At 33.3% G+C, this 270,956-nt stretch overlaps 5 protein-coding genes across 7 annotated transcripts; 2 read left to right on the forward strand and 3 right to left on the reverse strand.

The window, feature by feature from the left end:
- Window positions 1-3,219: 3,219 nt before the first annotated feature.
- LOC140440765 (uncharacterized) lies at window positions 3,220-7,224 on the reverse strand. Its single transcript, XM_072531137.1, has 3 exons — window positions 7,066-7,224; window positions 6,321-6,480; window positions 3,220-6,262 (listed from the first exon to the last, which is right to left on the reverse strand). Exons 2-3 carry the CDS (start codon window positions 6,478-6,480, stop codon window positions 3,711-3,713), a joined length of 2,712 nt encoding a protein of 903 aa, XP_072387238.1. The 5' UTR covers window positions 7,066-7,224; the 3' UTR covers window positions 3,220-3,710.
- A 2,091-nt stretch (window positions 7,225-9,315) lies between these two features.
- On the reverse strand, window positions 9,316-11,537 carry Coa8 (Cytochrome c oxidase assembly factor 8). The gene is made up of 3 exons (XM_072520197.1): window positions 11,353-11,537; window positions 11,026-11,283; window positions 9,316-10,890 (listed from the first exon to the last, which is right to left on the reverse strand). Exons 1-3 carry the CDS (start codon window positions 11,425-11,427, stop codon window positions 10,666-10,668), a joined length of 558 nt encoding a protein of 185 aa, XP_072376298.1. The 5' UTR covers window positions 11,428-11,537; the 3' UTR covers window positions 9,316-10,665.
- Window positions 11,538-11,741: 204 nt separating this feature from the next.
- Window positions 11,742-55,770, forward strand: LOC140432354 (uncharacterized). 2 transcript variants are annotated; one of them, XM_072520195.1, is made up of 10 exons: window positions 11,742-11,901; window positions 11,959-12,516; window positions 12,781-13,056; window positions 15,377-15,626; window positions 30,957-31,172; window positions 41,185-41,490; window positions 46,829-47,166; window positions 49,025-49,175; window positions 49,235-49,542; window positions 54,196-55,770. In XM_072520195.1, the coding sequence occupies exons 2-10, from the start codon at window positions 11,959-11,961 to the stop codon at window positions 54,328-54,330; spliced, it is 2,538 nt and encodes an 845-aa protein (XP_072376296.1). In that variant the 5' UTR covers window positions 11,742-11,901; the 3' UTR covers window positions 54,331-55,770. The 2 variants fall into 2 exon arrangements, with proteins under 2 accessions (XP_072376296.1, XP_072376297.1); XM_072520196.1 differs by having other exon boundaries at window positions 46,832-47,166.
- Window positions 55,771-60,273: 4,503 nt separating this feature from the next.
- On the reverse strand, window positions 60,274-225,536 carry dtn (transmembrane protein 132C dtn). 2 transcript variants are annotated; one of them, XM_072520199.1, is made up of 18 exons: window positions 225,001-225,536; window positions 175,283-175,555; window positions 168,029-168,288; window positions 110,299-110,645; window positions 96,516-96,674; window positions 96,175-96,379; window positions 95,914-96,057; window positions 93,703-93,905; window positions 92,857-93,169; window positions 89,072-89,263; window positions 88,825-89,013; window positions 88,468-88,672; window positions 84,896-85,053; window positions 82,766-83,199; window positions 79,759-79,962; window positions 77,672-77,832; window positions 74,188-74,357; window positions 60,274-67,040 (listed from the first exon to the last, which is right to left on the reverse strand). In XM_072520199.1, the coding sequence occupies exons 1-18, from the start codon at window positions 225,047-225,049 to the stop codon at window positions 67,032-67,034; spliced, it is 3,675 nt and encodes a 1,224-aa protein (XP_072376300.1). In that variant the 5' UTR covers window positions 225,050-225,536; the 3' UTR covers window positions 60,274-67,031. The 2 variants fall into 2 exon arrangements, with proteins under 2 accessions (XP_072376300.1, XP_072376299.1); XM_072520198.1 differs by having other exon boundaries at window positions 60,274-69,790.
- A 19,124-nt stretch (window positions 225,537-244,660) lies between these two features.
- LOC140440773 (retinol dehydrogenase 12-like) lies at window positions 244,661-267,537 on the forward strand. The gene is made up of 4 exons (XM_072531143.1): window positions 244,661-244,936; window positions 247,877-248,200; window positions 255,090-255,418; window positions 267,131-267,537. Exons 1-4 carry the CDS (start codon window positions 244,777-244,779, stop codon window positions 267,335-267,337), a joined length of 1,020 nt encoding a protein of 339 aa, XP_072387244.1. The 5' UTR covers window positions 244,661-244,776; the 3' UTR covers window positions 267,338-267,537.
- The last annotated feature ends 3,419 nt before the right edge of the window (window positions 267,538-270,956 follow it).

Consider the following 270,956-nt stretch of genomic DNA (forward strand, 5'->3'; position numbering starts at 1 on the left):
TTATAAGCTATACGGGAAACAATATATCGTATGTATTCAGTGAATAACTTACCAACTTTAAATAAACTTTTGAGTGAATTAAGAAACAAAGAAATAATCCCAGAGTGTCATAAAACTACTTTTTGGAGGTTTTTAAAATCTAATGGTTTTATGTTTAAAACAGTGAATAAACGGCAGGCAATTATGGAATCCAGCCGTCTAATAAAGTGGAGGTCGATTATTTGGAGAATCTAAGGTCTTTTAGAAGTGAAGGGAAGAACTTGTATTATTTGGATGAAACTTGGTTCGACACCCACGATATAGTTAAAAAACGTTGGACCGATGGTAGTAAAAATTGTGTCACCAATGTTCCTCCCTCTAGAGGGAGAGAATTTGAATTTCTCATTGTGGGGTAGAATCAGGATGGGTAGAAGATGCTTTATTACTCTCTGCTAAGAGTGTAAGTGATTGTCGCTTAGATTATCATCAAGATATGGACAATATTTTGTTTGAAAAGTGGTTTGAGCAGCAATTACTACCTAAATTAAAAAGAATTAGCGTTATTACTTTGGATAATGCTCCGTATCATTGTAGACTAAAGAGTAAAATTCCAAACACTAATTCAAACAAAGCTGAAATTCAAGACTTGTTATCAAAATATGAAATATATTTTATGGATTCTTACACAAAAAACAACTTGTAGAACTATTAAAATTAGTTAAATGTGAAAAAGTATGTTATCAACAGACTAGCTGGGAATTATGGCCATAAAGTATTAAGATTACCTCCTTACTGTTGTGTACTGAATCCAATAGAATTTTTGTGGTCTCAATAAAGAAGTTATGTGAGGAAAAATAATAATTCTCCTAAATAATTTTCGGCTGTTGTAGATTTAATTAAGACCGAATGTATTAATATTACAGCAGATAATTGGAAAAAATGTATAGAGCGTGTCAAAAAACTGGAAGAAAAATACTTACAGTTCCAAAACATTATAAATATAGTAGTTATAGATTATAACGATAGCGATGATAGTGATACCGATTTAAATGTAGACGATAGATAAGTTTAAAATTATTTTTCTTTTGTATTTTTTCACTATGTTAAATATATATTTTAATATAAAAGTATTAGATGTATTTTTCTTTTACTTTGTGGGATTGCCGTAATTTTGATAAAATGTATCAGTATAAAAGTCCGACCCTGTATACAACTATACTATAGACAAAGAATAAGCGTCTATATTCTTTGCTATAGATATACATCTCTCGCAAAAGGGAAGAGACTGTTGGAGAGTTCAGTGATATTTTCTACTTGTCGAACTTAACGTTGGTATAATTGATCAGAGAACAACCGAACACAGGTTGTTCGGTTATTCTATGAATTGATGGTATTAATATGTTAACTTTTTTAATTGGACGACTGTTTCAAATGTAGTTCCGATACAATGTATTAAATGTGTATGCTCCGTTTTATTTTCGCTTAATCTGTACCTGTACGACTGTTTTTATACGAAAACAGTCGCGTATTCATGGAATATACTTTATACTCGTATATTAAAAAGCATTGATGACATATTACAATCTTGTTTTAGTCCTTGGTATGTTTTTATTGGTTTTATTTTATTTGGGTGTATTTATTCATATTTTTATTTGTGTACGTACTTTTGGTTGGTCCAATTTGTAATAGGTATTCTACTTTTTCTATAAAATCCCTTGATTTTTTTATTTGTTTTATAATGAAATCATTGTCAATAATAGACCTACCATTTGGATAACTGTTTTGTTCTCCTATAATGGTTTCAATTGAGTGAAACATCATCATCATACTGCCTTTACAACCCTTTGTGGATCCTAGCCTCCTCAAGAATTTCTTTCTCTCCAGTCGTCCATATCCATCGCCTTCCCTCGCAAGTATATATTCCTATATTTCCTAGGTCTTCATCTTTGGTTTCTGGTATATTCTATAAAGTTTGAAATTGTATCGTCTTCTTCACACTTCATTGTCATTTACCGCTCCATAGATTCACCTTAGCACTTTTCTTTTGAAACATTGTAACATGTTTTCAACACTTTTTGTTATAGTTCAGGTCTCTGAATCATATGTTAGGGTTGGGCGTATTATTGTTTTCTAGAGTTTGTGGTATTTTAAATTTTTCTGCTACTGGCCTGTATTTTCAATACTATGTCTAGATAGATTATTAATTTTTATCGCTTCGAATACGTATGAGTGTTTAAAAGACTCTGCAACTTAAAAGACCCTTTTACTAATAAATTATGTGTGGAGTTTTAATATAAGTTTTCTTTTAAACCCCTTTATTCAAGTATTAAATATACCTACATAATCCCTCTTAAAACTTTATTGGTTTTTAGTTAAAAGCGTCTAAAGTGTATAGTTCACTTTTTGTTATAGTTCAGGTCTCTGAATCATATGTTAGGGCTGGGCGTATTATTGTTTTCTAGAGTTTGTGGTATTTTAAATTTTTCTGCTACTGGCCTGTATTTTCAATACTATGTCTAGATAGATTATTAATTTTTATCGCTTCGAATACGTATGAGTGTTTAAAAGACTCTGCAACTTAAAAGACCCTTTTACTAATAAATTATGTGTGGAGTTTTAATATAAGTTTTCTTTTAAACCACTTTATTCAAGTATTAAATATACCTACATAATCTCTCTTAAAACTTTATTGGTTTTTAGTTAAAAGCGTCTAAAGTGTATTATTTTCTCATGGGAACAAATATTTCCAACCAATCCCCTTACACGTCCCCTTCCCAAAAATGAATTATCTTAGGCCTAATTTATAAAAAGCCAAAGTCTGATTTTTGTTTTCAGTTGCCAGTTATTTGTATCAATATGCATGCATACGTATATATTTGTTGTTCAGTTACTATCTAGCGAAACTTACTATTTTGTGATAAGTCTTTTACTGTTCGTTATTAAGTAATTGCGATAGTAAGATATCCTTTTTTTGTCTATTTTATAGAGTTCGACTGGCAATTCATTTGATGCCGCTTATATATTCACAGACAACCTTCTTTTGTTATGTCGCGGCTAACCACCCTTAGTAATATTTTTGCCGAACAGGTAAAGATTATCGTATTTCTACATTTAGAGGCCCAACTGTTTTTCTTCAGGCCTATGGTCCTATTTTCAAAGGTCAAGAAACTACTTATTGTGTCTTATATAGGGTGACCGAACCGGTTTTCGGACATCTAACCGTTTTTCTATATTGAACACTTAATATAATAATTATTTTATGCCATGAAACCAATTCTATAGGCCTAACTTCATTTTTAGAAATGTGAAGAATGGATCGAGGTAAAAAAAAAACATTACAGGCTAATTATATTTTAATTATGATTTTTAAATGTCAGAAAGTCAATTTTACCAGTTTTCAGACACCATTGACACATTTTCAGACACGGGTGTACCATTTTTCAGACAGCTGGTCGAAAAGCGGTACTTTTCGGTACTTAGCAATCATAAACAAAAACTTGACGGAGATATAGGTAGGTATGGGCCAAACATCAGGTCACCAACAGGTAAAAAAAAACACAGCATTGTTAAAGAAAGTATTTTATAATTATACACAAATTCTGCCTGTACAATTTGGTAAACAACGTAAAGAAACAAATAAAAAAACAAATATTACATTTGTATAAAAAGGCATCTAAATAGTTAAAGTTAAATGAAATAATAATAAGTAAGAAAACAAAACCTAGTTATTTTTATCGGCACATGTCACATATGTAATCTTTTTGAGCTGCATCATTGTACGATAAGTCTGACATATCAGTACATTTAAGGTGATACCACCGGGGGCATTCATCACAGCCTATGTTTTTGTTTCCATCATCTTCGACATCACTAATAAGCTCTTCTTCACATAGAGTGCATAAAACTTTATCTTTGCTTGTTGAGCTCTGTACCTTTGTTTTATCATTCATACTCGTTTCCACTTTCTTTTTTGACTTGGTGTATGGTTTTGTTTGATTTTGCCCCTTTTTTGCTTCCCGGATTTTTCTTCTCAGATTAGCCTTTTCAAGTTTTTCTTTCTTCTCATCATCTTTGCGACTGTAATAAGCTCTCCATGCTGCTGACGAGATTGCATTAGGTAACTTTTCTTTTACGCAACTACCTTCTTTTTTTTTTAAAGATACTTCTGGGAATGTCAGATGTTTTTGAAAAGGATCAGGAGTGAGAGCCTCATCTTTGTCATTGGACTCAGTTACTTCTTTAGTCTTACCCATTAAATCTTTGTTTGTTTCTTTATTTTGAGCATTTTCATCCCTACTGTCAAGATTTGTAATATCATGTAACTTACCATGTAATATCACAGCTTTGTTCATGTCAGTCTGCTTGACCAGACCTAGAATTTCTTCCTTATTTTTTGTGTATCTTTTTTCTCCAGTTCCAGTCCAACTTTCTTTGGTACTTTCTTGTTGGTTTACTTTCTTATGCCCGTTGTCATTTTCTTTGTTTCCTCCTTCATTTTCTTTGTATCTGTCTATTTCCGTTGTAGTTTGCCCTTCGTTTTCTTTTGCATCACCTGCATCATTTTCATCAGATTTTTCTTTCTCATTGTAAAATATCTTAATTTCTCCCGAGTTTTCGCTTTCATTTCGATTTTCTTTTTCATTTTCGAAAAAAGTTACAATTTCATTTTCACAAAAGTCGTCTGCTTCGATTGATCTAATGTAATCTTGTTTTTCTGATGCAATTTTACGCTTTTTATTTAGTACGGTTACTTTTTCATTCTCGATGTCAATGTCATTTTCTTTGCGTAAGTTTCCCTGTTCAGTAAATAGTTCTGATTCTGAGTTTTCATTACTTATCCACGAATTGTTTTCAAAGTTCAAAAGCCCACCTTCCTCAAATTCCATTATATCAACAGGTAGCAAAGTTACATGGTCCATAGGAACAATACTTCCCACAGCAATATTCACAGCCTGATCTGCTGAAGTGGTTGGTGCAGTGGACGGTTGAATTATTGTATTGGAATCTTTTTCCAATAGTGATTTTTGGAACTTAATTTCGGTGATTACAACGTCTACATTGACACCATATTTAATCAAATCATTCGAAATTGACTCAATTACTCTCCTGGCAGCTTCGAAATCATTTACCGTTAATGTCTTTTCGGAGACACCTGCAGAAACAGTTTGTTGACATTCTTTTTCTAGAATTTTTTTTACACATTTTGTGTAGTCCACATTGTCAGGGTTAAACGGATATAATCCGCATTTACGGAATCCTTTTACAATATGACTTTGCATTTGTGTGTTTTGCAGTGTCTCTTCAAATACTTGGCAGAAATTAATCTTTGTGATTATTTGATTAGAATTTTCAGGGCGTTTCTGCCAATTTTTTACTGTATTTTTCCATTCTTGCTTCATTGGTTTGAACACGCTCACGTCAGCCGGCTGTAAAATATGGGTCGTGTTAGGAGGTAAAGCGTACAGAATAATTTTATTTTCATCACAAAACTGACTTAATGGCAGAGTCATATGTGACTTATGTCCATCTATTAATAACAAAACCGGTCGATTTATTTGGTTTGTTGTGAGCCATGAGTTAAAATCGTTTGAGATATACTCAAAGAAAACTTCCCCAGTCATCCAACCCGAGTCAGATTTTCCGATAACCCAATTTTTGGGGACATTCTGTACAAGGGATTTTGGTGGTCTAACGTATGGAAAAATGACCAGAGGAGGACATACTGCTCCTGATGCATTAAACGTTATCAGTACAGTGGTATTTTCCTTTTCCTTGCCGGACTTAATAACATATAAATTTTTCCAGCCTTTCGGTCCCAGGACTTTCCCAGTCTTAGGGCACAAGGAAAATCCTGATTCGTCCCCATTAAATATTCTACTCGAGTCTTCTAATATGTCTTGAAAACCATTGTCTTCAAGATATTTTTGTAACGTGGTAAACCACGATCGAATCGACTCTTCTGTCACTGAAGCCCTCGCTCTGTTGATTCCCTCTGCCTCTCTTTGGGAAATTTCGGGGTGTCTTTTCAAAAATCCCTTATACCATCTAACTCCAGGTTTACCGTTCGGAAAGGAGTTTAACCTGACGGTATCAGTTGCAATTTTTGCTACAGCTTCCATTAGATCAGTTTTTGATATTGGGAAGCCACGTTTGGCACTATTTATCACCCAGTCTGCAATTTTTTTCTCACCTATCACAGTCAGCAATGGCGGCGGTCCGGTCTTTTTTTTCTCAGCTGGAGATTTTCCGGTAAATTTGTCGTGAACGGTAGCTCTGGGGATACCTATTAACAAATAAAATTTGTATTAAGATGGGTCGCACATAATAATTTTTTTACCTACCATAACGCCTGCTCGCTTCCCTCACACTTATTCCAGTTTCCCGAATAGCCTGCAAGGCTGCTTGAAGTGAAGCATTGGAATAGGTACAAAATTTACGGCTTTTTGGCTTAAGAAGGGTTTTGGACTCGGTTTTTTTAGATGTCGCTTTTGGTTTCGTCATCTGAAAATTCATTTTTGTTAGATAGGTTAGTATATGAATACCTATTATGATGGATTCGCGACGGTAAATTTGTTCAATTTTGAATAAACATATAATCAGAAGAAAACGGTCTGAAAAATATATTGAAAAATATTTTTCAGACACCTATACCCGCAATATAAATCACGTATAGCTACTTTAAATAACTTTAATGCGTCTGAAAGCTACCGTTTTTCGGACGCGTACGCGTACTCGTAGAAAACGAGTGCTATATCTATTTAACAAGCAAGGAAAAAGGTGTCCGAAAACTGGTTACCATATTCTTTATATATAATTCAATATTGGAATTAAGGTATACAGATATAGAACAATTGCAAGTGTTAGACAGAGATAGATAAAAATTTTACGCTAGATACCGGTTGTCAGACACCGTGTCCGAAAACGGGTCTTTCTTAACTTTCTTGAACCAGTTTCCCGGACGCTCAATTTTAGAGGTTAAGACTTAAATAAAGTACGATTTTTATGCAGAAAATTGACTTTAATAATAAGATAATCATGCGAAATTGATATGGCAGTAATAAATTAGTTTTCACAATATTTACTTACAATTTCACGAAGCACCTACCACTACACTTTTTGTTGAAAATTTTGTAAACGGATGCACCCACTAAACATCAACCATCTTTGATTTATTTTCTTTCTTTGTCTGTTGTCAAAAGATGCACAAGCTATGAATTTAGAGAGGGATAACATATGCAACCCATAGTAAGTTAAATAAAGTTAAGTATATTAAAGGTTTTGCTATTTTATTCCAAGTTTGTGTAAAGTGTCCGACAACTGGTGTTGTCTGGCAAACCGGTTCAATCACCCTATGTGAAACTACTTATATTATGAGTATGAATAAACAATGTTTATTGTTTAATTTTTTCAATTCATGTTTGTTTGAAAGTTTAATAAACTTTTTTTTGTGACGTATTACTTTACTTATTTTTGAGTAGAGACGATACAAATTATTTGAATTTTGTTGTAGAAGATAATATAATAATTCTTTTAAAGTATTTTATTGAATATATGACCTTTTCTTACAGCTTATGGCTAGATCTGTCAATTTTTATAGTTTTTGTCGATAAATTGCTGATATGTTTTCTGACGTGTGTTTTTAGTGTTTTTCTGATGCTTTTGAGAAACATTTTTGTTTAGTTTATTTATTTTTGAGTTCCTTCATAAGTTTCAGGATAAAACTTATTGGCTGTACTCAGTGTTTCTTGTTTTTATTTGGCAAACTGATTCTTTGTTATCTATTTATTATCTTTCGTTTATCTATCTATTTTACAATAAACAAGTTTTAACTTTGTATATCTCGATATAATTGAGCCAAAATAGCACCTGTTGGCCATGCAAATACTGCGGTTTATCTCTGCTGTAGTGTTATTTTCTGTGTTAGCACTCCCAAGTATGTTATAGTTATGGTAGATCAGGACAGGGCTCATTTGTGAGCCCTTCAGACACGGACCCTCTAAGGTAGATCCATTGTATCAACCCTATCATATAAACTAGGCCCATAGGACCTAGTCTTCGGCGTTTCTGGGGCCCAGACTGCTCCAGGTTATCTGCTATAATCAGCAGAAGCTCCAAATCTGAGCTCCTCCTACCGTTCCGAATGTCTAATCCTTTAAAAACCTTGTGGACTCATAGAAAGCCACAAGTCTTTAAGGGTAACTCCCTCATTTGGCTCGGTTGCATAAAGACCGCACCCGAGATCGGGCGCCTCTGTTAGGCCAGTGCCGGGCACTCCCAGAGGGCATGTGAAGAGGTTTCTTCCTCCTCATTAAACAGACGGCATCGTGAGCCATCCGCCAATCCAAGCAGATGAAGCAGTAGCCGGTAAGCGTACTGACCACCAGATAGCATCTTCTACAGTCTAGAAGGAGAAATGGAGCCTAGCCTGTCTCATATCTCCACAACTGCCACAGGAGTCCTGAAACCACCGCAGAAGTAGCTCTTTGAGACTACCCCGACCAGTATTGAAAAGCAATTTAATCACAGGTTCGGATTCCACAGGCAAAGTAGGTGAGCCGTATATTGCCTGGGCGTCAACCCGTTCGTCTCCTTCTATGCCTGTATGTCGTGGTATCCATACTAAGTTAACCCTATTGATCAGAGCAATATCAGCAAGTATTCTCTGGCACTCAAGAAGCAGCTTATACTTTGGGCACTTCCAAAGCTCTTAGCGCTGCTTGACTGTGAGAGCAGATGGAGATATGCCTGCCTAAGCAAGCCCTATCTATTATTTCCTGAGCACATACCAGGATCGCAAGGATACATGGGAGCCAAGAGCCTGGCCAAATTTAAATTCGTTGCATATACTCCAACATCTGCCCGCTTGTCCATTCTGGACCCATCCGTGAACCCCCTTCGATGGATGAATGCAGGTTCTCATTCAATCCACCCATCCCGGTTAGGAAATTGAACTCCCAGGTATACACATTCGTTTTCGTTTTCCATTCCCCAACAACATTGATATCATCAGCATAGGCAAGAATTTACTGATTTGTTGTATATTGAACAAGTGGTTGTGATTTGTTACATACATATTACTTTTTTAGTGCCAGATTGAACACTATACAGTAGAGAGTGTGTCTCGTGTCTCTGGTGCAGCCTGTTATTTGTTTTAAAAGGTTGAGACATTTCTCCTCTGGATTTGTACTTTACATTCAACGTTTTCAAGAGTTAGTTTTGTTAAATTTACCCACTGATTTGGAACTCCTAGCTCATTCATTGCTCTAAACATTTCTCTTCAATTGAGTGAAGACTTTAGTTATTATAACAAGGCAAATGAGTATAAAAAAACACATCTTATACAAACATAAATTAACTTTATTCATAAAGTTATTATAAATACAATTATGTATAATATTTACAATTTACAAGTTCACTCAATCCAAATTATATACAAATTTTTGGAGAAAATATAATGCTATTGATCATCTTTAACTTTATAAGATTGTTTGTAAGAAAAAGTTGGAATATAGAAGAAATAATAGGTTGTTGTTCTAGGCCATACAAGGTAATGCTACAAATGAACCTCTGTTTTGTTATTTTTGAGATACTAGTTGGAAATATGAATTTAACCAAAAAATTTTATATATAACTTGTTAAAAATTGATAGTGTATGTTTTTCACAAAATGAATAAACTTGAAAAGAACATAAAGACTATTCCACAAGCTAAACATGTTATGGCTAATATTTTTGGACTAACAAAGGGATTTTTTAAATTGACCATTTGCCAAAGGGTTAAGCAATTATTGGGGAATAGTACACAAATATTTTTGACCAACTACATAGAGAAATAAAAATACATAAATAAATAAAGATGGGATAAAAATGTTTGTAGGCAAAAGAACCAGGAAAATGTACCAACAATTGGTTTAGGCAATTAAAAGATTGGGTGATTGTACGTTTGACTGTTTGAATATTTTCACAATTCTGCAAATTTGGAACCATCTAACACTAATCTATTTCCCTGGTCTAAAGAAATTTGTAGCTGGGATATGTTGTTGGGTCAAATGATGAGAGCAGAAATTGACAGTTTAAATTATACTTACATTGAAAATTATAATTCAGTGACAGAATCTGCTGATTTGGGAAGCAATAGACAAAGTGACCTGAACTAAAGGGAGATTATCTTAAAATGTATCCATTTTTGGCCTAAAAACTTATTTTTCTGAATTCATTGAATATGAATATCATCTGAATATGCAATTGATCAAAAATAACCAATTAAAAATAATTAAGGCAAATAATGGAAGAGATAATTCAAATAGTTTCTGCACAAATATAACAAACCTAATAAGAAGATTGCAAAAAACTGAGGAAAGTAAGCAAAGAAGAACTAAATGAAGATAGGAAGTAAGCCTCAATGGAAAGGAAGAAAAAATAAAATTAGAGTTAAGAAAATAAAAAAAACAAGAGGAAAGCAATATAGGAAAAAAATCAAATATGTATACTTTTACAAAACAATATCACATAAATAAAAATAATTAACCAGTTTCCAAAATGGTATATTACCCTAGTAAAAGTGTAGCCTCTACGTAGACATTTAGATGCACAATTTAAAATGTATCAAACTCTTCTTAGTCTTTTGCATTATATTTATATACTATTTATCTGAATAGTATATTTTTATATATGTACTATATTTACGTTTAGTGTGCAAACTTCTTTTGTAAACTTCCTACATGTTTCTCTATATGGGTGCCTATTGAATACCACAATATATTTAAGTTTCTGATATACCACTCCTTGTTGTATATCACATGCGTTTTCCAATTTTCATCTAAAAATCTTTTATAGAACTCACTCATTTCATCTGGTGTGATTTGTTTATCTTTGTCTTGTCTTAGAAGCATATTGATAAAATCTTGTTTTTCCTAGAAACAACAACAAATAGCAGTAATAAAATATATGTTTGTTTTATACATGTTTGATTTACACTTTGTCAATTGCATTTTATTATTTATTTTACTTCCAAACCTAGTACTTTAAATCTTTAGATAAATATTTACCTTCATAAACTTCTTATTGTGATTAGCCCAAAAGTTCTGATTCCACTCCTCTGTGTCATTTTGCATTTCCCTTAGTTTCGTTTGTAGAGCAGTTTCATTGGGTAGCATGTTTCTCATGATAGGTCTGAGATTTGAAACTGGATCAGGGGGGCCTATTACTTCAACTTGATCTTGTTCTCGCATTACTATTATCGGTGTTTCTAGTTGTTTTTCCACCGGTACGCCGCTAGTTTTTGAAGATTTATATCTCTTTAATACCTAAAAACACATTTGCCTATTATATTTGAATATCAGTAATATTTTTATTCTTTTATTTTATTATCTAACCTTAATTGACTTTGATACATTTTGGTACCTGTTTCCGTAAAACACACACTTGATAATATTTTCACCTAAAGCCATATTAAACCCTAAGTTCTAAATTTTTTAATTTATATCATTTAATCACACATAACTATTTATTTATAAATGAGCAGAGCAAATAGCAAATGTTTAAAGTGACAAGTGAGAGAATGAGTGAGAGATATTGGCTGATGATTAAAGTAGCAAAAGTCATTATTTACATTGAACAAGTTAATTAAACTCTTTGGTACTTTTTTAGCTTTAAAAATGTAAGTTTAGATAGATTAATCTTTCGCAATGCTTACATATAGATGAATGTTTTTATCATTATAATATAAGACCAGAGTTTTACAAAAACTGGAAATTTTCTACAGACCTAATAGATACGAGGCACATCAGATCAATGAATCATGTGATTTAAAGTTCCAAATGACAGTGACAAATAATTTTTTGTAATGAAATTTATCCGGTTATAATTATATTATAAACAATTAATAGTAAAATGTAGCTTACTAAAACCCGTCGTAAATAAAGGTAGCTTGCTGTAAATATAAAAATATGTTCAATTTAATTCATAAGATTGTATTTTAGATGATTGCTGTGGAAGAATACCCAACTTTAACATTCCAAAATTCTAACTTTCCAAATGTTATATTCCAAAAATTGTTTGAGCAAAAGAAAGCTAGTAAGTTCTGTGATATAACCATTTTCGTAAACAATAAAATAATCAAAGCACATAGGAATGTTCTTGCTTGCAGTTCTCCATACTTTGATTCTATCTTAAAAACCCATAAAGTCCAACAAGAAAAGCTTTCTGTATCCTGCACAGATAGCACAATTTTTAACAATGTGCTTAATTTTATGTATACAGGAGAGATATCCATCAATCATGGCATAATAGAAGAACTGTTAAAATTAGCTGATCATTTTATATTAACTACAATTTTAGAATATTGTATAGACTTTTTAGGATCTAAACTGAATGTAAATAATTGCCTTTTTACATATTTCCTTGCAAAACAGTATAAATTGAAGCACTTGAGTGATAATATAGAAAATTGGATAGGTAAGCACATAGATGACATTTGTAAAGGAGAAGAAATACTTGGATTGGAAAGAAAGCAGCTGCAAGAATTCTTTACAAATAAGGTTGGTACTTGCTTTAAGTTTTCTGTTTATATTTAATAAACAGTTGCATAGTGATTTACATAATATTTTTAAAAATTGGTTATGTATCAAAGGCATGAATTGTTTACTACTATTGCTCTATTGTGGAACTTAAAACTTTTGGGACAACTGAATCATAATATTTTTAGTAACATTGTGAACTTCAAATATCTAAACTAAACTATTGTTTAGTTTAAACTTTCGTATATTAATTATTAAGTATAATATTAGTGATATATTTTTTAGAACTTCATTTTAACCACTAGCAATGCCCTTAACCTATTATCTCAGTGGATACAAAAAGATTTGGAGAAAAGGGAAAAGGAATTTGATAGTATCATTAAATGCTTTCCGACCAATGATTTAGAGCCTATAGAAGTATTCAAACATTTAGAAACCAATCAACTGTACAGTAAAAGCGAACTATGCTTTTATAGAATCTTAGATTATCTGATTATGAATAATTGGATGTTGTCCAATTTCAAGACTAGATATGATGTTTTACATGTCAAATATGGACAGGTAAGAGGAGAAACTAATATGTTTTTTGTTTTCCCAGTTAGTATGATTGATATTTTTTTTCTATATTCAGTTAATATAAGTTTTCCTTTAATAAGATAGTTTAATATTTTAGTATTATTATGTTGAATCTGATTACAATTATCTGTTTTAAACTAAAATTATACAGAGTATTATCATACAATCGATCGGATAGCCAAGCGGGCTGGGCGGCTGGCTTCTCCTTCGCTTCAATGCGAGAGATGTCAGTTCAAATCCCCGGCTCGGTGAACAGAAAACAAAAAGGCTAACGCAGTAGTTTAAAATTCTAAAATGAATCTGCGGCTTAGTCTAGAATATGCTGGTATCTGATCGGCCTATGGTGGAGCAGTACGGCAAGAGATAAGGGCTTGCGGCTAGGTGATACTCCTCCATAGATCCCTACCGGAAGGGCGTGGAACGCCTAAATACCGGGTATATATATATATATATATATATATATATATATATATATATATTATCATACATTGTTTTAATAATCTAAATTAATGCTATTAAAATCTTCAGAATACATTAAGATATCACAATTACAAATAATGATCTGCTGATGTACCATCAGAGAGATATTGTTGTGACAATTATTGTAAATACTACTACTGTAAATTTTCTACACTAATATTGGGTCTCTAATTTAAACCAAATACTTTACTTATATCTTAACACATTATTTAACTTATATCTTAACACTTTACTTATATCATATTCCAATTTTTGAAGGTAGAGTTGAAAAATGATTTTTTATGAATTCCTTATTATTTTCCTTAAATTTAAACAACTTTAAATGTAATTCTTCTCAGCCAAAAATTATTTTTTTTTAGTTTCGTGTATGCCTTCCTATTGTTTTTGAAGTTTAAAGGAAAGGCCTCTACATTGTTGTGGATTATAGAGCTAGACAAGATCATATTCACCTCAAAGCTTCCATTGGTGGATTGAGAATCATATGGATCCTTTATCATATCACTGACTATCTGTATATATTGGAAGGCAAGATTGTGGATGTTGTTCATCCTTAACTTCTTGTGGTCAAGGAACTCTTCACCTGCAATGTTTTCCTCAAAAGGTTTGCCACTAAACTCTAAATCACACAGCAGATGAACTTCACTGCCAAGTATTAAACAAATTTGGGTCTTCTAGTAGTTTCCTTAGCAGCCAGTGATGGGTTGTTTACAATTGATCTATATCTTTACACTGACCTGGATCTTTTAAGATCAAACATGATCAGAAGAGTGTGTCTCTCAAAAATAAAAATCTAGGGGAGTTAAGTTTGGTGGCAGACGGGGCCAGTTTATTATATCTTGTGTACTAATCACATCTTCAGGAAAAATTAAATCTATGACAGCCTGTGCATTATGTGAATGAAAGCACAACAAATTAAATTTGTTAAAACCAAAAATTTTATTTAAGTTGATTTAAAGATGTTGAAGTGCAGGCATAGTTTGATTTCATAGTAATTCAAGATATTTTACTGTATTTAGATTTCCTCCGATGGAAAAGTACCAATAATATATAATCTTCCAGAATTCCAATCCAAACATTTAACTTTTGTGTATACTGGGTATGCACAGACATACTCAAAGGTTTATTTCCCTAAGATCAATAACATACAACGGATGGATTATATTTTCTGTAAATTGTGAAGGAGCACTAATCTAAACAAATTATTCATCAAAAAATTATTATTTCCATTGGATTTCTCTGAATGCAAATATTTCTTGAGTGGTCTGCACTTTATAACAATGGTAGTTGTTTCTTTTCAAAATATTCCTCAAGGTTTTTTTATTCAAGACAACTTTATTGGTAATTTGTCTACTTGAGCACAGCATCACTTAGCCAATGCACAGACCTGCATTTTTCTAATTTCTCGTTCTTGACTAATTTTCTTTTCACGAGGTTGATCTGATGGGCAGCAGTTTTGACATCTGCTGTTGGGAGATGTTATTTTAAACAGTATTAAATTCGATCAGAAAAATCAGGTTATCGCTCGGTGTAATGCTTTTATTGTGTGTGTTGATGAAGAATGATGTGGGGACGCTAGGAGGAATTATGATTTTGATCTCTGTCTATTAAGTGGAAAGATAATTTTAGTATCTCACGCTAATTTTGGAATACTAACCACAAATTGTTTTGTATTTTCTTAGTGTAGCTATATTTCCTTGTGAATCTATTATGTTGTATTATCTATTTCTGTATCTAACCTTTTTAATACTAGATTGAAATATTGGAATGATGTGTATGTATTCATGTATATGTCAAAACAATATCAGTAACCATTTGCATATTTTAGGTGTCACAAGAAAAACTAATGGACTCTGATATAAAACAAAAGAAGATTACAGTGACCGAAAAACTAGATGAGTCACACCATGTTAAACATTCTGTACTAGTAAAAGCGAAGTTGAAAAATCGAAAACAGAATATCTTAAAGAAACTGATGTTGTTTGGATTGCAACCTAGTGTGAGAATGGCTGCTCTGAAGATGTTAATATGTAAGAAAACGTCGCTGTTAGATATCGAAGAAAAGGAAGAAACTGAAGGTATGAATAGACTATTTAAAATTTAATTCGTCTTTAATATAATTTAATAGTTATGACAAGAATACTGTTGGAAAACCAACTAATTTTTCACTACTCAAATTTAACCTAACGCTGCCTCTGTAGTGTGAATATCAACTATCTATTAGTAAAAAAGACCAGACGATAGTCAGCATATTTGACACCTCTTCTGCCCGCACACTTCTCGTCCCTTTGCCCTCTCTAGTAATATAAAGTCAGTCTTATTAAGTATTTCAATCATACAAGTCGCTAAAGAACCGTCTCTCTCTCTCTCTCTCTCTCTCTCTCTCTCTCTCTCTCTCTCTCTCTCTCTCTCTCTCTCTACCCGTGACACACAACAAGAGCACATAAGTTAGTTTAGTAGTTTAGTGTTGTACAATAAGTGTTTAAGTTGTAAAGCGTTACCGTAAAAGATTGTGCAAGCAAATAAACCGCTAATTAAAAGTGTTGTATATAATTTTCACCCCCACAAGAGGCAAAAAACGAATCAGCTTATAATTGGTGCGCTACGGGCACGGTGGGGACTCCGTCACTGGTACACGAACGAGAAAGACGTGGTTAAAACGGCTCCGATATTTAATTCGAAAATTCGGGTAATATCGAGTTTATTTATCCACAAAGTGTTTTTCCTGCGAAAAAGTGTCTGTGTGAATCGAGTGTCGTTTGAAAATTGTGAACTAAATCGAGTTTTTTAAAAAATCATAACGAATAAACTAAATAAACAATCAGTGCTACAAGCTCCGATCGGTTGAAGAGGCGAGTAGCGCGGTGCGGGGAACCTTCACGATAAGGACAATAATTAGTGATTATTTACAAAACAATACATTGGCGTGTAAGTGAGAATTATAACGTCAAAACACTGTTCGGAATAAGGTAAGAGATTTATAATATTTTTAACAATATGGCCGCCAGAAGAGGATTAAATCAATGGGATAGTGAAGAATCTGACGATGGTAAGAGAAAGAGGGAGAAAAAAAAAGAAGACGACCAAGATGAAAACCCTTTCATGAAAAGCAGAAAGTTAACTAGGTCTCCACCTAAGAAAGATTGTGATAACACCGAATTGAAAGAAATGATGATCGCTCTTATGAACGAAGTTAAAGGAGTACGAAAAGACCAGCAGATCTTTCAAGAAGAAATTTGCAATTTAAAAAAAGAAAATCGTGAGTTGAAGGGAAAGGTAAATTTCCTGGAAAGCAGGATCGAAAAGATGGATAAACAAATTCGGAAACAAAACATTGTGATCAAAGGACACGATTTCAAAGAAAATGAGGAACTGGAAGATGCCACCAACTTTATAGCAAATCAATTGAATTTGAATGTGAAAATAAAAGATGTGCAGAAAATAAGAACCTCTCAAGGGAAACCACCAGTGGCGATAGTAAAAGTAGATACAATGAAGGATAAAGAACTTATTATGAAGAATAAGAGTAAATTAAGAGGAACGCGGTATTTCATTGAAAACGATCTAACCCAAGCCGAAGCCAAACTACAGAAACAGCTAAGAGATATGGCGAAAGAAGAAAAAGGAAAAGGTAATGAAACAAAAGTCGGCTATCAGAAAATATGTATAAACGATGAATGGTGGAAATGGAACCATAGTACCGAAAAACTAGAGAAAATGAAAAAAAACTGAGTCTACACAGGCACAGTGGTCAGGAAAATATGGAAACGAATAAAGCGCGGAATATGATGATGATAGGACAATGGAATGTTAGAGGGACTTTTGAAGTAGGAGCACTAAAGAACTTATCAGATACGTTAGAGAAATATGAGATAGATATTGCAGCTATACAAGAAACTAAACAGAAAGGAAATTTTACCATGGATGTGGGAAACTACGTGTTTTTCAACAGTGGAGACAATGAACGTGTATTTGGGGTGGGATTTTTTATAAAGAAAACATTTGCCAATCTGGTAATAGATTTTGAGGCAGTCACAAGCAGATTATGTAAAATAAGAATAAGAGGAAAATATAGAAAAGTAACCCTTATAAATGTGCATGCACCAACAGAAAATACAGATGAAGACGTTAAAGATAGCCTTTATGAACAATTAGAACATATGTTTTACAAAATACCATCATATGACATAAAAATAATTGTAGGAGATTTGAATGCCAAGATTGGCAGAGAGGATATATACAAACAAATAACAGGGGGAAAAAGTAATCATAGAGACAGTAATCTGAATGGAAAAAGAGTAATAGAATTTGCTTTCGAACATAATATGCGAATTATGAGCACTTATTTTGATCACAAAGAAATTCATAAAGGTACCTGGGTATCACCAGATGGACAAACAGTAAACCAAATAGATCATTTACTAATAGAAGCCAAACATATGAGAGCCATAAAAGATAGCCGAAGTTACAGAGGTGCTGATGCAAATTCGGACCACTTTTTGGTCAAAGTTAAAATGGAGCAAATAATACCCACAATTAATAACACTAGCTGTAAAAAAATAAAAAGATATAACGGTGCACTACTTCAGGAGGGAGAAGTTAAGAAAAAATTCAGGCAGCAAATTGAAGAGAAACTGAAAAGCCAGACAACAGTAAATGATATAGAAAGCAGATGGGTACAACTAGAAGAAAAAATTCAAGAAGCAGCCGACTCAGTATTAACAGGAAACAGACAATGTAAACAAACGGATTGGTATGATGAGGACTGTAAGAAAGCCATTAATGACCGAAATAAAGCTAGAATAAATAGTATAATAAGAAATAATGAAGAGAGTAAAAAAGCTTATGCCGCAAAAAGACGGGAAGCAAAGAAGATTTGTAGAAGGAAGAAGCGGTCAAGTTTAGAGCAGAAACTAGTTCGTATTGAAGAAGATTTTTTACATAAACAAGTCAGGAATTTCTACCAAGAAATAAAACGAGACCGAACCCAATACAAAACCACATCAAGATATTATAAAGATGAAGAGGGGAATCTGTTAGGTGGAACAGATGAAAAATTAAGAAGGTGGGCCAATTATTTCGAGAACATATTATGTACGGACGACCAAGATGAAAGAGAACAAACGCAACTACAACATGAAGAAGTAAGGGACCCAGATGTAAATGAAGAAGTACCTACCAAGGAAGAAATTATAGAGATCATAAAAAACTTAAAAAACAACAAAGCACCTGGTGAAAATGGTATCATTGCTGAGTTTCTAAAAGAAGGTGGCGAAATGGTGCAAAAAGAAATCGCTGAGTTAATACGCGAAGTGTGGATCAGAGAAAAAATACCCAATCAGTGGAAAGAAGCAATCTTATGTCCAGTGCATAAAAAAGGAGACGTTACAGAATGTAAAAATTACAGGGGAATAGCTCTACAAGATACAGTGTATAAGATTCTGGCCATATCAATTAGAAATAAAATTAAAACAAAAGTTGAAAATTGTCTAGGTGAATATCAAGCAGGTTTCAGAGCAAACAGATCGGTAATAGACCAAATTTTTACAATGAAACAAATTTTAGCTAGCTCATATGAATTCAACCTAACATTACACATGCTGTTTATTGATTTTAGACAGGCATATGATACTATAAAAAGAAATAGAGTATTCGAAGCACTGGAATATTTTAAATTTCCACCAAAAATAGTAAGACTGACTAAATGCATACTCAATGATACTAAAAGTAAAGTCATGTTAGAAGGACGGGTTTCGGATAGCTTTATCACTAATAGAGGTCTGCGACAAGGTGACCCGTTATCAACAGATTTTTTCAATTTGATCTTAGAGAAGATTTTACGAGAGTGTAACATCTACACTAGAGGCACAATATATCATCACAGGCATCAATGCGTAGCATATGCAGATGATGTTACCTTAATAACAAGGAGACCTGCAGAATTAAGAGAAATCTTTACTAGAATAGAGAGAATGGCCAGAGAATATGGTTTAGAAATAAACGAAGAAAAAACAAAATATATGGTGATGAGGGGAAACGAAAATCATCAAGGACAGTTCTTTAAGATACAAAGCCCAAGTAAAGAATATAACTTTGAAGTTGTTAGCCAATTCGATTACTTGGGAGTGACACTAACAAATAGGAACGAAGAGAACCAAGAAATCATAAAAAGAATGGCCAAAGGTAGTAAGAGTACTGGGAGCCTGACTAAGATACTGAGGTCGAATATAATATCCAGAACAGCAAAAAAACGAATATATACAACAGTTATCCGACCTACAGTACTCTATGCTAGCGAGACCTGGACACTAAATAAAGATATGGAAGTAAAATTAGATAGATGGGAACGAAAAATTCTTAGAAGGATATACGGAGGTGTAAAAGAGGGGAACATCTGGCGAAGAAGAACGAATGAAGAAATAATGCAAATATATGGGCAACCAAAAATAACAAGACTTGCTAAAATTCAAAGATTAAGATGGCTCGGACATATAGCAAGAATGAAGGAAGGAAGAGTTCCCAATGAATTAATAAACACGGAGGCTGGTACAAAAAGAAAAAGAGGCCGCCCCCGAAGAAAATGGCTGGAGTCGGCAAAAGAAGATCTGAAGTCGCTGCGGGTACAAGATTGGAAAAACTTAGCACAAGATAGAAAGAAATGGAAGAAAACCGTTGAAGCCTTGGGCCTTTGAGGCCTGTTGAGCTGAACTATATATATATACGGGCACGGTGGAAATAAACACATCTTTTCCCTTTAAATACTGTAGGGGAAAGAATGAGGTAGCTGGTTTGATTATTTAAAAGTAAATATTAAAAACTATATTCTCTCCTTCCTACATTTGGTAGATAAAAAATAAATATAAATCTCGAAGAAACAGCGAACCATAGGTCGCACAAATTGCGGATTATTAATATAGTAATTAAAACGCCGCGAAACAAGCAGCTAAATTAAAATGGAAATGGGCTGGACACAACGAACGTCTCGAAGATGGTAGATGGAACAAAGAAGTCGGAAACTGGCGACCGTACGATGCGAAGAGACCAAGAGGAAGACCTAAGACCTCAAATGCGCTGGAGCGACGATATCAAAAGAGTCGCAGGACCAATGTGGAAACGCCTACCTAGCACACAACTGGGATGAATGGCGAGAAATGGGAGAGGCCTTTATTCGACAATTCGGATAGAAAAAGGGCTAAAAAAAAGGAGAAATTAGTAAAGTTGAAAATATAATAATTAAAATAAGATTTTTATATTATATTATTTACATAAATAAATAGTAGTATCGGAATTGCCAACAAATCACCCTTTTGAAAGATAATAAAAAACATAAATGTTCTTAAAACACACAACTGTTTATATTAATTGTTCTTAAAATTAAACAAAAATGCGATTTATAGAACAAGAAAGTTTAGTTGTATATTCGGCAACACTGTAATTTTTCGGACCGGCACTTATGAAATATTGCCACAAAAAGTGTCGATTTTCTTATGTATGAAAGAATAATTTCAGGTACTTACATATTAGATGCACTAACACTGAATTTAATGTAGTTAACTATTTAATAAAATTAACTTGATATCTGCTTCTATTTGAGAAACGCGAGATGAACTATTTAAAAAAACATACAGAAGTTAAAACACTTCACGATTGTATTTAGGTATATAAAAACATATAGTTAAAACTTTTACAATTGTCGTCAAAATTTATACAGTAACATAACGTTTTCGATCTAATCAGATCATCCTCAGTGCCTTATGTAGTTGAAGCTAACAATGAATTTGTGGCTATGACATCCATATATGGGTTTGCATCTTTCCAAAATTAAATTATATGGTGACTCTAGGTCGATGACATTGGATAAAATTTAATACTTGAGGAGCTACATGTCTCCCTGCTCGGTTTTTAACACGTGGTTCTTGTCAGTTTCTCGACATCCTAGTCGTTATGCTACTGTATAAATTTTGACGACACTTGTAAAAGTTTAACTATATGTTTTTATATACCTAAATACAATCGTGAAGTGTTTTAACTTCTGTATGTTTTTTTTAAACGATGCTATACAGCCAACTACTAGGATTTTCCCATTAATTTTTATGAACTATTTACTTGTTTCTATTTGAGAAGACAAAGACGAAGTGCTTTAAGGGTAGTTGGGTTTGAATAGTTTAAATCTGAAAAACTGACAGGCGCAGAAGATACAATACAGCAGAAAGAAGGCATGTCATGCTGATCGTATGTCTTTAAATTAGTGAGAATAATTTAATTATTATCGTTTATTTATTAAACAAACTTTTGTAGAAAATAAACGCCAAAATATGGTGAAAAGACTTTTTAACAAAAATATACCTTTTAAGGCAAGACCCATCTGTCCGCGCTAAGTAGAGAATAAACACCGTATAAGTTACGGAGATATTCTAACACGAAATGTGCTACCGTTCTAGGAAGGAAATAAATCACGGAATTATTTCTTTCTTCAAACTTACGGTTGAATCTGTTTGTCACGTGTTTTTTGGCGGCCTACGGCGACATGCTGTAACTAGTGGTGATGAAAATACAATTCAGTTGCTGTTGACATCTACTGTACTGTAAGTCTCGTTCTTGTTTTGTTTGTTGATATTTTTAACAAAAAAATGTCTAGTACTAGTGATAGTAATAGCAGTGAGGACAGTAACATAAATATTTTATGCGGTTTGGCGACGTTTCGGAAGAGAAAACTGGGTGTACGAATTGAACATTTATATAAACACGAGGTACAAAAATTACATCGTTTACACGGTGAAACCTATACTAGTTCAACTACAGGGCGTATTGTACCGACAAAATCAAATACTGTTAGTGAGTGCACATGTAAAAACGGTGCACACGGAAGTTTAGTTTGGAAGAAAAGCAAACGATTCTACAAAGTGTGTAGAGTGGACGTCCAAACAATGAACAGGATACTTTTTTTTATGAGCCCCATAAACTGCTCGAAAACTGCTTAAGTATTCGAAGACGATCCAAAAATGAAAATCCCAAAAGGCGTGACAATACTTTTCGTTATTTTATTCAAATAAATTCTGAAGAGTTGAGGTATGTAGGCAAGCTTTTTCAATCTTATATGCTATAAAAAATAAAGCAATTTTTCGACTGACATCTTTTATTGCCGAAGAAAAATTACCGATGGATCACCGTGGTATTCATTTACATCGTTGCAACAATTTAGATAACAATGTAGTTCTTGCGATCGGTCATCACATTCGATCATTCCGTTAAAAGAATCACATTACAGCACCAGATTAATTCAATATTTGGATGCTAACCTCAATGTGAAGAAAATGCATGAACTCTTTTGCAAAAAGTATCCCGAACATACCAACATCGTTAAATTCGATTTTTTTAGAAAATACTATAATGATAACCATGGCTACAGATTTGGAAGACCACAGGTTGACGTTAGTTCAACTTGTGAAGAACTTGAGGCTAAAATAACAAGTCAAACGCTGAATGAAAACGCCAAGCGTATAGCAGTTCCAGAAAAAATGGTACATCTGAGACGAGCTAAAAAGTTTTACCTGAAGCAGCAAGAAGTGTTGAGATTATGACAAGAAAAGGAAAATGTCGGAACTATTGTTTTCGACTACATGCAAAACCTTCCGCTTCCTTTTAGTTTTGAGTTTTGGCAACAAATGTGAGGCATTTGAAATATGCTTAAAAAACGCTGGATTTAAACTTTCACACAACAAACGATCTAAAACATTTAAAACTTTGATTTTCAATTATACTAGTACGTTTTTCAAAATAACAAAACTTCTGCAACTCAAATGCATTTCCCGGGACGTGTGATCGTTTGTAATGTAAAACACTAAATTCTGCGTTTTTTATTCATATATCAAATGCCTCATATTTGTAACCATAACTCAAAATTAAAATTTTATATCACTGGTTTTAAAGGTTGATCTCTAAAAATGGAAATTTTACTACAACTGGTCAATGAAAGTGATCAATTTTATTGATCTCACGAGAATCGTAAAAAATTGCAACAATCGCGCAACGTTAATTTATTTAACACCTTTATAAAAACTGAGTTTATTCTCGTCAAAATACAAAAACTGCATACGAAAGCTGCACTCTTTGCCTTTAAAACGCATCTTGATTCTTGTCGATAGGACATTTGAATCAAAAGATATCGAATTTTTACTGTCGAGCTGACACAAATTTTACTGAACACTGATTTTGAGCGCGTAACTGACATGCAAAATCGACGGTCACTTCAAACGTTGTTTCTAAGAGAACGGTTAATTCTACACAAAAATGCTTATAAACATTTTTGTTTAAAATTATCTCAGCTATATTTTTTATATCAAACATTTTTTTCTACGGTGTACAGATTCTTGGTAAGGGGGGGCCTCGTAGGGGGGTTTTAGGGGGAAGCCCGAGGGTAAAAGTGGTAAACTTTTTTGCATCTTTTTTGGGGTCCCAAAATTAATATTCTCTGCAAAATTCAGCTTGTTCGTATGCTTTTTAGGGGTCAACTCTCTGACGACTGGACTACTAGTTGATTATTATTGAAGATAATATCTCCAAAAAAATTGAGTTTTTCCATGGTTCTCCAAGTATTTCCAAAGTGCTTGGTGAGAAGTTTATCAACGTCTTTAAGCTTAAGTTAAATTAATTTTTTGCAGACCACTTTCTATAATAATGGGGTCAATCATGTAGATCGTACAACCTTTCTTTAAAACACTTTTAAATGTTTGCAAATAATTTCTGTAATTAATTTTTCATCTAGTAATATTTTCAGTTTTGAATTTTCTTAGGAAAAAGAGCTTTGTATTTTTAAAGGAAAAAGGCCATGTACCAGTGGGTCTAAAAAGACTTAAGATTATTTCTTTCCAATTAAACACTTTGCAATTTTGCCCTAAGTGAGTAACTGTAGCTATTTTTTTGGGTGCTATATAACTTCCAGTTTTTTAATATCTTTTTCAATATTACCAAAGACCCTATCAGTCAAGGAAGAATGGCCTACCACCGAAAAAATTACCTCGATATTTTGTGCATATATTGGTGCTCTTGATGAAAGCCTTTTGCAACACATTCCAATTAGCGTAGTATTCATATTTTGGCCACTGCAGTCATCTGCCATGGTGGTCACTTCAGAGTGAAAATCAATTTTGTTAAGCCTGTCAAAAACTGCGGAATAAATTTCGCCGGAACCTTTTCCAAATTCGTCCTCTGTCCAATAATACGAAAATACATTTTTTTTTGAGTAAGCTTTGATTGAGAGGTTTCCTGGACTATGGTAAAATTATAGAAATACAGTTGCCTGGAGTAGTAGGGACTTTGGCCGGGGACCTTAGGAATTACAAGGTTTTTTTGACAATCGAAATATAGTGTTATCAAATCATCTCGTGATTCTTTAAGCAACTCAAATTAGCCCTTAGCTTATGAATTTTTCTTTTAACAATCAATTCTGTTTTCTCTTCCTCATCTATATGTATATATATATATATATATATATATATATATATATATATATATATATATATATATATATATATACAAGGATTTCCACAGTTTTCACTGTATTCCTTCACTCAACCGTTTTCTCCAATTTTTCCTGTTTAGCCAGTCCCCTTCCTGTAGGTTTCTTCTACTCATTGCTTCATCCACCTCATCTCTGAAAGATCTTCGGGGTCTGCCTCTCTTTCTTTTTCCTATCGGGCTCCACTCTGTTATTCTATTTATCCACCGATTTTGGTCTGCTCTTCTGACATGTCCGTACCATGTTAATCTCTTCTGTTCGATGTAGTCTATTATGTCGGAGTTCATTCCCATTCTCCTCTTAATCTCCATGTTATTTATTCTGTCTCTTCTTGTTACTCTGCAGCTTCTCCTTAGGAATTCCATCTCTGTTGCTCTTATTTTGTTTTTGGTTTTCTTATTTATTGTCCAATTTTCACACCCATAAGTGAGGATACTTCTTGTCATGGTATTATATATTTTTTTCTTTGTTTTCATGCTGATGTTCTTATCCCATAGTACCGGGTTCAATTTTCGTATGCAGTCTTTTGTTTGTCCTAGTCTATTTTTTATCTCTTCCTCCGTTGTTCCTTTGTTTGATATTATGAAACCTAAATACTTATACTTGTCTGTTCCTTTGATTTGTTTACCTTCGTCTATTTCCAGCTGTTTTATTTCTGTATTCTCCGTTGTTAGGTATTCAGTTTTCTTTAGGTTTATTTCCATCCCATTCTTTGTATATTCCTGCTCCAGTTTTCTCATCATAAAACTGAGGTCATCCTCGTCTTGTGCGATCACTATTTGGTCGTCGGCAAAACTTAGCGTATATAGATATTCGTTCCTTACTGGTATACCCATTCCTTCGCACTTTCTTTTCCATGGTTTCAGGGTTTTTTCCAGGAATATTTTGAACAGGGTGGGGGATGTGGAGCAACCCTGTAGTAGTCCCTTTGTCGTCTTAAATGGCCTGCATATTCTATTGCCCGTTTTGATAGCTACTTCGTTATTCTTGTAGAGTGCTTTTACCGCGTTTATTAATCTTCGTGGAACTTCGATGTCTTCCATTGCTTCCCATAGCTTGGTTCTAGGTATTGAGTCATATGCCTTCTTAAGATCAACAAAAGCCAGATGGACGGATCTATTTTTGGCCATTCTTTTTTCTATTAGTTGTTCGACCGTGTAAATGTGATCTAAGCATGCTTTCCCCGCTGTGAAACCTGCCTGGTCTTCTCCGATTTTATCTTGTATATATATTTCTAATTTTTCCTTTATGGTCTTTCCATACAGTCTGCCTATAGACGATATAATGCTGATTCCTCGATAGTTTTCGCAGTTTTTTCTATTTCCTTTCTTGTATATTGATGTCATATATGCTTGGGTCCATTTTGCCGGTAAGTCTTCTCCATTCAGTGCTCTCTCAAACATTTTATGTATCATACGGAATAACTTTTCCGATCCGTTTTTTATCAATTCATTTGGTATTCCGCCGGGACCTTCTGCTTTTTTGTTCTTTAAAGTTTTGATCGTTCTTTGTACCTCAGCTAGGCTTAATTCGATTTCGTCATGTGTGTAGATTTCTATTCCGTCTATTTCTGATTGTTTGAATTCGGGGCGGTCTTCGGTTAGCAATTTTTTATAGTATTCTTGCCATTCGTTTTCTTTGATTTGACCGATCTTGATTTTCTCTGTCTTATTTCTTTGGAGCGACTTTAAGATGCGCCATGACTCTGAATTTCTCGTTCCTCCTATGTGCTGTTCTATCTCTGTGCATGTTTTTTCCCATCTTTCATTTTTTTCATTTGCTACTTTTCTTTTCACTTCTTTATTTTTTTTCTGTATAGTTCCAAGTCCTCATAGTTTTTTGTGTTCAGGTATTTTATATGAAGTTCTTTTTTCTCTTTTATGCATGTTAGTGTGTCTTCGGTTAATTTCTTAGTTTGTTGGGTGTATTTTTGGTCCACTTCTCCAAGAGCTTCTAGGGCTGCTGTCTTCATGCAGGTTTTTATGTGTTCGTATGTTTGTTCTAATGATTCATACCGAAACTCTTCTAGCTTTTGGTCAAATCTTCGCTTATATAGGTCTTTTATTGAGTCTTCTTCTAATAAATTGATTTTGAATTTCTTTTCTTGTGTTGAGCACGTATTGACAGGTGTAGCCGGAGCCGTAACTTGGTCAGACTCTCCCTGGGTCGGTTTCTGTTGGATCCATATGAAGGGGAATTCCATCCAAGCGATTACTAGTTTGTGATCTGTGCCGCATTCTGCGCCTCGCTTTACTCTTACGTCTTTTATTTTTATCGAGCTTTCGTGGTTTACTATAACATAATCAATAATAGACCTCAATTTTCTTGTTTCTTGTGTCCAAGTGTATTTGTGTATGTCTTTATGTTTGTAGAAGTCGTTTGTGATCTTTAAGTTGTTTATTTCGCATAGCTCAATCAATCTCTCCCCGTTATCGTTCATTATATCTTCTCCAAATCTACCAACTGTTCTGTCGTTTTCTTTTCTTCCTGTTCTTCCATTTAGGTCACCGGCGATAATTATTTCTTGGTTCTTCTTTCTCTTTTCGATTTCTTCTTGCAGTTGTTCTATGAATTGTTCTTTTTCTGCAATTGAGCTGTCTTCTGTTGGACCGTATACTGCTAGTAAGATAATTTGTCTTCCGTATACTTTTAAGTTAAGCTTGGCAATTCTTTCGTTTATTGGTTCCCAGTTTTCGATTGCGTGTTCCCATTTCTTTTTCAGTATAATTGCAATTCCTGCTTTTGCCCTTTCTTTCTTATCTATTCCGCTCCAGCAGTGAATGACTTCTCCCATTTTTTCGGTACCGTTTCCTTTCTTTTTCGTCTCAGTCATTATCATTATATCTAGTTTCATTCTTTCGAATTCCGCTATTACCTCTTTGTCTTTTGTTCGCCATCCTTGTACGTTCCATGTGCCGAGTGCGAGTTTTCTCTGGCTTTTCTTTCTTTTTGTTGTTGTTGTTTGGTTGAGTTTTGAAGCTGGGCTTCTTTCACTTAAAGCAAAACTGCCCCCCTCCCGTATCCGATGGGGCTCCCTCCTTCAGAGGTGTGGGTTACCACCCGGGGATTAATCTTTGTTTTTTTCATTTTGCCCTTTGTTTTTCAGCCCTTGAGGTTTTTTCTATGTGCCAGGTTGCTAACGCCTGACGCCAAAACCCCCTTTTGGAGGACCTAGTATTCATCCGGAACAAAACAAAAATAAAGGACGCCGCGAAACAAGCAGCTAAATTAAAATGGAAATGGGCTGGACACAACGAACGTCTCGAAGATGGTAGATGGAACAAAGAAGTCGGAAACTGGCGACCGTACGATGCGAAGAGACCAAGAGGAAGACCTCAAATGCGCTGGAGCGACGATATCAAAAGAGTCGCAGGACCAATGTGGAAACGCCTAGCACACAACAGGGATGAATGGCGAGAAATGGGAGAGGCCTTTATTCGACAATTCGGATAGAAAAAGGGCTAAAAAAAAAAAAAAAGTATTCAGCCGCCCACTCTGGGTCAGACGCTGTTCGTAGCCGTCCACTCTGGATCAACCGCTACTATTGATTTTATACAATCCCTAAAATCCAGGGATGCCACTTCCGCCATCCACGCCGTACCGAATATCTTCTTCTCCGCCGTGCCTACCGTTGTGGTCTTCACCTGTATGCCTAGGCAGGGGTCCGTGTTATACCCCCACAGAACTGGGTCCCAACCTGAACTTAGTCATCTATTCACTCCGGCCTACTAAAGTGATAGATGTCCACCCCCGCAGCTTGGACGCGCCAGGTTGGAGTTACCCACGTGAGCGACAGAGAAGGTGACTCTGTGCTCCGTGAGCTGAGTTAATGGGCATGTATGATTCCATACCCAAAAGCTCTTCCTCATCTATACATCTTTTAATTTTTTCTGCAAACTCAATGCATAGGGAACACACATCCGTACGGGGAGTAATAAAGCTGAGGTTATACTTAGTATTAAAAATCATTCGAAAGTATGATGGATTTACTCTCTCCTCTGGAAAACATTGATTAATCTACATTTGAAACATCTTTTATATTGACATTGTACGTGTTGAAGAGCTACAGTAATGCGATTCAATACTTTCAAAAGTATAAATAAATTTTTGAACCAATTCTTGTTTTCCTTTAAAATTTGCAGTTTTTCTGTCACCCCCTCATTTTTTCCGTAGGTTCTTCTTCTGTTTTTACAAATGATTTCATGTATGTGAAGCGTGGTTTCGTAATATTTAGTATGTTTAAAAATACTTTTTGGCAAACTGGAATATTTTGCTTCATTATACTATTCCTTACAAAGCATTTCACAGTTTTTGCTTCATGTCTAGAGTTTTTTGGACGGCGATGTTTAGGTAGTTCAACTGTACAAAATTTTAGAATAAAGGAATCTTGTCTAACCTTGTCATTAGCTGCATAAAACGCATCATGAAAACACTTGATATCTCTCATTGTTAGAGAAGAACATTGATAGGCCTTCGTTTTGTGACTGCAAGTAGGGAATTGTGGTAACTGTGATAAAGAGTACCTGAAAAGATAACATTTTTCAAAAAATATTTGTAATACCGAACTTAAAAAATTAACAGTAGCTTGAACAACTCATTAGTTTTTCATAACCTGTAAAATAGTTTTAATAATAAAATAAATCAAAAAAATTAGGATGAATAAAATCTGAAGCCAGATCTGCTCTTAAACCTAATCTTACGAGTAAAAACTACAACTAAAATTTAAAGAACGTATCTCATTTTTTTCCGCACATTTTGCCGTCAAGTGGAAGACGTACTGCGAATTCGTTTGGGAGCTTTGTTGTTTTAAACAGGAGTTGTAATAGTTTCCATTTACCATTTTAAAATACTACTGTTAATGTCGATGGCCGACTTCGTTACTAGGACCCTCAAATATTAGTCATGCAGTGGAAAGACAAACGGGAAGTATGAATACTGACTGTTTTACTCGAAGCTAATAGGTAATATGGATATCACAAAAAAAGCATAAATACTGGACAATCAGACATCCAAAAATAAAATCGTCATTATGCTACTGAGTTGAATTGAAAGTTTGCGGAAACGAAAAATTGGTATAAAAAGTTGTTTTGGAGAAGTACAAAAGAAGTTTGGTGTTAGTGGCTGTTCTGTACCTGGCAGTGTTGTGGAAAATCTATTATGACTTAATTGTTTAAATTACCATAGTTTTTCGTTTATTCTAGGTATAGCGAAAGAAATTGTGTGATGTGTACTAAAAAAATAAAAAAATCGAAAAGCAAACCATACATAGTTGTGATAAAAGCGACTTTCGCTTTGTGTTGTAACTTGTTTTGAAGACAAATTGTTAGTAAACAAATTCACAGCATATGTAGCTACCAAATATAATAACCGAATAATTGGGCACCAAAACGCACTAGTGGGATAGCTACATAATAATGGATCCTTCATTGCAAGACTAAACCGATTTCGGCTAGAAGACCTTTATAGCATTAAAATAAATTTTTCTATAAGGAGAAGTATTTATGAAATTACCACTTGCAAGTATTCAACTTTTAATAAATTTATATAAAACTCTTTGAGTGTAGTTGATACTACACTTTGTAGTTGTAGAGTTGTAAACAGTTTTTTTTGCCAATAAAATATTTCGAAAACAGTAAGTAATTGCTTGACTTTGAGAACGTAATAACAAACTGCGTCTTAAGGGTAGAAATTTCATAGCCATTGAACTTTAAACAGTTAGTATTCAGTACGTATGATATACAAGTATAGGAATTATAAATATTTAGAATGGAATTAAATAAACCAATATTCTGAATCCATTTCACCAATTATAACTCATTATTTAACAAACAGCTACAGCTTTATCCTGTGTGTTAATAGTTTAGTTATAAATAATATTTTTTTGTTATAGTGATGGTTGATACCGATGAAAAAGTGGGTATAAAGTGCCCGATCTGTTTCACAACAATCAATGACAGTTTGTTATTGGAACAACACTTAGCACTAAGTCATGCTAAGAATGTCACCTATAAATGTGGTCTCTGTTCGTTTGTTTGCCAGTATCATGGGGATTACTTAAATCATATGAAAACACATTTTAGTGGACCACCCTTCAAGTGTGACTTTTGTAAGTTTTTTAACTTAGTTTAATTTTTTTACACGGTTTATGTTTCAATATATAACTAGTAAAACGAAATTTTTATTTACTTGTCCAATTAGGTACTTCTTAAAATTATTTTACAGATTAACTCTATAAAATAAAATCCAGTTTATATAATCATTCAAAAATGTTCGAGAGAATTCTAGCAAAGATTCGACGTTTCACCGGTATTCGATACCTGCCTGGTCGGTGATGAATCACGTAGAAGATTCGGGACATCTCTGGCCTTCTGCTACGATCGGTGCGGGTATGCCTCTTTTAACTGGTTTTCGTAAATATATCTATCCTAGACTGCCATTAGTTTCGCCGATGATAATAATATCTATGGTTACAATGGTAATCAACAATACAGAAAGTGGAATAACCGTGCTAATAAAAAATGAAGTATCTTCACAGTCACAAAAGAATTACGAATAAGGGAAAACCGTTGGTCTCTTTAATATTCAATATGATTCTTTTTTCATTTAGTTGGGTTAAAGTGTAGACGTGGCCGATGCAAGTATGGTGGTAGTATTAAGGCCATGATCGACAGGCGAGTAAAACTGCGGTTTTGTGGCTCGTCGGTAAAGCTCGTCAGTGTATCATTGCAATACCGCGGTTTTATATACCGACGAGCCTGGCTCGCGGCTCGTCAGTTTGTTTTATTTTTTACTTGGCTCATCATTTAAAACCGCGCGTGTATCACTACTGGCGAGCAAAACCGGCAGTTTTCAGCGACCGTTGAAGTGAAAAGATCAGTTTTTAATCATGGATATGCGAACTCTCAGCTACGACTTTTTATTAGAATTTATATATTGTTTACGAGACTGTGTTTGTTTATGGAAATGTACATCTACAGAATACAAAAACAAAACAACTCGACTTAACGCATATGTTAAACTTTTAAATACCCAACGTCTAGGACATTTCCGCTTTTTTTTTGTAATTTCGTAGTATGCTATAGCGTAGTGTTGCCCAAAATCGGTCTTGGTCTTGCAGTCTTGGTCTTGTTCTTGCGTTTTTGCAAGACCAAGACCAAGACTGCCTAATTTTAGCAAGACCAAGACCAATACTGACCGTGCAAGATTTAAGCAAGAACAAGACTAAGCCTGCGAGACTCTTGCGTCTTGCAGTTAGGACTGAATGTGGTTTTAGCAAGTATAGTAGTTCGGGTATAGGCTTAAAGACTTAATGAGACGCAAAAAAAATGTAATAAAAATTTGAAAAACTGAACTAATGCGCATTACAAACAATACCATAAACATACATACCGAATCAAAATATTCATTAAAAAAATACATTTGACACGTGCTCAGAGGTCGAGATTACAAAATAAAATATTTTGTACATTCTTTTCCAGTACACGACTTCTTGGCTCTGAAATTAATTGTCCATATTTTAAGAATAGCCGCCTTCTAATCATAAAAATAATCTTTTTGCATTGCGACGCCGACAGTAATATCGTATCGATATTTTTTAAAATATGTCACCCTAGCTAATAAAAAATATAATTGTTACGGACACCCACTTAATAATTCAATTTTTTTCCCATTATAGTTTAGTCAGGAGGAATCTAAATAAACAAATCTTATCGGCCTAAGACTATAAATTGTTTCTGCTGAGTGTGCGATGAGATCATTCGGTTAAACAAAATTTGCTGAAAGAGCTCGAAAGTAACGAGACAAAATTAATAACAGATAATGTCGCCTACCATAACAAAATACCGAAGTATTTAGAATAACGAAGTAACGATATATAATTCTCGGTTTGTTATTAGATACTTAAGGTATTGGATAGTAACGAACATAAAGTAATAGTAGTATCGTAGTTACTTTTTCGACATTACTTAACTTCATTTCCAATTGAGCTTTACTTTGAGTTTAATATAATAATTGTTGAAAAATTTACAATTTGACATGAGGGACAAAGATTCAAATAATTCCCGTCGGAGTAGTGAGCGTTGGAGTTATAGATCTAAAAGACCTAAAAGCAAATTTGATGAGTTTTTCGAAATAATTCATGCATCCCTAATTGGTTTGTGTAAATTGTGCCTACATAGAAAGGTTGAAATGAAAATGAACAACAGAAACACGTCAGGTTTAAGGAAGCATCTAATATCTTTTCACAAAAAGGAATTACAAATATTTCTTCCTGAAAAAACAAAATTCGGTGGAGATATCACAAGCTTTTTAATAACCGCTGGTAAAAGTGGACATATAAAAAAATATACTTATTTCCTTATTACCAATTACATATATCATATACCTACTAAATTTTGGTAAATTAATGTATTTATTAAGTAGGTATCTCCTTAATTTAAAATAACTTCTTTTGATTGTCATTGCTTTTTTACCTATTCTTTATTTTTTCAAGTTAGTTTTTTTATATAAAAGTAGAGATAAGATTTCTAAAAACATTTATTTTGCTTTAATAAGTGGATTATAATTTGTTATCTTCTAAAATCTGTTATCACCTAAAAAATCTGTGCCCTTGATACATGTATGTGGATTTTTTGCTCATCATGTCCATCAATCTCTTTCTAGGCAGATAATGTTCTTTAAAATACAGGCATGCTTATTTCATTAATTTGTTTTTTTTTGTGTTTTAACCATGTTTTAGCACATGTAAGCTTAGTAAATGCAAACGTTTATTTATTAAGCAACGGATTGACTTCTGTGGGGCATGGTAGATAGCTGAGTTAGTTAGAGCATAGGCACGGTACGCTTAGATCGTGGCTTCAAACCCCACCCGATGTCAGTTGTTTAGACATTTATTAATTAGGTTGGTCTTTATTATGGCTGTGTTAATTCAAGCTTAAAATGTACTGACTCCGTTACGTTGTTCTAAGATCTAAAGTAACGTTTAATAAATAGCAATAGGCTAATGGGTAACTGCAAGACTTGCAAGACTCTTGCTGCAAGACCAAGACCAAGACCAGGAGTGCAATACCAAGACCAAGACCAGGTGTATTGGCGCAAGACCAAGACCAAGACTGTCTAAGTCTCGTCTTGTTCTTGCATTTGGGCAACACTACTATAGCGAGGTAACATAAAGCTTCACTTTCAGTTGAACACGACGTGTTAGCTGTGGACGGTTGACAATGACTGTTTTGCTCGCTAGTCGATCAGCACTAACGAGCCGCGAGTAAAACCGTCGTTCTTAAAACCGCGGTATTATGGCTCGCTCGTCGATCACCCACTTTAGAGCATCGGGCACTCAAACCAGACGGACACTTCGCATGCGTCGACATAGACCCAGAAATAGCGCCAATGTCGGTAAGCATTGGATCTGTATTACCGGCCCATGCGTAACTTAGTATGTTTCAGAACCTTTAGTCATGACCGAAACCATATACGATAACGTTTTTGATATTTTGTAAATTAAAGAAAACAGTCTTCCAGAGTTTTTACATCTGTAGTCTGAGTAGTTTTGGGCAGATGGCCATTTTCCTGAACTCCAAACAGCAACACAGATAAAAATTGTTATCTATTAACTGTATTATTTCACCTGGTAATGAATCAATGTCTGGGGATTTATTTCTCTTTGGCGATTTAATTGCATCTTTGACTTCAGCGAGTAAGATAGTAGGTTCTCTAGGGTAGTCAGAGGGCCATTGATTTTCTGCTGGTACCTCGTTATTTTTATATAGCTCACCACAGTAGTTTCGCCATGTTTCCAATATTTCGTCAGTATCGGTCTTTAGATTACCTTCCTTATCTATTACAGATCATGTTTGAGATTTAAATTTTTTAGTAAGGAGTTTGATCTTCTGAAATAAATCCCTCGGTTCAGCCATGTTCCTCTATCTCTCTGCATATTTGAGAGATGTAATCAGCTTTGTCTTTGCGGCACTGCTTTCTGATTTCTTTCGATAAAGCTCTGTATTCATCGTCTGTTCCGTACCTAGTTTTATGTTATTTTCTGAAATTAATCACAGTCCACGTATTATCGGATATCCACGGCTTACGGCCAGTGGAAACCGCTGCCTCACAGTCTTTTGCAGACTCGATTACCTTATCTTTGAGATAGATCCAAGTGCTCTCAGGGTCACTATCTACTTGGTCTAAAGAAAGAGCTTCTTCTAGGTTTTGTTGGAAGACATTGATTTTTGATGGATTTAGAGATATGTCTTTTCTTAGGGGTCTTCTTTAAAACGAAGTCGAACGTTCAATACCAGGAGTTGATGATCGCTTCCACAGTCTGCGCCAGAATATGTTACAGTTGATGGCCGACGACTTCCATCTTGATCTTATTAGGATGTATGTAGTCTATTTGATTTTTTGTTCGTCCATCTGAGCTGCGCCATGTGTATAATCTCTGTGGATGATGTTGATAGAACGTTTTTGTAATTGTAAGATATTGTTCTTCACAGAACTACACTAGACGGTGTCGCCATTCTCATTTCTCTGTCCCAGTCCATCTTTGCCCAGCACTCCTTTAATATTTTCATTAGATGACCCTATTTTGGCGTTAAAGTCTCCTAAAATTATGATTAGTTCACTAACAGTTTCTTCCAGATGACCATAGTACCTGTTGATGTCTTCTTCTTGTGCAGCTGTTGTAGGAGCGTACATCTAGACAAGATGTAGGGTATTGGTGGATATTCTCATTTTAATTGATATTATCCTGTCATCAACCGTATTATATCCAATTATGCAATCGTTCAGTTTAGAGGGTACAATTATAGCGACTCCATTTGTACTTGTGTTATCTGGGCCTGAAAAATAGACGACGTTACCAGTAGTTGTTTTAAAATGCCCTTTACCTCTCCAGTGAGTTTCTGAGAGTACCAGTACCGAAAGATTGTGGTCTGCCATTTCTTTTGTATAACTTTCCAGTGTTTTGGATCAGGCCCTGAACGTTCCATGTACCAATTTTCTTAAATTGAGTGAAAATTTGGATTTAATCACACAATTTCTGCCAGTTGCCTGGTCCCTCATACCTTGGCAGCGGGTAGCGTATTTCACACCATTCGACTCGGAACCGAGGTGGCGCTGAGCGTGAGTCGGATCGCTGTACATCTCATCTTCACTTACTGAAATTGTCATCGTTATGGGAAGAAATTCTCTTGGGAAAATAGTGCAGTGGTTTCCCATTGTCTTCTGCACCGCTGTGTATGTGCCGTTTCTGTGGCTATCATTCTCGCCGCATGACCAGTTTTGGAACAACCAGCTGCCACTGTCCAACCTATCGCCATGTCTGGCTACCCTGACTTTTTTTGAAGAAGGGTATGTGGTAGAAAGAAATATAGTGACCCGTCTGTAATCGGAAACCTAATAGCCATTCGGGGTCGGTAGAAACAAGAGTTAGCCAAGAGACGCTTATAAAAAAGATTAAAGACATTTCATTCAAGACTAGTTGAAAAAGAGTAAAATGTAAAGCCCTTATGATGCACCAGGTGCGTTTCATAAGCGTATGAGTATCTACACTTTGTATTCTTGCTCATACTTCGGGGTGTTGATTACATACTGTATGGCTCGTCCAGCATGCTATAGCATGGAGGATAGAATGCACGCCATTTTACAATGTAGACATCCCAACTCCATGACCTCACAGACATGCACAATTAAGGTCTAGTCTAGTCTGTTCTGATATAGTTTTCGTATGCTGTTATTGTAAAGGCCTTTTATATTAAACTTTGTGTCCCTCTTAGTTATTTCCTAGTTTTCGGTTGATATTTGATTGTTTGTATACAGGAAATTTTAGCTCGAGATTTAAGTAAGTAACGATCTGATCCACATTCTATACTCCTCTATACTACGGTGTCTTGTATTTTTACTTATGTAAAATGATCGCAACTCCATGTTAATGATTTGGATCGTCAATAGCTGCGTAGTGTACCAGATGATCTTCCACTGTACAGTGCTCCGTTCCACACCAGAGCATTTTGCTAATTCCAAATATGTCGATGTGTAGGTGTTCCATTTCCTGAATGGCATTATGATTTTTTTTTATTATTAACATACTTTGTACATTCCGGGTTGAAATTCTAAGGTTGTATTTTTCATGATAATTTCGCTTTCTGACGACCCGGGAGGTCCCATATTTACTTGTAATATACCTCCCTTGTCGGATCTTGATCTCCAATTCCCAGGATCATTAAATTTAGTGACCTTACATTATTTGTCATGATGGGTAACTAGAGATATCCATATGGATTTTTAATATAGTGGTGTCCTCTGCCCCTCCTCTTTTTTTCGGGCTTGGAACCGGCTGCATCGGGTGTAGTTTCAGTTTACCCTACAACTGATACAGGCAAAGTTCAGTAAGTTATGGTCGTTACTAAAATTTTTATTTTTTTCTGATTTTTCCTGATGGTATTGAAAACTATTGATAACTCTCTGCTTGTATGTGTACACAAAAACCTCACAAAAGGGAGATTTAAAGAGAGGGTTATGACCTCATACCTTGGTCGACAATTAATAATTAAAATTAGTTATTCAAATATTATTTAGAAAAAATGACAGGTATTTATTATTAGATGATATATAAAATTTAAATTAAAGAAAAGAAAGCAAAAGTTAAACCTTAAAGAGGATGCTAATACAACTGAGACTTGAACAGAAAGTGTTCCACACACTAATTGAGTAGGAAGATCTTCCTATCGGTTTCCGTAGGTTGTCCTTGGGGATGGTCCGGTGGAGAACTTGACCTCACGTGGAAAAAAATGTAAAACCCAATCCTGGATATCATGTAGAAAAACCAAAATTATTGACGAAACTTAACAAGATATCTTCCACCTTTTTCAACAAACAAAAAATCCCAACTTAAAATGAATTCTTCCTATAATAAACTAAAGGTATATATATATATATATATATATATATATATATATATATATATATATATATATATATATATATATATATATATATAAGAATAAGAAAAAAGAAGTACTTGTGACTCGTTTGGAACAAATATATAACTGTTTTGGATGGGTTGGAGTCAATAATAGGGCTATTGGTTAACTATTTTTTTATTCTCGAGCTTTCAATTGTGTTTACAATTATTATCAAGAGCTAAAAAAGACAAAATACTTACAAGGTTAAACTAAAAAGAAAAAACAATTTTTGTTAACTTACCAAATAAAAATTAGTTTGGTAAGTAAAAATCACTGCTTACATGTTCAAAATATTTAATACAAAAATGTTTTTATCTAATAAATGTTTCTCTGAAAATTTTTTATAATTTTGAAAACATTTTTTTTTAATATAAGAATAATTGAATTTATAAGTAAGTTCAAATAGCAACCAATTACAAATAGCCTCAATGTCATAAATGCCAACATAAAATTTTTATTTTTGACAATTATATTGCCAAAAGTAAAACTTCGTTTAAAACATTCTTTTTTGTTTAGTAACAAAAAGAAGAAGATTTATTCACCCTTGACAGATGTCTGAAAGAATGTGACAGATATATGGAGAATTAAATATGACATTTTACAAGTTTTATATATAAATCATAAAGAAAGAATATAATTATAAATTTTGCTTAAATTTTGAATTTCAGATCTTTTGTTTAAACTCTTATCATTTTTGCTAATACAAACCATTTCCAAAAAAGTCCTTTTAAATTTATTACTTTCACTACATAAAATTTTAATGTTATCAAAATCCATAATATGGTCTTGAGAAATAATGCGATTTGAAAGATTTCTTCCGGTCTCACCAACATATTCAGCCTCACACTGAGTACAACTAATGCTGTATACTAAATTCGTTTTTTCAAATTTGTCTATAGGATATTTAGTTTTAGAATATAAAGATGAAATAGTTTTGATGTTCTTTGTTGCTATTTTTATATTGTCAATAACCTTTAGTGTTTGTATTATTATTATTATATCAATAATAATAATATATATAATCAAAATCCATAATATTAGACCATATTATGGATTTTGATAACATTAAAATTTTATGTAGTGAAAGTAATAAATTTAAAAGGACTTTTTTGGAAATGGTTTGTATTAGCAAAAATGATAAGAGTTTAAACAAAAGATCTGAAATTCAAAATTTAAGCAAAATTTATAATTATATTCTTTCTTTATGATTTATATATAAAACTTGTAAAATGTCATATTTAATTCTCCATATATCTGTCACATTCTTTCAGACATCTGTCAAGGGTGAATAAATCTTCTTCTTTTTGTTACTAAACAAAAAAGAATGTTTTAAACGAAGTTTTACTTTTGGCAATATAATTGTCAAAAATAAAAATTTTATGTTGGCATTTATGACATTGAGGCTATTTGTAATTGGTTGCTATTTGAACTTACTTATAAATTCAATTATTCTTATATTAAAAAAAAATGTTTTCAAAATTATAAAAAATTTTCAGAGAAACATTTATTAGATAAAAACATTTTTGTATTAAATATTTTGAACATGTAAGCAGTGATTTTTACTTACCAAACTAATTTTTATTTGGTAAGTTAACAAAAATTGTTTTTTCTTTTTAGTTTAACCTTGTAAGTATTTTGTCTTTTTTAGCTCTTGATAATAATTGTAAACACAATTGAAAGCTCGAGAATAAAAAAATAGTTAACCAATAGCCCTATTATTGACTCCAACCCATCCAAAACAGTTATATATTTATATATATATATATATATATATATATATATATATATATATATATATATATATATATATATATATATATATATATATATATATATATATATATATATATATAACGAGTTTATTACAGCTGTCGCCGTTTCTCGCAACCTAGCTTCCAACGCTTGCGATCGTTCCAGTCATCTACTTGTAGACCCCTATCTTCCATTGCACCTTTTACTTCTTGTCTCCACGATCTTCTTGGTCTTCCCTTTTTCCTGCGGTTGGTGGGGATCCACTGTAACATTCTCTTTGGCCATCGTTGATCATTCATCCTTTCTACATGGCCATACCATTTCAGCCTTTTGCATTCTATAGTTTCCAGGACGTCAATGTCTATGCCCATACGCTCTCTGATTTCAGTATTCCTTACTCTATCTCTTCTAGTAAGTTGGCAACATCTTCTCCAATAATTAATTTCCATTGCTTTTATTTTGGATGCGTCATTTTTATTTATTACCCAAAGCTCTGAACCATATGTAGCAATGCTTTCTATGATACTTTTGTATATCCTAATTTTTGTGTTTCCGGTGATGTGGTTATTCCAAAGTATACTATTCAGTTGACGTATTGCTGAATTTCCTTGACCAATTCTAGTAGCTATTTCTTTTGTATTCCGACCATTGTTTGTAATGGTTACACCGAGATATTTATAGCTATCAGTATTTTGAATTTGTTTGCTTCCTAGTTCTAAGTGCTTTCCTTCACCTCCCACTACTACGTACTCTGTTTTTGATGGATTAATTGATAAGCCCCACTTAGTATATTCTTCATCTATTTTTCGTAACATGTAGTGGATATCATCTTGATCTTCTGCAAGTATTACTTGGTCATCAGCAAAATGCAAGCTGTACAGTGTATGGTCACCAATTTTAACACCCATAGGTTCACATTTTCTTTTCCAAATATCCAAAACCCCCTCCAAATAAATCTTAAAGACTGTAGGTGCAATGCAGCAGCCTTGGCGAAGTCCTTTGGTCACTTTAAACTAAAGGTACACACACGAAAAACAAACCAAAACAACTTAAGGGACTCCTCCTAATTAAATAATTTCCTTCAAAATAAAATTAAACTTAAATATTATTGAAAACTGGACACCAGCACACCTGACCGCCTTACCTCAATCGGCCTCTTTCTGTCGCTATCAATCAACAAGTGAGAAAATTTGGAGATGCGTGGATATAATTTTCAAAATCTTACCACTTGGTGTCGCTGGTGACGGACTCGTTACAGACTCTAATAATTGATTATCAACTATACTTTGACAAAGACTTTCTGTAAGACTAATTAATAATAATAAAATTAATGTTTCCACCATTTTTATTTATCAAAAATCGTAAAACTCCACACTTCCATGATCTTAAATAAATTTTATTTTTAAGGTAACTTTAGCGTGGAACAAATATCTAAACTAATCAGTCATCGTGCACATCATCTCGACGAATCCATCTACCAATGCACATTTTGTACGTTCAAATGCCGTTTGAAACAGAACTACATTTCTCATATGAAAATGCACACACCAGAAACCTTCAAATGTGAACATTGTTCAAAATCATTCAAATTCGGCCAAAATCTGGAAGCCCATCTCCTGAACCATTCAACAGAGAAGAATTTGTCTTGCGATTTGTGTGGATTTCATACCAAGTTTATTAGCCATATGATTGCACACAAAAGGATTCATGCAGGTAAATGCGGACGTTACAGCTTAAGTTTTGAGGCGGGCAATTAAAAATAAATATATTTTTTTACAAAATACTTTTCATGAAGATTAATACACTTTGAACACATTTTAGTTAATTTTTAATGCTTCTATTCTACTTCAAATGAGTTCAATCGTACATTTGAAAGACATTAAGTGTATCTGCAGGCGTTGACGAATATTTACTTGTTACTTGGGATAAAATCACTTCATGCTAAATCAGGGATGTAAGGCGGACTACCAATTATTTTGATGTTTTTAATGTAACAAAATGTTTTGGTTCAGCCTTTTTGAAAGAATGCAATCTCCTGGAGGAGAATGTCGGAATTTAAAAATATATCTCAGAAGAATTACAGACAAAACAACAAAACATAAGCGTAAAACATAGTATTGTCTGTGGCTTTGAATTAATTTGCTGAAATAATGAAACAACTTGAATAAAATTAACTATTAAGAGAGTATTGTATTAGATTGCAGATTACTAGGTAAAGTAATAGAAACAAGTGAAGAATTTGGTCTAAATCTGAATTATTAAATACAAAGAAAACCAAATTTATGATAATTGCAAAGAAACATTAACAATATTAATTCATGTAAACATTAAACAAATAGAATAGGTCTTCTTCTTAGGGTGCCTGTCCTTTCCGAACGTTGGCGATCATTCTGTTGAGGTCTTTCTATACCATGCTCTCTAACAAGCCATGATATTCTTCGTCTTGGGGCCATTTTTCCGTCAATTTTACCTTGTAAAATGCATTGGAGTAGCTCATATCTGCCTTGATTTCTCATTATATGTCCCAAGTACTGCAGCTTACGGCCCTTCACGATGTTGACCAAATCCACGGTTGTGTTCATCCTCCGTAGTACTTCTTCATTGGTGACTTTGTCTGTCGACGGTGTCTTCAGGATCCTTCTGTATAACCATAGTTCAAAATCCTGAAGTTTTGATAAAGTTTCCGCCTTCAATGTCCACGTTTCTACTCCGTACAGAAGCACTGAGTACACGTAACATTTAAGAAGCCTTATTTTTGTTTCTAGGGTGAGGTCATGGCTCTTGAACACAGAGCTCATAGTCAAGAATGCACCTTTTGCCTTTCCAATGCGACATTTAATCTCTTGGTATTGTCCCACGACTCATTGATTATAGTTCCCAAGTAGTTGTACTGTGAGACACGTTCAATTCTCATTTGGTTCACATACAGATTTGCTCCAGTTATGTTTTCCTTGCTGATGATCATTAACTTGGTTTTGCTGGTGTTTATATCCAGTCCATATTTTCTATTTGTTTTCGTTATTTTGTTCATAGGAACAAAATATTAAGGAACAAAAGTGGAACAAAAATATTAACGAATCAAATTAATTATTTTTAGCTCAACAAACCTTCTTGGTCTTTGAGTCTTGGATATGATTTTCTGCCATTCTGATCAGTTCCTTGCTTGGTTTTTCTAGTTGGTAATCTTAAAAGTATTCAGATCTTCTATTACTTAATACCTAGACTTGTCCGTAAAAAGAACATTTTCCGAGTCCTAGATGTTCCAGTTCACATGTTCTCTAGCGAATTGTAGTCTATTTCTGCGATGGTCTACATTCAACGCAGGTCCTCGAGCTGGGACTCTGATATGAGGATTCCCTTCCGAAAGACGTCTTCTGACAGTATCAAGGCTAGGCTGGACATGATGAACTGCTGCGAGCTGCATTAAAATACTCCTAGATGTGGTGAATCGTTCCTTCAAAGCACGGAGTCTAATGTATCGATCTTGAATAGCTGTAGTCACTCGAGGTCTACCTTGCCGTGTTCGTATGGAATAATTATTAGTTTCCCTGAAGTATCTGACAATATAAGAAATGGTTGTATGCGCAAATCCCATTCTCAAACCAATGACACGATAGCTTAATCCCTCATTATGTTATGTTACCGCTTGAACACATTCGTCGCGAGGCATTTTCTAGCCCGTTCCATATTCTAAATAAACAACAATAAAAAGTTATACAAAGGCAATTCTCAAATGATCGAACTTTCACAAAACTGACATGATTGTCAAGCAGTGTAGCTCTCGTTTAGAGATTAGGGATGGGAATTTCGAGTCATCTTTGAGATTCGGGTCAATATTAGCGGTATAATTATCAGTAAGTTTACAATTCACATTCACCTCAAAAGAACAAGACCAAAAAATGTCTGAATAACTTGAGATTCGATTGTCACCTAGCTTTAGCTTAGTAACTACGACGTCGTTTCGTTGTTGCTGACCAGTGGCCCGTTAAATTTAATTTTGAGATGCGGATGAGTTGGATATTTCTGAAGATTCTTTGACACGGGTCTTTTCTGATTTGCCCTTCTCTACTATAGTTTGCTTTTCATTGGAAATAGGCATTTCATTATGCACTATGAGGAACAAGTTGAAGAATAAAACCGTCTATTTTCATTTGTTTTCAAAGATATCAGGGAAATTAAAAAAAAAACTAATGATTCATAAAACATGAGAATACAACCTGATTTCAATGTATATCCGCCCTTTACCTGGTCCTCCCTACAGAGTGTCTCAAATTTAACATAACAAAAACATTTCCTTTCTTCCATCCTGCATAAGCCCAAAAGATAAGTTTGGGTAAACCTTTGCCCAACAGTGTTGGGCTAGATCTTTATGAACTGCTAGAATGGCATTATCATCCGCAAAGGCTCTCATAATGGTTTGAGCAGTAGGATTATCCACTTTGTGGAACTCCCGGCTTGTTTGAAAATTTTAATCTAGACTCATCATTTACTTTTTGTCGAGCATTTTGAACTCATTGTCGAGCAGATTTAATGTGCACCAGTACATTATGCCAAACAAGGCCGTAATACCATCCAAGAATACCGACGGACAGTACTTCTTTTGTTCTATTGTTCTGTTATTAAATTCGTTATTGCCTGAATTTGGTGAAACGTTGAGTGACCTTATCTAAAATCGAGTTGGCGTGAAGGAATCCATTAATCTTGGGATATATCTATATGTATTCGAATATATATATATATATATATATATATATATATATATATATATATATATATATATATATATTTTTAAGGTATATGACCGTTTAATTTAATATAAAAAAATAGCGATACATCTAATATGAAAAAACAATTAAGTAAATGATCTTACCTTTAAAAGATCTGTAGCATTACAATGTTGTTATTGGAAAGAAACATCAAAAAATTAATATAATAAATATAACAGCAAAAAATATAGAAACACAGAACGCTGGAAGATTCCCAATTTAACTAATTTGTTTTAAATTTCACTTTTGAAAACATTGATTGATTAAATCTATCAATGTTTTTATCAAAAAATATCTATATTTTTTGATAGATTTAATTAATCAATGTTTTCAAAACAATTTTATATTACTGATGACACTCATATAGTAGTCTGATGTACTCAACTGGTTTGAAATATTTTGACCTTTATTTTGATGTTTATTCAGCGTTTAGTGTCATTCGTACATTTTATTATAAAAAACCTTCTTTACGTAAAGGAAAAATCATACTAATTTGGTTATTTTTAGTTTAATTTACAAGTATGCCACCAATTCGATACAGCGATAAAGCCAAAGTATCACAGATGGTAATTTTGTACAAGGAAGTATATGCACAAAAAGATATCGCACGACGTCTCAGGAGAAGTCAATCTAGTTTCGAATACTTTAAAAAGGTACCGCGAATCAGTAAATTTCGTACGAAGGCCTGCTCAAGTACGCCCGAGGTGCACAGCCACACTTGGTGACCGTTTTTTGGTTCTTATGTCTACACTAAATCGTTCATTGGCATCGATGCACCTCATAAATGAGCTATTAAATGTTAGACAAGTTAATGTAAGTTCAGAAACAGTTAGACGAAAATTAAAAGAAGCAAACTTAAAGCCCAGACGCCCCGCCAAAATTCCACGTCTTCTCCAAAATCATAAAGCTCGTCGTTTAGAATTTGCAAAAACACATATTCAGTTTAATATCGACAACTGGAAAAATGTTCTTTTCACTGATGAGACCAGAATCCTATTATGGCAGCTAGATGGTCAAAACCACGTCTACCATAAGTTTGAGAACGATTAGCCAGCTGCAATCTCGCCCAGACCGTTAGTTTTGGAGGTCGGGGCATATTTCTTTGGAAAGGTATTAGTTGGGAGGTACGCACCACACTGTGGAAGTTATTGGATGGATGACTGGTGACTCTTACGTTTAAAACATCCTGCAAGACCATGTTTTGCCATATGTTGGTAACATTGGATATGAAAGATTCATGTTAATGTACGATAATGCTCGACCACATGCCGCTGCCATAGTGAGTAATTATCTTGATGAGGTTCAACTTCAAAGATTGGATCGTCCACCATTTAGACCGGATTTAAATCCAATAGAGCACATGTGGGATCACCTAAAACGCCGCATACGATAAAAGAAATCCCATTTCAAATACGATAGAGCAGCTTCGGCTTGCTGTACAGGATAAATGGAATGCAATTTCCTAAGGATATGTCCAAAATTTACTTGCAAGCACACCGAGAAGGATGCAAGCAGTAATAAGAGCTAGAGGGGAGAGTACTCGTTACTGATCAAGCACTTCTTTTAGTTAAAAAGACTTGTTTAAGCAATTTAAATTAGCATTTAAGTTTAAAGTAAAATAACTTTATTTTTTTCACAATTTTCTCCGCATAAAAACTTAAAATTGTCCATTAAACATTGTTAAAATAAACTTTATTTTACAATAAACGACTTGATTGACCAGAATTTATTTTGAAAAAATAAAAATTAGAAAATTCCAAAATATTCGATATTTTTGTCCATGAGTGTAAAGAAGTAACCTGAAGTGAATTGTCATGAATTGTGATAAAAGAATTAGAGATGAACTCAGAGTTTCTTTTTTATAGCTATATTTTGTACAACATATTTGTAATAAAAGTATGTAATCTAGCTGGTCAGGTATTTAATGATGTACGGGTGAATATCCACGATTCCTACTGTATAGTATGTCTTATGTAATTTATTACATACTACAGCTACTACTATATTTTTGTAAAAAAATTCAGCTCTCTATTAAAATGCCAATCTTCACGTGACTGATGTCAGATTTCGCTTGGTGTTTATTTTGCCATATTCCATATATGGCAAATTCAAATGAATACTTCCTGATAATCGGAAGTTTTTTTATGCACAAAACGAAAATCATTTTGTCGGACAATTAAAGGGGGTATTTTTATGCGTCCGACACCCCAAACACGTCAAAATTATGGAATCATAAAATTTATACACTCACACTTCGTTCCTCTTAAAATAAAACTATTTTGTAGCAGACATATACCGTTGTTCATATCCTCATTGTAAGTACACCACGTCCAAAAAAACCCAACTAGCGAGCCATGCTAAGAGCCATAATGGTGTCAGACCTCACGTTTGTGGAGTATGCGGGCGAAGTTTTATGGAGAAATCTCATCTAGTACGACACGAACGAATCCATCTTGAGGAAAAGCCGTTTAAGTGTTCCCATTGTGATTACGCCAGTTCGAGAAGGGATAAATTGAAAGAGCATTATACTAGACATCATGGAGAGAACGCATCTGCGAAGGTGCCGTATAAAGCACGGCCGTTAAGGAATAATAATGGTACTACCAGCAAGACGAAAGCACAGGTAAGTTTGATTGTACAAATTTTTAGCCAAATGAATTTGCTAAAATAAAGTAGAACAAAAATTTCCCTTTATCACGAAGGATTTCACAAAAGTTCTTCTTTAAGTACCATATCCGTTAATGAGGGTTGGCAATCATCTTAGCCCTTCTAACTTTCGAATCAACTGTTCTAAAGAGTTGTTTTCAGTTGTAACCATAACAGTCTCTCCACACACTATATGTAACATTTAGTCAATCTTACTTTTAGGGCTAATGTCAAATCTCTGCTACAAAGAGCCCTTTTCATTTTAATCAAGTTAGCGCCTTATTTTTCAACTAATAACTTCTTTTCAGCTGTATAGTATATGTATAGTTCTTTTTGATTATTATTTAGTTTTTTATATGCTAGCCTTTTACCAGTGTGGTTTCATTAAGTGGTTGTTGTTTTTACTAGTTTTCATGAATGTGGTTTTTTAATTTTGACGTAGAGTTCATGTTCGTCACTGCACTTTAATATTGTATTTTTTATTCTTTCTAGATTGTTTAAATTATTAGCTATTAGTACAGTATCATCAGGTTAATTAAAAACCCATTTACTTTTATCTCTACTGTTTCTGATTCAATAGCTTTCCGTACAATTTCTTCACAATACTTGTTAAACTAGAGAGGTGACAATATACATCCTTATCTGACTCCATCCATAATTTCGGATATTTCTCGACCACTTTTTACTGCTGGTCGCTGATTGTAGTAGAAGTTTAATAATGGTGATTAATTTTATATCTCCTTCATCCAAGTTTTTGTTTCTGAGAATTTACATGAGTTTATCATGTTTAACCCCTTCGAAGGCTTTGTTGTAGTCTATGAAACCGACGTATAAATATTGATTAATGTCTAAGAATCTTTGAATAAGAACATGAAAAACAAATAATGCTTGTCTTGTGTCTCCACCGTTACGGAAGTTCAATTGTGTGCCTGTACAAGGAGATTCATTAGTTCTCATCGATCTTCTGCTTTAGTAATCTCGGGTCCTACGTCTCCGTTTAGACTATTAATGTAGGGATTTCCTTGTCTCTGGTCGTGGAATAAATCCTGTATATACTCCTTCTATATGCGTAATGTTAGTTCTGATCCCATAATGATCTTTCCTCCTCTATCTAGCTGTATATTTGAGTTATTTTGTTTTCTTACGCCAGCACTCGAAGTTGTCATATTTTCAAGTCTTCTATTTTTCTGAATAGTTTGCTTCTTTTGTCTCTTATTTTTTTATAACACTTTGTAACTGGTGGTATCTTGTTGTTCTTAAAGGAGGTAATGAAAAAATTAACGTAAGGGGAAGTTTGGAATTTAAGTTAGATGAAGAATTCCAGGTTTACCGACGTTCACTATGCGATGGCTCAGGTCTTTTGAAGGACACAACGGCGATCTTTGGGAAGTGGGTCTACATAAATGTAAATGGGAATCTTCTCTCTATTTTTTCTCGCGACGGAGAAACACCTCACATTTCAGAGGCCTTTTCCAAACAAACACTTATGATTCGGCCAGCGGCATTTTCCAATGTAAATAAATAATTGGATTTTGTTTATACTTCTCGCAGAGACGCTAAAATATTTTGAGACGCAATTTAAACGTGCTTCTCTTTTGAATATTATGTTTTATGTATTCTTGTTTGGAAGTAGCTAACCTTCTCAAATTATGTTTTTCGATGGCTTGATATAAGTTGGGACGTTCTTGGTTTATGCGCCTTTCGTTTTGAGTTCTCTACTAATTCTAATTGATACAAAATAAAAACGCATATATTTTTTTACTTCAAATGAAATCTTTTTATTCAGTCTGCTGTAACTTTATTACATTTAGTAAATGTAATTTAAATGGTTTTAGACTTCCCAAGATTTGCCAACAACTACTACAAACACAAATAATGTCAATTTTACTCAGACCAACAGCACAACAGTGGCACCATCTACGCAAAATTTAGGATCAGAAATACAAGAATTAATAATGCACCATCAAAACCATTCAACTCCAACAGGTTTGTTTATGGTATATAGTATTTTGCCAGTAGTTCCATTTTATTTTATTTTGTTTTAGCTACAAATTTGACTGTACTAAACTCTACCTATCATCATTTCACTTCTGGCGAATCTGCAGATTTTCATCACTCTCATGCTGTTCACACCCATAACATTCACAATCAAATACTCGGAGCGACAACATCGGCAGGTCACAATCAGCGTTCTACAGCAAATAATCCACAACATACGAATAATAATATTGTCAACCATCATATGTTAACGGCAGCTGCTGCAGCAAGATCTAATCCGTCGACCGCGACTTCAACTGCGGCTGCTGTAGCTGCGGCTATGATGTTGGATCCAAGATTTCATCATAACTCTGCGGTAAGTAAATGCTGTTCCAAATTTAGACCAAGTTTAAGTTTAGCTTCATTTGTATGTTATCAAGCAAAAGTGGCATAAAAAAGAACAAAAAATGTTCAATATTTTCGCCACAATCACAGGACTTTTTGTGCCGTTTCGCATTGAAACCAAAGAACAGTCCAAAAAATAGACACAGGAAGGAAAAATGGTTATATCAAGTGTGCTTTAGGATTTCAATGGAATAATATTGGTCGAATCCTATATAAAAAAAAGAAAACAGTAAATTGAGGGTATTATGCCAGTTTGTTGCAAAAACTAAGCGATAAAATATATTAGAAGCGTCGTCATTTAAGAAAATAAGAGCTTTTTCATCAGGATTACGTATCTGCTCACAAGTCTGCGACAACCTTAGCAAAAAGAGAGTCCAGATTATTCTCAAAGCGATTATTATCTGCTTCCAAATCTGAAAATACGGCAAGGTCATTTGGAGTATTGTTGGAATCAGCATGTTGATCGAGTATTAGCTTACAGACGGTCCAATTTGACTGTAGCTGTACTATGCGTAAATCAAAAAGAGAGAGCATGGCAAGAGAGACAGAAAATATTGTTTCGCTGTTAAGAAAAAAGAGCATATCCTTTCTTCTTCCTTATGTACCATGTCCTTTCAGAACGTTGCGTACCATCATAGTTCTTAATTTTATTCACTGCCACCCTAAATAGCATACTTGTATCAATGGCATACCAATCTCGCAAGTTCTTTAACCATGAAATCTTTTTTCGTCCTGGACTGCGTTTGCCATCTATTTTTCCTTGCATAATATTTTGTAGCAACCTATATTTGGGACCTCTCATTACATGTCCGAAGTACTCTACCTTTCTCTTCTTGATGCTTTTTATAATCTCAGTAGTCTTGCTGAGGCGTTATAGTATTTTGCAGATTCGAATCTTCTCCATCCAAGGGTCTTTTAAAATTCTTCTATAGCACCACATTTCGAAACCTTCAAGGCGATTTAGACCACTTTTATTCACAGTCCAAGACTCGACACCATAAAGTAAGATCGATAACACGTAGCAGCGAAGTAGGCGGATCCTCAATGCCAATTTTAAGTCTCTGTTACATAATAATTTGGACATCGTTCTAAAAGCGGCTTTGGCCTGCTCAATTCTTGATCTAATTTCACCGTGACTCTGCGTTACAATTTATTTGATATCCAAAGTAAACAATTTGATCAACTTGCTCATGTTTGGTACTATTTACATATATACACGGTTTTATATTCTGTTGTTTACCTATTACGCTATTTATTGACACTGTTTGGCTAGATGTTGACTCTTTGCTTCTCGTATTTTACGTCGATTTTCTTTTTGTATACCTTTATAAAGTTTTTCGTTGATTTTTGCTAGTCGCCGTTGCTCCATCAAATCCAATGTTTTCTGTCATCCAAGTCTTCTTTTTTTATCTTTGGGCTACCTTTTAAATTCCTGTCACACATTTTCTTGTTATTATAATTTTATTCAAGCCCTCATCGATATTCTCACCGATATTTTCCCAAACTAAATTTTCGTTCAGTTGTCTTTGAACCTTCTCCTAGTTGGGTTATGTCAATATTTTTGCGAGACTTCCTTTTGAAGAAGTTAAAGGCCCTTTGTAGGGGAAAGGATGAGGTAGCTGGTTCGATGATTTAAAATCAAAATTTTGGAAAACTATATTCTCACCTTCCTACTTTTGGTAGATAAAAATAGATACAACTCTCGAAGGACCAGCGACCAATATGTCACAAAATTGCGAATTATTGATAGTGCAGTAAATAGTAAAATTAACAATAGAATAATTAAAATAAGATTTCCAGTAGAAATATTTTTATTTTATTATGTACATAAATAAATAGCTGTATCGGAATTGCCAACAAATCACCCTTTTGAATGATAATAAAAAACATAAATAAAATGTTCTTAAAATACACTGCTGTTTATATTAATTGTTCTTAAAACTAACTAAATGCGATTTATAGAGCAAACAAGTTTAGTTGTATATCCGGCAACCCTATAATTTGTCGTAGCAGCATTTACGAAATATTGGCACATAAACTGTCGATTTTCTTCTGTGTTAAAGAATAATTTCAGGTACTTATATATTAGATGCACTAACACTGAATTTAATTAAGTTAACTTTTTAATAAAATAAAATTAACTCCATCTGCTTCCATTTGAGAAGCGTCATATAAACTATTTACTTGCTTCTATTTGAGAAGCTAAAAAGGGAGTTTGACTAGCGTGCTTCTATTTGAGAAGATAAAGACGAAGTGAATAGTTGAATGTAATGTAAAAAAAACTGACAGGCGCAGGAGATACGAAACAGCATGAAGAAGGCATGTCGTGCTGATCGTAGGTCTTTAATTTAGTGACATGGGAAACTGAAATAATTTAAAAAGGTAAAAGAAATAATAAATTAGACTTACTCACAATCAATTTAATTTAACTATCCAGACGACCGGTTTCGCTTTCTACAATATGCAAAGCATCTTCAGGTCTCGATACAAAGTTAAATAAATGCTGAAATAATAAACCCATATTAGGGTGTTGTCTAATAAAGATAAACAAAGATAGATGATATAAATTACAGTAATTATGCCAATATTACATGTCTGTGGTTTTTCTTTCTTTCTTTCTTTCTCCCCTTCCTTTTACCCTAATAGGGTGTCGGATTTGGGCTAGCTATTTTAATTTCCATTTACCCACCTCTTCCATTCTTTTCTGTTTCCTGCCATTATTTTCAGTTCCTCGAGTGATTTTTGTTTAAGTTTTCCCGCCTCTACTACTTGCTGTATCCATTTTTTTCTTGGTCAGCCTCTTTTTCTTTTTCCGATGTTTTTTGCTTCATAAATTTTTCTTGTTATTCTATTGGATTGCATCCTCATCATATGCCCATACCAGTTCATTTGTCTCTTTGCTATTTTGTTCATTATCGGTTCCTGGTTTGCCATTCTCCTAATAGTCTCGTTGCTTAATCTGTCCCATTTTGTCTTTCCAACTATCCTTCTTAGATGTCTCATCTCCATTGCGTTTATCCTGCTCTTATGTTTTTCCAGAATTGTCCAGTTTTCACTTGCATAGAGCACAGTCGGTATCACTATTGTGTTATATATTTTTATTCTTGTTTCTCGTGCAAGTTCTCTTTTTCCCATTATTGGGGCTAACGCATAATATAACTTGTTTGATTTCTTTGCTCTATTTGTTATTTCCCAGTCTATTTTTCCATCATTAGTTATTATACTTCCCAGGTAAGTTCCATTCGTAAGTTGTTACTATTTCCAATTCTGAGTTTTTACATTTTATCTTTATTTGATTATCTTCCTTATCTCCTTTGCCGCTGATTATCATTATCTTACTTTTTTCCTCGTTTATCTCCATTTTAAGTTCTTCTATTTGTTCTACCCATATATCCATTAGTTTCTGCATTTTATTCTCGGAATCTGCTATTAGTACTATGTCGTAGGTAAATTTGACAAAAAAAATATCTCTAAAATCTAATAGATAACATAAAAACTCATTGTCTCCAAGTAAGAGATTTAGTGCATTCAAGTCCTCCCCCCTTTTAAATTTAATGTCTGTTTCGTCCCCCTTTTAAGTGTTCTCTGTGTGTTTTCTGTGTGTCTTAAATTGTCCTTAATTTTTAATTTTTTAACTTTAAATACTTGACTTTATAATCATTTGCCATATATTAAGAATAAATATAAATAACTTTTAAATAACTCAATTCTATAGAACATTACTTTCATGAAACAAACAATCACATTACACCTATCTCTACTTCATTGGATAAAATCTGTCTCCTCAAGAACTTCCCCGTTTACTGTCAAACAATTACAATAGCAGACTTAAGTTCTCCAATCAACAATATAGGATAGTTTGAACCATGTTCTTTCAACCATCAATTAATAGAGTACCGGCATGTAAGTAATGTTTTATTTATTTGTTCATTTATTAATTTATTACAGTTTAATAGACTATTTTACCAATTTGTGGTTCTTACCTTGTCTGCTTAAACATTTTATTCATTTTGAAAAACCACAGACATGTAATATTGGCATAATTACTGTACTTTATATCATCTATCTTTGTTTATCTTTGTTAGACAACACCCTAATATGGGTTTATTATTTCAGCATTTATTTAACTTTGTATCGAGACCTGAAGATGCTTTGCATATTGTAGAAAGCGAAACCGGTCGTCTGGATAGTTAAATTAAATTGATTGTGAGTAAGTCTAATTTATTATTTCTTTTACCTTTTGAAATGGACTCACACAAGCAACACATTCATGATTTGAAATAATTTAATTATTTATTTATTAAACAAACTATTGTAGAAAAGACAATTAATTTTCTACACCCTTCAAAAACACCACTGCGCATTTCAAGGTCAAAGACAAAGTGGATTTGGGCAGGTATTGAAAATAAAATGTTTTGTCGAGAAACTTTATTTGTTAGATCGCATTGTTATCAAACAGTATTTGTGTTTACTACTTTCGCGTTTTAAAATCTTTATTAAACAATATGATTAATGTTATTTTTTATGACCTTTTGCAGGAACATGTATAATTTAGGCATGTATCATAAAAGCAGTATCATAACATTTATTTCAGTAAACATACATAATGTATGTTTTGTTTAAGGTTCCCTATCATCCAACATCTACTCCAGTTTCCATGGCGATGGCAGCTGTTCAGTCCGCACAACCAACGCAGTCCGCAAACCAACAAGCATCTGAGTATCCTCCAACATTGCAAAATTGTATGCCTTTGTTTTAGAATACTCTTCTCTGGATTTAGGAACGAACCAATGGTAAAATCAGTATCTGCTGTTAATTTTTTATTGCGTAAAATGATTATATTATAAATGTTCAGATAAATGGGTAGTGCGGTAATTATCATAGTTTACAACACTTAATGGTAGATTACTATTATAATTTGGATAAACTTGAAGTCCTACAAAGACAAAAATAGTCCAAACTTGAATCTATTTGCTGTTTATTACCGTCACAAAAACCTATTACGGTGTTCCATTGTTGCATCTTTTGTAGGCATAAGCAAACTATAAACTAGGGAACAGAAAAGTAACAACAAACTGATAAAAATAAAATTCGAAACCAACTGAAAACAAAAATTACAATAATGGGCTACAAGCGGGATATTGCCTCTCATGATACTATTCAAGAGGTTTGCCTCATTTCATTTGTATATTGTCAAACCATCTTGACTTTGCTCATCCCACGTTACGTGGGATGAGCAAAATGATTTGCTTTTACTGCGAGTAAGTGATAAAAGCAACGCTTCCATCTACTTACTTATCCTGATACAGTCCATGGAGAACATTGGCCTCATAGGGCATAGCCTTATAGGGCATAAGGAATACGAGAAGAGAAAAATCATCATATTCCTTGTTTTTCGTAGTTTATTTGAAGTCCAAGCTGACTAGTTTAGTCTTCTGGTATTATTAGAGTTTTTTTTAAAAGTTCCTGGCTTGTGGAAATGAAATCAACGTTATCAGCAACTACTACTGCTAAACTATATTTATGATCTAAATCCTGTTAAAAAAATTTTCTCCTGTCTCGTTGAGTTTTAAGATTTCTAACTAGAGACAAGGATTTAACACAAACGTACAGTGAGTGTCGTTATCTTAAATCTATATCAAAGAGAGCTCTTGAGCTCCCGTATATTAATGTTTTCTTTGTCCATATGCTACAGTGTCAGTTTTTCTCCCTTAATGCGATCTGAAGAAGCGCGTTAATCAAGAAAAAGTGGTGTATATTGATATTAAAGAATAACTGCTTAATCATCAGCCCCAAACCCAGATAAAGGAGGAACGGTGGAAGCCAGACTTTGCAATCAGAAGCAGCTTCTTCACAAGAGAAATTATTTAAAAACAGTTCCGATCTTAAGAATTCTAAAAACTATTTAAACTAATAGAGAAATAGAGCATAAACATTAGCTTAATTTATAAATAATGAAACAAGGAATATGGTTTATGTCCTTCGTTAGATTCATTTTATACAATCTAGACATGAGAATCTAAGGATTATCAACTTATGTATTGCTATAGATCATTTTCTAGTCACAAATTGTAACCTAGTGTAAATTATTCTAGTCAGTCTTTGTTCTAGATACATGTTATTTTCGTTTTGTTGGTATTTATAAAAATATATAATTGTTTTGTTTTTTAAACGTTTATTTGTACTATTTATTAAATAACTTAGCCACATGTAGTTTTATTTTACTTAGAATTGATCTTATTTAAATACAGCGGCTTTTTCGCACTCACTTTAATATTGGTAGACGTGGAGCGGATTCATCTCGCAACACAATCTTAAGATGGATAAAGAATTTTAGAACAGGCAGTGTCATGAAAAAAAAGCAACAAGATCCGAATAGAACAGTAAGAACTCCTGTAAACATACAGCGAGTGAGAGATGCCATCGTCAGAAGCCCTACATGGTCCGCCCGAAAATATACAATTGATCTAAACATTAATCGGGAATCGTTTAGAAAAATGTTGCATAAAGACCTAAAATTTTAACCCTACAAATTGCAGATTGTCCAGAAATTAATGGAAAGAGATGTTGAACAACTTGAGAATTTTGCTACGAGAATGCAAGTTCTTTTGGAGGATAACTTAGATCAGCATCATCTTCTTCTTATAGTGCCGTGCACCTATAGTGCGTTGGCGAATTATCTTAAGGCCAGACGTCTGTCTTTTGCGGCATGCAAAAGATCGCCAGTGTTATTTATGCCTGTCTAGTTCTTATGTTCCGTAGCCACGACATTTGTTTGCGACCTACTCGTCTCTTGCCTTGAATCTTTCCCTGGATGATTAGTTGAGGGATTGCCTATTTTTTTTTCCTCTCAGAATATGAGAGAAAACATAATTACAGATACTGAGCTCTTGAAAACCCACGAAATCTCCATGAGCGTCCTTTACATTCTCAAAAAGTCACAGTGTGGTCTGCCCATTGGTTCGGTTGGCATTATTGGGCCATATTTTTTCGAATAGGCTGGTCATACCGTCGCCGTTAATTCTAATCGCTACCTTGACATGATCCAAAATTTTTTCGTTCCAGAACTACGCAGAAAAGGGATAAACCCAAGGAATGTGTGGTTTCAACAGGATGGTGCCTTGGCACATACTGCTTATGCTTCAATGAATATTCCCCGCAACCTGTTCCCAGGACAACTCATTTCACGTTTCGGATATTTCCGTGGCCTCCAAGGTCTCCAGACTTGTCAATTTGTGATTTTTTCTATGGTAGTATTTAGAGAGTATGGTAGTATCTAGGTAGTATATGCTAACAAGCCTCGTAATTTGATAAAGTTGAAGAACGCAATTTGCCAGGAAATCCTGACTATTGATCGAGCGATATTAGAGCATGTTATGGAGGATTTCATAAAGAGGATCGAAAACTGCACCCAACGTGATGGTCACAAAAACGGACTTGAAATTATAACAAGAAGCGCCGAATGTTATTACAGAAAAACCCATCCATAAAAAGGAACTGTTGTGTAAATATTGGAAAACAAATTATAGCCCAAAAAGAAGACGACTAAGAAAGATATTGTAAAAGAAAAGACAGTCTCACGATTAATTTAATTCAAGGGTAACAACATTAACATTCTCATATTATGGATGTCATTAAGCTGTATAAGATAGTATATTCACAAACGTGCCATGGCACCCTAGACACATTATTCCTAAATATAAACTGCTGCGTTTTGCTAATTGTTGTAAGTAAGTAGGTTGAATACTGCATAAATCATTCGCAGATCCTTAAGGTCACATAATAAAATTTAATGCAAAACACATTTAATATTACTGAATTAAACAAATAATTTTAATATATAAATGTTAATAAATCTAATTTAAGCAACACTGACTAGATGTCTCCACTAACGCTAATGTACTACTGATTGCATAACTGCTAGGCATTTATATGCATGTAGAATGTTAATGTCTAATGTTAGAACATTCTCAGTGTAAAAAGATTTAAAAAATATTTATAAACAAATAGTATTGTATATTATTCTGGTGTATTTTAAGATATTTATTTTACAGAATATTTACGTCAATAATTTAAAAAAGTTTAGTTGTGACATCTATACATCCATGACTTAACTAACACAGATCTAAATTACTTCAAAGAACTCAAATATATATACCACTCTCGGAGATTTCGGAGCCAGAATGTTTTTCTTCGGCCTGGGTTCCTTTTTCCGACAATCTTGCCCTGTATTTGATGTGTAGAAGGTTATACCTGTCTGGATGTCTCATTACATGGCCAAAATATTGTAACTTTCGAATTTTTATTGTTTTTGTTATTTATGTGCTCTTTTTCATTCGGTGTAAAACTATTTCATTTGTTATTCGATAAACCCAACTTATCCGCAATATTCGTCGGCAAATCCACATCTCAAAGGCCTCAAGTTTTTTCATTAGTGTTGCTGTGAGAGCCCAGCTCTCCATGCCAAACAGCAATGTGAAGAATATGTAGCAGCGTATTAATCTGATTTTAAGGTTTAACGTAATATCTCTTTTAATCAGAATTTTGTTTGGTTTATAGATGGCAGCTCTGGCTTTTTCAATGCGAATTCTTATTTTTTTGGTTATATCCCAGTTATCGTTAAAATTGGCCCCCACATAGGTGATATGGTGGATTCTTTCTAACTCTATTCCCTACGCTCTGACGTTCATTGGTTGTAACTCTGTTTTACTGACAACCATAAGTTTTGTCTTAGAAGTGTTAAGCTTTAGCCCATATTCAACACATGTTTCGGTCACCCTGTTTATAGATAGTTGCAACTCTTTTTCATTGGATGCAATCAGTACCGTGTCGTCTGGGTATATGAGATTGTTGACATTAATCCCGTTGATTTTAATACCTGCATTTTAATCTAAGGCTCCTTCGAAAATAAATTCGGAGTAGATATTAAAAAGTAGGGGCGATAAAATACACCCCTGTCTCACTCCACGTCGTATTCTGACCAGTTCGTATGTTTGCACATTGATGCCAATAGAAATTTTTGATAATACGATGGTTTTGTCATCAATTCCCACCTGTTTCAAGACACCTATCAGTTTGTCGTGGGTGAGCCGGTCAAAAGCCTTTTTGATGTCCATAAAACACATATACTATACCATATACTAGTAGTTCTATGTCCCTACATCTTTAAACCAGGACCTGCAAATTGAATAATGCTTCTCTTGTTCCAAGGTTGTTTCTGAAACCAAACTGTGTTTCGTTTAGTTGTACTTCTATTTATTTTGTTGTAAATTTTCGACTGCAGCATTCTCAAGAAAATTTTTAGTACATGGCTCATTAGACTGATAGTGCGATGATCGCTACATTCTTTAGCGTTTATTTTTTTCGGTATCATTACAAAAATGTTGACAGTTTATTGTCTCTTGGTATATGCTCTGTTTAGTATATTTTATTGAATAGGTTACTTTTTTATTTAAAAAATCGGAATATTTTTGGAACGCAGCCAATTCTGACTATTGCTTTTTTTTTAGGTGCACTTGTTGGTATTTTTTCTATTTCATGAGAATATTACGGTACGTTGTCAAGAACGATGATAGATTTGTCTTTTAATATTGTTAAGACATCGGAAATTTTCACCAATTTTCAAAAGATTAACCTGTCTCTAGATATGGATCTAACCATCTCTTCATGGTAATAACAAGACTTATTTGACTCAAACGCCCAGAGGGCATTTGGAACAAACCTATTCTTGGCACTAATATGACAAATAATTTCTTTTGCCTTTTCCTAAAAATTTAAAGTATTTGTAAGATTTGAAATATGTAGAATGTAACAAATTACTTGAAGGATTTTTGAATCCCGTTGTTAATCCAGCCAAAAAAGCTTGTTTAGATGATTTGACTGCACTGTCTACCCATATTTTAGGTTTTGTATGTCCACCGTTCAACCATGTCTCATCCAGATAATAAATTTTACGCCTCTCGTGTCGTTAAGTCCTTATCTGTGGAAGATATTTTCGTCGCCACACCACTATGTCATCTCTGTCTAATAAAAGGGCGTTTCTTCCCCTGCGTTGATATTGAAAATTAGGTTTTTTAATATTCTACAAAATGTGGTTTTCGTAAAATTTTGCAAATCAGGGTCATCATTCATCTCCTTTAAAACCATATCCACGGTGGGTATTTCGTTTCTCATAAAAAAATTATGAACCTCTCTTCTAATTCCATTTTTGTCAAAGTCATCTATTTTATCAAACTTTTTTTCCGGGACAGACATACTTTTGGTCCAGCGAACTGATGATTAGTTTTATATTCCTTAATCACCGTAAATACACTTCGTTCACAAAGTCCAACTTTATTCGCCACTTTTTCTATAATATCTTCACCGACTCACCTGAGATTTTCTATTGAATCATATTTAAATACTATTGTTCTGAAGCTATTTTCTTGCGGCATCTTAAAGCAATTACTATTTTAATTAGGAATAAGCCACAATTTAAGGTTAAAGTAAGTTTATTGACGTTTTACATTCCACTACTGATCCACTCCAATCGTTCTCAAAATACAAAACATTACTAAATTAAACAAATTTTGGTTTTAGTTACTTGGTGAAAAAAATTCTTCTAATAATTTAATTTTATCTGACTCATTCATATTCACAATTCAGACATATATTATACATTTTAAACGACATTTATAACAAGGGTTTAAATAAAACAAAGTCATCTACTTAGGCGAATTTATATACAAAGAAATGTACATAAACACTATATAATAATACAACATTATTTAAAACACAAATCTTAAATACAACTTAATTTTCTTCAGTCGGGGGAATACACAGAATCTAGTCATTATTTACACCATAATATGATACAAAAATTTACAAATAAAACTAGATATTACGCAAACACACTTATTTTCTTATTCTTACATCTTCTAAAGTACACATTGAATGTTAACGCCGGTTATAACAAAGTTATTTAATACAACATTTACTATTCCTATTTTTTTGTGTGAGTTCTTTTAAATTGTCATGTTTAAAAAGTTATGATTAAGTTAATTGAATGATTCATTGTTCTTCACTAAAACGTTCTCCCAAAAGTGATAACTCGAATAAACGGTGGTGAATATACAATAATAATATTGACACATGTTCTTTACTACATCTTCCTCCCAAAAGTTATAACTAGAACAAACGGTTGTGAATATACAATAATAATATTGATCTTACCTAAGCACGTGCAATATAACAAGAAATAGAAATTTGGATTGAGAAATATTTTATTACGGATGCCGCCACTCATGCATCTGTACACCTGTTAATCTAGATGTTTCTTATTCCGTAGGTTCCATCGTTGTCTAATTTCACATGAAAGCTTTGTAAGTTCAATTGTGATAATAAACGCATAAAATTATAAAAATCCAGATTAGAATCTCAATCTTATTTACCCGACATGGCAACATGTGATTTTTATTTGTTTCGTTTAATCTGCGCTAAAGGAAACTCTGCAGATGCAGTGAGCAGAGCGGTAAACTGCTGAGCTTTAACTCAGCGAGTCGCGGTTTCGAAACCGCTTGATGGATGCGAGGTAGATCCTCTAAATCTTTAGCCAGCCATTCGTCTTCTTTTTATGACTCATTCGTCTTCTTTGATCTTGGCTAACTTGATCTTTGATCTTGGCTTTCTTTATTAGTATTAACCTCTAGGTTGACCAACTTCGTTGATTAATCGTTTTAAAACTTAGTGTCCACAAAAATGACAGTTTTATAGGTATTTTCGCAATTATTTAAATGTTAGATGTTTAATTAAATTTCCGCATCCAAAAATTTTAGAAAAATTGCTTCCGAGTACAGATTAAAGATACGGGTAGATGTGACAATACATTTCCCCGTAGAACTTCTCGAAGCATTTTCACTTCCTCTCTTTTCTTATGATTGTCTTTAACCTTTAGATTTTTGATCATAGTCAAGTTTTTACTGTAAATTCTACTATCTAAGACTTCAGTTATTGTGCTGAACTTTATATTCTTTATGGTTAGATTCTGTTCCTCATAGACCCTTCGTAAAATAAAATTGTATTATTTATACATTTATTGTACATATCCCATGATTGGTAGTATCTATTTATATTTCTCGATATAGAGAGGCCTTTCCTTTTTTCTCGTCTTTCAACTATCAGGTAAAGTATAACGAACATGATATAAACACAGAAACTGGAAGCAAAAGAAATATTGGATGATAAACCATATCATATATGTTGATACGATATGATCGGAAGAACCCTAAAGACATAAAAAGGGACAATGAACAAAATTGTAGATAGCTACAAGAAGAACATTAGTATATCGTATATTATTTTTTTAGCAATTTCCAGAATAAAATCACTTCTTGTTTCACATCACAAACCGTTTAAGTTCATTGACAGTCCAAAAACCTTTGACATAATGGTCTTTGTTTTAAACTCCTTTCTACCATGTAAAATAAGGAAAGAAAATACGCTTGCTTCACACAATATTTTCCGCTAATCATAATTTCTACAAACATTTTATTATAACATTAAAATAACCAGCGTAAACATTCGTCTGACGTATATATAAGCATTAAAATATTTTCTTATATAACATTTTTTAAATTCCACATCGAAAATAATATCTTAAAGCATTTTTTGCAATTAGCAGATAGCACATACGTTTATTTTGTTTATAGAGGTATAAATTCTTGAGGAAAATAGTATATTTTCTTTTTCCGCAGATCATCAGATTAATTTTCAATATTAAAAGAAATATTTGTAGATGTTATTTTTTATTTGGCAAATGTTTAATGAAAAAAAGTAGTTCAAACTAGTATTTTTAGTCGCATCCAATATTGGCGATTTAAGCTTCCTCAATATCTTACAATTTAATGCATTTAAAGATGAAGTTTGCGTTTGATACACGATCTTTCTAGATTCTGTATCTCCATTATGTCTTATTTTTCATCTATCTTACAATTTCGCTAAGAACCCTGTCCAGTTTTAACTGCCAACCTAGAATGACATTTTGAACTTCTGAATCCTCGCCTAATTTATGTGTTTGTTATTTCTACTTTGATTTAGTAGAGATTTACACTGAGTATTGCACTTTCTATGTCTAAAATATGGCACGAAGTCTATATTTCTTGGCCAAAATGTGCCAAAATATTTTCTTCGATCTTCAATTTCTCCTCTCCAGTTAATAACATCGGCTTTTCACCGTTTCTAATTATCTGGTACTACGTCTTCCCCTAATTATTTAAATTTCTTCGTGTGTAAAACCTAAATTATTAGCTTTCCTATCATTCGTTAAATCTGCCCTAGACAATTCATTTCTAAGGTATTAATGAAAATGATTATTTTTGTTTCTTTTTAGTGATAGTAGGCTTTGTGGTTTGTTTTTCTTCTCCATATTTTATTTTTCTCAAACCATTCTTCCCTTCGGGATTATTTAGCATCCACATTTTGCATGCATAGGGTTGGTCAGCAGATTCTTAGTTTTGATAACTGAATAGAAACTTAAATTTCAAAAGTTTCCTTACGACTTCGATACTTCTTTTGTTAGCCATTTGTGTTTAATAATTATTTTTTCCTTGTATACCGCTTGCAGGAGGTAAATTCACAAATTGACCTTCTCTTCTTTTTATATTCAGATTTCCTCCCGGTTTTTGTTGAATCCACCCGATAGTCATCTATTTTGAATTTTTAATATTTATTTCAACCACGTATTTCTTTACTTCACTTTCTAGTTTCTAAAAATCCCCTTTAATTGGGAAGTATTAGTGTTTCTTGTTGAAAATTATGTATTTCCATTCTACCAAATTGTTTATTATATTTCCTAAACCTAAATCTGTGGATTTTCAAAAATAACTCTGTGGATAACTGATATTACTACTTTAGTCGCTTCCTGACTAAAAAAAAACTAGAATCTAAGCTCTACTTTTTTAATTCTATTAGTGTAACAACATATTTCGTTCTTGGAGATGTAAACTACCAGAGAATTTAGTCTTGTTAAAAAGATATTTTTTATGAATAAACTAACTAACCGTTTATGACTGCGGAAAAATATAATATAATTTATATAAGGAATGCATACAGAGTGTCTCAAATCAAATGTTTTTGTTTTTATCCAACTCACCAGTAAAATACAGCAAACGATATATTAAGAGGCTAAACATGGTAGACATAGTAAACCAGCTTTTGGTATTAATGAAAAGTATACCTACATGTTTAAAATTGAATTAAGCGATATAAAAAAAGAATTTACTATGTATAAAGCAATAATTTTATTAGAACAGCCTTTAACTAAATGTAGGTTATATATATGTAAGACACAAAGAAGACGATAGACATTGGATGTCTAATATTTGAGGTTTTAAATGAAGCCAAATATCTATTATTAATATAAGTGACCAGAGCTTCATTATTGGTGCATAACAAAAATGGTTAAGCCACTTGCCAAGAATTCCTAAACGGATTTATTATTGAAATCTACCAAGAATTAAGGAAAATATTCCCAGTAAACAATGAAATATTTCAGGTATACTCAAGAATAAAAAGAGCCTCAGAAACATTTTAGGCTGCTCTACAGTTATCTTGAGGTCCGTGAAACATATAACACTGGTTTGTAGCCTTTAAGAGACTAAATATTCCAGAACAAACATGAAAGAACTCCTGGCTGTACTAAAGTCATCTAAACTCACCTGATATATTTCAATCTATCCTGAAATCTTCCAGAGGTCGCTAAACCATTTTAAGACAGTCCTTAAACATTTTAATCTACACTAAGTATAAAAAGAAGACTACTTACAAATTCCACATCATTTACGGCTAGAAATGAATTATTTCAGGTAACCGTGTACCTATCTATAGGTATTCAGTCTGCCTTTAAGTCATTTATGAGGCCGCTAAAACATTACAGGTCAGTCACGAAGTATTTAAATTTGCACCAAGGATAAAGTGACGACTAGAAATTCTACAGCAATGTTCCCGGTCAACAATAAAGTATTTCAGGCTGCCCTCAAATCCATAAGAGGCTTCAGAAACATTTCAGGCTACTTTATAGTCATCTTGAGCTGCGTGAAACTCACCACACTGCTCTTGTAACCTTTAAGAGTTCCAGCAATATTCCAGTAGTTCCTTTGGCAGTCTTAAATTATCTTGAGTTTCCTGAAATATTTCATTCTCTATCAAATATGAAGACAATCTAGAATTCTACAACATTCCCGAACAGACTGAGGTATTTCATACTGGCATTAAGTCTTTCGACTTGTTCTTCAAACATTGCAGGCTGCATTCAATTATCTAGAGGTCCATGCAACATACCTTGCTGCCATTATAGCCTTTTAGAACCGTGACACACTTTCCAGAATATATATCAAACTTTACGGGCTTCCCAAAAGCTATCTAGAGTTTTCTGGCATATTTTAATCTGCACTGAGTATAAAGAGAAGACGGCCTAAAAATTTTACATAATCCCCGGTTAGAATTAGTATTTCGGGCTGCTGCTCTGAAGTTTTAAGGGGATTCGGAAATATTTTAGGTTGCCTATAGTTACCTAGTAGTCCGAGAAGTATACAGAGTCCTCCTTTAACCCCCCAACGACAGAGTTAACAAGTGTTCCAGGATAGAAATGAAAAGTTGACTACTCCGAGGATATCTAGATTCTCCTGTTATATTTCAGTCTACCTTGAAGTCCCAGAGGCGCTAAAAGATTTCATCTTGCACTTACGATTTTAGGATTCCTGTAATTCTTAAGAAACCCTGGAAAATTTCAGGTCGCCTACTGATATCTAGAGGTCTGTGAAACATATCACGCTACTCTAAAGCGTTTCACAGATTCCAAAAATATTTTGTATAGACATGAAACGCTTTTGACTCAAACCTACTAAATTGAAGGATGTGACCTTATGCTGTCTTGCATTCATCAATAAATATAATTATATCAGAAAAGTATCACATGATGTGGGTATGTGTGTGAGTGTGTATGTGTACGTGAATACTTTTTCTTACAAAAACATTGATTTGTGAGTCAAACACTCGATAATAGTTAATATAAGTGTGTTTATAAGCTAGTAGGAACAAATTTTTTAATAAATAGAATACTTAGAGTAGTTTTCTTTTGATGGACTTATTACCTGAGTCATTTTGGAACGTATTTTATTTGGTTTGAATCCAGCATAACTTTAAACTATTAATCTTGTCTGTTTCTTCAGAAATTTACAACTATGTGATATGTGCTGTCTAAACTATTCATTTATTGTTTATTTATTTCAAGAATAGTCTCAATTCCGTCATCGAGTGAGAAAATCTATACAAATTCCATACTGATACACACTGAAGCCGTAATTAAACTATTTTTTACGTCTTTAGCAACATATTCTCATACAATTCTTCAAAAATATAATTGTTAACGTTTTTGTAATAATTATTAAAATAATTTTAAGATTTAACACGTTCACTGCCAGTAAATATTCAAGATTTACCATAAATGCACATTAGAAGAATGAAAAAAAGAACGGTTGCTATTCATCCCTAGTGGTATCACTGGCTCAAGTTATACAAAGTATTGATTATTATAAGAATAAATCCAATAATAATCAATTTACTGCGATTTTCTAGAAAACACTCTTATTATTAAAACTCTATTTAAACCCTACTTCAATTTTTAATTTCTTTATTATTGCATTCACCAGTCTCAAAGTACATCTGAAGAAATAGACAGGAATCTTACGCTGAACTTTAGATCTACATATAATCCCCCAAAAGACAAACTACGTTAGTACCAGCTCTGCTTAATATACAACTGATCCATTTCTACTAGTTTATCGAAGATTTAACAATATTATACTTGTAGAAAAGTATTCCGGAAGCTGTAAAGCGTTTTAAGGTTTTTCATAACTATTTGTGCAATAATATACTAGTGAAAACTCAGTACAAAACATGAGTACATCATTTCAAATAAAGCTTTCTTTATTTTGACTAGAAAACATTAATAGCTACGTTTTTTGTTTTGTTTTGATCACTGCAAAAATCCTTTCTTTTCTCCGACTTGATATTTTTTCGCCCTGGTTAAGTTTATTCGTTCGCAAGTTATACAATTTTTACAAGTAACGCTGTACTAGTTTAGTACAAAGTTAGGAAACGTTTCCAGTATAAGAAAATGTTTATTTTTTTCATTAAAACACTTCGTTTTTACTCTCACTTCCAGTTTATATTCTTATGTTGATTTCTCTAAATATTCACTGATAACATTCAGATAGTTATCAGTACTGGGAACATTTTTCAAACTTTGTACAAAAAATATACACTTAGGTAATTACATTACTTTAAAAACTAAGTCGATAACACTTAAAAACTAAGTTACTTACATTTTTAGCGCTATAGCAGCATTCGTCAATGTAAAATGAGATGATGTTAACATTTTGTTATCGAAAGAGAACTAAAGTTCTACAACTGGAATTCAGGACTTCAAGACAACTGGAATTCAATTAAATTATATGTAGAACATATAAACCACCTTTATAACTTTTTTAAATATTTAGTACATTCAAAAATGAAAAATGTTCTCTCGAAAAAACATCATAATGTAAATATTAGGTATTTATTTGTTAAAGAAGTGTATGCAAATAATAATTATTATCTAAGATTTCTATTATTTGTTGATAGCCAAAGAAGCGCATATAAACAATTGAATTTGAATAGACCCAGATCCTTGCCTACAGAGGTAAGCTACGGAGCCTCCTAGTCTCCCCACCGCCATTCGGTGATGTGCGTTTGCACTATTTCTTGGCTGTGAATGCATTATAGTTGGTTTCTTTACGTGATCAAATAGAAATAATCATGTGAAAAATAGAAATAATCCAAATATAGCACAGAAGTCCAGTTGTAGTTGTAGAATAAATATTCTATAATTGATTTTAAAAAAGCTGAGGAGTCTCTTCAAAACCTTTAAGTCAATACCCACAAATATTTTACCCTGAGGGAATATTTCAATATAATATGTGAATAAAAATAAGCGTATTCATCTTCAGTACATATATTTAGATGTGTTTACTAAATAGGATATTTGTAAATAGTAAAAAATGGACATTTTTCTTATTGAAATGCGTATATAACACTGAAAATATTTCCACGATTCTTGCTCTACCAACATCCACTACAAGCATAGCCAACAAATTGTCTAGTTATCTATTTTATTCTATACTATACTATAAGGCTTTGTAGAATCATATGCACAATTTTTATAGTAAATTACTGTGAAAACGTATCATTTTCACACATAAGTTTTTCTAAGCTCTTAACATTCATATACATCGACCATTACTAAGATTTTTCTATCCATTTTAGAGAATAAAACTTTTCCCTATTACAATTACATAAATCTGTAAGCTTTTATTTAATATAAAATATGTGATTGTTAAGATTAAAATATTCCCTTTGTAGATATGCATCTTTTATTATCCGATCTCAGTGAGAGAGTGTATTTACCAAGAGCTTGGATGTATAATACCCACTGTATAATAACAGTCATTACTACACTACATTTCCAGCAAAAGATACAGGAGATATAAACTTAATTAAACGAAGCGATAATATTAACTTTTCCAGAAGTTTATGTAATTTTCTTTTTTAATTTTAAATTTCGATCTAATTTATAGCTTTAGTGGTGATGTTTAGATTAATTTTAATAGTTCCGTAATACCAACTATATTTCATGATAAAATCTCTTTTTTTATTTTTCCTTACAACTCAATTATTATTCAAATGATGAATCAGTCGCATACGTGAGTCAATTTCAACAAGGTTAGAGAAATAAATGTTAAACTTACTCATAATCTATTAATTGAACCTTGGACGAGCGGTTTCGAACACTGAACTTTGCTGTTCATTGTCAGGTCTCCGGAAAGGTTATTTAAAATGCTAAAAATTACAAAAAGTAACTATTATAGTTGTATCAGGTATGTTACAAATAGTGCCAATATTACGTATGCGTGGTTTGAAAGAGTTATATAAACAATACTTACATGCCGGTTCAAGAAATGTAGCTACATAGGTGCATAATGAACGCTTATTTAAGCTATGTTGTTTTCTGAGGGTCATCAGCTTCATTACACAATGAAAATTGTGGAATATTTCTTGGGGAGGCAGTTAGGAAATAAACTATTGTTGTTTAAGATATAGGATATAAATATGGAACTATTGACGTGATGGTTTGTCCAACGATAAGTGATGTTATATTTATAAAAGTTATTTTTATTTACTATAGAGGTATATGTACAAAATATGTGTTATTTTTTTATTTATTGGAGATTTTATTAAATGAAAGTGATGTAATATGGCTTACTGAATAGAACTGCTTGGAATATGTATATTATCCAAGGTGGTTTTATATGAAAATATTATTGAGTTAAGCCACCTATTTTAGTATATGGTGGTTAATAACTAGAATTGTGAGGGTCATAGGATAAAATAGAAACAGACACAAACGAACAAGAACATAGAAACAGGTCACACACATCAAGGCACTACACAAATTAAAATAGTTTAGATAGAAAATTGTACTACATTGGGAAACATTTGTGTAATCGAGAGAAGACATATTTAAAACTGCTTTTTGCGTTACTAAACAAATTAAAATAGTTTTGAAAATTGTACTACATTGGGAAACTTTTGTGTAATTCGGAGAAGAGATATTTGAAACTGCTTTTTGTGTTACTTGTTTAAGAGGCAAAATTGACTGTGTCAATGGGAAATAAGATTAAAAAATTTCTCTAACCTTGTCAATTATTATTATTACAACTCAAATTTGCCAGGAATATTATTATCTTTTATGAGTATTTTCTTAAGCATAAAGTGGTCGCACTAATCAAAGCAAATATTATTTTAGATAGTTACGAAAGTAACGACTGTTATATAAAACTGAAAATTTCAACTGTATAGTTCAATATCTTTGTACAGGAATAAAATAAATGTCGGGCATTGACCTACTTTACTTCGAGAATAAAATAAACCTTGATTTAAGTCAGTCTTGTGCATTAAGGTACACAAATGGCGATTTAAGCGTACGATTCGCTGACGTAATCGAAGAAATAGTCAAAGCTACATGTCGGATTCGAGGCGGAAATGTATGGGTGTTCGCTGAGAGCTGCGACTTTATATTGCTCGCTAAATGACAGCAAAATGCCATGGATCTTTGCAATGATCTCTTCTACTCAGGCATTCGATTCCTACAAAATTTTAAGTGCAAGATTAGTACGTTAATCTAATGTCCATTGAGATTATGAAGTAGAAGGCTTTAAATTTTTTTTGAAGCATAGCTTTCTTATCGTGGGCTACGGAGGGAGCGATGGATCCCACAGAGGTATGAAAAAATACAAACGACTAAAATGGTAAATGTAACGATAAAATGTAACGACAGATCGCCCGACCACAAACTACGTGAAGTAGTAAACATAGTCCTGCGTGTGTTTCTTAATAAAACAAAAGAAAACAAAAATAAAATAAAATAAACAAAATTAAATTAAAATAAAATGAAATAAATTAAATAAAATGAATTGAAATGAAATAAAATAAATTAAATTAAAAACCATGTCTCCGTGCTTAGACGATACAAAAGCTATGCTTCCCCTCCACGGTCACTTCCGTAGTGCCACATCCTGTTTTTTTTTATATGGCTTTTTTATGTATGGTTTATGTACAGCTTATTTGGCTAGTCGAAATCATGTGTAACATTTATGGAGTCTAATATCCATAAAAAGTAAAATAGATTAAAAATAATTTTTTTAATCATTACAATCAGCCAACATAAATACCACGCAGACCTGTTGGGATCTGTAAAAATAGCAGAGAGTTTTGGACATTTTTAGATAACAGATCCGATTTTTGCTAGATAGTATTCAGAATGACCCCATACTAGCGAGCTCATGACTAATTGTAAACAGGGCCGCCCAGAGCCAGGCCGGGCCCCGGGGATGAGACCGGCCGCCCCCCCCAAACATCCAGTTGAACGAAAATTCCCAAAAATCTGATAACTCATAAACTGGGATATGTAATAGTGAACACTCATGCTATTGACACAGGAAGGAAGAAAATTAAAACTGTTTTAACAATTAAACTTTGTTTTTAATTATTTACAATAGAACTGTTAGTTACAACATAACTTTTCTTGCTTTCATATCCGCAAAGTTTTGGATCACGTGGTCGAAATCAAGAGCTTTTGCAAGTTTCGACTCTATGCTTAACAGTCCCAAATCAGATAATCGTTGTTGACCCATAGTAGATCTTAAACAATTCTTAATTCAATATAAGGTTGAATGCTCGAATAAATGAACTTTGATCAAATAAAAGGCATATATCGAGCACAGTTTAATTTAATCTTGCCCAAGTACTTTCGATCCCTAGATCATCTTTAGGGGCATTTCGTCAATTGCGGCCTATCCGACAAGAACAAAATGTCATAAACATATAATTGTACATCACACTACACTACAAAAGGACAAACAAACACTTTAAAATTATTGAAGGAAAGCTACATTGCGTGCAGAAGCCGGAGACAGAATGTATGTTTCTGTCTCCGGCTTCTGCACGCAATGTAGCTTTCCTTCAATAATTTTAAAGTGTTTGTTTGTCCTTTTGTAGTGTAGTGTGATGTACAATTATATGTTTATGACATTTTGTTCTTGTCGGATAGGCCGCAATTGACGAAATGCCCCTGAAGATGATCTAGGGATCGAAAGTACTTGGGCAAGATTAAATTAAACTGTGCTCGATATATGCCTTTTATTTGATCAAAGTTAATTCTTAATTCGGCTCAAAACACTAAATGATCTCTCGGCCTGAGCAACGGATACTGGTAGGCAACAGAATATGCGAAGAGCAATGCACACATTGGGGAAAAGATTTGTCACACGAGCTTGTTCAAAAGTTTTGCTGGTTTCAGCGACGTATCTGAGATGTTTGATTTACTAACAGTTTTCAAGTAAATCATTTCATCAACTAGATCCCTGCTTACATCTGAATTGTACTCTTCGGCGAATCTTACACAACTTTCTGAGATCGTATTCTCGTCCATTTCGTTATACTTCCATAAAAATGAAAATTTCATTTCGATTTCTCTCAGTGCTGTGAACCTCTTTTTCAGGTTGGCCACCAAAACATCAATTATTGTGTAGAAAACTTCTGTTTTAAAGCGTTCTTCCGGGGATAAATTTAACATTACATCTTCTGTAGCTGTTTCATCGTGAAAAGTCTTCCTCTTTCTCGCACGGGAAGTGGAGAGTTCCGGTCGATACCATAAGCATTTGCAACATGTTTGCATTCAGACAATATCTTGTCCCAGTTATTTCTTAAGGCACTTAAATCATCAATTAGGCTCTCTATATTACTACTCTCAACATCCAAAGTAGCGTCCATAGTTTGAAGTAGTTGACTTCTGTAGTTGATGGGTACCAACACTTTCACCCAAATTGACGCCATGAGGATGCACTTGAAGGTGTTAAGATATTCTAAAACCCCATTGATTGTGGCTCTCGTTTCAACAGTTACGTTAAGATTCAACAATGATGAAACTGCCTCAATGATTTTGCCTATGTGTGCCGCTATTGGTTTCACACATTCTACTCTAGCACTCCACCTCGTATCAGACAATGAGTGCAGTGAAGATCCTACTATCTCTTTCAGAAGAGAGATATTTACAATTTGTAAATAAATACACGAGAAACCACAGTGTAAAATCACGGTAAAAACAGCATTTTTGTATTTTTTTCATTTATAAATTAAAATCTATGGATTTAATTAATTGATTTGAATTTATACTCAAATAGCACAAAGATCATCATCAGACATAGGCAAGCAATTAGAATAGCATGGTGCTAATTTAAGAACTTATTTTTTAAAGCAGTCACTAATATGACATAGCATCACTTCGATTGAAATATCAAGAAATGCGTAGATATCTATCCAATGAATGGAGAAACCTCTGCGTGAGCGACATTCCAATGAAATCATCTAGGACCACGTCGACAATGCAGCATCGAACCATTGATTGACATAAATAGACGGTTTCTGAAACATATCATTAAAACTCCTTTAAGGTGCAAAACAACAATACAACAACTGTCCCAAACAACAAGAAAAGGTTAATACGTATAAGCGGATACACAGACGCACTGTACGTTAAATCAAATCTTAACTGTCTTTTCCGTTTATTCCGATATACTCTGTACGAGTAGTAGAAACCAAATTCGCTAAGGATTTTTGCTTAGTTGAGGAAACATGTCGTGGAATTCAATTTTTAGATTGTCCCATGTCTCTATTAACATCTTTATCAACGTCTGTTTTGCCTTGCAATTCTTAGAAGGCACAGATTAAAGCAAAAATCTGAATTTGGTTTCGAAAATTAGTTTACAGATTTTAATATCAGATGTCGCTATTTGCGTCTATACGAAGCCATGTTAGAGTTGCTTCCTAAGACAGAAAATATTTATTTTCACTTTCAGAGCGACCGTGAATATCCGTCTCTGAAGATCCCTATTAGGGTGAAATACGTATAAGCGGATATACAGACGCACTGTATGTGAAATCAAATCTTAACTGTCTTTTCCTCCTATTAACTTAACCTTTCTTGTTTGAAAGGTTCTAAACGTTTGACATTCTTTTCCTCAAGATTTTCATTAGCTTCCTCCGTGGGTGTGTTAGTTGTTGCTGTGAAAACCTCAGAGTTTTCTAACATTATTGCCACTAATTGGTCGCAAAGTATATAAAATGCTGTAAATGAACAGGACTCACGGTGTGTTAAATATAACAAAAGAAGTATAGCTCTTGAGACTTGAGATAGTAAAGAACGGAAAGTACCCAGACGATATTTATGATCCCATCTAGTGCTAGTATCATTCTGAACCTAAAACAGTTAGGTACTAGTGAACATCTCTATAAGGCCATGAAAAAAGCAGAACGGTTTTTTCGGAAGAACAAAAAAGTAGAAGGTCCAGAGGCGCACTGAACAAATTTTTGGGAGATAATCCAGCCTCCCAGGTCATCTAGGGCTCGATAACACAAAATGTGTCTCCAGAACTAAATTCTTTTGATACCATATGTGTCTGCGATGAGTGCATTTCACAATTAGAGGGAGTGAGAGTCATATGGCTTAAACCTGAAGTAGAGCCCTCAAGTTTTCAAATCTCGGTGGAGATCAGTGTTTTGTTTACTTTTGATCTTAAAAACAAATTGAAATTTAGGTACATATAGTTACCTATACAAAGGACGAAGGCTATAGAGGTTTGTCTTTTTGTGCAATACTTACAAAAATAATACATTTTATAGGTTACGTTTTACGCGAGGAGCTTTAAATTGAACTATCATATTTTGCAACACTTTAGCAACATCCTTACTGTTAGAATTAGGTTCAATGTTAATGTAAAACATTGAGAAGTGCATATTTTTCGGAATAAAAACACATAAAGTTAGATTCTTTTGTTGTAACCTCAAAACTCAAAACATTTTCATGAAATATGTCTCGATATTATTGTTCTATCAAGTCAAGTCCAGTGAGCTGTATGCAAAATCTTTATACACAAATTCTAAATAATATAATGTAGCATATATATTTCCACAAAGAGAAACTTACCTTCAGATTCTCAAAATATTGCATAATCTGATCGTAATCCATATCAAGCTGTAAATCATCTAAGCCTGGAAGCTCCATGGATTTACTGGTTTCATTGTCATTTTTATCTGCATTAAACATTGGATTACCAACTATAGTGGCTGTTTTTACCTCAGCACTGTTCCTATTACCTAAAAACAATCTTGTAAGGTAAGTAACTGTCGAAAAAAGAACATAGTTTGAGAATTTTTTCGTTTAAGTAATCTTGAATTAGACATCGAAAATTTTTAATCGAGAAATTAAACTTTACTCTAAAGTAAACTGGAAAATATATTTAATCATTTTGCAATCATTGTCACAATTTAGATGGTTTATAAATACGTGGTAAATATTACAGACCAAAAAAACATGTGCTTAGTTATTCAAACTTCGGGCTACCAATTTCCGTTTTTAGCTAGCAGTCGATCGCATTAGATAATTCATTCATTTTTTTCGACTGGTATGGATAACATTTATATATTTCTTTTTAGCCAGTTAAGACCACATCTATGGTAACATCAGATTTTGTTTCCAGTTAAGCCAAATTCCACGACCACATTGCGAGAATTGATGCCCTTGTACGTAAATACAAAAAGATCATGGGTAACAGTAGTCCAATGCAATAGAAGTGATCCACCAAGATATTATGAATTCAAACACTAACCTATTTTTTTCTAGGAAACCGAAAACAAAAACACCAAAAACAAGTGTAGAATGGGCAGTAACATACGTTACCCATAAGTCCCCTGGATTTGAATTACCACGGAGAATATGACCCACCCTAAATAGGATCCGAACTTGTCATTATACATGTGCATACTCCTTGCATAAAATGGGGTAAGCAACCATCCCCCGAAGAGAACCTGACTATTGACCGAATTGTTGAAAAGTGTCCCAGAAGATTCTATAATTGTAAGCCGGACGACTTTCTGTTGTAACGATATGCATCGCCTTGGTCCCGTCAGCGCTCCATACACACGCACTCCCACCACAAGTTCCTCTTCCATCGATGTGCGCTAGAGGAGATGGAAGGCCTAGAACCGCATAAAAGAGCAGCTGCAGCAAGGCATTTTTTTCAAAATTTCAAAAAATTTTTACTCTAACCAAATTTTTTTAAAAATAAGCACTTTGACGGTTTAAACTTTCAGATCATATAAACAATACATAAATAAAGTCAATTATAAAGCATTAATGATTAGTTTTCTTTGTGCTGCTAATTAGGGGGTGATTTTCACGATGTTTTTACCAAAAGCAATGAAAGAATTTAATATACCAACACAACTAATAGAACTGATAAAAGAATCTCTAAAAGTAGAAAGTAGAATCCGGATACAAAATGAATTAACGGAAACAATAGATGCGAAAAAGGGACTACGCCAGGGAGACGCTCTATTATGCATCTTGTTCAACATCGTACTCGAGAAAATACTGAGGGACACAACAGTCAATACACGAGGAACAATCATTAATAAAAGCGTGCAAATACTAGCATTTGCAGATGATGTTGACATAATCGCAAGATCAAGAAGAGAAATGATAGAGACATACAACCAAATAGAACGAGCTGCACAAAATAGTGGTCTTAAAATCAATCAGACCAAAACAAAATATATGCAGGTAAGTAAAAACGCAGAAATAAGGCAGCCACAAAATATAACAATAGGAGAATACAACATAGAGGGGGTAAAAAACTTTATATACTTGGGATCCCTAGTCACGTCTGATAATAACGTTACGGAGGAAGTGAAGAGGCGAATATTTATTGCAAATAGATGTTACCATGGCTTTTAATTAGTCAACTAAGATCAGATAACGTCGCAAGAAAAACAAAATGCCAAATATATAAAACCCTAATAAGACCGGTACTCACATATGGCTCAGAAACCTGGACACTCACTAAAAGAGAGGAAACGTTGTTAGCCACCTTCGAAAGAAAAATCTTGCTACACATATATAAGGGCACAAAAGAAAACGGAATATGGCGAAGAAGATACAACTCTGAACTATACAAAATATACCAGGATCCGGATATTATAACATTCATTAAAATAGGACGGCTGCGTTGGATAGGACATGTAGAAAGAATTGAAGAAGGCGAAATACCAAACAAAATATTCAAACAGATGCCAGTAGGAAAAAGAACAAGAGGAAGACCGAAACTGAGATACTTAGAACAAATAGAAAATGATATAACAATCTTAAAAATAAAAAACTGGAGAAAAAAAGCACGAAACAGATCAGAATGGAGAGGAATCCTGGAACAGGCCAAGACCCAAAAAAAGTTGTCGAGCCAATGATGATGATGATTTTACCAAAAACAAAGGGAGCAACTTTATTTTAAGCCTAACTCGCTTAGTTTTGATGCTATAAACTTAAAAAAAAAAAACAAAGATAAAGCTTCTTTCATAATATCATGATCTGATAACACTTTCAAAAAGTTTTGATAAGTTTTTCCCAAAAAGTGCTAAGAAACTACTTTTCATGAGCTAGAACTCTGCTTCTACTGGGTCTGCAGAGTTTATAGTACACTATTTTTTGTTTTGTTTTTTTATAATCTACATTTTTGCTAAAAATATTTTTTGCATTTGCAAAAAGTACATACTTACTTTTTGAGTTATTTGTGAAGAACCGTGTAAAGACGTTGTTTTTATTTTGAAAAATGAACATTTTCACTCGCAATTAACTCAAAAAGTATTGACTTACTTAATTAACTCTGTAGAACAAAGGTTGCTTAGAATAAGTCAATTTATTCATTTCCGGACTTATTTTGAACGTATGTTTTTTCACCACCGAGAAGGGGTGGTTTTCACCGTCCAAGTAAAAGCAACTCTCAGCTCAAGTCCAAAACTGGGTAAGAGGAACCTAAATCCAAACTTTCAACCAAATCCGTCGTGACGAGGAAAATTACACTCCACAACGGTCATTTACTGGAGTATTAAATTTTTGAATATTTAGTTATTAATGAATATTAATGTTCACGGAATGGAATGTTGGGATGCCGTTGGAATTCGTAGAAGAATACGGGAAATATCATGTGTTTTGGCGAATATCGCACACTCATTACAACACTATACAATTGAAGCTTGGCTTGTGAATGCTAGTATTAACAGAAAGAGGCACGTCACAAATAACGTGTGTCAATTGCCTTTTGATGCATGAAAATAGGCAATATCTAAACATGCTATACTTCAACAGATAAGATTTTCACACAACAGTTGAAATATTATTGAATGTATGTGCGTCCAAAATATTTACTGAACATCACGATCAGCAGGTTTTCTCAGAGCTACGACGAAAAAGGTGTGGTAGCTTCTCCTATTATGGATATAATTAAATTTCATTATTTTTAAATAATACGACAAAAGTGTTTTTTTTTTCAATTTTCCAACTTGGGTTTTTCTCAAATACAAAAAAAAATATTTCAATCAAAAAATTTATGTACACAAATACATTTAACGTTACTTACTTGGACTATTTGAATACTGTACAAATTCCACATTATCATCCTTTCTAGCTTGTGCTTTAGGTTCGTCATCAAATTCGAACATATCTTTCTCTGTACAATTTTCGACTTTCTTCTTTGGAACCGCAGCCTGAGATTTTAAAGGAATAAGCTCGTTCGATAGCCTAAAATATTCAAATTTAATAAAGCACTGTTTACATACCACTGGTTATTTTTTACTACGAATAAAAAAGAAGCAAGGAAAGTCGTTCCTTTCTCAACGGACTTTTTTAGTCTGATATTGGAATAAATAACCAGCAAGAGCGATTTGAACAGAAAATGTGCGTTAATAAATATACATCAGATACTATTACATGCAAATGATAATGTAATATTCAATAGAGCAAAAATTTGACCAAAGAAGAAACTTCAGAGACCGGTGGAGTCTACAGAAAAAATTTAACTCGAGAATAGACAGCAAACATCCCATTAATATGAGGTAAATTTCAAGATAAACTTGAAATAATCGCAGAATGGAATAAACAAGTTGAAAAAAGTAGATACAATACTGCCGACCTCGGAAAAGTGGCCACTGATAACGGAAAGTTGAAACAAGAAAACAGTCATGGAACAAAAAAGATTAAATAGAAGGATTGAAATACTAGACAAAACATCAGGAAGAAAAACCTAATAACGCACATAATAGGAAGACCAAGGAGATGATGAATGAAAACTTCAATCCAATCAAATCAAAATCCAAATAATATTGCAAAACTTAAGAATTTAAATAAACAAGGGGAAAATAATATAAAATAGAAAAATGAGAAAAAAATGAAAACAGATATACATATATTGATGAACATATATTGAAAAGAGATGCACGAAAACGTGCTGAAAGGATTTACACATCTTAAAAGAACCAAAATATACATAAGTGAGGACGTCCCAAAGCAAGTAATCTTTGAAAGAAAACAACTCGTCGAAAATATGAAAATAGCAAGAAAAAGAAGGATACTGGTATACACTGTGGATAGATGGAGAAAGGTAATGTATCGAGCAATTTTAAAACAATGGTATAAAAGAACTCACGGAAGAAAGCGCAAAATAAAAAAATGAACTGGACAACACAGCAAATCACAGAAAAACAAAGATAGAGCTAAATTATTCAGTGAGAGATATTCCATACAAAGCCCAAGTATATAAGGGAAACTAACGAAAATAATAAGGACAACCAATACTTGGGTTACAAATTACAAGACGCAAAGGCTGGAAAACAGGATGGATGGTATCTATTTTAAAAAAGGCTACTCAATAAAAGGCAACAACTACATGGGAATAAGATTGTTAAACAGCTGTTAGAAAAATATGTACTTCACTAACCAAACAACGAATCGCAAAAAAAACGTTGATACTAAAATAGCAGGGATTTAGAGCGGGAAAGTCAACAATAAACGCTGTACACATAATCACATAGTCAATTCAGAAATTTTATGAAGATGATGTCGACATATATATCCTCGTCATATATTTCAATCAAACATTTCTCGGTCTAATAAGAGCCAACATAATAGAAGACATGAAAAATCCCGATGAAACTTATTAAGCTAACGAAAATGACAATTTACTAATCAACAGCAGCAAGCATAGAATATATTGCCTATCCAAAAATATAGAAACAGCAACTGGAACAAGTCCAGGCGACTCGCTATCAACCTCACTATTTAATATCGCAAAAGAGGAAACCAAAAGAGATGGCGAAACATAAGGTAAAGTACCACCATATTTCTAAGAGACTCATTAATATTCTGCTCAGAGGGGTGCTCTTGCTTGTGGTATCAAATTCCATAAACTTATTTTATGAAATGATCTGTTGTTTATATAATTTCATAACTCGAACAATAGCACCCCTCTGTTACGATCCGCTTAGCAATAAAGCAAAATAAAACAAAGTACCAACCTAATATGCTCAAAAAATAAATAAATAAATAAAGATAAATATTGAAAATTATGTATTCGAAAAGGTACAAACTTTAAAATATCAGAACAATAATCGTATTTTCAGCAGTGCCATACATTATTTTTGTATCTATATGTTAAAAATCTTTCCTTACCTATGGTAGTGTGATTTTTCTTGGTTCTTGTTCCTATGATGGTGATGATGATGTGGTTTTTTCGGTAGAGGAGAATCGGACGAGGTTGTCGAAACACCCAAATTTCGATGAGGTGGTACAGGTGGTTTATAGTCGTCATTCTGGGCATTGTTCTGAGAATGGTGAGAATGTGATGGTAAAGGAGGTGGTGGAGTCGGTTTATTCCTAAACAAGTATTTACTAATAATTTAGTTCGTCATTTGACAAAATACAACTATAAATGATTGTTTTAGTTTCATATTTCAGTATACAGTTCAAAGCTACTAATCTTTCGAGAGTTTTTAAAAGTACTAAATACTTTTCTAATATTTTTGTTTACCCTATTATCGCCATATTTACCCTATTATTATTTATATTATATTATGGTTTCAAACATGGTAATATTATACCATATCGTGATTTTATCGAATCTGAGTAACAGAACTTAGTTACAGTAATAGTCGTTAATACAGTACGACAAAAGAGAAGTGGCTGGCTATCTACGCCACAGCATAAGGAACCAATTTGTGTCTATGCTGTGTGCTGTGTCTACGCGTAATTAGAAAAGAATGTTTCACGAGAGAGATAGAACAGACATATTTCTTTCGAATGCCATGTTGCCACGTCAAAAATGTAGTTTGTGAATTAAATATTACGAAAACAACATATACTAAATATTATTATTTTAACAAAGTTTTGAAACTAGTTTCCTGTGGCATGTCTAATTTAAATAAATTATGTTTCTATGGGTTTACGCCACAATTATTGATTGTGATGAAAATTGCATTTTTAACTAAACTACTGTTTGACGTTTCGATTTCCACTCCGAAAATTGTTTTCAAAAATGATTATTTTGAAAAATGACAATGTAATCGCTGTGTGCAAGTACTTGGAGGATACGAGAAACGATCGTGCGCGTGCAACGGTGAAATCTTGCAACTTTGTTAGCATATTTCATAAGTATTTATTGAAGAAAATGGGATTTCGCAAATGCTGTGTTATAAATTGTAAAAATACAACAAAAAATAGTAAATTCAAGTTTTATCAGTTTCCAATTTCTAAGCACAAATTAATGTAAGTTTTCGTAATACGTTTGACGTGAAGACTAAATTAAAGTTCACTTTAAAGTGTAAATTTCAATAATAATCATGTTGGTTCAAGTTTGTTTACAATTTAATTTTTTTTTCAAATTAAAATAAAAATGCTAAATATTTCGCAAAGCAGTCAGTTTTCTCTGATGCTGGGGGAACGGGCCTGCATTCCAACAGTCAGTCTATTTGTATTATATGTATATTGTCATTGGTCGTTCATTTGTGTTTTTTTTTAATTTTATTTTGAATTTTGTCATTTATTTAATATTTAAGAAAAATGCCATTGGAGTGTCTTGTTTGTGGTTGCGGAAGTTCGAAAAGCAAAACATTATCACTTTTCAGGTAAATCATTTTGAAATGTATATTGCATTATAAACATTAGGTTATGTGTTGATAGTTAGTGAAGGCGTTTAGATTATTTTATAAATAAATTATTTTATATTATACTGAATACTTAACAATTTCAAATCATTTAAATATAATTTTTCTAACTAGTTTTTTCATATATTTCCTTTTGACGAAGAAGAATAAACTCATTATAAAATAAACGAGTACGCCATTGTTGTAGTAAACATATCTCCAAGCGATAGGTGTTTATGAGACCCGATTATATATCAAGCATAGCCGACTGCTGGGCCTAGATATTATATGTCATTTTGGTGTTCTCACCCTAGGAATATCAAATTCTGACTGTTTTGTGTGATTTTGTTATATGTTTGTGTTATAAATGTTTCGTGAGTTGTGTAACGTATAGGCTTGTGTTAGATTGTCGTATATATTGTATAAATTGTAGGTGATACTTCTCCGACTTCCTATTACTTCGCTATTGCTGGTATATTCTTGTTATTGACTTCTTCTTTTAGTATTGGCAACCAAGTTGCTATATTCTGCAGATGGGTTTGCTACAAATTTTCTGCGTTAAGTAGAATGAGAGCTGCTTCTGTAACTTTTCTCTTTTTCATGTCTGTTTTTTTTTCATGATTATTGAAGCATCTATCCATTATACTCTATGCTCGTTGTCCCAGGCATGTTTGCACATATGGGATTTGTTGAAGTCTCTGTTCTTGATGTATGTTTCATGCTCGTTTTTCCTGAAACTTAGTGGACTTCCGGTTTCTCCCACGTAGAAATTGTTTCATTCACAGGGTATTTTATAGATGCAGTTTTTTTATCTGTTTTGTGTGCTGCTGGGTTTGGTTTTGGACAGGATAGATCTCAGTCTGTTGGTTGTTTTGAACGTTGTTGTGATATTGTACTTGTTTCCTATTGTTTTCAATTTTTCTTATAAACCCTTTACATATGGTATTGTTGTCATCTTTGAGCTCCTTCTTGTGAGTGTTTCTGGATTGCTTGTGGTGTTTTGTTGTTTCCTTTCTTCAATCTTGTGGAATTTCTTGCTTATAAATGACAATGTGTAGTCACTTAAAACCTTCGTTAGGTTTTTTCTTACTAAAATGCATTTTCATTAGTGCAGGTACTTCGGGCTCTATGATATAATAATTTGATAATTCCTTTTTTATGTTTACATTGTGATTGGGGTGGTAATTTAAATATCTATTGGTGTGAGTTGGTTTTCTGTAGACTTTAGTTGCATGCAGTATTCCCAACCCTGGAGAGTGGGATTACTGTGACAGGACCGTAAAATTATAGTTAATTTCAAAAAATTATAGTAGATTAGAAAAAATAATCGTTAAACTCAATAAAATCAAGTCACCTTTTGCAGAAAAAAAATACTTTAAACTTTTAGTAAATTATTGGTGGTACATTGATTTCTTATAGTAGTATTTTTTATGAATCAAATACTAAGTCGCACCTGCTTACACTACCTCTGATATAACCGAAAGAATGAAACTCAGATAATAATTTTTAAATCTTACTACAATCATTTTTATACATACCAAACTTGTATATCTGAATCACTTTCAGTTCCAATACTAATCTTCTCTCCCTTTCCTTTGGAATACGTTCTACTGTCTATCTGTCTACTACTGGAATTGACGTGGCTAGAGGAAGCAGGGAGCTCTATATGTGTAGGATTACTAAAGCTGTTAGCCATTAGAGAATCGTCCGGTTCGCAATAATTCATATTCAATGGATTTGTGATGATGCGCATGTCTGACGGATTGCTAGTGTACTGATTGGGAGGCTCAATGGTAGCTCTACCAAGCCATACCCAATCGTGGGCGTTTGTTGTAGGTTCTTTGGGCTTTTGCGTTTCGTGGTGGATAAGGAAGTTGGCTGGTGGACCGGCGGATGCCTGCACTCCTGCAGTTATTGCTGGATTAAGTGGTTTGAACTTGGAAGCGTATACAACACATGATACAACAAAAACCTAAAAAAATGTTATAGTTGACTAGATATTTACACGAAACAGATAGTAAAATTACACTGCCATCCAACAAGAGAATTCCGATTATTGAAAATCTTTTACCTTTTATGTAAAACAGAAAATAGAGAGGGCAGCTCAGTTTTCTTTGGGGAGTCACATTTAGTTGCAGCAAACGTAATAACGTATCTTAACGAAGAGATAGTAGTCAACAAGATGATTTAATCGAATCAAGTTTTACCCAAGGTGAATGTAAAAAAACCAAAACAATGGTAATTTCAAAAAAAACACACACCAGTTATAAACATACTAGTCAACAACAATCTAGTTGAACAAGTGAAAAAGTTTAAGTATCTAGGCTGTTCGATACATGAAACCTTAGACCAAGAACAAGAGGTTAAATGTGGAATAGAACAGGCAAGAAACACCTTCTTAAAGATGCGACAGTTACTCACTACCCGTAATCTTGATTTGCCCCTACGATACCGCATGATAAAGTGTTATGTATATAGTGTACTATTACACGGCGTGGAACAGTCAGCTCGTTACGACGTTTAGAGAGCTTTGAGATGTGGGTATTTCGGCGTATGCTGAAAATTCCATGGACCGACCGCGTTAGAAATGAAGAAGTTTTAAGGCGTATGAATAGAGAACGTGAAATCACAGAAATTGTCAAGAAGCGTAAAACGTCTTATCTTTGACACATATTTAGACACGACAGGTATAACTTCATTCAGCTTATTATAGAAAGGAAAATAGAAGGCAGACGCTGCCCGGGTAGACGACAAATGACCTGGCTGCGCAACATCAAAGATTGGACAGGATTAGCCTTTCAAAGTTTAATAAGGAAAGCCCAAAATAGAGAAGACTTCGCAGAGGTCATCGCCAACCTTCGCTAAGAAGACGGCACCTAAAGAAGAAGAAGAAGTTTTACCCTTTAATCAGTATTTCGATCAGAACAAGCTGGCTGGACAAAATTAGTTATTGCATTTTTTTGCTTCTAATGGCTGTATTAAATATTGTTACATTTTTTTCAATGTTTATGAAATAAAAATATTTTTATAAATAATTCTAGATCAGATTTGTAAGTTCTAAAACCAATGTCTTTATCATTAGCTTGACAACTTTTTGTGAGTCTTGGATTGTTCCAGGATTTTTATCAATTCTGATCTGTTCCTTGTTTTGTTTTTCCAATCAGATCTTGTTACACTTATCTAAGTTTGAATCCCGCATTTCACTTTTTTCTACTGGTATCTGCCTTATTATTGCAAAATCAATGCATCAACAGCAAAACGGCTGCCCTGAAAGCCTTGAACTATACACGAACAGAATTCTACTTAGTTTAGAACCAATCTGAGTAAGACAAGTAGAGGCTTTGCAACCTAAATTTCTAAATGATATAATTTTTTGTACTTTTTTTTTCTAATTTCTTTGTGAAACTTATCAATTTACTGAGCACTTTAATATAGTTTAATTTTTTAACTGTGTCCCATTGGAGTCTATTTTTAATTCTACATTGGTCTATTTTCAAAACAAAAACGATAACAACACAGTCATTAAAAAACTGCCAAAAAATGTATTTATGTTTTACAAATTTATGCATTTAGGCAGATGATCAATAAACCAATAAATGATTTAATTAACGATTGATCTAGAAATTGAAGGGTTATATCATAGTTAAACAATTTTTTACAAAACTTACCATGATAGCACAGCAGAATACAGCTAAAAGAACGTACATACTAATCTCTAAAGGAGTTGAATGGTGAGCTGATAGTTGTCGCAGAATACCTTTGCCGTTGCCTTGGAATTGGCGAGCCTGTACACTGGGTTCATCGTTATCTGAATGAATAGGATTTGCTGAAAGTACATAGTATATATTACAACATATTATGTACTACATAATAGACTACATATTAGAACAAATAATTATAATGTATACATTTTAATGATAATTTAATGATAAAATGATAAATTAACAATTAAATTTTAAATTGCATGTATAGTTTTTAGTTAAATGCTTTCATTCTAGTCATCATACAGGGTTAATTAAAAGGTTGTTGTATAACCGTTATTTTCAAGGACCCTGTAGAATAATTTAGCAATCAAGTTATTTTAAAATTTTGTTAAAAATTATTCTTTTCCTGCATTGTTTTCTATTTCATGTCATGCATTGATTCGTTTTTAAGAGAAAAATAATGAACTTGTCACCAACAGTTTATTAATTTTTATGTTCGTTATTTTTCTGATAAGGCGGATTTGTTCGTTATTCATTGATTCCCCCTGTTAGTTTGATAGTGATTTTATTTATGGAAGACCTACACTATATATATATATATATATATATATATATATATATATATATATATATATATATATATATATATATATATATATATATATATATATATATAACCTTTGAAGTTAATTTTTTTTATTTTTAAGGCCTTTATATGCGATTTTATAAAAAGTTAGAAAAAACGCCTGTTTTGGGAGTGAATTTATCCCTGCGCTTAAAGGTGGGATGGATTTTTTTTTAACTTTTTAGAGGTTTATTTAGTAGTCGTAAATAAAAAGTATAAAAAAAAATTTGGTTGACTGATAATGATATAGTAGATTTTGAGAAAAAGTCTCCCAATTTTGAAAAATGTCATTTAGAGAAAAATGCGTTTTTTTACTGTAATTTTATGAAATAAAATAGCCATGTTTATTGTTTTACCTCTAATCAGAGATTCCTGGTGCATATTTGGTGCCCTTATTCCTGTAAAGATTGTAAATGGTCGGTCAAACCTTTTTTATAACTTTGCTCTCTTTTGATTTCTCGCTGCTCGTTCTATTGGCTTTAGCTATATGAGCTTCGTCGATATTTTTCGACCAACTCGTTGCTATGTCCCCAATTTTTATTTTTATCCTATTTTGTCGAGGAAATGAGTAATTCATAATTGTTTTCTAAAGTAAGCTGATTACCTTTGAATTTTCTTTTCATATTGTGCTTATTTCAATGCGCCCCCTTACTTTTTTTCCGACTTTCGAAACAATAATAATTTTCAATAAATTTCAATAATATAAAACAGAAATGTTTTAGAAAACAATTGTCGAGTTGCAGGTGCACAGGTGAAGCGGGGCGCGCGATGTTGTATAAAAACGAGGTTTAGCTCAGGTGCCTACCGTTATAAATACAGCTATAACTTCGTTTCTATTTCTAATTTCTTAATAAAATTTTAGAATAGTATTTCTATGATATTAAGGAATCTTTTGACGTAAAAAAACTAAAATCGATCTTTTGATAATTTAGAAAGTGAAAGTCCCCTTAAGTGTGGAAAATTTTGCAAAAGCATTTGCTTTAATTAAAGAGGCACATCAGTTCAGTGAAAAAATCAGCCTTGAGAAGCCCGAGTTACAAATTTTATTATTTAGATAGTTTAATGAATATGGAAGGAGTTGGTTAGAAAGCTTGTAGACAAGCAAGCAGACCCAAATTGCTTCCTCGTCGCCGAGTAGTAAGACTGCAATTTACCACTGTACATTTTTATTCAAGTTACTGCACTGTTGTGCAACAATTCATACTCTACTCGAGGTTAAGTAATGGAAACGGAAGGAATAAACTGGGGACTAGCATGAAGTTGATGATCATGGACGGATCCTTCACGGCAAACCGATATATTGAGGAGATATCAGTCGATTAAGAATCGCACAATACCTAGAGGAGTTGATATTAACAAAATAAACTAGCCGGCATGTTTGCTTGTTCTCAACCCTATATAGAATGCCTAGGACATGGTATGAATCGATATATGAAAACAGTTATAAAAGCTAGAGGTGGTAATACAAAATATTGAATTAAATATTTTGTCAAAAGTATGTACATTTCTTTTATAAAGTTATTTATAGCTAAATTGGTGTGCATCAATAAATACACTTTTTGTGAAAGGTTCATTATTTTTCTCTTAAAAGCGAACCAGTACCCTCAAAAACAAAAAAAAACCAAAGGATAATTATCAAAAAAAATTAAAATTTTGAAAAAAATGGGTGAGGAATTATTCCACAGGGCGCTTGAAAATAAGAGTTATACAAAAACCTTTTGATTAACTCTGTACGATAACTAAAATGAAAACATTTTACAAAAATACTATACATGCAACTTAAAATTGGTCATTTTATTTATAGTTTGTTTAAAAAATATTAAATTGGATTAAAAAGAAAATAAAAACGGGGTGTTTTTATGGAAGGGAAGCATATCTTTCTTATTGTCTATGCACGAAGCGATGGTTTTTAATTTAATTTAATTTATATTCTTTTATTTTTATTTTATTTTAATTTATTTTATTTTAATTTGTTTTATTTTTATTTTATTTTTATATTATTTTAATTTATTTTATTAAGAAACACGCATGGGACTGCGTTTACTACTGCACGTAGTGTTTGTCCGCGCGATCTTTTGTTACAGTGGTTTCAATCGTTTTATTTTATCATACCTCTGCGCGATCCACCAAACAGATCAATGCATATGGTCCGTAGCCCGCGATAAGAAAGATATGCTTTATTTTACTTTACTAAAAAACCCGCATGAGACTGCGTTTACTACTTCAAGTAGTGTTTGGTGGCGCATGTTGCAGTAATTTCATTATCCGCGATAAGAAAGCTAAGCTTCCAAAAAATACGTTACGTTACTTGGACAGCTTATCGGATACACGTTTCCATTCTAAATCAACTTGACATTAAAAAAAGTCTGCCCACCCAACATGTTTGCATCGAATTCTACAGTTCTTAGGTCACCTGGTTTACAGAGGTGACGATAATCGATCATTTAGAGAGATTAATTGTTTCTGAAAACGTTCCGGAGAGAAGACCAAGAGGACGGTCACAACCAGATGGACCCACCAATTCAAAAATCAGCGGGCGACTCATTCTGCAAAACTCTTAGAGCAGTTGAAGATAGAGTCCAAAGATAAAATTTGTTAGGAGTATTGGAGAACATCATGATACTCAGTATCAGTAAGTTTTTGTCACGATGGTAATATTAATTCTTGTACAAAACGGAGGCAAGAAGACAAGAAGGTATCAATATTTATAATGTTTCTGCCTTAAATCGTCGAGTATAGAAGGAACACACAAAGATAATAACAGTAGGATTTGCCATAAATAAAAAATAAGTACTGCACACCCAACCTATTAAAGGACTAAAACCGAGTATCTTACATCATATATAAAATAAAGGAAATAACTTCAAAAGTAATTCAAGTATATGCTTCGCTAACTAACATACATAGTTACCTTTTAGTATATCCTGAAGATCCGAAAATTCCCTTCCTTTTGAAGAACCGTAGCTACCACCATCGTTTTGTAGTATATCCGGTCTATGAATATCGATGGTACTAAAGTCAACGTTGATAGTAGCAGCTGCTGATGCCAACGGTCCAATCGGTTTTACTTTAGGTCTGCCACTACTTCTGCATTCCTCAGCTAATAGAAGTGTTACCTACAAATGCAACCAAAATAACATGATCTATTTTTTTTTAATTTGCGTAACAAATTAAAAAAATTCTATTACACGTAGCACATCGTCACAATGAATACATTTCTATTTATTTTTTATTGTATATATCGTAGTAAATTTATGTAAAATTTTACCTGTAAAAGATCTCCGCTACCTTCACCAACAGCTATAACTCTGGGATGATGTGAAGCAACCATAGGCGCAAAAGCTACTACTTCAGGATCTAAGCTTTCCACAACAAGATGATAGTCAGTATCTGAAATATCTCTAAGAGGAGTTTTTTGACCATCAGAGAACTCCAATTCAATATCTAGAAGACCCTCCTAAAAATCGATTAGAAAATTTTCAGTTACGATTTTCAGATTAATATTTTTAATTTACCTGGTATTGTGCTGTTAATTTTCTAGTGATTCCAGTTTCAGCAACGTAAACGTTTTCCAAAGAGCTGTCAGGGTAGATGTTGAGCTGTAGACCAGATACAACTTGAACGTAGAGTTTCGTCAATCCTACCTTGTCGTTGCCTACTCTAACTTCTTTAGAGCCGTATACTCTGCTAGTAATTGGAGACAACACCTGTAAAAATTTAACAATTTTAGTACAGCAAATCGTAAGGTTATGTAATTTCATGAAGTATAGAAGTTTATTGTGGAAAGGCGCTTAAGTCACAATAATATAATTTTTCAGAAAGAGTAGAAAACATGAAGTTGTATACCAAGAAGTGATAAAAAGTATTAAACGTTGAATAATAGAATGGGATTTATATATACATATATATATATATATATATATATATATATATATATATATATATATATATATATATATATATATATATATATATATATATATATATATCAAACCTAGAACTAAGATTAATACTACTACAGGAATTAATATTAAACTCAACAGTCTTCCGGGTTGAACTGCGTCGGTTATCATTGCGTCGAGCTTTCGACATCCTCTTCGATGTCTTCTTCAGGGCTTCCGGGGTCTCAGTATCCCGAGCCCCCAGACACTACTAAACTGATCACCCATCAATGCGTTACTGGTGCTGGGAATAGAGGAAGGGTCATTTATACCGTCGATTGGTGACGTGCCTTCTGTGGAGGTTGGCGTGGGGATTTTCGCGGGGATTGGCGCGAACATTTCTGACCGTAGGATTTTATTAATGGAGCTGTTTTCACTTAAAGATCCTTTTTGTGTTTGGGATCATAACATTCTGGTTTTGTTTTTATATATATGTTGTCTCCTTCTGTGTTATATATTGCGTTGAAAATATCAGTCAAGACTGCCATTCCACTTATTTAAAAAAGCTTTATAACTTACCCCGGTAATTCATCTGGATCATCGGCTATTCCTGTTTTTCTAGTTTTATGGCGTTTTATACCACCACTGTTTTGAGTGGTGGTCCCGAACATGTTTTTGCTCTACCACGATGCATAAGTTGGTCATCATTCAAGAATGCTTCTTTGTATTGTTTCTATCTTATAAGTTTTTCTTAAGTATTAAATATTAAATATCCATTTTCCTCCGAAATGTTAGCTCCTATTTGTCTTTAGTCCCTCTCATTTTTAACACTTATATGATAATAGAATTTGTTGTGCACCTGATCACATTTTTATATATCTTTTCACTTCTGAGCTGAGAAACACCAAGCCGTCTTTGCTTTTCGTATTTTCCTTTTATTTTACTTTTTTGTATTTCTCAGCATGTTTTTAAAGAAGTATATTTACAGAATCATACTTAAAGCCTTTACAATAGAAGAAGGCAGGAGGTTTTTGAAAAATGCATTCTTGGTTTTTAAATTACTAGTAACGATAAATCTCTTAATCCGTTAAGTTTTTAGCAATATAGTAGTTTCTTGTTCATAAATTGTTGACATGAAATCTTTTACCAAAAAAGTTAGAAAATAATTAATTATTCTCCAAGTTTTCCCGGAAGCACTCAAAAACGTTCATTGATTTCTATTGCTAAGTATAACGTAACTATAACGCCGTCTGGTCTGGCTGCATGCCATTACGGCATCGAAATTAACCCACTTTCTTTTGGATGACATTCAGTATTATTGTCCTAGAAATATTTATCTTACATTGCCAAAGGATAGCTTAAAATCGATCACAAGGAAAAAAGGTCATGGGTCAGTAATACGACTGGGAATAAATGTACTAGTAACGGGGATAAAAAATTCTTTAAAAATGGGGGACGTAAACCGCAGACAGTATACAAACTTAGGTAAAAAAAAGAATTCCAACATGTGGACAGAACCCAATTGATTTTAACTCCATCTCAATAACCAATGATACCGCAGATTAAGGTAAAATGGATTATAATACAAAATATCCTCAGTAAATGAGATTTTTTTAAATTACCTTGAAACATAACTTTTAATTTCGAAGCCGAATCCATCATCGGGTTTTTTATTTGTTTCAGTTTAGCGACACTTATTCTCAGACGAACAGGTGGAAATCACAAAACTAATCAATCAATCAATCAATAATGACTTTTTATTTCTTATTCTCAAAAAAATACCTATTTTCTTTTAGTGACATTTGTTCTCCTTGGAATATGCCGTCAGAAGAGTTGACAAACAAATTATATTCTCTAATATTACACTAAGGCCAATACTATACAACAAATTTCTTAAAATTAATAAATAAGTAAATATATATTGATATAAATGGTATAGGAATAAACTAAATGTATATCCCACTAAGTCAAGACTCTCAGGTCCAAAACTACAAATGAAAATATGGACGTCGAACCCAAGAAACTATTCAACATCTTACCAGGGGCTACCAGACGTTTATCAGAACTGATTATAAAGAACGCCATGACTCAGTAGGAAAGATTATTCACCAAGAACTAGCCGACAAACTGGGACTTCTTCAAACCGATCATTTCCCTTATTATCAATACATCCCTGACATAATGCTTGAAAACGACAACTACAACTACTGGGACCGTACTGTGCTCACAGGCCAAACATTAGCACATAATAGACCGGATCCTAACAGATGTGACGATACATAACAAGAATAATCTGCGTGTTTAATACAACGAAAAGATCGCCATGCAGAGAGATCTGGAAATACAAATAAAAAGACAATGGAGAATGGAAAGGACCCAGACAGGACCTATTATTATATTTACTACTGCTTACTAACTTACTGCTTACTACCGTAGGTACCTCTCACATCTTAATTTGAACAACCATCGAATGTTCCCAAAATTTTCCATTTCCAATAGATAATGTATGTTTACTCCTTTTTCTCACAGTTTTTTGTAGTGTCCACAAAAATTTGATTCGAACGGTCTACTCTCAACTTGACACTGTATCTCTTCCTCCTTCTTTTGTCTATCATACTTCCAATCATACTAAGCTAACTTTCTCTTTATCCCCATTCATACCTAACCTCAATTTACACATTTGTTCTGGCTAATTGGCTTAGTTCCAGTGCCATAAAACAAAACACACACACACACAACCTCAATACCAAACTTTTCTCCCATGCTCATCCATTCTTTCCACCAGTCACACCTTGCTCTCATTCTTCTTCTTCTTCACGTGCCATAATAGAGTTATCCAACGTTGGCGACCACCACTGGAAAGGTTTCTCGATCTTCTGCCACAAAGAATAAATGTTCTGCATTCGATATTTTAGTCCATCCAGGAATGTTTTTTAACCAAGAAACCTGTATTATTCCACACCTCTACGGCTTAAGAATCAGTTGTAATATTCTATATCGAATTCTCCTCACTATATGTCCCAAATAAGACATTTTCCGATGTTTAACAGTCTTTAGCAATTCTCTTTCTTTGTTGACGCTCCTTAGTACTTTTTCATTAGCTTTTCTTGTGACAAATAAAATAAAATAAAAATAAATTACAATGGTTTGGAAAGCATATTAATTGTCTTGGATGTGAGAATAGGTAATCAAATAACAGTCAAAACATTGAGGAAAATCCTAGTATGCAAAAATAAAGAAAAACCAGAACAACGGCATCATGGAACAGCTCCATAATAATTATTTACAATTAAATAACACTATTTAACTAGAGACAACGCGAAATAGTGACTATGGACAGAAAAGGATGAAGAAAACAACTTCTACCTAGTTAGTAGAACATCATGAATAAAAAAAGTAAAGTAAAACAATATACTAACCTGCACTTCAGTTCTGCCAACACTTCTTCCCTGTAGTACTCTTCCATGAAGACTGGCAATCCTGGGATCGCTGACTCTTAACCAAGGTAGTACTAGATCCGTAACACGAAGGTAAGTTCTTCTGTTGATCAAATAAGTCGTTCTACCAGAGGAATGATCCGAAGCAAGGAAATGGGCGTAAACGTCTACAGACGTTTGCTGATATCTTAACCGACACACTGGTTTTTCTACGACGTTGCCAGATTCGTCGATTGATGATACACCCCAGTTGGTATCGAATGATCTCTTCCGTCGTTTTTTGGATTTTGTTAATCTGATATAAGAAAAAATTACATTAGTCAACATTTTTTATTACCACTTTACTAATTTACAATACTCGATTAACGCAAATATATAATATAAAGATTATTCACCAAGAACTAGCTAACAAACTGGAATTCCCGAAACCGATTATTGCCCTTATTAAAAAAATTTTAATTAAAAAAAAATCCTTTATAAAAAGGTACATTTATTTAGAAAGGACTCTTTCGGGCTACATCACAGAACGTTTTCGAAATAACTGTTCTATCATCAGTGCTATCTGGATTTACATGTTTGAAGCCACCAAATACACGGGTAAAAACTATTTAAATATAGTTGAATTAATTTTAAATTACATTTTTGTGTACATTCTTTAATAATAATAAAAAATAATTATTCCGAAAACGTTTTGTGATGTAGTCCGATAGGGTTTTTATTTAAATATACTTTTTATAAAGGTTTTTTTTAAATAAATTTTTTTGTGATTCATGGTACACAGCCAACTACAGGAATTCAGTTTTCTTGTCGATTTTTATAATAACTTACATGGGATTGTAGTCTGGCACTCTCCATGATTTAAGTTGCGACAATCTTGTATCAGCGACTGATAAATCCAGTGGAAATTCTGGCATCCATACTGTAAATTGAGCTAAACCAGTGTATGTTCCGTATTTGACAATCACAGATCCATTTACTGATCCCCTGGCCTCGCTTCCGTCCACATAAACCGAACCGCATGATGAAGATACCTAAGAAATGAAAAATAAATTCAATCACAGCAATTTCCTGCATCTGGTGAACCACTTTGTGGATATAAACATATCCACATTTAAACAGATCCATATTTGGATCACAAAAGTGATCCAAATAGACTAAACGATCTACCTACGTAGTATACCAACTAAGACGATATTTAAGCATGTTAAGCATTTCTTCTTTTATGCTTCGTTAACGGTCTGCACAAAATTTTCCATTATGTGCAACATCAATATGTAACCATTTTTGCAAGCTACATATCATTTATCTTTCATGCCATCGCCTAGAATGATTTTACCATAAACTTAAACAATATCACAATGAATATGATACCCTTTGACGCTTTTAACATTAACAAAAAGAATCGTAGATATTATTTTATAGTTGGCGACTTTGTGGGTGTTTTAATTGACCAGAAAACTTGTCAGCAATTCTTGTCAGAAAATATTGAGGAGGAAGAGGTAAAGGAAGCATTAAGGAAATTAAAAGATAGAAAATCACCAGGAGAGGACAGAATACTGAACGAACTCCTACAGTACGGAGGACCAGATCTGATCAAACAACTATTGAAACTAATCCAAAAAATAGTAGAACAAAACAGAATTCCTCAAGAATGGAAATCAAGCATCCTAATACCTCTCTTCAAAAAGGGAGGCAAATCGGACCCAGAAAATTACAGAGGAATTAATTTATTAAACACAACACTAAAATTAACAAAGTGATAACAAATAAACTAAATGAAATTATAACACTAGCAGAAGAACAACAAGGTTTTAGGTCGGGAAGATCATGCTCCGCCGCTATATTTATAATGAGGCAAGTGCAAGAGAAACCGTTAGAATACAACAAATCGGCATATCTATGTTTCGTAGACCTTAAGAAGGCATTTGACGAAGTCAAATTAAAGGCCGTTATCCAGTTATTGTACGCAAGAAAGATACCACTAGGAATAATCAAAACGATCTAAAATATCTACCAAAACAACACAATAAAAGTAAAAGTGGAAAAAGAACTAACCGACCCTATTGAAGCTGGCAATGGGATAAGACAGGGAGATCCCCTGATTCCTTTATTATTCTACCAAATGGGAGAAAAGCAACTTAAAATTATCTGCTATGCAGACGACGCAATACTACTCTCTCAAAGTGAAGACGAGTTACAACGTATGCACTAATTTAATATATTTAATATAGAAGGTCAGATAATAGAACAAGTGATGGAGTTTAAATATCTAGGCATCACCATTATCTAGCTACGGAAATTTCGAGGCAGAAGTGGAAGATCAAGTGAATAGGGCAAACAGAGCCGCAGGTTGCCTGAGTGAAACAATATGTAGAAATAAAAATATCAGCAAAGAAATGAAAGGCAGAATTAACATAGCAGTCATCAGACCAATAATGACATACGCGGCAGAAACATGACCTGATAAAGATGGCACAAAAAGGATGATAGAAACAGCAGAGATGAATACACTTAGAAAAATTGATGGCAATACACTATGGGACAGAGCTAGAAGTACAGATATACGACGTAAATGCAAGGTGGATAACATCAAGAACTGGGTAAGAAATAGAAGAGTAGAATGAAACGATCATATCCGAATGACAACAAATAGAGTAGTAAAGACGACAAGGGATGGTTCCCCAATAGGAAGACGATCAGTAGGAAGACCACGAAAACGATGGAACGACAACTTATTGGAGGCACATTGAAAAAAAGACAAGAGTCATGTCTACATAAAAAACAGAAGAAGAAGATGACAAGAAAACTTGAATGTGGTAGAATTTTTTTGTTATGGTATCTTTGTGATAGATCCGAGTACACATACGATAAATGGCGACTAAGGAACTGCAGTGTCCGAGTTTTAAACACAGTATTCAGTCTTAGAACAAACCTTTTATCTTGATATAATCTTGTCGGTATTAAGTAAAAAACAAAAATATGTATATCTAAATATATATATGTACTAATCGTTTATGGATTAAAATATATCCGTATTACCTTCAAAACACTTTCGTCTTCAGAATGGCAAGATGACTGGAAGGTGACATCAGCTGCTTTTCCTGCTTGAGATACTATAAACACTTTCATAGCCTGGGAAACTTGAAGACCAGTGAGAACTGCCGTGTTTAAGACTTCCCAATTCTAAATAAAAAATAAAGAACTGCTATAACGGTTATTTAAATTATTTCTTATTTGTCTCTACAGCGTACTAATGATTGTGTAAACTAAAAAACTTAAAAAATCTAATGCTACACTTACCTTGCTAATGGGAACAACTGCTTGAATGTCGTCTTTCTGGATCTCAAACCGCGATATCAACTTTCTACTTTCTTTGCGAATCTCACTCTCCGTTTCCTGCTCCAGATGAGGTTCAAATCTAGCCGACCAAACCACTTTACTGCCGTCGTAATTTTCAGTGGCGTCTTCGGATATTTCGATGAGCCAAGTGAAGAGTTCCATAACGCTAAGATTACAAAACCAAAGATTTACTAAAAAGATTTTTAAACAAGAAGCAAGAAAGAAGGCTTCTATCTTTTCTCTGCGAGCCTTGTATTTTAGTTATACTATACATATAAAAAAATGAAGGTAAAAATACTTACTCTCCAGGCGTAACCGGTATATCCGCATCAGGAGGTTCCTTTCTGACGAGAGTCACAGTGGCGCTAGTATGACGAGGATTAATATCAATGGTAATATTCCAAGGAATTCCTTCTGTTGGAACTGCTTCCAAAAACCTTACTCCACTTTTCATTCGGGCTCTAAAAAGAAAGAATAATTTTATACCAAATTATTTTATACAAGTAAAAAAAAAAAAACAAAAACAACAGTTACTATAAAAGTAAATTTTACTAACACCTACTCCTTGTAGGAACTTGCAACTGAGTGATTCTTCGTATTGGATGATTATTATTTCGATAATAAACGTGTCCTAAGCATTTTAATCTCTTATTTTGTTATCAATGAATGCGACATTTAGACTTTTCCTACTAAATTTATTTTTTGTAACTCCTCTCGTTCATCTTAACATTCTCATTTTCACAATATCCACCAGTTGTTGTTCTTTGTTTTTGGCTGTCGAACATTCAGGGATGTAAATCATAGCTAGCAGTTCTTAGGGCAGTTGTGTAAAATTTGCTTTTCAGATTCATTGGACTCTTTCTCTCACCTAGCGCATTATTACCCTTCTCTCATTTTATCCATTTTAACTATTGTACTTATAGTTCTAGAATCTATTTCCCCATTGTTCTTTAATACTGATTTTATATACTTAAAGGACTATTTTTCATCCAAAGTTATCAACTTATTTGTAGCAGCAACTTCATTTATCAAATGAACATTCTAGATATTCTATTCTAAGCCGAGTGACAACAAATAGAGAAGTAAAAACGGCAAGAGACGGTCCCTCAACAGGAAGACGATCGGTAGGAAGACCACGAAAACGATGGAACGACAACTTACTGGGGGCAGATTGAAAAACAGCCAGTCATGTCCGCATAAAAAAAGAAGAAGTTACTCTGTGTTTGTCCTATAAGCTGTAAACCAAGCTCAATCCCAACTCTGCCGCTGCCTGGTCTTAAGTTCAGGATGAAAAAGGAGGAAGGTTATGCGAGGGACTAACTATTCCTTCTTAAAAAAAAAACAACCAGTTATGAAAACGAAACACATGCCTCGGATAAAGACGGATCTTTTAAGACGACAGAGGACAACGAATATAGGAACTTAGAAGGTACTAAGTATATATGGACCTGGAACCCTAATTCAGATGGACAGAGAACTTGAATCCACAAACATATATTCGAAACATATTTTTCAGCAGAAGTGAACAGGAGCACCAATTCGGCACTGGCTTCATAGTCAAGGAAAGTTTTGTGGGGTCAGTTTTTAACTTTCAAATCCGTAAAAGAAAGGCTATATCAAACTAAAAGGACAGCTGCTTAACTACTCCCTATTTGCCGCCAATGCCAATCTTTCAAATCCATTGGGCATAGCTTAAGATTATTCGGGCATGTTCAATGTCGAGACGAAAGTTGTTATGACCCATTACAGAAACTTATGAAGAAATGTAATCTGTTATCACGAGATCGGGCACTTGGTTAGAAGCAGCAATTTTTTATGTGGAGTATTTTTAAGGAATAATAAATTTTATTACGGAACTAACACATTCCACTTCAGCAGCTCTGGAGAAATGTAAACGCCTTGTTCAATTACCTAATGTACTTCAGAATCTAGGATACACAAGCTTAAATTTTAAATTTCCTGTTGAGGACATAAAAAACTTCTTCTTTTTATGTAGACATGACATATGTTTGTTTTTCAATGTGCCTCCAGTAAATTGTCGTTCCATTGTTTTCGTGGTCTTCCTACTGATCGTCTTCTTATTGGGGAACCGTCTCTTGCCGTCTTTACTACTCTATTTGTTATCATTCGGCTTTTATGATCGTTCCATTCTACTTTTCTATTTCTACGTCGTATATCTGTAGCCTATTATCTGTATCTATTCCCGCTCCAGTTTACATCTTAGTAAATTTGCTGTTATAACCATACATTTTATCTTTTTTGGGGAAATTAACATGTTAAATTTTCTGGCTGTTATATTGGATTGGTGCAGCATACGTTGTAAATCATCTTCACATTGAGAAACTAGTATTGCGTCTTATAGCAGATTATTTTAAGTTGTTTTTCTCCCATTTGGTTTCCTTTTTTAGTTCTTACTTTTTTTATTATTTCATCCATAACCAAGTTGAACAATAGATGACTTAGGCAATCTATTGGCCAGCTTCAATAGGGTCAGTTAGTGCTTCTTCTACTTTTACTTTTATTGTATTTTGGTAGATCTTTTGACCCTTTGGATTATTTCTAGATCTACCTTTCGTGCATACAATAAGTCGATAACATTCTTTAATTTGACCCGGTCAAATGCCTTCTTAAGGTCCACGTATTCTAATGATTTTTCTTGCACTTGTCTCTATGCCGCTATTATAAGTATAGTGTCGGTGCATGATCTTAGTGTTATAATTTTATTCAGTTTGTTATCCTGTTTACCTCTTCCTCGTCAATATTTATTTCTTCGTTTGCTGTCACCTCTGGTGTTGGTGGTTCATTATCACCTTTAACAAATAGGGATCGGGAGTAGCTTGCCCATATTTCCTTCTGAATGTGTTTCGTTTTTATTAGTTCGTTCATCTCTTTTCTTTGTCCTCTCATCATTCTCCATATGTCTTTTTGTGTTACGTAGAAGTCGTGTTTCATCTGTTTTGAGAAGCTCTGCCAGTGTTCCCTTTCAATTTGTCTAACTTAAGTATTCGTTTCATTTCTGATTCGTTTATAGTGGTTGTATGTATGCCATTTTTTTTGGAAAATAATTCTAAAACCAATAAGTGCTGAGTTATATCAGAAAAACGAGAAAAAATACTGAATTTCTTATATACCGCTTGATCTAGTAATAAAGAAAACAAAATCAGATTACTAGGAGAGATTCATTAAAGCCCTAGAGATGGATTTTTACAGAAAAGAGAAAAGAATTGGTGGAAATCCAACACATTAAAAAACGAACTTTTGATCAGTTCTTTGCAGAAATGTTTTAAAAATTAGACGAACGGGTATTACCGGAAATTCAAAATATAATAATTTATGAAAACACTGAACAACACTATTTTCTCTACTACATTAGTATTCTCTTCTAATAAGAAAACTTCTAAAACTTGTTAAAAGTGAACTTTCACTAACTTTCAGTTTCAGTAACTATTAAGGTCACGATTAACTACAAAAATATTAATTAAAAAAGTTAAAAAGCCGAAAAGGTTTCAATATACACTCGATATAGTCATTGTTGGTAACGGACTTTAAGTTTTATCCTGTAATCTCTAGAGCATTCTGTGTTTTCTTAGTTCTCAAGTTCAAAACTTTTCTGTTTGATGAATAAGTCAACAGTAACTAATCTAACTTTTTTATTTTTTCTGTTTATGTCAGGATTCATTGAATTCTTTCTCTTAACTTTTTCTATTAAACTTGATTTATAATCCAGCGATGGGGTTTTTAAAAGTAAAACATAAATACAGTGTGACGTAAAAGAAGCAAACTACATTAAAAAAAAAAACAAATAGTGATGGGAGACTCCCTTATCACAATCGGTAAAGGGGATACCCTATACGAAGATGTAAAAACATAAATAAAATAATGAGGCAAAAGCTACTATAGTCCAGTCGTCAGAGATTTGACCTCTAGAAATCAAACGAACTAGCTATTTTACTGAGAATGGTAATTTTGGGTCCTTAAAAAACGAGCAAAAATATTTGCCACTCGTTTGGTGGGGAGGGCGTGGGGAGAAACGGAAAATATCAATTTACCAAGAATCTGTAAGCCGTAGGAAAAAATATTCAAACAAGAAATGTAGCTGAGATAATATTGAACAAAAATGATTATTAGCACTTTCAGAGACAACGCTTGGAGCGACCGGCGATTTTAAATATCAGTTATCCGCGCGAAATCAATTTTTTAAATAAAATTTGTATCAACTCGACGGTAAAAATTTTATATCTTTTGATTAAAGTGTACTATCGACAAAAATCAAAGTTTTAAAGGGGAAGAGATTTCACTTGTAGCTTTTGTATTAAATTTTTGCATTTTGCTGTAAATTAAGTCAGTTTCTCTAAATCTGTTAAATGAATAAACGTTGCGCACTTTTTGCCATATTTTACGATTCTCATGAGGTCAATAAAATTTATCACTTTCATTGACTCGTCGCTGTGGAATTGCCATTGTTAGAGCCTAATCTCCAAAACCTATGAAACATGAAATTTCGATACCTATACGATATCGAATATGAGGCATTTGAAATATGTATAAAAAACGCTAAATTTAAAGCTTCATATTACGATCTCACGTCACAAGAATTGCTTCCACGAAGACGGCATTGAACTTGTAATTTTGAAAAACGTACCTGCGCAATCGCAAAAACTAAGATAATGGCATCAACACCCAACAATAGAGCCAGAAACATCGGCCACCAATTCATGGTTGATAGTTGTACCTTTGAAGTGGTGGACAAATTCACATTCTTAGCTCCCTGGTCACCAAGGAGAACGTCATGACGGAAGAAATCAAGCGAAGAATAATCCTAGCAAACAAATGCTATTTTGGACTGAGTACACATATGAGAAGCAGAAACTTAAGCCAAAAAACAAAAATAACCATATACAAAACCCTTATATAACCAGTGTTGACATATGCGTCGGAGACATGGACCATTTCCAAGGCAGATGAAAATCTCCTGCTTATATTTGAACGAAGGATCCTGAGAAGAATATTCGGTGGCATCTGTGAAAATGGTGTTTGGAGAAGGAGGTACAACTATGAGATATATCACAGATATAAACATATATTTGGTAGTAAAGACATAGGTAAAGTGGATGCAAACAGCACAAAACAGAAATACATGGAAAAGACTGAGGGAGACCTATATCCAGCAGTGGATAGATCCGGGTTAAATGATGATGATGATGATGAAAGACGTAGTATCCTTTATAAAAATAGGAAGATTAAGATGGGCAGGACATCTGGCAAGATCACAGCAGAACAACCCTCCTAGAAGAATCCTTATGTCGCAACCTGTGGGAAGTAGAAGTACGGGTAGGCCAAAACTCAGATGGAGGGATGGTGTAGATGGGGATGGTAGACAAATGGGCGCAGCAAACTGGCAACAGTTGGCAATGGATAGAACTGACTGGCGTAATAGAACTGACTGGCGTAATAATCATCACCAATGATGATGATGACCTGCGCAATCGAAAAGATGCAGTTTTAAATGTTTTAGATCGTTTGTAACGTAAAAGTTTAAATTCAGCGTTTTTAGACATATTTCAAATGCCTCATATTTGTTACCAATACTCAAAATCGAAATTTCATAAAACAGGTTTTGAAAATTAGGCTCTAGCAATGATAATTCCATATTGACTGGTCAATGGGAGTGACAAATTTTATTGATCTCATGAAAATCGTAGAAGATGGCAAAAATCTTGCAACGTTTATTTATTTACCACCTTTATAAAAATTGACTTGTCGATCGGATTAGCCAAGCGGGCTGGGCGGCTGGCTTCTCCTTCGCTTCAATGCGAGAGATGTCAGTTCGATCCCCGGCTCGGTGTGCAGAAAACAAAAAGGCTAACGCAGCAGTTTAAAATTCTAAAATGAATTTGCGGCTTAGTCTAGAATATGCTGGTATCTGATCGGCCTATGGTGGAGCAGTACGGCAAGAGATAAGGGCTTGCGGCTAGGTGATACTCCTCCATAGATCCCTACCGGAAGGGCGTCGAACGCCTAAATACCGGGTATATATATATATATATATATATATATATATATATATATATATATATATATATATATATATAAATTGACTTCATTTACAGCAAAATACAAAAACTGCATACGAAAGTTGCACTCCTTTAAAACAAATTTTGATTTATCGAATTTTTACTGTCGACCCGATACAAATTTGACTTAAAATATTGATTTCGCGCGGGCAACTGACATTTAAAATTGCCGTTCCCTTCAAGAGTTATATCTGTGAGAACGGTTCATTCTACAGAAAAAATATTAATAAGCATTTTTGTTCAAGATTATCTTAACTACATTTCTTATTGGAGCCATTTTTTTCGAAGGCGTACAGATTCTTGGTAAATTGATGTTTTCCGATTACCTCCCTACGAGGGGAGTTTTAGGGGGAGTCGGTAGGTAGGAGAAGCAAACTTTTTTGCAACTTTTTTAAGGAACCAAAATTGATAATCTCAGCATATTTCAGCTTGTTCGTAGGATTTTTAGAGGTTCAGTGGCGTTTTCGTCTTTAACGACTGGAGTACTAGTTTTTTTAAAGAGACAAAGTATGTTTGAAAGAAACACACCCCTAGAGATAGCAAATGTCTATAAAGAAGCGTAATTACCAGCAGATGGGTGAATAACTATTCAGAGGAAATATTTAAAGTTTGTCGAAAGATCAGAAGTATAAGAGAAGGATCATTTCTGATCAAGAACCACCTATAAAGAATTAAGTTCAGAAGATATTAAAATAAACACTACATAAAAGCAAAACAAATTTTTGATTTAAAAAGGGTATGTAGAAGATATGAAGTAATATAAAGTTGAGATACTAGGTCTCAGTGAGATACAGTAGAATGGAACAGGGGAACACATTAACATGGAACGCGACCTGCTGATATACTCTGGTTGGAGGAAAACATGAAAATTGAGTAGAAATCCTCTTTAGTAAAGAAACAAAAAACGAGAACACATCAACATAGAAGGGGACCTGCTGATATACTCTGGTTTGAGGAAAACATGAAAATTGGGTATGAATCATATTTAGTAAAGAAACAAACAACTCTTTCATGAAATGGAAACCAGTTTTAGAGCGAAGAATCACTGAAATGATTAGGACCAAATTAACAAAGGCAACAATGATTTCGTGCTAGTAACAATGATTCCGTGCTATACACCAACAAAACAAGTTATATGCATGTCTTGAAGCTACATTAGAACAAATTAAATGATCCGAAGAATTAAATTGATGTAATGTCATCAATAATGCCTTTTGGTCTATTCTACCACTTTATCTTTAAATTGCATGTACAGGATATTGAATTGAAGTACAATTTGGTGTAAAAAAGCATTGCCTTTTTGTTGATAGTGTAACAAATTTCGTAATAACATAAATTTCAAACAATCTTGGTTTGTGAGTGCAGTGAATCCAGTGAGCAGTAAATTTGTCTGTCTGCGTTAGTAGTGGGATGCACTGAATAGCTTTACACCCGATGTTGTTAAAGCTGTTATTAGCTGTCCCGGCTGATAACATCGGTAAGGGTCCTTATATAGGGTCACACATGAAGACTACAATGGCAAATTCGGCGGAAGTGGCAACCAGGCTTTTAGGGCTAGTAGAGAAACATGACATAGGGCAGCAGCTATGTCATTAATGAATCAAAGTTAATGCAGTATTAATGAAAGTTCAATACGACGTCTCTATAGATTTGATTCAGACAATCACACCAGTCCCTGACACCCCTTAAGTAACGAGAGAAAGTTAAAAATACTCTGGTTGCCACATAAATTTAAACTAAGACGTGATAAGAAGATTGCTAAGTAAAGTGTGTCTATCACGGTGAAATAGGCAATCATACAGTATAATACTCCGGAGACGCATCTACAAGAAGCAAGAACGAAGTAAGTATAATAGTGAACAAAGAAGTTAACAACTCTGTACTAGATGTCGTGGGAATATTGGATAGAGTCGCAGAGCTTAAAATCAATTTAAGCACACACCATTTAAAATGAATATTATTCAGGCGTACGCTTCAACTTCCGAAAGCTGAGAGCAGGAAGTAGATTACTATATGAACAATTAAAGGAAACTCTAAAATACACAAAAAAAAGGAAGAAAACGTTCTGTTATAAGACTTTAAAGCTAAGGTTGGCAAAGGAGTTATGACAATACTGTAGGACACTTTGGGTTGGGAGTAAGAAATGATCGACTGTCAAGAAATAGACATTGTGATAATGAACACCTTTTAACAGTTTCAGCTTCGAAGAGTTTATACCTGAAAATCTCCAGTTGACTGTCCCCAAAAAGTTATCAGAAACCAGATTGAATATATTACTGTAAACAGAAAGTTTCAAAATTCCGTAAAATACGTAAAAACGTATCCAGAAGCGGATCTTTCCCCAGACTATCTTTTGTTGGGTCGGTTTAACCTACACATGAAAAAAGTTTCTAAATGAAAAGTCCAAAACGATCCGACTACCATACGTTAAAAGATAACAACGCAAAAGAAGAAATCAAAAGAGAACTCAACAACAAAATACAGAACGTAGTCAACATTACATAACTGCGAATGATACGCGGAATAAAATAAAAAATGTATGTAATTCAGTAGCAGACTGTAAACTAAAAGCGGAGGAGATAAATATAAAGAAGCAATAGTGGATGAGAGAAGAAATATTAGATTTCATGAAATATCGAAGAAAATACAGAGGATACAAAGAAATACATAGAATCATAAAAAAGATCAAACTAATGGATTGAAATAGAATCACTGAAATAGGGACGTAACACTTTCACTCTACATAACAAAAAAATAAAGCCACAATTGGAGAAAACAACTGGCGAAGAAATAACTAAATACTAGACAAACAATAAACTGCTTTGCGAAAGTGAAAGAATACTTAAAATGTAGGGGAATACAAGAATTATTCGAAAAAGATCAACAAATAGAAACCTATATTCCTGAATGTTCTGGACTAGACATAACTGTCAGGAGGTCAGGTCAAGTGAGGTAATACATTCGAAAACACGACTAAAGAACAATCAAGCACCGGGCCCAAAATACTAAAACTATTTAAAGATACCGTGGCCGATCTCAGCTTTTGTGGAGGAAGAGTTCTGAACTAAGTAGGAATTCTTCAGCACTCCGCATAAGACAGACCGGGCAAGGAAGTCCTCAACCCCGACACGGCGCGTCCCATATGGCTGATAGGGGACGTCCTGTATATTATACAGGATAGGTGCGAACAAGGTTCGCCAAATAAGTACCCACGGATCAACTGAGGACATGGTATAGGGCAGCAGCTATGCCATTACTAACTCCAAGGCGAGAAAATAATGACTTCTTAATATGCTTGGAATCACTTATGGGTGACAATCAGATATTGGTTTAATCGGTTGTAATACTGCGGTGTGTAAGGGCAAGGAGGGAGAAACCAATACACTAAATATTCTCAAGATATTATAACTATGGCAAGTTATGGAAAACAAAAGTCCCCTAGTCCGTGGCAGACCTTAAATGGTCAAGGGGTGTTAAGAATCTCCACGTTAAATGCCAGGAACCACCCGAAAGTGGAAAACAAAAATAACACATTGACAATTGGAACCTGGAATGCAAAATCGCTCTTTATGCCAGAAAAATCTCATAACATCGTGAGAGAAATGAAAAGAATAGGAGTCAACATTCTCGGAGTCAGTGAAGTTAAGTGGTCCGGATCTGGACAGACAAACATCGATAACCATGTGATATACTATGCTGGTCCTCATCATTATAACGGAGTGGCATTTATAGTTGACCAGAAAAGCAGTAAATGTGTAAAGAACTTTATACCTATATCTGATAGAGTAGCTATGCTACCACTAGGCTAATTAATACCACTCCTCGAAATATTAACTTTATTCAAGTATATGCGCCTACAGGAAAAAAATCAGAAAGACAAATACGAGAATTCTACCAAGAGATCAAACAGATAATGAAGATCGCAAAGAAAAATGCTGTAAACATTATTATGGGAGATTTTAATGCCAAAGTAGGTGAAGGGCGGACCGAAGACGTAGTCGGAAACTTTGATTTGGGCCAAAAAAATGATAGAGGAGAAATACTGGTCCAATTTTGACAAGAAGAAAATCTAATTATCCCAAACACCTGGTTTAAACTACCAAAAAGAAGATTATATACATGGAAAGCACCTGGAGATAATCAAAACCACATAATAAGAAACCAGATTGATTATATATTAATTAACAAGCGCTAAAGAAATAGAATCAGGGCAGTTAAAAAATATCCCGGATGGACATCGGTTCCGACCACAATCCTGTTATCGGTAAAATCTCAATTAAACTAAAACCTAGCCTCGAAAAACTTAAAGATCCAGTAGTACAGGCAGAGATAGAGAAAATATCCACAAGGAATCTACGTTCCTGTAGTTGGCTGTATACCATATATTAAAAAATTTATTAAAATCCTTTGTAAAAGGTATATATTTAAAAACCCAAACGGGCTATGTTAGACAAAACGTTTTCGGAATCCATAATTCCATCATCAGTGTCCTAGAAAATATATAACTACTTAATTAAAAAGAACAAGAAGTTTAAATTTTGACCAAGGTTAAGCAAAGTGTGGTTAATACTTACTAGGAGTACATGAATGTAACCACTAAATATATGGGTAAAAACCCGTTAAAAAATAATTATTTACATTTGATTTACAGTATTTCTTATAAAATGTTAAGATGTTAAAGTTACCGTTTGATTAGGTAACATGGCGACATATGACTCCACGTTGAAGTTGCTAGTCCTGAGACGGTGTGTCTGCGAGGACTTTATGGAAGCAACTGATTGAAATGACAATGTTGACAAGTTAGGACGGAAGTCGTAATAGAGCAGTTAATATAACTGTATGTGTCTACTTAAGACAAAAGCCAAAGTTATTTAAAATTGTTAAAGTAAAATAAATTAATATAACAGTATCAACCATCAATGTTGTTGTTTTAAAATTATGTATATAAGATGAAATATGGAGAGAAAATTATGAGGTTATAGTTAGGCAACCAACTATACATGTGTGTAGTAGTGTTGTGAAATAAAGATTTTAATATAAGGCCCTTTATGTTTCTTCAACATTTGGTACCTGGAAAATAGAAACTAGACACATGTGGGAAGTTGAGTTCTTGAAATTTTATTGTTATTGGTGGAATATGAATGAATATATTTAAAATATGAAAGTGTTTTGTCTAACATAGCCCGTTTGGGTTTTTAAATATATACCTTTTACAAAGGATTTTAATAAAATTTTTATAGAGAAAATACTCAATGAGACACTCAAAGAAAAATTCAGTGAAGCATCCGCGGTAGCAGAAGAATCAGTAGAAAGTATTTGGCAAACAGAACAACTACAAGACAACACAAGAAAAATAAAGAATACATGGATGACAGAAGAAATCCTAGAACTGATGGACGTAAGAAGATCTTACAAAAACCGCAATGAAGTAATCTATAAAGAAACCCAGACAACCATCCGAAACAAAATCAGGAAAGCCAAAGAAGAATGGATGAACAGCAGATGTGAGGAACTGAGGAAATTACTAAAATAACATGACTACTTCAATGCATACAAAAAGATTAAGGAAGTCACAAATATGAGAAAAAAATTCACTACAACAACTCTAATAGATAATAACAACCAAATAGTATCTAGACCGGTAAATGTAGGAAATATATGGGAAAAATGCATCGAAGATCTGTTTGATGACGAACGAACAGAACCACAAATGAATATAGTACATCACAATACTTGATATATTAACATCGAAAGTTACAAAAACAATCAATACCGCAAAGCTAAGAAAAGTCCAGGTCCAGATGAGATATATGTAGAGATGATAAAACTTATCAATGAAGAAAATCTTCAGTTCTTAACACTACTATTTAACAAAATATATACCACTCGAATCTTCACAGAAGACTGGCTTAGATCGACATTTATACCTATACTCAAGAAAAATAGAGCAAATAGATGCTCACAGTTCAGATTAATTAGCCTGATGAGCCATTTTCTGAAAATTTTACTCAAAATTGTACATCAACGTATATACAGAGAATGCGAAAGAAATCTGAGCGCCAATCAATTTGGATTTCGTATGGGACTTAAGGGAGGCATTATTTGGCCTCCAGATATTACTACAAAAATGCAGAGATCAACGAAAGACGTGTTTCACTGTTTTATCGACTACGAAAAAGCGTTTGATCGAGTAAAACACACAGAACTCATAGAAACCCTAACACAACATGGTATAGACCATAACACGGTGGCCCTTATTAAAAACCTATATTGGGATCAAATGGCTTAGATTAAAATAGACAATCGTATGACAGCAGAAATTTCAATAAAAGGAGGAGTTTGCCAGGGCTGTGTACTTTTTCCACTATTTTTTAATATTTATTCCGAAAAGATCTTCCAAAATGCACTCGAAAATATTGAAGAAGGAATAAAAATCAACGGAGAACATGTAAACAACTTAATATACGCAGACGACACCGTCATTATTGCGGACAGTGCTGAGGGTTTGCAACGACTTTTGAATGCCATAACCAGAGGGGGAGATAGCTTGCGGCTGAATATAAACACAAATAAAACAAAAGTAATGGCTGTTACACGTGTACCAAATGCCGACATTATTATTCGTATCTACAACAAACAGATAGAACCCGTAAATAATTCCAGTGTCTTGGTTGCTGGATAACAAACGATCTTGACTACGGAGTTGAAATACGTGGTCGTATAGAGTATGCTAGGTCCGCTTTTCAAATAATGGAAAAATTCCTAATAAACTCTACCTTATCGTTGGATATCCGATACCAATTTGTGAAAACATTAATTTATTCCATATTGCTATACGGAGTGGAAACATGGACTCTCGGAGTCACAAGTATGAGACGTGTAAAAGCCTTTGACATGAAGGTTTTTCGAAGGATGCTGAAGATCTCTTGGACAGAGCACGTGACCAACAACGAGGTGCTGAGAAGAATGGGGACTGAGAGAGAACTCCTAAATATTGTAAAAACGAGAAAAACAAGTTATCTAGGACATATTTACAGAGGAGAAAAATACAACTTCCTAGACTGATAATGGAAGGGAAAGTGGAAGGACGAACAGGTCCAGGAAGAAGAAAATGCTCTTGGCTGAAAAATGTAAGAGACTGGACAGGCATGGACACACATTCGGTACTAAGAACAGCTCAAAATAGAGAGCAATTTGCTGTAGTTATAGCCAACCTTCAGTTTAATGGAAAGGACACCTTAAGAAGAAGATTTAAAGATGACCAACTCGAACTCTTACTCAAACAAGTCTACTTAATAAAACGTATGAAAACGGTGAATTGTCTAGAGACTTGCTAGTTTCCACCTTTCTGAAAAAAGAAAAAAGTACCACGAGATGTTCCGATTAGAGGTTTATAAGCTTAATGCCACGTTCTTAAACTTCTTCTTTGTGTTATTCATTCTCGCATATACAGAAAACTTAAAGGAAACATTAGTAATGATTAGTTTGGGTTTTAGAAACGGTCTTGCGATGTCTTCGCATTCGCGGTCTACTAATTTCGAGAAAGCATTTGATAAAAGACATCACACACGTTTTCATTATTATTCTGGAGCTATCTTCTTGTGGCATTTGAATGTTATTTATTATCGTTAATGGGAATAACAATCAATATTACAGTTTATAATACGTTTATTTTGATGTTTTGATTTCAAATTATCGACATTTTCATTTCATTAAAGATTAGGAGTATAAGAGTAAAGATTCCAATGATTGGAATTTTTCTGAGAGTCTAAAGGTGCGTTCATTACGGAGACCATGCCACGGTATCCTCGCCTAGAGCATAGCACTGACAGTGAACGCTCGCATTTAAAATAATGCATTTATTTTACGTGGCGATGATAATATAATACCATCCTATGGTCCGATCGAGGATCGGCGCCTCGTTATGAATGCACACTTAGACTACATAATCAAACCACTATTATATATCTTCATAAATAAATGGTAAAGAACTGTTTTTTTAAATACTTACTTAACAACGATAGCAGTCATCATTTTTGCTTTCTCCTTATCAATGAACACAGGTAAATAAATTCTAGACATTGGAAACAACGGTGGATGAGGTACTAGTATAGTTACAGCCTCCGTCAGCTTCAATTCCTTGTAAGCTCCCTTAGCTGGTGTTAACTGCACGCTGCCCAATACTGCCGATGGTTGAACCTGCATCTTCGGATGGCAACCTTCACCTTCGTCGGGCCATGGTTCTAGGACAGAGTATGCGACTTGTATTAGTCTCGGAGGAGTCTTCGTGAACTTTCCAGGCCGACCGTCTTTGTCTGGAGAAGGTAGAGGTGGCCACCAGGAAGCTGGAATGGTGACCTGAAACAATAGAAGTAACAATCATTTTTAAATACTGACCCTCGTTTAGTTGATTTTTCTTAAATCTACAATCTTATATATCCATCTAAACCGATCGATAGTACCATAGTTACTATGCTGTATGAGGTGAAATGTCTTGCTTGCCATTGTCAAGGCAAAATTTATTTATTTATAAAGCTCAACAGGCCAGTGAAGGTACCATTTTTGGCATTATTTTCTTTCCCATTCTTTCAAAGTGTTCTACTTAAATATCGTATTCTCTTTTTTCACCCCCGTGTATCCGTCCCTGCCTCTTTCTAAAAGATATACACCCATATTTCGCATCCATATATAGCTGTAAAATATCCAATGTAAAATTTGATAAGGCCTATATTTTTAACAAATATTTTTGGGAAAATTAAGTAAAAATGGTATTTAACCCAGTAATTATTAACGAATATTACTTCTATATAGATGTAAAAGAAAGCATCTAATTGCAAAACAGTAAATTGCAAAATATGTAATACTAATGATGGTGTAGCAATAAAAAACCAGACAAATAAGAAATAATTATTTTAAAGGTATTATTTACATTTTTAAGATGTCAACAACCTTAAATGGTAAATAAACAACGGGTGGATTATTTTAAATACATTAAATCATAAATGAGTTTTTATTCAGAACCGCTTTTACTGCGTACGACGTTGCCAGATTATTTGCACCCTACAGGAATGTCCCAGGCACGCACCTCAAAAATACCTTAGTAATCTAAGAAAAATACTGACAATACAGTGTTAAAGTCTTGTACTGTGTTTTAAATATCTGAATTGTAACTCTGAGTGAGGTAGATAAAATTAAACTGTTACAACAAATTTTTTATTTAAAAAAAAAAAAACAAAATAAAATAATTTTGTTAGTTTGTATTTTTACAACGATTTCCGAGGTAAAAATCTAAATGTCAAATACAAAATGATTTTAATTATAAGTGTTTTTAACTCCGATAAAATACAGTAGTTAATTGAAATTTAACTTTTGCGACTTTTTGAAGATAAGCATTTTTTAACAAATTTATTAAAAATCCTTTGTAAAAGGTATATAATTTTTAAAAACCCAAATGGGTTGTTATAGACAAAACGTTTTCGGAATCCATTATTCCATCATCAGTGTCTAGGTGCACATGAGTGTAGCCACTAAATACATGGGTAAAAACCCGTTAACAAAAATTTAGTTACATTTGTTTTACATTATATTATATAAATTGCTAGGATGCTAAAGTTACCGTTGGATTAGGTAACATGGCGACATATGACTCCACGTTGAAGTTGCAAGTCCTGAGACGGTGTGTCTACGAGGACTTAATGGAAGCAACTTTTTAATATATGGTATACAGCCAAATACAGGAACGTAGATTCCTTGTGCATTTTTTAACGTTTTCTGCAATATGATTTATGTATATTAACTCTCTTAATGTGTCTGTGCTATAAAATATCTCTTAGAATTCTTCGCCACTCGACTCACTCCAAAATCAGCAGCTACCATCCAACTATGTATTTACAAACTCTTTGAGTACAAATTTGTTTCCGGGTCTCACAATGAATATTGATGTTAAAGCTCACCAAAACCATTAACTATGAAATTCAAACGCCGAGTTTTATTGTCAAATATTGGTCTTAGGCAAACATTAAATATTTGTGTATGTACAATATAAAGTTTGAATTTTATTAGCCATTAAAACGAATAAGTAGCGCATACCCACAATAACCGAGAACATAAAATGTGTAAATATATTTTTCTTGCCGAGTAAATCTGAAATTAGATATAAAAATAGTTGTTTTCAACATTAAAAACTGTTTTATGATATTTATATACATTTTTAATTTAGTCCAATTGTCAAAGATAGACTAGGAATTATTTCTTGGCGAACGTACGAGTACTATAACATGGAGAAAGTGTTCTAGCAGAAGTTTAAAAGATTTTGATTTAGATAAAACTCACGGAATCCCCATAGAAGTTATTGTGGAGTTAACAAAAATTTGTATTAATAATTAAAAGAAAATAACTCTAAATTTTTCACATACAAATTTTTGAGTGAATTACCGAATGACTTCCGGTAATCAAAAAAACACGCCTAAAGTTTTTTTTGCACTTTCAAATCCCAGAATCCCACGGCGACCACAGAATTGCTTCCTTGCGTTTCGAAAACCATATTGGGATCGACTATCCGCATAAAGAGTTTTGCAGCGTGACTCATCAGGCTTATCGTTCTATGGTACTCAAAAATTTTCTTGGCTTCTTGCCGGAAGGGCTGTGTATGTTGCAGTTCGTCATGTTCCTAGTTTTTCTTTTAGCTTCCGTGCCATATATTCTAGGTCTTCTTTATAGCTTGCCAGTACTTCCCTGGTCATCTGCAAACTTTAGGCTAAATAATATTCCATCTCTTAAGGATATTCGCTTCTGGCTCTAATTCTTAGTCTTCTTTGTTGCCTTTTTTTGTAGATACGATATGTATACCACTTTCTATTGGTTAGGAACTTCCTGATTATTCTTTTGATGTCATTAGTTTCTTCGGGCCCTTTTATAATAATTCTGCGTATACTCATGATTTCAGTCGTTACTCGCATGATTTTCAATTTTTTGGTTAGCTAATAGATGTTTTAACCTTCTCTACGTCTATTTGCACCTGTTCTCCTTCGATATTAACCGATGCGATGTTTGTTCCTGAATATATTGTGCATTTATTTCAGTTAATAGGTTTTTGTAGTGTTGTTCTTCTGTTCTTTTGAGATGTTTTGAAAATATACTTTCTTAGTACCCGTTGCGTTGGTCTAACTCTGTTAACGAATCGCCGTGCTTCTTTTCTTCCTGTTTACTAGTTCTTCGACTTCCTAATGCGAATGCCTAATGCTTCCGGCGCTGCTTTGATATATATATATATATATATATATATATATATATATATATATATATATATATATATATATATTTCCAGTCCCTTGCTTTCCCCGTCCCCCGTCCCCCATCACTCACACGTATTTATGATTTTCTATACTGCTTTCAACTATTTCTTCATTGGACGTAGTAGTGTACTTTTTTTCTCCATTTCGCCTACTTTCAGTATTGTTTTACAATTTCAGTTCTCTGTCATTCGTATACTGTGAGCAAACCATCTTGCTCTTTGGGCTCGTATTTTTGCGGTAAATATTGGTTTTTCATGTGATGTATCCCTATTATTGCCGTATTTTTTTATCTTCTTCAAATATTCTCTGCCTCTGTATTACTCCTAAATTTTTTTAAGCACCGTGCTTTCCAAAATCTCTACTTTTTCTTCCTGCTAATTCACCATCCACGTTTTGCTTCCACGTGTCTTTCAGAGACAGTTTAGCTGTTATTGACACATTTTTGCTTTCAGTATTGAATTTAGTGACCTTATTGCTTTGCTCCCATTCATTAATCTTTTGTCTATCTCTTTTCCTTTTTTTCCCTTGTTCGGTATGGTTACTCCTAAGTACTCAAATTCTGTCACTTTTTCACAGAGAGCCTCTGCTCCTTTCATCTTGATATATTTGCCATCATTTGTTGTCTCCTCTCATTTCCATATATGGCGTTATTGTTTGGTTTATTGTTAGTTCGTATCTTCAAATTTCTCTAAAATTTGTTCTAGATGTTTTTCGTTCTCGCTAGTATCATACACGTACGCTATGCTGTTCCTTACTATTGAAAATAGTCCTATTATGCTCATATTTTTGATCTTCTTACGATTTGTTCTAATACTAGCTTGAATAAATTTGTTGATAGCGGATCCTCTTGTTTTAAACCTGTATTCACTCTCATTGAAAAGGTTTCTTCCATTGTTACCCTATTTTTCGTGTTCCTAAGCGTCATTCTCACTAACCTTATCAAGATTTTCTGGTATTTCTAATGTTTTTATGGCAATATCTAGCATCCTACCGTTTATGTAAACGTATGCCTGTTTAAAATCGATAAATATCATATGCAATCCTAAGTTTTTTTCGTAGCTATTATTTTAAATTAATTTTAATATACTTAATTGATCAGTAGTCGTTCATCCTGGTCTAAAGCCTCCATGGTATTTTCCGATAACTTTGTTTCATATTTCATTAAACTTTTTCTAATAAAAGTTTTATTTAAGAATGTTTTATAAATGGTATATAATTAAAAATGGCATCATATTTAATAAATCTGTACAAGTGGTCGGATATGCAGATGACATAGACATTATTGCTATGTCCACAGAATATCTGATCGAAGCATTTCAATCACTAAGGGCGTCTGCACTTAGAATGGGATTAAAAATAAACGCACAGAAAACCAAGTATATGTATTGTACTAGATCAGGCAACCAGATACCTAGACTATTAATTGATGATCTGGAACTGGAAGGTGTGGACACCTTCGTCTACCTGGGCTCGCTGCTGACCAAAGACAACAATGTCAGCGAAGAAATTAAAAGAAGAATAGTGCTTGCCAATAAGTGCTATTATGAACAGAACGACCAAGAATTGCTTAAATGTTTCGAGAGAAAAATTCTAAGGAAAATATATGGAGGAATCCGAGAACAGGGTTTGTGGCGTAGGCGCTACAACTTTGAGTTATATAGAAGTTTTGAGGAAGCTGACGTTGTAAAATGTATTAAATTAGCACGCCTTCGATGGATAGGACATGTAATTAGGCGAGATGAAGATGCAACGATCAGAAAAATTTTCGACCGAAGAGGACCAGTGGAAAGACGAGCCAGAGGAAGACCAAAACTTAGGTATCAAGACAACATAGAGGATGATCTAAAATCATTAAATCATAAATCATAATCATAAAAAGTTAAAGCATGGAGAAGAGTTGCCAGAGACAGGGGCAAATGGAAGATTGTTCTGAAGAAGGCTTTGGCTCATAACGAGCTGTAATGCCACTGATGATGATGATATAATTAAAAATACCCTTTCGGGCTACATCACAGAACGTTTTCGGACTAAAAAGTCCATCACCAGTGTATTATTACTGGAATAAGTATTAACTGCAACTAGTACGGACGCTTATCTTTCCTATCGCTACCTATGCGTCAGAAACTTGAACCATTAAAAAGTCCGACTCACGACGTATAATGACATTGAAAAGTGGGTATATCATAGAATGATGCGCATACCCTGGACAGCACATCGCACAAATGTCTCAATATTGACAGAACTCGGCATCAATACTAGGCTTACCACAATCATCAACCAAAATATATTGAGGTACTTTGGACACATTACCAGACGAATGGAAGGCATGGATACGTTGGTGGTTGAAGGCAAGGTAGATGGTAAAAGAACTCGAGGAAGATCGCCACTCCAATGGTCAGACCAAATAAAGTGCGCTACTGGTTACTCTCTGTCTGAGGCAGCACACCGCGCCCAGGAGAGAGAAGAATGGATAGCAACCAGTCGTCAAATACCATAACGTCACTACATCCTTACGAAGGATAAAGGATAGAGGAGGAGGAGGAACTATTACCACTTTAGTGAAAGCAAACATAAACGTTAAATTTTGACTAAGGTTGAAAAAGCAATGTGGCTAAATACTTACCAGGTATACATTAATCAAGCCACTATATATCTGGGCTAAAACCCTTAAAAAGTTACCAAATTTGTTGTATGTTGCATTATTGTTGAAAATATGTTGTGATGTTAAAGTATTTAACAGATACCCTGCATGGCAACGTAAGATTTCCAATAGGAGTTGTTGCTGACCCTCAGACCTTGTCTGAATGGGCTCTAGATGGCGGATGCATGAACAAAACAGTCAATGTAACTTGTAGTATGTAACTTAATGTGACGCCAGCCAACAATGTGTTAAATGAATATGAGAAATTTAAAAATTTTAATTTATTGTTCTTTATAACAGTAGCAAACATCAATATGTTGCAGTTGTAGTGTGGTATACCCAGAAAATTATGTTAAAACCTTGTGATGAAACTATTGTATGTGTGGAAAGATTCAAAAATGTTTAAATATAGGCTAGTATCAATACATGTACCTAGTGGGACAAGGACAAAAGAGATATTGATAAGGCCTTTTATGTTATAAATTAACATTTGGTACCTGGAAATGAAAATTGTGGTACCTGGAAATTAATTTCCAGGTACCAAATGTTAATTTACAACATAAAGGGCCTTATCAATATCTCTTTTATTGTTGTCCCATTAGGTACATATATTGATGCTAGCCTATGTTAAAGTCGCCTAAATTTCTCTTGTGCTAAAATTCATCTTTTGTTGCTACATGTTTGTCGTCCGATAGTGAGTATACCCCAAGTAACTTGGTTCTCCTCCCATATGTGTGCAGGTTTACCTATTTTTATTATGTTTTCAGTGATAGGCTACCAATCAGCAATTTTTGTTTTTAATTAATCCTCGTTTTGCACATTTATTCTTTGGAACTCCATTGAACAAATGAATACATGTTCCATCTCTGGTATTTTTCCACGATTTCCTGAACGTTCTATGTACCTAAGATCATATTACTTTTTCTAGTATTTTTCGATTTTCCGTTTAATCTGTTCAAATTTCCGCGACATTGTCTAGATTTTTTGGCAATATAAGATTTTTACAAAGTGATGGAGGACCAGTTCCAACCTGGAGGGGCAGGTAATCTATCATGAAAGTTTTCTTCTCGTTTTCTTTCCCCTTTCTTATTTAATACTATGGTACAAAGTCAACTACTAGGAATTTTCCCTTAGTAATGCTATATTTTATGCTTTTTGTTATTTATGTGACATATTTTTAAATTATAAATTTGTCATTCCCAATATGATCTATCAATGTATTTTGTTTTTAGTAAATTTTCTTTTATTATGGGTAACCAAATCCTGCTGCATTTTATTAAGGAGCTAGTTAATATTTTGCTTCATTAAGTAAGATAATAGTGTTTTCTTTATTTTGTCTCTTTTAACATTTATATCCTTCATAAACACTATTGATGAATCTTTCCTTTGAGCTCTATGTTCGTTGCCTAATGTTTGCATATCCTTATACATATCATACATTCTCCTGTGGTCTTGAAGTTTCACCCAAATAAAAGTTCATTGGCAAAATATTTCGGAAATACACTTTTTGTTCTTTTTTGTTCATTACTGGGTTAGTTTTAAACTAGCGGACCAACTCGACATCGAGTTTTTTAAATGAAATTTTTATTTTGCGAGAAAAATTAAGAGATCAATACAAACAATATAAGCAAGAATATACATAACATTCATCAATAATAATGCAAGTAAAAAGTGTATTAAATATCACGAAATATTTCGTCGAAAACAATGTTTTTTGTTACAATGTTATCATTTAGCAGTTAATTTTGCATGCTGATCATGAATCCGGTGTCAGATTTGCTCTATCTTGACGTTTTATGCGCGTTTCGGGTCACTTCCGGAGTCGGATCGCAACCGGAAGTGCATATTTGGATTCGTCTCGACGAGACCTTTCGATCCATATGTACATTGTGGGGTCTAAAACTTAAAGTAAATTTTAACTTCCGGTCATCTCAAAACCGGAAGTGAATTTTTGTACCAAAAGTATATCTTGACAATCTCATACGTAATACTAATAATATTCCGAAAAAATATTTTAATTATCTAATATGGTTTTTGAGTAAAGTGGTGGACAAGAAAAGGGCTTAGCGTTGTATTAATTTCCTATCCATTTAAGTTTAATCTTTAAGATTAGGATTTTTAGTCTTAATGTAATTTGTTTATCCTCTTTTGATAATTAAAATATTAGCTAACGACTTTCTTTATAAATTAATTAATAAAGTCCTTTGAAGTTAAACTTCTTTAACGGATTCTTAAAAGGGCTAAAAAGTGCTATTATACAGTCGTTCCCAAAAACGTAGTAGCATTTCCGCTTGTTGTAACGCGCAAACTAAATAATTAAAAAGTCTTTCATCAGCTGGAATCCAGAACAAATTTTTAGCCCCTCAAAATTCTCAGCAGTTTTAATTTTCATCCATCTTAAAGAAAGTAAACCGTTCTCAATCTCCAAGAGTAAAACAGTAGTATTTTTTAACGCTACATTATTTTTAGGACGCCACGAACTTTTTGATGGTTAGGGCGTTTTAAGAAAGAAAGATTCTTCTGTAAGTATGTGCAAGTGTTGATTTTCTCACATTTTGTAATATTCGTAGATGGAACTGGGTCAAACATGAGATGCTTTCTCGGGAATTGGAATATTTATACAGTGCACTGTAAATAGAAGATTTGAGGTTGAAAGCTCGTTTCCAAATGGAGAATTATTTATTTTAACTGATTAAATTTTGACATTTTTAATAAACATTGAGTTATCAAATGTTCAAAAATTTATAAGGGCAGAGAATCCTTTGGCTGAGATAAATTACATGTATAACTGAACAAATTACTTATATAAAAGGACTTTTAGGACGGTATCTAATAAAATATGAAAACGCTGACCAGTAGATTATCGAAGCCGCAAGTTAGATAGAGACAGGTATATAACAACCCTATATATATATAACTACTTGACACCCAGTAGCGTATTGTTTTCGCAGATAAGTGAATCGTGTTGTATGCATTTCAAACATAATTTATTACGTGAAGCTGATTTAGCTTTTCAAAATTAGTAACGTATGTAGGAGTTATAGAAGACTTCATTATTTTAATTTGACAATATATGTAAACAAAATTAACTTACCTATAATTATATGAGGCAATACTGACAAGTAGTTCGACATCCACAAAAGATAAAGCATTAAATATGGTCTGAAGAAAATTCGTCGGATGATGAAGAACTATTGCACCCTAATTAAAGGTTCAACCGAAACATCCACTCTAGTTCTAGATCCCATATTATGTCTTCTTCTTTTCTACGTACCTTCACTTTCTTTAATAGTTTTGGAATTCTGTGAACATTTCTTGTATACAGTTTAATCAAATGGCTACATATAGTAACAACATCACTGACCAGCGTATTTTCACTCCTTTCACGGAGTCCACAATACACGTTGTGTATAATAGTTTTTTCACTATCCGAAAAAAAATACCGCCGACGTTTGGTTTGACTCTTTTTGCCTTCCATATTTGTCATAACGCTATAAAAACGTGTTAACCCCTTCAGGTCACTAATAGTACTAATTGTACTTCAGTAATAATAACAACAAAGTCGTTATCAATAAACCAGTTGTTGATACAATATTGAATGTTGAAACAATATAATGTGAATTACCAAACAATTAACAACAGTAAAATTGTGTTTGGTGCAAACTACAGTATCTATTGTTTTATTTGTAAATGCAAAGTTGGAGTATTAATACAATCAATTGTTTATTAAATGACATTGAAGTTTTTAATTCTATAATTTTCTTTTTTGGGTGAAGTGTGGAAACCTTCAGAGTGTATCATTCACTATTGATACATGATTTTTACCGGCAAATTATTTTCTTTCAGGTATTGGAATGATTAAATAAAAGTATGTTAAATTTCTATAGATCTTCTTCTGGTAATTTTATTAGTTTCTTTGAAACCTTAGAGGCGGTTTTGGAGAAATTAGGTAAACCTAACATTTATTTAATAACTTGTTCCACATACGTGCTTAGGAATTTCGTGGCCCTAGAGAGAGGACATGTAATGAGAAATCAAGAACGTTACGGCCTTCTCCAGCTGAATCTTTAAGGGAAGGTAAATGGTAAGAGAGGACCGGGAGAAGACGCATTTCCTGGCTTCAAAATTTACGAAAGTGGTATAACACGACTACCACTGAACTGTTCCGCGCTGCAATAAACAAAGTAAAGATAGCCGTGATGATCGCCAACATCCGGAACGGATAGGCACTTTAAGAAGAAGAAGAGAGAGAATAGTATTACATATAATTTGTAAAAATTCTTCAATACAAGTAGCATTACCTTTCACTCTGACAAACATTTTTTTGTAATGGAAGACCAAAAATGGTCACGGCCATTTCTTGGAACTTAGTGCCTACAATTTGGAAACTGGATAAATTTCTGTAAGAAATGTATCCAAGTGTTGCTACGCCACTGGTAGCAATTAACTTACACTTCTTGAATTATACCTATATAAGTAAATTCTCCAGCAAATTCTCATAAAAGCCGAAAATCTAGGGGAGTCAGGCAAGGTGATACTATGTCACCAAAGCTGTTCATTACCGTTCTTGAGTATGCATTTAAAAGACTAACATGGCAACAGAAAGGAATATCCATCGATGGAGAAAGATTAAACCATCTACGTTTTGCGGAGGATATCGTGCTTCTGTCAGATAATCTGGGAGAGATCAAAGACATGCTCCAAGAACTAAATGACATACTACAAGAAACTGGGCTGGAGATAAATTTCGAAAAATCCAAAATGATGACCAATATGGTTCCCAGCAAAGAGATACAGATCAATAACAACAAGGTAAAATGAATCGATAAATACACATACTTGGGTCATGAAATTAGAATAACCAGAGACAACCAAACCTGCGAGCTAAATAGACGAATCACGTTGGGATGGGCGGCATATGGAAGGATGAGAGACATTTTTAAAACAAATACCCCAATTCACCTGAAAAGGAAGGCATTTAACCAATGCATCTTACCAGTCTTGACCTACGGAGCAGAGACCCTAACTTTAACGAAAGCTACTGCCGAAAAACTGAGGGTAACACAAAGGCGAATGGAGAGATCAATGCTGGGCCTGACCTTGAAAGATCGCGTGAGAAATGAGGAGATACGCCGACGAACTGGCGTAGACGATATTATACTGCGAATCAATAAACAAAAGTGGAGGTGGGCTGGACATGTTGCTAGAATTCAAGACGGAAGATGGACGAAGAGATTATTGGAGTGGAGACCAAGAGCCGACAAGCGAAGTCGAGGTAGACCACTCACCCGATGGACCGACGACCTAAGGAGAATAGAAACAAACTGGATTGCAGCAGCTAGAGATAGAGAGAACTGGAGACGTTTGGAGGAGGACTATATCCAACAATGGATGTGAAAATAGGGCTGGATGATGATGATGAAATTCTCGAGAATTCTCTATACCTCTGTATAGAAATATCGAAGTTGTCCCCCGACCCCCGCAAATTGTATCCCAGCTTAGCTGGTCGCTCTCGCATATTAGTGTTTAGTTTCGTATTCGATCAAATTCGTCGAATTTCTGGTTTAAGAGTTTAGACTCTCGCGTAGTCAGTATAAAATTGTATCCCAGCTGAGCTGGTCGCTTCTTGTTTTAGAGTTTTAACTCTCGCATTTTAGTTATCGTTACATAGCTTATAGTTAAGCTGAACGCTCATTATTAATTCAAGTATATTCCTATAGAAGAAAACGTCCCTAGTTGAAGTGATAATTATTAGTAACATTTTAATCTGTATCAGTGCTAGTGTAGTGTGTCGCGGACTAGTGTATGGACAGTGATCGGCTGTTTTGAATAAAAGAACTTGCGCTAAAATTTTGGCTAGATATTAATTTAGTTGTAGTAACATTCAATTATTAAACTACGTATTGTTCAAACTGATTGTGTTCTTATTTCCCACGCCAGTGGGTGGTCCTTCAAGTTGGAAGTAATTACGATATTTAGTACGCTCTAAATGGTAGCAAGATCGACAGCCTAATTTGTTGAACACATGTTAATTCTACCAGAAACTATACTATAGATGTTGATCTGTCCCACGTTTATCTCTTCTATAAACTCATACTTCTATTGTTTGAATTAATGGAATATGTGGAATTATAACATAGTGTATAATGGATGTTTGTTGTTTTGTTGGCAGTGTTTTTGTATATGTGTGAATATCTTTATACTTATCAATGCCAATCATTATTCGAAGTTTGTATTCTGTACGTAAGTCTCTCAGTATTTGGCCGTCGTCGTTCACAGTATCTTTTCGATTTTGACCAATTATTCTATGGTTATTTCTTCTACCAGTTCTGTCATTAAACTCTCTCAGTAATGTTTTCTCTATTTTTTCCTATTATTTACCCATCCTTCTAAATTATTTAAATTAGTTTTCCTTTATCTGAGTCGTTTGATCAATTGTGGAGATACATATCATTATAAATGCAAGTCTTGTCACCTTGACGTTCATGTGTATTTTCATTATTTTATCATTCAGGATACCTTTTTGTTCTTTTAGTACCCCAATATGGATGTATGTATTCTCCCTTTTGATGTTTTTTGTAGTCTCTGTCGAATTATGTAGACGCTTAATTTTGGAGCTTTTTTACAATTGTTTAAGGTTTTGTTTTCTATTTGTTTGTATTCTATTTTTGTTTGTATTCCATCTGTGTTCCGAAGTAGTCTAGTTTCTTTTGCTGATAAATATTTTTTTTGTAGGAGATGAAGTACATGTCCATGGTCCCAACCCCAAACCTGGAGGGCTAATGAAGTCTTTGATCAAGGTTTCCTTCCTCTAGACTTAGACTAACTCTATCACGACTTCCCTGTTTGGTTTATCCGTCCATCGACACTGAAACTATTTGTCAACTGCATCCAACGTAGGAGCCCTTACAGGATGCGATCATCTGAATCAGATGAGTTCTAATTTATTAGTAATTTTTTTTTCTCTATCCGCTTTCCTTCTCATCTCTCCCTTTTATAGTATTTGCTTAACACAAAAATTTGGTCTTTTATTGATCGATTGGATCTAAAGCTTCAATGTCTACACTGAAGCGGTATTTAAAGAAGCGCTCTCAGATTCAATAGAATTAATTACTATTTAACTGGGAATAAGCCACAATTAAAGTTATTCCCAGTTAAATAGTAATTAATTTAAAATGCCACAAGAAAATAGCTTCAGAACAATATTCAATAGAAGGTATATAATATATCAATGGAAATGGAGAAGTTTTGAATAATTTGCGTTTTGCAGACGATACAGTAATAATGACGGATAACAACAATGATTTACAGAATGTAGTGCAACGTAATCAATGCTGTTATGAATACGGACTAAGGATCAATTTGTAAAAAAACTAAATGCATGATCATGACTAAACCAGCAGATGTAAACATCCAATTGATTATTGAGGGTATTGTAATTGAGAGTGTGGATATCTACAAATACTTAGGAACACATGGATAACATCAAATGTAGATCAAACCAAAGAAATTAAGACAAGTATTGAAATACCACGTACATCATTCGTTAAACTTGTTTCTTTGTTGTCGGAATATAAGGTTAGGACTACGCCTGAGAATGCTTCGGTGTTACGTACTCACTACTCTTCTTTATGGCTTGGAAGCATGGACATTAAAACAAGTGCATCTAAATAAGTTGGCCGACTTTGAATTTTGGTGTTACAAAGAATATCAAACGCATAAGTTACTAGAAGAAGAGGAAATGAAGCTGAAATAATATTGACTATCAAAAGAAGAAAACTTGAGTACTTAGGCCATGTTATGAGAGGGCAAAAATAGTCATTATTGCAGCTTGTTATGCAAGGCAAAATTCGAGGCAAGCGAAATGTGGGAAGACGAAGAATATCCTGGCTTAAGAACTTGAGGAATGGTTTGAATGCAGTAGTGCAGAACTATTTGGAGCGGCAGTCAACAGCCATGATGATTTCCAACCTTCGATAGAATATGGAACTTAAAGGAGAAGAACTAAAGCTACTTTAATATTCACCAAGCATCTCCTTAGAACATACCATTAAACCACCATGTAAGAGAGAGAGGGGGAGAGAGAGATAGAGAGAGAAAGAGAGAGAGAGGAAAGATCTTAAATTGAATTTTGTACCTAGGCTGAAAAAATCAATATCCGTTTTTGTTTTGGTCAAATTGGATTTGTAATTATAGAACACTAACCTAATAACTAGTATTCTTAAAGTAAAGTATAGGGTTGGTATCTTGTCTCTGTCTTGAAATTATGTATAAAATTTTTGAATTAATACGGAGTTTAATTATTTCGATCATTAAATTTACACCGACTTATTATTGTCTTGAATTTGTGTTTGTTTAGAGTAGATTTGCATTTTCTTGTTATTATTTCATGAATTTTAAAGCGCTCAGATTATTTTATACCTCATTGTAAATATTTGATAACTGTTTTGCTTTGTTTATCCATTCATTTACTTTATGAAGAATCCTTCTCGGCTAATAAAGTTGAAAATGTATCATTGGTTATTTTATTTTAATTTTATCCCTCAACAACAACTGAAGTTTGTTTAGTGAATATTCATCCTTTTAATATTGGAACAATGGAACTTCAGTGAGTCAGTATAGGTATTATATTTGTATTATTTTGTGATGCTACCACTGCAAAAGTAAACTTTATTGTCAAGGTACTTGTATTATTGATAATTTACGTATTTAGGGCATGTGCTCAGCACGATGAGGAATGCTGGATGGTTTCTCTATAGACTAATCTCCGGAACTTTGCGATGCCTTGTTATCGATTCGAGATTTGCTACGATGAGACCATAAGAAAAGTTATAAAAATTGTTGCAGATAACTCCATTTATTTTAAAGTTGATGAAAGTACTGATTTATGGGGGCGCTATATTTCGCATTTAACGATAGGGGTTGTACCCTTATTGCGTCAAAGCAATTGGAGTAAATCAACAATTTGACTATAACACGTTTCGTTCAAGCTTAGTTGTCCCGTTTTTTTTTCTACCGGAAAGTATACCATGCGATAAAGTTTTATTAATTTTAAACGACAGTGTGAACTATATAGTAAAAGCAACACAGAACTTAAAGAAATCCAATATCAATTTAATTCATGTAACATGTCTAGCTCATGTTCTTAATCTTGTTGCGGAATAAATGAGCCGAAATTTTCCACATGTTAATGATTTGATAAATACTACCAGAAAAGTTTTTATAAAATCGCCATTACGAGTTCAATTTTACAAAGAACGTCTGGGTAATATTCCATTACCTGTTATCACGAGATGGGGCACTTGGTTAGAATCAGCATTTTTTATGCAGAATATTTTTAAGGAATAAAAAGTTTTATTACAGAACTAACAGATTCCACTTCAGCAGCTCTGGAGAAATGTAAAAGCATTGTTCAATTACCTAATTTACCTCAGATTGTAGCATACAGAAGCTTAAATTTCTTGTTGAGGACATTAAAAAACTTAAAAAACACAAGTTGACTCATTGTGAATCAGTCGATTTGGCTAATCATCTTAAGGAATTTTTTTATATGGTGAAAGAAAACGTAGGCATATCTTCAGGAAATAAATTGCAATATGTTTTAAATAAAAACGCAGGATTTTCTATTTTGAAAAAACAAGTTTTAAAATGCACCAATAACTTCTGTCGATGTTCAAACAAGCTTTTCGATTTATAAACATTTATATACAAAGACGTCTAAACTATGTTTATATTTCACTATTCCAATATTACTATTATATTGGAACCACTGCACTGGCTGCCACAGGAACTTTTCTCCATCGGTGTTAACTTTTTTAACGATTAATGCTCCTTTTCCTAGACTGCTGAAATCCAAGAATTTTTCTTATTTCATTACCACTACTTTGAATGGTTTCTTCCTTTTGCAGGATCTCACCAGCTGATACCAGTCACTAGGGTGATTGATCTTAATGTGTGTTCTCTTCGTTTCTTTCTCTATAAGAGCATGATCCGTATCACACTTCATATGAGTATGCTCACTGACCAAAAACTTGTGATTTCTAACTTTGAGATTTGGTAGTTTTGGGAAAGCGAAAGTGAACATGAAAGCGACTTTCTGGTTCTTATTTGGCCTCCGCAAGTATCTGAGTAGAAAGTTACCTCTTGCATATCATGATGTTACGATAAAAGGCGGTAAATAAAAGAAGCTATCTGATTGTCACCTCTTCCAGCAGTTGAGTCGCCCCACATGAAACATGTAACTTCATTTGATGCTAAATCGAGGACAGTAAGGTTAAACGTGCACATTTATCGCTTATAAAAGACAGTGTTTGCTGTTAAAAAGGGGATTGGAAGGTACATAAAGACCAAAAGTGTATGCTTTTTTTTAGTGTCTGAAGACACAACCTCCGTATCCACCTGTTTTGCCTTGTAGGCATCGTCTGTGAGCTGATGGTATTTATCCCTCTCTTGTCTCAAATTCTCTTTCTCCTCTCCTTCCTCAAGAACTTTTAATAGTCGTTAAAATACCAGCTCGCATGTTAACGGCATAAACTTAAAACTAAAACTGACAGACTAGTCTTGAATATCTAGTTACTCCCTATTCAAATGTAAAACCCCCTACTATTTTGTTATGTTGATAAACAGGTAATTAAAGATACCAAGAAAAATAAAGCAAAATGCAATGTGCCCAAGGGAGTATTTCTACATACCTAGTTATTCACTGACTGAATATTATGTACACGGATCTCCGTTTAAAAGCTAAAAACTAAGTGTGCCATTATTGCATCACTATGTGGATATGGAAAATCTATGTGGATAGGTAAAAGAACATAAGTATATATATATATATATATATATATATATATATATATATATATATATATATATAAACTTCCCGTGTTCGAATCGGTATCGATAAAGTGTTATGACTCATTTCGGCCTATCCCACCTCTCATAAGACACTTGGGCTGATACAAATTCAAACTCGGAAAGTCCAACGAATGTCTCCTAAAGCTTCATCACCGCAGTGGTTAGCGTACAGAGGCGCCACCTGCTTTGGCGGCCATGAACGAAAACGATATAATAATATCGTTTTCTGTCCTATGGGCTATGCGAAATATGTAAAAGAATAAATCTTCTAGCAAAAGCTGCTATTGCTTTGTTATTAAATGGCCAAATATATGGCCTAGGAGGACAAATTGGTTAAACTTCCCGTGTTCAAATCGGTATCAATGAAGTGTTATGACTCATTTCGGCCTATCCCAGCCTCATCAGACACTTGGGCTGATACAAATTCAAACTCGGAAAGTCCAACGAATGTCTCCTTAAGCTTCACTACCGCAGTGGTTAGCGTACAGAGGCGCCACCTGCTTTGGCGGCCATGAACGAAAACGATATAATAATATCGTTTTCGGGGATAGTCTATTTTAAGATCCCTATTTTAATGGAGGTGATGAGTTTGTACAATGTACGAGGATATTTATGGTAATTGGTGATGAGTTTACGTGTACCCAATAAGAGACCGTAGCTATGGGAATTTCTTGCGATATGGGATATGGGTCATTTTGAAACTTGTCGTTAGCACAGGTACCAGTTTTTTACAGGTGGTGGTTGATACATGTTTTACTATCCACATTTTTTAACTATGTTTGTAGGGGAATAAAGTACTTAAAATTATTCTTACTTTATTATGACAAAATGCAACATATCATTTGGTGGTGGGTGCAATAGCCACGATCTTTGTAATTTCAAAGCGAGTAAGTATACTTTAGATGACTTTTTCGTATGCTTAGTGAATCATAATACAGAGTTAACATCAAATCTATGGTCCCAACTGTACTAAAAATATTTACTTACTGTAATTAAAGTTACTGTAATTACGGTATATAATGTTCATAATATAACTACAGATGGTACATAAATGGCAAATAAAAAATTTCATATATTCCCTAACATTAAACAGTAAACATTATTCTAAAAATGTGTATTTCTATTCAGATTGTGCAATAGGAGAGTTTCAGCATAGACTATATAGCGTGTACTAGGGTTAAAAAAGCAATAAAGTCACTGACTCACACTTTAATAATCTGGGGGAAAGTAGTCGATAGTGATGGGGATGTAGATAATAGGAAAATATATTACTTTTGAAGTCAACAGCACATGTCATTCATTTGTAATTTATAAAATGTCAATGGGTAACAACCAACGAATAAGCACAGCAGAAAATTTATATCCACATTTTTTAACTATGTTTGTAGGGGAATAAACTACTTAAAATTATTCTTATTTTATTATGATTAAAAAATGCAACATATCATTTGGTGGTGGGTTCAATAGCCACGATCTTTGTAATTTCAAAACGAGTATACTTTAGATGACTTTTTCGTATGCTTAGTGAATCATAATATATAGTTAACATCAAATCTATGGTCCCAACTGTACTAAAAATATTTACTTACTGTAATTAAAGTTACTGTAATTACGGTATATAATGTTCATAATATTACTACAGATGGTACATAAATGGCAAATAAAAAATTTCATATATTCCCTAACATTAAACAGTAAACATTATTCTAAAAATGTGTATTTCTATTCAGATTGTGCAATAGGAGAGTTTCAGCATAGACTATATAGCGTGTACTAGGGTTAAAAAAGCAATAAAGTCACTGACTCACACTTTAATAATCTGGGGGAAAGTAGTCGATAGTGATGGGGATGTAGATAATAGGAAAATATATTACTTTTGAAGTCAACAGCACATGTCATTCATTTGCAATTTATAAAATGTCAATGGGTAACAACCAACGAATAAGCACAGCAGAAAATTTATAACTTATAATTTAAGTTAAAAAGGTACAAAATTTATAATGATTTGTATGGCCAAAAAATACAACGGTCTTTATACATTACGGTTGAAAGTAGAAAAAATACTAATATCGATACCTACTTGTCTCAGTTTTGTACAAGAATTTATAAAAATAATATGACCAACAAACTTTAAGGCCGAGCGTAGGCGCAAAATTTCGGGCCAATGCTTTTTAAATGCAATCATTTTTTTCTAATCCTGAGAAAACTAACAAATATTTTTGAAAAATTTAAACGCAGAATGAATGATTACATTATTACCGAGGGCCGAAAGTCCCTTAGAATAAACAAAAAGTTTTTTTGAATGAGATATTTGAAATTAAAAATCACACTAAATTTTCTCTTTTTTTTTCACCCCTGTAACTTTTTAAAATAAACATTATAGAAGTTTTCAGGGACTTTCGGCCCTCAGTAAAAATGTATTCTTTCATTCTGCTTTTAAATTTTTCAAAAATACTTATTAGTTTTTTTAGGATTCGAAAAAAATGAATGCATTTAAAAAGCATTGGCCCGATATTTTGCGCCTACGCTCTAAAGGGTTTAATCCAGAATTACACGTCTCAGTGGCGTAGAACATGTGGTATTGTTTTTCACGACATATCCCTTTATTTGAGGCCAGATTAGTTCAATGGGGTTAAGTTCGCAATGATAAGGTGATAATCGCAACCTCATAATTCCACTTACTTTTACTACTACATCTACTACATATTTCTTAAATTTTGGCGAATCTCTTATTCTTCTTGGTGTGCCTATCCGTGACAAAAGATGCACATAAGTTGGGTTAAACCAGGTTCTGAGCTTCTTTAACCAGGATGTTCCTCTTCCTGGACCTCGCTTTCCAAATATGTTTTCCTAAGATGATGGCTTGTAGGAGGGCATATCTTGATCCATTTCGCATAATGTGTCTGAACTACTGTAGCTTTCGAGATTTGATGGAGGTCAGTACCTTTTGGTTCTTCTCTTTGGCTCTTTTCATTCTTCTGGAAACCTCCTCATTTGTGACTCGGCAAGTCCACGGGATTTTAAGTATTTTACGATAGTCACATTTTAAACGCTTCCAATCTTCTGCACATATCTTGGTTCAAGGTCCACGATTCAACACCATAAAAAATCACACAGAAGACATATCACCGACTTATTCTTACTTTTGTACCAAGAGAAAGGTTGTGGCTCTTGAAAAATGCCCTCACCCGGTTAGAGGTGGATCTAGCTTTTACATTACGCGCTCTTATCTCCTGGTTGTTGGTCAATTTTTCATTTATTATGGTGGTGAGGTAGTTGCGGTGCTTCACTCTTTCTACTGGGGTTTGGTTGACGTAGAGTTGACCTTCTGTAATCTTTTACTTGCTAATTATCATAAATTTTGTCTTCTTTACGTTTATATTGAGTCCATATCGTTGACTATAGTACGTAATTTTGTTTGTAAGGACTTGTAACTCTTCTAGGTGTCCGCAAATATATTCTTCATCTAAATATCTGATGTTGTTTAACTGGAATCTATTTATTAAAATGCCTTTTTTAATTTTAAGTGCAAAGCTTCAACATCTTGACATGCTGTACTCGATCAAACGCTTCCTCATAATCAATCATACATGCGTATACTGGAATTAGACTTATACTGAAAACAAAGCCTCTCTCGTATCAACATTTATGAAACCGAACTGGTTGAGAAAAATTTGAGTTTCACACAGCCTGGTGAATGTAATTTCTTTTTTTCGCAAAGTGCCGTTTCCTAATCGGAGGACCTGAACCGCTGCTCTGAAGAGTTCTACTGAATTGCATCTAAACCAGTCCCTTAATTTTTTCAACCGTGACACTTTCCTTCTTCCTATACTTCTTCCTCCTCTTATCTTTTCCTGTATTATCAATCTTATCATTTTATATCGCTGCCCCCTCATTACGTGTCCCAGATATTGTACCTGTCTTATTTTTATTGTATTTATTATTTCGTACTCTTTGCCCATTTCTCGCAATACTTCCGTGCTCGTTTTCTTCTGTGTCCATGCCCTTATGTAACACTACATTTCAAATGACTGTAGCTTGTTTATGTGTTATTGCTTCAGTGCAGACTTTTCAAGTTTATATTGTGGTTTCGAAAACACGTGACATCTCAGAGCTCTTACTCTCAGTTCAAATAATGTAAGGTCTTTATTGCATAATGTAATTTAGATAATTGTAAAAGCTCTTTTTTTGAGTATGCCGTCATCTATATTTAGTTCTTATCTTATAAACCAATCTAAAGGCCCGTTTTCACACTACGTCTTATTGTACGTTTTGTGGGTGATATAAAACGTACGACAAAATGTACGTTTTCTCCAGTGTATACACTTTATTTTTTCAACTATAAAGATACTACGACTGAGGAAAAACGGGATGAAGAGGGAAAAGACAAGATGGTCAAGAGAGTGGGCTTCTAAAAAGAAGCCAGTATTCCCATGTCTCGTTACTAAAAGAGGCGAACCAGATGACTGGCGCAATTATTTGCGAATGGACACCTCAGCCTATTGTCAATTGCTAGAGTTGGTAACACCATACATATTGAAATAAGACACCTAATGAGAAAAGCCATTACACCCCATGAAAGACTCACAGCAACTCTCAGATATCTTACAACAGGACGCAGCGTCAAGGACTTGGAGTTCACAATCATAATATTCAAACCAGCGTTAAGCCAAATAATTCCTGAAACCTGTAATGCAATCTACTTGGTTTTAAAACATAACTACTTAAAAACTTTTATACAATTCATTAAATTCCCCGAGAAAATCGTGGGTGCATTGCCGCAAATCTGACATTATTAGGCTTTTTTTTGGGAAAAATGAAACGAACTGCAGTGGAACTAGTCGTCAAATAAGTCAAGATCGGACAAATTGTCTGAACATGTATTTTCACGTAACGTTTTATCCTATCAGTACTCGCAAAACTATGCTTCTCCCATCATTTCTACGATCTGACCTTGGATTTCATTTCGATTCGACAAGACGTACGTTTTGCTATTTACATGTCACGTTTTATTATATAGGATTTGTCCTATCCAACAAAACGTACAATAAGACGTAGCGTGAAAACCGGCCTTAAGAACTGTTTCTTTTCCCCGTTACTGTTAGGTATTTTTTTTTTAATTTGAATAGTAATTAGCGTTGTCCACAACTAGATGGACACCTCAGCCTATTGTCAATTGCTAGAGTTGGTAACACCATACATATTGAAATAAGACACCTAATGAGAAAAGCCATTACACCCCATGAAAGACTCACAGCAACTCTCAGATATCTTACAACAGGACGCAGCGTCAAGGACTTGGAGTTCACAATCATAATATTCAAACCAGCGTTAAGCCAAATAATTCCTGAAACCTGTAATGCAATCTACTTGGTTTTAAAACATAACTACTTAAAAACTTTTATACAATTCATTAAATTCCCCGAGAAAATCGTGGGTGCATTGCCGCAAATCTGACATTATTAGGCTTTTTTTTTGGGAAAAATGAAACGAACTGCAGTGGAACTAGTCGTCAAATAAGTCAAGATCGGACAAATTGTCTGAACATGTATTTTCACGTAACGTTTTATCCTATCAGTACTCGCAAAACTATGCTTCTCCCATCATTTCTACGATCTGACCTTGGATTTCATTTCGATTCGACAAGACGTACGTTTTGCTATTTACATGTCACGTTTTATTATATAGGATTTGTCCTATCCAACAAAACGTACAATAAGACGTAGCGTGAAAACCGGCCTTAAGAACTGTTTCTTTTCCCCGTTACTGTTAGGTATTTTTTTTTTAATTTGAATAGTAATTAGCGTTGTCCACAACTAGATAGAATTCCTGAGTAGAAAATGTAACATTTGTCCAAAACGATCTTCGAAAACATCGGAAGTTATTTCTTCATGTCTTTCGTAGAGTTTAAAACAAATTTTAGCAATCCTTCACCAATAAATCCGTTACCTCCTCCAATCTTTACTAGTTGAAAATTTTAATCTAGTAGGCAAACCTTCAGTAAGTGTCCGACGAATATTTATAGCCCGTTTATCTTGCCAAGCTTTTCTTACAAAATGTTCTTCATTAAACCATGTGCCATCCAGATAAAAGTCACACTATTATCTTGCAATATTAGTTCACGGAGAGCACCTAACTGCAGACTTTAGGTGAGATTCATGAATTCGTAGTAGTGATGGTGAAAGTGGTGATTTTGTAACGATGTTCTGATCGTTTAACAGTTCGAACCGTGGGAGTGTCAATATTTGCGCATCCACTTCTACGTGACGGCGAAGTGGGATTCAGAACGGCCATTTAAGGCGTGTTAATAGCGGAATTGGACAGTCTTGTAGCTAGCGCTCTAGGCTCCCTGACTCGCCGGTGTAGTGAACCTGCGAGCCAACCCGGACAGAGAGATTTCCGTATTGAGGATCATACTCTGCCGTTAACCAAGCGGAACCCATCGGTATTGTGTATTGAACATTACCGTGGATCTGCACAGAGCCAACCCGGACAGAGAGATTTCCGTATTGAGGATCGTACTCTGTCCTTAGCCAAGCGGAACCCATCAGTATTGTGTATTGAACATTACCGTGGGTCTGCTATTTCATTTCTTCACTAGTAATAATTAGTTTCTTTTCTTTTATAGACGTTCGCCGGGGAACTCATTCATCGCGGGACCCAGACGGGGACGTAGAATTCCTTTTTTATTTTTATTTATTGTATATATACTAAATTAATAGATTTATTTTTATTTCAATCCTGTGTTTTACTGAGTCTGTCGCCCCGAAAGAGCTACCCATCACAACTTTTAGATCACGCCGTGATCACTGACCGTGATTTTTAAATTACGGTGAACTTTTAAGAATGTTTTTATGAAAGAAAAAATATATTCAATACGTTTAATGACATTATTTTAAATTTAGTATGTTAAAAAGACAAATGGAGAGGGCCATGTTAAATATAAGCCTCAGAGACAAAATTCCTAACACCGAAATACGTCGAAGAACTAAAGTAACAGACATCATGGAAAAAAAAGCGACATTGAGATGGCAATGGGTAGCACATGTAGCAAGACAAGACACTAACAGAAGGTCTCATAAAGTGACATTCTGGAGATCTCGAGAAACAAAAAGAAGCGTGGGAAGACCCAAAAAAAATGGATAGACGATATAACAGCTATAGCTGGAAAACAGTGGATGAGAATTGCAAAAGATAGAAAAGCGTGGAAGCAATTGGAGGAAGCCTATGTCCAACAATGGATAAATGAAAACTGAAGAAAGAAAGAAAGCTGAAAAACACAAATATTAGATAATAACATAAAATATCTCGTATTTCAGTTCCTAATATTCACCGTTACTAAATTCCAAGATGTTAGTCACCGTTCCCCAAATCACGTTCAGCGAGAATATCATATTTATCATCTAAACAAGTTTTGTAAGACGGTGACCCTGATTTGATATCTGATATAAATATCTGGTCACCGATCAAGGTTATCGAAGTTATCAAGGAAAGCTAGTTATCGGTGATTTATAAATCGCCGTGACTGAAACACCGTTAGTGAAATCACGTCCCATTACTAATTCGTAGTGAAGAGTTCCTGACAATCACAGGTCATGTTATATCAGGACAGGGTGATGCTTCACCACAACTCAAAGAAAGTGAGATTTTGTGTGATCTTATACTTTTAAAGATTCTGCATGGTCTCCGATTGAAATCCTTTTAGGATCTTTGACTTATCAACATAAAAATGAAAATTTAAATGTAGTAAAACCTCTGTAAGCGATAAATCCTATACAGTGACCATCTGCGTATAAGGACCGATTCTAAATTCTCGGTCATTCGAAATGGAACTCCCTTATCTTTTATACTTCTTTGTACCGACCATCCTCGAAAGCGGGCACCCATCATCGTGATGTCCTAGTACCCGTCAATAATAAAAACATCAATAAAGGGCAATAAAATTTGACTATAATAGTTCGACTATAAATCGACTATTATAGTCGAATTTCATTGCCCTTTATTGTGGATGTTAAGGAGAATGGTTCTTATTCGGTAATGGCAATGGTTCGGTTACGACAATGATTTTTAAGAAATATAAATAGGGTAAAAATTCCTTATTGTTAGGTGGATCCATAACATTTATTTCTCAACCTTGTTAACATTCAGTTCAATTTAAAACTTAAAATGTATTAACTAGTGTTGCCTACTAGTGATGTAACGAATGTCAGTTTTTAAACATTCGCGAATGCGAATATATACCACCGAAATTCGCGAATACGAATATTCAGTTTTTTTTTAATTTGACAATTTTAATTGTCTCCGGCACTGCCGGCAGTCTCATTTGCGTGAGGTGTGTAGTTAGATAAGTTCAGATAAATTTAGTAATTCAGTAATTTTCAGTACAATTATACAAATCATGTACTGTATTACATTACAGTGTAGTGTACATTCTAATATGTATCTTGTTCCGAAAATTGCTGAATTAATAAATTTATCTGAACTTATCTAACTAAAGTCGAACTGTTTCTGTTTGTTTGTTTAAACTCTTTACATAAAAACACATAGACTATTTTTAATTTGTAGTTTAATAATTCTTAGACTTTTTCAAGATGATTGTCTAAAATTAAAAACTTTTGGATAATAAAAGTTTCAGAGAATAATTTGTTTTTGTTTGTTTACACTGCATCATTTATTTTTTGTTTTCTAATTTTATAGGTTTCTAAGCTTGTAAAATAAAGTGAGTTTTCTTAATAAAAAAACTGAGAAGTGAATGGATTTTTATTTTATTAACCTAATCTTCAAATTATTTTTTTTTCTTATACATATTTATATTCGCACAAATTTCGCGAATGCGAATATGCAAAAATATGCGAATATTCGCGAATGCGAATATTCGTTACATCACTATTGCCTACTGCTTATTGACTTTTTCTACTTGGCGCGTCTACAGTTTTCTTTACTGTGGTATTAGTATTGTTTTGGAACTACCGAGTATGGCGGGAAAAAGAAACGACTCACTATCAAAGAAAAAATTGATCTAATTAACGAAAGTGAAAAAAGTGACTTAAATACCAAAAAATTGCAATTTTCTACTGTGCAAATATAGAAGCTGAAAAGAAGGAACCACTTATCATAGACAAAAACAAAAATCCTAGATGTTTTAAGGGAAACATATCAGTAAGTTGCTTCTTGGCGTGGAGGCATGCATGATATCAGACAATATGATGACTTGGCTCCAAAAATTTGACACGAAGATGAAAAAGCAGAATAGAAAAGTGGTATAGATAATGCCACATCTCACTTATTTTTTTTTTACATCCAATACTATCTCACATTGCCAATCCTTGGACCAAGGCATTATCCAGAGTTTTAAAATGATCTATAGAAGCTACTTTTAACTTGTATAAAGAGTGGTTGTCCTCTTCAAGAAATAGAGAAAAACATTACCATAACTAATGCATTAATATAGGTTAGCGTGGCTTGGGGTATTTTGTCGGCGATGACAATAAAAACAATACTTTGCTAGGGCCGGATTTACGTGTAATATATTATTATATGCGAATGGTTTTGAAGAGGAGAATAATGTTCAACTTGCACAACAAACATCAAAGATACATTAGTGGATTTAGAACAATTTGGATTGACTAAACAATTGAAATTATCACTAACTCTGAACCTGAGGAAGAGGAACCTAAAGTTTTTCTAGTGTCGAATATATCTAGTTTATCTGAAGCCTGTATTAGTCTCAGAGATTTAGAAAACTTTTTTATTAAAATATTCCTAAGGTTTTAATAAATTGTGAATCTGAATTAAAAAAAATGAAAAAGTATGAAGCAATCATTAATTTCCGATTATTTTGAAAAATAAAAATTTTACTTTTATAAAAAAACTCGAAAATAAAACAGAAACAGAGAACTGTAGTATGTATATATATATATATATATATATATATATATATATATATATATATATATATATATATATATACGTATATAAGTACAGTAGACTTTCTAATATGGAGCGACAAACAGAATTCCAAATCCATAATAGGGTGGTTTAATCTTCTTCTTTTAGTACCCTGTCCGATTAAAACGTTGGTGATCATATTGGTAATAATAATTTTGTTTCCGGCAACTCGAAAAAGATTAGCGGATACCACTCTCTTGATACCACTCTCGGAGCCCTTCCGGCGATCTTGCCCTGTATTATGAGGTGTAGAAGGTTATACCTCTCTGGATGTCTCATTACATGGTCGAAATATTTGATTGTTTTTGCTATTTATGTGCTCATTTTCATTCGGTGTAAAACTATTTCATTTGTTATTCGATCAACCCAACTTATCTGTTTTCTTTAGTTTATAGAAGGCAGCTCCGGTTTTTTCAATGCGAATTATTATTTCTTTGCTTATAATATACCAGTTATCGTTAACATTAGCGGTCAAATAGGTAATATTGTGGATTCTTTCTAACTAAATTCAGACGCTCTGATGCTCCTTGGTTGTAACTCTGTTTTGCTGACAACCATAAGTTTTGTCTTATGGTGGTTTAATAATCAATCATAAATAACTTGTATTTGACTAACATATACAGTCCCAAATTATTGGACGCGCTCCTGTTTTTTAATAATTTATTGTTTTATACGAGTTTATACGCAGTACTTTCACATACAAACATACATGAAAGTGAGTTTTATTCACGAAATTTATTCTATACATATTTCGTATTTGTATTTATTTATCACATATGGCAACACTGTGTTAATCAATTCTTGCCGGAACGTTTAAATCTGCTCCATTCGCGTTCGCGGTTTGCGGGTGCTTCAGTTGCGGAGGTGTCTCTGCGGCTTCAAGTACTGTGTGTTTATTTAGTAGTTTTATATTATGCAGTTATTTATTTATTTCGAGTGCAGAGTTTAAATAATTGGTTTGTGCGCTTTCATCATGGGTAAAAAACGCGATCTCTCGCCTCGTAAAAAAGCTGAAGTAAAGGACGTTGTGAATGCTAAAATATTTTCACAAAATATCACGAAATTTGAGGTTTCTGAAGCTAGCGTACGACGCATAAAGAAGAATATTAAATTAAGCCCAAAATGAAAAAAAAAGCGGCAGAACCTATTTTCACTCCAAGGTCAGAAGGGTCTTTAAAGAAAATTTGTCTGGAAAACACAAGATAAGATACAGAAAAATGTAAACGACAAGATAGAAGTCGTAGAAGAGAAGATCAAACAATTAGAGACCATGATAACTAACACGAAAGTGCTACCACCAGTTAATACAGTAGCCTTAGATCCGGTAGTAAAAGAAGAATCACCGAGAGACGAAACGACACATCATATGAGATTCAAATTGCCACCATTTGATGGAAAGTACTCTCGGTGCGCGAAGCGCTCGCCATTGCCTTGGAACACGAGACAGCTAGTCTAGCTTCACGGAGCTATCGAGTACGAACCTCTGAAGAGAGCAACGAACAAAACGATAAATGTCTAGAGGAAATCGTACGGAAAGTAGTTCGTAACATGATGCCGAAGAGACGCGAAACCAGATGTTGGAATGGTGGCGACGTAGGTCACATTCGTCGTGAATTGCAAGAAAATAATGCAACAGTTAAAAAGCTAGAACAGATCGAACACTGGGCAGGAAAAAGTTATTCAACTGCAGCGGCTCGGTCAAAACGGAGATGCAGTGCAAATTGTAATCACTGTCTTAGATGAGAAGAACGACTTTGCCCTGTGAGACGAACCACCGTAATTAATGATCAATGGCAGCCTCAACAGCTACAAGACGCTCAAGCAGATGATCCATGTAAAAAAAGAGTATTGGATTGGGTGCCTCGAAGTGAAAGACCTTCTTGGCAAGAAAGTGCATGTAGTCCAGAAGTCCAGTGTTACTGGAGCCAATGGAATTGCCTAGTGCTAAAAGATGATCTTCTGTATAGAACCTTTGAGAACGATGATGGTACAGAAACTAAGCTTCAGTTGATTGTACCTCTGCTACCGTTGCAGAGGTACTTGTTAAAGAATTCTTTAGCCGATTTGGTGTTCCCTTGGAGATCCACTCCGACCAAGGGCGAAACTTCCGAGTCAACCCTTTTCCAAAACGTTTGTAAATTGATTGGTGTCAATAAGACCAGAACGACACCCCTGCATCCTCAATCAGATGGAATGGTCGAGAGAATGAACCGAACAATGGGTAAACACCTGTCCAAAGTTGTATCAGAACATCAAAGAGATTGAGACCAGCACATATATTTATTTCTAATAGCCCACCGCTCGGCCGTGAATGTAACTACAGGCCAGACTCCAACCTGCCTGATCTTAGGTCGTGAAGTTCGTTTGCGCTGCGACCTAGAGTTTGGCGGCAGACCTTCCAAAGAACACGTTGCAAGGAAGATTATGTCGACCGCCTGAAGTTAAGAATTAACAACATTCATGAACTTGCCCGACAACACATGCAGTTAGCCAGTGACAGAATGAAAGATCAATATGATTTTCGATGCAAGAATGAAAGCTATGAAGTAGGTGATCTTGTTTGGCTTTATAATCCACAACGTCGTCGTGGCTTGTCCCCTAAACTGCAAAGACAATGGGAGGGTCCGTATGAAATTAAAAAGAAAATAAATGACGTAATATACCGAATTAAGAAGTTGCCTAAAGGTAAACCAAAAGTAGTTCACATAAATTGTCTTGCACCTTATGCTGGTTCAAATAAAACAAAAGAAGCCCGAACCCTTCAACATGAGATCAAAGATGACCGGCGACCAAGCTTTAATGAATTTTTATCAAATTACGCAGAGAGAAAGAGTGCTAGATTCGGCGTGACCACAGAAGTTCAGCAGGATCTTTTTAGTGTTCCGCATAACGTCTCTCTGACCCACTGTGTTGCTCAAGATCTTGAGACGACTAAAGGAATAAAGCTGGGAAAGTACTGATATTAGAATATGGTCCTCGATCTTTGCTGTATATGGTGACCAGGAAGTCGTATACAGACAGGGCAAGCTACGAGGATATATGGCGTGCTCTAACTAATTTGAAGAAAATTGTGTGCAATTACATCAAGAATTTGGCCTTACCCAAGATAGGCCATGCACTAGGTAATCTGGATTGGAAGATTGTCAGAAGCATGCTTGAAGTGATCTTCCGAGAAACTGGCGTAAGAATTACTGTGTGTTGCATTAATTCGAAGAGATCGTGTCCTTCAAAGACAGTAGACTGTTATTTCTTTCTGAGAGGTCCATGCAGAGCTGGAGAGTCCTGTAGATTCCGCCATCCTGGGCCTACATATAGAGTTGCTGATCGGGACGCTCGGATCTAAGAGGGGAGCAGTGTTACGAACATGCTTTCGGCATGGCCCATGTAACGGTTGCATCTAGAAAAGGCATCGAGAACCTTCGCGATGTATCGAGTGCGAGAGAGAACAACTCGTCACGTAGGCGAATTAGAGGTGGGCTACCCAGAATCTTCTAGAACATAGTAACTTTGGTATATATAATATGTAACGATGTTATGAGAGGGGTTTAGTTGATAAGAGAGTACCGAACTGTAAACTTATAAATAAATATATTTATATAAATTCCAACCGCTCGTTTTATTTAAAAACGCTACAATATATAACTTGCAAGCGAGAAACACCATTTCAATCCATATTATTACAAACCAACCGTTCTCAATTCATATTTGTCGAATGGACATTCAAGTAAAAAGAGTATAAAACATCTATTGATCAAACAGGTTTCCATTTTACCACGAATAATGGAATGATTATAACATATTTGAGCATCTAGCATAATAAAACCATATAGTAGATTGCCATTAGTGCAAAACCGTTTAAAGAGAATCAAAAACTCATTTTGTTTGTATAACTTGATTACAACAAGAACAAAATACCAATCAGGTACGTGAGTAGAAGAGGAAATGGGAACGAAATGAGTACAGAGATGTTCATCTCCGATATACGCGTTATTAGAATTTCTACTATTCGTGTAAAACCTGAGATTTTTGGATATTTGGAATAAATTGACTTGCAATATCTCTTGTATTAAAAAAAGTAGAATAAATAAAGAGATGTTTAGATTTACATTTCAATTCTTTTGTAAAGCCGTTTTAAAAATATTTATTTTAATACCCCATCACAACTAGCCCAAAGTTTTCAAATAAGCTTTGGGAAAGGAAAATGGAATTATAATTTCTAACATAATTTCAAAAGTATTGCTACCACCGCTGTGGTGAAAAACATGAAACAAATTATAAAAGTAATTGAAAAACAGTGAAATTTTTCACATGGTAAACAATTGTAATAGTTGTGAATAATATCCTTTTAGATGCCTAAACTTGGCTCGAAATCAATAGGCTTCAAATCTAAGACACATTAAATTTAAAAAGATGATACTTGTGTTACAAAAAAATTATCCGTCGAGTACTTATAGTTCATGCCAATCTATCCCTTTCTCAGTAAATTGTCTAATAGAAGTATAGGGGTTGATACCAACATACAAACAAGTACATTAATCAAGTTCAGTCCCAACATTATGTGTGGAAATGACATATTCGACTGGAATGAAAGAAGTGGGTATACTGCGCTTTATTTTTTCATCAGTTCCCCATAAAAGAGTAACATACTAACATATTCGCAATATTAAACCCAAATGGCATTTCTATATAAGATGAATGAATCTAACTTAAAACACGATCAATTATAGTTTATTAATGACTAACAAAGTTTAACTTCATTAAATAGTATTATACTACCGTTTCTACCATACCTACTGACAAAATTTCAAAACGCAAAAAACTTTTTATAGCCACGATATAAAGCTGAAAAAATGCAAAACCTCGCAATTTTTTCGTCCAGCATCGATTTATTCAAAAATTTGGGTTACGCTCATTTCACCTTCTAGTTCATTTTCTATATTGAGTCGTTGTACGCTTTTGGTTTTTAAGGGTGAAAACTACCCCTATTTGTAAAAAATTACAAAATAACATTTTAAACTTTAATATGGAAAAATTTGGTTTTTATTAGTTAAATAATGATTGTTTTATCCTTTAGGATATAATATCATAATGTCAACCGTTAAAACGACCCTTGTTGGAGATATATATAAAAAAATTTATTTAACTTATTTATCTAAAAATTTGGGATTAGGATCATCTCACCCTGTACTTCATATTCTATATCATGCTCAAGGACGTTGAGTTTTTTGAGGGGATTAAACTACCCCTTATTGTCAAAAATTATATAAAAACATTGTGGTTTTAATTGGTTAAGTAATGATTGTTTTATGCTTTAATTTAAATAACATTGGAATTTTTATTTAAGTAATTTATTGGATAAATACAGAATAAAAAGTAGAATTACGTACAAAAACTTTTAGTTTTACAAAAATACGAATTTACAAATACAAATAGTTTTTTAGTCATCTTCATCGAGATCGATGTTATCTTCTTCTTCTGGCGAGGAATCAACGAAATATACACTGACACACACAGATACTTGAGCAGATGTTTCTTTATGTAAGTTTTTAAACGATTTTGTAGATTTTTTTGAAGAGCTATAAGACTATGTAAATTAAATTCAATAAGATCCCTTAGTTTTTAAGTGAGGTGAGTTTAAAGGGGGTGTTTGATCGTAAATAGAGGTTTAAACAGCTTCTTCTTCTTAGAGTGCCATATCCCTACGGAACGTCGGCGACTACCATGCTTATAATATTGTTATACTGATCTCGGTCTTGCGCTACGTGTAGCAATTGGTCCGCTGTCAAACCTGTCCACTGCCGCAAATTCCTCAACCAAGAGAGTTTCTTCCGTCCTATCCATTTCTTTCCTTCGATTTTATAATATCCTTCGATATTTTAATAATATTTAATAGAGTTCGTTGATGTCCCATTCTTCGAAGAACTTCTTCGTTGCTGGTTCTGCTTGTCCATGGAATTTTTAGTATCCTTCTATACAACCACATCTCAAACGCCTTTAAACAGCTATACCTGGCTAAATATTCACTGTAACGAAAATCTATGCACATGGATATGTTAGTTATTAAAAAAGCTACAATTGAGTACTGTATCATTTTTTTCGTATCTCCAGTATTTTCGGAGATATTTAGAAGAAAAGGGTGAAAAATACGATATTGCAAAAAATCAATTTATCTCTAAACTCCAATTTTTCTAAAATTAGGCCTTTTAAATAGGTCACTTCTTGGGTGTATTGATAATACATATTTAAAAATAATTACAGAAGGGCGAAGATCAATTTTAATTAAGAGGCTAATTAGGGGTTGTTTTCACTGATTTTTTCCCCGAAAAAAAGTAGGTACCGACCTTATTTTGATCATAAGCCGCTCAATTTTTATGCTAGAAACTTTTTTTTTAAGGTCTAATTGTGTACTTGAAAAAAGATTCTGTAAGTTTTCCACGAAAATGTAAAGCTTTCCCGTTATTTGAATGTTTCAAATTATGCATTAGATAAAAAAAGTTAACCTTTAACATGCCGTATCTCGGTTTGTATTTATTGTAGAAAAATTATAAAAGATGTATTTTATTTGTGTTTCTCAAACATACAAGTTTGATATATACCTACAGTTTTTTAATTAAACGCATATTTCTCGAGTTATTCTCAAAAATCCCTCTAAAAAAGTCGATTTTTTCGTCGAAAAAATGTTACTTCCAACCGCGAATAACTCGAAAAATATTAGTTTTACTAAGAAAACGCAAACAATTTTTTTTTTAAATCACTTTTTCCATAATTAAAATGTGATGAAAAATTCCCATCCCCGAGATGGGGTGGCCCACCCCCAAAGGTTTTAACATACAGCGGCATGATATAGAAAATGATCGCTGGGATATTACCTACCTTCTGCAAGCCATTACTTCCATATATACTAATATACAAGCTAAAAAAGAATATCCGTGTACGTTAAAGTCTACCAACAGATAAGATATAACATTTGTTAAAAAAAAATGTTAACGGTTCTAAACATCAACTATTCTTTAGGTAAACACGTGAAAAATAATAACAACAAAAGCCCAAAGTTCATGCCCAAAACTATACATTGGTCAGACAAAGAATTTTCAAAAACCCCATAATTGAACATAAAGCTAGTTTTGTTAAAAGAAAAAACAATACCACATATTCCAATCATTTTATTACCGAAAATCATAAATATTCAATCATAATTTTACAAAAACAAAACAAAAAAAATTAGAAATTAAACACTTTAAAAATTATGACCAGGTTAATAAACAAAAATACATACTGGAAGTTTGTCATTGATGCCTCTAATAGATACTTAAAAAAATTATACAACATAAAATGCAAATGAGCTGAATTATAAAAACTGTCTTATCAAAAAACAGAGTAGTCGATTTGGAAATGAAAGATTACAACGATATTTATACAAGACTTTACAAAGCAGACACATTATAAATCTCGATAACTTCTTTTGCAAATATTGTAAAAACTGTGCTAACAATAATTTTTAAACGAAATATATATATATATATATATATATATATATATATATATATATATATATATATATATATACATATACATAATTTATTGGCAATATTCATTACATTACATGTTGTAAAAAGGTCGATTTTTATTCCAAAGGGGTCATCTTTTAATGATATAGTCATTTGTCAACCCCCTCCCTTTCAATACCTTATCCTCCTCCTTGCTTGAGCCTTTGTCAAGGTGTGGTGACACTCTAAACATTGTTACCTTGCTGTCTCCATTGGCTGCGATCCTGTTGCTCCATATATACAGCCTCATATAGGGATTTTCCCAACAGAGTCTTTATTTGGTCTGCCCATCGTGTTGGGAGATATTCCTCTTCTTTACTTCGGCCTTTTACCTTTCTTTCCATTACCAATAGTTCCAAAGCTGCTTCTGGCTATGCGGCCAGAGTAATTTAGATATGCTCGGTTTACTTTTTTTTATTTGCCTGTCTTTTATATGAAGCTCTTTCAGAATTGATAGGTTGGTTCTGTATTTTGTCCAGGAACGCGTAAAATTCTTCTGTAGATCCAAATTTCGAAGCCTTTGATCTTACTTCTATCGATTTTTTTGAGAATTCATATTTCAAATGCGTATTTATCAATGGGAAAAATAAGAGCATTGACTAACTTGAGCCCAGTATTCCTTGTTATTGATCGGCATTTCCATAATCTTAATTAATTTAACTGTTGCGGTTCGGGCCATTGCTAGTCTACGCTTGATTTCTCAGAAGCTATCGCCATTGTTGGTTATCAGTTATCAGATGTAGAGAGCCCAAGAAATTTGCCAATTTGGTGTATGTGCGGTAGATTATTATTTGGCCAGTCTACGATCATTATTTTTGTTTTCCTAGTGTTGATCTAAAGTCCGAATTCTTTACTTATCCGGCTGAGTCGTTCGGTGATGCGTATCATCTGCGTATCGCAGGTTACTGCTTTTTCTACCTCCTATAGTGATTCCTCCATCCCATTCGTCTAGTACTTTCCTCTCTGTATACTCAGAATATATGTCATTATATACATACAAAGTTGTTTGCAAGATCTGACGGTATATTTCCTTTTATTGCAAGTGAGTTACGTCTTTATGTTCCACAGGATCAAATGCCTTTTGTAGATCTATAAAGTATACATGTCGGACAAAAACTGCATCATTACAGAATGTTTCAGATCTGGTTTATCCTGCACGAGTTTCATTCCGAAGGAAATTTTGTCAGGTATTATACACACTTTACACTACGTGATTTATCATGTGATTGGTCATATGATTTTGTCATAAGCACTGTCATGCGGCTCGTCATAGCTTGTCACAGGAGAATAGGACGGTACCTATTCCGCATGATAAAATCATATGATTTTCGGTAATAATACGGGTAACACCAACATATTTAAATATCGCGCCTTATTCTTATGTCAATTCAGCAACATTCCCGTACCGAGAGACAACATTCTTTATTTATTTATTTATTTTTTGTTTGTTGCATTGATATTGAAATTGTGTCGTATTTTTCTTTTATTATTTATTTATTTTATTCTTAGTTTAGTGTTTTATAGTCTTCTTAGTCATAATATTAGTTTAGTTTCTTTATTAATTATTTTTAATTTGGTATAATATCAACACTAAATTTGATATACCCTGTCCACGATTTCTTCGTAAGAGCCACCTGCGAGCCCAAAGGCGTCTGATCTTTTTCTTCTTACTGCTGTACGCTGTACGCAGTTGTTGCCGGCGTATTGTTATTAGTCGGGAAGTCGGGAAGACAATGCAATCAAAGATTTATTTTCCATTATAATGGTTTCAAAATCTAATAGTTGATACCTATACTGTATCTAATATCTCTATGACCATAAACAAATGTCACTCATATCATAAGTCATAACTAATCATGCAGTGTAAACACGATTTTTTAAAACATCATAGAAATGAGGACTCATAACAAATCTCATATGATATTGTCATATGATAAAATCATGTAGTGTAAAGTCTACTTTATTTTTTGATTAGTTTCAGTGCTTAGCAGTTACATTAGGCCGCAACACGTGAGTTTGCTATGTGGAATAATAATTATATTAATAATTTAGATTCAGAAATGCCATGACTGACAAAATCTCATGTTTCTGACTGATAAAACCTGACTTACCTTCTTTCTGAAAGTGCCGATTCAACTATATTTGCTTCTATTTTGAATTTTTCCCCTGATATAAATTTTTCATTGATTGTTGTCACAAAATTTCAATATTTCCATTTTCATTTATGTATTACCACCATGCAAGCTATAATCAATTCTCATGTTCGCTAATTACAGAGCACTCTTACATCTAGTATTTGGTATAATGTATCCGCGAATTACTACATGTTAAATGGGTATTTATTTTGTTCCCTGAAAGTTATACACATCACATAACCTGGGAGCTTTTTCAATCATCATCATCATCCATCCTTTTGTGTCTAAAGTTGAATACAGGCCTCCCCTAATTTCTTCCATCGATCTTGTCGGTCTTGAGCTTGCTGCAGCCAATCCCGTCGATCATTCTGGCCACATCGCCCGCCCATGTGGACGGGTTCAGCCATGCTATGCGCTCTATGACATCTGTGACGCCTGTCCTTCTTCTTATTTCTTCGTTTTCAACCCTGTCTCTGAGAGTTAGTCCAAGTAGCGAGCGTTCAATTCGTCTTTGGTCTACTCTGAGTTTGGTTGCTGTAGCCTGGGTTAAGTAAGTGTTTCTGCGCCGTAATGCATGACTGGAAGCACACATTGGTCGAACGTCTACTTTTTCAAACAATTTGGCATACTGCTCTTGAAGATGTCTGATAAAACTCCATATGCGGCCTATGCTAAAGTGATTCTTCTTTGCAGTTCAGCAGTTTGGTTGTCCCTGTGGCAATGTGAATTTGATAACCCCAGTATTTATATTTATGAACTAATCCTATTTTGTTGCTGTCGACTTTTGGATTTTCGCTTGGTACCAGATTTGTCATGTATTGTGTCTTTCCAAAATATATGTTCAAACCAACTTCATTACAGGCGGAAGCTAACTCAGTAAGCATAGGTTCAATCTCGTTTAAGTTATCTATTATCAGAACAATGTCGTCCGCAAATCGTAGGAGGGAGAGCACTTCGCCGTAGACATTGATTCCGTTGGCTTCCCACTATATTTTTTTGAAAACATGTTCCAGAACTGCCCCAAAGTATTTGGAATATAACGTGTCTCCTTGCTTGTCTGATTCCTCTTTTGATTTTTGTACAGTTTGAGCATGTGATCGTTGGTGCCAAAGTTTTTTCTAAAAACTGCCTGTCCCCTAGACTGGTAAAAATCTAATTTTGTTTCCAGTCTATTTGTTATTATTCTTGTGAATAATTTGTAGATATGGTTTAACAAGCTCATGGGTTGGTAATTCTCGGAGTCTGTTGGATCGCCCTTTTGTGTAATAAAATGGTAAGTGCACTGTGCTATCTTGTAGGTGTTTTACTTTGGTGTCGACATAAGTTGATATCTGGTATTTATATTCTCTATAAGTCTATCCCTTCCAATCTTTGCGGCTTCTATAACAATATTATCTTCTCCCGAGGATTTATTTCTTTTCATTTTCTTCATTGCGTTCCTTATTTCGTCTGTTGATATAACAGGCATCAATTCCGATCGGTTGACTAATCTTTATCCTGAGTTTTCAAACTTTTCTGTTAGTTTCACATCTTGATTTTGTTGACTTCTGTATAATTCTGTATAGAAATCTTTTACTACCCTTAGTAATTCATCTCTGTTGGTGATGATATTTCCATCTTTATCCTTTAATTTTATTATTCCTTTTTTGCCCTTTGCCAATTTTCTCCTTGGAACTTTAAGACTAGTTAAAGACCATTTAAAAGAATGGAATAACCACATAAGTAGAATGGAGGAGACCCTTGTCAAAATAGCAAAATATAAATTACCAATTGGCAGAAGAAGTATTGGGCGACCGCGTAAAAGATGGAGTGACAACCTTCGATAGAGGTATTAATCCGCCAATGAATAAGCAGAATTGCTTATAAAGAGAAAGAAGAAGAAGAACTTTAAGAGTCTTGTTATTTTCAAAATTGTTGGATTTGTTCACTTTTATGCTTTGGGTTATCCCAAAGTATTAGCCAGAGTATTAGGCACTAAAATTAAAATACGAAAAATACGTAAAAACCAACTTCGTGAATAATTTAAAAAGAACATTCATTTTTAAAAAAATATATAGACCATAAAGCCACTGAAATAAAAACCTGGTAGATCCAAAAAGCATTTTATACAAAAATTGCCTCGCTCTGAAAGCAACGCAGCGGTAATAAAATCTCATAAAATACGCATAGCAACAAAAACGTCACATTTGGCTCTATTTTACATTATAAAAGAATGATGATGGAATCAATGTTTTATTGAAAACAGACACATGGACTCTGAAACCTCGACCTCACTGTATCTGTGATATTATAGGGTGAGTTATCGTCACTGCACCACAAACGGTTTTCCCTCCCCTACATCCTGTGTTTGCAAGATGCCACCTGAGACACTGAAATCAGGTTCGGAAATTGAAAGAGGGTAAATTTATAACTAAGAAATTTGATTTGATTGTTGGCTATAACAAACGCAAGGAACGTATTTGCGAAACAACTGTACTGAATATAAAAATCATATCTTTGTTGCATGTGTACATGTATATGTATAAAAATCTTCTTCAGAGTTTTTCTTAAGTCAATATTTTTGAAGTTATTCGTAAGTGAAATTTTATAAATTACACGTTAAAAAAGCATATTTTTAAACGGTTTTTCGCGAATAACTTGCAAAATAGGTCATAAAAGTTAACATATCCATTTTATGAGGCCAAATTCAGACAACACTATAACTTATTGCTAATTTATCCCGGAAGGAAAAAAACATATTGCGTTTCCGAGACACAATGGATATGCTAACTATACGGTAAAGCTAGCATAGCCACAGCTATATTTCGGCAAGGAAAAGGGGTACAAGGCTCATCTTGGCGGCATATTTAATTGCTAATTAATAGCTGTTGATTGATAAACCTGAAAACCAAGATATTGGCCAAAAAGCGAACCGCAAGGAATTGATTGCTAATTTATTACCAAAGTTTTATGTTAAAAAACAATACATTGCTGCAACCGTTTCCAAGAAACAATGGCTATGCTAACTTTACGGTAAAGCTAGCACAGCCACAGCTATATTTAGGCAATGAATAGGGTTACAATATTTTGGAAAAAATAGTGCAATATACAAATGAATTTATTGTTTTGAAAGAGTATAATTCCATACAAAATAGAATCTACAAGACTATGGATCTAACTGAAATTAAAGCCTTCATAGGGTTGATGTATATATCCGGTGCAAATAAAAGTGGCCGTCAAAATGATCAAGATATGTTTCGCACCAATGGCATGTCCATGGAGGTTTGCTGGTTGACCATGCCTGAAGGAAAATTTTTAATTTCTTCTTACCCACATTAGTTTTGATAGCAAAATAAGTAGAGAAGTAAGAAAAGAAACTGATGAATTTGCCGCCTTTAGAGAAATTTTTGAAGAACTAGTTTCAAACCTTCCTAAACAGTTTTATCCATCAGTATACCTAACATTAGATGAAATACAGGATTTAGAGGATACCGTCCATTTCGGGTTTACATTGAACCAAACAGGTATGGAATTAAAATTTATGCACTAGTTTACGCTGTACTACATTTATAAATTGAAAGTATATCTTGGTTAGCAGTCATTGGGTCCGTTTTATGTAGATAATTCGAATTTATTTTTAGTCAGGTGTATGGTTGAGCCAGTTCGTAATTCTAATTCCAATATTACCATAGATAATTTTTTTACAAGTTTACCTGTAGCGGAAAAGTGATTACAGGAATTTAAACTTACCGTTCTTGGAACTATAAGAAAAAATAAACCACAAATTCCTGCAGAGCTAACTTCTCTGAGACGACCAAAACGTAATTCCATGTTTGGGTTTCAAGAAAAAGCTACTCTAGTTTCCTAAGTACAATGCATCGCGATGAAAATATCGATAAAAAGACTCTTGATCTGTTGATCAGATGCCTTTGGTCTTATTTTTTGAACTGATGAACCTAGCGGCAATTGATTCTTATAATATTTATAAAATCAATACTCAGTCATCTCAAAAGATTAATGAAGCAAAGCAGAGCGATAGGGTCACTAAATTCATTACTGAAAGCAAAAAATGTGCCAAGAACAGCTAAACTGCGAGTATACGAGACAGTAATCAGACCCAGTGAAGCGTGGATTATGAACCAGCAGGAAGAAAAGAAAGTAGAGATCTGGGAAAGAAAGGTGCTCAGAAAAATCTTCGGAGGAATAAAGAAGGGAGAAAATATTTGGAGAAGACGAACGAATAAAGAAGTAATGAGGATGTATGGAAAACCAGCAATTACGGCCAAAATACAAGCCCAAAGAGCTAGATGACTTGGTCACATTATACGAATGCCAGAGAATCGAAATGTTAAAACAATACTGGAGGAGGGAGAAATAGGGAAAAAAAGGAGAGGATGTCCCAAGAAGAAATGGTTGGAAGCAGTAAAGCAAGAGTTCAGAAATAGGCGTGAGAAATTGGAGAGAGAAATAACCAAGTTTTTAGAATCCAGGGGCCTACAAGGCCTGTAGCGCTGTTATATATACTCAGTCATATATGAAGCGGCGTGTATTTCTGGAACTGCTGGGTTATGAATTAGTCCATGAACACCTTTTACGAAGAGCCCAACAAGACAACCTCCCAAGAACTCTTCGCTTCGATTGCACCTAAAATAAACTATTGACCTCAACGTTCAAGCTGATGGTGGTGATTGTGTGGTGTGTGGTGTCTGTGTGGTGACTGTTTTCATGATCATAACGTAGATGAATAATTTCAGTTTATTCTTGACGGTAGCTTAATGTTAGTATTAGTTTTTTTTACTTTAAATATTACTCGTCATTATTTATTTTTATTCTTACCTTTAATTTTTTAAATAAAATTGTAATTAAATCGTTTATTGCTGAAACGGGATAAGCGCCATTTTCTACTGTTTCGAGTTATAGTAAAAATCCTCCTCTCTTTATATATACTCATCCTTTGGTGTTGAAAGGAAGCAAGCGCTATGCATTGCATGGATATAGTTTATACTTTGAAACTGCATTTAATGTAGAAAGGAGTCAAGCGATATCGCTAGCCCCCTTTTAAGAACGTACTAAGTAAACATCAAATGGTTTAACGGTTCTTGCTGTGCTGAGTAATCGAGGCTGTTATTTACATTGTGTATACTTTCTTTGTCCTGATAAGTTCTGTTGTTGTTTGCAAAACATAAAAATGGAAAAACATGTGAATAGTGAAAAAGCCAAAGTTAAACACAGGAAGAGAGGTGTGAGACATGACAACGAATATAAGAGAAATGTTATAAAGCAGAGCAGAATAAAAGGCATTTCATATGGTAATTACAAAGGAAAAACAGTCCCGAATAAGAAAATTCGATTAGCATGCAAGTAAGTTAATGTTTTATTATATTAATTTAACTTCCTATCTGCATCGTATGGTTTTTTAGATGTCCCTTAAAATGTTTATAAAAGAGGACGACAGAAATAAAATATTCGACTAATTTTACAAATTAAACACAAAAGATGAGCAGGATTTATATCTACAAGGACTTCTAGAAAAACGTAGTGTTGGTAGAAGGAGAAAAAAGACCACTGAAAATGAAATCATGAAAAAATCATGTACCTATTTCCATTTTGTTCTTGTTGATAACATGAGGATACGTGTTTGTCAAAAAGTATTCCTTAGCTTAAATGGTGTTTCCAAAAAGAGATTAAGTAGAAGGAATAAAAAATTTGTTATAAGAACAACCAAACACCATGTGACAAAAGGGACCATAATGTGAAGGTTCATGCAATTCCTAAAGAAAACAGTATTTTATTAAGGCAACATGTTGAATCGTTCCCTCGTAAACATACACATTACTCTGGTAAACCTATATCATATCTAGATGCACGATTGAACGTCAAGCTTATGCATCAGCTTTTTAAAGAAAAACACCCAGATTCCTCTATAAAGTATAATTATTACCTGAAATATTTTAATGAACCTTTTAACTACCGGTTTGGTCGACCTCAGGTAGATACATGTTGTCAGTGTGTGGAACTTGGAGTTAAGATTAAAAGTCCTTCACTTGGTGATGCGGCCAAATGGAATGCTGCTGCTGAGCTAATCGTCCACAAACGTAGAGCCAAAAAATTTTATACGTATCTCAAGGAGGCCGAAACTCGTAGCAAAACTAATGAAAGTGTGTTAGCCTTATCGTTTGACTATATGCAGAACCTCCATCTCCCCGAAATTCCCGTACAAGATCTGTTTTACGTTACACAATTGACTGTAAACGTTTTTAATATTCACAACTTTAAAACCGGTGAAAGTTTCTTTTACATGTATCACGAAGGACAGGGCAGTAAGGGTCCCAACGAGGTGTGTTCTTTCTTGCTGCATTATATAAAAAACTATGTTCCAGATAGTATTAAAGAACTGCTTTTATTTTGTGACAATTGCCCTGGGCAAAATAAAAACAATACTGTAATCAGAACGTGTATGACATTAGTTGAAACGAGATTTAAAAAAGTTGAGCAGATTTATCCCATTATAGGGCACTCGTTTTTGTCTTGCGATAGGGATTTTGAAACTGTCAAAAAACTTCGACAGAATTTTTTCTGTACACGAGTTTACTAAATTGATAATTATGTCAAGTATGAGTAGAAAATTTACTGACATTTTGGATTTTAAGAATTGGTGGATCAACTTTATTAAAAGGAATTTCGTTTCTCTAGAGACACGCAAAAGAGGCATACCAAGAAATCAACAACAAAATTTTTCAGTTTCACCACTTTAAGCATGATGCCTCTAAACCTGGTTATCTCAGTACTTCCCCCTATATTAACAGCCCTTTTAATAATAACACTTTTCACCTTAAAATGCCCAATGCTGGAATCGTAAGATGGCCGTCAAGAGCAAGATTTCGATTAAAGAAACCAAAATAAATCATATTTTTTTTTATTTTAGTTTGATGGCCTTGGCCGAGCCAATTAGCCAGACAAATTTAAAGACAAACAATTTTTACAATCAGTGGAATTTTTTACAATCAGAGGAATAAACATACAATCATCCGTACAATCTAACGTGCAATTAGTAATAAATTACAACTTATTTTTTAATTCTTCTCTTCTCTTTTTTTTTTCTTTTTCTTTTCCTGCGCTAAGACATAACCCGATTCAACATCTCGGAGGTTTACATCTTCCTTTTTATTTTTTAATTCTTTATAATTTTTTTTTAATATTATATATATTTTTTTAAAAATATATATATTTTTTTTAATTTTTTAATTTTTTTTTATTTATTTTTTTTTCTGTTTTCCCCTAAATGTTTTTCCCTAAATTTGTAATTTTATTGTAAATAGTCATAATTTCTAGTTCTATATGATTTAGTTGTTTGGACCTATGTACGTTTGTTAGTCTGTCGACGACACTCTTACTGTCTGTAAATATTATGCAGCTGTAGGGTTCGTTACTATGTATATGCCTTAATGCAAGAAGAATCGCTGTCATTTCAGCAGTGTATATCGATGATTCAGCTGGCAATTTCAATAATTTTTTAAAACCACTTTGAATATTTAATAATGCACATCCTACTTTGTTTTGTACTTTAGATCCGTCTGTAAAGTAAAACTGATAATTTGGCCATTTATACCGTGTAAATGCTTGAAAAGCGACTGGATCTAAATTACTGTCCATAAAAAAGGTATTAATATGTTTTGAGAAAAGCTCTTCTAATATATGGGAATACATAGGTGAAACTTGATTTTCATACGTATAGAAAGTATGTCGGTATTGAGATATCCTCAAGTAACTATTTACCAGAAGAGAACATTTTTTCTTTGTCCAATATTTATGAGTTAGATCTAAAATTGATAAAATATGAATATCCTGTAGATAGTTAGTATTTTTCCCTATGGCTCTAGTAATGAATTTATCACTTAAAAACTCCCGTCGAAATTTCAGAGGTGGTTCTATCGCCTCAACTTCCATTATATTAACAGGTGTAGAATTCAAATATCCAAGACAAAGCCGAAGGTATTTATTTTTTTGTATTTCTAATTTATTTAAATGTGTGTTTGCGGCAGTTCCATATAAATGACAACTGTAATCGAAAATATAACAAATCTGTGCAAATCTTAGCATATGCTGATGATATCAATATTGTTGGGAGAACGGAAAACGCAGCACGAGAGGCGTACGTAGCATTAAAGGAAGCGGCTACAAAAATGGGTTTAATAATAAACACCAATAAAACAAAATACATGAAAATAGGTACGCAACCACAAACACTACGGCCACTTGTTATAGAAAATGACGTCATCGAAGCAGTTAACGAATTTGTATACCTGGGAACGCTCGTCAATACTGAAAATGACACTACCGCAGAGATAAACCGCAGAATTTGCACGGCTAATAGATGCTATTTTGGGCTTAATCTCCTTTTTAAATCTACAGTTATATCAAGAAATACAAAAGTAAAACTCTACAAAACAATAATACGCCCAGTCCTAACATATGGTTCAGAAACCTGGACTTTAACAAAAAACAATGAGAACATGTTAGGATGTTTCGAACGAAAAATACTAAGGCGCATCTATGGAGCGGTAAATGAAAATGGTGTCTGGAGAAGACGATACAACTTCGAACTCTATAGGATATACCAGGAACCAGATATCGTAAAACACATAAAGATAGGACGTCTGAGGTGGGTAGGCCATGTAATGCGGATGGAGCAAATCGACCCAGCTAGAAAAACGCTCCTTGATAGACCTATTGGTCAAAGAAGAAGAGGAAGACCCAGAACAAGATTCCTAGATAACATCGATGAAGACATGAGAAATATGGAAATACGTGCTTGGCGGAGGAAGGCGATGGATAGGGACGACTGGAGAAAAATTCTTGGGGAGGCTAGGACCCACACAGGGTTGTAAAGCCAAAATGATGATGATGAATCGAAAATGGGACGAATCATAGTACGGTAAAATAAAAGTGCTACATTTGGATCAGCGCCCCAGTTAGTTCTACAAAAGGCTCTTAGAATGTTCATTGCATTTTCAGACTTTTTTATGACTTGATGAATTTGATCCTTCCATAGAAGTTTTCTGTCCAAATAAGTACCGAGATATTTTATACAATTTTTAATAGGGAATTGAATTTGACCTATTCCCAGATGACCTTTTGAGAGATCAAAATTATTTTTACATATATCCAATGATTTGTGGGCTGTGTAAACTACTACATCATCAGCATATTGAATAATTTTTGTTGGGCTATTAATACAATTTTCTATATCCATATTATATAAAATAAATAGTATTGGGCTTAATATGCTACCCTGTGGAAGTCCTATATTTGTAAGACGTGGTGGAGAGATGGAATGGTTGATTTTTAAAAAGGTTGATCTATTAGTGTACAATGTCCTCAGAAAGGGTGGTGATGGGGAAGCCGATGTCTAATAGCTTTTTATGATAATGTCCAAGTTAACGGTATCGAATGCAGAGGAGACATCAAGAAAAGCAGCCATAGTATACATATTATCAGTAAAGTTTATTAGTATGGATGAGACCAAGGGAGTTATGGCATCTTGGGTTGATTTTGATTTTCGAAATTCATACTGAGATTTTGGTAGAATATGTTCTTGCTCTAACCAATGTTCAATTCTATTTTTTAATAACCTTTCTAACGTCTTTAGGAAGCAAGAGACTAAGGATATTGGTCTATATGATCTACTGCAATTTTCTGGTTTCCCAGCTTTTTAATAGGTATTAGAATATATTCCTTCCAGCTGTCTGGAATTTGTGACGTATCATTCCAAATGTCATTAAAAATATTTAATAATGATATTTTATAGTGGTAAGGAATATGGTATATCATGGAATATGAAATATTGTCTTTACCTGGGGCACTGCTATTTTGTTGACTAAGTACTCGCTCTAACTCCTACATTTTAAATGGTTCTTCTAAGCCAAACCTATCTCTTGACACTGTTTCGCTGTATTCTGGAAAATGTTGTGAAGGTACCCACTGTGGAGATATTTTCTAGCCAGAGGTCGAGAAGCGATAAAATAAATCATATTAAACGGGTGTAAAAATATTATCCAGAAAACCACCAACCATTTTATAATGATATTGTTAACTGGTCAACTACAAAATAAACGGAAATGGGTTATACACTTCCATTTTTATTGAATTTTTTTGAAATAAACATTATTTCTTGAAAAAAAAGTTTTATTTTCTGTAAATTGTTGAAAGGGACTAAGTGACATGTACAAAAATAACAATTATTCAAAAACAAAAAGAAAAAATGACCTTGTTTTACTATAATATAACTACTTATCAATATCTGATTAGGTTTACTCAAAAACAAATAATCAAAAATAAGTAAGTCTAGCTTAGAATAGTTGTCTGGCGTTTTTCTCAAAACTTTTAAAATATCGCTTGCCTACTTTCAACAATAATCAAATCACTTAATCTAATTAGCACTTTTTGGTAACTTTTTTACTAACAAGATACTAGTTAAAAACAACCCACAAAAAGTTATTCGTAAACAACATTTATTGTTAAAGGTTTAAACTTTTCAGTTATTTATTAAAAAATAAAACAAATTAATTTTAAAGTATGTAAAGTATGTAAAGTATTATAAAGTAATAATTTTTCGGTCCGTGTGACCCAGCGTTACAGGAATTTTGGTTTCCAAACACGTTACAGACGAGGTGTTAAAAACATGCTTTTTTGGCGTGTAATTTATCAAATTTCAGTCACGAATAACGCCAAAAATATTGACTTTTCGGAAAAACTCTAAAGAACATTTTTGTCTTAAAATTTACTATTCTAGCGACTACCATGTTTCTTTTTTATAAACTTTTTTCACCCCCTAGTTGAGGTAGTAGGTAACCACTACCACAGGAGAAGCACATATTGACATAGGGTAGATTTGGACCTTTGACCGATTTTCGACCTATTGTTAAAAGTATAAGCAAATCTATGTTAATAACAAGAATTCTGAGTAGACAACCGTCATATCCTGTACTATATACATTGAAGCATATCAATTTAAATGGATGATTCTAAATCTTTAAATAACTATTATGTGAAAAATATTTAATCAAAAATCAGAAAATATGGTGGCCCATATCCTGTGTGTAGATAAGATATCTTAAAACTTAACATAATATATTAGTTGATTAGCTGAATAATTTCCTGCCAGCCCTCGTGGCAGCTTTCCCATAATGTTAAATGACTAGCCATATACTGAAAACATAACTTTTAACCCGTATACGACACCCACCATAAATTACGAAAAATAGACAGGGATACAAGGGTAGATGTCATTAGGAGTTAAGATAAATGAAAATAAATCGTTTCAAATAACCTCTAAAAAGGCATTACCTTTATAGGGCCGTTTATTTTATCATTAGTTTATATTTAAGAAATATTAGAACATTGCAATAATGAAAAAAAAAAAAAAAAAACAAAAAATAAGTAAGAAAATTAAATGCCCTAATAAAACACTTTTTTATGATAAAACATCAGATTTAGTACATTTACAACGTACAATGTACAATGAAACGGAGTCAAAAGCACAACAAAGATGTGAGGTAGACTTCCATTTCTTTGGTTTATATTTTTCTATAAGAGACTTTGGAAATATGTATTGTCTATACATACGTGTACGAAGTAATGTTTTAGAAAGTACGTTTAGGCTAAGATTGTCTAAAACTTAAATTCTCGACTGACTTAAATAAATATTTGGAGGTTTTAAGGGCTGAAACATAAGGGCAACAATTCATAAAGATAGTAAATCTGCAAATGAAGATTTCATATTCAGACTAAATACAATTCTAAACGACCGTTAAAAGCAAAAAAAAACGACAAAAAAAGCAAAACGAGATTTTTGATCCATCAGTACACTTGTTTGTACTGTTCCACTTCTTTCTTATTACCTTTATTCAAGACAGCAAACAATATTACAATACTAGCTAACAACTCTAACTGAATGACAACACAAAAAAAATAAGAACTAAAAAAGGAAACCAAATAGGAAAAAAACAACTTAAAATAATCTGCTATGCAGACGCAATACTACTTTCTCAATGTGAAGATGATTTACAACGTATGCTGCTCCAATCCAATATAACCGCCAGAAAATGTAACATGTTAATTTCCCCAAAAAAGACAAAGTGAATGGTTATAACAGAAAATTTACTAAGATGTAAATTGGAGCTGGAAGATCAGATAATAGAACAAGTGATGGAGTTCAAATATCTAAGCATCACATTACCTAGCTATGAAAAGCTCAAAATAGGAGTGGAAGATCAAGTGGATAGAGCAAATAGAGCCCCAGTTTTCTGAATGAAACAACGTGGAGAAATAAAAATATCGGGAAAGAAATGTAAGGCAGAATTTACAAAACAGTCATTAGACCAATAATGACATATGCGGCAGAAAGACGATTTGACACAGAGAGGACAAAAAGGATGTTAGAAGCAGCAGAAATAAAAATACTGAAAAAAAAAATTGATGTTAAAATACTGTGAGACAGAGGTAGAAGTACAGACATACGACATAGATGCAAGGTGGAGAACATCAAGGACTGTGTAAGAAATAGAAGAGTAGAATGGAACGATCATATAACACTCCAGTCGTAAGAGACGAAAATGCCACTGAAGCTCTAAAAATCAAGCTGAATTTTGCCGAGAATATCAATTTTGAGACCTCAAAAAAGATGCAAAAAAGTTTACCACTTTTACCCCGGGCTTCCCCCAAACTTCCCCTCGCAGGGGGGTAAAAACGCAAAAAAATCGATTTACCAAGAATCTGTACACCGTAGAAAAAATGATTCAAATAAAAAATGTAGCTGAACTAATTTTAGACAAAAATGTTTATAAGCATTTTTTGTGTAGAATGAACTTTTCTCTTACAAAACAACGCTTGAAGCGATCGTCGATTTTGCAAATCAGTTACGCGCGCGAAATCAATGTTCAATAAAATTTGTATCAGCTCGACGGTAAAAATTCGATATCTTTTGATTCAAGTAACCTATCGACAAAAATCAAGATGCGTTTTAAAGGTAAAGAGTTCAGCTTTGGTATGCAGTTTTTGTAGGTTGCCGCAAATAAACTCAGATTTTATACAGGTGTTAAATAAATAAACGTGGCGCGATTTTTGCCATTTTTTATGATTCTCACGAGATCAATACAATATATGCCTTTCATTGACTGGCCACCATGAAGTTTCGATTACTATTTATAGTGCCTAACCTTTAAAACCTGTAGCATGAAATTTTAGTTTTGAATTTTGGCAACGAATGTGAGGCATTTGAAATATGCTTAAAAAACGCTGGATTTAAACTTTCACACAACAAACGATCCAAAACATTTAAAACGTTTTTTTTTTTAATTACACTAGTACGTTTAAAAAAAAAACAAAACTTCTGCAATAAACTATACCCAAAACCATCTTCTTAAAAATGCATTTAACGTGACGTGTGATCGTTTGTAATCGATGTAAATCTGCGTTTTTTATTCATATTTCAAATGTCTCATATTTGTTACCACAACTCCAAATTGAAATTTCATGCCATAGGTTTTAAAGATTGATCTCTAAAAATGGAAATTTGACTACAACTGGTCAATGAAAGTGATCAATTTTATTGATCTCACGAGAATCGTAAAAAATGGCAAAAATCACGATACGTCAATTTATTTAACACCTTAATAAACACTGCATACGAAAGCTGTTTTCTTTGTCTTTAAAACGCATCTTGATTTTTGTTGATAGAACATTTGGATCAAAAGATATCGAATTTTACATTCAATCTGATACAAATTTTATTGAACATTGATTTCGCGCGCTTAACTGACATGCAAAATCGACGGTCACTTCAAGCGTTGTTTCTAAGAACGGTTCATTCTACACAAAAAATGCTCATAAACATTTTTGTTTAAAATTATCTCAGCTACATTTTTTATTTGAAACATTTTTTTGTACGGCGTACAGTTTCTGGGTAAATCGATTTTTTTGCGTTTTTACAGCCCTGCGAGGGGGTTTTAGGGGGAAGCCCGGGGGTAAAAGTGGTAAACTTTTTTGCACCTTTTTTGGGGTCCCAAAATTAATATTCTCAGCAAAATTCAGCTTGTTCGTATAATTTTTAGGGGTTTACTCTCTTGACTTACTGCAGGCACATTGAAAAACAGGCAGAGTTGTGTCTTAATACTCTTAATAAAAGAAGAAGACCTACTTAAACTGTCAGCTCCCTGTTTATGTATGGTTTCTAATATTTCAAACATTAATAGACATTTGGGGACATTTTTTTGTTAGTTTGGTAAACGTTTATGTCCTTTCTCTGTATTGTGATGAGTTACACAGATCCAGTACGCTAGAATTTTTAAAATAAACTCTCAATGTATTATTGCATGTATTTTTACAGTGGTCCATCAATAGATCCTTGACTCCAGAAATTCATTTAACTCATTAAAACGTAACATAAATCATTTGTTCGAAATTACCACTTCACAAATTCTATTTTGAATGATAGAATAACAAACGCCCAGAGAATTTAATAATCATTCATTCAAAGCAATAACGTCTATTAATAAACTTTGTTTACTAACACCGTTCCTGAGAGATCCTTCCTATAATACTTCACTTAAACAAACATTTTTATTGCTCCCCTACATATTTTCCAGAAATTCTATATTGCATTAAGTCTTTTCATATTAGAAGTAATGTTCTCGAAGGAATTTCATTAGGGCTGGAAACGTACAGAAACTTGAGCAAATTGGAATTTACCTCAGGGATGAAATTGGTTTAATTGATTGGAAGATTGATATTTGTGTCATTCCATTTAACTTGAAAAACGTGTTTTTTTCATTGTTTGCTTTTATTATTTTACGACTTAATCTTCTATGGAAGGAAAGCAATTTTTTAGATTACGTGGTTTATACAGGTTGTTCACAATTAATATTCACAAACGAAAAAATAGACGTCACTATTAAAGCATAAAATAGCCGTCTGTATCTGTAACTCCAGTGACCTAATGCAGAATATCCAAAAAATCAAAATTTTTTCGAGGAGAAGAAAATTGAGGTTATGCTCGTATCAGAAGCTCATCTTACAGACAAAAATTATATTAAAATTCCAAAATACATTGTTGCCTACACAAAACATCCAAATGACAAACCACACACTAGATTGAGTAGCTCTGCGGTTACCACAGCCGATTTCAAGCACCGATAAAATGTGGCGGATGATGGGCAAGGTTAGCAACGCACCAATCGTAAAAACAAATACTGCTCAAAGAAACAATGTACAGCATCGGAACCGGATTGATAACATGAAGACGACTACGGCAAGAAATAAGAACAAGCGAAAAATATCAAAAATAGATGAGAATGGAATGAAACACGGAATATCAGATCGCTCATTGCTGAAAGTGCTGAAAGAGAAACAAATAGACATTTGAGCTCTACAGGAAACAAAAAAGATAGGAAAAGGACAATCAAAATTAGGTAATTACGTACTAATCTACAGTGGAGTAGTAAAAGAAAACAGGGCCAAAGAAGGTGTAGCCTTACTAATACACCAAAGGTACCAAAATCACATCAAATAGTGTCGATACATATCAGAAAGGAATGTAGCAGCAAGGATAAGAATGGAGAAGGAAGACCTAAACCTCATCGGAATATACGGCCCAGAAAATAAAGAGCTTCAAATAACAAGGGAAACGTTTTATGACGAATTACAACAAGTAGTAGATCAAGTTAGAGGGAAGATGATAATATTGGGGCATTTTAACGCTCGAATAGGCAATCAGGTAATACCCGGAATTAAGCAAAAACATAATCAAAATGTTAAAAACGAAAATGGAGAATTTATGATAAACTTCGGCACGAATAACGAACTTAGAATAAACATCACATTTTTTGACCACAAAGATCAACACAAATATACATTCAATAACACCCATTTACAAAGCTCTATCATAGATTACATTATAACCCATTTACATTATAAGATGCCTCAGCTGATGTCAGTAGCAACCATAGTATAGTATTATGTAAAATAAGAATCATCATGAAATAAAATATAAAATGTTCCGAAAGATTTCCGCTGTTAGTACAATTAAACCTAGAGCTAAGAAGTCTTCCGGGTTGAACCGCGTTGATTTTCATTGCGCCAAGCCTTCGATATCCTCCTGATGCTTTACTACTTACCAGTAGTAAAGTGATTATTGATCAATGTAGTAGTGTCTGGGGGCTCGGGAGACTGAGACCTCGGAAGTCCTAAAGAAGACATCAGAGACAATGTCGAAAGCTCGGCACAATGAAAATCAACGGAATATATCATCAGTGTAGTTAACTAAAGTAAGTGTCAGCACTTTAACTCTTAACTACAGATACAGAGATCCGGTATTTCTTACCGGTGGAAGGTCCCAAAACGCTGATTTCGTGGTAAACCCACCACTTACAATTTCATGCGTCTCAGTACCTCTCGGGCAGTTGGTATAACAGTGACAGTGCTAATTAAAGCGGTCTGCGTGTATTGTGAATATTTTCTTTTATAGCGCACATCAAAAATCTTAACCGGTAAAATTTACCGGAGGTCTGTTTTTAAGTAAGTATTTTTAATTAGTCTTATATTGGTAAAATGTGAACTGTTTATAATATTTTTTGTGTTTTTAAGAAAAGAGTAAATAAATGGACTCTGGAAAAATTTATTCTGGCGCAAGTGATGTGGACTCAGATGCAAGGTATTTACGAACAGACCATGATACTGAATCACTGAAGAAAGAAAAACCACTTATATTTGCATAATGTACAAGACTCCGATATGTTTCCAAGAGTTTGCAAGGAATGTGCCACTTAATTTTTTGACAATTTTACCTCGTGCAGATTTTTTCTCATGGATCTATAGATTTTCGTAAATGCTATTTTATGTTTCTTTTATGATTCTATATTAGGTTTATTTGTTTAAAAACAATCAAAATTTTTGTTCATAGCATTTATGACTGTTTCAATAGACCAAAAATGTTACCAAAAATTATAGTTTAATAGATTATTCTTTAAAAATCTTGTATTTTATTATTAAAATCAGCCATTTCACCAGTTCGCCCATATATAGACACTACAGAAAAATGCATAATGCATTTTTTTTATTAACTTTATATTTGACTTCATTTTATAATGACAGGTAAAAAATACCGGGGCTCTGTTATTACGTGGTAATAATGGAATGTTTGTAGTTAAGGGTTTGTTAAGGCAAACATAAATATGAAATTTTGACCAAAGTTAAAGAACCCGTGGATGAATACTTACCAGGTATACATGAGGGAAGAGACTAAATATTGGGTAAAAATCCTTTAAATGATGTTGACTTAATGTTAATTATATTTTTATTAATGTTAATACATATTTGTTGTTACATTAAAATTGTTTCCCAAAAAAAAAGACAAAATGCATGGTTATAACAGCATGGTTGTAAATTGGACATGAAAGGTAAATAATAGAACAAGTGATTGAGTTTCAATATCTAGACTTCACATTATCTACGTACGGAAAGTTCGAAACAGAAGAGGAAGATCAAGTGAATAGAGCAAACAGAGCCGCAGATTGCCTGTATGAAACAATATGGAGAAATATAAATATCAGGAAAGAAATGAAAGGCAGAATTTACAAAACAGTCATCAGACCAATAATGACATACGCGGCAGAAACACGACCTGACACAGAGAGGACAAAAAGAAACATTATCTACAGATATACAACGTGGATGCAAGGTGGAGAACATTAAGGACTGGGTAAGAAATAGAAGAGTAGAATGGAATGATCATATAAACCAAATGACAACAAATAGAGTAGTAAAGACGGCTAGAGACGGTTCCCCAATAGGAAGACGATCAGTGGGAAGACCACGAAAGCAATTGAACAACTTTCTGGAGACACATTGAAAAACAGACATGCCTACAAAAAAGAAGAAGAAGAAGAAGAGGTTTTTCTTAGGCAACTCGATGATATGTCCAAGGTAGCTATAGTGTTCGACATTTTCCATTGCGCAATTAATAATTTTTCTGGTTTTATTTGGGTTCATTTGTAGTCGTATCTCTTTAGATCTACAATGTTATCCAAAGTTAATAATATATTATTTATTTAAATAAAACATAGACATAGCCCAATTTTCAGATCGCTTATCTAGAAATACGCTTGATTTATGAGCACACATATTTTTCCAAACTTTAAAACCCTGCGATTTTAACATTTCTGTCTTATTTATTATATAAATTATTATTCTTATTGTTATTGTCGAGTTATTATTTATGACTCACCGTATACATATTACAATATATTCCATAATGGCAACCCCTAACGTGACGTATTTTTTGTGTCTTGATTACCGAGACGTTTCCTCCTTTTTTAGCGTCCAACAACCCACTCGCGTTTTATATCGTTATCAGTAGATTAGCCGAAATGACCATTGTGTGCCACTTTAACGTTGCGTGTGAAACTTGAATCAATAATGGCAACACACTTCAGTTAATGTGTTTCTTTGCCTTCTCAGTCTTTATCAAAAAGGTCTGTTACAGCTTGAGTGAATTAATATAACATTATGCGTGAAAGCTTCGATAACTTGGAATCGATAGTTAATTTTAAATGAGAAGCCACGAAATATGTTGACACAATCTTATGTGGCTTTGGGAATATTCTTTGTTCAATCTAGTTTTAATAATATCACCTCCTAAACTAAACAAAGCCTAAGAAATAACATGTAGGGAGAACTTGAGTGAAAAATATTCTTTTAAAAACATTGTTTAGAATTTCTTAAATTAAAATTATGCAGAGAGAGAGAGAGAGAGAGAGAGAGAGAGAGAGAATGTCAGCAAACTAGTTAAAATCTAGTATAGAGCCATAAAAAATCATAATTATCATACGACTATGAATTAAAAATTCCTTTGATTGGGATTTTATTCGGTTTCATACAATAGTACATGATGGAAACGTACATAACCCAACTTGTTTACAATTTTTTGTTTTCTTTACTACAGTAATTTAAACAGAATGCGAAAATATAAATCATTTAAAAAATTACGACATATGCAGTTATTTGTCAGGAATTTAATACAACTCAAAAGCAAGGATTCAATAAACCTCATTGATTCTCTGTCCGGTTAATTTGATTATGAATTGAATTTGAAGTATTTTATATGTGCGTTTTTTTGTACTTTAAATAAATAAAAATGAATAAACTTCTACACTCAGATGCAAAAAAAACGCAACGGAGAAAATTTTGGTCAAATTCAAAGTATTTCAATTTTTTTACTTTTAGCCCTATTTTGATGATTTTTTAGCGCACTGTGTATAAATTTATAAATTTTAACTTGGTATAGTTCAGTTTTTTGATCAAATTTTATATTTGATTTATTGTACGGGGTTAATTAAAACGTGGTTTTATTATCCTAACTTTGAAACGTCCTGTGGAATAATTCCGTTTGCGAATTTTCGTAAAACCTTATTTTTCGGTTGCAACCATGTCTCCTAAGCATTGTGTTTTTGTTTCATGTCAAAATATGCCTTGGTTCATTGACAACAGTCAAATGCTTGCCGTAGTTAATAAAATAAATATAGACATCTCAACTGACATTGCGGCATCTCTGAAGTAGGAGTTCTAAGGTGAAAGGTGCTTTACGTGTACCTATGGAATTGCGGAATCCAAATTGCATTTCACCGACATTTTCTTCGCATTTCTCGTAAATTCTGGCATGTATGATTTTAAGAAAAATCTTAAGTACATGACTCATAAGGCTGATAGTTCGGAAATTTTAGCCAGCCATTTCTTTGGGATATTACCTGAAACATATATTGCCTTACCACTCTTAGACTGTTTTAGAGCTGCTTTCACCTCGCTTTCTAGTATTGACGGCCCTGTCATGCAATTTATTTCTGGAAGATTACCTCGGTAGTCCCAGAAAAGTTCTTCGATGTACATTTTCCAGGTCACCAACTTCTCCTTAACTGTCGTCGCCAGGTTCCCGTCTTTGTTTATGAGGTGTGTGTTTCTTCTCTTGTATTGACCAGTGGCTTCTCGAATCTTTCGGTAGATATTTATATGATCGTGTTTCACTTGGAGCTCTTCGATTAGTTTACATTTTTCTTCGATCCATGTCTCCTTGGCTCTTCGTATTTCTTTTTCAATTGTTTGGTTGATTTCTTGGTATTTCTTCGCGACCCTGTTTTTCATTAATCTCCTTTGGTCCATCATCTGCAGAATGTCATCAGTCATCCATTCTTTATTTTTTATTCTTGTTTTCTTTCTCAGATATTCTTTTCCCCCAATTAGCATGACGTCTTTGATATAACTCCATTTTTGTTTTATACTCTGTTCTTGTTGTTTAGCGGTGTCTAGTTTTTCTCTCATTACATCTCTTACGTTCTGACGAACTACGGGGTATTTTAGAGTGTCATAATCCAGGTTCTGTTTAGGTTTACTTTTGATGAGTTTCTTTAGTTTGAGTTTTCTATCTGGCCCACTAATGGGTTGTCGTCTCGGGGGAAGTCTAAACCAGGTAAAATCTTCTTGCGGACAAAATTTTATAAGTCGATCTCCCCTTTCGTTTTTCTCGCCTCAGCCGTGTTGTCCGACGATGTCTTCTAATCTGCTTTTGTCAACTTTGGCATTGAAATATCCCATTATGATGGTAAGCTCGTTCTTCTTGGTATATTTTAGTGCTTTTTGTACAAGTGCGTAGAACTCCTCGATATCCTCTTCTGGCTTTTCTGATGTTGGAGCGTAAATTTGAATGGTGTTCGTATTAACAAGTCTGCTTTGCAGCTTCATCAGAATGACTCTATCAGAGCCTTTTTACACTATACATCTAGTCTCTTTAATGCAACATATTTGTACTCTCCTTTTTTAAGCGCATCGACCAACTCTATACTCTTATCGCGTAAGACTTCCGCGATTCCAAGACCATATGTTGATGCCATGATACCCTGCACGATTTGTTCAACACCACCAATGTAGCCAAAGTACATTATTACCCCACACTCACTTACATTTTTCTGTACAGGTCTACGATAAAGACTCTCCTACCAGCCAATGCATTGTTAATATATTGTTAAGTTCATAGACTACTAAAAGACATAAACGATTTAAGTGGATATAAAGGTATCTTGGGACAAAATCAAAGAAAAATGCGAGAATGTACAAGCTAAACTGTAGTGTACTTGATTGTGGTAAAATACTGGGAACACTAATGATTATTTATCTTTTATTTCTCTTAGTAAATTGCGTTTGATTGGAGGTGCTAATTGTTCTTGGAAGACCAGATTGTAATATAAAGTATCTCTAAATGATGTCACAAAAATAATAATAAATTATATGCAAACTTCTCTACCTGAGCCAAGCAAACTCCGTCTTCTCCATCCGGACTGCATGCAGCATGAAGAGATGTTCTAGTACCCATAGTAGCGTGGAGTACGATGCAAACCTTTTGGTGGTGTCTGGCCAGAAGAACTTGACGTCTGCCTCCAGGATCTGTACCGGTGTGAAAGAGTACCCGTAGTACCGGAGAATCTCTGGGTATTTCATTGCGAACGATGTGAGCAGACATGTCCAAGTGGTGGGTTGCTTGGTCTTGAAGATCAATGCTTGGACCTGTAATAGACATAGAATAGGATTTTATTGAATTTTATTGTAATATATAAATGTAATATATTACAGTCAATTTCATCAATTTATGTTAACTTAATTTATGACTTAACACAAATTGATAAAGAGGAAGCTAAAATAATATTATAATAAATAATTAATAAGAAGACATGAGAAATATGGAAATACGTGCTTGGCGGAGGAAGGCGATGGATAGGGACGACTGGAGAAAAATTCTTGGGGAGGCTAGGACCCACACAGGGTTGTAAAGCCAAAATGATGATGATGAAAATAATATTAAAACTTGAAGTCCAACATGCTTTAAACAACTCAAAATCTGGCAGAGTCCCTGGACCAAATAAAGTTCACATCGAGCTGATTAACCTTATAGATGAAGACAATTTAAGTGCAATAACTATCCTCTTTAACAACATATACAAATCTGATGAGATACCTACAGAATGGCTACTATAGACCTTTGTTCCGCTAACAAAAACCAATAACTCTAAACACTGTAAAGAAAGTGTGAAGCAGATATGAGTGATAGGACAGTTTGGCTTTCGTAATGACTTCGGAATAGTAGAAGCTCTGTATAGTTTCACAACTCTTGTTCAAAACTGTCCAACAAAAAGATATTATCTGACGGATATTCTCAAGTTAAAGTTGATTTCATGTAATCGAATGAACTATCTTACAAGTAAAGTCGTCCCACGAACGCAACTCAACAATATTGGCAATATCATTTTAAAGTCGTCTACTTTAAAATGTATAATTTATGTCTGAATTGTCAATATAAATGAGTCAGATAAAATTAAATTATTATAGTTTATTTTTATGAACGAGAGAGTAATTAGCATAATTTTAACTGGTAGCTCCGACCACTCCATGGGCGTGCTCAAGATTAATTGAAAAATTACTTTGAATAATTGTAAAAAATAAATGAATTATTTCAGTGTTATAAAGTGTTATGTGTATGTAAACAAAAGTGACCTCTTTTATCACACACTATATTAGAACTGACTGGCCTACATTAAAAAGGGTTTTAAAAAATTCACATTTTTTTTAATTTTTAAAAATTACAAAAGAGAAAAAGAGTTTTTAAAACCGTCTAAGGTATGTTAAATAGATGAATAAAAATATTAATATAAAACTTACAGCTACTTGTTACAAATCCAAATCAGATTCAGAAGATGAACTTTCAGAACCAAGATTTATAATAACTGGCTCGATCATTTTATCAGTAATATTGTCCAGCTTCCACATTTTTTCCTCTTCTTTAATAGTGTGATTTACTGCCTTTTCCCAGTTTTCAGGTTTTACATTATATACGGCCTCCAAAAACAACTGTTTAACATCATGAATTTTAAAAGTGGTATTTTTTCTTGAAACTTCACTCTTTATCTGTGCCCATACCAGTTCAATCGGGTTTAATTCACAATGATATGGTAAGGATCTAAGTACTGTCATTCCACGATTTTTGGCAATTTCATCAATTTCGTATTTTTTAAATTTTTCTTTATGAAGGGCACACAACGAATAAAGTTCCTTTCTTATAGATCCGGGATGGTACGTAATATTTTTTGAACTCAGCCAATTCTGTAAGTCTTTTTTTAACCACTTGGTTGTGGGCAGTCCTTCTATAAGTCTGGAGTGATAACTTGCATTATCCATTACTATTACACAGTTCTTAGGAAGAAGATCTATCATTTGTTCGAACCATTCTTGAAAGACATCAGCGTTCATGTCTTCATGGTAGTCACCGGTACGAGTTGATTCAAAAGTTAATAAACCACCTTCAACAAAACCGTCTGAACTGCCAATGTGTACTATTATCAGCCTGCGTCCCTTTCCTGATGGTGGGTTTAAACCAGTAGATAAGTTATTTACAAAAGCGTGCCTTTGACTTGTAACAGTTTCATCCTGCCAAAATTTATTTGGTGTATGACCCTCGTTGATCCATGTATCATCAAGATAAAATATTTTTCTTTTTTGGTTTCTCATTTCCTTTATGGTTCTTAGAAAATGTCTTCTCCATATGACAATATCGATTCTTTCTAATAAAATAGACTTTCTGGGATTCTTTTTCCAGCGGAAGCCTATTTCTTTTAAAAGTTTCCATAACGTACTTCGACTCATTTCTGGGTAATCCTTATCATCTCGAACTGAGACAAGAACTTTATCCAATGTTGGAAATTCTTGTCTAAAGAAGAATTCATGCACTTTCCGTCGAAGTCCTTCTTTAAAATGATATTCTATTTGAAATTTTGGTTTCCCTGGAGCATTACGTGGCATTTGAAAACTACCACATTTCTCTTCTTTAATAACTCTGTAAATCGTAGATTTCCCAACACCAAGTGTACTGCTAACTAACTCAACGGTCTCATTAACACTTTCACATAAACGTTTGTCTGTAAATGATTTAAAACAATTAAATATTAATGTTTTTTCATTAACTGTTAGAGGACCAATTTTTCGGCGTTTACACGGCACTTCCAAAGTTTCCATAATACTAGTATACACAATAAACTGCACCTTGCAACTGAAGTACCTACTTTTAGTGAACTGTTAAGAATTTTGAATACGCCACTTGGACCTTCCTATATACAAAATGGAAAAACCCACTATCACATTTTCTGTGGAATATGTTTAGAAGGTAATTATCTAGTCAATTACTGTCGTAGATTCCTGGAATTAAAGAATTAAATGTTTGATTGTTGAAACCCTTACTTCGTGGAATGCACTCATTTCAGATAAAATAAAACGTTTTATTTTATCTAAAGAATTAAACTTTATTTTGCAAATAGGCAAAGAATTAAACTTTATTTTGCAAATAGATAAAATAAAACGTTTTATTTTATCTAAAGAATTAAACTTTATTTTGCAAATAGGTAGGTACCTATTAAACTTTTATTGGTTATATATAACCAATAAAATAAACATCTTATATTTCTTGCAAATTCATTAGTACCTGTTAACCTCCATCACTCCGACACTGGCAACCTTATTTAGGGATTAGTAAGCCTCACAACTATTGTATTCTATTCTGCTCCAACCTTTATACCTGGTGGTCATACTCAATTTAAAATGATTTTCCTATATACTTCTGTAAACTTGTTGACAAATATCTGTTTTTCATTGAGTCACCCGTATCAACAGTTTAGGGATTTGCATACATAATTTATTGTTTTATTACTCTCTCATACATAAAAATACACTATAGAAGAATTTTTCTCCAAGTAACAAAAAAAAACAAAATTTGTTTAATTTACCAATGTTTGTATTTTTATAACGATTTCCGAAGTGGAAATTGAAACGTCAATAAACTTACTTTAACCTTCAATTGTGACTTATTCCCATTTAAATAGTAATTACAACAAAAATATCTTTTCGTCGCATTTATAAACTATAAGAAAGCTTTCGACAAAGTTAAACATAACATTCTCTTGGGACGTCTAAAGCGAAAAGGACTCGACAAAAATGATATTAACGTAGTGAGTAATCTCTATTGGGACCAAACAGGCTGTGGTAACATTAGATGGAAATAGCACCGATGCGCAACAGATAAGTAGAGGAGTGAGACAAGGCGGTGTACTTTCACCATTACTATTTAATATATACTCGGAAGAGTTATTTACACAGCACTTGAAAACTGTACAGAAGGGATCAAGATATGTGAAAATATAAATAACATTTGTTATGCCGTAAATACAGTTTTTATCGCTGAAAGTGAGAAATACCTACAAAAACACTATTTGTTATACCGGGGAACAGTTTGGTTTGACAATAAACATAAAGAAAACAAAAACCATTGTTGTTAGTAAGAGAGGTAAATTGATAACAAGTATTCAGATAAAAAATACAGTAAATAAAAAGGAGAAATACAGCATATTTGGGGCACATACTTCTGTTTCAATGTTGGACAGACGTTCCTTAGCAAGTGTCGAGTACTTAAGACCGATCCTCTGAGACGTAGAGAACATAGCTTCATAAGAACTTTATTCTGTAATGATATGGTTTACAAACTAAGTAGAAAATAATTTTTAGACAATGTTACAATGAGTACACAAGTTTGTGTCGCGTTCTGGCAATATGACGAATGCCAGAAAGCGTTTTGGTCTACCATAAACAGCTGTTAAGATATATGTCGGACATTGGTAATATGCTCGTGACCAGAACGCGTTTTCGCCATATTTTACTACTATTGGTCGAAATCGGTGTTTGATCCTAACACAAACTTTCAAAACAACGGCTGAGACAAAGTGGTGGCAAGAGAATAAAAACGATACAAAATTGTAATTAGTACAAGTACCTGAAGTCGATATACTCAGGGAAATGTGTGTTATCTGTTGTACTTTATCAGCTTGGTATATAGGAAATTCAGATCAACTATTTAACATACTCACATACTTTTTTATTTATTTTCAGGAACGAAAGATGGAACTTTGCAGTCGCCTTATTGCCGCAATGAGTTTATATTAGCTGACTCCGACTTTATCCTGTGTTCCTCTGGACTACTGGTTTAGCATCTGGATCGAAACAGGGCTTTACACAGTGTAATTGCAAACGATATTGCATCGACAAAAAATGTGCGTGTAGAGCCAAGGCAGCAGAATGTAACAGAAAAAGTCACAGCAACAGTTCATGTAAAACTAAGTAGAAGTAGATACGCTGATACTCTTAAGGCAGAAGTATATGTAGACGTTTTTGTTGCGTGTTTCAATCTTCTGTTCCCTTTAGAACTATTTTACTTACTTTAGAATTACATAAACAATAAAAATATTTTTCTAAATTACACCGGTCTTGGACGTTTGTTTGTATGCTCGACATTACAACACATCTAGAACGCATTCTGGTCTAAATTGATCTGCCGAAAAGTCTACATTTCGGACATTGGCGATATGTTGGTGACCAGAATGCGTTTGACCATATTTTTCGACCATTATCTTAAATTCGAAATGCGTCGTCGTCTACATACGTAGGCAGTCCGATAAGTACTTAGCCTCACCGTCCGTAGGCCCCACTATCTCAAGAGAAATCTACTATCGTGTAATACTTTCTCGTAGACGGCTAATATCAAAAATTTCAGCCGAATCGAACGTAGTTTTGTTTCGACCGCGTGTGTCCACGGATTTTAGAAAAATAGAAAAAGAGCAATATCGGTCGGTGATTAGATTCCTGTTTTTGCAAGGGAAATCACGCAGCGCTTGGATGCTGTTTACGGTGATTCTGTCATGATGAGAACACCTTACTTCGGGAATCTCATGTTCCCTGGACTGGTCATGTTGTGTGTATGTAGGATGTCTGCAAGTATGGCTCATACTTGATCATAAAAATAGTTTATTTCATTCTCACCGAGCCAAACTTGAAGTATATACACTCACACACACTGGCACTTCTCTATAAAGTATTATCCTATTAAAAATTTTTGTAAGATAAATCCATATCCATAGTCTTCTTCTTCTTAGAGTGCCATATCCCTACGGAACGTCGGCGACTACCATGCTTATAATATTTTTATACTGATCTCGGTCTTGCGCTACGTGTAGCAATTGGTCCGCTGTCAAACCTGTCCACTGCCGCAAATTCCTCAACCAAGAGAGTTTCTTCCGTCCTATCCATTTCTTTCCTTCGATTTTACCGTTGAGAATTAGCCGAAGGAACTCATATCTTGGTCCTCTGATTATATGTCCAAGATATTCTAGTTTACGCCTCTTAATAATATTTAATAGAGTTCGTTGATGTCCCATTCTTCGAAGAACTTCTTCGTTTCTGGTTCTGCTAGTCCATGGAATTTTTAGTATCCTTCGATACAACCACATCTCAAATATCCATAGTAGAGGTGGGCTAAATAACACTACCCTGTGATTAAACAGCTGTGATTAGAAAATAATAATCACGACCTGTAAATAACAACAAAATATACTGTGACTGTGATTTCGGCCTTATTCTATGTTTTTAGTTCTTGATCGTTAAAATATGATATATCACGTTCTCGTTTCAGTCGCAAAGTTGTGAAATAAGAGACGTGTAAGAGGATAACAAAAAACGAGATATAGGTCGTAGTTGGCGGTATTGTGAAGTCTCTTTCTAATGAGGAATGCAAAAGCATAAATAGCAAGACAATATTTTATTATCTTTGGAGGAATATGAACATCGCTAGATTAGTGTAATATTCGTACATAAACAAATATTTGAAGAAAATGAAAAAGGCTATTTGAAGTTTCAGATTCTTGAATTTGAGTAACTCGTTATTTGTATGGATATTCAATAATTTTTATTCTCACACATTTTAAAAATGCCACCAGTACCTACCAAATAAAAAAAAAAGGAAAATTATTAGTTTATGGAACTTTTTTATAGAAGCGGATGATAATAATGCGTCATACAATATCTGTAAGGCAAAGTTGTCTTATAAAACGAGCAGATCTAATTTAAAAAAACATATGCAAGTAAAACATCTGACCATATCGGATATACCGAAATAATAACACGTATAGAATTTTATCATGGTCCATAATGGCAATACTTTTTATTCTGAGTTTAACATACTACTATTACGTTGCTCTGTTAAATCACAATCACAGGTAAAAATCGCAAAGAATAAAAATCACGATTACAGTTATACCTGTAATTGCAGAATCACAGTTTAGCCCATCTCTAATCCATAGTATTATACACATTTCAATAGACAATAGAGATTACATAAGTTTCTGAAAAAGGAAATAAAGAACATTTGTTATGGGAGAAGCTCATACCTTCTTGTCAAAGGAAAAAACATATTGTAATAGAGTTTGTTTCATAATAGCAATGAGAAGACTAGGAAACCTTTCACGCGCAGTGTGCGCAACTGATTACTTGTAAAATAAGTTTTTCAGTTTCTGTCAAATTATTTGGTTGGAAATAAAGGACAAGTTATAAAATAAACTTGTTATTTGACCCTAAAACTTGACAAAACCTTCTGACTAGCATTAAACCTTACCAATTGATCTGTCAAACTTACCTGAGGTATTTACGGGCAACGGATCCGGAACGATGTACTTGGCCGGTACTGTCTGCTTGGTACTAAACGGGCCATAAGTTGCTCGGACCGATATCGGCTGCGATCTTTGGAATACTGTGAACTTATCAACGGAGAGAGGAACTCCTTCTCCAGGCGCTGCATTAGGTGTTGTTTCCGAATTCGCAGGTGTTAAAAAGTGTTGGCGAGTTTGCTGCTTTATGAAGAAACCACCATCTTTGTTTTCGAAATGAACATTTACACATGATGTATAACCTGAAACAAAACAATATTATTAGTAATGATTACAAATAAAGTAAGTACTTATCACCTACAAATATTAATATATTTGCGCGGCAATCACGAAGAATTCAAACAAAATTTAAATTGTTTTTGAATTAAATAAATAAAAAAAAAAATAATTACTAAATTCACTAGACAGTTCGGACCGGGATTAGCGAACCTACTATATTAACTTTTATCGGTTGATTATACAAAATGACTTTTTAACATATTTGTCCGTGGATCAAAATATCGTACAGGACCTGCTTGATCTGAACTCTTATTTTTCTGCTATGGAGAATTTTTTAACTTTTAATACGGTGCACAGAAAGTTTATACTTCTGTATTTAGAGGGTATTTTAGTATTGTCGTTCCCAAACATAAGAATGACAATGAATTTGGGATTTTATAGTGATTCTTCTGGAATATATAGAGGAGAAAAAAGAAAACTTGTAAGACGAAAGAGGTGAGGTAAGCGGAACAGACGAGAGAGAAGAGGAACTATCAACGATTCTTGAAGTTAAAGAACGCGTTTATTAAACTAGTCAGAAACCAATCACCCGGAATAGATAATCTCCCAGCTGAGCTATATAAAGAAGGTGGCCAGGGTACTGTTATGGCATTACAGCAGCTTATAAAAGAAATATGGACACAGAAATCTCTCTCCAATGATTGGAATACTTTGAACCATACACAAAAAAGGAGATGTCTTTGAATGATCTAACCACAGAGGAATTACGCTTCTAAATGCAGCGAATAAAATATTTTCCACAGTACTATACTACTGTATGGCACCATATGCAGAACGGATAGTAGGAAAATACCAGGCTGGTTTCAGAGGTGGAAAATCGACAATTCATCAGATTGCAACCCTAAAACAAATTTTAGAAAAAACACTGGAATATGTATAGATATATTTATAGACCGCTAAGCAGCCTACGACTATGCAAATGGAAAAAAAATGTTCAAAGCAATGAAAGAGCTAGGAATACGAAATCAGTTGGTAAATTTAACAAACTAACTCTTAAAAAAGGTTAATGTAGAGTACGAATCTAGGGGAACTGTCTGAACCTTTTAAAACAAATAACGAGCTGCGCCAGGGAGACCCTCTCTACTGGATACTGTTCAATCTAGCTCTGGGAAAAGTAATACGTATGTCACAAATCACAACCACAATATATAATTACATATTGAATTACGAAGGAGGAAACCTAATGCAACAGTTAACAACATTCATCGTCATCATCATGCAACCTCTTCTGTCCACTCCTGGACATAGGTCTCTCCCATTTTTCGCCACTCTTCACGGTTCTGTGCTTCTTGTTGCCATTTCTTGGATATTCGTCCAATGTCAGTCCTCTGCTGCGTTTGTCTTCTCTTGGGCGCCAGTCAATTAGTTTTCTGGTCCATCTTGTGTCTTTCAGTCTCGCTATGTGATCTGCCCAATTCCATTCCAGCTTGGCTATACGTTCGACGACATCACTGATACCTGTTCTTTTCCTTATGTATTGATTCCTTATTTTGTCTTTTTTTTTGTCACGCCGAGAATTGATCTTTTCATGCTCCTTTGTGCCACTCGCATTTTTAGTGCTGTTGTTTTTGTGAGCGTGAGAGTTTCTGCTCCGTATGTCATAATAGGAAGAACGCATTGGTCAAATGTCTTCCGTTTCATAGCTATCGGGATGTTGTTCTTAAAGATATCTCTTAGTGAACCATACGCCGCCCAAGCAAGTGTTATTCGTCGTTGAAATTCGCAGGTCTGGTTGTCCTTGCCTATTCTGATTTCATGACCAAGATATATGTACTTTTCTGTCAATTCTATCACTTGATTTTGGATGATTAGGTGTTCGCTGGGAACTAAATTTGTCATAAATTTGGTCTTACTGATGTTCATTTTTAGACCTATTGTTGAAGATACGTTTTCTAATTCTTGTACCATTTGTTGTGCTTCACCCAGATCTTCGGTAATAAGTACTATGTCGTCGGCAAAACGCAGATGATTGAGCATTTCTCCATCTATTTTTATTCCTCTATTTTCCCACTTTAGCATTTTAAAGGCGTATTCGAGGACTAATTATAAATAAATTAAGTATATTAGAGTATATTAAGTAATAAATATTAGAAGAATTAATCATCACCATTATGGCTTTACAAAATGGCAAATTTGCAGAAACGTTTAAGCAAAAGTTAAACAGTTTTATTTACATCAGACCGACAAACCTAGGAAAAAAAGAAACCTTCAAATCGTGCGAGATATCTTCACTAATTATACTAATGGGTCAAAAACACATGAACGACTAGGAATAGGGATTAGTGGTTCTAACACTAGGCTGCCAATATCTCTTGAAAATACTACAAAATCATTTCGAGCGAAATTATTAGGAATAGTATGTGCTCAAGCGGAATTACCAGCGATGTACTCAAGACTGCCGGCAAAGCCACAACTTGGTAAAAATGTCTGGAGGAGGATAGGAGCCACGCGGGGCACATGTTTTCATTACTTCTTATTAGAGGTCTCTGAAGCATATGTTATCACTGGGCGTGTTATTCTTTTGTAGAGTTTTACTGTTGCATTTCTCGATATAATTGAGGATTTAAGAAGGAGATTGAGCACAAAATAGCATAGGTTTACTTATCCAGATGCGCATTTTTTCGTTCTTAGTAAGATCGTTTATGCGCATTTCATGTTCCCTCAGATTGATCGGTGTTGTGTTATCTACTGTACAAATCGCGCGATGAAGAGTAATTGGCCGGTACTTGGCATGACATTATTATTATTATTATTGCTGGGTATGGTTTAGGTTTGTTTTGGTTTGGTATTGGAATTGGATTGATTTCTGATAATATTTTTTTTAATTAGAGGATTGTAAAATTCTGGTGGATAATTATTTTTTTATGGAATGGTACTGTAGACCATAAAGAAAGCGAATAAAAATAAACTAGACGCTTTTGATTTGAAGTCTATCGGAATTAGAGCATGGAGAAGAGTTGCCAGAGACAGGGGCGAATGGAGGATTGTTCTGAAGAAGGCTTTGGCTCATAAAGATCTGTAACGCCACTGATGATGATGAAGACGCTTTTGAAATGTGGGTATACCGTCGCATGTTAAGAATATCCTGGATTGATCATCGCACTAACGTATCGATATTAGAACAACTTAAAGTAAAGGATATATTGCTTAAACAAATACAACAGAGATATTTGTAGCATTTTGGACACATTGCTAGAAGAACAGGTACGATGGAAAAACTGTGAGTCGAGGGTAGAGTCGAAGGAAAGAGTCCTAGGGGAAGATCTCCAAGCCGTTGGGTAGATCAAACAAAAATATTGATTAACCAAGGGTTACATGAAGCCGAACAACTAGCCCAGGATAGGGAAGGATGGAGTCTGTCTCTGTCAGTAACACTGAACACCAAACCTATATTATGGGCTATGGGTGTGTTGGTATTAAAATTTAGATATCTTTTGTAAACCAGTTAGTTGTTATCAATCATTTAGTGTTAATAGTATTAATATATAATAATAAATTTTAATTCAACATATATTGGGCAAACACACCAATACCTACATAGAAGAGTTGTTGCACACAAACATAAAGTACAAACCAATACATTAAAGACAACAGCTCTAGCCAAATATTCTCTAGAAAATAGTCATTCTTTTGATTTTGAAAATGTACAGATTTTGGAAAAAGAACAAAATTACAACAAAAGATACATATTGGAGATGATTCACATAAAAAAAGATCAAAATTTTATCAATAATAATACTGACATCAAAGATCTTCCCCATATGTAACATAATTTAATAAATTGAGTTGTTTTTTAAATGCACTATGGCAGATATTTAAGATACGACCCTGAACCACTCCTATTTTAAGATACCTGCCAGATGTCATCTGTCAATGTCAGATACAAATTTTTTAATCCATGTAAAACTTTTTAAAAAAGTGTAAACATGAAATTTAATTGTAAAATGTAATGTTTATAAAATAAAATAAAGTGTTTATTGAAAATGGCAAATTTGCCTAAACATTTGGGCCAAAGTTAAATAGCTTTATTTACATCAGACCGACAAACCCAGGAAATAAAAAAGTTTCTATTTAAATATTCACGGTCAGGAAATAACAAACTATATACAGGGTGTTTCAAAAAGGTATGTCATAAATTAAATCACGCATTCAGGGGACAAAAATAAATTAATTGAATCCAACTTACTTTAGTACAAAAGTGTACACAAAAAAAGTTACAGCCCTTTGAAGTTACAAAATAAAAATTGTTTTTTTGCATTATTTCCTAAACTACTTACATTTTGTAATAAAAATGGACACGTTACTTTCTTGCTCTGAAAGCATTTTTCATACAAAAGAAACAACAAAATCTAAGCGCACACAAAAATTTTAAGGGGGGTGTGAAGCCCTAAATCCCCCCAAACTTTTAAGTACGTTCACATCAAATGAATTTTGTGACATCATTAGTTTAACACATTATTTTTAAAAAATTTTTGCCCCCTATCACTTTTTTCAAAAAACAGTTTTTATTGAGTTACGGCCCTTTTCATTAACCTTTAAAAATTACATGCAACTAAATAAATGGCTTAAATGAATTAACAAGTACAAAAAATGTCTATAACCTCTATAAATATGATATTACAATAAATGTTCAAAATGACCTCCATTTTCTTCAATACACATTCGGTATCGTTTTAATAAGGAAAACCGAATGCGCTGAAAAATCATATTTTTCTGACGAAATTGATTTGCTGCTTCAATTATTCTAACCCTCAATTGTTGTTCGTCCTCTATTGTTACATAATACACTTTCTCTTTCATAAAACCCAAGAGCAAAAGTCCATGGGGTCATGACCTGGGACTTCTGGGTGACCAAGAAATAGGTGCGTGCGTCACGACCCCTTCCAATCCACCGACCAGGATACTGCCTGCAAAGGTATTCCCGGACTTCATTACTGTAATGCGGTGGAGCGCCGTCTTGTAGAAACCACATATTTTGCCTAATTGCAATATTCACTTCTTCCAAATACTTTTGTAAATCGTTTGCCAAGAACTACAAATAATTATCACCATTTAAATTGTTGGGACACATCTTTGTGTGGACAACGATGGAAAACAATTTGAACATTTAATTGAACATTAAGTTTTAATGATCGAGATATTTGTATGATTTTTCACATATTTAATTTTAAGTTATAATAAAGGGTGAGTCAATACTATACTTACTTATGTTTATGCGTTTTTATTCATATCTCGAGTTCGACAAAAGCTATCAACATGCGGTTTGCGCCATTTTGTTACGAATTTAATTCAGTTCCATTATAATTTACAATAAATAGGTATTTCCATTAAACATTTTGAAGAAAAACAAATTTTAATTTTTTCTCTTTGAAAGTACCTTCTACCCATGACAATTAAAACTAAATGCAATTGTTTTATAGTAGATGTAAATTAAATCATCCACACTCTTTCTAATGACACTAATTTCGTTAAAATCGGTTGATCCAAACCAAAGTTATAGGTATTTATCCACAAATACTTTCCCACTCTCCCTCACCCTTTATTTGAAAAAATAAAAAAAAATTGCTTGAACAACTTTGTGCGGAATTTAGGCCTCTTTCTAGTTTACTTATTTAACACTTGGTATAATTGGACATATAACACAAAAAACTGGTTTTCAAATTTGAATTATGTACTAATATAAATTTTAATTATAAATTTTATTTAATAAATATTTTCTTATTTACATAATTGATAAATATATCACTAATTTGTATAAACCAGTGCGTATTTACGCTACTATGTTAACATTTTTTTAGTTGTTTATTAACCTTGATAGTATAGGTAGAGATATAATATATAGTATAGGTAGAGATAAAATATAATACGATTGGCAATGACATATATATTTTTGGAAGGTAAATAATTCACGATTGCTCTTAGTTTGAACGATGACTTTACTAGGCCTGGAAAACTTGAGCAAAAAACAATAATTTGTTACATTATACGATTAATGAATTGTTAAATACAGCCTTACAAATATATCAGAATAATGGAAACCTTAATGTTGTAAAAATTGCCGTTAATCTGAAAAACAAAAGACACAAGGACATGAGTAAAATGACTTGTAGTACTTGTCAATTTCCATTATAAAGGAATAGCCTGCCATCCTTGGGCAGAGTCTAAACTGATACTCTGTGTATTGTACCCATGTTAGCATCATCACATCAAACGCACAGGCATCTGATAGTAGAGAGGAAGAAATAGTCAGCTTTTACAATGGAAGAAACCAAAAAGGAGAAAGTTAATATTATTGTAGACGTCTTCAATGCGAAGGTAGGTAAAGGAAGAGATGAAGAAGTAGTAGGCGAATATGGACTAGGAACACGTAATGAGCGAGGAGGGAGGCTAGATCATTTTTGCAAGAACAACGAACTTATTATTAAGAATACCTAGTATAGTCGGTTCGCTATTCCCAGTCCGAACTGTCTAGTGAATTTAGTAATTATTTTTTTGCGAAGTTGGTTACTTTTTGACAGACTAAAAGTGGCTGGAAATTACTATACAACCAAGCACACGTACTCATAGCCAATATTAATAGTAAACAAACTAAATAGTAAGTAAAATAGAACTTTACGAATTACCGGCAATCAATATTTATTTATTTGCACCATATAAATAGTTATGTTAAATTATAACAACTGAAATATATTTTTTAAATATATACTACCCAAAATTTTATGGGTTTAGTATACACTTCCACTATTTATAATAATTCTTCTTTTTCCAATGAAAGAAATCTGTAATAAAAGTTTATTTAAGCTGTTAAGACTGTGAGCTAGGAACTTTTGTGTTGCAGGTTTCCAGCTATGAATCTGTCACAATATGCCCAAGTTGAGCGAATGGACCTTACAAACTACCAGTCCGAAGAATATACACCTGAAAAGCACCTAGAGATGAAGGTGAGAATATAGTAAGAAACCAAATTGACTACATCATTAAAAACCAAAGTTTCCGTAACGCAATAGGACTAAAGCTTACCCACCAGGGGCAGATGACCACAACCATGTTGTAGCAAGTGACCACAATCATGTTTTAGCAGACGTGAAACTCAAACTATGGAAAGAATGGAAACAATAGTAGAAATGGGATGTCCATTACTAAAGGGGAAATTACAAAAGCACTAAAATGTATAAAAAATGATAAAGCCATGGGACCGGATGAAATACCTACAGAAATCTAAAGGCTACTAGCAGAGAACCACATTGATATACTAGTATAATTATTCAATGAAATTTACTATACCGGGGAAATTTCGAAAGAATGGCTAATATCTGAGTTCATCCCAATACCCAAAAACTAAACGTAATGAAATGTGAAGAATATAGAACGATCAGCTTGATGAACCATGTTTTAAAAATGTTCTTGCGAGTTATACATGAACGTGGCTATAAAAAACTAGACGACAGGAAACCAATTGGGATTTAGAAAAGCCTTTGGCACTAAAGAGGCATTACTTACTATACAAACACTCATAAAACGGTGTCGAGAGATGTCAACTGTGACGTATTCATATGTCTTGTTGACTTTGAGAAAGCCTTCGACAAAATACAACACAGAAGGTTTGCGAACATATTACGGAACACAGTAGTAGATGATCAGGATGTGAGAATCATTACAAATTTATACCGATAATCAGAATGCCATAATACTAGTAAAGCAATAAAAATCTAAAGAGATACCTATAAGAAGAGAAGTACGTCAAGGATGTGTACTATTCCCTCTATTTTTTAATATGTGCTCAGAAGAGCTGTCTAAAGAGGCACTAGAAGACATTAATTAAGGCATATTAATTAACGGAACACTAGTAAATAATCTCAAATATGCAGGCTGTACAATAGTCCTTGCGGATAGCAGAGAACGTTACGTTAAAGAAAAAGCTTTAGAGAAAGTACACAGATAGGTACAAGTACTTGGGATGTGAGCTAAATGTGCAATGGAAAACTGGGAATACAAATTAGAACTATAGTATTAAGATGCTATAATGCATGATATATGCTTTTATATGGAGTTGAAGCCTGACAATTACGGACACAACTGAAAAAATACTTGCTTGCTTTGAGACGTGGTCTTACCGAAGAATGTGGAAAATATCATGGACACGTCATGTAACAAACACGGAAACATTAAGAAAGATAAAAAAACTCAACATTATGAAGGAAGAAAAATGAGCTATTTTGGTAATATACTAAGAAATGAAACATATGAGTTGACGCGTTTGGTTATATATACAAGCGAAAGTGGAAGGAAAAAAGAGGTCCGGGGAGACGACGTGCGTCCTGGTTGAAAAATTGAAGGCAGTGAAGTGGAAAAAGAACAATAAAACTCTTCAGAACTGCTGCAGATCGAATAAAATGGGCCATGATGATCGCCAATGTCTTTAAAGGATGAGGCACACGAAGAAGACCAATGTTAGTATATGTCTTACCTAAGATAGAAAAGAGAATGATAATGATTATGACAGTTAGTTGTAATTTAATTATAAAATAATCAGCAAATAAGAACTAACAAGAGAGGAATTAAAAGCAGTTGTTCAACACCTAATTAGTAACACCTAAGGATAATTATTTGTCAACAAAGAAGGGAGGTCGAGAACTTAAAGAAACTTTATATAATCTAATGATGAAAAAATGGGAAAAGGAAAAGATGCCGACAAAGTGGTATTAAGCAGTATTAATCCCTATATTGAAAAAATGAGATATGACCATCTCTAATAACTGCAGAGGTATTGCACTGCTATATAAGATATTTAGTCCAGTCGTCACAGATTTGATCTCTAAAAACGATACAAACAAGCTGAATGTTGTTGAGAATGTCAATTTTGGGACCCCAAATAAGTTGCAAAAAAGTTCGGTGTCCTACCCCCAAACATAGCGGGTAGCTAAGATAATTTTGACTAAAAATGTTTATTAGCACTTTTTGTGTAGAATGAGCAGATCTGAGAAATTTTTTTTTTAAATTAAATTTGGATCAACTCGACGGAAAAAATTCGATATATTTTGATCGAGTGACATCGATAAAATTTATCACTTCCATTGACCAGTAGTGGAATTTGCTTTGTTGGAGCCTAATATACAAAACCTATAACATTAAATTTCGATTTTGAGTTTTAAAAACAAATACGAGGCATTTAAAATATGTATGCCTAAAAATGCTGAATTTAAACTTTCACATTACACACCGCTGTTCCAATGACACAATTGTAAAATTTTGAAAAATGACTTTATTGTATTGGAGGTATCAAAACTGATTATTCTATATATTTTTAAATCATGATAATTGTACTTACAAAATCACCGGTCATGACGAAAAAAAAGCAGTTTTAAACGTTTTAGATAGTTTGTAATGTGAAAGTTTAAATTCAGCGTTTTTTAGGCATATGCCTCATATTTGTTGCCAAAACTTAAAATCGAAATTTCATGCTATAGGTTTTGAACATTACGTAGGCCCTAACAATGGAAATAAGAGAATCTTAAAAATACCTATGGCAAAAATCGCGCAACATTTATTGATTTAATAGCTTTATAAGAAACTGACTTCATTTGCAGCAAAATGCAAGAAATTCCATATGAAAACTACACTCTTCAGCTAAAACGCATTTTGATTTTTATCGATTTTTGTCGAGGACACTCTAATCAAAAGATATCGAATTTTTACCGTGGAGTTGATATTCAAAATCACCGGTCGCTTCAATAAACATTTTTGTTCAAAATTATCTCAGCTACATTTCTGTTTGAAACATTTTTTTCTATGGCCTAAAATACGAATTAAGCACTGATACAATCTATTTTCATAAGAAATTTATAAATCTTTGTCTTATCTCTCCTCATAACATTATTTGTTACTTAATTTTGTACATTTCCACAACTTTTACACATTTATTAGAAGCTAAAGGAAGAAGATAAAGGTCAGAATTGAAATAGCTTGAAAAGCTTGGACTCTGAAAGCTCAATCCGTAAAAAATTAGAGATATTCGAAATGTAGCTATGTAGGCGTATTCTAAAAATTCCTTGGATTGCAAAAGTCTCAAACGAAGAAGTATTAAGATGAATTGGACATGAGAGAAAGCTTATGAACACAATTAAAATAAGAAAAACATCGCATCTGGGCCACACACTTCGAAATGATACATACTCTCTTCTACACGTCATCATGCAAAAAGAGTAGAGGATAGAAAGGGCTTGAAAAGAAAGAAGAAATCTTGGCTGAGGAATATCAGAGATTGGACTAACCTCAATGTTGAATAGATATTTCACGTTGCAAAGATAGGGAAGCGTTTAAAGAAGTGATCACCAACCTTGGTTAGAAGAGACGGACAATAAGAAGAAGATTTAAAAGCTGCTTTCAGCGCATACCATAGAAGCTCTCAAGGCACTCTACGCTTCGAATATTTTAGTTTACTTTAGTTTTTTTAGTATATTACTCAATATCACTGAATGGACATGAGTAAAATTAAGTAACCGTGAGCGGGCGTGAAAGGGGATGGAAAACCACTCACGCTCCTATCCTTAGCGCATACGAACACCAACTATCGGTTGTACGAAACCGACCACTCTATCCTACTTAACAAACTAAGTGAAGTGACATTCACTCTGCCAACTCGAGGAGACAGTCGATTTAAATCAAGAAACAGATTTATCAGAAACGTTGCTCCGAATATGCAACAGCACAATGTAAAATATAATTTAAAATATGTTACGCACTGTGCGAATGTGAGGAGATACAGAACATATATGTATGTAGTAAGTGTAAGCACATACTTATGATGGCTATCCCCAATAACCAAGAACACTACTACGTATGTGGTAGCCAGACTCACTAATGGAAAAATGCGGGGTTAGCTGGACATGTTATACTGGATTAATAACATAATAGTAAAACAATTACACATGCATTAGTGGTGTGGTCCCAAAGGTGCAGCGAAAACAAAAACTTGCAAGGTGCAAAGACTTGTTTGCCTTGAAATTATATGGGAGCACACTAACGGCAGCGATGGAGGCCTTACTAGTCTTCATAATTTACATATGGTTATAAGGAGAGGAAGCGAGAATGGAATATTATGGGTTTAGAAAGAACCCGAGAATGTGATGGTTAGATCAGGACATAACAACATTATAAATGAAATCAAGGATACCGAATGGATAATGGTTTCTGACCATATGGTACTTACATACAGCCTAAGGCCAAGTCGATATTTTCCCACAAGTGCAGTAAAAAATAAAAGTACTAGTGCAACGATTTACCAAAAAGCCGAATATTTTGTTACAGTCGTAAAAATTGTTTTGATAGTTTAATAATTTTCTGCGATTTATTTGAAACTATATATATTTATTTATATGGAAACCATATATTTTTTGCACACCTTTCTCCATACTATTTCCTTTAAAGTTTTTTGTTACTATTCGATATCGATCGGGGGAAATCTTAGCGGAAGCCCCAGAAACGTTAAAAGTTTCGACCTAAAAATTTTCCGACTTGTTCCGTCACGTAAGTCTCATCAATAAATAAAATTTTTCGCTTCACCTTGTCACGTATCAAATACGCCCAAGATTTATCTCAACCTTTTCATTTTGTACGTCGTTCTTATTCACACTTTTTGTTTTTGCCTTATTTTTACGGTATTATCTGAAAAGAGATGATGCAAAGCGAGAACATGTTTATTTAACACGCTGCAACAGGATTTGCATGATAAATTATTTAAAAGTTTATGCATGCTCGGAAAACATACATTTTTAGAAGCTGAATTAGTAATGATACACATACAAACCACAAGGATTAAAATATTTTTCATGAACGTTATAAATTTTATGGCTTTAAGAAGCAGTCGCACCAATATAATCCTAAAAACCAACAGTCCCCTAAATTCACTTATTTTAAATTACCTAAAAGAATAAATACCAATGTAAGCAGTGGACTGTATATACATATATATATATATATATATATATATATATATATATATATATATATATATATATATATATATATATATTCTATATGAAAAATTTAAATGATAAGCTATTTTCCTACACTTTTTTTGGCAGATAGAGCTAGATGAAAAATCGAAGGACCATCGGCATAAACTGCCGGAATAATAAAATAAAACTATTTAATGTATCCTTAAAAAATAGTTCGTCAAAACATACCAATAACTTACACATAATCACTTACAACTAATAATATTTGCGGTAGTTTTTACACCTTCACTTGTCCTTCTCGTTGCACAAATATAATACTTAATAAAGTTTCACATTCACACAAAAAACAAATACGGGTAATACTGATGTCGCGTGGAGCAAGCTTCTGTTAAGGAAGCTAAACAATGACTACTTAAAAAGCTTGAGATTTTTCGCTTTTGTCAAAGTTTTTAATAGTAATTTATATCTTAAGAGATTCCTTTCGGGAAGCTTAGAAAGTAACAAAATCTGAAGAAATAGGTAATGTCTTTCATGCCATACCGAGTAGATAAATAGCCAGAACGTACTGTTTTCTGTGCTGAAGAAATTAGTAAGTAAAATTTCTCTAGTTCTCAAATAAAAAATATATATTTACCAAATCAGATTGTCCAATTCTCTTCGTTCATCTGAGTGTACAAAAAATCAGAACTTCTAAATAGCTTACTTGAGGTTATGTTGTTTAAGCTTTTTTTAAGATGAAATAAAATTAGTGCGGAACAGTTTGTTAAGAATTTCTTAAAAAAGCAAGTGCTGGTCCTTATACCGTATTTTATATTATTTCAAAGGAGATAATTCTCGGATCAGAACACCTTTCATTTGATGATGCTGAACAACCACCACCAATGGAGATGCAACATCTAGTACGAGATTGCAGGATAAATGGACCACAACTTATCATGGGTTGTGATGTGAACGCATCATTTCACCTGGGGTAGCATAAACACTAGTAAAATCGAGTCATTACTACAGTTTGTTATGAACTATGATTTAGATACATACTAATTTTAGAAAACACACCAACTTTCATAACTACTCAACAAAAGGAGGTAATTCAAATAACAGTGGCCACGACTCACGTAGCTAGAACTGTGCCATGTGTCAAATGAGGTGTCTTGTTCAGATCATCGCCACATCTGTTTTGAAATAACAGGTAATGAGCATAGAGAGCATAATATACTAGTCAGTATATCAAGCAGACCTTGCTATAAGCATACAGTAGACCTAGACATGGCTTCCGAACAATTTCAAGAGGTTTTCATGTCAGTGTTGGAAGACAATTCTCAAGAGATCCTGGGGATTTTCAACACAAAAGTATCTTGGTTGAATAGCATCATTTAAAATCAAAGGACAGAAGCCAGACGAAAATTTAATTTCAAAAGAGATCAGGTGAATTGGGCAATTATTGCAAAGCAAAAATTCAAAGGAACTTTAAATGACAAAAAAAAAGAATCGTGGAAAAGGCATTGCGACGACATAAAACAGACTACAGAAATGTCAAAGCTTCATTAAGTTCTCTCTAAGGATCCTCAGATAAATTTCCCCTTACTCCAAAAATGGGTCCGATGCAGGCAGCTTTTATAAAAAAATCTCACAAAACCAGATAGAAACAAGCTAAATCCGTGAGCCTGATAAGTCTGATGTCATTGGGAGTGAAGACTCTAGAAAAACTGCTCTACAGGCACATTAGAGATGTGATGCTATCGACACATGCTTAGAGTTCTATGGATATATAATATATCTAATGAAACTATATTATCCGTGGAGAACTAGAATACCTCCCTACTATCAAACGCACAAAATTGGAATACTTTGGGCACATCACAAGAAACTACCTACTGCAGCTTATTCTGCACGGGAAAATAGAAGGTCGAAGGTTATGCAGAACATCGTGGCTGTAGAATCTACAAACATAAACGGAATGCGGTCAACAGGTTTATTCAGAGCGGTACTAGATAGCCATATGGTCAAATGTGAGCGCCAACATCCATAGAGGATGAGGACTTTAAGAAGAAGAAAAAGGAGGCACATTAGGGATGGCGAATTGGTTGAATGTAAGGTTCATCATCAAACCGCCGCATATGACTCACTTGGGTGGCATTCGGCAAGCTAAGCTATGTTCTTAAATCAGAACTGCCTATGTGTCTTAAAAGAAAAGTCTTTAATCAGTGCGTGTTGCCAGTACTTACATATGGTGCAGAGACATTAACACTAACCAAGAAAGTAAGAAATAAAATTTGTGTTACCCAAAGAGCCATGAAACGATCGATGTTAGGCATTTCTCGTAGGGATCGGATCACGAACAAGGAAATAAGACGGAGAACAGGAGTGACAGATGCCATAGAAAGAATTATGACCCTTAAGTGGAACTGGGTGGGGCACATAGCTAGAATGTCGGATAACAGATGGACACAGCGAATAATACAGTGGAGACCGAGACAAGAAGCACATCGAAGTAGAGGTCGTCCACCAACAAGATGGTCTGATGACATAAAACGGATCGACAAAAATTGGATGCAAACAGCACAAAACAGAAATACATGGAAAAGACTGAGGGAGACCTATATCCAGCAGTGGATAGATCCGGGTTAAATGATGATGATGATGAAGGTTCATCAGGGATAGTATGTGTATATAGCAGAATTCCCTATGGAAACAATGTTTTCCCCTGGAAAACAATAAAGTATTGCTGGGTGCATTTTTCGATATAGAGGGAGTATTCGACAATACCTCCTATGAATCAATCACAAAAACGATTCGTCTAAAACGAATACAGGAAATAAGCTTCAGATTGATAGACTGATTGCTGAAGAGGTTTAATGTACGCAACGATATTGGAGAATACAGGGTCAGCACAGGCAACCAGAGACTGTCCACAGGGGGAGTCTCTTCTCTTGTGGAACCTGGTTATGGGTGAACCGATCTTTATACTCAGCAACCAACGACATTACATTCTGGTCTACAGATGATTGTAGTAAAGGAATGCACTTCAAATGTAGGGTTTAAAATACGTTACCAGAAGTCCAAAATAATATACCATAAAATTTACCCGACAAAGGAATTTGAAGGGATTGGTTCCTCTAAGCCTAAATGGTAGAAATATAAAATTGGTGATTAAATTGAAGTATTTTAGGGTAATATTAGACTAGGCGTTTACTTGAAACAAGCAAATAAAACGAATAACCAAGGTTAATGATAGACAGAGGCGCTAAAAAAATTTTTTAAAACCAAATTTAAAACCAAATTTGTTGGATTTATTACATTGTGTGTAACAAAAAATGTGGTATTGAATGGGAAGGGGCGTTGGTGTACCATAATAGCAAACTATGAAATGTACTTTGATGCACCAACGTAACAAAAACTAGAAACTATGAAGGTAATGGAATGAAGCAATGTAATAAAAATGTGTAAATATAACACAACAGGAATATAGAAAATTGAAGGTCTAGCAGGCCATATTGGAGAATGGCCACTTGACATTCAAGGAAGGATTTGGCCAATTTGCATGCCCTTCAAAGACAGTTAAATGAGAATAAAGGTGGAAATAGATAAAAATAAAAGCATATAATAATGACTATAGAAAATGTTTCATCTAAAGCTTCAAGGTAAATTAAAAAAAAAAAATGTTTTTAATCATGTCTGAATAGATGTCTTACATAGTATAAATATTCGTTTTAAATTTGTACGTGTACTTTGAGCACATATGTCGTGTTTGCTAAATAGCTAACTACATAATTACTTTCTAATTAAGAGGAATCAGCTTTGATTATCATGGACATTGCACCATATCATAGCAAACTAATAAATAAATAGTATTTTATTATATTATATAAAAAGTACTACACAGTAATCGATATCGGAAATTATAAAATTGTTAAATGAACATCAGCCCAAACTAAAATTATTCTTAATCAAGGTGAACTGTAATAAAAAATAATTAAGACAATTTTTCACGAGAACATGGTCATGAAATACTTTAGGTTCCAACAAAGTAATAATACAGCGAAAAAGGCAAAAAAGACCCTGTGCAGGACTGTGACAAATCCATATATTCCATTCGATTCCATTTGGTTCAATTCCACTCGATTCGATTCCTTTCGATTAGATTCTATTCGATTCCATTAGATTTGATTCCATTCGATTCGATTTCATTAGATTCGATTTAATTCGATTCGATTCCATTCGATTTGATTCCATTCGATTTCGTTCGAATCGATTCGTTTTCATTCGATTCGATACATTTGAATTTTATTTTATTTTATTTTATTTCAGTTTGGTTTATTTTATTCTATTACGAAATACGCATGGTACTTCGTTTACTACTCCACGCAGTGTGTGGTCGTACGATATATCGTTTCATTGCGTTTCATCACGTTTCTTTTTTTTTTTATTTTGTCACAAATCTGTAAGATACACCGCTTTATCCGTAACCCGCGATAAGAAAGCTGAAAGCTATGCTTGCAAAAGCTATTCTATTTGTTTATTGCAAAGACCTGTTCTTTGCAATAACATTAGTCAGAAAATAATGAAGATACGGTAATTCTACGCATATTTAATGAAAGTTAAACTATCAATACGTATAAAAAAAACGTGTGTGGCAGTCCAGTAGGACTGCCGGTGGAAATTACACTTCTATACACGCATTCGCCGTTACAAATTTATTTGGGAGTCAGTCTGCACAATCATTACATATGTAATTCTATAGGTAAGACATAGCAGAAAGAGAAACAGAATTAATAACAACTTACTAACAATGAAGGATTGAATCAATATTTTGATGAAAATGTATATTTTTATTTTCATATATGTATGAAAGGAGTTGAATGCAAAATTTTTTTACACATACTCTGCAGTAAAATTCATTGTTTATTTTGTTATTAATATAATAATACAATGCAAATTAAACTGCAATATTCATAAGTATTTAAAAATGACAATAATATATATAAAAAAATACACTACAATACAGTGCAACATAATTCCATATATAATAATACAATACAAATTAAAATGCAATGTCCATAAGTATTTAAAAATGACAATAATGTAATAATATTAATAAAAAAGTCCTCCCCGACTGGGAATCGAACCTCGGTCTCCCGCGTGGTAAGCAGGGATACTGACTACTACACTACCGAGGATATTACACAAATGTATTTCAAAATTGACAGTTCTGGATCATACAGTGATTTATTGAGATTATTATTTTGAAATACAAAAGAATAATATAATTATGAACATTTAATAAATAATACAAAACATATTATATAAATAATAATATTAATAAATATTTAGTATATGTATAATATTATGTGTATACGTATCTTTATATAATATATATATATATATATATATATATATATATATATATATAATATTAAATTATATATACAAAAGGAACATTTTTATATTCGAGAGAGGAAGAGAGAGAAAATATATCTTCTGTCTCTCTCTTACTCATTATCTTACATATGTAATGGTTTTGCAAATTCACTCCCATACAAATTTCTAACGTGGAGCGCGCGTATAGAAGTATAACTTTAAAAAGGTTAAAACATGTTTGCGTTCAAAAGTTTGCGGTATCAGCTAAGTATATGGGGTAACAGTACTACTCCCTATAGTACTCTAGCTTTTGGTTATCACCACATTGACCTAGATTATAAATGATACGTCAGTTAATAGAGGATATAGGAAACTGGGGCATGGGAGTAAATATCAATAAAACATAAAGTATATGCATATGCATATGTGGAGGGACACCATACACTAACGAAAATATTATTTTGTAAAATGGTCAGCAAATATAAATGACGAAGAATTTAAGTATTTTGGCTTAAAAGTAACTCAACACAAAACTTTAGACAACACAATATTAGAACGAATTTCTGGAAAAGGGTTGCTAGAAAATCCCGGTGCGACAGAATAACAAATAAATATTACATTTTTTGTTATTTGTTGTTATTGAAAAGGAAAAAAACATTGTTTTTATATTTTCATGAAGCCACATATATAATCAATGATCATGGGGTAAGTAATGTATGGTTTATTATAGGGAGTCATTCGTAAAAAAGGTTCCCTAATCCGTTGAGAAGGAATGCGACGTACTGGGAGAAATCTGGCAACACTGCCTTACGCATCAACTATCCCTCGACATCATGTTCGAAAATGGTGTACATAATTCAGTGAAGGCTGAAGGGAAATACACGATGAAGATCGAAGCGGAAGGTCCCATCTTTTGGGACAGAAAGAGCATAGTGTTTTTCATTACATTTTTCATATCAAACTGTACAACTGCCGAGATTTTGGCTAGACTGTTGTGCCCCGCCCCTCCCTACAGTCCGGACCTAGCACCAAGTGATTATCACTTATTCTAAAAATTAAAGAAACACTTGGGTGGCTTACGCTTCAGTACCGACCATGAAGTCAAGAAAGAGGTTACTAGAGTATTCAAAGGATTGGTGGTAGAATTCTATAACATGGAAACAAAAAAGTTGGAGCATCCAGCTTATTTTACGAATAGCCTTCGTATATTTTTAAGCAATACAATATTTTTGAATTGTAATTGAAACATTAAATTGAATAACAGATATTACACACACACATATTTCACACATATTTCACAGAGTGAAAATTTAACGTTAAAATTTTACTCTAGAGTAAAAGGAAAATGAAATTCCAGTAGTTGGCTGTATACCGTTAATAAAAATTTTTACTTAAAAAATCGTTTATGAAAACTATTCTAAAAAAACCCTTTAAATGATGTTAACTGTGTCAATTGTTACATATTTGTAGATACATACATTTAAATGATGTTGTTTTAAACAGATTTACTTCATGGCAACGCAAGACTCCCAGGGGTTGCTAACCCGAAAGAAGGTCTCTCTATGGGTCCTCGACAGCAACAAAGAGTTGTTTATGGTTTTAATTGACATTCTATTACCTTTTGCTGTGATTTTCCGTTTTGTTTTTGTACAATGTTGTACGATATTAACGACTGTTGTTTATAATGTATTATATTATGGGCCTCCTTCAGACAAATATTTTGGACCACCATGGGACGTGTCTCAAGGTGGCCCACAATGTTGTAACCTAATCTGCAATTATAATTTTTTGTTACAGATGTATCGCCGTCGAAAAAGAAAATCTAACAAAGGATTGCTTAGTACAGAGGCTATGAAAAGTGCTGTAGATGATGTATTAAAACATAACTTTAGCCTCAGAATAGCAGCCGAGAGAAATGGCATTAAACATAAAACATTAGCACGATACGTAAAGAAAGCTAAAGAAGCTCCCAACGACGTATTATTGTATAAACCCAACTACGATACTTGAAGAGTATTAAATGATGAACAAGAAATTATTAAAAATTATGTAATTCAATGCAGCAAAATGTGTTACGGAAAGTCTACAAAAGACGTGAGGCAAGTGGCTTACGAACTCTGTCTGTATAACAAACTTCGTATGACTCAGAAATGAGAAGAAATGAAGTCTGCTGGACTTTACTGGCTTCATGGTTTCAGAAAGAGATATCCCGAACTCAGTATCCGCCAACAGGAATGTTGCAGCTTCTCCAGGGCTACATCATTTAATCGTTGTAATGTGAATGCATCTTTTCGAAATTTAGAGAAAGTTTTGAAACGTTTTGATGGATTTTCTCAAGGCACACATATTTTCAATTAAGATGAAACATCGTCTACAACTGTAGAAAAGTCATCAAAGATTCTTGCCCCAAAAGGGATAAAAAGAAATCAATAAAATAACAAGCGGCGAACGAGGTATATTGGTTTCAAGGTGCTGCATAATAAGTTCAACAGGTTTGTAAATTTTACAAAAGTATGACTTGATTATACTTAACTTTTTCCCTCATGTTTCAGGAACTGCGTTACCCCCTGTCATGATCTTTCCAACAGTTAATTTTAAGTATCACATGTTAAACGGAGCATCTGCTGCTACATTAGGACTTGCAAATCTCTTAGGATGAACTCTGAATTATTTGTAGCTGTTATGCGACATTTTATATAACACTGGAACAGTTCCAAAACAAATCCAACATTACTTATCTTGGATAATCATGAAAGTTACTTCTCCATTGAGAGACTAAATTTAGCAAAAGACAATTGAGTTACCATGCTCACTTTTATTGCCACATTGTTCCAACAAATTGCAGCCACTGGATGTGGTCTTGCTGTTTATGCTCTATTTAAATCGGGCTATAGCAGTGCTGTAGACCCATGGATGATGAAAATCCAGGAAAGCCAATAACAATTGATAAAAAGGTTGCTGGTGTGATTACATATTCATGAATAGACTTAGGCAAATATGCAAATTGCATATTTTGTATATAATGTATAAAACCTACAAAAATGTCAAATTTTGCATATTTTTATAAAAGTGAGCATAACGTGTATATAATTTGAAAATTTGGTGTTAACTATATATTTTTATATTCTAACTTACAGATAGTATGAAAATGCCAATATTTAATTTTGTTTTATAATCACTTTGTATTCAAATTCTTGGTATAGTAACTAATAAAAAACAGCGGCTTATAGTTTTGTCACGTTTTGTCTTGGAATTAAGGGTTTGTGTTTGCAAGTTTATGTCTCTAGGTAAAAATTTTTATTTTCACAGTCAGTTTCACTTGGTTTCACTTTTGTTGTAAAATTGGAGGCGTAAACAACGTGTATTTCTAATTGTGAATAATTATTGTGCTTTAAAAATGCCGAAAATAAGCAATGTTTCAACTTGGATAAAACCTTACAAAGAGCTATCTATGGATATTGATAAAGTTTATTGCTCATGTTGTGGCAAAACCGTAAGTATATACGTATTATTTTTTATTTTATTTTAAAAATTTACACGGTGGTACAAACAAAGATTTTAAAGTTGGAGATTATGTTTAAGAAAAGTACCGACATAAGGCTAGTTCGGAATAAATCGATGTATTTTTTCTTTTTTTAAGCATTTTTTAGACTCCTTGCGATAAAAATAGGTTACCTATTTAAAATTCAAATCATTCAATAGTCTACTGAAAGGTAGCTAACATTTTTTTTACAATAGCATAGTTTGCTTTAATTTTGCTAAAAACAAAAAACTATCATATATTGGACTTAATTAATTAAATGTTTTTAATTTATGCTACAGTATTTTTTCTTTGAATGTAAACAGAAAAGACCAAGAGACTCTTGTAAATATTTGGGGATTCTTCCTTCTTGCCCAGTCATTTCTTGACATTTTCAAGATTACTACACCGATTTTTATTTGATTTAATTTAAATATTTTAATTGTTATGCATAAACGGTTCATTTTTAGTTTATTTCTATAATCTTAAATTTTAAAAATGGGTACATTTATATAATATTTATATTCTTTTTTAGATTTCATCTGAAAAAAAAAATTCAAATAGATCAGCATGTAAGAACCGCGAAACATTTGCTAAAAAAGTAAAAACCACATCCGGTAAAAAATATCAACCTTCAGTGTCCAAGTGCTTTCAGTCAAGTTCCAAAAAACAAACCGAACAAGAAACTTTAAACGAAGACTTGTGTCGTGCATTAGTATCTTCTAATATACCGCTTTCAATGAAAACTTTAGTTCTTTTTTAAAAAAATATTGCAAACAAAACATTCCCAGTGAACGAAATCTAAAGAGAAATAATGTCAATTTGTTATACTCCTCAGTTATCCACAACATAAAAGCCGAAATAGGTAATAATTACTTTTACATTATGTGTGGACGAGACCACTGACTCGTCAGGAAGATACATTGTGTACTTATTGATTGGTGTACTTAGCGATGAAACCTTTCCAAAATCGTATTTAATTTCCTGTAAGCAAGTGGAAAAAACCAACGCTCTAACAATATCACGGTTTCTACAAGAAGCATTAGCACAAACTTTTTTCTTCCTGCTGCTGTGCCTAATGATAAATTATTGCTTATTTTATCTGATGCCGCACCATATATGGTGAAAGCAGGACAAAATTTAAAAATATTTTATCCAAACTTAATACATGTCACTTACATAAGGAAGGAAGTAAGAAAAAAATTTCCACTAGTTAACAGTTTAATAGCGAGCGTCAAAAAGGTATTCCTGAAATAACTTGTAAGAATACAATGTTACAGAGATATGCTTCCTGCTGTTCCACTGCCACCGCAACCTATTTTAATACGTTGGGGAACATGGTTGGAAGCAGCTAATTTCTATGCTGATCATTTTGTTGATTAAAAAAAAAATAATTAACCTTTTAACGGATGATAGTTGCCAATCTTTATTGGAAGCGAAGCAAGCCTTCCAAAATAACATCCTCCAACAGCAACTGTCATTCATAAAATCAAATTATAGTTTTGTCCAGAAAACTATAACTCAATTAGAATCCTCCAAATTATCATTGTTAGAGAGTACAGTTTTAATAAAAGAATTTGAGTCATTGTGTCAAAACGTTAAAGGTACTATTGGAAAGCAAATTTTTCAAAAATTTAAAGTAACGATGGAAAAAATAGTGGTTACCAGGTTCTTTCTGAAGTGGTCCAAGTACTAACTGGGACATTTTCCGAACCACTTAATTTAGAACCATCTATTATAGTAAATTTGAAAAATACCCCAGCATCAGTTAATGTCGAAAGAAGTTTTTCTATTTACAAATATATGTATTCAGATAGAAGCCGTAAGTTTTTATTAGAAAATTTTGAACATCATTTGATAATCTATTGTTACCACAATTCAAAATAATATTTATATGTTAAAATATTTGTATATGTTATGTATTTATAATATTGTATTTTTGTAAATAAAAAATATTGTAAATATTTTTTATTATACGCATATTTTCTAGATAAATATGCATATTTTTGCATAAAATACTAAGGAAAAAGGAAATTATTTTTGAAGTGTGTAAACTAAAGTTGATTTATTTCCTAGCTGAGCGCTTTCATGGCTTACAAAGCCATCTTCAGAGTTATGCTAAAATAGAACAATTAATTACTGTTTACATGGGAATAAGCCACAATTAAAGGTTAAAATACGTTTATTGACGTTTCAATTTCCACGTCGGAAATCGTTCTCAAAATACAAACATTAGTAAATTAAACAAATTTTGTTAAAAAAAAAATTGTTTAATTTAAAGATTGATTTCCGAAGTGGAAATTGAAACGTCAATAAACGTATTTTAACCTTTAATTGTGGCTTATTCCCATGTAAATAGTAATTAATTTAAAATGCCGCAAGAAAATAGTGTCAGAACAATAAAATAGAACAATGATATAAATAACTAATTTAAAGTTTACAATTTTAAAGTTTTAAGTTTAAAGTTTCACTTACGTCAAGTATTTAAAGTATCACTACTAGGAGAGATCTCATTTGGTAAAAAATTACAGAAATTTTCATTTTAAGCTGTTTCTATTACAAATTTTCTTATAACATCAAAGCGACAAAAAACAAAGATATATTTTTTAATATCATATTATCGTCTTAAATTACCATATTTGATACAAAGAAACTTTATTATTCTTTTGATACGTCATTTGGAAAATGAAAAATTTAGTTTCCAATTGCCTAAAGCTCCCGTCTTACTTTTGAGACTCTTATTTATAGAGATGTATCATCCAAAGTAGGTCCGACCGAGCAGAAAATTTAATTAAGTTTGTTTCAGTTTCTTTTTTAAACTACAGAGGATAAAAGCATCGTACGTTTTAATTAAAGTTTGTAAAAATTATATCTGGCCTTTGAAATATGACTTCATTTACTATTTTTATTTTTTCATAAATCATTCGTACTCTATCAAATCAAGATATATATATATATATATATATATATATATATATATATATATATATATATATAAATATATATATATATATATATATATAAATATATATATATATATATATATATATATATATATATATATATATATATATATATATATATATATATATATATATATATATAGTAGACTCAAATATTGGGGAAATCTGCAAGAAAGACTCTAATGAGTATCAATTGTTTCGCCGAACATTTTCGCCAAAGAGAATTAATTTGGCTTCTTCAGGGCTGAAAGAGAATAAATTATAATTAGCTACCATATATTATCTATTAAAAAAGAAAATCTACAATAATATTTCCCTATACTGGGATTTAATTTCATTCGGTTTACCAATGAACCTTAACGACATAAAGATTTGAAAGAACTAATTAAGTTGTCAGCACATGCGTTCTGGCTAAAACAGAACCCCCCATTTAAACTTTCTAACAATCAAAAATTTAGTTATTGCCGACAATTCAAAGACTTACCTCCTTTTAAATGTAGTTACATTGGGTTTTTCGATTAACCTTGGGTAAACCTTTACGTTTTAAGTTCAAAGCTACCATACATTTCCAACGTTAAAAAAACTGTTTTTTGCACATAGTAACAAAAAACACCATTATGCTGTTACTAGCAGAGTTTTTTAATATTCTAACTTTCTAACTCTACAATTCTAAGTTACGGTAAGATCAATAATGTTTTTATATATATGGTAGCTAATATCAATCAATAATAGATAATATATGGTAGCTAATTATAATTTATTCTCTTTCAGCCCTGAAGAAGCCAAATTAATTCTCTTTGGCGAAAACGTTCGGCGAAACAATTGATACTCATTAGAGTCTTTCTTGCAGATTTCCCCAATATTTAATAGTATACTATTTAACTTATCTGCAAAGATTAAATTGATCTAATTTAATGGGATATTATAACGACTTTGCTTTAAAAGATATTTTTTTCTGTTATTTCGTAAAATCTTATTGTTAAACCGGCTTAAACACATGTCCGTTTTTAGGTTCAAGAATTTGACTTGTTTTGTTGTTTTGGAAATAATTATGTCGCCAGCACACAAACCGCCGGAAAGTATCATATTTCAGTGACCATTAAGTTGGATTATCGCCATACAATAGCCCTGATTTATGGAGAAGCACTTGTCCCATAGACTACCTTAAGAAAACCCAGAGGGTTTGTTCTGACCATCTCACTTCCTAACGAGACAGCGCACTGAAAACATCCAGTTTATCGGTTAAGTCCTCTTTTGAGCCTCGGCGCTGGGCGTCCCTTAAAGTCGTGACGTGGTACCGTTCTGCTGCCTGCTACAATAATGAATATACCAATATTTCAAAAGGTACTTAATTCTCGTAATTTATTCACAATTAATAGTTGGTATTTTTCGCTAATTTATTTACAGTCAAAATATTGCATTTTTTCTTCATTATTATTTCTAAATTCATTTAACCAGCGACCTCTTAAGTTTTACACAAAACACCTATTATAAGTAGATTTTATTTCTTCAGGTTTTTTCTAGGATTTGGTATCAGAGTAATCTTTGACATTTTTCATTGGCTAGGATAACTAAGCCTCAGTGAAAGCCTAGGTAATCACTCTACTATCGTCCAAGCGGAAATTTATTCTATAGAGATGTGCCTGCAGGAACTAGTCACGAGGAACTGCAGGGACAAATTATATCTGATAGCCAGGCGGTATTAAAGGCACTGGAACCAAATCGGATTGACTCCAAGATAGCTTGGAACTGTCTTCAGAATCTGATTCGGATCGGAAAAGTAGCGAAGTAAGTTTATTATACTGGTATTGAGGGGAACGAAGAAGCGAATCTATTTGACATGGAAGGGACAAGAGAAACATTCATAGGCCCAGAATATGCCGTTGGCATAGTAAGAAGCATAGCCAAAAGAAGAAGAGATCCAAAGATCTACTAGAAATGAATATAAATAATCTGAGAATCATTGTAAGTCTACTAACAGGACACTGTCGCCTCAAGGAGCACATGAACAAAATCGGTAAATAGGCTGGGCTGAATTCCACAATAGTGGAAGGGTGGTTAAGCGCTCACTCAAACTGATCCTAACCTAGCCAATTCTGAGGAAGTCGTTGATAACATGTAGATATTTGTATACATCCCTACTAGTTATCAGATCGAATCCTGGTTCTTTTTTTTAAATTTATTGGGATTCGCTGTATCTGATATGTTGGGTTGAAAGTCTTCTGCAAGATGATTAATAGAACTTGCGGCCGTTTCTTTATTGTTTCTGGACCAATTTCCCTGCATATCTCATGTTGAAGGATAATGTTGTGATTATTTTAAGTTTTTGTTTCCTTCCAAAGCGAGTTGTCTCTTCAGAGGCCATAAGATAATCTAACTATTATTGGATGCCTTTGTATTTAATATAACTAAATCGTCGTTTTAACTATTTCTTACAGAAAAAATAATTTCCATATTTGGAAAGTCTGCATTTTTTACAAATTTAAAAAAAGACAAAGTTGTCCTAGGACAATTTGGGACCAGGAAGTCCTTTTTCTTTAAATTGTCAGCAGCTTTGTTAATACCAATTCAGAGAAACTATTAACCTCACTTGAAAGAACATACTTTAAAGTTTTATTTTTATTCTGGAAAATTCAAAAAGAATCGTTCTCAAAATACAAACATTAGTTTTGAGAAATGTTTGTATTTTGAGAACGATTTCCGAAGTGGAAATTGAAACGACAATAAATTTACTTTAACCTTTAATTGTGGCTTATTCCCATTTAAATAATAAAAACTTTAGATTGAATGCAGAGTTTCGACAAAAATCCACATACATTCTTATGCAAAACTGCACAAATACATGATGTAGGTCATTCTTCAGACTTACGTGTTTTACATAAGAATTAATTTAAACCCTACAAAATCCAGTTGTTACAAGAATTAAATAAAGTTGACTACGACTGATGACTACATTTTAGTGGTGTAATAATAATAATGAGAACTTCGGTAAAAATGTTTTTCCGACGAAGCAATATTTACACTCTGTGGGAATGTAAATCGGGCAAATTTAAAGTATTGTGAGGTAAATAAAGTGAGGTAAATCCACAGTGGATACATAAAAACAATACTCAAAGACCACCAGAACTGAATGTATGATCGGAAATAGTAGGCACTCAGTTAATTGGGTCATTTTTTATAAAAGGAAATTTAAATAATTATGAACTGCTGTTTAGTAATGAAATTGTATCTGCTCTGAAAAATAAGTTTGGAGCCAATTTTAATGAGATGCGGTTTGAAGAAAACGAAGCTCTAGCTTATTTTGGTGTAACTGTTCGGCGTTCTTTAGATCAGGCATTTCCGGATGTTTTCTCGTTCACTCGTTTTTATCTTAAGGATTATTTTTATTTGGCACACTTTAAAAATAAAATTTATGAAACTAAACCAGCAAGTGTTGCAAAGCTAAGTCAAAGAATTATCGAAGAATCCATATTAAATTCTTGAACAACATGAAGAAATGTATTATATGCATTCTAGCATCGTTTAGGATACTCTAAACTGGTTTTTGAGTTTTAAAGTGCAAAAACCATCATCACCAAGAGCAAGAGCACTTACTGATAATGCGGTGACCAATAGGGTTAACTTGTTATGTGTACCGAGACACACAGGCATGGAGGGGAACGAACGGACTGACACCCTGGCAATACAGGGCTCATCTACTCTGCCTGTAGGACTCAAACCTGTGATTGGAGGGACATTTAGTACTAGGCAGGTCTAAGTATCTGAAGGGCTCACAATTGAGCCCTGCTCCGATCTACCATAACCATACGTTCAATAATAACGAAGATGCTGTGTAGTGCAATTTTTGTAGTCGTCTAGTTTGTTTTTGCTATCTTAATAAACATATTTGTTATATCCTATGTCACAAATTAAGATTCGATCAGTTGTTTATTTTGTACTCGCCCAGAGGCCTTCATTAAGTCAATAAATCAAAATTTGTCTTATAGTAAATTTATTTTCATTCATAGTGACCTATGATATCTGGTATGTAACTCTACACCCATTAAGATCAAAGATGCTGTCTAGTGCTCTTTTTGTAGTCGCTTTGTTTGTTGTTCTATCTTCATATAATCTTTATCCCCTCCCCTTTCATTTGTATATCGCATGTTAGAATTGGATTAATTGTTTATTTTGTTTACAGTCAGAGGCCTTCTTAAAGTCAATAAATCAAAATTTTTTGACTTTAGTAGGTTTTTAGTAGATCTATTTTCATCATTAGTGCCGTACATCTCGTATGTAATTATACGTTCATTATTAATCAAGATACTGTGCAGTGCCTTTTTGGTAGTCGCCTTATAGGACCAATAACAACAGAGATCTAATGTAATGCCCCTTTGACAATGCCGAAACGATTGTTTTTTCCTCAATTGTACTAGCTACCTTTTTCTCTTTTCGACACGACCTTATATGTCACGATCCGTAGAACAGTTCTCGAGCTGTGTCACTTTGCGAACAATTTACGTATTGATGACGGTCGCAAAACTCTGTCGCGTATTTAATGATTTGTTTCCCATCAAAAAAGTGTTCAAAATTGCTAAAGAAGTTTTTACTTAAAAATAGCCAACTTCTAATAAAAACTCCATCTAGCCGAAATATGCCTCACAATCCGAGGTACCTCAGTTTACATATCACGCAACCACAAACACACAACACAACAATTACCAATTTTTAATGTTTAATGTTTAAATGAAAAATTTTTAATGTTTAAATTTCAACTTATATTTTAACTTATATATAAACTTATTTTAACCTTCAATTGTGGCTTATTCCCATTAAAATAGTAATTACTTAAAGTGCCACAAGAAAATATTTTAAAGTAGAGATGAGCGATAAGAACATAACATTAAGTAGCAACCTAGTTGAGACAGAGAATTTATCATTAAGGAATCACACAATACATAAGCAATAACAGGGAAAAAAATAGAAATTCATGTTAATCTAGTGTACAATAACACTTTCCACAACTTTCAGCTCTAGAAGATGGCTGGTGTCTCCAAGATCGAAGAAGCATCATTATACTTGCATCAAAGTCTAAATTGAAAAAAAAAAAACGTTTACCACCAATTGCCAAAGATGATATTTTTAAAGATTATATCAAATTTATACTTAATAAAAATTTTTACAACCGGAAAAGTATTTCCAGACTGAAAGTCCAAAGTTCTGGGTTATTACCAAAAACATATAAAATATTCAGTGTGATAACTGTGCTTCTGAATAATTTTGCATGATACAATCCTGCATTAAATATCTATCAGACATTGTTTCATTCTACAAATCGAGTGTTATCTATATTATGCAATTTGTTACAATTAGTTCAGCTTGTTTAAACTATAATGATTAGGATGCAACTCTCGTGATAAATTATTACAGATTACCCAATTTGTATATATAATTCGAAAAGGTCACGGGTGGGATTGAAATGATTGTGAAAACTGTGACTAATTATTTTTAGCGCAATTATATATGATCCTAATTATGCTCATAGAGGAGAAACGGAAAAATATAAATGTAAAAATCTCATATGTTACGCTGTCATGACTGTTCTTTCGTGCTATCATCATCATCAACCTGTATCCGTCCACTGCTGGATATAGCCCTCAGCTCTTTGCATCTGTCCCTGTCTTGTGCGGCTTGCATCTAGATACTGCTAACACCCTTCAGGTCGGCATATGGTTGGTGGGCGTCCTCTGTTCCGTAATGCTTCTTGTCTTGGTCTCCTAGACGTATAATCATTTTTAATTGGATCTAACATTCTATTATTTGAATTTTTTAAATTCCTTATGGTGTATTGAATATCCAATGTGCGATTTTTTAAATTTAAATGGTGTTGTGTTCATGATAGGTGGTGTGCTCATAAGATATAATACTTCTTCAGTAGTTCTGCTCATCCAACTTCCAGTATTGTGCGAATTAATGTGAACAGAGATCGAAATTCAGTTTTCATAAGTTGGCACACCTGCTGTGCCTATTCTGTCAACTGTTTTGTCAAAAAAACAACATAAACTCAAAACCTTATTAGTATATTGTTCAAAACACATGCTTTGTGTTTTATATCATTATTATATTTTGTTGTATCTCAGGTTATGTACAAGTTGGTGTTATTTTCATTGATTTAACTGTGCAATCAGGTTTAACTTTTTAATATGGATATCACTCCTAGGAAAAGAGAAAGGATCATAACACTTAGTGAGCATACACCAATGACCCAGAGGGATATTGCAAAGGAGTGTTGTGTAAGTTTGGGTGCAGTAAACAAATAATTAAACAAAAAAGGGAAACAGGGTCAGTTGAAGTGCAGCGGAAAGGAAAATGTGGAAGAAAACGGAAGACTACTCCTCGAGATGAAGCCTTTCTTTTGCGCGATAGCAAACTTCATCTCAGAAAAACAAGTTATGACCTCCAGCAAGATTTAAAAAAGCCTGAAATAAAAATTCACGACCTAACGGTACGCAGACGTCTCTTAGAAGGAGGGAGAAGATCCGTGAGACCGCAGAAGAAACAACTTCTGACAGCGCCTATGATGAAAAAAAGACTAAATTAGGCAAAAAATACGCTCATTGGAGTGCAGAAGATTAGAGAAAAGTGTTATTTTCTGTTGAGACCCACTTCCTAGTGCAGGGCAAGCGATCAAAATTCGTACGAAAGGCAGCCAATGAGTCACTTTCAGCTAGCCATATTAACCAAACAGTTAAACATCCCACCAAAAAAATGTTCTGGGGCTGTTTTTCATACTCAGGAACTGGCACTCTTATTCCTATTGCAGGATTGAAGAATTATATGATGAACAGTGAAGAGTACAAAGCCATGCTAGGGCAACGCTTAGCTATAGAGCTTGACAAAGTAAAGGCCGAAGGGACTGCAATTGTTTAACAAGATTCAGCTCCGTGCCATTTATCGAAGGTTATGATTAGACTTCGGCAAATATGCATATTGCATATTTTGCATATTGTGCATATTTTATGCAAATATTTCATATTTTGGCATATTTGTATAAAAGTTTGCATAAAGTGCATAAAAGTTCAGATTTTTATACTGTATTTGAAAATTTTTAAACATACCAATTTATTTCAATTCTTGTATAAAATTTTGTAGTCATTTTAATCAAGAAATGATCTAAGTACGTAATCTCTACAGGTACAAAACATTTACAATTTCAAAGAAGATCAATTTAAGTAGCCCTCAACATTCTTAGAAAGTCTCGGTCACTGAGGCATTCAGTTATTGGATAATCGCTAAGGGTTCGCTCATTTGCATTTTATGATCTAATCCCCAAATCTATCTACAATTTATTGTATCTTAACAGCAGGTAAACGGCTAATAGTTTTGTTCCTAATTTAGGGATTTTCCAAAATCTCCCAGTTTATTGAATTAGGTACCTAAACATTTCTAATTTGATGCTCAGATTTGTAAATCATTTTTGTTTTGATATTCAAAGCGCACAACACTCGTTGTGCGTAACAAAAAGGAAGATTGTGATTTTATAATGCCTAAAACAACCAGTGCTTCAACTTGGATTAAACCTTATAAAGAGCTGTCTATGGATATGGGAAAAATCTACTATTCAGTCTGTGGCAAAATTGTAAGTATCTAATATTTTCTATTAAATATCTAATATTTCATACATACAGGGTGTTTCCAAATGACACTTACAACGTTTGACTGTAGATACCTCTCGAAAAATTGAACAAAACGATATAGTTAATGAGGGGTCAAACTTATTTACTTTTCGAGATACAGGGTGTTAAAATTAAAAAAAATTAAATTCTTTTAGTTAATAACAACAATAACTTTAAAACCAATAAACGTATTTACTTGAAATTTAGTACTCGTAGGTTGTTTTTAAATGAAAAATAGCTTCCTTTAGTGAGAAAAAATTGTCCATGGTACAATACAATGGTTTGTATTTAGAAAATTTTTTCACCTTTACTTTTTTTTATGAAGTCAGCTATTCTAAAACATAATTATTTTTATTGTAATTGAATTAACAAAAAAAAAAACTTTTGTTGAATTTTAAAATAAGTTATATGATGTACTAATGGTTAGTAACAAAAACTAATTTGTGGATTAATACTGCATTTAAAACACTTAGCGAGTGTTTTTTTTTCCAAACCAGTTATTTGATTAACCAAAAACACCTTGTATATTTTTATATTTTAAAGGTTGGGTTAAAATAAAGGTTTTTATTTTTATTTATAGATAGCATGTGAGAAGAAATTTCAGATAGACCAATATGTGAGAACTGCTTCACACATTGCAAAAAAAGGAAAAATAGGAGGAAAACATCAAACTTCAATGGCTAAATGTTTCCAATCTACTTCAAAAAAATTAGATGAGCAAGAAACTTTTAATGAAGACTTGTGTCGCGCATTAGTGTCTGCAAACATACCGCTTTCAAAATTAGCAAATGTAAATTTTAGTTCGTTTCTAAAAAAATATTGCAAACTTAATGTTCTAAGTGATCGGTCTCTAAGAAGAAATAATGTGAACGGGCTATACTCGTCGGTGTTAATTAATATTAAGGAAGAAATTGCAGATAATTATTTTTACATATCTGTAGACGAAACCACTGATCCCTCAGGAAAGTATATTGCTCATTTATTGATTGGTGTTCTTAAAGAAGATACCTTACCAAAATCTCATCTTATTTCATGCCAGCAACTTGAGAAAACAAATGCTTTAACAATTTCGCGTTTTATACAAGAAACATTAGCAACTTTTTTTCTTCCGACAACTATTCCTTCTAATAAATTACTGCTTATTTTATCGGATGCTGCTCCTTATATGGTGAAAGCAGGACAAAATTTAAAAATATTTTTCCCAGATTTAATACATGTTACTTGTGTAGCGCATGGATTAAACAGAGTTGCAGAGGAAATACGAAAAAAGTTTCCTCTTGTAAATACCATGATATCCAGTGTCAAAAAAGTATTTCTTAAATCTCCTATAAGCATTCAACTTTATAAAGAAAAGCTACCTAACATTCCTCTTCCACCACAACCTATTTTAACGCGATGGGGAACATGGTTAGAAGCAGCTAATTTTTATGCAGATGATTTTGTTAAAATAAAGAACATAATTGATACGTTAACAGATGCAAGTTCCCAATCTCTTTTGGATTCTAAACAAACTTTTCAGAGTAACTTGCTTCAACAAGAACTTTCATTTATAAAATCAAATTTTAGTTTTGTTCAAAAAACAATTACTCAGTTAGAATCACCAAAACTGTCATTGTTCGAAAGTACAGCATTAATAAAAGAATTTGCGTCATGTTGTCGGAACGTTAGAGGTAATATTGGAAAAGATATTTTAAAAAAATTTGAAGCTACTATGGAAAAAAATAAAGGTTACCATATTCTTTCTGAAGTAGTCAGTGTTCTAGCTGGAAATATTTCGGAAACAATTAATTTAGAACCAAATGTTTTGGTTAGTTTGAAAAATGCTCCCGTTACATCAGTTGATGTTGAACGAAGTTTTTCCATATATAAATATATGTACTCAGACAGAAGCCACAAGTTTTTGTTAGAAAATTTTGAACACCACTTGGTCATTTATTGTTACCATAATTCTAAATAAGTTTATTCATACTTAAAAATGATGTAGTTACTTAAAATAAATGTAAATCTTAATGAATAGTAGGAAATATTTAGTTATGTACACTTTTTTTTTAAATAAAATTGTTACTATTTTACGATTTTTTTATTTATTTGTATGCATATTTTGTAAAATATTTTGCATATTTTCGGGTAAACACGTGCATATTTATGCGCATATTTTCTACATTTTTATTTGAATATTTGCCGAAGTCTAGTTATGATGAAACACTTTATAGCGACAAGCTAATTACGAACTAAATTTTTGTATTCGAAAATTAAATAAAACAATCTCATATTAAAATTTACATTTTCGCAAATGGTTTATATACATAAGAAATGAAAATGTGTTTTTTTCAATATGTTTTTTTTTTTTTTTTTTTTTTTTTTTTTTTTTTGTACCGCATCAACCCCTAGGGTTATTAGCGGGTGGTATATCTTTATTTTAGAAAAGTTACATTTAGTATATTATTAAAATTTACATAACAGTTTTGTAAAATACAAACATTTTATGTTATGTTACAGTTTGTTATACAGTTTACAATTTTTGATAAAATTTATTGTATTGCTGATGTCTTCTTTTAGAGTTTCTTTCAAATTGTGTTTTAGTTTTGCTGTCGATCTTGCTGTTGAGTACACTGGACAGTCTATCATTATATGTTGCACTGAAAATGGTATTTGACAGATGTGGCAAATCGGCTGAGGGTCCCTGGAGATGATGTATCCATGTGTAAATTTTGTATGACCTAGCCGCAGTCTGTTAATAACTACTTGGTCATGTCTTTTAGCTGGGAGCGGTAGTAAAGCAGAAGTAACATCTGGTTTGATACTTTTTAATTTTGCTTCTGTTTGGTTCCATTTTACTTGCCAGATTTTGTTCATGTAAGTTTTTATTAATGTTTTTTGGTCTGAAATTGGTATGTTTTGCATAATAGGAATTGTCATGTTATTGATAGTTTCTGTTGCTGCTTTATCAGCTGCTTCATTACCCTTTATCCCAACATGGGATGGTACCCATAAAAATGTTATGTTTTTACCACATGTTTGGGCATTGTATAGCATGTCTTTTATTAATGCTAAATTGGCATGAGTAGGATACATCTGCTTGACACCATTTAAGGCACTTAGAGAATCTGATATAATAAGAAAGTTTGTATCAATGCTGGTACATTGGTTCAGTGCGTTGAAGATTGCCTGCAGTTCTCCAGTATATATGCTACACTCCTTGGCTAGACGGGTGACAGAGGTGTTGTCTTCAAAAATAGCTGCAGCAGCTACACCATTACTGCTTTTAGAGGCATCAGTAAAAATTAGTTTGAAATCAGGGTATCTGGAGATGGTAGACCGGAATTGTTGTTGTATTTCAGAAGGATTGTGTGAATGTTTGGGATAGTTAAGTAAGGTAAAATCTACTTTTGGTATTTGAACTTTCCAGGGAGGAGACTGGCATCTGTTTGTAGAAGTGGCTCTCAATTGATGTATATCGAATTCAAATCGATTTATTCGTTCATTGAAAGGTAAGTTTCTAGGGCAATAATTTGAGTACAGATTTGGAGGGTTGCTCCTTATTAGGCTTGTTATAAACGGGTTTTCCTTTGCACTGAGATATTTAGTAGCACAACACATTGAAAAATATTGTCTTCTGAGAGTTAATGGCGGTTCTCCTGCTAGGACTTGAAGGCTGCTAATTGGCGTGGTTCTGAAAGCTCCGAAAACTATGCGTAATGCTGTGGATTGGATGATATCCAGTTTGTTCATTTGAGTTTTAGTAGCAGTTTCGTAGCATATACATCCATAATCTAGTTTGCTTCTAATTAGAGCTTGATATAATCGCAGAAGAATAGTTGTGTCTGCGCCCCATTTGTGATTGGAAAGAACTTTTAGAAGATTTATTCTCTGTTGGCATGATTTAATTAGTTCATTTATGTGCGATGTCCATTTTAGTTGAGAGTCGAATGTCATTCCCAAAAATTTGATTTCGTTGATTGTTATAAGAGTATTTCCGTTAAGTTTTAAATTTAAGTGGTGTTGTGTTTTTCTTTTGTCAAATATTATTACTTTAGTTTTTTCGGTTGAAAATCTCAAGCCTATATCTAAAGACCACCCTTCTAATTTATTTAGTGTATTTTGTAATATTGATGCAGCTGATTTTAGATTTTTACTTCTCATATATATTACAAGATCATCGGCGTAAAGGTTTGCTTTTACTGGAAGCATAAAATGGTTAGATACGTTGTTGATTGCTATTAAGAATAGCAGGGGGCTTAATACAGATCCTTGAGGGATACCATTTTCCAGTGATTTCTTAGTTGACATGACACCGTTTGTTTTAACTTTTATACTTCTGTTCTCCAGGAAGTTTTTGGCGAAGGCTAGGAATTTACCATCTATTTTCCAACTCTTCATTGTTTTTAAGATGTGATATGTCCACGTGGTGTCAAATGCTTTTGTGATGTCAAAGAAAATTGCTATTAATTTTTGTTTATGTATAAAAGCTTCGTGTATTTCAGATTCTAATGCTATAATGTTATCTATTGTAGACCGTTCTGATCGATACCCACTTTGGATGGATGTAAGGAGATTTTTCTTTTCTAAGTACCATTTTAATCTTTTGCTTAGAATTTTTTCCATTATTTTACAGATGCTACAGGTAAGAGATATTGGTCGATACGAAGAAGATAAGTTTTTTGGTTTATTGTCTTTTAAAAATGGTATTATAATTGCTTCGCGCCAGAGAGATGGAAATTTATGGGTCGAATAAATTTTGTTGTAGATCTCTACTAAAGTAACCTTCGCGCTTATAGGTAGTTTTTCTATGAAAACTGGTGGTATGTCATCAGGTCCAGGTGAGGTATTTTTGAGGTTATTAAGACTTTCATTTAATTCATCAAGTGTTATGGAAGTGTTTAGTGGATCAGCAGTATCTTCTATATTAATTTTTGATGCTTCTGTTCTTTCTTTGTGTTCTAAGAAATTTGGGTGGTACTGCTGATTGCTTGAATACAACTGATAGTGTTCTACTAAAATTTCTGAGATTTCGTGTTTGTCTGAAGTTGTTAGATCATTTGTAGTGATTGTGTCAATGTGGTTAAATGTTTTTGAACCTTTTATTTTCCTTATTTTTTGCCATATATCCCTTATGGGCGTAGACGAGTCAATTGACGACACGTAATTGGTCCAGCTCTCTTTTTTTGCTTGTTTTATTAAAAATCTAGATCTGGCCCTTAAAGATCTAAAATTGTTTAAGTTATTAGGTGTGTTAAACTTTTTGTATATATTAAAAGCATGTTTTGTTTGCTTTAAAGCGGATGCGATTTCAGTGTTCCACCAAGGAAGAGGAGCTTTTGTGATATTTTTGGTTTTTCCTATAGAATCTCTGGCTGCGTCTAAAATTATACCATTGAAAGATGATAGAGTAGTGTCTATATTATCTGATATAACGAGATTTGGTATACGTATGCTTACTAAGTTCGAGTATTTTTCCCAATCGGCTGACTTTAATTTCCAAGTTTCATATGGTGTTGTACAGGTTTTTTCATCTTTGTCATGAGTAATTATTATCGGAAAATGATCACTGTCGTATAGGTGGTCCAATGTATTCCACTGTAAAAATGGAGCTAAAGTTGAATCACTGATAGATAAGTCTATGGAGGAAAAAGTGCCATTATGTGCATTGAATCTAGTAGGTGCTCCTGTGTTTAATAAAACTAGTTTTATGTTATTAATTGCTTCTAATAATATTCGTCCATTTTTATCTGTTCTTTGTGATCCCCATGCGATGTTGTGACAGTTTGTGTCACCTAAAATTAATTTTGGAGATGGAATTTGTTTAATTACATTTTGAAGTTCTAATAGAGTAGTTTCGTCAGGATGTGGTAAATATACGTTGCATATGTTGATTTTAAAATGATGTATTACCGAAACTGCTACTGCTTCCAGATTTGTATTTAACGGAATTTCTTGGGATTGGATGGTTGAATGTACAAAAATTCCGACTCCACCACTGGATATTTGCTGTACTGCTCGATTTTTTGTATAGGGCATATAATTTTTTAGTTTTGCTTGATTGTTGGAAAGACGAGTTTCTTGAAGACATATTATTAGTGGTGACAGTTCATTGATTAGCATTTTAATGTTTTCAATGTGGCTATAATAGCCATTCAAGTTCCATTGAAGAATGAATATAATTGGACTATTGAGATAAATCGTAGTCGCTTTCTTCAGTGAGGGAAGATTCATTTGTTGGATTTATTTTCTTTATAATTCTTGTGATATTATTTTTCAAGCGTCTATCATTTAATTTTGAGTGAACCATTTTTAATAAGGTGTATAAGCCGTCAAAATCTTCTGTATAGTTTTTAGCTGTGACTTCAGGAAATTTTGATCCTATTGCGTTTATCACGAAGTCGCATAATTCAGAGAAATTTAGCGTATATGAAGGAGATGCTGTCATTAAAATGTTTTCAATTGGTTTTAATGTGGCTTCGACATCTAAAGCCTTTTTCTTTTTTTTGTGTGCGGATTTTTTTGGAGTTATGAAAGTTTCGTTTAGGTTTTTAGTTTCTGAGATTTCAGGAGAGGTTGAAATTTGCCTTTTTGCTTGATTGGTTGTTTTACTATTATTGCTGTTAGCTTTAGTTGAAGGTATGCTGTGTACTATAAGCGAATCATTTGTCGTTGGGATATCTGCAGAAATAGGGTTGAAACAGTTAGTTGTATCATCTGAAATATTTGTTGCTGAATTATTCTGATTTATTTCCATGAGTTCGAGTTCTGAGGTATAAGGATCTTTAAGTGTTTCTGTACCAGTTGATGTTGATGTGCAGTTTTCTTCTTTGTGGCCAGTAGTATTACATCTAGAGCAATTTAAACCATCTAGGGATAGGAAGATTCTGTAAGGAGTGTTGTCATAGGTTATTAAGATTGTATTTGGAATTGGTTTGGTGATTATCGGAGAGACAAATATTTGCCGCCTAAAGCTTAAGACATGACTATACTCAGACTCGGGCATGCCAACTTTTAAAAACGTTAATTTGGATACTGCAGTTATTTCTAGTTGTTTCAGTTCTTCTTCTAAAATACTGTTCGGAATGCTGGGGCAGATGTTTGATATTACTAGTCTCCTTGCTGGCGTAATAAGTCTTCGAATTTCTATCTCATTGCCTTGGATGAGTACTGTTTTATGGTTGTTTAGTAAGGTATCTACTATGCTAGTATTGTTCAAGTAAATACAAACTCTGTTGTTAGCTATTCGTGATGCAAAGATAACATTTTTTGGTGTGAGTAGAGACCCTATGGCTACTATGTATTCATGTATTTTAATACCTTGGATAGCTGACAGAATAATGGCTTGTTCTTTTGAAGGAAAATTGAAGTTGCTTACTGCATTGGAGTATGTCGATGTTGGTGATGTAGTAGGTATACTAATATTTTCAGAATTATCCATTTTTAATTTTTGTTTTCTTCATTTGATAAAATTTTTCTAGAGCCGGTCTTGTATCGGCTAATTAGTTCGACTTGTGGAAGTTGCCAAAAAACCAGAGACTGGATTAATTGATGTGTTGTATTGAATTATGGGTTATGTATAATATTTAATAATATTGAATTTGTATTAAATTGGTAATGTACTCACAGTTTATTTTTTGTGTGAAGAAACTTTGTTGTTTAAATACTCTATTTAGCTAACAATATTTTAAACGCAGGGTTGGAATCTCGAATTAAACTTTAAAATGTGGAGAAACTTTAAAATGTGTAACCACACTTTCTTTCAATATGTTTATTTACTACAGATATTATAAATATGCTCGACACTTTAATTATTACTTATACATTTTGAGTGCATTGCATTTATGGGAAACGAAATTAATATAACGATCAGCCCTATAATAAAAGTTTATGGCTTCGCCTTTAAAAACAAAGAACGCGTGTTCTGTGTTGTTTTAGTTTTAATTTCAATTTCAGTAATCATTGAGTCACAATTTGGATCGGGTCGCGATACATACAATCTCTTCGAAAATTAATTACGCCTTACGATAATAAATATTATTAACATTTTTTCCTACGTTTTATTCAATTTTATTTTTGTTTTCGTGGTAAATAAGTTTATCACACGCATCCACACCAATCACGGAAGAACTTATTATTAATAATGAAGAATAATAATATTACCCTTCTTGATTGGCCTGAAAATTCACCTGACCTTAATCCTATTGAAAATTTGTGGGCAATATGTAAGGCTAAACTGCAAAAATTTTACTGTACGACAAAAACAAAAATGGTGGAAGAAGCAATTAAGGTGTGGTTTAGAGATGAAGCAATCACAAAGAGTTGCAAAAAACTTGTGGATTTCATGCCTAGAAGACTCCAGGAAGTCATAAAAGTAAAAGGGGGACATATTAAATACTAATTAATGAAAAAATCGTATGCAAGTGTACCTAAATTTACCTTTGGCCTAAATAAATCATATTTACAAATAAATTCTGTTTGTTCACATTAATTCGCACAATACTGTATTTCCAGTATCCGTATGTCTATTCACACCTCAAGTGTGTTTAGTCTGCTGATGTCATCTTGCTTCAGTGTCCATATTTCGCATGCGCACAACATTTAAAACATTTTAATACTTTCAATCCTATTAACATGGACAGTTTTAAGTAATAAAGTATTTTAAGCATGTGATAAAACCAGATCCTGTTATTTCAATGCAGATTCTAATTTCTTTGAAGTGTCTTTTCAGTCTACATTTATGTTTGTTTTAATTTATTCTTGGGGAGTTCTGTTAAATACCTTAGTTTTTATTTTAGAGGCTTTAATTTACAAAGAATTTTTAAAAGAATGGTTATAAGACATAAAAACCAAACATGGGAACGAAAATGAGAGGAAGTGGAGTCATGTCTAAGGTAAGCAAGTCTTCAAAGGTTTGGAAATTCATACGAAACCAAGGAGGGAGGGTATAAATACAACAAACATACAAACCATCAATGTATTTAAACGTCACTACGCAAAACAACTACAAGAGTCCAGACCTAAATATCTCCAACAATATACACCCATAAGATACCAATTACATGGAGCAGAAGGAATCCCAGCTGAACTTTTGAAAAATGCAACATCAACGCTTATTACTATGCTGACAGAACTTTTTAATAGATAACTAAACGCAAATAATATACCTGAAAGCTGAAAAGTAGGATGGATTATACCGATCCATAAAAAGGAGATAAGGCAGACTGCAAAAACTACCGCTGCATCTCAGTTACCAGCACTCTCAATACAGAAGAGTTATGAAAACCCTAGTCAAAAAGATTAGAAAATAATATGAACCACTTGAGCTGGAACAGTAAGCAGGATTTCGAGCTGGACGATCTTGCATCGACCACATCTACAACACAACTAAATGAAAAAAGAATAGATAGGGATAGACTAATTCATCTATTATTTGTGAACTTAACAAAAGTTTATGATACAATACCGCTATGTAGACTATGGAAAGTACTGGAAAGCTCTTGTGAAAGAAGCAATACAACGATTCTACAACAATCTTCGATCAAAAATGAAGCTTAACAACCAGTTCTCCGAGAATTTTAGGGTAAATAAGGGTCTACGGCAAGGCTGCAATCTATCTCCAACACTCTTCAAACTCTACCTGAGTGAGGCACTGAAGAAAGGAGATCATGTTCTGGATACGCATCGCATAGGACTACGAATATCTGCTATAATTGTAACAAAGCGATTAATACAGGAATATCTTCTTTACGTGCCGTCTCCGCGACGGAGGTTGGCAATCATAATGGCTATTCTGATCTTAGATGCTGCCGCTCTGAATAGTTCGATTGATGTGCATCCGTACCATTCCCTCAAGTTACTCAACCATGAGATTCTTCTCCTTCCTACACTTCTCTTGCCCTGGATATTCCCTTGTATAATTAATTGAAGTATGTTGTATCTTTCCTTACGCATGACATGCCCCAGGTATTGCAGCTTTCGTGTCTTGATGGTTTCCAATATTTCCATTCTTTTGTTGACTCTTCGTATGACTTCGTTGTTTGTTAAATGCTCGATCCATGATATCTTCAGGATTCTTCTATACTCCCACAGTTCAAATGCTTCCAACTTTTTTGTAGTCGACGCGTTAAGTGTCCATGCTTCTATCCCGCAAAGCAGAGTCGAGAAACACCTTGCCAGCCTAACTCTCAAGTCTAATTTCAGTTCTCTTGCACAAAGTACCTTTTTCATTTTATTGAAGTTTGTTTGTGCTTTCTCTATTCGAACTTTGATTTCTTTGGAGTAATCGTTTGTGTGATTAATTATTGTGCCAAGATAATTGTAGTTTTCAATTTGTTCTAAAGTTTTTGTCAGGCTTTCATACTGCATATTCTTCTCAATACTCAATTATTTTGTTCATTAGCTTTTGGAGGTCTTGGAGGTTGTCTGCTATTATAATAGTACTACTACTACTAAGGATTTCCACAGTTTTCACTGTCTTCCTTCACTCAACCGTTTTCTCCAATTTTCCCTGTCATTCCAGTCTCCATCTCGCAGGGTTCTTTTCTCCATAGCCTCGTCGATTTCATCTCTGAATGACCTTCGGGGTCTTCCTCTCTTTCTTCTTCCAATCGAGCTCCATTCTGTGATTTTGTTTATCCAGCGTCCTCTGTCCGCTCTTCTGACGTGGCCGTACCAGGATAGTCTCTTCTCCTCTATATAGTCGATTATGTCTGATTGCACTCCCATTCTCCGCTTAATCTCTGCGTTTTCAATTCTGTCTCTTTTTGTAAGTCTACAGCTTCTCCTCAGGAACTCCATTTCTACTGCTCTTATTCTACCTCTATTTCTCTTGTTTATTGTCCAGTTTTCGGACCCATATGTCAGGATACTTCTTGTCAGGGTATTATATATTCTCTTTTTTGTCTTTATCGTAATGTTCTTATCCCACAACACTGAGTTTAGTTGTCTTATACAGTTTCTTGTTTGTCTCAGTCTGTTGTTTATATCTTCTTCTGTTGTTCCCTGGTTCGATATTATGGTTCCTAAATACTTGAATTTATCTGTTCCATTTATTTGTCTTCCCTCGTCTATCTCTAGGTTTCTCATATCCTTGTTTTCTGTTGTTAGGTATTCGGTTTTCTCTAAGTTTATTTCCATTCCGTTGTTTTTATATTCTTCTTCTTAGAATATTATAATAGTATCTTCCGTATATCTAATGTTGTTAATTGGTGTTCCATTGACCTTTATTCCTGCCGTTTCTCCCTCAAGAGCTCCTTTCATAATTTCTTCAGAGTATGCTTTGAATAGTAGTGGTGACAATACATACCCCTGTCACACTCCTCTTTTAATTTCGAACTCTTCTGATGTGTGTTCATTAATGCGTATGTGTGTCTGCTGTTTATAATATAGATTTATTATAATTTAAAGGTCATTATATTGTAATTGTTTTGCTTTGAGGACGTCCTAGCTCTTTGTGGCGGACTTTATCGAAAGCCTTGTTGTAATCTATGAAACAGACGTACATATCTTGGTTCATATTAAAGCATCTCTGGATTAGTACGTTAAATGCAAAGAGAGCTTCACGGGTATAAATACCTACGCCTCCACTGAATCCAAAAAAGGGTTTCTTCAATATCCATATTAGTATTTGGTAAATGCGCTTATGGATGATCTTCAAAAAAATTTTAAGTGTGTGAGACATCAGGCTTATGGTGCGGTGGTCGGTGCATTCTCTACCATTTTTCTTTTTTGGGAGACAAATAAATGTTAAGGTCAACCATTCATTGGGTATGTCACCCGACTGATAAATTTCATTAAAGAGCTTGTAATCCATGTACTCGTTTTCTATTATTTTAAGGATATTAATAGGCAGTTGATCTGACCCCGGGCTTTTTTCGTTTATGGTGTTCTTTAGTGCATACAATATTTCTTCCTTTGTAATTTCTATACTTGTTTCTCTGTCATTGAAAGATGTGTCTTGTAGGTTTCCTCTTTCGTCGTCGAAGAGCTCTTCCATATATTCTTTCCATCGTTTTAGCTTTTCGTCAGTCATTTTTATCTAAAAGAGTTGTGTTGTGGTTTCTTTTTGGCAGCCCTGCCATTTCTTTAACCTCTTTATGTCGGTTGAATAGATAGTATTTGTTCTGAAGATCTTCAATCTCTATACATTTTCCCCCATAGTAAGTTTGTTTTGCCTCTCTTATCATTTTTCTGATTTCATTGTTAATGATTTTGTAGTTGTGACTTTTGTGAATTGTAAACGAGCAGGCAGTTTTTTAATGTTTCCCATTGTTGGTTGATCTCGTAGGTGTTAGTATCTAATTTATCAAAGTTTTCGTATATTTTCTGTTGGAGTTTGTTTTTTTCTATCAGCTTCTTTCAGTTTTCTAACATCTAATTTTGGAGTTCTTTGGGGTTTTCTAATACGTTTAAGCTTAAGCGTGACATTAGCGATTAGTGGGTTATGGTGTGATGTGACATCTGCTTCTGGATATTTTTTAACTGATTTGATGGTGTTACGGTATCTCTCTTTAATCATTATATAATCGATTTGGTTTCTTACCACTTTTTCCAGTTTATCTGCTGGTGAGCGCCATGTATATAACCGTCTGAAAAGTGTAACTTTTTACTAAACTATATGTGGATCATATAGAACAATTTGGTGTTGGAGAAAAACTTTTACTTTGGATGTCAGGGTTTGGGTCTAATTATACCTTACGCATTTACAAGATTCTGATTTCAAAATTAGTTTATTGCAAAATCCTTGTTTTTAAATTGTTAACATTGCGCGTTCAGCGTGTACCACTACCACCACTATTATTTATGTTGTGTATCTCGCACTATAAACACCGAAATACATACCTGGTAAATTTATAGCTGGCGCTTGAACTTATCTATTAAACTGTTTCATTTTCTATATATTTTTATTATTTTTAAATTATTTACTGACTAAAAATCTTTCAAAAATCTATATTTAATACTACTCCTTAATATATAAGTGGAAAATGTCACATTTTAAAGCGAATTTAATGGATAAGCAAAGATTTACTTGTATTGTATCAAGTTTATTTATTGTTAATTATATAAACATATTAATAAAAAATATTGATTAATCAGTATTAAAATATATATCTACGAGTATATACTTGAATCAGTCTAAATTACATCCGCATAAAGGTACACAATCGAATGTTTTTTTGTTCACATGCTTTTGTTTTCCAATTTTTATGGCAATTACAAGCTCGTACACTTCCCGTCATATAAAACTGGTACACTTTTTGTTCCCAATGTAAACCTGGGTTCAGACTGGATACAGTGGTTTGTGAATTAATTCGCTGTTGCCATCACAGATAACGGAATTGCACTAAATCTAATTAAAAAAAGTTATTATTAGATAGGTATTATTTTTATCATTAACAACAAAAAACCGTATTTAATAAATTTAATAAGCAGAGATAGGGTTCAGCTAATATCCAAAATATTTGAAGGATCTTTAAATCTAGATTATTGGCACAGGGAACATTGGAATGCATCTACTGTACCTAATTTTTTACTTCAATTACCTACCGAACACGAACTGTATTTTGTATCAATAAGTTTAGTCACAGGTTAACTACCAAGATTAATTTATTATTTATTATATGAACGATAACATTAACAAAAACTAACATTATACTTTATCCTACGTAGATTATAAAGTGACAATTACAATCCAATACCTCACTGTAATGTTTTATTATAATAATTTAAAGTTATGTCTAGATTGATTTTATCTATCACTATATTTGAATTGAAATATTTTCATAAATTATAATAAAACACAAATCAAGGTATGGGTACTTAATTGAGATAATGAAAAATTACAAAATTAATATGAGAATTTTTTAGGATGCATGTTTAAACACATTTTATGTGACTGACTGATAGAGAATGCTCGATGATGTAGTTTTTAGAATACTCAAAACTGGCGGTCTGTAACACAGCCCTGCTTTTAGCTGATTTAATATAATATTTTCGTTGAACTGGCAACAGTGCCCTAGAAATTAGAATGACACATGTGACAAGATCAACTTACACAACTTGAAAAACATGATTTTCGGTAATAAGAGTTGTACCAGTTTTTTATGACGCGAACGGTACCAAATTTTTATTTCTGGTGGTTTTCCAAACATCAAATAATGTTATCAATTAGTACAGCTAACACAATGTTCGAAATATTTCAGCTTGAAAGCAATAATTTAGAAGCACTATATGATTTTGTGTGAGGTTCTCAAAATTATTCACAGTGTAGATACTGATTTTTTATTCTTGTTGTGCATTTTTGGAATTTATTCAATATACACGGTTGTCAAGGAATATTTTTGGACATTCGTAACCAAAATCCAACAACTTTAGTTTGTTACGTTGCTGCTGAAAGTCTTTCACCAAAAATTTGTGAAATATTACCAATAAATTAGCAATTAATTTCTAGCAGCTGACTTTTCTGATTTCAACGTTTTTGTAGGATATCTCAATTTTTTCAAAGTAAGTTTTTCGCTAGGGGATAATGGGATAGTTTTTGAAGTTCGCACAATGTACCAATCAAGATCAATTAATTAGCAATTAAATATGCCGAGAAGATGAGCCCTGTAGCCCTTTTAATTGCCGAGATATAGCTATGGCTACATACTTTTACCATAAAGTTAGCATAAACATTGTCTCTCGGAAACGGTGACAGCAATAAATTGTTTCTTGGCGTAAAATTTCAGCAATAAATTCCTAGCAAATCACTTTTCTGCTTTCAATGATTTTCTCTGATATCTCGATTTTCCTGTGGGTGAATTTTGCGCTAGGGGACAATGGGGTAGTTTTTTGGGAATGGTCGATGTTCCAATCAACAGCAATTGATTAGCAACAAAATATGCCGTCAGGATGGGCCCTGCGGCCCATTTCATTGCCGAAATATAGCTATGGCTATGCTAGATTTACCCTAAAGTTAGCATAATCATTGTTTGTCAGAAACGGTTACAGCAATACATTTTTTCTTGGCGTAAATTTTGGGGTTTGTTCAATATACAAATCAACAGCAATTAATTAGCAATAAAATATGCCGCCAAGATGAGCACTGTAGCCCTTTTTCCTTGCCGAGATATAGCTATCGCTATGCTAGCTTTACCACAAAGTTAGCATAACCATTGTTTCTCAGAAACAGCTACAGCAATAAATTTTTTCTTTTCCTAACAAATTAACAATAAATTATAGTCGTATATATGTCTAAGGACATATATACAGTATCCAAAATGGATGATTTAAAATTCAAAACGTTTTTGGTACTATTGTATAATCATCAGAGAAACTAGCTACACACATTATTATGTGTGGTCACATTGTAATCTTTAAAATAAATTTAAAAATGTTAAAATTATGCAGATGAGTTCAAATTTAACTCTAAGGAAAAATCACCAAGCACAGTTGTCTTCCTTCCTCTGTATGGTTAACATATCTACAGGGTCTCACTTTTCCAAATGTGGTCTCATGATGTTTCCCTTACAGCTAAATCTGAACCATTGGCATCATTTTATAACAAATTGAAATTTAATATAAAGATTACAATGTACCTGTTGCGGCTAATATAAAAGCAATATGTGAAAAATTTAATAATCATACTTAAATATACTTAATTATAAAATAAATTTATTTAAGTAAACATAAATATAAAAATTACTGATTAGTGTAATTGACAAAATGGATAACTATAGTAGATCTAAGAAAGTAATTAATAATGTTAAAAATAAAAATAGTACTGTGAAATAAAATAGTATCTTACAAAAAGCATTTAAAGCCCTAGGTGACAGATTACTATAAATCCAATATGAACATTAATTAACATGTTACACACATATGAAAAATTATTAAACAGTAAACTAGTAAAAGGCAAAATCCCAGTGACTGACTGTATACCATAGTTTAAACAAACTTACATTTAAGTGAAAAACTTCTAATGTAAAATGATATTTTATCAAAAATTGAAATTTTCCATTCCGTAAAATTGCAATTTCTATAAAAATGCTTAATATTTTCCCAGAAAGTTTTTTAATTAAACAGTAGTTAATCAAGAATTTATAAGTACACTATTTTGATAACAATAACATTCCATACTATGTTAAAAACTAGAAGAAAATTTCACATGTAAGTGCAATAAATGTAGTATTAATCTCGAGAAAAACATTTTCAAGCTACAAGAGGCTATAGTGATTTTTTCCAAGTTTAGACATGCACTTAGAAACTGTAGAAGAATCTTTGCTTTTCATCACAATTTCAGACTATTGGTAATTATTTAAAGTATTATAAAAATTATAATTACTTAAAGAACAAGGACTAAAAATATTTCTTGATTAAGTAATATATTATATTTGTGACGAATGTGCCTTCATCAGTACTGCACAACCACATAAAAATAGATGAAATTAACTTGGGAAGAGATCACTAAGGAACAATGTACCAATTTTGTAACACAAGCACTAGAATCTCCTGTTTTTTAGAGCTACAAATAATGTAACATTAGAGATATACTGTTCATCGTTTTATTTAATTCTTTGTCCTATTTGGTAGTCTGTGGGACTATTCTAAAACATGGTATTTCACAATTGCACATCTTATCAAATACCTCACCTTGACATACTAATTGCAGGAATTTACATCATTATTAGTTTTTCACAATTTGTCTAAAGTTATCAGTGAACATTTCCATGTTTGCTTTTTATTTAAAATCATCTATCTCTTAGTTGTAGAATTGATTAAAATATTTTTCAATTAATGGTTGCAGATAGTGACTTTATTATGAAAATAGACTATATTTTCATTGGGCTTTGTAATTTGCTTCATTACTTATATTTTGAAGTTTTATCATTGATGATCATTGATTACCATTGTCTTAAGAGCATTATACCAAAGAATATAGATGCTTAATTATACACTCTTATATACCTAGGTATTACTTATACATTTCCATTGACTCTATGACAGATAATGCAGCAACTCCTGATTTATTGGCTTTGAGTACAAAGTACTTTGAGTTTGTATATTATATTGAAACATGAAGTTACTATGGACATCTCTCTTGTATGTAGTGAATCTGAATGATTATTGATTTAAATATAGTTGGCAATGATTCTTATATCCCATATTATCTAAACTGCCATATTCTTTATAATTAGTATTATAGTTAGTAAGCAAATATTTCCAAAAATTTAAACATAGATTTAGCACAATCAAGCAGAAAAACAATATAATAAAGAATTAAATAATTAGTTAGTTATAATAAAATGAACTCTATATAAATGAAACATTAAGAATTTGTATAATATAATCTAATGTTTTAAGCATATTTTTAATAAAAAAGCAGGAATTGTTGATATGTAAATAAGTTTTTTATATCAAACTATTAAATATAAAAATTCTCTGATGTAAATTACTATTCCACATTTTGTCCATACCTATTTGATTTCAAATTGTTTACAAACACTGCTGATGACTGATGTTTAAACCAGTGTAAATTAAAATTTTAAACCAATAAGTAAACTTCTTTTAAATTAACATTTTAATGTTCTTTATGACATTGATACGGTTGTATATATTTAATAAATTCTGGTTGCTTTTATGCACTTTTTAAATACCCCAAGTTCATTTGCCCCGATGGGAGGGTTGACCCATTTATGATTTGATTAAAATGGTGGCTTAAAATCATGACAATACAACTTAGTATTAATAGATCGTTTAAATGGTTCACTTGTACATCTATTTAGTAAATACGTACAGGCTAAAAGGACAATAAATTGCATCAATAAAATGTGTTGACAATATGACAAGCTATATTTATCCACCTGTCTCAAAAGTGAGGTTAAATAGACTTTAATTGACAAATACACGTATGGGTATACCAAATAAAAATTCAAATGAACATAAACAAAAATAAACCAGTGTGGTATTAGTATTAATACAGGTCACTGAACTTACCAATTGTAAATAAAAATACCCAAGCTGAAAAACGTACTACGTCTTTCATACTTTAAGGTGTTTGAAAGGTATCCATGCCAAATCCTTTAAAATAACTTCAATAATGTAATAATTGAGGACACTTGGAAAATGTACATTAAAATTATGTCAGATCATCATCACTTCACTGCGAACAAGAAAAAGTACTTTCTTTAAAACGATTTTAAAGAGTCTTCTTTTGTCAAATTATATTTGTGTAAGCTTGAAATTTTCACTCACGTTTATTGGATTAACAGAAGACCGGACATTATGTAAAGTACAACTCCTTGGCTTAAAATGCTCATAACATGACTACACTACGATTATTGACCGGGAATCCACTGTCTTGCGCCTCCAGACTGCCCCTCCCCTGTTTTCAGGGTCGCATTAAATATTTTTCTCCGAAATCTTCCTATAGGGCACTACAGCAGTGAGATTCGATATGCACAGGACCGGATCATCCCTGCGAAGACGAAAGTAGCTGTGTACAGCTGTGCGTTTGTCACATCTGCAATTGAACTAGATTATTTAAATGAAAGTAATTTTAATTGAGTAAATTCCCATTCAGATCCTTGTTATGCAATTTAAAAGATATTCAATGAATTGCGTCTTGATTGGGTCAATAAAAATTTATCAACTTGAAATTATCTATATTCATAAATTACTCGATTTACGACTTTACTACACTATATAATTAAAATGTATAAACATATTTTGTATTCATAACAACATATTTACATTTCCGAGGACAAAATACTTCAACAATTTTCTTCATTTTGTGTATTTTAAGTATTTTAATTTCTAACGGATGTTACTGACTGCTGGAGTGGCCATCCATTTCTTAGCTTTTTGTAAGACAAGAATAAACCAGAAAATAAACAAACAAATTATCATCCGAAAATTATGGAACTGGATATCGTTACAGGTGATAGTGTCGAAGATGAACAAGAACTACTAGGTCGGAAAAGGTCCAACGAGCGAGCTGTAGATGCTGTAGCTATATAGCTAGATATAGGGTATGCACAAAAGATCTTAAAGGTTGCAGTGTGGATAGATCTATACGTCCACCTTTATACAGGGTGAGTAGAAATAATTTAATAATTGGGACATAGAGTAAAGTCTCCCAAGAGTACGCACATAACATAGTATTTTCCATTATAATATAAATGGTTAGGTCTTAATTATCAAATAAGTAATGGCTGAAATATGTAATACATTTGATAAAAAAATGTGAATACTTTTTGACTGTAAAGTTGCACAAAACATAAAAAATTCAATAATATTCAAATGGTGCACATGCGACCTCTTGGAAATACAGCGTCTTAAGAGAACGCAGTAGGTTTCCTAAGAGCGTGCATACCTTTTAAAATCACAACAGAGCAAGGAACTTTGAAATAAATAAAAAACTACTTTACATTGAAAGCATTGGATCCAGTCTTCATTTGGTGGTTCCACAAACTGTTCATTACAAGCAGGATAAAATATGTTTTTCTCTGACATTTCATTCAATTCCGATTTATGTTGTTTATTCTCAATACTTATGTTAGCATATCACGTTTTCGAAAACACCTTTTTTTTCAACTTTTTAGGATTCAAACTTTTCACTACAGTGTTTTGATTTTCATTTTCACTTCTGTTTCCATCTATTCGCCTTTTAACAGCCTTCATTTTGTTGGAATCTTTTCTTTGAGCTTCTGCCTCTAATATCTCAAGAGTGCCTTTAAAGGGACTACTGGTAAAATTTCTGATTTTTGAATTCTTCTTTTTCGAATTTCAGAACATTTCAATTTTAGTATTGGCCTAATTCCGGATGGAGACAGAATTTAAGATGATGGCTCAACGTTGTCAATAGAAAACTTCGTTTTCGTCGGAACTTGTTTAGTTTGATTGAACCACCTTTATTAATCATTATCAAAGTTGGATCAGGAACACCTATTATTTTAACTTGATCCATACTGATTAAAACTGGTGTGCTCAAAAGATCAAATTTTAAATGAGCTACTCATTTTTTTCATTATTAATATCCTAAGGAAATTTTACACTCTACCACTTCTAATTGACCATCAAAGAAATTTTTTTTACTTCCACAAACTTCCTCCCATAAACAGATTCTATCCATTTTTCATTTTCTTTGTTTAAGGCAGATTCTGCTGCTTCCACCGTCAATATTTCTTGTTCGGGTTTCTTTTGGGCGTATGGTCTATCACTTACCGTAGAAGGAGCGAAGTCTTTTTCTGAAAATATTAATGGGCTGAACGAAAAGATTCCAGTCGATTTAAAAGTATTTACAGTCTTTTCAGTGCTAGCAACTTTATAATGAGCTTTTGAAAACAAACCAGCTACATCAGTCTAGTTAGTAACTTTACTAGAATAACTGACAAGCCAGCTGTCACTATAGTTTATAAGCCGACTTAAAAGTCCCAAAAAATCCTTTATCAAGCGGTTGAAGTCTGTGACTTATGTGGGGTGGAATAGCCACAAGATGAATATGATTTTTTCGACTAAAATTTATGACTTGTAGGGTACGATGTGACATATGATTATCAAGAAAAAGTAAAACAGGTGTTTCTTGATTAGATCTCATTGCTTGCTAAAAATGTTGAATCCACTAAAAGAACAAGTCTGCATTTATGAATATGTAGAGAAAGTAGTCTGGGAAAAATTTATGCTGGTGTTACGTATTCTCCGTTAGCATTAAAACAACTAACTGTTCTGATTATCTGATCACGTTCTGCACTTACAGTCTTTCCAACACTTCTTTTTCCTTTATTTGCGATAACTTTTGACAGTTTATCGGGAGCCGTACTTATCTCAATTTTATCCGTGTTAAAAGTACGGTTGGAAGGAAAATGAAGCTTTTTATACAAGCATTTAAGGTTGTCAAAAAATCTATCAATTTTAAGTCTATTAAAACTATCTATTATCCTCCATATGAAACATTTTTCGGGTTGTCGAAGCGTTAATTTCTGTCATAGGCGAAAGTTTCTAACCCACTTGTCACCTGTGGTTTTCTCAGTTGAATTGAAAGGATGTTCAGACATTTCAATGTCTTCTTCTTAGGGTGCCTGTCCGTTCCGAACGTTGGGCATAATTCTGGCTATGATGGTTTTTGTTGGTTGCCATATGGAATGGCTGTGTTGAGGTCTTTCTATACCATGCTCTCAGATTAGCAAGCCAGGATATTCTTCTTCGTACTGGGACAATTTTACCTTGCAAAATGCGTTAGAGTAGCTCATATTTGCTATGATTTCTCATTATATGTCCCAAGTACTGCAGCTTACGACCCTTCACGATTGTTGACCAAATCTGCAGTTTTGTTCATCCTCCATATTACTTCTTCATTGGTGAGTTTGTCTGTCCATGGTATCCCTAGGATCCTTCTGTATAACCATAGCTAAAAAGCCTGAAGTTTTGAGTTTCCGCCTTCAATGTCCACGTTTTTACTCCGTACAGAAGCACTAAGTACACGTAACATTTAAGGAATCTTATTTTTGTTTCTAGGGTGAGGTCATGCCTCTTGAACACAGAGCTCATAGTCAAGAATGCACTTTTTGCCTTTCCGATGCGACATTTAATCTCTTGGTTATTGTCCCACGACTGATTGATTATAGTTCTTAAGTAGTTGTACTGTGAGACATGTTCCATTCTCATTTGGTTCACATACAGATTTGCTCCAGTTATGTTTTCCTTGTTGATGACCATTGGCTTGGTTTTGTTGGTGTTCTGCGAAACAACTTGAAGATCTCTTGCAGCTATCATACTATATTCAGCAGTGGGTCTGGTCTGACCCGAAGTGGAATAATGCTTTCCGTATGGATTGACAGCCTCTACACCGGTAGGTTCTTACCCAATCTTACAGTATCATATTTAATTAAAAAGGCACATTAATATGCTTAACTTACTTCGTATGAACGGAGCATTACTTTAACTGTTTAATGGCTTGGATTTCTTGCAATCAAATGAAGGCAGTAATAATTTGTCTATTTTGTGTAGTGGTTCTGCACAAGGACCATGATGAGTCGTGATGCGATTTAGTGTGCATCGGAGTTTAGGGTGATATGTTGAAACAGGATAGAATCACATCAGGAGGTTTAAAACTCACTTGTACAGCAGTTATTATACAGTGTGGAAACCACTTATGGAATAAAATTGTTTGTGTCCTTATTATAGAAAATAATAAAAAACTCTGAGACACGTTAACTTTTAAATTTAAATGTGCACTTTTTAAACATAAATTTAAATGTACAGGTTGATTCACGCAAGTCTGGCATAGTCCATAATCCTTATTTTTAATGAAATACCCTGTATATTTTTATGTTTTTAAAAGATTCTTAACAACCTGATTTCAACGAACTAAATCATGTAGGGTCTATAATGAATAATACAAGGTGAAATTTTGAAATTAATAATTTATCACGTGTTATGGTATTATTTTAAATTAGCTAAATATAGACAATACACTTCTACTCTAAGTGTCAGTATATTGGGGAAAATTTCTTAATATTATTCTGAAGCTATTCGTATTTTGACAACGATTTCCGAAGTGGAAATTAAAACGTCAATAAACGTACTTTAACCTTTAATTGTGGCTTATTCCCAGTTAAATGGGAAAATTTCTGTTTAGTAACCGTGTTAACATTTTTTGTCATGAATAGGTAAAAACTGTCTAGATAGTCTGCTAATTAAACTAAATCGGTAAATAATGCGGATTGGTATCAATCAGTTGTTGGTGTGTTGACATTTTACATTAAAATAATAAATTCCTAATTAAAAGCTAATTTCTTGCAAAAATAAAAATGAAATATTTAACTAAGACCCACCGAATTGAGATTTTAACGATGATCAGTTATGGGGAGAATTGTAGAAGTCAAGTTAAAGTAGCAAACTTACTTAATCAGAGATATCCTCAGTTGCCTAATATTGCACAAGGTACTGTGTCTAAAATTTAAGCACAATTCAGAGAAATTGGACATGTCAAACCATTAAAAAGAAAACCGAACTTCATTGAAGATGAGGTGAAACTGGATATTTTGTTAAGCGTCGCAAAGAATCCAACGTCAAGTTGACGTTGATCAGCGGAGAATCCTCATTGGATACGTGAGACACACACCAGTATCCTAAAAAGTTAAATGTTTGGGCAGGTATTATAGGAGATCATATTATTGGTCCTATATTTGTAGATGGTAATTTGACAGTGGAAAAATATTTAAGCATGCGACATGTTCTAACTCTTGTCTTGAGATTTAGTTGGCTAACTTATATCCCAATCCAATAGATTCGACCCTACCGCATGAAACTGTCTGGTTCCAGCAGGATGGTGCAACACCCCATTATGCTTTAATGATGAGAAACTACTTGAATGAAATCATCTTCAATAAATGGATTGGACGAAGGGGTACTTTTGAGTGGCCAGCTAGGTCGCCCGATCTTACGCCTTTGGATTTTTTTCTGTAGGGTTATCTCAAGAACAAAGCATATGCAATACAACCAACTAGCATTGAAGACCTCAAAGAAAGGATAACTACAGAAATACGGAATATTTCACCTCAAACTTTAAACAAAGTTCGGGACGAGTTTTATATTAGACTGTGTTATTGCCAACAGCAAGGTGACGAACATTTTGAGCATTTATTTTAATGTAATTCAATCAATTACCTCGGGTATTCTATAAATTATTTGTCTTGAAGAAAATTATACTTAATTTCAAAATTTCACCTTGTATTGTTCATTAGACCCTATATGATATAGTTCGTTGAGATCAGGTCGTTAAGGAGCTTTTAAAAACATAAAAATATACAGGGTGTTTCATTTAAAATACAGATTATGGACTATGCCAGACTTGCGTGGACCACCCTCTACATTCACATTTATGTTTAAAAAGTGCACATTTAAATTTAAAAGTTAGGGTATCTCAATGTTTTTTATTATTTTCTAAAATAAGGACACAAACAATTTTATTCCATAAGTGGTTTCCACACTGTATGATAAGTTGTCCACAAGTTTTAAATGCTCTAAAACATTTCCTACTTTACAGGATGAAAAAGCTAAGTATACGCCCATCCTAAGAGAAGAACAGACTAATATCAAACTGAAAAAAAGGTGGTTTTACAATGCTTTATTTATAATAAACACACTTGCAGAATTTGCTGTTTTATAATGTCGCAGTTCATGTTGTAAGGTTCCCGAATATTCAATGCCGATAGGCGGGAATTCTTATTGAATTCGCGTGATCGAATATACTGGATTTTAGCGGTCATTGTACTATAACTACTCCATCCCCTGAAGAAGTTTTGTGAGGGTCGAACAAAACTTTTGCATTGGCATCTCCTGGAGTTTCGTTGTTAGTATTTTATACCTGTAACATACATAAAGCCAGATAGCTTTAATAAAGATATAGACAGGAGTCGTTCAAAATTTATTCCTATTACTCCATGATTTTGGGTTAATTGTCTCTAAATGTTCTTCTTCCTTATATGTTTTATGGAGTTTGTCTAAGGGGATGTGATCTATCCTGTATGGTTTGAATTTCTATTGTCCTAATTTTATGAAGCATGAGCAGTTTATCTGGGATGGTTATTTTTGAATATATATATTGTTGTACTTTTGAATGTCCATAAGCAATAAAAAACCGATATACAAATTTTATTACTTAAATAAAAATTAAAATTATTGATATTTCATAAAGACACGGGCATATAAATTTTCAAACATCCTGTATAAGACAAAATATGTATTTTAAGTTGTTCGAAGAATTGTTCATTAGGCCTCAGAGACAAGACTTTCAAATATTATCGATAAGAAATTTAAATAAGTCGGTTATTGTGGAATGGATTTACCCGGAATAAAAGTGTATATAGAAAGTGTTGAACAATAGACCGGGATTTGCGGTGGTTTTCTCCCCGAAAGATTATATCGGTAAAAGTTTATTAACAAAAGACATTGAATTGAGAAACAGGTATCGTTTGTAGCTATTAGTAAGAAATATTTGTAAAGCAGATAGATTTAGTTAGAATAATTAAAGAAGGTTGTTTTCTGGAATTACCTGAATGACGTTTTATAGAGAGAGTTGGTTGGTAACGATATACGTCACAAGAGGTGGATGATTTTTATTGGTCAATTTTTGAATGCAAGGAGGTTGGTTTTGGCTATGAGATAGGAGAGAGAAAACAAGGTTAGTGAGTCAGTTTTAGTCGTCCAAGAAGGAAGGAGCTTTGTGATTTGTGTTTGTTTGAAGTCCCGAAGACGTAATTTACCGGGTGTGTTTATTTGCTGTGTAAAAGCTGACCAGTGTGAGGAACGGGGTACAGAGAGATAGAAAACCAAAGGGTATAAGAATATTAAAAGCAGACGAAGCCGGAAACATTTGGAGTTGTAAACAGGCGCGGAGATTGGCTCAAACAGGCTGCATAGACTAACACGAGTTGTTGGGTTGCAGATACAGTGACAGATAGGAGAAAGGTGTACGTCATCTGGACCACAATAGGAGCAGAAGCAGAGAAAGGATTTTTTTGTTGTGGCGTGGCCATAGAATTGCAACGGCAGAGAAGGAAAGGTCAGTCAATTTTCATTAGAGCCGGAGTGTGATTTTCATTTATTAATTAAATAAATTGAATAAAGAATAGAGACAGTTAATTTTACGATCACTTAAAAAAAAAAGAATTATAAAAAGAGCTTAGTTATAACACATATTACAAATCAATGTAAAATAACATTTGGGTCCATGATAGAAAACAACTTCTCATATATTTAAAGTTAGTATATTGCAAATATTACAGGATTGATTGTTATATAAAATTTCATTAAAATAAAGGACATCTCACATATAGTTCAGTTGAAATTCTATGTATTTTATTCAGGTCATATTACCTATCCCGATTAGGAAGCCAATTGGAAAATATTTTGAATCCACGATCAAAGGTAAATAGTACAATTTAAATAGCCTGAGATTGTAATTAATTAATGCTGATTTATTGTGATTAATTGGAGATTAGATCATTTAATAAATATAGACAGGATTTTTCCTAAGTAAGCAATATAATACAATTTAAATAGCATAAGAATATATATATATATATATATATATATATATATATATATATATATATATATATATATATATATATATATATAACTCTGGATAATATGAAGAGTTAAATTTAATTGGTCCAGAACATTCCATGGTTTCAATTAATGGTAAATGTTAAAAATGAATTTATTGAGATTCTCGTTGACATTATTTTTCTTCCTTTATTATTTCTTGGCTGCGTGTTTTATGATTCGTGAATTATTCCTGGGTTGTTTTTCAGGTCCTTTGTTTTTAATTCCTTTCCGATCGTCAGGGTAATCTTGTGGAGAAGGTTCAGAATTAGTTTTTGACTTAGGTTAATGTTTTATATTTTTTTTATGAACTGCAGCCTTTGATGTCTTAATAGTCACGTCGTTATTTTCTTTTATAAGTTTTCCAGAATATCTGGTGACTATGGTAACCATTGTTTCTGGTAACTGTTTTCCGGGTATAAATTTTTGTGCTTGGTTTATAAGTAATAGGGACTATTTTCGATTACTTTCTCTTTATTTTCTTGTATATGCTGCTTAACTTCTTTGTATAATTCTTTAGTTATCTCTCCATAATTTTGTACACAATTATTTAGTAATATTTTCTCTATGTTAACATCGAAGGGATCTTTTGCGTCAATTTGTCCGTTTAATATGTCAATGGGTCTTAATGTATGGAATTATTGTAGCCAATTATAGTCTATGGCATTTGTTCTTTTATCGATAACTTTGCTTTAATGTCCCTTAGGATCCGAAGATGTTCGATTAATGTAGAATGAAGCCTTTCAATCATTTCGTTGGATTTCGGGTTATATGGCGTTATATAGTGGATTGAGATTTTAGGCGATAAATTCTTGTATTACTCCATTTTTGAATTATGTACCATTATCGGCTACTATCATTGTTGGGAGTCCATAGTGTGTTACAAAAATTAATAGAGCGTTGAGTACATTGATGGCATTTACTCCATCTATTGGGTAGGCTTGTTCATACTTCGAAAATGCGTTTATTATAGTTAGAAACTTCTGTCCTCTTCTTAACATGCCATACACCAAAGTGCGTAGGCGACTATCTCATTACTAGAATTCTGTTCTTGGCGGGGTGACACAGCTCGCCTGTATTGTATTATATATAGGTATTCCTGTCCATTCTTTAATATTCCTTAACCAGGATAGTTGTTTGCGGCCGGCTCCTCTCCTACCTTCGATCTTCCCTTGTAGGATTAACTGTGGTATTTCATATTTTGCTCCTCTCAATATGTGCCCAAAGTAACCAATCTTGCGTTTTTTAATTAATTCAAAGAGTTCTCTTTCCACGCCGGCTCTCTTAAGGACGTCATCGTTTTGAACTCTATCCACCCAAGCTATGCGCATCATTCTTCTCAATGACCACATTTCAAATGCTTCAAGTTTGTTGATAGCTGTTTTTTTGAAAGTCCACGTTTCCATGCCATAAAGCAAGATGGACCATATGGTAGTACTTGACCATTCTGTAGCGTATTTCGAAATTTAGGTTTTGATTACATAGGAGCGGTCTGAATTTCACAAAAGCTTGTCTTGCCATTTGTATTCGGGTTTTTATCTCTTGTTGTGGATCCGATTGGTCATTAATTGTGGTGCCAAGGTATTTAAAAGTTTTCACGTGTTATATGCGATCGTCACCTATGCATATTATCGGGTTTTCTGGAGGGTTTCAGCTAATGACCATATATTTAGTTTTCAAAATGGTGGTTTTTGAGGCCATATTTTTTACCTATGCTATTCACCCTATCAAGTAATAACTGCTGATCTTTCAAATTATCAGTTATAATCACTGTGTCGTCCGCATAGCGTAGGTTGCTAATTGGTATGCCGTTCACCTTAATGCCTAATTCCGTGTCTTCTAATGCTTCCGCAAATATATTTTCAACATATAAATTAAAAAGTATTGGAGAGAGTATGCGGCCTTGGCGGACACCTTTCCGGATTTCAAATTCATCCGTATATTGGTCTTGATCAATCCTCACCTTTGCCATTTGGTTCCAGTATATATTCTGAATAATTTTGATCTCCTTCTGGTCAATGTTGGCCCTATGTAGTAGTTCCATCATAATATCATGTTTAACATTGTCAAATGCCTTCTCGTAGTCAATGAAGGTGAGGTAGACATCTTTTCGTTGATCTAAATAGTTTTGTATTGTGTTCAAACATAAAATTGCCTCTCTTGTTCCTAGTCCTCCCTTAAAACCGAATTGTGTTGACCCGCTAAGTTCTTCTAGTATCTTGTACATTCTTGAGTGTAATATCCTAAGGAAGAGTTTCAGCAAGTGACTCATTAAACTGATTAAGCGGTGTTCATTACATTTTGTGGCATTAGCTGTTTTTGGGATCATCACAAAGGATGACTGCAGCCATTCTCGCGGAATGTAAAAACTTCTGTCCACTGGTCTGAAATAAATCGATGTGAACTATTTCCAGTGGTTTAGTAGGAGTTGGTGTAATCATAAACTTTGGCTTAGGAGGAAGTCTGTTATATTTATTTTCTTGGCATATATCGCAGAAGTTTGTGATATCTTCTATGTCTTTCTTCATATTATGCCACTAATATCGTTTTCTTATTTGTCTTTCTGTTTCAGCTATTCCTCTATGGTTATTTTTTCCTTCATGATAGTTCTTTATAAGTTCCTTTGATTTGCATACTTTTTGCGGGTTGATGTGCTTCTTGAAAAAATTTATAGTATCAGCTTGTAACTGGTCTTTCGATAGCTGAATATGATAACGCTTTTTATTAGGAAAAGTTTGGGCAATTGCTGGAGATCGTGGACTGTAGTAGACGGTTTTGATAATAATTTGATTATTGTTAAAATTAAGTGGCTTTTCTAAAATAGGTATGCCAACAACTGGATTTTCTGCTGCTCTATGGCTTGTTTCATTTCCGTCTCACTTGTTTATCTTGTAGTATAGCCCTGTCGAACGCCGACCAAGATACCTCTACCAGACTGAAGCCCAACTGACTTAATATCCATTTTTATGTAAACCTCTCTTTTATTTATAAAGAGGGTAAAATGTAAGAATGGCCCGGATTAATCAATCAAATAGTTCAATCATTTTTTTTTCCTTTTACCCAGCCAATTTGGATAATACGCGAAGTATCCGGGTAAAACTAGTTTTACCCAATTTCGGGGTTTACTTGTAACATACACAAGTTTAATGCAGATTTTTAATTATATATATTAGTCGAAAAACATATATTCAGTTATAATATATTTAACATTGTAATACATTACGTCCACTTTGCTCCCTTACGTGAAAATTTTTATCTGATCACATACCATTTAAAAGGATTAAAGTACCAATTATATATCCGGTTATTTTAGTTTTAGAGATCTTTGTACTAATAAACTTACAAGGTACATTTACAAAATATCGGTATAACTTTAACAAAATGTATAATACATATTTTTAATTATAGGAATTACCCAAATAGTTAAATCATTAAATTGTAAATTTTTTTTTGTAAACAGAAATTAAAATAATTTAGTGATTCGTAAATTCGAGGACTTGTATCAGAACAGTGTCGTGCAACTTTTTTAATCAAACATTTATTTTGTTAAAATTTTTGTCAAACTGACATTTTTAACTTTTTTATAGCACTGTAAATTATATAGGTCATAGATTTCCGAATAAACTCGTAGTGTACATTGGATATTTCTTATAAATATTTACAAACCTTTTCATTACAATTTCTATTTTTCTATTTCTATTTGCGGACTGTTTTTTTTGTAAACAAGCATGTTAAAGTACCCGTGAACACATAATCATACTTCTTCTTCTTCCTCTTAATAAGCAATTCTGCTTGTTCATTGGCGGATTAATACCTCTATGGAAGGTTGTCACTCCCTCTTTCACTTTCTCGGCCGATTGGTGACTTATGTCTTGCTGTTTTGATGACATGGGTCTCCCCCATGCTGCTTATATGGTTATTCCAATCTTTTTTCTATTTTGTGTCTATTCATTTATACACTGCACGTTACATTTACTTCTAATGTCTTAACTTCTCTTTCGATCTCTCAGCGTATTTCCTGTAATTCTTCTTAGTATTCTCATCTCTGCCGTTTCCAGTAGCCTTTGTGTTGTGACTGTGTTGGGTTTTGTTTCTGAGGCATATGTCATTATGAGTTTTGCACTGGCTTTATAAATTCTTGACTTCATCTTAGTGTTAATGTGTCTGTTCCACCACATAGTGTTATTAACCCCTTTATGCCCACAACTATTTTTGTCAAATATATTATTGATTTTCTCAAGAATGTAATAAAATACCCTAAAATGCATAGAAAAATTACTAAAAAATTTTTCAAAAACTGATTTTTGAAAAACAGGCTGGGTCGTTAACGACCCGTTGGGCACATAGGAGTACAAAATAATAATAATACCTTTTAAACAATTACATTTTATTTTATTTCCTTCTAACAAATAAAACATTTACTCCCTAAAATAAAAACAATGAAGCAGGCATAGTTTAATTATATTATTTATAAAATATATTATTAAGGCCTAAAATAGTTTGTATGATAATCTTTGAAGCACTTTCACATCTATCGCATGCTTTTGTAGTTTTAGTTGAACATACACGATTTTCTTTGAGGATCAGTAATAAGTAGATGCTGTGTTGATGTGGATGGAGCAGGAATTATTGCAAAATTTTGAGGTCCAGTAGAACGGGCTGGTTTTCCATAATTAGACAATAATGTACGAGCTATATGTCTTCTAAATTATAAGTTGTCATTTTTATATCCAAATTGTCGTGCTAGTGTCCAAGCATTAGTTACACAAACATCCAGCATTCATATCCATATTGGAAAGTACCATTTTTTTCCACGTATTTTTATTCTATAGTTCGAAATGTTGTTGTTCATCAAGTCGACTCCTCCCATAAATTTGTTGTATTGCGAAATTACAAATGGTTGATCTATTTGAATTTTTTGTTTTTCTTTTGCTGAATATCGGCTTGCTTTTTGGATTGGCTCAATTCCGTGCTCGCTCATTAGATAATATGGTGACAACATTATTATCTTTCCATTTTACAGCCGCAATTTTAGTGCTGTCGTCAAACAAACTACAATAATATCCTCTTGGTTGTTTTGTCATACTTTTATCTTCTAAAGGACACTCTTCTGTTCTGTTTTCGCGTACAGTTTCAGTGGCACTAAACCCCATTTCTGCAATTGATGATATCAAAGATATGCTCGTAAAGAAGTTATCAAAATAGAAGGAAAATTTTATATCTTTGTATGTGTTTCGCAAAATCTCTGCAAAGGTCAACACCACACTTTTTCCTAATCCACACTTTTTATCAGCACCAGTTGTTGATTTTCGGCTTTGATATGTCAAAATTTAGGCAATATTCGTTTGATAAAGATATTACCCATGCTTTATAGCCAAATCTTATTGGTTTTCCACGAATAAATTGTTGGCACCCATTACGACCAAAGTAAGGAATCTGTATTTAATTTGTCGAAGAAAGGTCTAATCTTGGCCAATTTATCATTTTCGGCAAGGTGGTTGTTGTCTGCAGCATGAAAAAATCCAAATATCTCTTCAAATCTATTGCGTCTCATAGACTTTGTTACTAAAATATTATGTGTATCATCGGAGTTTTCCCAATACATTCTTCGCCTTGGTAATGGAACGTAACCACTTAAAATTAAAATTCCCAAGAATACATAAAATTCGTCAATTTCAGTTGAAATATTTTGATTTTTCGAGGCAGCATAATTTGTTGTTTCTTTAATTAAATACTCTATTATTTCTCTGCTCATGAACAATTCAAAAAATTCAACTGGGTTACTTTCATAGGTAAGTGTTAAAACTGGTAATCTCGGTAGATTGGAATCGGCATGTAATGTTGGCAAATTTATCATGTTCGACCATTTGCGTGTCATTTTCTTTATTTTTTCTGTTCGATGTTTTACATTAAAATCAAATGATTCTTGAAGGACTTCATTTTCTATGTTTTTCTAATCATTCTGAAATTGTACTTCAGCATGGGTATTTAATTGACCTTTATTTAGCCTATCCGGATCATTACATTCCTCGTCTCCGGAATCCGAATCGGTTAACCAGCCATTATTATCTGGAGGCACAGAATTTTTGCAGTAGGTAATGGTTTCTTATTAAAACAAAATTTTCTCATTATGATATGTCATGTACCCAACGGGTCGTTAACGACCCATCAAAATATAATATTATATTTATGACATTATATAAAATTATTTTTATACTAGTAATATTATAATGTGTTAACACAACTTGTGTTTAACTATATAAAATGAATTTAATTAATAAAATGATTTATTTAAATGTTCTTACACATTTTTGAATGAAGCCATGCTGCGAACGTTGTTCAAGGTCTATTTTGATGTACACTGTATGAAAACTACGAGCGAAATAAACGGTTTGCAGTTTGCAATATTTATAATATTTGTATTTGCAATTGTTGTCTGGATATAAGGTTAGAACGACGCCTGAGAATGCTTCGATGTTACGTGTTCTCTACTCTTCTTTATGGCTTGGAAGCGTGGAACTAAAACAACTCCATCTGAATAAGTTTGAATTTTGAAGCCGCCTTTGAATTTTGGTGTTACAGAAGAATCCTACGAATATCATGGATTCAAAGAATGTCAAACGTGGAAGTAACTAGAAGGATAGGAAATAGGAAGGAGGCGGAAATAATATTAACTATCAAAAGATGAAAACTTGAGTACTTAGGACATGTGATGAGAGGGCAAAAATACGCATTATTACAACTTATTATGCAAGGTAAAATCCGAGGAAAGCGAAATGTGGGAAGACGAAGAATATCCTGGCTTAAGAACTTAAGGGAATGGTTTGAATGCAGTGGTGCAGAAGTTTTTAGAGCGGCAGTCAACAGAGTCCGCATAGCTATGATGATTTCCAACCTTCGATAGAAGATGAAACTTAAAGAAGAAGAAGAAGTTTGCAATAAATAAACTGCTTACTTGCATAGTCAGGAATGAACTTGTAAACAAACGGCCACTGGTAAATTCGACATATTTGCTTGGAACATATTTTTGTTAGTTGCGTCGTTAGCGACCCGTTGGGCATAAATGGGTTAAGGCATCCTGCCAGTCTATTTGCTTTTTGTACTTGATCTCTCACTTCTTTGTCCAGGTCTCCATAGCTGGATAGTGTAATTCCAAGGTATCTTCACATCAGCTGGTAACTCCGGAGTTAAAACCATGCCGGCTTACTTAGCCCCCAGATACTGTTATCAAATTCCTTGTCACAGGATACAGCTTACAACAAAAGGGCGATTGACTCACTTTACAAAGATTGCCACATATCGTATTGAGCTTAAATCACCTTCTTCTCACCAAAACTCATGGAAACAAGGGAAAATTTTGCCGGTTATCAAGACTCTGCGAAAATGAACTTTACTATCCAGTCGCTACCATTCCTCCTCAGACTATCAAATTGATTTTTTGACCGCTACACTATCGAAGTCCCGATGAGCAAATTCGGACTTACACAATGAAAACGTCCGTCTCTTACGGCTCTCCAAAGTTAAGTGACATTATCACCCAAAATTATCCGCATAAGCAGAAATATTGTTATTTATTTTCTGCGCAGATATCTAGGCGGAATCGACATCAAACGAAAGAGCAATTTGTTTATTATAAACAGACAAAATGTTTACATTACCAATCTTAATGACGCAAAAAGATTAAAAATCTTTTTCGGTGTTTTATGATATACGGGGTAAAACGAAAATACTACAAATTAGCAGCATTTTGTATATTCCTCTAGTTCGTCTCGTGAATTATTTTCATTGGTATAACTTAGGACTTCTTAGATAGTAGTTCTTAGCATTTTCTTCTTCCCGGTAATGCCTCTTTCGCCAATTCAAAATTTGCGTCTGTTAAATGCTGCTTTATCGGTTAACCTAATATACTTAATAAATATCTATCAGCATTATGTTCACTCATAATGCATTGTCATTACCAAAACTGTCGTTGAAAGATCTCGTGGAAGTAAATCTTGAACAGGAGTGAAGTGTGATAAGGGTGAACAGTTTATTTTTTTTAGAATTTTATTAAAATATCAATGATTTAAATTAAAAAAGAATTTAACAATAGAATAAAATACAACGGAGAACAACTAGAAGATCCTGAAGAACTATGGAGTGAATTTAAAAACTAAGTTAAAGAAATCTCCACAAACAATGATTATAAAAAAAACTTAATCAAGAAAAATAAATGGATGACAGACGACATCTTGAAATTAATAGAACAACGTCCACTGATAAAATCTAATGAAGCAGAATATAGACACTTGCAGAGAAGAATAAAAAATATCAAATTAGCCAAAGAAAAAAAAACGGGTGTGGCAGTCCAGTGGGACTGCCGGTGGAAGTTACACTTCTATACACGCATTCGCCGTTACAAATTTATTTGGGAGTCAATCTGCACAATCATTACATATGTAATTCTATACGTAAGACATAGCAGAGAGAGAAACAGAATTAATAACAACTTACTAACAATGAAGGATTGAATCAATATTTTGATGATAATGTATATTTTTATTTTCATGTATGTATGAAAGGAGTTGAATGCAAAATTTTTTTTACACATACTCTGCAGTAAAATTCATTGTTTATTGTGTTATTAATATAATAATACAATACAAATTAAACTGCAATATTCATAAGTATTTAAAAATGACAATAATATACATAAAAAATACACTACAATACAGTGCAACATAATTCCATATAATAATACAATACAAATTAAAATGCAACATCCATAAATATTTAAAAATGACAATAATGTAATAATATTAATAAAAAAGTCCTCTCCGACTGGGAATCGAACCCCGGTCTCCCGCGTGACAGGCGGGGATACTGACTACTATACTACCGAGGACATGACACAAATGTATTTCAAAATTAACAGTTCTGGATCATACAGTGATTTATTGAGATTATTATTTTGAAATACAAAAGACTAATATAATTATGAACATTTAATAAATAATACAGAACATATCACATAAATAATAATATTAATAAATATTTTATTATATGTGTAATATTATAATATATATATATATATATATATATATATATATATATATATATATATATATATATATATATCTTTATATAATATATATAATATTAAATTATATATACAAAAGTAACATTTTTATATTCGAGAGAGGAAGATAGAGAAAATATATCTTCTGTCTCTCTCTTACTCATTATCTTACATATGTAATGATTTCACAGATTCACTCCCATACAAATTTCTAACGTGGAGTGAGCGTATAGAAGTATAACTTCAAAATGGATGAGATAAAGGTGAGACTAAATGGAGGATGTAATATCTAAACACGATTTAATGTGCACAAAATACTAAAAGAAATGAGTAACATATTTAAAAAACGAGTTCCCTCTGTACTCGTTGACAATAATAACAAAATTATTGTAAATGAGCACGAAATAAGAAAAAAATGGCAGCTGTATATATCAGAATTGTTTGAAGATGACAGGAATAATATTGCCGAGTTCTACCAAAACTGTACTGACGGCCCAGAAATTATGAAATGCGAGGTAGAACACGCTATAAATAATGCTAAAATTAGAAAAGCTTGTGGTCCAGATGATACACCAACTGAGTTGCTGAAACTAATAGAGGATGATCACATAACAGTAGTAGTAAGACTTTTTAATTCAATATATAACACCGAAGTGATTCCCACAGATTAGCTCAAATCCATCTTTGTCGCAATACCTAAAAAACACAATGCGAGAAAATGCTCAGAATATCGATTAATTAGCCTAATGAGCCACACTCTTAAAATTTTCCTAAGAATACTTCACAACAGAATTAGACGCAAATGCGAAGAAGATCTCGTAGATACCAATTTGGTTTTAGAAATGCTATTACAAAAATGCCGTGTCCAAAGAAAAGATGTATTTGCATGTTCCGTGCACTTCGAAAAGGCATTTGATAAAGTACAGCATGTAAAATTAATGTAAATATAGAAAAATATCGGAATAGATGACAAGGATATTCGTGTCATTAAAAATTTGTACTAGAATCAAACTGCTATCGTAAAAATTGGAGATAACTACACCGATGAAATCTCCATACAACGAGGAGTCAGACAAGGTTGCATTTTGTCGCCAACATTGTTCAATGTTTACTCGGACCAGTTATTTAAAAAGGCACTTGAGAGACAAACATATGGAATAAAAATCAACGGGGAATTACTTAATGTGATTAGATATGCAGACAATACAGTAATTCTGTCAGATAATATTGAAGGTCTCCAAATTCTGCTTGATCGTATTCACGAGGTAGGAGAGGGAATGGACATTAAAATAAACTCAAACAAAACCAAATTTTTAGTATTTAGTCGTGATCCACATCCTGATGCAAAGCTTCAAATAAACGGAGTCCAAGTTGAGAAAGTTCACAAAATGACATATTTAGGAACTGTGATAACGGACCAACTAGATCCAGACATAGAAATAAAACGTAGAATATTAATGACTAAAACTACTTTTATGAAAATGAAGTAATTTCTTTGCAATTCTCATCTCAGTTTAGAACTAAGACAAAGAATGGTTAAGTGCTATGTTTCGTCCGTAGTTTTGTATAGTGCAGAAGTGTGGACGTTAAAAGTATCGATCATGAACAAAATTGAAGCATTGGAAATGTAGGTTCATAGAAGAATGCTGAAGATACATTGGACAGCAAGGAAAACTAATGAAGAAGTACTAAGGAGCGTCAACAAAGATAGAAAACTACTAAAGACTGTTAAACATCGAAAAATGTCTCATCTGGGACATATAGTAAGGAGAAGTCGATATAAAATATTACAACTGATCCTTAAAGGCAAAATAGAGGACAGTAGAGCCCTAAAAACATTCTTGAATGGACTCAGATATCAAATACAGGACATTTATTCCATATTGCAGAAGATCGAGAAGCCTTCGCAATGGTGATGGCCAACGTTGGATAATTCTGATATGGCATGCGAAGAAGAAGACCACTGATTTCCTCCTGTTGCTGCTGATAGTTCACTTAAAATTACTTTATGATTTTCATCTTTCTTGATTAACTGTGACCTTTTAGGTCGACCACTTCGATTTTTAGAGCGAAATGAACCGTTTCACTTAAAAGATAAAATAAATTTGAAAAGGTTTTGTGATTTGGTTATCTTCTATCTGCATATATCAATATATAACATCTATATATAAGATCAAACCATTCCGTATTGCGTCATTTGTAAAATTATTGTGACCTGAAGTTTCACTTGCAAAGCAATGATAGCTTCAGAAAATGCAACAGTATAATGTTGCAGTATACCTACTGTTGAGAGTCAAATAAAAAATAAAGAATTGATAAGAATTTATCAATACACAGTGAAATTATTAACAAAAGACAAAAAAAAATGCATCTTTAACATAACAACGCTTTATCGTGTTTATATCAGTATTTTACATAACTGATAACCCTTTTCAAAACACTGAACGTTCCCAACTCTGATAGTATCAAAATTATAGCATTAAAAATAATACCGCTACAACACTTCGATATATATGTATATTTAAAAATTGGCCGTGAAAGTTCCGTCTTTGACAACATCAACCAAACAAGATTCTTTCGATAAATCAGTTTCTGTTTGGAAGATGTTGTTATTAGTGCTTCTTTCAATATTGGGTTGTATAGTCAGTATTGTAGTACTTTTTGTAATTCTGTTGTGGTTATATGTACACTTTGAATATGTTGCTTGTACTAGTGATGTTTGTTTAGTAGGAAAAACGGCATTAGTTACAGGTGGAAGTAAAGGTAGGTTTTATTTTTTTTTATCGTACGATTCTTTAAAAAATCTCTAAAAGCTATTCTTCCTTATCTTATTTGTTACTGCTCTAAACCGTTATATTTTTACTAATAAGAATTGAAATAACAGGATTGATATGGGTTTTACCAGGTTTATTCTTTCTCAAAATATTCTTAATTTAAAATGTATATCGTTTTATTGTCGGTCAGTGTTAATTCTAACAATAATTATTAATATTAATAATTTCGCAATATTCCAATATAAAATTTTATATACTGGTGAACTATTGACTAGTCACTCGACACTGAAGAGTACGTAGATTGAGACCTCAGTGCCGTTTGACGGTTCTTGTATTTCTAGAGAACACGATACCAGTACGATTTCAGATTGGCCACACGATACCAGTACATATCGAAGATAAGACTCGAACAAAGAAAAATGTGTTATTTTGGAAGATACTAAATTGATTTGCTTCGAAACAGATCTTATTGCATAGCAGGATGAGGCTAGTTTCTTACTTAACAAATCGATATGAAGGGACCATTTAAGGTTGCTGTCTATAAAAATACCAAGAAATTTTACAGAATCGACCATACCGATCTAACTGTTATTAAAAAGCAAGGGTTGAAGAGCTCCTTTATAGGATAATGGTACTGTCTTATCCACGTTAAAATAAAGTAAATTAGAGTCGGAACAGGTTTTTATTTTAAATCGATCAGAAGTTATAATTGCATGAAGAGTTGCAATACTAGAGTTCTTCCAGGTAATACTGGTATCATCAGCAAAAAGGAAAATTTTTCCATCGATTTTTAAGTTAGTGATGTCATTTGTAAAGATAAGGAAAACTAGAGGACCCAGTACTGAACTTTGTGGTACTTCACATACAATGCTTTTGTGACTAGAGTCAGTATAATTTGCTCAGTTGTTTCCTATTCCTCAAGTAAGATTGGACCAATTTAAAGAAATACCTCGAATTCCGTAGAAATTTAGTTTTTTTATCAAAATCTCGTGATTTACCCAATCAAAAGCTTTGGCTTAGTCACAAAAGACAGTGGCAGTATAAAGATTATTGTTTAGTGCTTGATAGACCTCATGTAGTACAGAAAACATAACATCGCTGGTACATTTATAAGATAAAAAGCCGAACTGACTTTGTGATACAAAAGAGAAAGGACATAAGTCAGGCTTTTATACGCCTCTCAATAATTTTGGATAGGACCGGTAGTAGGGCGATAGGTCTATAGTTGCAGACATTAGATTTTTCACCACCCTTATGGAAAGGAATAATAATGGCTGTCCTTAGGCAATCTGAAAAGGGTGCCAGGACTTCCAATACATTTTTTGGGATATTTGAGAAAATTTTTATGGATAGTCCTTCAGTACTACAGGAAGATTTGCTTTTGATACTACTGATTGTTTGGATCAGTTCAGATTTATCTACTGGTCGTATAAAGAATGAATTCGAGATCTTTTTTGAATTGGGGAGATAGGACATAGGATTTTGTTGTGGCAAAATAGTGGAGGTTATATTTTTACTCACATTAACGAAGTATTCATTTAGATTTTCAGGGTTTAGACCAGAAAATGTATGAGCTATGTTAGTTTTATTTCCAAGATCGTTTATTATGGACCAAGTTTCTCTTGCAACATTTTTAGAGCTTCCCAGATGATTTTGATAGTATATTTTTTGGCTGTTTTGATAAGTTTTAGATATGTTCCTCTGTACTTGGAGATATATTCAGTGACAAAGACGTTGGTAGTAAATTTCTTGATGCACAGAAGTGAACGCATATTCTTAGCTGATATGCGAATACCCTTGTAGTCTAGGGTTTGTGATGTTTTGACTTAATTGTAATTAAAGGAAATGCCTTATTGAAAATACAAACAAGCCTATCTAAAAATCACTAAAATTAGAGTCCACGTTCACAGAGGGAAAGTGCCACCCAGAAGTCAAGCACAATTTTTGGAATTTACGAAAGTTATGAGCCGAAAAAATCCTACCTAAACTTGTGATTTCATGGATTGCTTGTTAAGAGTATTAAACTTGGTACATACTGCTTCATGATCAGATAGTCTTGCATTAATAATTGTAGAGTGTACATCAAGGGGTGAGAAATCTGAGACAATATAATCAATTATGGTAGATGTTGTTTTAGTAATTCTTGTAGGAGAATTAACGTGCATTGTGAAAGCATACGATTCAAATATATTGACCAAGGATAATTGGGTAGCACAAGCAACAGGTCGTCTAACAAATTTAACAGGTTCTAACAAAAAAAATGTTCCGTGTATTAAGATTCTTGTTATAAACCAGTGAGAACTCCAAAAAGGATTCATTCAACAGAAAGTCATATTTTGTTATAGGAGAGAAGTCATTATTTGTAGAAAGAATTAGGGTGCCACCATGAGCTGAACTTGGATCATCATACCTAAAAATTGTGATATACTTTTCAACAAAACAAGGATCATTGACTTCAAGCCAGTGCTCGGTAAACGCAATTATCGGGGAAAATCCTAATTCCTCTAGAAACAAAAATAATTCATCTGTTTTATATCTTATAGAACGAATATTAATCAGAACCATGCTAAAGTTGTCATCACTATAAAAATATGGGGTTTCTAGTCCCACAGAACACGCCATATTATTTAAAAATTTCGTTTTGGTGAGGCAATGGAATAGTAGTTTCGGTGACTTTTCCTTGATATTTGTAGGTGAATAATTCTTTCCGAAGTGAGAAAGGACCTAAATTAGACCTTTATTAAATTATTTTGACATACTGTTGGCAGATATTTTTGCTTCATGAAACTATAATTATTTTGCTATCACTTTGTTTCGATCCACTCCAATCCACTATCATTAACCTAAAATGCGTCAAAAATACTTAAATACTTTGTATCTGTTTTTTTTTATCGACAAGGTAACTTACATAGGTACGTTTTGTTTTTAGGCATAGGATATGACATAGTTTTGCAACTGGCCTCCAGGGGCTGCAAAGTTATCATAGCTAGCAGAACAATAGATGAAAAGCTGAGAAAACAAATTATATGGGAAACCAATAACCCGAATATAGTACTGGAACATGTTAATATGAGCTCCTTTAAATCAGTACGTCTACTTGCAAGCAGGTTACAAAAGTCGGAATCAAAATTAGACATATTAATTAATAACGCTGGGATTCCACAATGTTTAGAAATTCCAACAGAAGACGGGTTGAATGAAACAATGCAGGTTAACCACTTTAGCGCGTTTCTGCTAACTCATCTACTTGTGGGTAAGAACAATGTTTAATATTTATCTTGGATTTTCATAATGCATGTTGTTATTCTTATCATTTATACTGATATTTCTTAACCCTTTATTCAGAAATAAATTAAAAGTGGACTTCATAAATGCGAAGGTTCTTAATTTTTTTTAAATTGCCTGTCAGAATTAACCCTACAGTACTCACGTGGGATACCAGTGTCTCCCACTTGCCGGAAAACCGCGCATGCGTTCTTATACAGAGCATGTGATATACCAGCTTCTAAGACTCAGGCATGATACCAAAGAATATAGACGCTAAGCGTCTATATTCTTTGATGATACTATGACTAACAAGATAAGGTATTGCGCATACTGAAGAGAGGGGAGATTCGGGGATAGAAGTCGTGACGTAAGTGGAGAGTTGAAAGTTCGTAATGTCCGTTTAGTTTGAATGGTTCGCGATTGTTAGCTAAGTTTATTTTATGTTTTATTTGTGTAAAAGGCAGATATATCTTACTAAAAAGTCTAAAAATGAGGTGTGCTGTTTTCAATTGTGATAACTATAATCAAAATAAAGATTTAGCTGGTAAAATTTATAGATTTTTTCGGTTTCCCAAAGATAAAGTTTTATGTAAGAAATTGATTCATTTTTGTCGCCGCTCTGACAAATTCAATGTGCTCACTGCAAGAATGTGTTCTATAAATTTTACTAGTAATGATTTTAAAAGAGATTTCGTGACACAATTATCAAAAAATGCCAGCAAGTGTAGAAAAATTTTGAAAAAGTATTCAGTACCTTCCCTTTTAGGAAACAGATTAGAGGAACCCTGTAAAAATTACGTAAGGTTAGATTAGTGGAGAGAAATGTTAAAAAACAGTGGTGGCAGATATAAGAGAAGGAAACAACGTAGGTATCATCATAACTTGTTTTCGTTGTGTTGGATTTTGTGTTTCTTAATTTTTACTGAATGTTTTTAGCTAATAACTTCATCTTTTAAAAAAAATAACAAAAGGAAAATACCACTATTAGTAAGTCAGTAACATATCGAGGATATATTATTTATGTTTTTTAAATAACAAACGTATAAAATCAGAATTTGGTGTTTATTGAGAGTAAACTAAATGTAACAGTAAAAACTTACAATGTCGGGATAGTATTATGAGGTTTTTTCCTGGTTTTTCCTCATAATTTACTATGGAATCACTAACAGGAGAATTTTACTGTTATCATGGCATATGGGTTGTGTTTTTAAAGACGAATTACATGCTATGATTTTTTTCTGACGGATATTCTCAAGTCAAACTTAATTTCAGATAATCGAATGAACTATCTTACAATAAAGTCGTCCCAGGAATGCAACTCAGCAATATTGGCAATAACATTATAACATTTTAAAGTCGTCTACTTTAAAATGTCTGAATGTAATATATGTCTGAATTGTCAATATACATGAGTAAGATAAAATTAAATCATTAGAAGAATTTTGCACCAAGTAACAAAAAACAAAATTTGTTTAATTTATTGCTTGTATTTTGAGAACGAGTTCAGAAGTGGAGGTTGAAACGTCAATAAACTTATTTTAACCTTGGATGTAGATATCCCCCAGTTCTCTCCATCTTTCCCTATCTTGAGCTGTTCTCTGCCATGTGGGACCTCCTTGTTTCCTGATGTCATCTTTCCACCTCATCTGTGGTCTGCCTCTTGATCTCTTTGCATTGTATGGACGCCACTTACCGATGGCATTGTTCCATCGTCCGTCTTGGAGACGTTCATTGTGTCCAGCCCATTTCCATTTCAGTTTTGCTGCTTGTTCTATCGCGTCTACTGTCTTTGTTCTGGTTCCGATCAACTGGTTACGTTTTTTATCTTTAAGTGATATACCCAACATTTGTCTCTCCATCGCTCTTTGTGCCTTCCTTATCCTATCCAAATTGGCCTGTGTAAATGTCCATGTCTGTGCTCCGTAGGTGAGCACCGGTATTATACAGGAGTTATATACCTTGCTTCGTAAGTATAGAGGGATTGTTTCATTTTTTAGAACGTAGGAAAGTTTGCTGAACGCTGCCCATCCCATTCTTACTCGTCTCGATATTTCGGCTGTTTGATTTTCTCTGTTAGCTCTGATTGCTTGTCCTAGATAGATATACTCATTTACCTGTTCTATTTTTTCTGTTTGTATTTTTATTGCCTCTTGGTCTTCCGTGTTTGTCATTACTTTTGTTTTGTTGAAGTTAATTTTTAGGCCTTGTTGCAGTGATTTTTCATGGAGTTAATTCAGCATTAATTCTAGTTCTTGTCGTTCCGAGGAGATCAGGAGTATATCATCCGCATATTTAAGGTGATTTAGGTACTTTCCGTTAATACATATTCCTCTGTTTTCCCAATCTGTTGATTTTATTATAACTTCGAGGGTCAAGGTAAACAGTTTAGGTGAAATTATATCGCCTTGTCGGACTCCTCGTTTAACTTTTACCTTTACAATTGTGGCTTATTCCCATTAAAATAACAATTACTTTAAAATGCCACAAGAAAATAGCTTCATGCCTACAAATCCCATTTAACTTTAACAATAATTCAAATTCTACTCTTCAATTACGGCATGCGCGCACGCGACCGATTTTGCGCTACGGTAAGATCGTATCTTGTCATTTTTTAGAGTATCGTGGACTTAGGTAAGTTTCTTAGTTAAACTTTCCAGTTTCCAGACAGTTTACTCAAGACTTTGGTGTGGTGCGTATGTGTTCATTTTTGTTCAGAGTTATTGTTGAGGTTAAATTTGCCATTTTTTTGATTTTTTAATGATATTTAAAGTCTGAAATATATTTTATCGTATGGAGATCATCGTTTCGACTCATACAATTATACAATATTTTCGATTTTTCGCTAAAGTGTTTTAGTTCCGAGGCAGTAGTATTCGGTAATCAAAATAACTCAAAAATTAAGTTAAACTCTTTTAGCGTTGATGACGTTTCTGACAGTTGTTCAAACTGATATGAATTAAAAACTACAGTTGAGTTTATCTTAACTAACAAAATAATAAACATGTTCAATAACAATATAGTTTTTGATACATTTATTCCTTTTAGTTTTTCTACTTTTTCATGTTAGTGCGTTATCGACACGTTATGTTTTACTCTTATTTCATTATACAGACAACATTTAGACTAGAAAAGTACAGTGGTACCTCGATATACAAGCGCACTAATATTCGAGTGTTTTGAGATACGAGTAGCCGGAGCGAACGATATTTTGGTTTGAGATGAGAGCAAGATTTGAGATACGAGGAATCGTTTTTTATTCAAATGCATACCTCTTATTTGACTATTTCTAATTTGCTTTATAAATAAAACGTAGTTTTACTGGCCTCGCGATAAAGATCAATTTATGGGTCTGTACGTGACTATTACTTGGACCGACAAATTAAATGGTCATTGGAAGTTAAATCCGACAAAAATTCGATTTCTAATACTAACCATATTGCACTCTCGATGTCGGTGTAATTTACACTGTGTAAATTTTTACTATATACCTCAGTCTGTCTGCTTTGTTTGTTTCCATCATTTTCGAAGTATTGTTGATAAGTTGGGTTCGCGTTTTGTGCTTTTTGTACATTATTACAATATTACATTTATTTTTACAACCATGGGTTCGAAGAAGAAGATGATGTCTATTGAACTAAAACGTGAAATCATTAAAAAACATGAGCAAGGTGTACGAGTAACTGACTTCGCCAGGATGTACGGACGTACCACATCAATGATATGTACTGTGCTTGAACGGAAGGAGTTGATAAATGGTATAATGCCAGCTAAGGCGTTACAATAATTTCTCAGCTTGGACTTCCCTCCATGAAAAGATGGAGAAACTACTAATGGTGTGGGTGACAGAGATGCAGCCCCTGACGAAGGAACCTTAATACAAAGCATCATATGTGAGGAGGCACGAGCGGTTTACGAAGATTTGCTAAAGCAGATCCCACACACTTCCACAAATGATGAATCGGAAGACTCGTTTAAAGCCAGTCGGGGCTGGTTTAATAACTTTAGAAAATGGACAGGCATTCACACCGTCGTCAGGTATGGTGAGGCAGCAAGTTCGGATGTGAAAGCAGCTGAGGTTTACAGAGCAGGTTTACATCAAAACGTTTTCCGAACTGATAGAAGCCAAAGGACACATCCTCAGTAAGTCTTCAACTGTGATGAGATAGGGCTTTTCTGGTAAAAGATGGCACATAGGACTTACATAACATCAAAGGAAAAGACGATGCCTGGTTACAAACCTATGAAAGATAGATTATCTCTACTACTTTGCGCCAATGCGAGTTGCGACTGTAAAATCAAACCTCTTCTAGTATACCATTCAGAAAATCCCAGAGCCTTTAAGTCACATAGGATTTTAAAAGAAAAACTGCCATTTATGTGGAAGGCAAATCCAAAGGCGTGGGTCACCAGGAAATTCTTTGTGGAGTGGATAAACCTGTGTTTGCCTCTTCTGTTAAAAAATATCTACAATATCTACAGCAAAACAACCTTCCCATGCAAATCCTTCTTGTCCTCGATAATGCTCCTTCTCACCCACCACATCTCGAAGATGATTTACTCCAAGAGTTCAAGTTTATAAAGATTCTCTACCTACCAGCCAACACCACTTATACGCCGCTCTTGCAGCCCATGGATCAGCAAGTGATTTCTAATTTTAAGAAGTTGTATACCAAGCACATTTTTCGGCGCTTCTTTGAGGTGGTGGAGAACACAAACCTTACCCTTCGAGAGTTCTGGAAGGACCACTTTAACATAGTAATATGCCTAAGAATTATTGAGCAGGCCTGGCTAGGTGTTACAACAAGGACCTTAACCTCCGCATGAAAGAAGCTGTGGCTTGAGGCTGTAGATGAAAGGGCATGCGAAGGACTGGAACTCGAAGTGTCAGTGGTAGATGAGATTGTTTCTCTTGGAAAATCCATGGGTCTGGAGGTGGATGAAAGAGATGTGAACGAACTTGCCGAGGAACAGTCTCAGGAGCTGACAACCCGAGGAGTTAGACGAACTACATTCGCACCGGCATGCGGTAGTTCAAGGAAAAATTAGTTTTGAAGAGGAGTCAGAATTGGAAGACGTTGTATCTACAAGAGATCCTGGAAATATGGGAGAAAGTTCCTAACTTCGTGGATAAAAATCACCCCGAAAAAGTTGCCACTGGTCGTGCATCGGCGTTGTTCAACAAAATTTGCCTAACACATTTCCGCAATATTGTGAAAGGGAGGAAGAAACAAACCTCCTTGGATAGTTTTTTTAAACGAGCAGATGAAAATGAGCAAAGAGTGACGAAAAAAGCGAAGACCACTAACGAAAATTAAGCGCTTTCGAAAGCACTTCGCTTTTTCTTATGTTTTTACAGAATATGTATGTATTCTTTGTTACTTATAAATGAATGTTACTTCTTTTAAATACATTTTTCTTATTACATTTTAAATACATCTTATTTAAAAACACTTGTTTTTTGTGTTTTTGTCTTCCAGCCTCCAAAAAAACAACTAACGTGTTTTTTTGGGGACTGGAACGGATTAATGACATTTCAGTTAATTTCAATGGGGAAAATTGCTTTGACATACGAGCAAGATTACGGAAGGAATTACACTCGTATGTCGAGGTACCACTGTATTTGTTTTTGTTTTTTCTATATTTTTTTTTCTTATACGATTTTCTAAAATGAATTGATGTTAAAACAAATGCAAACAGTACCACAATAAATTATTAGTACTTATGACCACGCTGTCAAGAAGAAGCAGAAAATTTTAAACACTTTATTTATTTGTATTTATTGTTACCAGCAATTTAAAATGAAGATTTACTTCTTACTGCTATATAGACTGGAGTCTGTCCGAAGACTGGTTTTAAAACTAAAATCAAAAACTAAAACTAAACGAAACTGTACAATAAAAGAAATCTATTTGGTAAAAAATTGAGTGAGTTATTGCCAAAAACGATTTTTGACGTTTTATAGAATTTTGAGGTTATGTGTCAATATTTTGTGCTAAAATTTGGTGAATTTTCATAGTTTGTGATGCCAAATAATACCCCAAAATTTGGAGTTAAGTTTCCGCAGGGGACAATTTTGACATTCTTATCCGGCTATGTCCTTTTGAAATGACCTTTTTCTATTCCTACAACATTTAATTCTACCTAATCTCTTATCTATTACTATCTTGCCAATTTTATTCTTTGCTGCATAAAAAACAGGTATATTTCCGAATCACAATAATATATATATATATATATATATATATATATATATATATATATATATATATATATATATATATATATATATATATATGTATATATATACAAGAAATACTGGATATTATTGACTGTCGATATAAACAAACAACAGTTTATTAGGGCTGCATTCAGATGGTTTGGCAGGGATGTTACAGAAACACTCTTTTGACTTTTGGTCTAGCTTTCGAAATTGTTTTATTCCTTCTTGAAGACATAGTCGTTGAGATTATTTAAAGCTATGACACTCAACATTAATAACACACATATGAAATATAACATAAAATAATGAACAAAATACATTTTAAAATTTAGTTATGATAGTAAAAATTTTGTTTGTGACATCTTTTAATGGTGTGTTTTTAAAATGTATTTTGTTCATTATTTTATATGTTATATTTTATACGTGTGTTATTAATGTTAAGTGTCATAGCTTTATATAAATAATCTCAACGACTATGTCTTTTAGAAGGAATAAAACAATTCCGAAAGCTAGACCAAAAGTCAAAAGAGTGTTTCTTTGGCTGCAGTCAGAAGGCCAAACCTTCTGACTGCAGCCCTAATAAACTGTTATTAAACTGTTAAATTATTATTATGGTTCACAATAAAATAAAAATACATCTTTCTTTTCATTTTAGATCTTTTGAAAAAGTCTGAAGGTGCTAGAGTAATTTTCACAGGATCATTTTTGTCTTATTTTCACACGATGACAAGGAGATCAATAAGCGATTTTAAAATTCAGAATTCTACGTTTAGAATCTTTGACTACCCTAATTCCAAATTCTGTAATATAATAACCGCAGACATATTTGCAGTTAAACTTAAACGATGGAATATTACTTGTAACAGTTACCAGCCTGGAATAGTTAAAACAGAGATATTTAATAAGGCTGAAAAGGATGTAAGGAGTTTATTCGATGTTTTGCTATTTTATTCCACAATATACCTATACGCAAAATTTGGTGTGGTAAGTGTTATTACGTTTATTTTCAAAACAATATTCTGACAGTTTTTAGAGAGATTCTCACGAGTGTTTCACTTTTCAGCATTCGAAATAATAACCCTCATTTAAAAAGATAAAAATTTTAGACTTGATTAAGATTTAAATTGGAGTTAATCAACAGCAGAAGATATTTATTAGACATTTTATCGATACGGCACATGTAGAATAAAATAATAACGCTGATACTTTTGGTAGGTGCGAATGGTTACTTATTTATAAGAATAATAAAAATTCTGCATTCTAGTATGATGTAGCACATGACGACCAAAGCCATAGATATATTGATGGTATGGTAACAGAAACATTGCCCGATGCATATGTTAATCCTCAGTGGAATACTCCAATTGGAATTAAGGATTGGGAATGTATCACCGAATGGATCTTGATAATAAGTATGACAACCGATGTGAAGAAACCGAAGTCAATATCTTTGTTATACATATATGAATAAAATGATATGAAAAGAGTAAACACCAAGGCATTTTTTGGGAAAAGGCGACAGAGATTATAGATAGCACAGAAGGTAACCCAATAATAATTTTAGATCTTAATGGTAGAGTAGGCGTAAATGACAAAGATTCCGTGGATGTACAAGGACAACATGGAGAACTAATAATAAACAATAATAGAAACGCATTATAGACTTTTGTAGAAAGAATGACCTGAGAGAATAATTATGAATTCGTTTTTCCAACACAAAGATGTGCAGAAATATACCAGAGATGTTAAAAGTAGAGTTGAAAGATCCATTATTGACTATGTATTGGCGAACAGACCCCAAAGACAATGTATTAATAATGTTAGGGTACGAAGAAGAACAGAAATATAAAGCGCCCATTACCTGGTATTAGCCCGAGGCACAGGAACACAAAAGAAACCGAGGAAAAGAGACAAAACCCTAAGAAACCTCACTAACGCATTTATTAAGTCATACAAGCTAGCACATAAATACAAAAACTGTGTAAACAATATTTTACAAAAGCACTTAAATCAGAATTACGACCTAGATGAAATTTGGCACAAACTTAAAGAAGTACTCCTACATATGGGGAAATAAGCAGTAAACAAATCTGCGGAATAGCTAGAATTAGAAAAAACAAGCAGAACACGAATTTATGGGGTAATGCGTAGACAGCAGATGACAAAAGTAAAAGATGGCGATCGAAGCAAAAAAGAAGAACTGGGAGGATTTTGGTAATAAAATGGAGAGAGATTGCCACACCAATCAAAAATTATTTTACAAAACCCTGAGAAGTCTAAAAATAGAGAAGAGACAACAAACACCAAAACAAATTAAAAATAAAGATGGCCACATCCTCTGCGAGGACGAAAGTACTATGAACAGATGGAGAGAATATTTTGAAAACTTCTTTACCCAAGAAGACTCCAATAATAAATTAGACAACACTGAAGAAAATGTACATGAGCACCAAAATCAAAACGAAATACCAACAGATAAAGTAAGAGAAATAATATACGTTTAAAAAAGAAAGGCGCTGGCTATGATAAGATGCGGAAATGCTAAAAAATAGGGGAGAAAATGGAAATGCAATGGTCAGAAAAGTTTTCAGTAAAGCATGAAATGAGAGATGCAGAGACTGAAGCAAATATAGAGGTATAATCCTCCTGAGTATCCCTTCCAAAATACAGTAGACTCCCTCTATAACGAGAACTGAAATGGCAGACTAATTACCTCGTTATAAGCGGATCTCGTTACATCAGACAATAATAATACTGTGCATACATATGAATCTGTAGTTTTCTACACCATTAATTTCCTATAGTGAAGCCATTCGGAGCAATATAAGATGCTAATAAATATTGTTTGAATGGCGTTTTTGAAAAAAAGTTATTTACTTTTATTGTCAATGAAATATATTAAAACATAAAAGAGTTGTTTACTTTTATTATCAATGATATACGTTAAAACAAAAAATCTGTACTTATATTTGTTTCCAACTACATAATGTATAAAGCGTATTTTCAAGGATAACATAAACTATTGCTTCTGCAATTTTAAGAACTCTGTCATTTTTAACTGCTTTAAATGGTCCAGTATCATTCTATCATATTTTCTAAAGATGTGAAACAGTTGTATTTATTCATTGCAAAGAAGTTTATTGCGGGCTGCAGTTAAGTTTATTGAGGGGCTGTTTGAAAAGGTATTTATTTATAGCCACGACCCGACCAAAAACGTAAAAAACACGTTTTTGAATCTTATTCAACACTACTACAAAAAGTGGACCATACACTGGAGCAGTCACAGAGCAGATTCAGGAAGGGAAGAAGCATCCTTGACCATATTTCCACACTTACGCAGCAAATAAAAAGTGCACGAAATACAAGCATGGAACTATACCAAGCCTTTATAGACCTGGAAAAAGCATTTGACAGAACCTCGCGGATAGAAACTTACAAAAGTCAGGGGAGTAAACAGAAAACTAAGAAAAGCTAATATGAACCTATACAAAAACACAAAAACAGAGTAAGAACAGATAATATGGAATCTGACGAGTTTATAATCAATGATGCCTTACGACAAAGAGGTATACTAGGCCCCATTGTATTTCATATTGTATTAAATGATGTAATGAAGGAAACCAGAAGAGAAACATTAAAAATACTTGTTATACATAGAAACTTGGAAATTATACAGATAGCGTAATACACATTTGTAGATGATCTCGATGTATTTGGAAGAGACGGGGGCGCACTCAAGAGAAACTTCCAAATGTAGGGCGATAAATCTAAAAAACGTTACGTTAGGATTAACGAAAGTAACACTAAGGTCATAATATGTGACAAAACAGACAAACGTACAAAAATAGATTAAAATCAACAACGAAACCGTGAAACCCATTATTATTTGAATAATGGATGCAAGAAATATATTCCTAACGAATTAAACACTAAAACGCTGTAGATGTATACTACACAGCGGGGGAATTTTATGAAATTGAGGAAAAATAGTTTAATGATTAAAAAAAGTTCATAAGTTGAGGGCACAATTCTTCTATCACTTGTTAAAAAACATAAAGATGCTTTACTGATTCTGTCATTTGATTTAGAGAAGAACCAGCCACTATCAAACATTTCTTATCAAGCCACTTATTAAAACAATTATATACTATTTAAATTTAAACTAGATTTAGAAAATTTAGAAATTTAGAACTATTTAAATAATTTCTGAGTTGTTGTTGGTCACTTACAATAAAAATTAGGTCCCGAAACGACACATCCTTTATAATATGGACAGAAAATCAATGCAACGAATTGGCAAGTCCTCAGGCGTATTTTATTATTTAACATCAGTTGTTGATTTGTCCTGTTTCGTAACGATTATCCTTCTATATATGACTGTAAGGGCCACATTAAAAATACAATTTTATTAAATATGTAATTTAACTTTGGAATACTCTAAAGCGATTTAGTTAACATGAGTTGTAAGAGTACTCTTTAAAATATCATTAAGTCGACAGGTGGTTTCGTGTCTTAGTATAAAACCATGCAAACATGTCTAACAAGACTAAATCTAATAATTCTCATCCAAGAAGAATCAATCTACCGCAAAGAAGCAAATCGATGACTGCCGTGTCCGTTGCGAAACAGGGGAAACGGATGAATCAACTGAAACCCTGAAATTTTTATTGAAATGGTGAATATATGTTTTTATCAATCAATATTTTTTATTTTAATTGCAATAGAAAATCCGAAAACCCGAACCTAGACGTAGTTTAGGTGGTAGAAAATCAGTTTCTTAAGCAATCGAATAAGAAGCAAAACTCACATTTGCCAACGTCATTGGATCCAAAATTAAACTATTCGACTAAAAATCAAATTGTAGAATGTATATGTCCAAATTCAAAACTCACATTATCCAAAATGTAAAATATATATTTGCCATCACTTAATTCTCATTTATAATAGGCTTAGTAAAACAAATGTGCAAATAAATCTAACAAAATAAGTTTTAATTACTATTTAAATGAAAATAAGCCACAATTAAAGTTTAAAGTACGTTTATTGATATTTTAATTTCCACTTTGGAAATCGTTCTCAAAATACAAACATTAGTAAATTGACTAATGTTTGTATTTTGAGAACGATTTCCGAAGTGGAAATTGAAACGTCAATAAACGTACTTTAACCTTTAATTGTGGCTTGTTTCCATTTAAATAGTAATTAATCTAACATGTCACAAGAAAATAGCATCAGAACAATATTAAAAAATAAGTTTTTAAGTTATTTTTCGAGTTTTTTGCATTTTGTTAAAATCGACGAAATTGGAGAATGTCAGTTTTGCATTAGATCCCTCATTTTATAAAACAGTAACTTTAAATGAAAAATCGACCTGTTAGGAAATTTTAATAGTATTGTTTATTTAGCTAATAATGAACATATGCGTGATGTGATACATTAAGAAATACAGTATAACGAGAAAATAATATCCAAATTTAAAATTGTTTCTGTAATGAACATATAAAAACATTAACCTTTCATTATAATCAAAATGAAGATTTAAAGTCATAATTATTATCGTCGCTATCCTCATTCAGATAATAAATGATAATAAGATTATTGGCATTTAGATCTTCACAAACGTTTTATTCTCCTATTAATTTATCTATTTTTTCTTTTTTTTTCCAAATTTGAGAAATGGCAGTGTTAAATGTTAGTTGCCATGTTTCGAAAACTGAATCGTCGCTATAACTATTATGTTCATTCATCATTTATATTTTGCATATTTTCCAAATACAGTCGATTAAATAGAATCGATACAAAAGTAGTCGAAACCTTCGTTTTCTTCTTTATGGACCGTATCCGTATTCAGACGTTAGTCATCATCATGTTTAAAATTTCCTGAAACCGTTTCTCTATCAGCTGCTGCGAAAAATAATTTTTCTACTGTGGTACCACACCATTGACTAATATTACGCAGCCATGAAAGTTTCTTTCGACCAATTCATCTCATTCCTTCCACTTTTCCTTGTATTATAAGGCGAAGTAAATGGTATTTGGGTCCTCTAATTATATGGCCGAAGTATTCTGCATTTTTTCTATTTATGATGTTTGTGAACAAGCTTGCTTCTAATTTGTTATTGTGCTGGTCCATTTAGTCTAGGCGGGATCTGTTTTGGATTGGACATTTTCCATAGGAAGCTATTTTTTTGCTGGAATCATTTCAAGATGTGCCCAATATCGATAATCCTGATATGCGCCAGTCGCAAACCCTGTGCTAAATTTTTTATTTAACAAAATCTGAAAAAAATTGAAAATTTCTCATTTTTTGCTCCTATTTTCGTTTATAATTCGGAAAATATTGATCCTAGAGAAAAAATTATATAAAGTTAAAAGTTTCGTTATTAAATTTTACACAATATTTTGTTAGCTAGAAATTGAAAATTTAATGTTTATTGTTGAAAAAATAGCAATAATTGGAAAAAAAGTACAAAAAAATGAAGTTAATCCTTTAAATGTTTTCGACTTTCTAAACTTGACCTACAAGCTAAATATTCCGCCTAGAAAAACCTTTTAATATGTTTAAAACGTACGCTAAATTTTGTTAAGATCGGTCGGATAGGTTTTGAATAATAATATTGCAACCCAGCCTACTGAAAAAAAAAAAAATCGCAACTTTTCAAATTTATAGTAGGCCCTAAATAAGGCTTTCAGATAGATACAAATTTTTTTACACATAAAAGAAGGCTCAAACTTTCAAACGCTCTTTGTAAAATTCAAATCGGTTCACTAGGAGAGTCTAGAAATTTTTTTTAAAGTTTTAAGCATTTTTTAGGCTTATAAACAAATTGAATAACTTTACGAGCTTTAAACATATCAATTTCAAAATTTATACACTTAAAGAACATTAAAAGATGCTTCTTTAAAAAAAAAAGATACATTCGGCTTACTAGTTGCCGAGATATTGAAAGTCAAAGTTGGCATACATTTGCCGTGTAACCATAAGTGATAGAGGGTAGGGATGGCGGTTTTTGACAAAACACCGGTTTTCGGTTATACCGTTTTTTTTTTGCTTACGGTTTAACCTGGTGGTTATAACCGGCCAAAAAAACCGGTTTTTCCAAAAACCGGTTTTCGTTTTTTTTTTAATCCAATAGCTTACAAGTTTGCACTTTCAGTTTGCTTCTGTATTTATAAAATAAAATAAAATTTGAATTATGGTTTTGTCTGGAATAATTATTTGAGAATAATAATTATGATTGGGATCCAAAATAATACCTAACCTAATCCTAATTACCGTAAAAACCTAATAACCGGTTTTTACTTTAAAAATAAAAAACCGGTTATAACCAGGACAAAAAAACAACCGATAAAACCGGTTATTGCGAAGTAAAAAAAACCGGTTTTCGGTTAAAACCGGTAGGTTTTTCCCATCTCTAATAGAGGGCTCGTTTTTAAACAAATACCCTCGTCTTGTCAAGTACTTTTTATATGAAAAGTTTTACGTAATGCGCTTTATGGTAACATCCATAAAAAAGAAAAATAAAAAACCGTTTTCGCGTAAAATGTCGCTCGGAATGCATGAGAGGTGGTGGTGGGGGACATTCACTCGAAATGTGAATCGGCGAGTTCAAAATCATAGCGCGCGCTAAAAATTGCATTACCTCGGCTTCTTGTTAACCAATTTTCCTCTTTTTTTTTTGAGTCGATGTCTCGGACGACAAGGATTTTAAATATCATATTTTCAAATACCATTTTTAATTGCAAAATTGGGAAATTTGCAATAAACAATTGTATGTTATATAAGTAATTGCATTTTTTTTCATGCATTTTTTTTGAGCTTGCAATTTATACATTGAAGTAAATTGTTACATTTAGTAAACAAATATGTATTTATAAATTGTTAATAAATAATTTAAATTGTTAAAACAAAGGCGAACGAAAAATTTTTTTTTTTTTATAAATAAACTTTATTTTGACTCAATCTTCAATAATTTTTTTTAAGTATTTTTCTTTTTTTCGAAAGACAAGAATCTTCAGGTCTGACCTTGACCTTCAATATCTCGGCAACCAGTAAGCCGAATGTATCGTTTTTTTTTTAAAGAAACGTCTTTTAATGTTCTTAACGAATGAATGTTCTTAATGAAGTATTTTTCTTTTTTTGGAAGGACAAGAATCTTCAGGTCTGACCTTGACCTTCAATATCTCGGCAACCAGTAAGCCGAATGTATCGTTTTTTTTTTAAAGAAACGTCTTTTAATGTTCTTTAAGTGTATAAATTTTGAAATTGATATGTTGAAAGCTCGTAAAGTTATTCAATTTGTTTATAAGCCTAAAAAATGTTTAAAACTTTAAAAAATTTTCTAGGCTCTCCTAGTTAACCGATTTGAATTTTACAAAAAGCGTTTGAAAGTTTGAGCCTTCTTTTATACGTAAAAAAAATTGCAACTATCTGAGGGCCTTATTTAGGGCCTACTATAAATTTGAAAATTTGCGATTTTTTTCCAGTTGGCTGGATTGCAAAATTATTATGCAAAACCTATCCGACCGATCTTAACAAAATTTAGCACACGTTTTAAACATATTAAAAAGTTTTTCTAGGCGGAATATGGAGCTTGTAAGTCAAGTTTAGAAAGTCGAAAACATTTAAAGGATTAACTTCATTTTTTTGTACTTTTTTTCCAATTATTGCTATTTTTTCAACAATAAACAATAAATTTTCAATTTCTAGCTAACGAAATATTGTGTAAAATTGAATAACGAAACTTTTAACTTCTTATAATTTTTTCTCTAGGATCAATATTTTCCGAATTATAAACGAAAATAAGAGCAAAAACATGAGACATTTTCAATTGTTTTTAGATTTTGTTAAATAAAAAATTTAGCACAGGGTTTTCAACTGACGCATATCGTGATTATCGATATTGGGCACATCCTGAAGGGATTCCAGCAAAAAATAGCTTCCTATGGAAAATGTCCATTATGGTCTGAATTTCTACAGATCCCGCCTAGTCTAATTTAGCATTGTGGGTTTTAATGTTCATATCTCACAACCATATAATAGGCTAGACCACACACAACACTTCAGTACCTTCTTGCTAATAGGTATCGACAGGTTTCTGTTACATAAAACTGGTTTCCAGGTGATAAAAGCCTTACGTGATATTTCTATCGTATTTATTATCTCTTCATCAGTCACAATTTACATTTAACCAGACGCCGAGGTATTTAAAATGGTTTACGCGTTCTATATTAATCTTTCCAACTGCCATGCACTTTGTCTTTGAAATATTAATTTTAAAGCCTCTTCGATAACTTGATTTACTGACTAGATTTACTAATGTTTGGAGATCTTATAAATTTTCTGCAAGAACAGCTGTATCGTCAACGTATCCGATGTTGTTGATTATAGTAGACTTATTTAAGACACATTCTCAAATTATTCCTGAAAATAATACGTATAAATAAAAAACTGGAAGAAGGAATAGATGATAGTCAGTTTGGGTTCAGAAACGGACTGGGAACCAGAGAAGCGTTATTTGCTTTTGTTTGAATTGGTGAGCAATAACACTGATGACACTGATGAAACAATCAAGCAGGCTTTTGCGCTAAACGCTCACGACTCTAAGAATCATCTTAGAACAAGCTAGCAAATGGCAAAATAATATAAATATAATGGTTATTGAGTTCAAAAAGGCCTTCGATAGTATAAACATAGAGCAAATGTGGAAGATTCTTAAACTATATGAACTACCGATGAAATACATTAATTTGATGAGATTATTTTACAAGAGATACAGAGTTAGGCTGATGCTGGAGAAATGGTAGAATATATAGTTATACCAAACAGAGTTAAATAAGGATGCTATTCCTAATACCAACGGATTCGATCATAAAAAAGTAAGCGATAAAAAATCAGGTATTAGGTGAAACTTGCACAATTAGTTGGGGGGCTTGGAGTTCACAGACAGCATTTGTCTAGATGTCTAAATGTCTAAAGGAAGTAACCAAAATCAAATTATTTAATAGTTGGAGACAGTAAGAAACAACTACCAAAAAATTACAAACCTTTATAAATAAATCGTTGGGAAAAATCCTAAAAATATACTGGCCTGATATAATAAAAAATGAAGAACTATAAAGAAGAACAAAACAATAGAAAATAACAGTCACAATTAGAAGAAGAAAATGAAAATCGATTGAACATACACTAAGGAAAGACCAAAACAATATAACGGACAGACAGAGTACCCATCAGATGCAAAAAGAAGAAGAGGAAGACGGGATAATAGCTGGAGAAGAACTGTAACAAGAGATCATACAAAAAATGCCCTGAGATGGAAAGAGGTCAAACAGAGAGCATGAAGTAGAGAGGAAGTTCAGCCAATCAGCCATCGTTCACTTTTAGCTATGAAGAGTGCCCAATTCTCCATAAGCAGGAAAAGGCATTGTGTTTAATCTGTATTTAGTCTTATTAATATATAATTTAAGGAAACTACAGAATAACAGTCGCTGATATTTATAAATATATGATAAAATGTTAAAAAACGTGACTTCGTTATGATATGCTAATATATGCTGATGATGTAGTGATAGTAGAAAATGCTAAAAGGAATTATAAACAAATACTGGAACAGTGTTGACAAGGGTTTGAAATGTCACCTCGGGGGAACAAATAAGGGTCTATACACCTTCTGATATCCCCGGGTGCTCTGTAGAGGGCTTCGGAGTAAACGTCGAGAGCTCCTCTACTTAAGTCCATTTTCGGGTTATGGACTTGGAAAATATTTATATCTTTGGTGTCTTGCATTGAAAAAGGCAAGATATTTCTTACACGACAAATTTCTCGTCGAAAATGGTACATTAGGTTGTGGTCTTCCGATGGCTTGTCTTGAGAAAGACAAGATATTTTCTTACATGACAAAGGATTGTCGAAATAAAAAACACCAAGTTAAAGTTGAAAATAACTCTCAGCCACAGAGTATGAAAAATAAATGTAGGAAGCAGAGCCCCGAGAGTACTAAACTCTCGGAGAGCCCGTGAGGAACTGACCTGGCTGACCTGAAAATCGCCAATATTTATATGTGCCGTTCGAGCGATAAATAGGGATTTCCAGGTCAAGAGCCAATGGGAAAATTTGAGGCGGGGCGATGCGCATCGAAATGCGCACTAGTCCATAGACTATGGCATTCGATGACAGAAAATGCTTAAATATATGAAGGGAGTAACAAAAAAGAACAAAATTAAGAACTTCTATAGTAAAAGAAGTTTAGGGTTTGAACCAATTCATACCCAAATGGGAGTGGGTGCGGTAATGTTGGAGTATAGTAACTGATTTGGGAGCAGAGAGAGCAAAGTGAATTATTTTAATGTTAAGTAGTTTAGTCTTAACACCTACTTAACGAAGTCTACGTTTATTCTAATTTTTTAAATAATGCAAAGTGGATTATTCATCTTGATCCAAATAAATATTAAATAATAAATTTTAATCTAATAAAAGGCAGATATCGAGTAACGTTTTAATTAAATCTTGTCCAAGCAAGATTTAATAAAAACTATGCTCGATATCTGCCTTTTATTTGATTAAAATTTATTTATTCGATCATTCAACCTTATATTACTTTACTTCCTCGTCATACTACACCTTCTCATTCATTCTTAATACCTTCGTCAAAATGATGTTATATTTTTTTAAATTAAGTTAATTCTCACTATACAATACTCTTAAGGCCGGTTGTTCGAACGCTAATCAAAACTCAAATATTTAATTAAAATCAAATACGTCACATTTTGAGGTTATGTTGACTGATTTATTTTATTTAAGTTTATTATTTTGCGTTTTAATTTAAATAAAACATAATTAAACTCTGTCTGATGTTAATTTCATGTTTTTATAATAATAAGCAATTTATAATAATTTTGACAGCTACTGTGACGTATTTGCTTGTAATTAAATATTTGATTACAATCAACTTTTGATTAGCGTTCGAACAACCGGCCCTTAAATAACCAAAAATACTAATTGTTTTTGCAAAATGGTTTGCTTACTTTGCATTTTTATTTACTACAATTAATTCATATGTGATATTCTCTACACTAAAGTAAAAGTTACGAAGTAGCGGCAATAAAAATTAAAGGCGTATAGTGGGCATGAGACCTGTCCAGAGCAAATGAACGATGGAGTGAATATGGATATCAGGAAAATCGGTGTGGCAAATCGCAACCTTGCTGCAAAGAATAGGACCGAATGGACAAATAGGCTTAGGAAGGCGATCATCTAGGATAGCAGTGAGACTATCCCTTTTACGAAATATTTTTGTGGATTTTCATTAATGGTGAAAATGGGCGGAAGCAACGTTTTTTTCAACATTTTGTCATATATCTCGAAAACTATTGATTTTAAGAAAAAAATTGGGTCATTTAAAGGAAATAATTTGGAAAAATTTTTGTCAGTCAACATGAAATATATTTAAATTTTCTACAAGATACATAATATTGCCAAATTTATATCTTGCTTCACAAAAATCAATACAATTTTTTACGCGTATTTAATGTATTTTAAAGCGTAGTAATGAGACATTATTTATCTAAAGGTTACATCTAGTGATATTTAATCAAAAATTTTATGTTTATTTTTCAAATATACGAACGAAACACATCAGAATGCTTAAATATAATATCTTATGTTTTTGTGTACATTAAACATTTTATTTGTAGAAAACAAGAGTCACCTCACAGGGCGCCGTACAAATAGTAACTGCCAGAGAGTTTGAGAAAGTAACAGGAAATTTTGTTGGTAGATATTTTCATAACGTTCGACCTAGAGCCGCTTGTGATACAGCATTTTGTGAAGCTATCTGGAAGGCGTCAGAAGAAATGGTGAAACTGAATCCAGAGGAAAAACTAGATTATTCTTATAAATAGTGATTAAAACATTATTTTTTAATAATTATTTGATATTATTTAAACCATACATTGGACATTATTATAGAAATAATTATAACCAACATCCTTAAGCAGAATTGGACAAGTGTGGCTTTAGAGGACAAAAAATAAGAATTATTAAGTTGTTTTTAATTAATTTCATCAGAGTATAATATAAGTTCATTGAATGTGTAGGCGAATACTGATTTATCAAAAAGATTCGAAAGGTACAACTTTCTTAGAGCACCCTGTATAGTATTACATACATAATTATTCTAGGATCCTCGCTCGTGTCGAAAGAGTTTTGGATGTAGTTGTTTTAAAATTCATATACAATCTTTTATTATTATCTTTAAAATTAAAATGAATTTAAGGGCGTCATTCTTAATAATTTACCCTCGTAAGAAAAAAAGCTCAGACAGAGAAATAAAATAAAAAATTTAAAACAAAGCTATTAACAAAGCTAACCTTTATTATTTTGTAACAAAGAAAAAGTTATTAAAATATTGTAGGAAAATTACATCATATTGCACAAGAATCAACATTCTTTATTTAGATATTACATTACAAATGAGAAGTGCTTATTCTTCTTCTTGATATGCCTATCCGTTACGAATGTTGGTGATCATCATGCCAATCTTTATCTTATCTGCAGCAGCGCAGAAAAGCTGCACAGATGTTGTATTGAACCAGATTCTGAGGTTCTTTAAGCAAGATGTTCTTCTTCTTCATGGACCTTGTTTTCCAAATATTTTTCCTTGCAGGATGGCTTGAAGAAGAGCATATCTGGATTCAATTCGCATAATATGTCCGAAGAATTGTAACTTTCGAGATTTGACGGTGGTCAGTACCTCTCGGTTCTTATTCATTCTTCTAAGTACCTCCTCATTTGTGACTCGGTCAGTCCAGGGGATCTTAAGTATTCTCCGATATAGCCACATCTCAAATGCTTCCAGTTTTCTGCACATATCTTCGTTCAAGGTCCACAATTCAACACCATAAAAAAGGACAGAGAAGACGTAGCATCGCAGCATTCTTACTTTTGTATCAAAGAGGTTGTGACTCTTGAAGAAGGCCCCCATCCAATTGAAGGTGGATCTAGCTTTTCCGATGCGTGCTCTAATCTCCTGGTTGTTGGTCCATTCTTCATTTATTATGGTGCCGAGATAGTTGTAGTGCGTCACTCTTTCTACAGAGAATTGTCATAGAGTTGACCTTCTGTTATCCTTTTCTTGCTAATTATCATAAGCTTTGTTTTCTTAACGTTCATAACGTTCATATTGAGTCCTTATTATTGTCTGTAATACTTGATTTTGTTCATAAGAACTTGTGTAGGGTAGGTCTTCTAAGTTGTCCGCAAATACTATGGTGGCTAGCCAATAACCGTTTAGTATAATACCTTTTTAGTTTCGTGCAAAGCTTCGATAAATATTCTTTCAGAGTACAGATTGAAGATTAGAGGAGACAAAATACAGCCTTATCTCACTCCAGGCATGATTTTCACATAGTCAGTGTGTTCACCTTCACTCTGAGATTTTCTGTCTGATTCCAGTAAAGATTTCGAATTATTTTCAGATCTTGGTTATTCATTCCTGCTTCTTTAAGTATTTGCATCATCTTGGCGTGCTGTACTCGATCAAACGCTTTCTCGTAATCAACCAGACATGCGTATACGTCTTAGTTGACGTCTCTGCATCTCTGGAATAAGACTTGTACTGAGAACAAAGCCTCTCTAGTACCAACAGCATTTGTGAACCCGAACTGGTTGGGAAAAATTTGACTTTCACACAGCTGTAGATTCTCTTATGAATTATCTTTAGGAACAATTTTAGGAGATGACTCATGAGGCTTATAGCTATATATATATATATATATATATATATATATATATATAAATATATATATATATATATATATATATATATATATACTTTTTTGGAAGTGCAATAAACTCAGATTTCAGCCATTCTGTTGGTATTTCTACAGAGTTGATTTATTAATATATTTATGGTTTTATATTTACCTGGGTCATTTTTGGCTTCTCTTCTCTCGTCCATTAGTTTCAGGATCTCATCTGTCATCCATGATTTTTTCATTAATATATCTGCCTTTAAGTGTTTATCCTTTACATTTTGCACTATTTCTGTAATAGATTTGATCGTTTGTTCTTCGTTCGATTCGTCTCTAATTGCAGTCACTTGCTCGTTTAACGTGGCTTGGACTCTCATCCTCGTATCGAGGTCTTTCAGCATACGTAGGTCGTATGATTGTGCTTTCCTTTTCTGCACTTTTTGGAGTTTGATTCGAAATACTCCCACCAGTGGAACGTGGTCTGTCTCCAAGTCTGCTCCAGGATAAGTCTTGACAGATGTAAAGCTGTTTCGGAATCTTTTATTTACTAACATGTAGTCTATTTGATTCCTAATAATTCTTTCGGGCCTGTCTTGAGGGGATTTCCATGTGTACAGCTTGCGAAGTGGTAATTGGAAGAATGTGTTGGTGACAACTAGTTTTGTATGCAACTAAAATTATATTTGCTATATTGATTATATAGCAAGAAAATAACATTCTGTATATTGGTATTAAATTATGAATGAGAAATACTTATATGAAACCACAATCATATTTTATCTCAAATTTTGAGATTCGTTCACATAAAAACATTCTATTATATAGAAGATACTTATATTATTATATAGATATTCATGTAATTAAAAGATTAATGTTAAAATCACATAACTGTTATTTAGTTCATAGATAATCTTTACTGTTCAACATAAATATAAAATTGGTAGAACCTGAATTATCAAAACGCTTGTGGGCTTGTAGAAAGGATATAGTTTTTACCAACTAGGTGCTCATGCTGGGATTTCAGAACGTTGAATCTATTGGCAACAGAAACATATATCCACCATAAAAATCTATAGGATGGGACGTCTAAACAAACGGGCTACTCCACAAAAGGCAGGTGTGTCATGTAATGGCGGCCAATTATACATTCTGGCATCAAAACACATCATACCATGAATCCATACCTATTAAGGTAATATTGCTCTATTGCATAAAGGACTCAAATGGTAACTCAAAATATAAAATTTCTATGATTATTTGCTATCGACAATTATTTTAACCGTGTGTTTATTCCCTCTTGGAAACATTCGTTCTTAGATGTGTATTGTGTGTTGCTGATATACCCATCGGTTGTTTGAATAAATAGCAGTTTTGTTTGAAGTGACCTCGGAGTAGGTTGTTAGTGTAGCACGTGTATTTTATTTTCGAATATTAGCTAAAAATAAGGTAAGTTTGAGAAATAAAAATTATATATGCGGTTATAAGTATTGTAAGGATATACTGATATATTGAAATAATAAATTTACATTGTTGTTGTTAGTATTTGACCCAAATTGTTACTGTTCCCATACAGGAACAGCGCTAAAGGTAAATTTTGACACTGAAACAAAAAGAAATATTTTATAGTTTGTTTTTTGCAAGTCGGTAAACTTCTTTATTGCATTAATGGTTTAAATAAATTAATTTGAATAAACCTGAAGTAAACTTTTTTTTCAGAAAAAAAAAAAATTGACAAATTTGAGTGTATTCTAACAACATCGTTTTATAA

Source organism: Diabrotica undecimpunctata, chromosome 1, assembly GCF_040954645.1.
Source record: "Diabrotica undecimpunctata isolate CICGRU chromosome 1, icDiaUnde3, whole genome shotgun sequence".
In the NCBI taxonomy this organism is placed as follows: Eukaryota; Metazoa; Arthropoda; class Insecta; order Coleoptera; family Chrysomelidae; genus Diabrotica; species Diabrotica undecimpunctata.

Bases quoted from the DNA above. Each gene is read 5' to 3' on its own strand.
- LOC140440765 (XM_072531137.1), bottom strand. From the start codon at position 6,480: ATGACGAAACCAAAAGCGACATCTAAAAAAACCGAGTCCAAAACCCTT. The intron at 6,263-6,320 runs GTAGGTAAAAAA...ATTTGTTAATAG, and splicing joins GGAAGCGAGCAGGCGTTATG to GTATCCCCAGAGCTACCGTT.
- Coa8 (XM_072520197.1), bottom strand. From the start codon at position 11,427: ATGGCTTTAGGTGAAAATATTATCAAGTGTGTGTTTTACGGAAACAGG. The intron at 11,284-11,352 runs GTTAGATAATAA...ATGTGTTTTTAG, and splicing joins ATGTATCAAAGTCAATTAAG to GTATTAAAGAGATATAAATC. The intron at 10,891-11,025 runs GTAAATATTTAT...TGTTGTTTCTAG, and splicing joins ACAATAAGAAGTTTATGAAG to GAAAAACAAGATTTTATCAA.
- LOC140432354 (XM_072520195.1), top strand. From the start codon at position 11,959: ATGATTGCTGTGGAAGAATACCCAACTTTAACATTCCAAAATTCTAAC. The intron at 31,173-41,184 runs GTAAGTTTTTTA...TTTATTTTTAAG, and splicing joins ACCCTTCAAGTGTGACTTTT to GTAACTTTAGCGTGGAACAA. The intron at 49,176-49,234 runs GTTTGTTTATGG...ATTTTGTTTTAG, and splicing joins AAACCATTCAACTCCAACAG to CTACAAATTTGACTGTACTA.
- dtn (XM_072520198.1), bottom strand. From the start codon at position 225,049: ATGAAAGACGTAGTACGTTTTTCAGCTTGGGTATTTTTATTTACAATT. The intron at 110,646-168,028 runs GTAGAGAAGTTT...CTATTGTTTCAG, and splicing joins ACGGAGTTTGCTTGGCTCAG to GTCACCATTCCAGCTTCCTG. The intron at 85,054-88,467 runs GTAACTATGTAT...ATGTACTTTCAG, and splicing joins TCTTCAGGATATACTAAAAG to CAAATCCTATTCATTCAGAT.
- LOC140440773 (XM_072531143.1), top strand. From the start codon at position 244,777: ATGTTGTTATTAGTGCTTCTTTCAATATTGGGTTGTATAGTCAGTATT. The intron at 248,201-255,089 runs GTAAGAACAATG...TTTTCATTTTAG, and splicing joins GCTAACTCATCTACTTGTGG to ATCTTTTGAAAAAGTCTGAA. The intron at 255,419-267,130 runs GTAAGTGTTATT...TTTTATTTGTAG, and splicing joins TATACGCAAAATTTGGTGTG to AAAACAAGAGTCACCTCACA.